This window comes from Pinus tabuliformis, chromosome 7 (genome assembly GCF_031772625.1).
Source record: "Pinus tabuliformis cultivar Carrire ecotype Pingquan chromosome 7, CPIR1, whole genome shotgun sequence".
Lineage (NCBI taxonomy): Eukaryota > Viridiplantae > Streptophyta > Pinopsida > Pinales > Pinaceae > Pinus > Pinus tabuliformis.
This window is the reverse complement of record NC_142293.1, coordinates 185,730,931-186,001,006: the sequence shown is the minus strand read 5'-3', so window position 1 is coordinate 186,001,006 and position 270,076 is coordinate 185,730,931. Positions and strand designations below refer to the sequence as shown.

The following is a 270,076-nucleotide window of genomic DNA, read 5'->3' as shown; positions in this document are numbered from 1 at the left end:
GCCTGGGCATGCTTCATGAGAAATTAAAAATCAACATTGATTTGAGAATTTATTTTCTAACTCTCATGTATATGTCCCATTCCTTGAACTTATGAAGGTTAAGGATTTGAATGATTATGTTAGAAGGATTTGCAAACTAAACAATGCCATTGATGATTCCTCCCAAGATGCACTAATAATCTTGTAGACTATGCATAAGGGAGGATCAATTGGTGTCAATGCCCCCTTCCATATGTCTTTGAGGATAAATAACTAACTATTGCACAATTATATGCTAGACTTTGTTGAATCTACTGATGTGATGAATTTTACAGTGATGTGGGCCTCAACATAGTAAACCTTAGAGGAACATTTGTGTTATGGAAAAGAGGGAGTTCAAATATTTTGGCCTAATTAAATATTTGTTTGTGAGGTTACATGTGTAATTGGATATAGTTTTCTTGATGGTTATAATAGTCATTAAACTTCCTAATTCTTGGGTTATATTGTTGTCAAAAAAGTTCTAAGTTGATTTGGGAGAATCTTTGTAAATGGACTTCTCATATGCCGCCATGCCTACTATTGATGGCACATGTGTCACTTTATATAAAGAGAAGTTAAGGAGGTATCATGCTGAGAATCTTAAAGAACCCATAAATCATTCTTTGCATGCCTTGGATGATGATGATTTGAACAACTGTGCAGTCTTGTCACTGTGAAAAATCATGATGTCATACCCTAGCCTATGTCACATGGTTCAGGTTCAAATTTGACTTCAACAATGATCATGTTTGATCCAAATTCATATGTTTGAATGAGGTTCGCCATTAACTATATATCTAGGTGAACTTCATTACCAATCTATTGTGTCTTTGCTTCTCATGGTTGCATTTTATTTCCACTCCTTTCATGTGATATGTTTTCATGGTTACATGCTCTTTTATATGCAATTTTGTATGCATATTTGAAGTAAAAAGATCTGGAGCATGGCGATGAATTTGTTTGCAATGACTAGGTTTTTTCCCTAGTCGCGCACACAATCCCTCTTCTGCTATGATCTGACCTCATATGGTCTCTCTCTCTTCTTTGGGAAAAGTTTTCTCAACTTTTTCTTTTGTGGCTATGGTTCAGTACAACTCTCTCCTCCCTGGTGGTTTTATTTTAAGCATGGTGGCGACCAACTTTGTTTCCTCAACACTCTCCTCCTCTGGTTTGCCTAATTCTCACTTAGAAGCCCATCTCAATGAATTTGGGAAGTCTAGGGGAGAAAATTTTCACATATCGTGTTCTTCGGTTATCAATATGGCCAATGATTGCAAATCTAGCTCTCTTCCTCCTAATGGTAATGCGAGTGAAGCCTCTTTTAGAAATATTGTGGAATGTTCCTCGTTCTCTCCATCTCCTTGTTCACGAAGCCACCATAATCATTATTTACATAGTGGAAGGCATTGCTTTCTAAGAGGCCTTCTACCATTTAAATGGGCTTATTTGTCATTTCAATGGCCCATGGCCTGTTTAGTGGATTTGGATAAATGGATTTCAATCTCTTGGAAACCTTAGTTAAAAGAAGAGGCCTCTATTCACCCTTGTGTAAAGGGTTGCTTCATCAATGAGTTTGATCTTGCTGAAGATAGGGATTTGATTTTAAACTTTGGTCCTTTGTTTTGGGGAAACTCTTGTTTATGTATGAAATCTTGGACTCCTTCCTTTGATCTTCTTATTGTTTCTCTCTCCTTAACTCTTGTGTGAGTTAGACTTGCAAATCTACCTCTGCATTTCTAGGGGTTTGACTCTCTTTGAGCCATTGACAAAGCTGTTGTAAGATATTATCATAAAAGTATTGGAATAAAGAGACAAAGCACCACTACATATGCTCATATATATGTTGATATGGACTTTAATAAAGGGTTTCCAACATAAATAATTTTGCAAGGTGAGAACTACTTCTGGACCTAAAAACTAGATTATGAACAAGTATCTTTTCATTGTAGACCGTGCTTTGAAACAAGGCACTTAACAACAAATTGCCCAAAAGGATGAAGGATAGCTAGGCAATAACAATGAAGCCAAATTGGTGTGTTGAGCTACGGGAGAACATCAAATAATATTTAAGGAACATTCACTTGAAAAGGCCCTCCTATAGAAGAAACAAAACTAGATTCAAAAGAAATTAGGGATACCTCAATGGAGATAGAGTAATCAATCATTATCACCTCAAATTAAAACCATTTGTCTAAACAAGAATCAACACAACAAGGCTCAACAAAAGCTCAAAATGTAGAACCTCTTAAGGCAAGTTGGGCACATCAAGCTAAATAAGACAAATCAAAAGCAATAGAACACCTAGATTCAGAGGAATTGAGAAACCAAGGAATAATAAGGACCTCATTAAATGCAAAGGAAATTAAGACAACAATGGCAAGCAAGAAAAAATTCTCTTTCAATGATACAACCAATGATGACAAAAAAGCCAATAATCCAACTTAGTCATAGAATTTTTTTATTCTTTATTATATCAACAATTTATTAAAAACTATAAAATATATATATATATATATATATTTTGTGTGATGGTAATGTATTCTAAATTTTTAGCAAATAATTTTATTTTATTTTATTATTCTTATTTTTTTTTTTCACTTAATACTGAATCTAAATAATTTTTATAATACCATGTGCTATGACAGATTTTTACTTGGTACAAATATTTACTAGGCATAATGACACTAGCATTAATAAAACTCTTTACCAGAAAAGCACGGTGCTAATTCCATGGGTGGCCGTATATAAAAGAGAGGCTTGGGCGTTGGAGGTTGAAGTTTGGGTACAATGGAGGGTGAGTATGATTTCGATTTAGAAGCCAAGTACGCGAACGAGATCGCTTCACTTGTAGTAACGCCTTCACACGAGGCTGTGCAGGTTAGTGAATACTCTGTCAGCTTTTTAAGCTTTCTATCACTGCCTTCTCTGCTAAACACTAGCGCAAATCCAAATGAAAACTACATCATATGACTCGATTTCCATGGAAACCTGTCTCCTGGAATACCCGCATTTTAGTAGGTCAGTAAACTGCAAGAACGAAAGAAAACAAGGGTACACCAGCTTCCTTGTCCATTTTTTGTTATTTGATAGTCCGCATTGCCAGTTATTTTAAGGCATTCGGTATGTCTTGGAGCTAACTACTGTCTGAAAATTGCAGGATTCTGCCCTAGCGGGCTACCCGACCAGAAGCCAGTCACAGAAAAGAACGCAAACTAATTAAATACGTTGCTCATGAGATTGTGAAAAGAACTACGGATACCCCAAATTCTGTACAAGAGTTGCAACTTCTAAAAGTCAGAACATTCACTGTATTACGAATCTTTACAACTGAAATCGCAGATAACAGTGTTGAGTTTGCATAGTGTTAGAAATATTGAGCGGATAGTAATCAATGTCAGGATTCTAAGCTATACGCCCTTTCGTAACGGAAATCCTTACCACTTTGATATCGAGGTGTGGATTGCTACGCTCGAAAGCCCCTTTAAGTCACATTTTGACTCAGACCTCTTAGCCACCACCAATCAACCTCAACATCTAGTGGTCACATTTGCTGTCACCGTGTAGAGTTTGAAATACACACATTTTAGTAGGTCAATGAACTGCAAGAAAGAAGAAAAAAACTAGGCCACACCAACTTCCATGCTCATTTTTGTTATTTGATATAACGCATTCCCAGATACCTTAAGGCATTGCGTGTGTCTTGGAGCTAACCACGGTCTGAAAATTACAGAATTCTGCCCTAGCAGACTATCCAACCAGAGGCTAATGCGAGAAAATAACGTAGATTAATCAAATGCACTGTTCATAACATTGTGAAAAGAACTGCGAATACCCCAAATTCTGTACAAGAGTTCCAACTTCTAAAAACTAGAAGATTCACTGTACTAAGAATCTATACAACTGAAATTGTACATAACAGCGTTGAGTTTGTAAAGTGTTAGAAACTTGGAGAGGATAGGAAATAAACCCAGGATTCTAAGCTATACGCCCTTTCATGGTGGACATCCTAACCATTTTCATATCGAGGTGTGGATTGCTATGCACAAAACCCCCTTCTCATATTTTGACTCGGACGTCCCAATCACCAGGAATCAACCCCAACCTCTTGTAGACTTCGTTGAACATAGGACCTGCCCTTTCTAGTGGGCCGCTTTACCACGGAGTTACACCCCCCTTTCATGATGGGTGTCCTTATCAGTTTGAGATCAGGGTTTGGATTGCTACATCCATCATCCTCCTCTCAAGCTGCATTTTAGCCTAGGCCTCCTAGTCATTGCCTATTTAGTATTAACTTTAAGCTCTAGGTCCCAAACTATGTTGAAATTTGAAAAGGCCAGGAATCAGACCCAATTCCACTTTTGGTGGGATGCTCTATCATTAAGCTACATGCCCCTTTCACAGTGGGTAGTCTTGTTAGTGTGATATCAAGGCCTCTAGGCTCCAACATCCCTTACCCCTCAAGCTACGTTTTGTTGTAGGTCTTGTAGTTACCACCAATTAATCTCGACATTTGACTTTATTCCATTTTGAGAATTGTATAGGCTAGAATCAAAGCTAAGGCCTTGGTCAATGGGTTGCTCCGTTACTTCGTTACTTGTCTGTTTCATGATGGGCACCCTTACTAGTTTGATATTAAAGTGTGGATTGCCACCTCCAATACCCCCCTTCCAGCTATATGTTAGCCAAGCCTCCCAGCCACTACCAATTAGCCAACATCTAGTTTTAGTACCATGTTGAAAATTGTGTAGGCTAGGAATCAAAGCCCAACCCTTGACCAACAGGGCACTATACAACATGTCTACAGGCCCTTTTCATGATAGAATTTCTTATTTAGTTAATATCAGGGTGTTGTTTGTTAACTTTATGAGTTACTTTGAGAATGTTTACACAATGTTTTGGGTGTGCTTCATGATATTTGGGGTAACAAGTTGATTTTTTAGTAGCTTGGGAGGTACTCCAAGCCCTAGGCTTCAGGGTTTGGAGGGTGGAGCACCACAAGAGTCACTTGTCGGCTTGGAACCCAAGGTTGGGGTTTTGTACAAAACCATGAGGAATTTGAGGATGAGAAAATTTGAGGTGATAGAGGATGGCGTGGCAAATCCAACGTTTCGAAAATCACTCAAATTGGACCTCTAGAACTTGAGATATTAATTTTTGAATGTCACTGTCATGATTTGTGCAAGTCGGCTTGGCTTTAAAAAGACTTGTTGACAGTTGGCATGAATTCGTTGGAGCCACATGTGAAAGGTATAAATTAGGCACATGCGTGAGTTCATTTACTCATCCAAATGTGCATCTATCTCTTTATAAACACATATGTGGCAACAGATTTAAGAGGAGGACAAGACGTGGAGGTTTAGTGCTGTTTTGGGCATGATTATCCTTCACCACAGGTCCAAGTTTACCTCAGGAGAGGCTGCAGGCATAAGGTGTTTCTGGGCTGCGTTTTGGTGTGATTCAATTGTGGTCTTCCTCCATAAAGCAGGCCACAATTCTTCCAAGCGTGGGACAAGTAGGCCGCATGCATAGTTCCTTGGGCAGAGGGCCGTAAGGCTGGAAGAATACTTCAAGTCAGCTGCAGATCTGATCTTTCTTGAAATAGGAGGCCGTGAGAGCTTATTTGGGGCTGGTAATTGCCAAAATTACAGAGAATTGTGGACAGAATTAAGTGAGGGAAAGCCACAGCTGTGAGAGAATGTTTTAAGCAGTGAAAGAGGGTTGTTGCAGACTGTCAACAAGCCCTAACCAGTGGCACAAACCTACAACAAACTACAACAGCTTATGGAGGAGCAAGGTATGTGTTTATAATGGTTTGTGTTGAAACAGATTGCTAGTTGGGTGGTGTCCTAGTGTTTGGACAGTTGTTGCAGCCTGTGGGAGCCATGTGTTGGGGTTGTCTTGGGTGTTAAGAACCCCCAACTAGGATCAGATTTCGCAGTGAAGTATTGGGTGCCATTGTACTGGTGGTGGGCAGCGTGTTGGCGTGTTGGCTACCCAAAGTAGCCCTTGACAAGCAGTCATAAAGTGACGTTGACAGCTGAAGGTTGGGTGAAGATTGGAGCCTAATGTGTAGCTTTTTGATGAATGAAAGATGCTCCTAGATTGGAAAATTGGAGCTCAGTTGTTGGCTAGCCTAGAAGAGCAGATTGGATCAGCTTGTGTTCATTGTAGCAGAAGCGATTTGCAACAGTGATAGGTGGGAGCCCTCCTGGAGACTCTGTGTTGTCCTTTGATGGACTAAGGGGCAGCGAGAGAGCAGAATGGGAGCGAAGGACCGACAAGACGAGATACGACATAGAGACTGCAACGAGATTGTTATTGTATCTTGTTGTATGGGAGCCCTAGACTGTTGTATTATATGTTGTTTAATACACTGAAGATTGGGTTGTTGTACATATTTGTACAATATTTTGTAAAAAATTGTCTATAATTGTGCATATCTGATCTATTGCTTTATATTTTATGTGGTGCAAAGTAGCTTTTGTTGAGATTCTTGGTTTGGTATTGTCAGAAATTCTAAGATTCTAGCCTAGACCCAAGATCGTGGAAATTCAACATGGTATCAGAGGGTGTCTGAGCTACTTTGGAAGACAGTAAATCATTAGAGTGCACAACGAAGTACAGCTTAAGAGGAGTTGGTCACATTGTAGGTGAAGGGCTCACTACAATGTCAAAGTTGTAGGCTGTTCTCCGGTATGAGGATAGGTTGGAAGGGTTGTCCAATTATAGTCCCTGGAAGGAAATGATCAAGTTGGTATTGTAGGTCAACAGGCTCTGGGAGTTAGTCAAAAGAGATCAAGAAGCCAACCGACCCTAAGGAGCTGGAAATATACGAGGATTTGGATACGAGGGCGAGATTGATCATCCTTGATGGTGTGAAGGATCCCCTAATACCTCATTTGTCCGGGAAGAACACTGCACATGAGATGTGGATGGCTCTTCAGAATTTGTTCCAAAATAAGAACGAGAACCGGGTATTGGTATTGGAGGATAAGTTGAAGTCCACCAAGATGATGCAGGGTGAAGGAGTGACTTTGTATCTAATGAGATTGTCTCAGGTCAAAGATGAGCTTGTTGCTGTCGGTGTGACTATTTCAAAGAATGATATGGTGAGGATTGCCTTGAAAGGGTTCACCGAGGAGTGGAAGCCCTTCATTAAAGAAATTGTTGCTAGAGAGAAGTTGCCAGACTTGAATAGGTTGTGGGATGATTTCATTCAGGAAGAGTTGTGAGACAAGGGTCTTCATTTGAAGAATAGGGCTTCAGATGATGACATGGCACTTGCAACACGAATGAAGGGTAAGCAGAAGGACTTGAGTAAAGTCAAGTGTTTCAACTGTGGCGAGATGGGTCATTTTTTGTCGAGATGTCCGATGAAGAAGGGAGATGACGAGAAGAAGAAAGGGAAGCAGGTCGCCGGTGTTGCCACCTCTGCTGAGATAGATGCTCTCACCAGGAGGTTGGAGGAGGAGGACTTTGCTATGATCTCTCATTTCTCGCAGGGTATTATCAATGAGGATGGATGGTACGTGGACAGTGGTGCGTCGAAACATATGACAGGGTCACAAGAGGTTTTCGAGACTCTAGCTGAATGGGACTCGAAGTTGCACATGGTGTTGGGCGACAAGAGTCAGAAGGAGATCCAAGGATCGAGAGTTGTGCCATTTAGGATGGAGATAGGACGGGTGATGCGGGTCCAGGATGTACTGTTTGTACTGGGATTAGATATAGTGTGATATCTGTCTTGATGATCAAGAAGAAGGGGTTTGAGGTCTTGTTCCAGGATGGGAAGGCAAGACTCAGGCCTAGAGGCTCTAGCTCCGCAGGTATTGTGCTTGGAGTTAGAGAGCATGGTCTATACAGGCTGACGAGCAAGCCTATGGATCATGGGAAGAAGAAGGTGGACCAGGTGCAGGTTCCAGAGAAGCAGGTGCAGGCTTCAGTGGGGCAGGTACAGGTTCCAGAGAAGAAGGTTCAGATTCTAGAGACTCAAAGGGAGTCGAGTTCTAGTGGGAGCTTGTAGATTCAGAGGGAGACTTTGCAGCCCAAGAAGAGTGCGTGTTCAGTGGGGAGCAAGGGTGCTTCGACATCTGCCAAGAAGGAACCATGGAGGGATTGGAAACTGATACAGGAGAAGAAGAAGAAGCAGGATGCTTCTAGTGACAGTGACACTTGCGGGAGAGGCGTAGTTCATGCTACAGGGATTGCTGCAGTGGCGAGTGTTGCGAGTAGTGATGATGATGATGAGTTGCTTCCTAGTCTTGGTAGTACCTCTCTCGCGAAGAGGGACTGTTGATTTTTGAGTAGTTTGGGAGGTACTCCAAGCCCTAGGGTTCAGGTTTTGGAGGTTGGAGCACCACAAGAGTCTTTTGTGGGCTTGGAACCCAAGGTTGGGATTTTGTACCCAAAGGATTTGGGCCAAAATCGTGAGGAATTTGAGTATGATAAAATTTGAAGTGATAGAGGATGGCGTGGCGAACCCAACACTTCGCAAATCACTCAAATTGGAGGTCTAGAACTTGAGATATTAATTTTTGAATGTCATTGTCATGATTTGTGCAAGTTGGCTTGGCTTTAGAAAGACTTGTTGTTAAATTATGGTATGTTCTATGCTTAGAGCAGTTTACTTATTTTTCTTCTTATTATCCACAAATTAGCAATCACATATACATTAAGTAAAGTGCAGATAAAACATTAAATGATCAACAAAAAACAAGCCAAGACAAGAGACACAAGATGTGGCGGCTAGCCAGGGACAAACCCCAATGCGGGGAAACCCTTTGATCAAATCTTCTTTTATCTTCAATAGTTGAGCAAAAAGAAATAGTACAAAATCTGAATTCTGTAATTTTATATCAGCAGCAACAAACCCTAGATCAACAAAGTCAAACTTGGTCAAACTAGTTGAAATTGACCTCTAAAATACCTGGTCAATTTCTGGTCAACTTGTCCTCGAACAACTTGAAGAAACAACCTTAGAACAACTCCAAAAGTTCAGTCAATTTGCAGATTTCTGAAGTCAACTTGCAGCCCTAAACTAGGGCAGTCAATACCGGTCAAACCAGAGGTCAGATCACCTCGATTTTTGTGCCAAAAACGGCTTGCCTAGGAGAGGCAACCACACCCAATCCACACTTCAGGAAGGTCAACGTTGGTCAAATAGATGACCCTGCCCTAACGTCCTTTTTTCTGCATCTTCCTTGCCCTAGGACGTCTTCTTTTCAGCCACACGTGTGTGAGAGAGAGAGAAGATGAGTGAATTGAATTGTCCAAATGAGGAGAATGCTCCTTGTATTTATATGCAAACATTGAGATTGAATAGACATCACTGTTGGGCTTCTGAGCCTACATAAGTTTGCTGGCCGACCTTGACAATTTGTCCATAATCAAAATAAATTCATATCTCCATAAATACTTATCGGAATTGGATGATCTTTAGATCAATCCTACACCTCTCGATGAGAGGAATCTAGGAAAAATATCAGAAGCCATAAATAAGGTGATCCACATGGAGTTTGGCCCTAGTTGCCAATTTTAACACTCCCTCTCAACTAGGGAGAACTTCATCTGCAATCTGTCAGATCGTCGCTGCTATCCATCCATCAAATGCACTGTCCTGTACAGCTTGACCCCACTCTGCTCTGCTCGAACTATGAAGAAGAAGAAATGATCGAGGATGTATCATACCATCCTCCACTGACCCGAAGTCAATCTCAGAGTGTGAAACACTCTCACTGATCCCAGATCAGTATCATTGATCCCAGATCAATGGAGGTCATCCTAGCATAGGGAGTACGGTAGATACAGCGATGCGTCCATCGATAGTACTACTATGGTCCCTATCCTCATTTCCCTGCTCATTGATCAGATGAGAGGTACTTCCCATGAGTCCCAAACTGCATGGGTAGGATGCCTCGATAGGAGAACTAATCATCCTGTCCATAGGAGAACGAATCATCCTATCCAGTGGATGCCACGGAGAACTAATGATCCTGGCCTACAGGAGAACTAATCATCTTGCTCCACAGTCGCCGTGGAGAACGAATCATCCTGGTCCATAGGAGAATTAATCATCCTGTTCCACAGTCGCCACGAGGTGTCACAGGGGAAGGTTGAACCTTTACCCTGTACATAGTGCACCACCAGGGGATGGTGAGTCGTCCTATGGTCACATGTCGCTCCAAGAAGTACCCTGTGCCCCCCTGGAGCTCCCAGAGCTCAATACATCATACTCGACCCTCATAAGAGGGTCTCTGAACAACACCAAGTCGTTCTCGGAAAGTCAGGAATTTGACCTTTCCTAGGGGCTTTGTCAAAATGTCGGCGACCTATTCATCTGTACCGATATGTTGGAGCCTTATTGCTCCTCGCTGCACCATATCTCGAATATAGTGGTACCTGATATCAATATGCTTGGAGCGATCATGAAATACGGGATTCTCTGATAAACGGATCCTGCTCTAGTTGTCACACAGAATCACGGTGGTATTCAATGTAAATCCAAACAGCTCACTGAAGAGTTTTCGCAACTAGATAGCCTCACAGGAGGCCATGCTAGCAACAATGTACTCTATCTCAGCGATGCTCAAAGCCACTGACTTCTGCTTCCTACTCATCCAGGATATCGAGGCAGATCCCAAAGAGAAACAACACCCGGAAGTGCTCTTTCGGTCCACCACGCTGCCTGCCCAATCAGCATCCATATACCCAAGTAGTCTCACATCTTCGACAATGTATCTCAACCCATGAGTGATTGTGCCATGAAGATATCTCAACATATTCTTGGCACCAATCCAATGTGAGTGGTGAGGCTCAACCATATGTTGACTCAATGTGTTGACTACAAAGCATATATCCGGACGGGAGTTCACCAAGAACATTAATGCTCCGACGAGTTGACGATACTCGGTAGCATTTCGTAAAACAGGTCCGACAGCACTACCGCTTAACTTCTTGAAGTCAAGCTCCATTGGGGTAGTTACGGGTTTGCAGTCCACCATGCTGAATCTCTCTAATATTTTCACCACGTATTTTCCTTGAGATAGGAAAATCTCCCCTGGTTTCTGCCAGACTTCCAGTCCTAGGAAATAGTGCATAAGTCCTAGGTCTTTCATCTCGAACTCAGAAGCTAGCTCCCTCTTACATTTGTGAATGAGAGGGTCTGCACTTGTTAGAAAGAGGTCGTCAACATATAGCACTAGTATGAGAGGCTTGTCATCTATAACCTTAAAGTAAAGGTTAGGGTTGGTTTCACTCGTAGTGAATCCCAACTTCATCAAGTAGCTATCGATCCTCTCATACCATGCTCGGGGTGCTTGCTTTAGCCCATAGAGGGCCTTCTTCAACCTACACACATGAGATTCTCGATCATAAATCTCAAATCCTTCGGGTTGCTCCACATAGACCTCTTCTTTGATCGAACTATGTAAGAACACAGTATTGACATCCATTTGATGTAGGTTCCATCCTTGCGAAGCAGCAAGGGCTATGATCGAGCGGATGGTGGTATATCGGGCAACAGGTGCAAATATCTCGTCATAATCTATACCTTCCTTCTGGGAGAAGCCACGAGCGACAAAACGAGCCTTATAATTTTCCGCACTTTCATCAACTGCATGCTTTATCTTGTAAAGCCATTTTGAAGTGACAACTGCTTTGTCCTGGGGTCTGGGGACCACATCCCAGACATCGTTTTTCATAATGGACTCATATTCCTCGGTCATAGCATCCTTCCATACTTGATGCTTGACGACATCTGTGAATGACGAAGGCTCATTTTGGATGATCATGCTCATGATGGTCAGGTATCCCTGATAACTGTTCGGCTTCTTACATTCACGGAAGGTTCCTCTGGGTGCAATGTGTCCTTCAGCATCATTGAGTGTTCCGCTAAGCCATGAAGGCCTCTTCCTAGAAGAGGAAGGCTCTTGCGGAGGAGGACCAATAGGGATCCATAGGTTCTTCCACATCGGGCATCGTCTCATCTTCCTTTTCCTTCGGTTCCCCGGTGTCAGCTTCTTTAGATCCCCTTAAAGTAGGAAAATTGTCTACTTTGTTAAGAGCCATATCTTCGTCAAAGGTGACATCATGACTAATCTCGACTTCCCTTTGACCAGCTACATAGACTCTATAGCCCTTAGTATTTTCGCTATAGCCCACGAAGATTCCTTTCTTTCCAGATGCACCCAATTTATTCCTTTTCTCTTTAGGCACATGAAAATATGCAAGGCTTCCAAAAATTCTAAAATGAGATACATCAGATTTCTTATCGGTGAACATTTATTCGGGAGTCTTGGAACCCAATGTTTGATGAGGGCATCAGTTTTGTACATATACGGCGGTATTTGCAGCTTCGACTCATAGAAACTTCGGAAGTCTTTGATCATGGAGCATAGCACGGACAACTTCCACAATTGTACGATTCTTCCTTTCTGCCACACCATTCTGCTCAGGAGTATATGGTGTAGTAGTCTCCCTCTTAATGCCAGCCTCTTTGCAAAAGTCATGAAACTCATTGGATTCATATTCAGTCCCATTATCGGTCCTTAAGATCTTGATCTTCTTTTCGGTTTGATTCTCGATCAAGGCTTTGAAGTGCCGAAACCAGGAGAACACTTCATCCTTCTTTTTCAAGAAGTATATCCAAGTCTTGCGAGAATAATCATCTGTAAAAGTGAGATAATATAAATATCCTCCCAAGGAGTTCACAGGCATCATACCGGATATGTCTGAGTGAACCAACTGCAATATATCGGAGGTCTTGCTTTGGCTTGAGGAGAATGGTCCCCTTTTGAGCTTTCCTTCGGCACATCCTGGACATACACCTTCTTGCTCTAATCTGAACTCGGGCATCCCGGTCACCATTTTTCTTACATCGGGTAGAGCTTTATAATGAAGGTGAGCAAACCTCTGATGCCATAGTTCGGACTGAAGAGATGTGTCACAAGACATGACACCCAGCGGACTTCCATCGACCTGATATAATGAATCAACTTGAAACCCAAGAGTAAAAGCATCTTTAAAGTTCTTTTTCCATACACGTACCTTGCCATCGCTGAAGGCCACCTTGTAGCCTTTGTCTTCCATTGCCGAAATGGACACCAGGTTCTTTTTGAGATCAGGTACATATAATACATCTTGTAAGTGGATGGTATTACCTTGATTCAATTGAAGAGTGACATTTCCTACGCCTTTCACGGGATATTTTGAATTATCTCCAAGAACAATTTCCAGGTTGGTTTCCTTCTCTATCAGATTATAGAGAGCTTCTTTGTAATTGGTGAAGTACCTTGAGGCACCACTATCAATAAGCCAATTTCCCAGTGAGTTCGGGGGAGCAGTAGTAGATAGAGTTGCTGGTAGATAATAATCATCTTGCTTATTGTTAATAGTGTTAGATTCATACTTGGAATTTCTTGCCTTCTTGAATGGTTGTTCGCTTTCTTGATTTCCGACACTTCTTTTACCTTTGCCTTTTGACCTGCCATTCCTTTGATTGCCTTGAAAGGGATTTTGATCATCGTCCCGGTGTGAGTCCCTTTTATTAGAGCACTCCCTTGCATAGTGACCAGTTTTATTGCAATTGTAACATTGTCCTTTTCTTCCACCCTTTGGTCCAGCCTTTCCTTTGAATTTAGCCCCGAAATTGTTTCTTCTTTTAGTATGAGAAGAAAAGGTAGAGGGATGACCTTTAAGTATGGGAATTACTTGCTCTTCCATCCTTGTTTCTTCTTGAATGCATCTGGCCATTAATTCCTCAAATCCAGGAATTACGTTATGGTTGAGAAGAGTAGCCCTGAATATATACCATTCAGATGGTAGTCCTCCAAGAGTTGTGAGTGTCATTTGCCTGTCAGGAATTACTTTCCCAATAGATAGGAGATCGTTCTTGAGCTCGGTGATCCTTAAGAAATATGCTTGCATACTCTCATCTTTGCCCTTCTTAATTTCCTTCAGCTTATTTCTAAGAAACAAGACTTAATTTGCATTATTAACGTTAAATAAACTCACCAGTCTGTCGTAGACTTCCTTGGAGGTGTTCAGCTCGGAAACATAGGCCACCAAGTGCTTGTCGATAGAGTCCCGGATGATCTTCCTTGCTTTGAATTCTTCTTTGGTCCATTTGTTCCTAACAATAACGGATGCATTTGATGGAGGCTCAACAATCCCGCCTCTCACATCGTCCAATACTTCCTGCTCTTCTAATGTTAGATCGATAGACATCTTCCATCCGTGATAGTCAGACTTCTCACGGAGTTTGTCTTCAGCAGGGAAGTGTGTTGAGGACCCCATGATTTCTTTAAGATAGCCTTGCCAACCTTCTCTTCGGTGATTGCTCTTGCTTGGCCTTTGTCTTCACCTCAACTCTGATACCATGTTAAATTATGGTATGTTCTATGCTTAGAGCAGTTTACTTATTTTTCTTCTTATTATCCACAGATTAGCAATCACATATACATTAAGTAAAGTGCAGGGACAAGCCCCAATGCGGGGAAACCCTTTGATCAAATCTTCTTTTATCTTCAATAGTTCAGCAGAGAGAAATAGTACAAAATCTGAATTCTGTAATTTTATATCAGCAACAGCAAACCTTAGATCAGCAAAGTCAAACTTGGTCAAACTAGTTGAAATTGACCTCTAAAATTCTTGGTCAATTTCTGGTCAACGTGTCCTCGAACAACCTGAAGAAACAACCTTAGAATAGCCCCAAAAGTTCAGTCAATTTGCAGATTTCTGAAGTCAACTTGCAGCCCTAAACTAGGGCAGTCAATATCGGTCAAACCAGAGGTTAGATCACCTTGATTTTTGTGCCAAAAATTGTGGCCTACCTAGGAGAGGCAACCACACCCAATCCACACTTCAGGAAGGTCAACGCTTGGTCAACGCTGGTCAAAGAGATGACCTGCTACCCTAGCGTCCTTCTTTCTGCGTCTTCCTTGCCCTAGGACGTCTTCCTTTCAGCCACACGTGTGAGAGAGAGAGAGGCTCCTTTTATGCGTAGGAGAGAGAGAGAGAAGATGAGTGAATTGAATTGTCCAAATGAGGAGAATGCTCCTTGTATTTATATGCAAACGTTGAGGTTGAATAGACATGACTGTTGGGCTTCTGAGCCTACATAAGTTTGCTGGCCGATCTAGACAATTTGTTCATAATCAAAATAAATTCATATCTCCATAAATACTTATTGGAATTGGATGAAGATCAATCCTACACCTCTCGATAAGAGGAATCTAGGAAAAATATCAGAAGCCATAAATAAGGTGATCCACATGGAGTTTGGCCCTAGTTGCCAATTTTAACACTTGTTGATAGTTGGCATGAATTTGTTGGAGCCACATGTGAAAGGTATAAATTAGGCACATGTGTGAGTTCATTTACTCATCCAAATGTGCGTCTATCTCTTTATAAACACATCTGAGGCAACGAATTTACGAGGAGGACAAGATGTGGAGGTTTAGCGCTGTTTTAGGCATGATTATACTTCAACACAGGTCCAAGTTTACCTCAGGAGAGGTCGCAGACATAAGGTGTTTCTGGGCTGAGTTTTGGTGTGATTCAATTGTGGAATTCCTCCATAAATCAGGCCACAATTCTTCCAAGTGTGGGACAGGTAGGCTGCAGGCATATCTCCTTGGGTAGAGCGTCGTAACGCTGGAAGAATACTTCAGGTCAGCCGCAGACCTGATATTCCTTGAAACAAGAGGTCGTGAGAGCTTATTTGGCATTGGTAATTGCTCAGAATCACAGAAAATTGTGAACAAAATTAAATGAGCAAAAGCCACAGCTATGAGAGAAGGTTTGAAGCAGTGAAAGAGGGTTGTTGCAGACTATCAACAAGCCCTAACCAGTGGCACAAACTTACAATAGACTACAATAGCTTATGGAGGAGCAAGGTATGTGTTTATATTATATAATGATTTGTGTTGAGATAGAGTGCTAGTTGGGTAGTGTCCTAGTGTTTGGACAATTGTTGCAGCCTATGGGGGCCATGTGTTATGGTTGTCTTGGGTGTTAAGAAACCCCAACTAGGATTAGATTTCACAGTGAAGTATTGGGTGCCATTGGACTGGTGGAGGGCAGCGTGTTGGCTACGCAAAGTAGCCCTTGACAAGCAGTCATAAAGTGACGTTGACAGCTGAAGGTTGGGTGAAGATTGGAGCCTAATGTGTAGCTCTTTGATGGACGAAAGAGGCTACTAGATTGGCAGATTGGAGCTCAGGTGTTGGCCAGCCTAGAAGAGCATATTGGATCAACCCGTGTTCATTGTAGCAGAAGCGACTTGCAACAGTGATAGGTGGCAGCCCTCCTGGAGACTCTATGTGTTGTCCTTTGATGGACTAAGGGGCAGCTAGAGAGCAGAATGGGAGTGAAGGACCGACAGGACGAGATATGACATAGAGACTGCAGTGAGATTGTCATTGTATCTTGTATCCCTTGTATGGGAGCCCTAGACTGTTGTATTATATGTTGTTTAATATAACAAATATTGGGTTGTTGTACAATATTTTGTAAAAAGTTGTCTATAATTGTGCATATGTGATTTACTGCTTTATATTTTCCACTGTGCAAAGTAGCTTTTGTTGAGATTATTTTTGGTAGCGTTAGAGATTCTAAGATTCTATCCTAGACCCATGATCGTGGAAATTCAACAGTACATGGTGTATTATTAGCCACTTGATAGTCCACGACAGATTTACGCATAAGAGATGGTCTGTGATGGATTTACATGCTCATGTATTTAGAGCCTGCTCATGGGTAATATCACCTTCGAACTTGACATGTGTACCCTCAGAGCGTGTTACTCCACATGTGTGAGCCTACATGTGATTATTGTAGGATGCTTTTTGAGATCTTATTGGACTTTATGTTTGCCATCCCTTTTGGCAATTTTGTAGGGTTTTTGCATGTTCTTGATCGTTGATCACAAAACCTTGATTAATGTCCTCATTAGTTAGAAATTGAATAATTTGTTGATCATCATCAAAAACTTTCCAACTAGCGATATTGTTAGGTATTGAGGGCTTGAAAAGCAATTCAACATAGATCTGATTAGTCTCAGAATCTTCTAATGGTGTCCGTGTGAGTCGAGAAGTAGTAGTTGCTAAAGAAGTAATGACCATATTCATATGTTCTTCTTGATCAACTTGATCTTATTAGGTTTCCCCTTCAAGGGCAACCAAATATTAAACCAATCTGATGTAAAGTAAACTTGTATCTTTTGTGACCAATCTTTGCTCAACAATAAACGACAAGGCTTTGGAATGTTAACAACGATTATATCAATTATTTGCTAAACTTTATGGTTTGAAGCTAATTGAATAAGAATATTCCAATCCACCAATGAGCTTAAAATCTTATCTATCTAACTGAATGATATGAGTGGTGCGCTTGGAGGGTGCAACATTCAATTTATTGCAGATAAAGTAAGTTATCTCGTTTGATGGTGCTCCTGAGTCTACTAGATAGTTGTAAACTTTATTCTTAAAAATTTCAAATGTTGGAAGGAGATGTGGGGTTGGTGACTTTGATTTCTTACCAATAATGGTTACATTAACTGTTGATTTTTGTTTTGTATCTGGTTTCTACTATGGATTTGGTTTTTGTTGTGAATAATACTGCTATTGTAAAGTGTTCATCAAGAGTGTTGTGAAATAAAACACAAAATGGAAATAGAAACATCTTCATCTATGTTATGCTACCTTCTGATTGTTCTGTTTCTCTAAAGCCTTAGCTTTGTTTTCTTTTGCAGTGGAAGCTTCATATTGCGTACATTCATTGAGGAATATATGAGCCATATTTATCCATTGTGAGCAAGTTTTCTCAAAATAATTGACTTCATGAGCTGTGTAATAATTCTCCATAGAGTAAGATTAGGGTTTACACTTTTACAGTAGGAGGTTCAATAGGTTTAGGGTTTGTTGGAGGTTTCTGAAAAAAGTGCCTAAAAGGTCTCTACATTGAGGTTCCTTCTCGTGAATTCTTCTCTAGGTCTTACTATTTCATTGGATAATATTTGGATAATGTGCTACAAACTTTCCCTATCTACAACATGCTTATTGTTTGAATCGAAGGTAGGTTTTTACTACTGGGTTAGTCGAAGCAAGGTGTTTCTTGGTAGTATCCTTTTTCTCCCCCACTCCAGGGTTTCCTTTAAGCTTATATTCTCCTTCTCTACCTCTTTGGCTTCTTCAGAAGTATCAACTAAGGTGGTTTTCCCAACTTGTTTAATGAACATAGGAATGGGTAATGTAGGGCCTTAGCGTAAAACTCCACTTAAAATTCTTGGGAAAGTAAAAAAATTACCGAGGAATTTGTTCAGGATTTTGTTAAAATGTTGATTGAAATCTTTAATATATTCCCTGGGCCCATTTTAATTCATGTTGATTCAACTACTACATAAACTAGGGTTATAACTTATTTCTTCTCTAAATTTAGCTAAAATTCATTTTTAAAGGCAAATCAACTAGTGATAGGCCCAAGAGGCAAGTTGATGCTTTATTCTTGAAAGTATAAGGAAACAATCAACACATTACATTGCCATGTTGGACATTCATCAACGAAATGGCTAAAATAAACTGTTTAATGTGATCTTCAGGATGTTTAGGCAAATCATGACCCTGTTTGGGAAGATTTAGAGTATCTTGGGCCAACCAAGGTTGATTTTCGTTTCCAGCGATATATGGTTTGTTCGCTTGTTAAATTTTGTAACTAGGGTGAAATTCTCTAGCCCTCCCTTGATCTTCAAAATATTAACTTTAAGACAAATTTAATTGATAGAGAAGACTTGTTGGAGCTTTTCATTGGAGATCTGCTGAAGAACTATTGAAGCATTCTTTGAAGCCTTGTTGGGAGTAGAATTTAAACCTTCTCTTGAATAGAACTTGGACTACTAAAGCAATCACCTATATGACAAACATTTGGAGTTGATACTGTAGCAATCATTTAAGTCATATGAAGTATTACTTGTGTAGACATGAAGAGCCTTGGAGACACCTTTAGTACTTTGTTGAAGTTGACTTTGATTTAGATTTTGGAGCAGTTTCTAGAGGCCCCTTTGTTGAAGTTGATTTAGAGAACCTTTTGAAGTTGATTTGGAAGACGTGTTGAAGTCGATCATGAAGACCCTTTGAAGAAATTATTGAATCCTTATTGGAGATATCTTTCAGGACTTGTTGAAGAAGATATTGGAAGCCTTGAAGCATTGAAGCTACCTTAAAGAACTGAAGCAAATTAACAGGGTTGGAGCCCTAGAGGATTAGAATCCTCACACAAGGTTGGAGGCTTGTGAAAACTAAGTTGGAGCTTGAATTTGTTGAGAGGATTGGAGTCCTAAAAAAGACCAAGTTGGAGCTTGGATTTGTTGTCCAGGTTGGAGCCCCGAAAGAGTTTGTTTGTTTGTTGTTGTTTTCTTTTTTTGTTCTTACAAATTGTAATTTGAGTTTTTATTAGAGGATTGGAGTCCTCATCATTCTTATTAATAATTTTTTTTTTGGTTATTGTGTTTTGATCTTAATTGGCATAATTTAACAATTGAAAAGAAACACTGATTAACCCCCCCTCTCAGTATTACCAACAATTGGTATCAGAGCCAGTACCTTCAAGCACAACCTAACACAGATGGAAAAATCAAGAAAGAATCCAATTCTTTTGAAGATGTCTCCTCCTCAGTCAAGAAATCAGAAGATAATCAGATGTGCAATGCCCCCATGCTTAATGGAACAAATTTTGAAGTATGGAAGAGAAGAATGGAGGCCTTTTTGATGACCTTAGGATGTGAAGTATGGGAAGAAATTGTGAAGTATGTGAAGGATGTGAAGTATGGGAAGAATCTAATACAAAAGCAATGAGTATTGTTGACCACTGAAGTGGATCCAAAATTTTTGAAGACTCCATGCCCGAGGATGTACTAGAGGCTTCATGTACCATTCGAGTTCACTATATCATCAAAGTTTTTCAACTCTATTTATTTTTCTCATCTTCCTCTGTTGTACTCAGACTCCACTAGCCCTACGAGGATGATGTAAAGTGATGCTAGTATGATGAGTGGAGTCATGTAATAGGCCTAGGTAACTTGGGACCTTGTCATCAAGTGAGTTTACTGTGGGAGTTTTTTTTTACTTGGTTAATTATTAGGTGCTTTCGATGACTTAATAATTAATTGAGTTTTTTACTTTAAGCATAACCCCAAAGTCAGAGTGCGACTTGATGATGATGTCTTGGGTGAGTCCTAGTGTCTAGAGTCATTGTATATTACCATACTAGATCACCTGTAAAATTTCGTGGAATTTGATTAGGTTTAGGGATCAATTTTTTAATTTTTTTAAATTACTCGTAGGGCGAAAATTTGAATAAAATATGAATGGAAAATGTAATAAGTGATGTCTAAAGAAGTTGTATGGGGTATGTGTGCTCAAAATTACACCTCTCACCCCCAACTTTCTATTATGACACACTTTGAGGGGTAAAAAATAAGTTCCAAACCCTCAAAACCCATTTTTCCTAAGTTTTGTGAAAAGTGTAGCAATAAATTAGCCCAATAATTAAATAAATGGAGAAAATTAAATATCCACACATGCTCAAATGATTTGGAAATGAGGTGGAAATTCATCTAAAGGTCAAAGTTGAGTTACCAAGTGATGTGGACTCCACATAAGCCACAAATCAAGCAAATCATTTTTTTGTGGAGAAGACAGCAGGTTCTAGTGACAAGATCCACGACTTGAGGAAGTTAACTTGAGCTTCAAGGAGATATCATGAATTGAATTGAGATTGGATTACAGTTTACTTGAGTGAGGTGGAGAGTGGTTTCCTGCCACTCCACTTCACTCTCCCACATGTCCTCTCATCTAATTCGAGCTCCCTCATCAAGGATTGTGTGGGCCTCTAAGGAAGAAATCAAGTTGCCACTTGGGAAATTCAAATTTGCATGAAGGAGCATTGGGATTGTCACCTATTTGTCTTGGGATTGTCACCATTTTCCTTGGGATTGTCTCCCAAGCTTCTATATAATAGAGCTATGGACTCTCACTATGTAATAATTGATACGAGCTATTGGGCTTGAGGATACTCTGCTGGATACTACACTCCTTTGCAAATTAATATAAAAGACTTTGGGGTTACATTTGAGGTGTTCTTCTCCTTGTGTATGGTAATATCTTGATATTCTTGCTCTTGTCTTTTTACTTATTTCATTATGCTATTATTTCCATTATGCTTTTCAAGTTGTGTTGATGTATAACTATCTTACATTAGCATAAGGATTATTTACTTGCTCTAGATAGGGAATGCTTTAGTTGATGTCCAATATATCACTACATTTTTTCATCATTGCATGTGATTAAGCCAATATGGATCTAATTTGTCTATGTGAATTTGTGTAGAAAATCATTCTTTGGATCAAACTTCAAGCGTGAGGGGAAGTTCTCGGAGGAACCAACTCACTTATGAAATACTCAAAGAGAACCCACATTTGTCAATTACCAATCCTCATTTTTCGAATTTGTTTTGCCAGTATTTCTTTCGGCTGTGAGAGCTTATTTGGCACTGGTAATTGCTCAGAATTATAGAAAATTGTGGACAGAATTAAGTGAGCAAAAGCCACAACTATGAGAGAAGGTTTGAAGCAGTGAAAGAGGGTTGTTGCAGACTATCAACAAGCCCTAACCAGTGGCACAAACTTACAACAGACTACAATAGCCTATGGAGGAGGAAGGTATGTGTTTATATTATATATTGATTTGTGTTGAGATAGATTGCTAGTTGGGTAGTGTCCTAGTGTTTAGACAGTTGTTGCAGCCTATGGGGGCCATGTGTTATGGTTGTCTCGGGTGTTAAGAAACCCCAACTAGGAGTAGATTTCATAGTGAAGTATTGGGTGCTATTGGATTGGTGGAGGGTAGCGTGTTGGCTACGCAAAGTAGCCCTTGACAAGCAGTCATAAAGTACGTTGACAGCTGAAGGTTGGGTGAAGATTAGAGCTTAATGTGTAGCTCTTTGATGGACGAATGAGGCTAGTAGATTGGCAGATTGGAGCTAAGGTGTTGGCCAACCTAGAAGAGCATATTCGATCAATCCGTGTTCATTGTAGCAGAAGCGACTTGCAACAATGATGGGTGGGAGCCCTCTTGGAGACTCTATGTGTTGTCCTTTGATGGACTTAGGGGTAGCTAGAGAGCAGAATGGGAGCGAAGGACCGACAGGACGAGATATGACATAGAGACTGCAGTGAGATTGTCATTGTATCTTTTATCCCTTGTATGGGAGCCCTAGACTGTTGTATTATATGTTGTTCAATATAACAAATATTGGGTTGTTGTACAATATTTTGTAAAAAGTTGTCTATAATTGTGCATATGTGATTTACGCTTTATATTTTCCACTGTGGAAAGTAGCTTTTGTTGAGATTATTTTTTGTAGCGTTAGAGATTCTAAGATTCTATCCTAGATCCATGATCGTGGAAATTCAATAGTACATGGTGTATTATTAGCCACTTGATAGTCCACGACAGATTTACGCATAAGAGATGGTCTGTGATGGATTTACATGCTCATGTATTTAGAGCCCTGCTCATGGATAATATCACCTTCGAAATTGACGTGTACCCTCAGAGCGTGTTACTCCACATGTGTGAGCCTACATGTGATTATTGTAGGATGCTTTTTGAGATCTTATTGGACTTTATGTTTGCCATCCCTTTTGGAAATTTTGTAGGGCTTTTGCATGTTCTTGATCGTTGATCACAAAACCTTGATTAATGTCCTCATTAGTTAGAAATTGAATAATTTGTTGATCATCATCAAAAACTTTCCAACTAGCGATATTGTTAGGTATTGAGGGCTTGAAAAGCAATTCAACATAGATTTGATTAGTCTCAGAATCTTCTAATGGTGTCCGTGTGAGTTGAGAAGTAGTAGTTGCTAAAGAAGTAATGACTATATTCATATGTTCTTCTTGATCAATTCAGATCTTATTAGGTTTCCCCTTCAAGGGCAACCAAATATTAAACCAATCTGATGTAAAGTAACCTTGTATATTTTGTGACCAATCTTTGCTTAACAATAAACAACAAGGCTTTGGAATGTTAACAACGATTATATTAATTATTTGCTAAACTTTATGGTTTGAAGCTAATTGAATAAGAATATTCTTCCAATCCACCAATGAGCTTAAAATCTTATCTATCTAACTGAATGATATGAGTGGTGCGCTTGGAGGGTGCAACATTCAATTTCTTGCAGATAAAGTAAGTTATCTCGTTTGATGGTGCTCTTGAGTCTACTAGATAGTTGTAAACTTTATTCTTAAAAATTTCAAATGTTAGAAGGAGATGTGGGGTTGGTGACTTTGATTTCTTACCAATAATGGTTACATTAACTGTTGATTTTTGTTTTGTATCTGGTTTCTACTATGGACTTGGTTTTTGTTGTGAATAATACTGCGATTGTAAAGTGTTCATCAAGAGCGTTGTGAAATAAAACACAAAATGGAAATAGAAACATCTTCATCTATGTTATGCTACCTTCTGATTGTTTTGTTTCTCTAAAGCCTTAGCTTTGTTTTCTTTTGCAGTGGAAGCTTCATATTGCATACATTCATTGAGGAATATATGACCCATATTTATCCATTGTGAGCAAGTTTTCTCAAAATAATTGACTTCATGAGCTGTGTAATAATTCTCCATAGAGTAAGATTAGGGTTTACACTTTTACAGTACGAGGTTCAATAGGTTTAGGGTTTGTTTGTTTTGCAAGTATTTCTTTCAATATATTGTGCTTCAATTGCTATAATCTTGCTATTTTAGAGCCAAATTATGGCTAAGCAAAGATGAGAGTTTACTCATATTCTTTAGCATAACCTTTGTAGACTATTATACATATTTGTTTGTAATTTTCTTGATTTTTTCATAGCTAACACTTGGTTTGTTTTGCAACCCTCTCTAACTTGTTCTTGTGGCAGCTTGCGGGATTCATTGTTTGAAACTTTTAACAAGTTGTGTGCAGGACCTTGGGCTCTCACTTCAAGACTAGTTTTCAAGGGAGGCCATGGGCTGTTGTGAGGGCTGCTAATTTTTTCCTCAAGGGCCGAGAGCTAGAGGAGGCTTAGCCTCTCTCCTCTTGCATGCATTGTGATTGTAAAGTGGTTGATTTGTGAATACCAAAACAATCCACACATTGGATAGATTTGTGGAATTTCACACTCTGATTTTTACATGTAAACATTTCTCCAAGTTTGCAAAATTTAGAGGCCTTTTCTCTATGCATTCATTTGCCAATTACCTTGGGCATCTAAGGAGGAAGTCTAGTGCATTACAAGCACAAATTTTGTAAAAAATTCCTTTATTTTCGAAGTCTCTTGAGAGGTCTCTTTTCATTGTAACTATTCACTAATAAAAACACTAAATTTTCTTGTGAGAGAGCTTGAGATTTTTCCCATGATATCTCTTCTCCCCATTTAGAGGGAGGATCTTTGCTTCTGGGTGAAACTAATCATCTTATTTTAGTTACTCTAGTTATCATTTGCTAATTTCATTTCACTCATGCATGATTAGTTTCTGACATAGTTCTCACATCCATTTTCTTTTTTTTTTGATCAAGTAAGAGTAGGACCTTCTATTAAACTCAACCAAATATACATAATTTACAAGAAGTTACAAGAATTCACACTTGCTCGTGAGAGTTCAACAGTCAGCCGGGCAGGCCGAACCAAACCAATCATCCAAAACCAAGAGAAACCTAAATAGGAAAGTCGGGGAGAATCGCCAAATAATCAAGGCACAAGGTCATCTAGAAGCTTTGCCGTGCTTCAAATGAGCCTAGAATTCCTTGGAGGGCTAGTCCATCGAATTGGAGGTCACAAAAGGCCACAAATGACTCGCCATGGGTCCACCAAAGGTTCCACCACAAGCCAAGCTTAAAACTGTCAAACGGACTCGACAGAAATTAAAAACATAACACTCTAATCTTTTTTCGGGTCCGACCAAGTAGCACAAACACATCGCCATCGTTGATCAACTGACGAAGATCTAACTGTCTTCGTGAATATCGGAAGGACGAGAAGCGCGAGAGATAACCGCCTGATGAGGGCGGTTTTTCTCTCTCCTTGCTCTGCTATGTGTCGCTCGAAGAGTGGAATCGGAGCCAAACTCAGAAAAACCAGAAACCATTCGGACCCTGCTCGATATACCGCTTGTGGTATTGGAAAGGTTGACTCGCGGGGAAAAACAAACACATCCTTTCGCCACATGTTGACCTTCAATTCCGTCCAGCGGGTAGTTCTTAAGCCAATCCCGTCCACCTGAATTCTCTGTCATACACTACCTAAGCCATATGAAGAGGGACACCTCATCTTGTGGAGCTATTCGAGTCAAACCTTTCATCTTTCTCACATCCATTTTCATTTTAGCACAAGTTTGATATTTGTTTTGTGAGTAATTGCATAGAGCTTCTATTACAACACATGCAATATCCTTTTCTTTCAAAAGCAAGCAAGTATTTTACACAATTGGCAAGCTTAAACTGGTTTAATTTAGCCATCTTGGTTTCACAAGTCTTTTGAGCTCTTTGCTTTATCATTGGAAGTTTAATTTATGTGGCATCCTGGTTATTATCGAATATCCTTGTGTTGAAGCAATTTTAATTTGATTCTATTTCTTGCAAAGCAATTGTGGACTTGTGAAGTTTCACTTTCATTTCCATTTGAAGATATTGGTATTTTTACTTGAGCATTGTCCATTATACTCAAGCACCAATACTTTATTTTGGAAGCAACAACATTTACTCAAGCATCTCACTTAGGCACATTTTATTACTAATTGGCATTTCCAAAAATTAACCTCCAACTTAAGTTGGTTGTATAGACTTTAGGGACCCTCCACCCCTATTGACTCCTCATTGTGAGATCCAGATTTCCGGGCGAGGATGAGGTCTAGGGACCAGAGTTCAATTGAAACTTTTTTTAGAATACAACTAATAAAATAAACCAAGAGCATCTCTACATCACAATTTCACTTTACTTGCAATACAACTCTCCTATATTTGCTATCTTGAATTTATTTGAGTCATATTTGCAAATATCCTCATTTTCTCAAGAAGCATTTGCTTTATAGTGCAAGTATTTGGATCTTTTACTTTTGCAACCATTAGCTTTCTTGTACTTGGAATATCCTTCGTTGGTGCAACTCTATTTCAAGTTATTTCACATATTTGTTGCTTTGATGATCATTTTGTTCATGAGTAGTTGATGTCATTATCTTGTCATTTGAGCATTTACTTGCAAGTACTGTTTCCTTTATAGTTGCAATTTATGTTTATATGCTCATCTTGGTCTAACATTTGATCTTGCGGGATTGTCTATCATTGTATCTTGATTTCATTTTTTGTGCAAGCTATTGTTATTTATTTGAAGGCACTGGTCTATACTATGAATATATCTTTGAGATTTGCTCATTCATTCATATGCTTGCTTAAATTTTGAAAACAAGTTAATTTTGACAAACTCTCCACTTAACTTAATCTCCTAGAAACTCATATCATATAACTTTTCATTAGGGATCATCCCGCTTAGCTTACTTAAGAGAGAGCTTAAAAGGAGAGAGTTGGGAATAGGTGACAACCCCATCTCTTAATATTGCCAACAACCACACCTTGTGGGGTTCAGGGTTTTTTCACTAACTCAAGTGTGTGTGCTAGGCGACATCAACCTTTTTGGTGCCGTTGTCAGGGATAAATTATTTTGTTCTTGACGTTTGACATCTTTGTCCCGATATATGACAACATCTTTTGGCGCCGTTGCCGGGGACAAGTCCTCTTGTACCTGGAATACGACTTTTGACTCAAATTTTGCAAGAGTTTCTACTAGGAGGAATCCAAGTGGTCTAGTTAGCCCCATTCTTGAGCCTGAAAGGGTTTTTAGAGTGAGGTTAAATAGACTCTCTCATAGTAGACTTCTTGCTAATCTTGGGTAGGAGGCTATTTCTGATATCCATTTTCTTTTCCAAGGACAAGTACAACAAGACATCATGAATGATCTTTTTGGTCCTTGTGAATTTTACTAACATTAATGGCTATCCTCACAATATCCCTAACAAGGCTATTGAAAAGTTGCCTTCTTTTCAAGGTAACAATGCCATTAGTGCTGCATCACATGTTAAGAATTTCAATGTTTTCATTTACAAGTGGTTTAACACTGCTAACTATGAGGATGTAAAGATTGTTGAAATTTCTAAGTCTAACCGTTAAAAATTTTCCTGCACTATCTGGTTTATTTCACCTACTTGTTTAATTACTCAACAAGTTATTTAACCATATAAATACTGAAATAAACACAATGCAGTCTCAACTATCTACAGATTATCAACTGAAAGAAATAGACAAACACATAAGGGACATCGTTATTTTTGGACAATCGTCCCTAGAAAAACCCAACTTGGGAAAACCGATGCAACAATTATGAGGGTTTTATTATTAAGCAACTTTTCTTGAGTACAACTGGGTGCCAAATTGGTTCACCCTACAGAGAAATCAATTTGGTAGTAATACCTCTCTTCGGAAGCAAATATTCGAAAACTCTGTTCCACGAAAACTCTCCAACGCCTCTCTAAGGCACTGCGTTAGCCCTCCTAGCCTTTGTGTCAGCTTGAAACCCTCTGTGTCAGCCCTCTAATGCTCTGCGCAGGGCGCAGGCACTGGAAGCCTCTGCGTCACTCACGCAGTCCCTCTGGCCCTCTGCGCAGTCACTTTGGCCCTCTGCGTAGCTTCTGCTGCTCTGCGTCTGCCTATCTGCCTCTGCGCTGGTCTTCTGGTATTATCTCTGCCTCTTTGCTATGCACTCACTTCCCCTTGCTGCAACTCTGATCACTGGTTCGATTTCTCTTAGCAAACTCTGCTCTAGAAAATCGAACTGACTGATTAATCTTGGTGTGTCTCCAACTGACCCTCAAGCCTCCTCTTATACTTTTTCTATTGAGTCTTCAACGGCCGAGATTAAATCTTTAATCAACGGCTAAGATTAGATTTGGCTTGATCCATGTCATTTAGAACCTTCTCACCCAGTTTTATATTAATACCCATTAATATTTTTATTTTCCTAAGTTTAGACTTAGGAACCCATTAAAAATATTAATTATTTTAATATCTCCTTAACCGGGTGGAATTTCCCCAAACCATTTCTGGGTCTTGGAGATCTCATGCGCTTTAGCCTCTCCACCAATTTTCATGGCTAGAGCACATCTGATGCTACCCCAAATCAACAAAGATGAGACTCTTTGTCCTCTCTTTAGAAGAGGATGCTCTTGATTGGTTCACTGAGCGTCCTCTTAATTCTTATGACTCATTGCAAGCCATCATTAGTGCCTTTATGGATAAGTATGGAGAGAAGAAAGAAGATAGACACTTGATCAATGCCATTAGCCATATCAAGAAGAATGAGAATGAAACTGTGGAGGAGTTTAACAAGAGATTTAATGACTTGGTGAAAAGTATGCCTCAAAATGTTAAGCCTCCTAAAAAGTTCTTATTGTGCTCTTATTTGGATGCTTTTGGTGTTGACACATCCTATGAGCTAAGGAGGAAGGAACCTGCAAATCTAAATGCAACTCAAACTGAAGCCTTGAAGATGGAAAAGGCTAGAAATGAATCAGGAAAGTCAGAAATTCTTGGTTTTAGTAGAGGCCCTGTTGCACTCATTTTGTCAAAGTTCGAAGGAAGCAGATTTGCTAATTTTTTTTTCAAAGAATCAGATCATCAGTCAGAAGTTCATTGAGTCATTGTAAATCCATTTTGCAAATTTTTAATGTAAATGATGCTAGTAAGACCATGAATGTATGTAACAACCTAGGTAAGCCTATTATTTTAGCGATAATTTCATCTTAAGAGGTTTTTCGTTTCACTGACTCATCTATATTTCTAAACACGGAAGGTCGACAAAGTTTTTCCCTCCAGCCTCACCCCAAAACTAGGGTGGAATTTGTCGTCAAAGTCTTAAGTGAGTCCTAGTGTTCTAGTCGAGTCTTATATAAAAGTGATTTGGGAATAATTTAAGCTAATTGGCTAAATTATTTTATTACAAATCACTTGGTCTACTAGATCATATTGTGTCACAGAATTGGGTATGTAATTTGAGGGTCTAAGCCGAACGGGTATTCCCCCTTTGAGGGTTGAATTGTAAAAATCTCATGTAAAAATTATTTTTGTGCATGGTCCCTCATACTTAGACACCATGGCTAAAATATAAGAGGGTGGAAAAAATATTAATCCCCTCAAATGTCAATTAGATAATTTTTTCTGGCAAAAATTAAATTAAAATCCCAAGTCAAGAATTTAATTAATTGGAGTAAAAATTAAAATTCTAGAGAAATTAAATTCTCCAAGTGGAAAAATTCATGGGTGTCAAAATAATTAATATTTGGAGGTCCTCCACCAAGAGAATATTGGATATTCCAAGAAAAATTGGACCCTTGGACCTTGGTGGTTAAGGCAAAGTCAAAATTTTGAGGAAATTAGCTCAAACTAATTAATTTTAAGCTAATAAAAATGGAATTAAATGAGAAATTCGAAAATTCCTCAAAAAATAAAAATTCAACGGCTATGATTAAAAGATGATCAAGTATTTTTCGAAGGCCAAGATTATTTTGACGAGGATCAAGCCAACTAGCTGTTATTTTCCACTTGGAGGATTTATCTATAAATTAGAGAGTCATTTGAGTCTCTAGCCATCTGATGTCTGGCCAAGAAATTGCTGCTGAAGCATTGATGTAACACTATTGTCCCGCTGGGAACATTTATTTGAATCATAATAAAGACTTTGGGGTGCAGTTCAAGGTGTTCAGTGTTCATTGATTTGTGGTATGTGCTGGGTACGAGCTTTCCTATATTGTGCTGATTAATGCTAAAATTTATTTTTCATTAGATTGGGATAAGGTCATTCTATTGATAGATTTTGGGTTTTATCTTACATGATTTGATTCACCATATTGTCTAAACAAATTTTCTTGAGAAATAAATATAGTGTTTGTAGGTTCCCTAGTCCTCCAAGTTCACAAACTGTGAGCATGAACTGACTTTGTTTGGATTCCAAATATTTATGTGGTTGATTTAAATTTCGCTAAGGCTATAGTGTGCATTGATTTTCTAAAGTGTTTTTAGCCATTTATCAAAGAAAAAACTCCATTAAAATTATTTCTCAAAATTTATTTCAAAACCCTTGCATATTTGTAAATTCTGTAAATAGATTTCTATATTATTTTTCTAATTGGGGATTTGGGATTTTAGAAGATTTTTGTATATATTGGGGTTTTGGGCATTTTATCTCAATTTTGCAAGTGAAATCAAAAGAAGAAATTGGAATAGAGCTAGATTTAGGCCCTTGAAGGGAAGATCTAGCCTCTAGAATTTTTTGCAAGGGCAGTCACAAAAGCATTTTCAGAAAATTGAAGAGCTGAAGCAAAGATAATGTTGGAGGCATGGGTTTCAAGTTTATAGGGCTCCTAGCCCTGGTTTTCTCCTCCAAGCCCTCAGCATCACCTCTCTGGCCCTTAGTGTCACCCTTTTCAGCCTGCCTAAGGCTAGCCGTAAGCCCTAGGGCTCTCGGCCTTCCCTCTACCCCTTTCCGTAGGCCCTAGAGGGCCTTCCCTTCCCCTCGGCTCCCCTTTTCCTTTGCGTCCACCCTTCGGCCTCCCTTCCCTTCTCCAAGCCACAACCTCTAGGGGCATGCGGCAGACCTACTAAGTCTTTTTCCTTAGGTTGTAGCCCTTAGGTGGCTTACAACAGTCCTTTGAGGGCTTTCTCCCTCTCACGGCAGGGCTTTAAGGCCTTTTCCATAGGCCATTAGCCTAAAAGGGCCTCCTTACTCTAGCGTCTAACCTTTTGGCCTTCCGCTACGCTTCCTTAGCCTCTTTTCCATGACCTCTAACCCTCTTCTAGCCCTAATTTGACCATTGGACATTTCTGAAATTTTCAAGACTAAATACTTGGTGGGTTTTGCAAAATTTTTGGCTCAAAAAGTTTGATTTGCAAATGGCAACCTCACTACAAAATTTTGGCAAAGTGATCTTCAAGGCCTTAAGCCTAGTGTTTGCTCTCTAAACCCTAATTTCCCACTGTTTCAATACTGCTGTAAATTCTGATTCATAACAATGATACATAAGCCTTAAAAACACATTAAGCTGGTCAAAATACTCCAATATTGCATAATTCATTTTTTCTAGAAATTTGACTACTTGGGCATTAAAGATCTAGCCTAGATCTATAAATTTGCTTGCTGTTTTTTTTTTTTTTCTGCATAATCTCTGAATCAGATTTGAATTTTTTTGAATAACACATCTAAAAGGGTTCAAATTTTTTTTTTGGGCAAAATTTTCCATGTTTTGGGCCAGATTTAGCACTTGTTGTGGCATAAATAACTCACTAATTTTCTGATTTACTTACTGCTGTAATAAGTTATTTCAGATTTGATATGTCTCTAAATATCGCATCTTAAAGTGGGCTAAATTCATTATTTACATTAGAAAAGTGTTGGGCATCTTATTGATCATTTGTGGCTATCATAAGTTTGTTGTTTCTCGAATCTAAAGTGATTTCTTTATTGCTGTCATAAGACTAATAAGTGCTGAAAATTTTAAAGTATTACTGCTGATTTTGATTATTGGAAATCTAACATTCACTTGTCTTGTCTTAAGATCTAATAATTGTCAAAGTTTGCACTTAAGACACTCACACATCTAAGCTCTAAGTTTCTAAATCTTGATCGAGTTACTTTTGGCATCTTGTGGATTTGATATTGGCATCATCATTGACATTTACTTGGTTGAAATATCTTTGAAGATCTCTAATTGTTTCAATTGTGGCATTGTCTTTAATAATCTTGCAATTGATATCTTGACTAAGTGTGAGTTAAGTTATTACGAGATTTGTGTACATCCCGTAGTCATTAGAACTTTGTGATTATCTTTGGTATTTCTTTCACACTTTAAGTATTTGGCACATTCTTGTTGGGTTAAGATTGTTTTTGATTTATCGTTAAGTACTCTTATCATAAGGAATAATCATAACTTAAGTACTTAAACATTTAAAACAATCTTAAGATAAGAACTTCACTCATCCATATTGCATCTCATTTTAAGAGTAGTTGTGTTTAACAACTTAACTCCAAGCATAAGCTTGGTTGGTAGACTCCTAGGACAACCCTTTCTCGTTCAACTTGAGGGATTCAACCCTTCTTAGTGGTTAACACAGTGACCTTGCAGTTGTCAGAGCCACAGTCTTTGCAGCGCCAGAGGCATTGGGTGGTTGGAACACAAGGGGAGGTATCGTTAATCAAGGCACTACCTGCTTCTCGTTGGCTTCCATCCCACAACCTACTCTGAAGGCTCCCAAGCTTCTACTGTTCTATGTTGTTCTATGCTGTTACTATCACTTTCCACTGTTCTATGTTGTTACAATCACTTTAGCCCAATTCTTAACTTCAATTAACAATCAAATCAATCTTCCAGTAATAAATAGCAATTGTAGATAGAACAGTAAACGCAATGTATAGTAGAAGATAATCAAGAGCAATAACAAGGGACCTTAGGATTGGTCAAAGACTAGAGAAAAACCCCACAAAGGGGAGAACCCTTTCAAATTCTTCTTCTTATTAGATTGTCATAAAATGTTCAGCAGAGAGTACAAAGTTCCAATTCATCAATCAAGAATCAAAGTCAATCTTTGGCCTATCTAGCAAAACCAACCAAACATAACAAAACCAACCAAACAATATCCAATAGATGAGCCCAATAGACAAATTTGATCAAAGTCAAAGTCTCCAAAATTGATCAAAGTCTGTGGTCAACAATCAACAAAATTTTAGGTCACAGCCACAGGGACCTAGTGACAGTCAGTGCGACTGTAGCCCTCCAACTACAGGGAGCACCCTATCAACGTAGCGACTGTAGCCAAATTTTCTTCGATCAAACCCTGCTGCTCTAGGTTAATTTCTTTTCCTCGCATGTGTTAGCTTAGACCCTGCAATTTCAGACCTATACGAACGAATCCAAAGAAGAGAGAGAAGAAGATGCTTGATTTTATTTCCAAATGAGGTTGACTTGTCTTTTATTTATGTGCTTTCAAGGGGTGCCCAATTTTTCTTTAAAGTCGACCTATACGTTTGTGCACATGTGGGTTTTCACCTTAAAAATACATTTTTCCTTAACCAAATTAAATTCTTCCAAAGGCTAGAAGGGGTCTTTCTTGATGAGGAACACTGTCCAAAGGAGGGAATTTGTCCATGAGCCAAATTAACAATGTAGTGCACCTAGAGCATGGCTTTTGGACGTGGAGGCACTTTGAGGCACTTCTTGAGGTCTACCCTCAAGATTGGTGATATCAATAAGCTGTAGTTTGTATTCCTTAACTAATCTAGTGTTAAAATACTTGTTCCTTTATAAACAAGATTTGAACCTATTTCAGCTCTTAACGTATTTTTCCGTAGACTTCATATCACCCTGAGCCCTCTAATTAGAAAAACCTAATAGGTGAATACAAGGAAGCCTCCCTTGCGATGAAATTCCACTAAAACAATAGGAGGAAGATTGCTGAGGTGACATTGGATATCCTTCCTCATTGTTGCCATAGGGTTTAGGCCTTGCCTTGTGAGTCCCCTGACAAGGCATGCTATATTTTGTTAACAATCCCTTGGATGTGGGGACAAAAACCTATCACATGATCATGATTCAAAAAAGTGACCTAGACACACCTATCCTTTGGGTCCTATCTTGAATCAACCACAAAACTCTACGAAGAAGAAAGGAAAACCACCACCCCTCCACTCCCTTGACAATGATCTAAAACCCAAAAAGGACCATTCTGTTGAATTTTCTGCAATAATGCACAGTAGAAATTAATCTTATGATCTGATAATTACTTTCTAATGATTTCCAATCAAGTTATCTTATGTCACATATATCATTAAACAATTACACAGAAAATATCAACAATAATGCAAGGAAAACAATAGGATCATAAGGAGACAACCATGCATAATAGAGACAACAAATTTTACCTCCAGAAAACCCAACCTTGGGAAAAACCCAACAACTTTTTTTCTAAGGAGAAATTGTCCTTCAACATATTTATAATTCCAAGAATACTCTAGAAATCTGTGCCAAAATACAAATCCAAGATACTAGTCAAACTTGGTCAAATATAGCTAGTCAGTGCTAGTTAAAACCTCCAAAGAACAGAGAATACAACGCTGGTTAAAGATCAAAATTTGGCTTGAGGTCAAGCTTAGGCCTGCGGTCAAAAGGGCCTATGGTCAACTTCGGTCAACTACGATTGACTATTCTTCAATACTGTGGTCAAAGTCTGAATTCTCTGTGGTCAAATGTAGACAGAATCTTGTTCAAAGTCAACCGATTCTCGGTCAAAATCAGTAAATTAAAACTCGGTCAAATGCTATCTTCTATGCTTCGATCAAACTTCAGATCTCCTTCTCTTGACTTTGCATGTGTGGATTAGAAATAGAAGAGATGTGTGATACTCCAAATTGGTTCAAATGAGGAGTCAACTTGCTTTTTTATATTTGTCAAATGGGTGAATTTTGACCAAAAGTTGCACCCCTTCATGGTGGGGCCTGTTGTCACTCAGATTGTATAGACATTGCGACAACAACTCAGGTCGGGGGCTGTCACTCTGATCCTTGACCTCTCTGTTCTAGCTGTCTCCCAACAATAGGCTATGGGGGGTAGTCCCTATGGAAATGTGAAGATGAAGGACAAGTTGGCAACCAACGAGTCCGGGAGACACAATTGAGTGGCCTAGCTACTTGGTTAATTTAAGCAAGATTTAAGGATTAGATTAAATTCAAATTTGAGACCAATGCCTTATGGAGTCAATTTCTTGCTTATTATCAATTAGAGACCAAGTAACCGGATGGACAATCGCTGCTTAGATGCTTCACTAACCTATATGCTATGCAAATCTTAAGACCTAGGTGTGATGCAAGAATCTTGGTTACTTTTAGTTATATGCCTATTCTAAGTATGCCTTCCTTTTAACTGTTTTGAAACCAGTCTTTAGAGTAGGTTGTGGGATGGAAGCCAACGGAAAACAAACAAAGGCTTGATTAATGATACCTCCCCCTGTGTTCCAACCACCCAATGCCTCCGACACTGCAGAGATTGTGGCTCTGATGACTGCAAGGTCATCGTGTTAACCACTAGAAAGGTGCTAAATCCCTCAAGCTAAATTGGGAAAGGGTGGTCCTAAAAGTCTATCAACCAAGCTTATGCTTGGAGGCATGTTATTAATGCAACTAGACTTAGGATGCTTATGCAAGGTGGATGAATGATTTCTTGGGTTAAGATTGTTTAATAAGTACTTAAGTTATGATTAATCTTCAATGACAAAGGTACTTAACGATAAATGGAAAGACAATCTTATTACCGAGAATGTGCCAATTATCAAGTGCCAATGTTAAGAGATGCTCACTTAGGATGATTTACCAAAATATGCCAATGCTCAAGATAGACAATAAAGTTATCAAAGCCTCTTAAGATATGATGGTAAAACAAGACTGTGTTTAACAATTATCCAATGAATCCTTTAACAATGTTCCTTAGACAATTAGATGCTCAATACATAATTCCAAGATACTTGAGAAAGAGAAAGAGATACTTCAATACCAATTAATGCCCAAAGTGATTTAAACCATCCAACAAGATTAGAGCTTAGATGTGTAAGTAGTTATTGAGTGATTTTAGTGCTAAGTCAATGATCTTAGAACTAACACAAGACAAGTGAATGCTAGATTCCAATAGCACAAAACTTCTCCACAATGAACTAATTAGATCATGAGCCAATGAAAACCCACTTATGTAACTTATAGTTCAATGTTAAGATAGATTTAGGACAGCAGCAAGTAAATCACTCTAGATCCAAGAAATGACAAGCACAAAAGAACCAAATAGTAACAATGAAACACCTAATGACTTGCCAAGTGAATATATGAGATAACCAACCTTCTTATGATGTCTAGAGAGCCATGGGCCTCCACAGCAGCAGACAACACTCCACAGATCTTCATGGATTCTCAGAGACTACTAGCTATCCACTTTTGGGATGATGGTGATATGTTTGGTACATTATGCCCAACATGCCCCCCAAAGGAGCCCCACACTATTGACAGGTGTCCCAGAACTTGTACGATGTCATGACAACATTCATTCCACCACTTGGACTCTTGCAGAGGATCTACAGGGATCTCCAATTGATATGGAGATCCATGGGGTCATTTATGTGCCCTCAGACCCACTGGGAGCACCACAGGTCTACTACTTGGAGAACAAGGGACCACCCCCCTGTCCATCATATTCCGAGGAATTTATTCCTCAGTATGGCACTTCAAGACATTATTAGGCCTTTGGAGGGCCCCACAACATGTACATATTATTATTTGGCCCCTTGTGAGGCTTATTTTTCCACTTGTGAGCTAGTTTGGTGGGCTTGTCACCAATAGGGGTTTTATTTGCACATTATTTTATCATTAGGGGCTATAGGAGTTGAAGAACTAGAAGCTACAGGAGGTAGACCACGTCCTCTACTGGTGACAGGGGTAGCCGGGTAGGTGGTGTCACCTCCTCCTCTACCCCCTCCACTACCTCCTGCTCTAACCAATAATCGACAGACTCCATGAGAGGCCTCTTGGCCTCAACGCTCCATACAGTAGTTGTGTTAATCCCATCCAATGAGATGGCCTCCATATCGGGTGTCCTCTCAAGTTGCCTCACCCACAATCGAAGATTGTAGTAGATGTAGACCATGTCATTAAGTCGTTGGGACTCCAACCTGTACCAGGGTCATAAAATAATAATTATAAAAAAAATATTATTTAATGAATTCAAAAAATGAATTGGAAATTTGGAATATTTTAAGTTTAACTTGTTGAGCTTCGTGGTGTGTTTTTTTTCAAATACACTCCAGTTGAGCTCGCATCTTGAGGAGCTACATGTTTGGTTGAGCACTCGAATGGCAAGCCTTCGGAGATTGGGTACTCTGCCACCATAGCTTCTCCACCATGCATCTACAACAAAATTACAAATAAGATAAACATAAGAAAAAAATGAAATTTGAAAGTTGAAGCAAAGTATGAAGTTATGAACTTGAAGAGACAATGAAATTTGAAACAAACTAAAAAAGACCTGGCATTTTAGTCTTCCTATCAACTGCAACCATGTCAAAGCTAAATGTGCCACCTACCATCTTGTATATCTCCATTTCTTTGGAGATTTCTGCATGTTTTGTTGGAGATGGCACCATCCTCTGAACACAGGTGAAGAATCCATCCATGACCTCAGCATCAAATAAGAACCCACAGGGGTAAGCAAATGCGGGGTTCAGGTAGATCCCTACAACATGAATGGGACAATGGAGTGTGTTGTTCCATCGTTCATTAATCACTTCCCATAGGAGGAGTTGTTTCTGACACCCCTCATCTCCCTTATCATCATAGTAGGTCCGAATGGATTCTTTGGCCCTGTCCATGGCCTCATACAAGTATCCCATTGCGGGCTTGTCACCATCAACTAATCAAAGAACCTTTACCAAAGGTTCAGTGGTGCTGCACACCTCCTGCACTCCCGCCCAAAAGCTTTCTTGGTATGAAACTAATTTGCGTATGGCCTCTCCCTCTGGTTTGTGGCTAAATGCCAAAGCACACCACTAATATGAAAGAAACATTCTCTTCACATCCCACATAGAATTCATGAGGGATTGAAGAGATATGAAACTGGTGGCAAACCGTGTAATGGCGGTGCGCACCAACTCATTGTTGTTGGTGAGTGTTCTCATCAAATGAAGCACAAATGCATGATTATATATAAATTTTGTAATGCTTTTTGATGAGTCAACAATATCTTTGACAAAATGAATTTTTCCTATGTCCTCCAACATCAAATCAATGCAATGTGCAACATAAGGTGTCCAAGATAAAGTAGGATGCCTCTCCATAAGCATATTGCCAGCAGCAACATAATTTGCACCATTGTCCGTTATGACTTGGACAACATGTTCTAGACCCACCTCCAAAATAAACACATCTAGCAAATCACATAATAATCTTGCATGTTTGATATGTGTAGATGCATCAATAGATTTCATAAACATTGTTCCCTTGGGACAATTAACCAAGAAGTTTATAAGGATTCTACCCTTTTGATCGGTCCAACCATTTGATATCACAGTGCATCCCATGTATGCCTGTGATGCCCTAAAATCCTCCAATCTCTTGGTGCAGTCAACCTTTTCATTTTGAAGAATGCAACCTCTAAAGTCATCATAAGAAGGGACTTTGTACCCTAGGCCAACAATTGCAATAACATCAACAACAGGCTGGAGAAATGGATTATTCCTTGCAATGCTGAAAGGAATATCACTCCAAAGAAGAAACTTGCCCAACAACTTGTTAGCTTCTTCTTTCTCCTTTTTTTTAATAATTGAAGAGATAGATGGTTGTGAACCAGACGTGGTTCTAGGAACAAAATATGATGAGGCAGCTACAGGGTTGGTTGTAGATACTGATGCTAAAGTAGAACCAATGCCACTCTCATATTCACCTCCTAACACTCTATTCCCTGCTAGTTGACTCTTCAGAGCTGACTTGGACAGTTTGGTTTGCTCTATTTCTTCCAATGATCTGAGGGCTCTTCGGATGATTTCCGGATTTGTATTGGTGCAAGGCCCTACCTCATGTCCAGGGATTTGTGCAAGGTGATACTTCAATCTGTATACCCCCCTTGTCATATGATGCCCACACAACTTGCAAGTCAAGTTTGATCTGTCAAACCCTTCATCAGGTTCACCAAATTCCCACAGAGGGTCCAATTTCCTTGGCATGTTTGTAACTTTGTTGAACTCTTGAGTTTTAATGTAAGATGAAGTTTGAAGTTGAACCTAGGGCACAAGAAGAATTGCAAGTTAAAAAAATAAAAATAAATTTACATACAACACATTGAATTTTTGACAAAGAAAACCTCAACTCAATGCAACAATAATGGAAAAAATGCACATTCAAACCCAAGCAAAAATGATGCAAAAAAACTAAGGCACAAGAAGAAATTAAACTTATAAATCTAACAATCAAGTTTTTACGTTTTTGACCAAAATGAACACTCTACACTCCATGCAAAAAAAAAAAACACAATCAAATCCACTCAAAAATCATTGAAAATCAATGGGTTATAGAAACCCAAGCAAAAACAAGAAAAAAACAAAAAAAGGGGCCAAATTGGTGTCCATACCTGGAAACCACGCTTTGCTAAAAAAACTTGGTCCAAACTCGAATTTTTCTTGCTTGGGATGCTAAATTCTTTCACTTTTCTCCTCTCCTACCCTTGTAGATGACTTCTTCTCCTCCTCAGCTCTCAAACTTGCCCACAGTCTGAAAAAAATGACAAAAAAAAACCCAAAATCGGCTCTTAAAACACACTATTTCCGCCTGTCACAATTTTTTTCATAAAAATTACGATTTTTTGAAAATAAAAAAAATTGCTGAAAAAATCGGTAATTAAATCAGGAGCGCAAAAAAATCATGATTTAATCGCGATGTTCGCAACATTGCCCCTTACCCTTGGAAGACCAAGTCCCCTTCTTAAAGAGCAAGCAAGTTCCATTCTTCACTCCATCCTCGGGAAAGGGCTTCTAGGGTCACCTTCCACCTATTCATTGACATATACTTTACAAGTGATCCCTACACTACCGAGACTCCTCCCATCAGTCAAAGTCCATAAAGAGCAGGGAGATTTAGTTGTGGTGACAGTGGGCTAAGCCTCCACCATTGCCCTGAACCTAGCAATTGCCCTTGTAGGAACCCCTTAGGTCCCTTGCTGGTTTGAGTGGTAACAGGTCCTACATGAAGTCCAAAAAATACAAATTTTAATTTTTCATTTTCATATTTTTCCTTTGTTGACTTGAGTGGCCTTTTGGCATGTTGGAATACCTCCCGATGCTACACAGAAATCAATACTCCCAGTTAGCGAGGGAGGTATTCTCCGCAACAAATATCTTCTTTGCTAAAATTTCTCTTTCCTTAAGAAAATTTTTTGAGCTTGTCATGTTGATGCATGCCTATAAGATAACTCTATCCTAGAGTGGGCAATGTAACTCCTCATATGTATGTGAGTATGCGGGGCTTTTGGCCAAAGTATTTTATGGCTCCTTAGGCAAATGTATCAATCTCTTCTAGTCATGACTTAGCCAAGTCCTTTTGGCTTCTCAGGAGAGCGTTTGCTTTTGGACCATTCACCTTTCTGGTCAAAGTCCTTTATGACCTAGCCAATTCCTTCTAGCTTCAAAGGTGAATTACATCTATCTCCTTCGGTCGACCTAGCCAAGTCCTTCTGGCAACCAAATCCTTCTTGCCTCTAAGGAGAAGATTTTTCCAACCCTATAATTTCCCTAGGCCATTCACCTTTCTCGTCAAAGTCCTTTATGACGTAGCCAATTCCTTCTAGCTTCAAAGGTGAATTACATCTATCTCCTTCAGTCGACCTAGCCAAGTCCTTCTGGCAGCCAAATCCTTCTTGCCTCTAAGGAGAAGATTTGTCCAATCCTATAATTTCCCTAGGACATTCACCTTTGGTCGACCTAGCCAAGTCCTTCTGACTTCAAATGTGAATGTATCCTATAATTGCCCCTGTAATTGCCTTGGGCCATTCACCTTTCTGGTCAAAGTCCTTTATGACCTAGCCAAGTCATTTTGGCAACTGAGTCCTTCTGGCTTCAAAGGGGAATTTATTCATCTCCTCTATTCAAATTCCTTTATGACCCAACCAAAGTCCTTTATGGTTTCAGGAGATGGTCAACCCAATTCTGCAAAGACCTCATCATTCCCTTCCAATGAGGGAGACATTAAACATCATACTAAGCTCATCTTTGTCCACAATCTACTCATCTGTGGATATGTAGTGGATATCTACTCATCTACTAAGAATTTTGATAAAAATATTACATTATAATACTTTTTGCACACTTGAGGGGGTGGACTTGACTACAAATCCCTTGGTAACCCAATGTTCCCTTTGCATTTGACCCAGGAGTTGAAGAAATGAATAATGGTGGCCCAAACATGCCAATCATTCTCCTTGGAAGCTCAACGTCCCTCTCAAATAACTAGCTTGATGCTTGACTTGGCCCATAACAGTTCAACATGGTTCAAGAGGAGTTCACTTTTCTTGAAATGATGATCCTTTGACTTTGCGATGGTTATTTTTATGTTCACTCGCTAACCTTTGGTCCTCTAGGTCCCCAACGCTCACCTCTTGACTTTGCAATGGCTAGATTTGACCTCAAATGACTACTTGTTGACCCCAACAGCTAGTAGTAAGTCAACCTTGCCAACTTTTGCTTGGATCTCCAATGTCCTAGGGAATTTTGCATAGATTTCACCTGATTTTGCCTGTAGTCAGCCCAATTGGCCAAAAAAGTACCCTGTGTTGCCACATTGCCATTTTCTGTCACATCATCAAGCCAAGTCATTGGATCTTTAATGCCCTAAGGAATTTTGGAAATCAGCCACGTGTTTTGTTTCTCTCTTTCTGTGAATCACTTTGATGTAATGCATGCAACATTTTGACCAGTCTTGACCCTGCTTTGCCACCTTGAAGCCCCATGTGCCAAATTTGATCAAATTTGACCACTTATGACTATATCATGCCTTCAATGTTTGAGAAAATTTCAATGTGGCATGTCATTTTTTCATCATTCTGAGCATTTTGGGACCAAGTTGACTTTTGATTTTTGAGATCACATGCATTGGGAAACGTGAACTGCCTCAAGAAATGTGAAAATGCTGATTTTGTGAGACTATGATGTTGAGAAATGTCTAAGGAATACTGCACCAAGGCCAAGGCCACATACAAACTCAATGACACAAATAACCATGTGGTAAGATAGGTGCACTCTGATATGGGCGGGGTTGGCCTATACACTTGTGATCACCCCTACATAACCAAGGCTTCTACAAACCATGAGTTCTAATGAAGCCCATCCAAAGCCCTGCAATCCTGTCCAGGACAAAAGGAACTAGGGATGTACCTAAAGGGATTGGCCATGAGCAAGCATCACATGGCCTAGGACACCTAAATACAAAGACTCACATGGTTTTTACAAGGCTTTACACTTGTGACCCTTGGCTTACAGTGGTGATAATGCAAATGTGAAAAAATATAATCACTCAAAATGTAATCACTCAAAATGGTCCCTTTGGGAAATTATTCACAAGGGGGTGTTAAGATTATGATTCTAGAGATAGTTCTCATGAGTGTTCACTGGAGTGTTCATGGCCAACATACCTCATCTTTCAGGAGTTCATAGTATGATTCCAAAGATAGTTCTAACTTCTCATGAGTCATAGATTGGTTCACTCAGAATTTGGATGTAGGATTGGTTTAGTGATGTGATCTTGATTTAGAGACAGATATTGCACAAGTTTTTCATTTGTTTTGAAGAGGAATTGTTACTTTTAGCAGTTAAATCCCACTTTTTAGGGACAAAGTTCACAGGTCCACATGGCAGTATTGATTATATATTTGGATTCCTCACAATCTTAGAATTCCAATGAGCTTTCTTTGGTTTACATGCATGATACTTTCTTCAATAGCTCCAGTTTGGAGACTTGCATGTCACATATGATTGTATATTTGAGATCCTTGGGAGTTCATTATTCCGATGAGCTATTTTTGGGACATGCTAGACATTGCTATTTTTAGCAGGGTCTTGCATGTCAATTCTGCTCCATATTCGGACTCTTTGTTGGAAATTGAGTTCGATGAGTATAATTTTATGGAAACGTGGTGACTTCATTTTTGGCAGTAGCCATGCATGCAAGGTGACACGTGATAGTTCCTAATGGAGAAAAATGGCAAGTTTAGGATGCTGGGACACATGCATTGATTAGGAGTGAGTTGGCACCTTCTTGGAGTTAACTAAGTTGCATGCATGAATGGGGGAGATAACTAAGTGTGTTGTTGAGTTGACTAGGCAAATGCCTCCTTTCTCTCCGCTTCACATCAGTTGATCATCAACTAAGCTCAGAATCTCCACTAGACTAGTTTGCATGCTTTATTCCAGTCAACTTCTTGGCTAGTCAACAAAGTGCATGCCTCTCTCCCTCCACCTCATCCTTAGTTCACTGAAAAACATCTCAAAAGGATCAAGTTGCATGGGGAAAGGACTCCAAGAGATCTAAAGTGCATGGCTATTCTTCTTCACTTCCAACTCTAGCGAATTAATGCTTCACTCCTCTTTATCATCAGTTCATTACTGCTCATCTCTAGTGGATCAAAGCACATGAAGGAGGAAGACTTCAGTGCATGGATACTGCACTCCACTCATTCGATGAGTGATCATAATTCTCTACTCAAACTCATCAATGTGCATGCGCGTGGGTTAGAGAAAGAGTCTTGCATGGGTAATTTGACCTTATTGATCATTAAAAGGAGGTTGCTCTTTGATGGGTTGGATCTTCTTCAACAGCATCATACTTTCTCGTTCTCTCTTTTTCTCTCTTCTAGCTTCTACATTCTTCTACAGTAAATATCATTGAACTTATTGTGTCTGTTTCTTTGGTGCAATCAGTGTTTTGGATTATGTAGAATAATGCTTTGTCACACTCTTATTTGGCTCTTGGAGTTTTTTTTTGGTATTTTTATGGTTTTTAAGCCTTTACTTTGTTAACATATCTAACATCTAAAGTGCTATTTTTCTTTCATCATTTAAAGCTAACATTGAAGGGAATTCCACCACTATTTACAAATTATTTTTATAACCCTTTGGCAGCTTGGTCGCATGCCAAAGGAACTTTTGTGTGTGTTTTCATGTGTCTATTTTGCAGATCTACAGGGAAAGCAGTGCATATAACTCTAGGGACATCTCCTGGAGGTTGGGAACTACCAGCCTGAATAGAGAGAAGAATTTGCAACTGACTCTATAGGGCAGGTTCTTCTAGATGTTACACTTAAATTTCCACTGCAGGTTCATCAAGTTACTCAATTTTCTAGGGAGTGGATTTCTTTTCTGACAGGGGTTGAATGATCATTTAGGGAAGATACTGTTGTTGCTGGCACAATTCACACTTAAACCTAATGTCGCTCTCAGATTCTAATAATCTTGAAAATATTTAGTAAACAGAATTTGTAAGTAAATATTTATTCAACTGTATTTTCTAAGGTTTTTCTTTTGGGAAGGACATCGTATTTCTAATTTTCATTAAACTATGCAATAAACTAATCATAAGCTAAAGAAAGGATATACTAAGATGAACATTTTCAGCTTATGACCTGTCCTAGTGTATTTAGAGTTATATTAATGTCCTTGGAGAGTCATAACATTGATTTCTGTCATTATTTTTATTTTTAGTTTTATTTTTACTGGAGATAAGATAATATTATTAATGTCCAACAGGTGACCACAAAAGTACTAAATGCGACTGTTGGGGTATAATTATGTCAACATAAATTGGGATTTTTTTGCATTCATTGCTTAAATTGCAATAACCTCCATTAGCTGTTTTGTGAATTTTTGTAGTGTGCTTTTATGAGTTTTTTAGAATTTCGAGTAAGGCTTCTTACAAGGTGGGAATTTGCTTACTGTACAGAAATACTATGGCAAGCTTGCAGGGGCAGGCAATGGTCCCTGCTTGAAGGTTAAACAAACAAAAGACATGGGAAAAGGTAACCCTTTTTTTGGTTTCGTTAAATCAACATCAACGATACCCATTTTTTCTTATAGTATTCAAAGTATTCATTTTTGTCATTTTGGTTTAATGTGCATCCTTTGTACCGCTTCAAAATGTTGATAGAGTGGAATTAAAATTTGCCTATAGGTGAAATTTTTTGAAGTATATATAGATATGTTGTTTTGAATAAAGCAGTGTTGCAAACATCTCGATAACATCCCGATTTTATCCTGAAATCGCGATTTTTTGGCCTAGCCGATGTTTGCCGATTTTTACCGATATGTTGATGGTATCTTGATTTTGCCGATGTTTGCGGATTTTTACCGATATTTTCCCAATTTTTACGATTTTTTGGTTTTTTGGGCCCTTGCCGATTTTATCCCGATCCGGATGTTCGCAACATTGGAATAAAGTGCTTCACTTTCTATTAATATATGGCAATGATTACATGTGTTTTTGTTAAAGTCACTTGCAAAAATAGGCAGCAATTCATTATATGAAATGTGAGATACATTCTTGTCTGTATGATACACATTAATACAATTTCACTGAACCTTGGTTTTCATCTTTCAAGAGGTCTTTTGGACATTTCATGACTGTTGGCTTTCACTTGAGGCTTTTGGCCTTCCACTCAAGTGAATGTGCCAAATTCACATGATCCCAAAGGATTATGTTTCCAACACAACCGTGCCCCTCACCCCCCCCCTTCCCTTAAATTGAAGGGGTCTATGTAAGTCCAACAAGAGAGCTAAAATACAAGAGTGTATGGCAGCCAATGGCTTCATGTCTCTCTGAAATGGTGGTTTAAGGAAGACCACAAACCAAATGACGTGGCAGAAGCCAAACTCTTCTACCAGTGGTGGTTTAAGGCTGTCCAACAACTCTGGAACTAGGCTTGAAGCAGTTCATGGAACAATTCTGAATCTGGTTAGAAGCTGAAGTCTTATGCTAAATGGAAGTGCTCCTTGATGATGGTTTAAAGATGACGACAAACTGATGAGATGGGTAGCAAAAGCTGAAGTCTTATGTCAGTGGTGGTTTAAGGCTAGCCACCAACCAAATCATGCTCATGAGACATGAGTCTTTCTTTGGCTACAACTCCGACTCTGGCTCTAGGCTCTGTTCAAGCTATGGCTCAGATGTGTCTGATATGACTTTGAATCTAGTAGCTGACCTCAATTCGCCCCATGTCAGATACAAGGTGAGAAGATGAATATCTCTCCATTGCAAGACATGTCAATACTCAGGAATGAACTCTGAGGTATGACTGATATATGTTCTTGGTTGTTGAAGATCATTGCCAAGAAGTGATCCATTCAAGGTAAATCTTTCCTCTTGCATGAGTCTTGTGTCTGGAACATTTGTCTGAATGATGAGTATATTTTCGACAGTGCTTAGAAGGGTGAAGATCAAAACATTGATCTTTCACATGGCCAATTTGATCACAATGCCGACATTTGACAATCTGATGTGGATGTGGAAGTGGAGCAGGTGAATATGAACCGTCTTGAAGATAATAAATTTCTGTAAACTGAAATTGATTAGTCAAATTATATAATTTCTTTTATTTGGTGTCTTTTAATCTGCTTTTTAGTTTTTAGCTGCACAATTATACCTAGAAACAACTAGATAATCCCGGAAGTTAACACCTCCACCTCATTGTGACCCCATCTAAGGCATTGGTCTTACTTGGAGTTGATTGAGGCCTCAATTGGGACTCTCCCTTGACCATTTAGGAGGTTGTTGGGTCTAACGAGCAAGGGCTTGGGCTGAGGTGATAGTGGGTCCCTGCACTTTGTGCACCCACCTAGAAGGTCTGCCAAGATCTCAACAACTTTGCTAATTGGATTGGTAATAGGTCCCAATCCGCATTTCACTTAATATTATTAATGAGACGCAACAAAATCACACTTTTGAATGAACAACATTTTAGCAGCTGAATTTCCTGTCATGCCTTGTTACTTGACGACCATTTCTAGTGTTGGGATTCATAATTTGTATAGTATATGTATAAGAAGTCATAAAACCCTATGATGTTTCTAGAGTTCAAATTATGTCTCTACTCCATGTGCTGGCAACTTGGCATATATGTACTAACATAATTCTCTGTGGTCTATAAATCATTTGAAAGTAATTAAAGCGTAAAAACTTAAATCTTAATGTGAATATGAAATCATGCATAACAAGATTTGAAGCTTCTAATAACATTCCATGAGGTTTAAAGTTGGAACATTTACTTAACTTTTGGGGCTAACAACTCTCTGATGGATTTTTGGTGGAATTCACCACAAAAATGGGTGTATCTAAGAACAAAGCTCCTCATTCATCTCTTCTACAATGACCTGAGATGTCATAGTAGAGTTCTAGACACCATATATGTTTTTTCTCATGGTAACAAGTAATGCAAAAAGTTTAAGGATGGCTATAGTTGAATATCCAAAATAGAAAGCTTAACATCCAACTTCGTATGGGGTCTTTCTTCCCTATTCTAACCTCTGTAGGTTTGGTAGGTGTATTTGCGTTACATATTGCTCAAGTAAAAGAACAACATGATGAAACATAATAAAATTGAAAAAGAAAAAACCAATTTTTATGCTCTAGATGGGCTTTTGCTTGTATGTCCTATTATGGTTCAAATTCCAATTCCAACATATAGGGTTGACCTCACTTGGCCCATCCACAAGTTTCAACTTATTGAGAGTTTAATGTGTTCCTTTGATGCCGAAGAGAGCTTGTGGAGAGAAGGCTTTTCAGATGGACTTATGTTAAGAGGAGAAGATAAGATAAATGTATTAATGCCCAATAGATGACCTCAAAAGTAGGTTAGTGGGACTGTGTTAGGTACAATGATGTCAGTAAAAAGCAAGAGTGTTGATGTGGCCCCTGTTGATGCTTTGCTACCTGTCACACACACCTAAGTTAGTGAGAAAAGCCCTTAACCCCACAAGGTGTGGTTGGTGGCAAATTAAAGAGATGGGGCTGTCACCTATTCCCAACTCTCTCCATTTAAGCTCTCTCCTAGGTCAGCTAAGGGAGGACGTCCCTAAATGGAAAACTAAGTTAAAAAGGATGTGAGTTTTCTAGGAGATGTTAGAGTGAATTGGATTACTTTTAAGATTATGAGCAAATATGATGAGCAATATGAAATGAAATATATAATCATCAACACATGAATACAAATTTTGTATACATAAAACCAATGCCTTCAATATTGCTTAAAATAAATAATACTTGTTCAATAAATAAAAATGAAGTGCTTCAAATTGAAACACAAGTAACCCTATCAATTAAACACAATATGTTTAGCAAGATATGATATCACATGCAAGATATAAAGTTTGCTTTCAAGAAATGCTTTCAAAATATATAATCATTCACAAATCCAAATCATGTATGGAAGCAATATAGAGTGACTTGCAAAGGAAACAAATTAAACTTTACTTGCAAAAGTGAACAAGATGATACTTGACTAAATAAGATAATCAATTTAAGACATTTGCATTAATCACAAGGACATGAAATAATTTGTAAGTAAAATAGCAAAACACATGTTAGCATGAAATGCACTTAAACTAAGATTGAATGCAATTATCATGGTAATTTTTAATCTAAATGTCTAGTTTAGATGTGACCTTTCTTTCGACTGTTTTGAAACAAGTCTCTTACGTGAGTTGTGAAAGGGGTCCAAAGAAAGATAGCGAAGGCATATTAATGATACCTCTCTTGGATTACCCAACACAGCCGATGCCTCTGGCGCTGCAGAGACTGTGGCTCTGACGACTGCAAGGTCACCGTGTGAACCACATAAGAAGGTCTATGTCCCTCATGTTGATGAAAGAAATGGGTTTCTAAGAAATGTCTTTTAACCAAGCTTATGCTTGGAGGTAAATTAAGTTAAAATACAACTATACTAATATGGCTAAATGAGATGCAAGTAAGTTTATTAGTACTTGTATGAAGGGAAATACTTTAATTAAATAGAAATATGCTCAACAAGATAACTTGGATAATTGCTCGAAACAATGCAAAATACAATGCGTGACTGCACAACTCTGTGTTGTGACTCTTGAAAGATATGTTGTGTAATTCCGCTTCTGGATTGTCCTCAAGGATTTTAGTGTCTCCTTGATCGCTTGGGACTTGCTCTGCTTCCGGATCTGGTGAAGCCGATGGAGTGACCTCTTGGTCCTGAGGCATGAGGTCAATATCTTGATCTAACTCTGGCTGAACCACATCCGTGTCCATCTGCTCTAGCATTTGTTCAATCTCCTGAGCAAAGTCCTGCTCCTACGACTGTTCACCTTGTCTGCTATGTGCCAGCTGCTCAGATGAATCAATCACCTTTATGGGCGTAGTTTCATCAATATGTGCATGCAGTGCCTCTTGTTGTTTCTGTTCTCGCTACGCTTCCTTCTCTCTTCTGCGCAGCTCTTGTTCTTCCCTGAGTTGCTGCTTCAACTCCTGCAACTCCTTTTCTGCTTCCTCTAGCTTCTGCTTCTCCCTCTGCCTTTGTGCGATCCTCCTGTTGCGCTGCCGCCGAGCAAGGCAAGGTCTTGGCCAAGGTAGCCCAGACCCGCTGACGGGTGACGGAAAACATGAAAACTTTGAATGCATGTGCGAAGCTGAGTGCAGACATGAGTGAATGAACATGCATGCAAATAGTGAGTGCAGGATTCAGTAAACGTGAAAACAAGTTTTGTGAAGCGAGTTGCTGCAATGACGACTGTTAGTGTAGAAACAGTGTCATGCATGCGACAGTAGTGAGATGTAATGAAAAATTGAAACAATGCTTCTACAAGCTAACATGCATTAAAACAACAACAAGCGTTCAACAAAACCAAGCAAACAACACACAAACCGAAATACAAAAAGCGACATAAATGTAGCAAAAGACATGAAAAGCGGACTTACCTAGAAAAAGCTGAGCTGAGTGTGTCGAATGCTCCTAGATGCGATGTGGGATGCCAAAGCTCCAAGATCGAAGTGAAGAATGAGCTCTGAAGCGTCGAATAAATAATTTTGATAAGATCGAGGCTTATGACGCGCATGCCACAAATCTAGGAAAAAACGACACTTGGCGAGAGGTTTCTAAAACGACTTTTGCATGTAACCTCCAGCTGCTAAAAATGGATCCCTAAAATCTAGGAATGTTTTTTGCTTTTTGATTTTTCGGGAAAAGAGCCCATGCATGCAAAGCAAGATTGCTCAGTCCTGGAGGGAACCGATCAACTTGCGAGCAAATGCAACAGACTGCAAGCCTGTGGATGACTTCTGCGCCGTTTCAGGGCTGAGTGGCTCTAGCTGCCCCTCAGGCTCTGCGCAATTTCTTGACTGAAGCCCAGGCTGTCAGCCAGATCTGCACAAATTTTGAGAGCAAGCCTAGTGATGGGCTGTTCTGCGCAATTTTCAGAGGGAAGGCTGCCTGCTTGCTCCGTGCATTTCTGGAGAGCGGCACACTACCTTGATGTCCTGCACAATTCTGGAGAGGAAGGCTGGTTCCCCTCTACTTCTGTGCAATTTCCAAGTGAGCACAATAGCCATGAAATGACCAAGTTCTGGAATGTCAGCTTGCGGGTGGAAGGCAAACAAGCTACCAATCACAAGTTGATAAGCCACTGAAACTCAACTGAAGCATAAGTACCTGTCAGTGCAAGACATGCTGCTAAGGATGATTTGTAGGTAGGCTCCAAAACGAAGCTAAGGCAAAATTTTGGAGGGTGGTTGTAGCCGCTACAACACCTCCTCAAATATCAACTTTGAATGGCTTGAGAGATCCTACAAGAAAATGGTTAGGGTTTGTGTGATTTCTCTTCAATGCTCTTGTCACCAACACTTTACCTATGGGCTGCAAAATCAAGAGACAAATTAGTGTAGAGAGAATATGTAAAACAAATAGATAAAATACAAATAATATACAAGAAACCAAATCAAGTGATGGGAGTGAGCCCATCACTTGGTTTAGTGTAGAAAAATTCTCAAGTAGCTAATATAAAATCAATGAAACACTATTTCAAAAGATTTAAATTTTAAAATGATTGCTTGTATACAAGCTATGTCCAAACGAATCCCTGCAAGACACTTCCTCATAAGATAAACTATGAAAATCCAAATAACAAATGAGAATTCCTTTTGAAGGTGCTTCAAGAGTGGGTTGGTCTCCCAAAGACTTCCTCTCATGCTTGATCCAAAAATAATTTTTCTACAATACTCCAATCACACATTAGTCCATATAGATTTTGATAAGCAAACAATGAATTGAAACTTCTAGAAATTTGTTTGAAAATAAACTAGAACTTCCAATATCTAGAGCCTATGTCCAAATCAAATGCTAATACAAGATAGTTTTGCACTAGCAAGTCTACAAGAGTATATGGAAAATGAAATAACTCAAAGCATAGAAAAGATTATACCAATAGTTCAGAATGCACCATGCTCCAAAGGAAGAACACCTATGATTGGACCCCCAAAGTTTTTTTATTAAAACTCTTGAAAAATGTACAAAGAAGCTGCGCTTCCGCAAGCACAATAGCTAGTAACAAGAGATACAAAATGAGAGCTCAAAGCTCTATTATATAGAGAGATGAGAGCAAATCCCATTGTAGCAACCAAGTGACAAATGGCTAGGGAGAAGATCCCAAGAAGGAAATCGAATTCCAAGTGGAGGGACGAAGTAGACACCAATGCAAATGGAATTCCTTATGTGGCACCATGAAATCCTCAAGAAAAATCCAATTCTCCAAGTGTGAAGATGAACAAATCCAAGTGTGAACCAATCAAGGAGCTAACTCAAGTCAAACTCCAAAAACAAACCATGTGATGCCACCTCATATAGATGCTTCCAATGAGCTCAACGTAGATCCCTTGGGGAATTGCGTGGTCTCTCCTTGAGGATAATTGGATGTGCCATGATGATGCCAAGTGTGAAGGAGAGGGAACATAAGTGGAGACAAACTCCCAAGAATATCTCAACCAATATCTTTCAAATATCTCAGATGTGCATGAACTCCCCAAATAATTCGATTTTTCAAGTCACCAACTACTGCATTAATGCCAAGAAATTCAATTTCCTTGAGTGGGCCATGTATATATGATGTGTTAAAATTATGCAACTGCGGTCAAATTCCACTTTGGACAACTCATATGATGAAGATAATAATTGCAATAGATTCCTCTTTTCGAGAGGACCAAAATCAACCTAAAGATCACCTTATTTGGACAAGCAGAAGTTGGTTTTTGAATTTATTTATTTACTCATGTATATTGGACTAACTCGGCCCTAAGCATATGCACAATTGGATAGGTCGGCTTGAACATCAAGTGGACCCTCATGAAAGCCTATATATAGAAGAGACCTCAAGCTCATTTGGACACAATAATCAAGCACTCTCTTCTCTCTTCTATTGTTTGGTTCGCACAGGTCTGATGGAGGAAAGCTTGCGCAAAGGGTCTGAAACTACAGGGTCGAAGCTTGCACGTGTCTAGGGTTTTTGAGTCTTGGATGCTTGCACGTAACTAAGGTTTTTCGTCCCTAGACGCTGGCACAGTATGGTCTTGGGAGCATCTGAGAAGTCTTGGACGCTTGCACATGGTGTCTAAGAGAGCGTCCGGGAGGCTAGGGTTTCCGCAGTGCAGTTGGCCCTCGGACGCCCACACGCAGTTCACTTGAGAGCGTCCAGATCTATCCCAGGCACACTCATCCAATTCTCCAGAGAGCGTCCAGATCAATCTTAGATGCTCGCACACAATATCTCTGCATGTGTTCAGGATCAAAAGATGAAGTATCAGTATTTTGAAGATTCCACTCAGTGACAACCATATTCAGCAGTTGACTACAACCAGTGACAGTGCATTACAGTTTTCAGAATCAGGGCCTTTGAGTATAAGCATGTATAAGGTCAAGTTATGGATGTTCTAGTTGTTTTGTTGCATAGATAAAGATATGGATAATTGTACTCTCTTTTGCTGAATCATTTGATGACGATTTAAGAAGAAGAAGAATTTACAAGGGTTTTCCCATAGTGGGTTTTGCCTTGGTCTCCGACCAATCTTGGTGTCTCTATGTGTGCATGCTTTTCTTCTATTACTCCTTTATGTTCCGTTGCATTGATGATGATGATGTTGTTCTTTCTACATAGTTTGCATATGCTAACGAATAATGGTGTAGATCTAAATAATGCTATAATATTATGGGGTGAACTTAATATGCTAATGAAGAAATGCAATTATCTAAGCAAAGAAGTAGCCCTATGAAAAATTAACATGGTTTCAGAGCTGGGCTAAAGAAAAGCCATGGAGATCACCCCGATGATGACACCATTGATGGAAGCAAGAAGAGGATGGTGGAGACCTAAAAGAATTCTAGGATTTGAAGAAAACCCTAGGAAACTTGATTATTAAGATTAGGGTTTGAGAGAAACCCTAGCTTATGGAAAAGACATAAGATATAGCATGGTCAAAGGAGGCTCAAGCACTTGAGAGAGATTTGATGAAGCCCTAGATGGGATAATCCCTAGTAGGTCTGGTTGGTTGATTAAAGGTAACAGTGTTACGCGGACAATGGATGATGATGGCTGGTTTTAGAGGGAGAGGATCACCTCTCATTGAGGATAAGTACTTCTCGAATTATGATGTTGCTCACTTTTGTTTAGACTTATGGATCTGATTATTATGTTTATTGTTTGTACTTCCTGCATATGTATTTGAGTATATGGATGCTTCTAACCTCCTTGATGAGATGTGATGGGCGAATCCTTCTTGAGGATCATTTGAAATGCAGGAAGGATGGCTACACCTTGAAACAAATGACACACCTTGTCAACGATAAGCTTTGAGGACAAAGAAACAGATGACACACTTTGTCAACAATAAGCTTTGAGGACAAAGCTTTCTTGAAGAAGGCAATGTTATGAATATAGTAAGCCAATTGTTGATCAGAGTTGTTAAGGTACCCGCAATCTCTTTCTCACTCGCAAGCTTGTGCTATGAATATAATATATAAAAATAATACGAATAACAATAATCATAATAATGATTAATTAAATAATTAATTAGTTATTGAAGAGACATGTCCCCAAGGACATGACTATTCGTGAAGGGGCAACTTGCCTAGTATATAAGTAGGGCTTTTCTTCTATACTAGGCAAGGTGCCCCTTCATGAATAGTCATGTCCTTGGGGACATGTCTCTTCAATAACTAATTATTATTTAATTAATCATTATTATGATTATTGTTATTCATATTATTTTTATATATTATATTCATAGCACAAGCCTGTGAGTGAGAATGAGATTGCTGGTACCTTAACAGCTCCGATCAACAATTGGCTAATGACGAGTGAACATGTTGCAAGTAGGATTTAAATTTGGTTGGAGAGGATAACAATTTCTCCTGTCAACCACCTGAGCTAAACCCAATTGACAATGATAATGGCTTGTTTACCTCCTTTTAAGCTGAATTAGTTTAGAAAATATGCTGTACATGGTCATAATGCCATCCATATAGTGACCCCTCTTGAATAAGATGTCTAAGAAGTAGATTATTGGCTGCATGCCAGATTCCACTGAGAGGTGACACGCAAACCAACCCAGCCAACATTGTACGTGTAAGCGATACAATGTCATTTACACAATTCTGTTGATTGGTTATTGAGCAGTGCTCATTGTTGACTAAAGCTAAAAAGGGTTGACTTTTCCATGAAATTGAACTTGTATCTTCTGAGTTTTTACGGAGCACAATAGACTTAATGTTTTTATTTGATCTTTTGAGTATTTTATGTCGTATTTGCTGAGAGAAAACATATATTTAAGGATATTTTGGGCTGCTACGATTTTGAAAGCAGTATGTAAAATGTAGTCCGGAACAAACTCTTTCTTATATCCTGATCCCTGATTTAGAGATTTTTTTCTTAGCATTTTTTTATTAATACAATGTATGTGATCAAGAAGAAAGTTACTGCAAAGAGATTCCTTCATGTATAACATGTATTAGTGAAGACATTTTGTGAGGTGCAGGCATATTTGCAGATAAGGATTTTCAGGAGGATGAATTGCTTTTGCGAGATCGCATGTTGGTTGGGGCACAGCATTTTTCTAACAAGGTACCACTTAAAGACTTGCCTCTGTTTCTTCGGATCTTATGTGTCTCTCTCCAGTTTTCATTGAACTATAAAATGGCCATTCCCCCTGTTTATTTTAGTTTCTTCTTTCTGAATCTTCTGTTCTTTGTAACTTACTGAGTTGTAATCTTTCTTCCTTTCCAGGTCGATTCTTTTGTTTGCAGCTTCTGTTGCCGTTTCATTGGCTCAATAGAACTTCAAATTGGAAGGCGGCTATTCTTACATGGAGAATCAATGCGAAATAGAGCTAAGGAATGTGAGGCAGAAAAATCTACATGCTGTTCACAGTTGGAACTTGTGGCCAAGTCGACGAATCTGGAGGAGAATAGGGATGGATTAGCTGATCATAACACCATTGAAGATTCTTGTTCTGATAGCATGTATTCCTGAAGAAGTGGTTGAGTCTCTTCTTAATGGGACGCTCAAATTGCCATATTCAGAGAGATTTCCATTGCCTACTGTCATAAATTGTATTGGCGGATGTTCTGAGGAATATTATTGCAGGTAGCTTCATGTTGGTGGAATTTCAATGTTTATCTTAATGCTATGTAGATCTATATGCACTTTTCCTACATGCGAATGTTTGCACTAGTTTCAATGTATTTATATCCTTTCGATCCTCATTAATTCCTAAATCCCACCTAGTCCTGAAAAGTAAAATGTAAAACTTCACCATTTCTTCAACAAACAACTTGATATTAGGCTATATTTTTGTTTAGTTTGATTCTTCCAGTTATTGAAATGAGGAGCAAATTTTGGTAAATGCTAAAGCCATTCAACTTCTTTTAGTCCTATGGATGACTGGGCATTGATTCGTTCACCGTCTCAGCTATACTGAGATACAATCCATCACAACTTATCATAACAGTTTTGATTAATTTGGTTTGGCTTACAATGAGCTTCTCTGCTGGTGTGCTGTTTCTGAGTTCACTTCTGCTACGTTCCATCAATAGATATTTCTGTTTATTATTAAATGGCAGAGTAACAAAAAGAAGCTAAGCACATTTGACACAATGATTCACCTTGGAATCTTATGTAAAAACTCCATCAACAATTAGAAGGCTTGTTCGGCTCATTATGGATTCTCAGAAAAAGGCAGATTACAAAGGGCTCAGCTAGAGGTTGTACTCTTGTGACAATGGCTACAAGAGAGAATACTTCCTCTCTTCTGCTGTCATTGCTTGATTGCAGCTGAAAAGGGGCTCTTGGCGAGCTTTGTCTCCATGCAGTGGATTTCAGAGTCCAAATTTCTACAGCTGCAAATACTCCCTCTGGACTGCAGTACAAGACTTCACACTCCTCTTCCAAAACCCAGCTAGAATCATGGACTGGGGCACTTGTGAAACTCTTGTCCTTATGGACCAATTGAGCCAAAGCCAAGTAAATTGGTCCCTCTATTTTTAATTTTTTTCCCAGCTGTCTTCCGGTACAGAAAACTGACTCATTAAATGAGCCTTGGGACTGTGACATCGTTTCCCAAGCAGCTCCATTGCTCTCATTGCATATGACCCTAGATTAATCCATCTGAGAGTCTGCATCTCATCTCTTGGAGTAGAGAAGTAAGGGTTCTGCTTGCCTAGGTGCTAAGGCTAGTAGAAGAACCCACAAAACAACCACTTTAGCAGATTATTAATTATTTAGCTATTTCCTAAAGTTAGACACAGAAAAAGTTAAAAATTCTCAAAGTAACTTATGATTTAATCTTAGCCCTTGATCACAATTTAATCTCAGCCATTGAGAGGGAGATTAGGGTTGAGATTGAAATTATAAGAGTCGATAGAGCGAGTTGGTGGAAAGTTAGTTGAGCACAAATAGTTTGTGACAGATCAATGAAGGAAGAGCTAAGGTTTTCAGCTGATCACAGTGACTCAACATCTAAGCAGAAGAAACAGCTTATAAAGCACGAGAGAACAGTTTTGGGAGGGCATCGGGAAGAAGAAGAAAGAACGAAGGAAAGAGATACTGAAGAGGGGCGGAAATTTATAAACCTGAGTTACCAACAGAAGGAGGGCTGGTTGTTCTGAGGTTTCTGGGCACGGGGGAATAGTCTGCTTCAATTGAGAAGCTTACTGGACTGAGTAGCGAGGTTCTGCTCAGTTTGGCTGGGTGGTTTCAGTTTTTTGGTAATTGAAGCAGAAGCAGCTTGAGGCATCATCAACCGCAGGAATACAGGTAGGTACTCTCATCAATTCTGTCAATTAAATTTGTAAAATTTCAGGAAATTTTATCACAAGCTCATGATGATTTTTTTAAGAAACCCTTTACTGTTTTACAATGGCTGTACAGTGTTTACAGTGATAATCTTAATGAACCATAGGTCCTATTGCACCCATTTTGTCACAGGTCCAAGGAAACAGTTAGACAATTTTTTTCAAAGTCAGAATCATGAGCCAACTATCTGTCATGTCATTGTAAAACCCAAATTCTGCAAGTTGTAATGTAAATGGCACTAGTACAACCGTGTAATTATGTAACAACCTAGGTAAGCCTATGATTTTGGTGAAAAATTTCATCCTAGGAGGTTTTTTACCTTGACCGATTACCTGTGTTTCTAAACGCGGCTAATTGGAAGAGTTTTTTTTTATTCCAGTTTAAACCCCAAAGCTAGGTTGGAATTTATTGTCAAAGTCTTAGGTGAGTCCTGGTGTTCTTAGTCGAGTCTATTGTAAAAGTGATTTGGGAATAATTTAAGCTATTTGGCTAAATTATTTTATTACAAATGACATGGTCTATTAGATTATGTTGTGCCGTAGAATTGGGTTAAAATTATGAGGGTCTATAATGAATGGGTATTCCCCCTTTGAGGGTTGAATTTGTAATTATGTGATGTAAAAATATTTCAGTGTATGGTCTCTCACAATCAGACATCATGGTTGAAGTATTTGAGAGTGGAAAATTAATTAATCCCCGTGTATGTCAATCAATTATTTTTTTTGGTAAAATAAATTAAAATCCTGAGCCAAAAAATTAATTAATTTAGAGTAAAAAAATAAATTCTAGAGAAATTAATTTCTCTAAGTGGAAAATGACCTAAAAAATTCTTGGATCAAAAAAGAAGTTAATTTTTGGAGGTACCCCACCAAGGCAAAAATGATTTTTTTGAGAAAAATTAAGCCCTTGGACCTTTGTGGTTAATTTAAAGTCAAATTTTTGAGGAAATTAATCCAAAATATTTATTTTTGGATTAATAAAAAATGGTTTTTATGAGAAATCCGAAAGTTCCTCCAAAATAATTATTTTTGACGGCAGAGATTAAAAGATGATAAAATATTTATCGACGGTCGAGATTACTATGACAGGGATCAAACCAACTAGCCGTTATTTTCCACTTGGAGGGATTTTTGTATAAATAGAAGGCATTTTGCTTCTATTCATTATCTTTGGCTTATGTAAACTTCATAAAGCTGGTGTGAAGCCACTGTTTTGCTGGGAACATTTGAAATTTATAATAAAAGATTTTGGGGTATAGTTCATGGTGTCTTTGTCTCATTGATCTGTGGTATGTGCTTTCTTATATTGTGCTTAAGATTTTAATAAACTTGTTATTCATTAGATGAGGATCGAGTCTATCTGAGTTGATCTATTTCACTATATGTCTAACGAGTTTTCTTGAAGGAAATATATAGAGTTTGCAGGTTCCCCGACCCATGAGCTCCATGTTCACAGATTGCGGGCACAAACTGACCTTGTTTGGACTCCGGGAAATTTATGTGATTTTCTTACTTTGCTAAGACTGTGGTTAATATCTATCTTTCGAAATAAGTCAAGCCATTGTCATTATTATAAAAATCATTCTTCCAAAAATCTTTCAAGCATTGTATATTTGTATATAACTTGTAAAACTATTTTTGTAGAATAAATTTTGCAAATAATTTTTTGTAACCCTTGTCTTGCAGCTAATTTGGGTTTTGGGTTTATTTTATATTTTTTGTATATATTGGGGTTTTGGTTATTTTTGTTTCCATTTGTGCAGGTCAGATCAAAGTTATTTCAAGAAGATTTGTTGGGGTTTGAGCTAGATCTAGGCCCTTGAGATCTAAAAGCCCTTGAGGGTAAGAACTAGTCTCCAAAATTTTTGCACGACCAACAATTATTTTTTTTGTAGCGATTTGGGCGATTATTGAAGATCTGAAACAAATAAGAATTTTGGCGAGCGTTTGTAATTTTTTTAGGGCCTCTAGGCCCAATGCCAACCCTTAAAGCCCTAGCTTGGCCCCTTGAGGCCTAGCTGCGGCCCCTTGATCGTCTTATCCCCTTTACATGGGCATCTCCAAGGCTAGCCGTAGACCTTAAGGTCCCCTTCAAGCCCTCGACCTCCTCACTTGGCCTTGTCGCGGGCTTGTTAAGGCCTTTCCTCCCCTCCGCTCAACCATTTTTCCTCTCCGTCCTCCCCTTTAGCCTTCCCTCCTCCTCGGCCTACCCTTACAACCTAGACGTAGGCCATTAAAGGTCTTGGCCTGTCCCTGTAACCCTTGCTGTGGCTATAGCTAGGCCTCTGGCCCCATGTCGCAGTCCCAAAGGGACTTTTCCCTTAGGGCGTAGCCCTTTTAGTGCTTGCGGCAGGCCTCTAAGGCCTCCCTCCCTGAGCCGCTAGGCCTTTTAGGATACGTCACTGAGCCGATAGGCCTATTAGGCCTCTCCTTGTGTGCCGCAAGCCTAATTAGGACTTGAGCCCTCTCTTCTAGCCTTCATCCTTACCTCATTTGCCCTTTGTCATCTCTGTGTTAGTCATTTTGATTTTGAAACTGATTTTTGGTGTGTTTTGCAGAGGTATAATTTTATGGTCGCAAGTGTCCCAATCATTGAAGGAGCCTAGCACAAGTAAACTAGCCCTCTCAAGGCCTCAAGTCCTAGTGGTTTGCTCCATCTAACCCTTTCTCCCTCACTGTTTTGCTACAACTAGTAAACTAATTCATAATAGTGGTGAAATTTCATATGAATTCCCTATAATCACTAGCAAATTACTTAGAGCTCATCAACTAATTGTTGCATAAATTGGGTTCTCATAATTAGCTAGTTTCATGACTTGTTGTTGACTGTCATAACATAATCAAATTTGATCCTAAAAGCGGCATTGGTGTCCTATAACACCTAAGTACCTTAATGATATTCATGGGCTTCCATTATTTACACTTTGCATATCACACTTTGCATTTTAAGTGCTCTTAAGTAGTTGAGTAATTTGGGCTTATTTGATACATTTGGCATTGAATAATTCATTGATTAGCTCATTATTGTCGCAAGGGTTCATTTATTGCTCATTAGATGTGATTGGAATATATGTAACATAAGTTTATTCTTGTTTATGTTCTAATTGCTCATTGTGTAAAAAATTGGCTTATGTTGTTAATTGCTAACATTAGTACTATTGAATCTAATGTTGTGTTTCCTCACAAGTATCATATATCATAATCTCTGTAACTCACTCCTTAAAGCACATAATCTAATGATTTTGGTTGCCTAAGTGAATAAATCTAAGAGCTCGTTGGATATTGGTATCAATTGTCTATATCGTTCTCATTGGCATAAGAACCTTGGTGAATAGTGCTTTCATTATTGTCATTCTTGTTTCATTATCAATATCTATTTGAGAATGGTAATTTTACATTGGGATTAAGAGATCTAAGTGTTCTTAGCTTCTAATCTAATATCTCTTGGATAATTGGCATTGAGCAATCTTGGAAGGCTTTCTAATTGCATAAGGACATTGATAATCGTATTGTCTCTTGTGAATAATTATCATTGGCATCTTTGATAAATTGTTTTAAGTGGATAATTGCTCTAATTGACTTATGGTTCATGTTTTAAGTGGATATCTATTGTGAAATCTATACTGGTGAATCATTGTTAATTGTATCTTGTTGGCACTTGCAATTTGGCACATACTTTTGTGTTTGGGATTGTCTCTTTCCATTTGATAAGTACTTATTGTCATAATTGAAGATTAATCTACAGTACTTAACACAAACAATCTTAACTCAAGAAGCACTCATTCACTTTGTATCTCATTCTAGAGCTAGTCTTGCATCTAATAGTTGTGAATTTTTTTGAATCTAACGAACCAGAAATCCTACTACAATAAACTAATTTGCATTACCTACTTGTGTTCTTCAGTTTAACAAGTTATTTTCAGAATTATTCAGAAAATATTAATGCAAATACACAACGGCCTACACCAATATACAGATCAAGTACTGAAAAATAAACGAGACAACCATACAAAGGACACGCTTATTTTTGGACTAAACGTCCCCAGAAAAACCCAGTGTGGGAAAACCAGTGCATCAGTTTTATTATTAAGCAGATTTCTGAATACAACTAGGGTAACAAATCTGGCGCACCCAACAGAGAATAAACTTGACAAAAGTACCTCTATCCGGAGACAGATATTTTGGCGAATCCAGTAACAGGATGAACAAACCCCACAGGTGACTGCACTGTCCCCAGTGCTGTGCAGCGATGGATGCTCCAAGCTCTGCGCTGGAACTGCGTCACCTCCTCTAGGAGCTGTGTCACCCTCCTAGTGAGCCTTCCCAGCTCAGAAATCGATCTGCTGAATTGCTGCTTGATCTGCCTCACAGAAACCCCAACACTGCCTCTAAGTGACTGCGTCAGCTCCTCTAGCCTCTGCGTCACCCTTTTTGGAGCTGCGCTGTCTCTCCCTGGTGCTACTCTGCCTCTCTGCTATGTATTCTTGGCCTTGGACGAAAGTCCCTCTGCCGAACTGCCCCTCTCTACACCAGAAGCTTACTCTCAAATTCTCAGCAAACCACGCCCCATAATTTCGATTTAGCTCAAGTGCTACTCTCACTGTGTGTATTCTCCAACTGACCTCAAGCCTTCCTTTATACTTTTCCTGTTGAGAAATCAACAGCCATGATCTAATCTCTAATCAACAGCTAAGATTAAATTAGACTTGATCCTCATCTCTTAGAAGCTTCTCACCCATATTTTCATTAATACCCATTAATATTTTAATTTTCCTAAGTTTAGACTTAGCAACCTTATTAAAAATATTAATTATTTTAATAAAATACAACCCAGATGGAATTTTCTCCAAATGATTTCTGGGTCTTGGAGATCTCATGTGTTCTAGCCTCTCCACAAAATTTCGGAGCTAGAGCACATCTGATGCTACCCAAAAATCAACACTCCCTCTTAGCGAGGAATGTGCTCTAGCAATACTTCCCAACAGAAGTATCACACTGATCCATGAAATCGGTCCTTTGCGTTGCTGATGTTCAGCGTGCTGCCTTTCATCCATTGCGCTGCTACAATTTGTACTGCTGCCCATGACACTGCCACTGTCACTGCTGCATCTGTACTACAACTCCCTCTCAATATCCTGCATCATGCTGCCCATAACACTACCACTGCTAATTGCTGCACCGTAGCTCAGTCGCTGAGAAGTAAACAACTGAAAAATCACCCAAAAGCTGACATTCTGGTCAGTCTTGATGCCCCTTGACCCTGAAGCTACCTCTGCTGCTAATCTGTGCTGACCCTCTGATGCTACCGCGTTGTTGTTGTATCTGCTCTGTGCCTTCCGCACTGCTGCAACACTCCACTGCGCTGCTTCAAACTTTTTCACTCTAGCTCTACCACTGTTGCTCCATCATCCCTCGCACCAACTGACTCCCATCATTCTGCTACTGCCATTAAGGGCTCCCGTAGCCTTATGTGATCCAAGAGTTTGGGCACCTCAAGGATCCTGCTCTGTATGTAGTCCGCCCGACTACAACTCCATATCGCCCCACCTCTTCTCTAGAGGTGCATGAGAACTCATGGTGCAATCATCATCGTGCTCTTTGTCAGCGTGTGCTGGAGCAGCGTTTGAGTCAGATTTCTCTTCTTTGCCCTTCTTGTTCTGAGGGCGCTTCGTGGCGAAATGACCCATCTCTCCACATCTGAAGCATCTGAATTTGGATATGTCCTTTTTCTTTCGTTTCTGTTGCCCTTGCTATCCCGTTGATGCGAGAGCCGCATCCTCCTCTTCCTCCTTCTTGACTATGATCCCTTTGTTGCCACTTCCTGCCTTGGTCAGTCATCTGATCTCTTCTTGTCGAAGAGCTGCCCACATCTCCTTCCAACTGGGAAGAGAAGCCTTACCCAAGATGCTTTGGACAAAGGTTTCCCAGCCTTCAGTGACTGCATTCAGGGTAGTCCTGACCATAACTTTAGGATCTGGTGTAGCCCCTACGGAAGTTAGCTGGTCACAGATCCTTTGCAACCTGAGAAGGAAGGGATCGATTTCTTCTCCCTTTTGCATGTGAAACTGTTTCAATTGACTCTCAAGCAACATCTTCCGCTCAACGAAAGTTCTCTCGTACAATGTGGTCAAGGCCTCCCACACTTCCCTTGCTGTGTCCTTCTCAGCAATAAGTGGGATCTCATGATCCTTGACTCCGTCCAAGATCATGCACTTTGCTTTTGCCTGAGCCTCCTCGTACTTCTTGAGAGGATCAACATCAACCAGAGCAACTGTCCTCAAGGCATAATCCTTGATGTGATTTTTATACAAAACTTCCAAGATCTTGGCTTTCCAGATGATGAAGTTGGATGCTCCATCCAACCTGTCCTGATCCCTTAGTCCGTTAATGACCATCTCCGCTCAAATGAATGTCGAACTAGTTCTTTTCTCCCTCTTTCGCTGCTGCCCCAACAAAACTCGAATATGGATTTCTTTGGCGCTAGAAATACTCTAAGGAACAAGCTCCCTCTGAATTTCGATTTCCTTCACGGAAATCCTTCTACCAACCACTGTTGAACCACCCCTCTGACCTCTCTTTGCTGCTGCTCAGCAATAGATCTAGATTTCTTGTCAAGAAATCTTATGAGGAACTGATTCCCTCTACTTTGCTTCTGTCGCACTAGGTACTGTTCTGCACCAACAGAATCAACACCCCACCATCAACTCCAGATGAAATCTGCGCTGTACCTCTAGCCACGACAACCGGAAAAAACGAGACTCAACAATCTCCGCGCTGGCCCAGTAACCATTGCGCTACCCTCTACAACAACAACATCACCCAATCAGGCTGACACAAGCTCTGCGTGAGCTTCCCTTGGTGACCGTGTCACCCCTCCTATGCTCTCTTGGCCAGAAACTGGGTTGTCTCTCGGGACAGCTGTCTTTATGCACAAATTTTCCTCTGTCCTTTTACTTGATGGCTTTAGTCTTCCTTGATCTGTAATCGCTCTGATACCATATGAAAATTTTTGAATCTAACAAACCAGAAATCCTACTGCAGTAAACTGATTTGAATTACCTACTTGTGTTCTTCAGTTTAACAAGTTATTTTCAAAATTAATTAGAAAATATTAATGCAAATACACTACAGCCTACACCAATATACAGATCAAGTACTAAAAAATAAATGAGACAACCATACAAAGGACACACTTATTTTTGGACTAAACATCCCCAGAAAAATCCAGTGTGGGAAAACTGATGTAGCAGATATGAGGGTTTTATTATTAAGCATATTTCTGAATACAACTAGGGTGCCAAATCCAACTCACCTAATAGAGAATAAACCCAGCAGAAGTACCTCTATCCGGAGACAGATATTTTGGCGAATTTAGCAATTGGATGAACAAACCCCACATGGCACTGCATTGTCCTTGGTGCTGTGCAGCAATGGCTGCTCCAAGCTCTGCGCTGGAACTGCGTCACCTCCTCTAGGAGCTGTGTCACCCTCTTAGTGAGCCTTCCCAGCTCAGAAATCGATTTGCTGAACTACTGCTTGATTTGCCTCACAAAAACCCCAGCGCTGCCTCTAAGTGACTGTGTTAGCTCCTCTAGCCTCTGCGTCACCCTTTCTGGAGCTACGCTGTCTGTCCTTGGTGTTGCTCTACCTCTCTGCCATGTATTCTTGGCCTTGGACAGAAGTTCCTCTGCCAAACTGTCCCTCTCTGCACTAGAATCTTACTCCGAAATTCTCAGCAAACCATGCCCCAGAATTTTGATTTAGCTCAAGTGCTGCTCTCACTGTGTGTATTCTCTAACTGACCTCAAGCCTTCCTTTATAATTTTCCTGTTCAGAAATCAATGACCGTGATATAATCTCTAATCAACGGCTAAGATTAAATTAGACTTTATCCTCGTCTCTTAGAAGCTTCTCACCCATATTTTCATTAATACCCATTAATATTTTAAGACAAATATTTTGTTGAATCTAGCAACTGGATGAACAAACCCCACAGGTGACTGTGATGTCCCCAGTGCTGTGTAGCGATGGTTGCTCCAAGCTCTGCGCTGGAACTGCGTCACCTCCTCTAGTAGCCGCGTCACCCTCCTAGTGAGCCTTCCCGGCTTATAAATCGATTTGCTGAACTATTGCTCGATCTGCCTCACAGAAACCCCAACGCTGCCTCTAATTGATTGCGTCAACTCCTCTAGCCTTTGCGTTACCCTTTCTGGAGTTGCGCTGTCTCTCCCTGGTGCTGTGCTACCTCTTTGCTATGTATTCTCAGCCTTGGACTGGAGTCCCTCTGCGGAACTGCCCCTCTGCACTAGAAGCTCACTCCGAAATTCTCAGCAAACCATGCCCCAAAATTTCGATTTAGTTCAAGTGCTGCTCTCACTGTGTGTATTCTCCACTTGACCTCAAGCCTTCCTTTATACTTTTCCTGTTGAGAAATCAACAACTGTGATCTAATCTCTAATCAACGAATAAGATTAAATTAGACTTGATCCTCGTCTCTTAGAAGCTTCTCACCCATATTTTCATTAATACCCATTAATATTTTAATTCTCCTAAGTTTAGACTTAGGAACCCCATTAAAAATATTAATTATTTTAATAAAATCCAATCCGAGTGGAATTTCTCTGAACGATTTCTGGGTCTTGGAGATCTCATGTGTTCTAGCCCCTCCACAAAATTTCGGAGCTAGAGCACATCCGATGCTACCCAAAAATCAACAATAATCTACCTCCAAGCATATGCTTGTTTGATAGAGATAGTATGACCACCTTTCTCATCTAGCTTTAGAGGCCTAACACCTCTTTAGTGGTTAACACGATGGCCTTGTAGTTGTCAGAGCCAGAGTCTCATATCGCCAGAGGCACTGGGTGGTTAGTACCTAAGGGGAGGTATCGTTAATCAAGACTTTGCTTGCTTCCCCTTGGCCTCTTTCTTACAACCTACTCTAGAGACTAGCTTCAAAATAGTTAAGGGGCAGGATACACTTAGAATAGGCATCTAATTAAAAGTAATCAAGATTCTTGCATCACACCTAAGTCATAGGGATTGCATCTCATCTAGGATAAATAAGCATTCATTAAGCTGCGGTTGTTCATCTGGTGACTTGGTCTCTAATTGATTCAAAGCAAGTAGTTGACTCCATAATTCAATATAATTTTATAACTTGCTAAAATCAACCAAGCAGCTAGGCCATTGAATCGCGTCTCCCGGACTTGTTGGTTTCCAACTTGTCCTTTATCTTCACATTTCATAGGTACTACTCCCCATAGCCTTTTTTTGGGAGACAACTAGAGCGGAGTGCGTGGGGATCAGAGTGACAACCCCCGCCCTGAGTCATTGTCGCACCATGCCTATACAATCTGAGCGACAACATTTTCTGGCGCTATTGCAAAGGATAGATTTTTTCTGTCCTTGGTCCTCACGACAATTTTTTCAATCTTTCATATTCATCACTCATCTTTGATCTTTTCATTTAGCCGACATTGCCACAACATTTTTTTTGGGTGCCATTGCTATCTCTTCATCTTATGATCACTTTATCTTTTGTCCTCTCACTAATCCTTTCATCTTCTCTATCCGCACCTTTAGCACCTAGACATTTCAGTTGGTATCTTTTTTGGGTGGTGACTCCACTTATTCATCCATTTACAAGAGCTTACTCTGGAAGAAATTCTGGTAGCTTTGTTAACCCCGCTCTCGATCTTGAAAAGGCTTTGAGAGCTTGGTTAAACAAATTACATCTATTAAGCATTTAATCTTTCTTAGACAGGAAGCCCTCCCTAATATCCACTTGCTTTTCAAGATTTCATGGGTTATTATAGGCCTTGTAGCTTTGCCAACATTCAAGGGTATCCTCACGATCTCCCAGATGACTCTACTATGAACAAGCTTCCAACATTTCAGGGGAACAATGCAATCAATGTTGACATTCACATAAAAAAGTTCACAACTTTTTTGCAAAGATATGCTCATGCAACTGCATACAATCATGAAGATGTTAGAATGAATCTCTTTGTCCTTTCATTAGAAGATGATGCGTTGCAATGGTTTCATGACAAGCCTGATAATGCTTTTAATTCTAAGCAAGGTATCATTAACGCCTTTAAGTATAAGTATGGAAGAGTCAAAATAGAAGATGAAATTATCAGGAATTTGACTCAGATAATTCAAGAAATGTGAATAAGCCATGAAAGGGAAATAAGGGCCATGCAGGAAAGGTTGCAAATCATGGAAGAAAATTTAAGAATGAAATGTCAAATGGTCACCTTCTAGGACACAATAGATACCATGAAAGAGGATCATCCTAGAGAAATGATTGCTATTAAAGTTGAGTATGCTAGCCAAATAAATGCCATTAAAGGTAGGCTGGACAAAATAGAGGAATTTCATCATAAGTCAGATGGTGAAAGAAACAAGGACCTTTCGATGGATCACAAGCCTTCCAGTGTACTAAAGGAACTTCCATCTCATTGCCAGGAGGTCAATGGTCCCATTGAAAGCAGGTTAGCTGGAGATGCCATGATTGGAAAAGAAATTGAAGATTATTAGCAATGTTGCATTAATCGTTATCGGGATAATATCGGCGTGAGCAAAAAATCGGAAAAAATCGTAATTATCGGGAAAAAATCGTTTGGTACAAAAGTATTCATTTTTTTTCAATTTTTTTAATATCTAAACCATCTACAACATAAAATAAATACATTGACACATAAATATGATAAAAGAACTAATATATAAGATGTTTAATATCATTTCTTGTGCTAAAATCACACATAACATTGAATCATGTCCTGAATAGTAAGTCCTGACTCCTGAGTCCCAACTCAACCTCAAAATATCAACAAAAAATATAATAATGTATCTCATCATGTCATAATGTCATATACAATAAAATGAAGAAAATAACTAAAGTCTAATCCTATTGATTTCCTCTGCCCCTCTTGCGAGAAAATGCCACAGCTTTCCCTTTCCCTCTAGATGTAGATGCTAGTGCTGGTGGAGTTGGCAGTGGAGTCTGCTGTGCTCTAGAAGCTGAAGAACTAGAAGTAGGAGCTATAGGAGGTAGACCACATCCTCTACTGGTGGCAGGGGTAGCTCGGGCAGGTGGTGTCACCTCCTCCTCCTGTTCCTCCTGCTCCTGCTCCCCCTCCACTACATCCTGCACTAACCAATCATCAGCAGACTCCATGAGAGGCCTCTCGGCCTCAACCCTCCATGCAGCAGTGGTGTCAATCCCATCCAATGAGATGGCCTCCACATCAGGTGGCCTCTCAAGTTGCCTCACCCACAATCAAAGATTGTAGTAGACGTAGACCATGTCATTAAGTTGCTGAGACTCCAACCTGTACAAAGATCATGAAATAATAATTAATAATTACAAAAAAAATATTGTTTAATGAATTCAAAAATTTATTTGGAAATTTGCAATATTTTAAATGTTTAAGTGTTAACCTGTTGCGCTTCTTGTTGTGTATTTTTTCAAATACACTCCAGTTGCGCTCACATCCTGAGGAGCTACATGTTTGGTTGAGGATGCGAATGGTAAGCTTTTGCAGAAGGGGTACCCTGCCACCATACATTTTCCACCATGCATCTACAACAAAATTACAAATAAATTTTTAAATAAACATAAGAAAAAAATGGAATTTGAAGAGACAATGAAATTTGAAACAAAGTTACAAACTAAAAAATACCTGGCATTTTAATTGTCCTATCAATGACAGCCATGTCAAAGCCAAATGTGCCACTTGCCATCCTATATGTCTCAATTTCTTTAGAGATCTCTATATGTTTTGTTAGAGATTGCACCATCTTCTGGACACAGGATAAGAATCCATCCATGATCTCAGCATCAAATATAAACCCACATGCGTAAGAAAATGCGGGGTTCAGGAAAAGCCCAATGGCATGAATGGGACGATGGAGTGTGTTGTTCCATCGCTCATCAATCACTCCCCATAGAAGGAGTTGTCTCTGAAACCCATCATCTCCCTTATCATCATAGTAGGCCCGAATGGCTTCTTTGGCCCTGTCCATGGCCTCATACAAATAGCCCATTGCGGGCTTCTCACCATCAACCAACCGAAGAACCTTTACCAATGGTTCAGTAACGGCACACACCTCCTGCACTCCCACCCAGAAGTCTTCTTGGTATGAAACTAGTCTGCATACGACCTCTCCCTCTGGTTTGCGGCTCATTGGCAAAGCACACCACTCCTCTGAAAGAAACATTCTCTTCACATCCCACATAGAATTCAAGAGGGATTGAAGAGATATGAAACTGGTGGCAAACCGTGTAATGGTGGGGCGCACCAACTCTTTTTTGTTGGTGAATCTTCTCATCAAGCTAAGCACAGATGTATGGTTATATATAAATTTTGTAATGCTTTTGGCTGAGGATGCGAATGGTAAGCTTTTGCAGAAGGGGTACACTGCCACCATACATTTTCCACCATGCATCTACAACAAAATTACAAATAAAATTTTAAATAAACATAAGAAAAAAATGGAATTTGAAGAGACAATGAAATTTGAAACAAAGTTACAAACTAAAAAATACCTGGCATTTTAATCGTCCTATCAATGACAGCCATGTCAAAGCCAAATGTGCCACTTGCCATCCTATATGTCTCAATTTCTTTAGAGATCTCTATATGTTTTGCTGGAGATCGCACCATCTTCTGGACACAGGATAAGAATCCATCCATGATCTCAGCATCAAATACAAACCCACATGCGTAAGAAAATGCGGGGTTCAGGAAAAGCCCAGTAGCATGAATGGGACGATGGAGTGTGTTGTTCCATCGCTCATCAATCACTCCCCATAGGAGGAGTTGTCTCTGAAACCCATCATCTCCCTTATCATCATAGTAGGCCCGAATGGCTTCTTTGGCCCTGTCCATGGCCTCATACAAATAGCCCATTGCGGGCTTCTCACCATCAACCAACCGAAGAACCTTTACCAAAGGTTCAGTAACGGCACACACCTCCTGCACTCCCACACAGAAGTCTTCTTGGTATGAAACTAGTCTGCATACGACCTCTCCCTCTGGTTTGCGGCTCATTGGCAAAGCACACCACTCCTCTGAAAGAAACATTCTCTTCACATCCCACATAGAATTCAAGAGGGATTGAAGAGATATGAAACTGGTGGCAAACCGTGTAATGGTGGGGCGCACCAACTCTTTTTTGTTGGTGAATCTTCTCATCAAGCTAAGCACAGATGTATGGTTATATATAAATTTTGTAATGCTTTTGGATGAATCAACAATATCTTTGACAAAGGGAATTTTCCCTATGTCCTCCAACATCAAATCAATACAAGTGTGCAGCACAAAGTGTCCAAAAGAAACTAGGATGCCTGTCCATAAGTGTTGTAACTTTTCAAAAAGAAAAAGAAAAGATTATAAAGAAAAGATATGTAAAGAGAAGTTTTATATTATAAAGGGGTATTTAAAGAAAATTTCAAGTCATAAAATTATTGAAAATACATATAAGTACAAAGTGAGTATTATTATAGAAGGTTACTTAAAAGAAGCCAATTGAAACAATATTTAAATATTCTTTTTAAAGTACAAAAGGAAAAAAGCGTAAGTAGAAATATATAAAAAGAATACAAAGGAGTTTTGAAATATTAAGGATAATAGGAAATTCGATTAAAATAATTTTGAAGAATTATTAAAAAAATAAATATTATAAAGACACTTTTAAAGGAGACTTGAAGTACAAAGTCCAAAGGAACTTTAAATATATACCTAAAGTCATCTCGACAAAACAAAATGGGATCAATCATTGAAAAAAATGATGGAGCTCAATTCTAAAATGATGAAGGAAGAAAAGTTTTCCTCTTTTAGTTATAGATCACAGAGTAATTACATTGAAAGGAAGTATCCAAGGAAGAGAAGTTAATGTCGCCATCAGCCCAAGCAACGATAGAAAATATATCAACATCAACTTGGCAAATCAACTATTAATTCCAGAGCTAAGCATTGGTGTAAAGAAAAATATTTTTGACCAAAAAGAGTATAAAATTAGTGATCTACAAGTGACAATAGGTCATTATGAGTACATATCTCAATTTTATGTTGTAAGGACGGATAAAAACACTGACATCATACTTGGTCAACCTTGGGATAAAGATTCGGGTACATTCATGTTAAACATAGAGAAACAAGTTTTGACATTTCCTTATAAAGGGAAGATGGTCATGTTTCGAGACATAACAAGTAAATCAAAATCAATAAAATCTTCATTAAAAGACCTTAAGGATATCTCAGACTTGATGTTTCAAGATAACGAAAAATCTATATCAAAGAAGCAAAAAGAGCTTGAAGAAGCCATATGCAGCAAAGACAAGGAAATTTCACGCCTCAGAGATCACCAAGAAAAACTACTCGAACAAGTCAAGAAAGCTAAAGCATCAAAGAAGGAACTCAAGGAACGTTTATTTGAATAAGAAGAAGAAAATTCAGGTTTAAAGAGCCTTAACCAAACATTAGTAGAACAAATCAAGTGTTTAAAAAACGAGAAGCGTGAAGGCCAAAATAAAGTTGACTCAGAGAATGAGGAATGCTTGCGTCTCAAAAAATATAATCAGAATCTGCTCAAATAGTTTAAAAATTTAAGAATGAAAAGAAATCATTGACGAATAGATTCAAAGAACTTGTTGCAAAGGAAGCATCAAAATATCTAGATGTAGTAGTCGAAACTGAAGAAACAAACACCAATACCACTAATCTTGCAGTTCAGGCAAATCCAAACCCTATTGAAGTAAAAACGTACTCAGAGGTCGTCGTTCAAACAGAGGACACCCCAAATAAGGATTAAATAGTTAAGTCAACAACAACAATGCCTGATGGAAATTAGGACACTGCCATAAAAACGTTTAGGGAAGTTCAAACGAGAAAAATTCCTTATCTACATCCGAATCACAAGAGTAGACACCTTAATCAATCTACAAATCTATATCACGCAAAACATAAACAAACATATGTTCTGAAGAATATTGAAGTGAACTCAATCCGGTCATACGATAATTATTCACCACACATCTCCAAGGATCAGAAGATTCCCCAGAAGATTAATCTAGGATGGTCTGATCCGTTTTCAGTACGACAATTTTGTCTATCGCTCAGAACATCATATTATCTTGCATAAACAAAGATGAAAGTTCAGAAATGAGAAAATATTTCGAATGATAGAAGAGATTCGATCCGTCATCAATAAGCTTTGAGGACAAAGCTTTTTGAAGGGGAAGACAATGTAACAAACTAAATTTATATAAAAATAAACAAAAATAATGTAAAAGACAACAAATAAGATTAATGATTAATTATTATTAATGAAAAGTTAATGTCCCTAAGGACATAACCATTAGTGAAAGGGTACTTACCTGGCTATATATACATGACCCTCATTCTCATTTGTATCACCCTACATCAATTCTTTTATACAATATACAATTTACAATTACTATCCTACGATGGATGTCTTTGTTTACAAAGTATTTTAAATATTTCTGCTGCATATACCAATGTTTTAAAACTCCGACTTCGACTTCGACTCCGACTCGGCTGAGGGTCGACTCTTACTCCTACTCCGACTCGGTATCGACTCGGCTGGCTCGATATTAATGACTCGGTCGTTGTAAAAAATACATTAAATATTTATTTTTTATAAAAACACATAATTTTAAAGACTTTCATTCATGTTTCCAAACACACAACATTAGAATATAGATAGAAGACAACATATGATCAAAGTAGGCTCATGAATATATCCATTATACCAAAATGGCACCCAGTGCACTGTCCAATACATACACGATGATGATATAGAGATCAAAACAAAAACACATAACCAAGGAGGCTAGAAATGGCCTCTACAACAAAAGTCTGTGACCAGTACCACTGCCTACTACTAGAGTTGCCAACATCATCTGGCTCAGTGTTACTTGGGAGCGGGAGCGAAAGCGGGAAGTGAGAGCGAAAACGGGAGCGGGAGCGAAAGCGGGAAGTGAGAGCGAAAACGGGAGCGGGAGCGACATTTTCAGAGGCTCCCGGTTTGGGAGCAAATCCCGGAGGAGTTCGACAACCAATGTCACTAACATCAAGGTACATAGAGGGATTGGTGCTCTTGATTAAATACGAGTTCCATACCCTAATACATGACAAAATTCAGTGGAAACATTGCAATCCCCCAATCCTGAAATCCTGAAAAAATGATAAGTCTGCTGGATTTTGAATGAAATCTAAAATTCTACTTTCTCCATATGAAATCCAATGAGGTCGGAACCACTCTCAAACATCCTGAGTCATTTCATGGTAATGTTAAAAATTTAAGTAAAACGATGAAAATGAAGATTAAAAAGAATGTCACTTTTACTTTAAGAATTTAACATTACCATGAATAGCATATCAATACTAGCGATCAGAGTCAGACAGGGAAGCCCAGGGAGTTCCCCCCCCCCAAAAAAAAAAAGCCTTTTTTTTTGGGTTCATTGGCTGCTGTACGTAACCCGACCGGGTTGATAAGGACTCGACCGAGCCAGTATTAACCCGGCCGGCTGAACCGGTTCAATGGCCGGGTCACAAAATCCAAGGCTTGCTCGGACCAACTCAGCCGAGTCGGTTTCGAGCCGGCCATTTTTTAAAACACTGGCATATATGACTATTACTATTGGTCATTATAGTTTTCTTGAAGGAAATATATAGAGTTTGTAGGTTTCCCGACCCTTGGGCTCCAAGTTCATAGATTGTGGGCACACGCTGATCTTGTTTGGACTCTGGGAAATTTATGTGATTTTCTTACTTCGCTGAGACTGTGGTTAATATCTATCTTTCGAAATACACCAAGCCATTGTCATTATTATAAAAATCATTTTTCCAAAAATCTTTCAAGCATTGTATATTTGTATATCACTTATAAAATTATTTTTGTAGAATAAATTTTGTAAATAAATTTTTCTAACCCTTGTTTTGTAGCTAATTGGGGTTTTGGGTATTTTCGTTTCCATTTGTGCAAGTTAGATCCAAGTTATTTCAAGAAGATTTGCTGGGGTTGGAGCTAGATCTAGGCCTTTGAGGGTAAGATCTAGTCTCCAAATTTTTTGTAGGGCCAACAATTGAAATTTTTTGCAGCTTTTGAGCAATTATTGAAGATCTGAAGCAAATAAAATTTTTGGTGAGGGTTTGTAAAATTTTTGTGGCCTCTAGGCCAAACGTCAGCCCTTGAAGCCTTAGCGTGGCCCCTTGAGGCCTAGTCACAACCCATTGAGCCTCTTATCCCCTTGTCGTGGGCATCTCCAGCTTGGCCGTAGAGCTTAAGGCCCTCTTCAAGTCCTCGACCTCCTTTTTTGGCCCTACCGCAGGCCTTTTAGGGCCTTTCCCGCCCTCCCCTCAGCCCTTTCTCCTCTCCGTCCTTCTCCTTCAACCTTCCCTCCTCCTCGGCCTACCATTACAACCTAGACGCAGGCCATTAAAGGCCTTGACCTGCCCTTGTAACCCCTGTCGTGGCGATAGCTAGGCCTCTGGCCACTTGCTGCAGTCCCAAAGGGACTTTCCCTTAGGCCGGAACCCTTTTAGGGCTTTTGATAGGCCTTTAAGGCCTCCCTCCCTGAGCCATGAGGCCTTTTAAGCCTCCCCTTGTGTGCTGAAGGCTGAATTAGGCCTTGAGCCCTCTTTTCGAGCCTTCCACCTTGCCTCATTTGCCCTCTGTCATCTTTGTGTTAGTCATTTTGATTTTGAAGTTGATTCTTGGTGTGTTTCACAAAGGTATTGGAGTAAATTTTGTGGTTGCAGGTGTCCCAATCGTTGAAGGAGCCTAGCAAAAGTAAGCTAGCCCTCTTCATAGCCTCAAGGCCTAGTGGTTTGCTCCATCTAACCCTTTTTCCTCATTGTTTTGCTACAACTAGTAACCTAATTCATAATAGTGGTGAAATTTCATATGAATGCCCTATAATCATTAGCAAATTTCTTAGAGTTCATCAACTAATTGTTGCATAAATTGGGTAACTCACAATTAACTAGTTTCATGACTTATTGCTGACTGTCATAACATAATCAAATCTGATCCTAACAGTGGCATTGGTGTCCTAAAGAACCTAAGTACATTAAGGATATTTGTGGGCTTCCATTATTTACACTTTGCATTTCAAGTGCTCTTAAGGAATTGAGTAATTTGGGCTTATTTGATACATTTGGCATTGAATAATTCATTGATTAGCTCATTGCTGTCGCAAAGGTTCTTTTATTGCTCATTAGATGTGATTGGAATATATGTAACATAAGTTTATTCTTGTTTATGTTCTAATTGCTCATTGTGTTAAAGATTGGCTTATGTTGTTCATTGCTAGCATTAATACTATTGAATCTAACATTGTGTTTCCTTGTGGATTTCATAAGTATCAAAGATCATAATCTTTGTAACTCACTCCCTAAAGCACATAATCTAATGATTTTGGTTGCCCAAGTGAATAAATCTAAGGGCTCATTGGATATTGGTATCTATTGTCTATATCATTCTCATTGGCATAAGAACCTTGGTGAATAGTGCTTTCATTATTGTCATTCTTGTTTCATTGTCAATATCTATTTGAGAATGATAATTTTACATTGGGATTAAGAGATCTAAGTGTTCTTAGCTTCTAATCTAATATCTCTTGGATAATTGGCATTGAGCAATCTTGGAAGGCTTTCTAATTGCATAAGGACATTGATAATCTTATTCTCTTGTGAATAATTATCATTGGCATCTTTGATAAATTGTTCTAATTGGATAAGTCGTCTAATTGACTTATTGTTCATGTTTTAAGTGGATATCTATTTTGAAATCTATATTGGTGAATCATTATTAATTGTATCTTGCGGCTATCTCTTGTATCTTGTTGGCACTTGCAAACTTTGGGACATATTCTTGTGTTTGAGATTGTCTCTTTCCATTTGATAAATACTTGTTGTCATAATTGAAGATTAATCTAAAGTACGTAACACAAACAATCTTAATTCAAGAAGCACTCATTCACCTTGTATCTCATTCTAGAGCTAGTCTTGCATCTAATAATCTACCTCCAAGCGTATGCTTGGTTGATAGAGATAATAGGACCACCTTTCTCATCTAGCTTGAGAGTCCTAGCACCTCTTTAGTGGTTAACATAGTGACCTTGCAGTCGTCAGAGCCACAGTCTCTGCAGTGCCAGAGGCACCAGGTGGTTAGTACCTAAAGGGAGGTATCATTAATCAAGCCTCTACTTGCTTCCCCTTGGCCTCTTTCTTACAACCTACTCTAGAGAATAGCTTCAACATAGTTAAGGGGAAGGATACACCTAGAATAGACATTTAATTAAAAGTAACCAAGATTCTTGCATCACACCTAAGTCGTAGGGATTGCATTTGATCTAGGATATATAAACATTCATAAAGCTGCGGTTGTTCATCTGGTCACTTGGTCTCTAATTTATTCAAAGCAAGTAGTTGATTCCATAAGGTACCGGTCTCATTTAATAATTCAATCTAATCTTATAACTTGCTAAAATCAACCAAGTAGCTAGGCCATTCAAGCTTGACTCCTAGACTTGTCAGTTGCCAACTTGTCCTTCATCTTCACATTTCGTAGGGACTACCCCCCATAGCCCGCTGTTGGGAGACAACTAGAACATAGTGGGCGAGGATTAGAGTGACAACCCCCACCCAGAGTCGTTGTCGCACTGTCGCTGTACAATCTGAGTGACAACAAATCCACAAATTACAAGTTCTCATTTATATAGCATGTAAGGATGCACAAAACCAAAATAGAATCGAGTGCAATCCATCTCTGAACCCAAAATACATTAACAAATAGGCTCTAGATGGCCTTTAGCATCCAAAAAATTCATGCTACAACAAATATCATCAAAATCATTGCCTATCTTGGGATCTTTGTCATTACTATCATTTTCAAAGAATTAACATGAGATAGAAAAAGCACATCATGTCGAGTAAAGATTTTGTTTGAGTGATGGGTACGTTTTTAGTAGGGTTATGATAGAGGAGTTCGAAAACCAATGTCACTAACATCGAGGTACATAGAGGGCTTGGTGCTTTTGATTAAATACGAGTTCTTTACCCTAGTACATGACAAAATCCAATGGAAACGTTACAATCTAAGTTACAGGAAACGTACCTCAAAAACCCTAGAAACATTGCTCAACAATTTGGAAATGGAAACAGGTACGAAATGACACAAACAAAACTGAAACGTTTAAGTTTTTTTGGAAACGAAGGATCCTATTTTTGAAGCCTTTCAGTTCTTTTGGTAACACAGGATTCTATTTTTGAAATGTTTCAATATTTTTGGAAACACAAGATCCTATTTCTGAACCGTTTCTGGCATTTTTAAGGGTTTTGGATCCATTTCCAGAGTTGCCTGACTTGGATATGACGTTGAATGCCATGTCTCATATGACTTTGTTTGATGAGGAGGCACCAATAATTGCATCTTCAAGTGGACATGGCAGCAATACTCCTACTCATGGACAGGATCCAAATGTGATGTGGAACTTAATTACATGGATGAAGCATATTTGATGATATGTAAATGTAATTTATGATGATGTTTTAAATTTTTGAACAATGAACATTGAATACGATAATATGTCATATGATAGTAGACTGTCAGCGATGGTTCATTTTATAATTTGTACTATGTAGTGTGCATTTAACATTATTAATTTTGGTGATGATTTTGATGATTGAAATTGGAAAGATAAACTTGATCGTATGTTGAATGTTGTAATAATCATTAATGATGATGACAATGTTTAAACTTTATGCTGAATTGATGATGATAATTTGTTTATGTTGAATTCATGATGATGATTATGTATTTTTAAATATAGAATCTAGATTCTAAAAGATGAAATTTTTATTGTGTTGTTTCCGTATCCGTTTCAGTACAACTTAGGTTGCAATCCCCCCAATCCTGAAATCTTGAGAAACTGATAAGTCTGCTGGATTTTGAGTGAAATCTAAAGTTCTACTTTCTCCATTTGAAATCCACTGAGGTCGGAACCACTCTCAAACATCTTTAGTCATTTCATGGTAATGTTAAAAATTTATGTAAAAGGATGAGAATGAAAGGTTGAAAAGGAGAATGTCACTTTTACTTTAGGAATTTAACATTACCATGAATTGCATATCATTACTAGGGCCATAGGCTTGAATAATAGACTACCCCACTCAAAAACTCTTGTTTCTTTAAAAAAAATTGCGTTTGGAACATCTTTGCAATTTTTTTTTTTTGCGAAGAAAGCCAGAGAGCGATTTTTTTTTCCAGAAGCGCGCTCCCAAAATTCGCTCCCCGCTGGAGTGCGAAGCAAATTTTGGGAGCACGCTCCCTGGTTGCTCTTGCTCGGAGCACGCTTCATGAGTGGATTTGTGGGGGACGGGGGGCACTCCCCCACAATCTTGCCATTGGATCTCATAAAATCTTGCAAAACCCTCTAGGCCCAATGATGATGTAATCTCGCTCCTGTGACCTTACTACACCAACCTTGGAAAGCCACCCTAACTGCATCATAAGAAACCAGAAAATGGGGATGTTACACCATGTCACATATTATAACATCAACATTAAGCACATATTTTTTTATCAATATTATCCAATATTATTTTTTCTGACATTGTGTGCAAGGATTCAACTTTTTTTTATTCGTTTCCAAGTTTTTTTATTTGTTTTAAATCGTTCGAGGTAAGAAATCATGCCTATTACTTATGTCGAGGAATTATCAATCTGGACTTGTTCTCATCATTTCTTCTAGGGCTCATCAAGTAGTTTAATATCATTTTGTTATGTCAAGATTTAGTTGTAATACTTGTAACGGAACCATCTCCCATAATAATTAGTGCGCAGTAGTTCTGTGATTAATGGTATTTAATAAAAAATAAAATAATTTTTCTACTGATTAGTTAAATTTTCTACTTCAACCGTTTTTAGGTTGGTTTGATCATTTCAATGGCTTGTTTATGCCATTTTCAAGTTCTGTGTAACTCTAATACTAGTTCTTGACTTTTGGTATAGCACTTCTTGTGCTGAGCGTGCTTGGGAAACAGTCCATTCATTACTTTGCACTGGGGAGGGTTCTCTTTGTAAAAGCAAAGATGAACTACGCAATTTTAAACAGCATGCAGATGGTATATATCCCATGCTCCTCCTGTGTATATGATTTTTGCATCAGTAGAAATTTGAATTTATTAAATATTTTTGAAGTGAAGTGTCAATGTGAATAGGATCTTTATGTGAGGTGAAAGCAATCATTTCAGTTTATTTTGATGTTGTTTTATCCTCTCTGATTCTTTAGGATATTTATTCTTGCAGAAACAAATGACATTTTTCATGTTGCTGCCCAGGTATGTCACGTTTCCAGATTATCTGCGACGAAGAGTTGCAAATGAATTGAAAAATGAAAAACAGAAATACATTAATGCCCATTCATGACAACATAGGTCAATAGGACTTGAAAATATGGAGGGTGATAATAAGAAAGAGAATTTGACTACTGAAAAATAACGATATGCAAATTAGAAAGTCGAAATGATTACTGAAGAAAAACAGACAAATCGAGGAATTTACAAACATATTTGCAGTTATAGCAAACTATTTTTTTTTAGAAATAAATGGAATGCACCTAGGATTTATACATTTCCCTGTCCTTACTAGATGTTCTTTGACATTATTTTTAAGAAAGATCAACTGTTTGCATAATGCTTTATGCTGCATGGTTTTTAAAGATTTACAGCACCCCTTAGACACAGTCTTATATAGCTCCGCAAAATCTAGTATTTTTCTTAATATCCGAGACAAGAAAGCATTCTAGGACAAAACATATTGGAAAAAAGGAAAACGAAAGAAAATAAACAAATGTCCATGGATAACCACAAACAATCGATAGAAAGAAAAGTGAGGAGATTATTTTCTATCCATAACAGAAATCAATATGATTGGAAACTTAAATCATGCATAATATTCCAAGTGAGTGCATAAAGCAACGCAAGGTTAAGTTAGAGCTACCCTTTCACCCCCATCACTGTACCACTTGTATCAGTGCCATCATCTACCATATAGCCACCACCCATTACTGTCACCATAATATAGCTGCAATTTCGCATTTACTTCGGAATCTCATGTCTGTACATTTGTACGGTCATGTCCATATCGAGCAGTGCACCTTCCAATATGTGTAATTAACTAATCAATTAATTACTGCACTAATCAATTAAACCACCTAATAAAGAATCTAAAAATTAGTAAAAGGTAGACTTCGAAAAGAGAAAAGCCAACATGGTTAGCATTGACAAATTACACAAAGAGGTGAATTGATGTAGAGTTGAAGTCAACAACATAAAACTTTTTCTTGATAGTGTCGAAAATGGACACAGAGAGTTAGGAGGAGGACAAAAAGAACTAGGAAAAGTACAAAAAAAATAATGGATAAAATTGATAAATTAATGGAAAAGAAGACAAAATTTATAAGTCGATAGAAGACTTTTAGATGCCCCATTTGGATATGTTACCCACCATTTTGTGGATGATATACCTAGGAGAAATTTTTTCTCCAAGATGATCTTCAGCTGGCAGCCCCTTGCAGCCACCCACTAGCTCATTATGCCATTTCTCTGCCACTTGAGGCAGCCATGTGGTCTCTCACCCATCTGTCATGATCATATGTTTGAAGGTGGGCTTCCCAAACCTAAAGGTGTGCCTTGTTATTTGGTAATTGAGTATTGTAGTTTGCTTATCATGGACACTTCTGGGCATGGATTAATGCGGGGATTCGGCGGAAAGAGTGGGCTGGGTTTGTGCTCTTGTCCCCTAGACCTCTTTTGGGTGTTAACCTTGGACACTAGTCCCGTGAGATCTCTTTTACTGGTCCTTGGGCTTTACGGATGGTACTACATGTGAAGCTCTGATTTTGATTGTGTGGTCCTGCTCGCTCATCCATATATATTACTTCCCTTCCACTCATTATAACCCCATTCATCATTTCTCTCACCTGGGCCCACAATCCTCCATTTGGTCCACATAAGGTTAGCCTTCCCCTTCCCCTTGCCCACACCTTGGGTCTGGCCTAGAATGATGCCCCAAAGGTTGATGTAGCTGAAAAGAAAGGTAGAAGTATAATTGGCCACATTTGGCAGGAAAATGTACCACAAAATGCAAAAGATGGTCAGGACAAACACATTTAGCATGTGGGCAAAAGCCAATACATGAGCTCTACCCCATCATCATGGCCGGGGTTACTTGGGAGCAGGAGCGACATTTTCAGAAGATCCCGATTTGGGACCGAATCCCGGAGCATTTTTTATATAATATATATATATATATATTTTGATGCATATATGTCAACGAAACATGTAGAATGATGAATTAGATATAAAAAAACGTAAAAAAACATAGATTGAATCATATAACAACAATCATCTAGAAGTTATAATTTTCATCAACCACGTCCACAAGTTAGTAACATACACCATATTGAATCTCATGAATCATGATTCATCAATCTTAAAGTTTCAAGCTTTCAAAATTCAATATATAACACTTATCATTATTGATCACCAAAGTTGTACTTGTAAGCTAAGTGTAACCATTACAACAAATAATATCTAACATGAAATGAAATGTTATAAAATGAAATAACTTTCAACTTTCACGAAGCATCATATTCATAATTCATTACCAATGAGTTATAATTGCAAACTTCAAACTTAAATTGTCATATACTATTTACAAAAATATCGTAATAAATATGAAAGAGTTAACAGTTATAAAAAGTTAAAAACTACTAGAAACTAGAAAAGACAAGTAAATCTATCATCTACATCTTCCTCTTGCCACCACGAATAATGTCTAATTTCTGAGCAGGTCGTGGTGGTCTTCTAGGAGTCTCCTCCCGCACAGACCCACGACCAGAACCAGAAGGCACATGCCCTCCACGTGAGGATGTACATGGAGGTGGCGATAGCAAAGGAACAAGACTCAAAACTCGAGCACTGCTACTGGATGGTGGGGGTGGCATGGTTGTTGCTTCATCTTCCTCTCTCATAAGTTCTGCTTCCAGTTCTTCAAGATGTATAGTGCCATCCTCCAAATTATCGTCCTCTGGGTGGTTGTCCCAAATTTTATATGTTGGATCCTCATAAGCTCGATCACAGTAATGACTCAACAACCTCAAGTTGTAGTGCACATAAACCAAGCTTTTTGCCCAGTTTTTATTGAGTTTGTTTCTTCTCACATTATGTATGAAGCTGTAGGTGCTCCAACACCTCTCTGTAGAAGAAGTATTTACAACCTGTGAGAGAACTTTTTTTGCCAATTTTGGCAAAATTTCCTGGTCGTCATATGCTTCCCACCATGTGAGAGCATCAAATCTGTCTCTATCTTCCATTGCATGAAAGGAACCAAACAAACCAGTGCAACTGAAGTATCTGCCTAATTCAAGACGCAGATTAGCACATTGCTCTCTGTCAGGTATCAACTTGTCTAATGCTTGCAAATATCCTTTAGATACCTCTTCATCTATATGGGGTTTGACCCTAACCCCACCCCTAGGTGCAGGTTGCCCCAACCAAGATGCAAAGTAGTATTTTGGCGTAAGGATATATGCCAAGGCATGTAGTGGAACAGTAAGTTTATTCCACCGTCTACACACACAATTGTGAATCAGTGTATACAAGTTGGGATCATCTTTCTGAATGATATCTTTTATTTGCCCCAACATGGTATCCATATGCTCATACACCTCCCCAATCACTGGTTTATCTGTATTTGCAAACCGAATCATGTGATAAACGGGCTTGGTGAATTCCAATACTTGCCTCACACGCACCCAAAATTTACCATCAAAAGCAGTTTCCTCCACTTGTTCAAAACCTTGCCTGTCAGGTGCATTTGTAGCCCTTTCCCTTGATACCTGCCAGTGGGGACTTGATACCATGCTAGCCAATGACTCTCTTACCTTCAAAAGGCGCCTGAAGGTGAGGTAATAACTAGCAAATCTAGTCTTCACAATCTTCAACAGCTCCAATCTTGAGTGATTGCGGAAAAGGCCATGGTTATTAATATGATTTGTAATAAATTTTATAATTTCTTTGACTCTCTTGTACAAATCACCAATGCATTTGTATTGTTGGTTTTTGTTCTTAATAATATCATGCATCAAAAGGTTCATTATGTGAACCAAACACCCAGACCAAAATATGTTGGGGTATTTATCCTCAATAATTGCTCCTGCTGCCTTACAATTAGGAGCATTATCAGTGATGACTTGGATGACATTGTATGGCCCAATACGTTCAATTGTTTCAAGTAATGGTTTTGCAATGTTGATGCCGGTCTTGAACTTGTCTGAGTAATCATATGTTGAAAGAAAGATGGCACCACTAACAGACATAGCAAGAACACTTATCAATGGCTTGCCTTTTACATTTTTCGATCCATCAGATACAATGGACACCCCATGCTCAGTCCAAGAATTTTTCATTCTACTCAAAGAATGTGATATTTTTTCTTTTTCATGATCAAGTCCAACGGTTCTAGCCTTGTCATACCCAGGGCTCTTGTATCTTTTAGGGGCATAATTTATGGCAGAAACCATTTCATGCCAATAAGGGGAGCGAAGAACATTGAATGGTATCCCACATGCATAGAGAAACTGATAAAGTTTTGAATCCACATCATTCCTACACCCTTCATCAAGGAAACCGGATATGGTTCTACGTCTTAAAGAGATGTTTGGTGACCCTGTGCCTCCATATCCATTGCCATGGGAGGATGTTGAAGCAGTGCTTTGTGCATGTGATTGTGATCTTGGTTCAAAGAAACCCTTTGATTTTTTAGATTTGTATTGGGCTTCCTCCTTTTCCCTTATGTATTTGGCTCTATCTGCTGCTGACACACCTATACAAGTTTTGATTCCTATTTGTTTATCTCCATCACATGGCCTTTTCCCACAGAGGTGTTTTTTGGCACAAGTGTATGAACCTGTGTAATTATTGTTGCAATGGGGGCAGTGAAATTTAGTGGTTCCACCCCCTTTCCCTGCTTCAGGCCTTTTAACATATTTCCACAATGGGGTTTGGTCTTGTTTAGTTTTTTGAGCTGACTCATGTTCACTCTCTTCCAGCTCCTCCTCACCAAGGTACTCCTCTCTGGGGTTTTGATCAAATCCACTATAACCCATTTCTTCATCCCCTTCTTCATTTTCAACCCTCCTTTTTCTACTCTCCAACACCATAATAACCAAAAAAGGAACCAAGAAGAAGAAAATGCCAAGCAATATAACCATGATGTTTGAAATTTTAATTTTTGAATTTGCAAAAAAATGGAATGGGAAATAGAGGAATTTATTCATTTAGCAATGAACATACACAAAATAAAAATTACTAGATTAGAGTGTAGATCCCTACCTCTTTGGCCTCTAATCTCCCCTTGCAACCTCTTCAAACTCCTCCAAGCTCCTCTCCTTGCTCTCCAAACTCTCTTGCTGTCTCTCACTTAGGATGAAGTGAATAATGAGAGGGGAGAGGGTTTATTTATTCCCCCCTTTCCCTCTCTCGCTTTTTCCCTCCTCTTCCCTCCCTCTCCATGCCGCCGTCGCCTCTCTCTCCGCCGCGCAGGTGTTGCTCTCCGCCGGTCGGGAGCGATTGCTTGCTGACTGCTCCCCGATTGGAAAAATCGCTCCCGTAGTGACGGGAGCGATGCTCCCTCCACCGCTCCCAAAAAACCCAGGGAGCAAAATTTTCGTGCTCCCGACCCATTACTGAGTAGCTTCAAACCAAAGCGCAGATTGGGAGTGGGATCGGGGGGGGGGGGGGTGCATTCCCCCGCAACCCTGATCATGGCCATGACCCTAGTTCCTACATGCGCTAGATGAGCCTCCTTTGTCATTCACGAACCCATGATTGTCCCAACCCCTGGTGGGCAATGAATCGCCCTACTTTAAAGGGGGTATACACTGCTATATCTCACACATCATGATCTTATCCATTGAGCCCCATGCAGTCAAATAAAGAAAAATCATAAAATGCAAAAGGCATATAAAGAAGGGTGGGAAAATCAAGGTTGAGACACCTCATGTACCACGATTGCTTCCTCCTATACATTATATACCCAAGTGTGGGCTTTCCTTTTATTAGCTACCGTTGTACCCCAACATGTGGCCCTGGGTTACCCCTTTTCATCCCCTACTCCCTTCATCTCCTTATCACATGCCACCACCCTTTAAAGGATGTACTTTGGACATATTATCCCTTTTAGATGTAGAAACCACCTAATAGGATACTTGGTTAACTCCATTTGGAGCTTGCAGATATTAGCACATGCCAAAGCCCACTATGGGAGGGCATGCCATTATGAAGTCCCCACCTTTTTCCATGGTTTGTAAGCTCTTTTACTCGATTTCCTTGATGACTTGTTGTACTGGAAGGCTAGGGGATGCATTGGATCTTATGCAAGATTGCAGGTGGTCTCCATTTTGGGTTTAGTCTCCCTATACGGGGTCCTAACCCTCAAGAGGGCTACCTTGGCACATGTAGGGTGTGTGTTGAGAGCTATGGGTCTCCACAAGCAGTAGAAAACACTCCATGGATCCCTAGAGATGTTTAGAGATTGCTCGAGATTCACCTATTGGATGAGGAAGATGCACCTAGTTCACCTTTGCCCAGCCAGCCCCACAATTATACCATGCACTTGGCAGAGGACCTAGGACATGTATGCTAATGTGACATCACTTACACCATCATTTGAGCCCTTACAGATGGTCTACAGACATCTTCGACTTACTTGGAAGCCCATCAGGTCACTTGTGTGCCCTCACACTCATTGGGAGCACCACAGGTTTATTCTGTGGAGAACAAGGGACCAATCCCTTGTCCATTACTTTTGGGAGTCTTATTCACCATTATGGCACTTCTGGACTTCATTAGGCTTTTTAGATGGCCCAACGACATGTATTATTGATCATTCGACCTCTTGAGAGGCTTGTTATTTTGTTTATGAGCTAGTTTGGTGGGCTTGTCACCAAAAGTTAGTTATTTGCACATTATTTTTATTTTAGGGGCTAATGTAGGCCCAAGTAGCTAAATCGAACTCATTAGGAGTGTATAAATACAAATGATGAGAGTTCATTTCTCATCATCACTTGGTTTAGACTTGTATCTCTCTTGAGATTTTCGCTATTCCTTCTTGGTGGACGAAATTTTGGAGCATGGATGAATTTTGATGTATGGATTGTCTTTTCTTATCTTGGAGCTTCATGATTGGCAAGTTTATTGGTGGTTGGATATATTCTCTTACATGTAAGTACAAATTTAATGCTATTTATTCTTTTACTTTGTCACATACATTGATGATGAGATTTTCACTATACTAGGGCTAGTTGCTACATGCATTTACTGCGAAATTGTGGAATTATGTTTCTATATAGCATATCTCTATGTATGGGCCATGTATGTTGAACGAATTCTCCTAGGGATAATTCTATGGTTGAATTTATCTTGAAAAGCTACCTTACTTTGTAAAACGAAGTATAAAATCTTTTAAGGTCACTCTCCTTTGCACTAATGACAAGCGAAGTTGATCTTAGAGCCTCCTTGACATGGAAACCAAGTTCATTTTCATATTCGTCTTTACTCCAATCTCCCCAAAGGATTAGGCACTGGTCTTCCATAAAGTGATCACTTAAAGAATAATTTTTCTTCATCTCTCTTTCTTTATTCTAGGTCTAGCTACAGTACAGCTCCTAGGGCATCATTTTCTCGACAAACCACCCATAGAAAAATTTCGATCTCTTGGCCTCTACTGTGCTAGTGTCTCTCATAGGCCTCCTCCAAATTTGAGGAAATTCTAATTGTGGGGTTGTGAGATATCCCAAGCCTTAGCCTCGAGATTGGTTTTTGCCCTAAGTTTCCCTAGGCTAGTTCCTCATAGGGATCATTTTGCACATTTGAGTGAAAATCACTTCTTTGATCCCTTTCTCCTCCTTGTTTAGGTCAAATCTATCATTGGTTGCTAGACTCCTTCCTCTTGACCTAACTTGGGTCCACTTGGTCCTGTGTGGTCCCATACCTTTGAAAAGTCAACTCTTCAAAAACCACTTGGGAAACCAAGTTCAACAAGGATTTTAGGGTTTTGGAAGCTCCTTTACAATTCACACTCCTTAAACCTAGCCCTTAAATCCTCATCCCCTTCTCCTAGAAAGCCTTGTACCTTGCTTAAGAAGCAAGCAAGTCCCATTCTTGAGCCTCCCCTAGGAAAGGGTCCTCGAGATCACTTCACACCCATCTTAGTTGATCTATCCTTCATAAGTGATTCTCTATATATCGGGTCTCCTCCCATCGGTGAAAGTCTGTAAAGAGTAGGAAGCTTTAGCTGTGGTGACAGTGGGCTTTAGCTTCATTGTTGCTCTTGACCTAGCAAGTGCCCCTCTAGGATCCCCTGCTAGTTTGAGCGGTAACATTTTGGTGCCGTTGCCGGGGACACGAAACGTGTGTTTTGTTCCCCACACGACATATTGACATATCATTATTAGTGACTTCGTTGGAAGAACGAAGCCCTAGTTCTTCATTAAGCTTCAAATTTAATGCTTGTGGGGTGAAGCAAGCATCTATTGAGGCAGTTTAATTCACCCTGGCGACTACATTTTAATCCTAATATGCAAAATCATAGAAAATGGACTATCGTAAGAGAGAGACTAATCTTGGTCCCACATTTGCAAAACTCATTGACCAAGACATTCAAGAATTGCAAAAGAATGGGGATAATTATGCAAAATCCTATCAAAATGTATTGGAAGGTATTGATATGGAACTCATGCTCAGGTTTTATAGATCACAACAAGTACAACTCAACATGATGAAGGACTCCTATGAAAGGGATCCTAGTCGCCTCTTTGACCTGGCTCGCCTAACCTATGCTTTGAATATTCTAACTGACCTAATCAATAACAAATGTTATAGTCAACCAAAGGGTAATCAATTGGATGACATTGAAGAGAGCTCAAGTGCAGGTGAGGATGATGAGCAAGCATCGGTTATAGAATTGGAAGACAATGACAATGAGAAAGGGAATATCTCCTCTAATGATTGCGAAGAGTTGGATCCTGTAAGCCTTCAAATCACGCAAGAGAGAATGGATGAATATAGTAGGTCATGCAGGGGGTTAGTAGGGGAATGTAATTCTAGTGAATTATTCTTCCATTTGCCTAAGAAGAGGTAAAGCTTCATAATATGAAATATGAATATAAATAGAACCATACTAGCACTCGCCTCCTAGAAGCATATTACCAAAATCATGTAACAAACACCTTAGCCATTGTTCTTCAAGAGAAGAGGAAAGAAGAAAGGTCTCGCTTGTCAACCAACCAAGATGAAGATTACCTTGAGGATTGTTGATCAGTGGTTGTCATTGATGTCAACCCAAGCAACACCAAGGACTACCCCGATCTTGCATGGGCATTTTGACTTGACAACTCATATTATTTTGCATCAAATATCTTCTCGATGGATTCTACTTGTCGAGATGTTTCCGTTGATATATGGTACACCTCCCAATTCTTAACGGTTTGAGAGTTATTTGTGTTTGAAGTCAGAAACCCCCATTAATGGGCTAAAACCCCAGGGGTTGAGGCCAATGTGGAAAAAGTCAAAGTCAGGATTAAATCGGCAAGGGTCAAAAAGTTGAAAAACTCGTTAAAGTCCAGAGTTTTTTGAAAAAGTCAGCCAAATTGAAAAAACACAAAAATATTCATTTTATTTTTATTTTTTTTAACATCTAGAGTATCACAACATCAAATAAATGCATTTCCACATAAACATGTAAAAAAAGCTAATATATAATATGTATATGAAGTCTAGTGCTACATCACATATCAAAATAGTGAATCAACTCCTGAATCTTGAGTCTTGTCTGAGTCTCAAATCTCAAGAGTCAAAATATCAACAAAAAATATAATAAATGTATTTCATGAGTCATCTAAAAGTCATAAAGTAATCAGTCACTGAGATCCTCTTCCCATTTTACGGGAATAGGGAATGGCTTTGCCTTTTCCTCTAGAGGAAGAAGACCCAGCCCCTGGAAATACAAATGGAGTTAGTCATCCTCTAGAAGCTGATGAAAGAGGTGGCCTCTGTCCTATGCTGCTACTGCCCATCCTAGATGGTGTCACCTCCTCCTCATCATCCTCATCCAGCTCTGCCTCCTGACCCTGATGTTGCTCCTCCTCTACCTCTGGCTCTCCCTCCCCTGCAACTGCTACCTCCTCTAGATCCACACCTAACCAATCCGGGATTGAGTCCATGGTCGGCCTCTCAGTCTCGACCCTCCATGCAGCGGTGGTATCAATATTGTCCAATGAGATGGCTTCCACATCAGTAGGTGTCTGAAGTTGTCTCACCCACAATCGAAGATTGTAGTAGATGTAGACCATGTCATTGAGGCGTTGGGACTCCAATCTGTATTAGGGTCATAGATTGTAAATTAGTACTTAGAAAATTTAAATATTAAAAATAATCAAATGAATTCAAAAAATTTAATTTGAATTTTTTTTACCTGTTGCGCTTTTTGCTGTGTATTTTGTCAAATACACTTCAGTTGCAGTCACACCCAAAGGAACTGTATGTTTCGCTGAGCACTCGAATGGCAAGCTTTTGGAGATGGGGTACTCTGGCACCATAGCTTGTCCACCAAGCATCTACAAGTTAAAAGAAAAATGAGAAACATAAAAAAAACACATTGAAATTCTAAACTTCAAAAATTTGAAACAAACTGAAGCTTACCTGGCATTTTGGTCGTCCTATTCTTAAGAGCCATGGTAAAACCAAATGTGCCACCTCCCATCCTATATACCTCCATTCTTTAGAAATATCTTCACGTTCTTGCTCAGATGACACCATCCTCTTGACACAAGTGAAGAATCCATCCATCACCTCGGCATCAAATCTGAAACCACAGGCATAAGCAAATGTGGGGTTGAGGTAGATACCTGCAGCATGAATGGGGCGATGGAGGGTATTGTTCCATCGCTCATCAATCACTCTCCATATGACCTGTTGTTTCTCTAACCCCTCGTCTCCCTTATCTTCATAATAAGCACGAATGGCTTCTTTGGCCCTATCCATGGCCTCATACAAGTAGCCCATTACAGGTTTGTCTCCATCAACCAACCGAAGAACCCTTACCAAAGGTTTTGAAATGGCACACACCTCCTCTACTCCTGCCCAAAAGCTCTGATCATATGAAACTAGTCTGCATATGCCCTCTCCCTCTGGTTTGCAGCTAATAGATAAAGCACGCCAATCCGGTGAAAGAAACATGCTCTTCACATCCCACATAGAATTCAACAGAGACTGAAGAGATATGAAAGTAGTGGCAAATCGTGTAATGGAAGGACGCACCAACTCTTTGTTTTTGGTGAATTTTCTCATCAAGCTAAGCACAGATGCATGATTATATATAAATTTTGTTATGCTCCTGGATGATTCAACAATATCCCTCACAATAGGAATCTTACCTATATCCTCCAACATCAAGTCAATGCAATGAGTAGCACAAGGTGTCCAAAACAAGTTAGGACACCTCTCCATAAGAAACTTGCCAGATGCAACATAATTTGTAGCGTTGTCCGTTATGATTTGGACAACATTGCTTGGGCCTACTTCCTGAATAAAGATGTCCAACAACTCACATAATGTACGTGCATCTTTAATGTTTGCAGATGTATCAACAGATTTCATAAACATTGTCCCCTTGGGACAACTAACCAAGAAGTTAAGAAGGGTCCTACCCTTTTGGTCAGTCCAACCATCTGACATCACTGTGCATCCAGTTTGTTCCCATGATGCCCTAAAATCCTCCAATATAGAAGTGCAATCAATCTTTTCATCTTGAAGAAGAGGCCCTCTCAATTCTGCAAAGGTGGGGGCTTTGTACCCTGGGCCAACGACAACAACAAAATCAAACATAGTTTGGTAGAATGGGTTTGTGTTAAATTATGGTATGTTCTATGCTTAGAGCAGTTTACTTCTTTTCTTCTTATTAGCCACGAATTAGCAATCACATATACATTAAGTAAAGTGCCGATAGAACATTAAACGATCAACAGAAAACAAACCAAGACAAGAGACACAAGATGTGGCAGCTAGCCAGGGACAAACCCCAATGCGGGGAAACCCTTTGATCAAATCTTCTTTTATCTTCAATAGTTCAACAAAGAGAAATAGTACAAAATTAGAATTCTGTAATTTTATATCAGCGGCAACAAACCCTAGATCAACAAAGTCAAATTTGGTCAAATGAGTTGAAATTGACCTCCATTATGCTTGGTCAATTTCCAGTCAACTAGCCTTACGAACAGCCTGAAGAAACAACCCTTGAACAACCCCAAAAACACAGACAAACTGCTGTTGACTGAAGTCAACCTGCTGCCCAAAACTAGGGCAGTGAACGCTAGTCAAACCAGAGGTCATATTGTCTCGGTTTCTGTGCCAAAATCTACGGCCTTCCTAAGAGAGGCAGCCACACCAAAACCGCACCCTTGATGAGTCAACGCAGGTCAAAGATGCCTTATGTTGCCTCAGTCAAACTCGGTCAACGCAGTCAACAATTTTTGCGTCCTCTTTCAGCCTGCGTCTTCTTGCTTACCACGTGTGAGAGATCCTCTTCCTTACGTATACCCAATCATACAAGAAGAGAGAGAAGAATGAGAGATGATGAGATGATTTGAAATGAATCAATCTCACTTGTATTTATATGATTTGTGCCACACATTTAGTCGCTGGCCGACCTTGACAATTTGTCAAGTAATTACAAATAAATTCATATCTCCATAAATACTTGTTGGAATCAGATGATCTTTAGATCAATCCTACACCTCTCGACAAGAGGAATCTAGGAAAAATATCTGCTGCCATAAATGAGGTGACCTACATGGAGTTTGGCCCTAGTTGCCAATTTTAACGCTCCCTCTCAACTAGGGAGAACTCCATCTGCAATCCATCTGACCGTCGCTACTATCCCAACCATCAAATGCATTGCCCAGCACTGCTTGACCCTGCTCTGCTCTGCTCGAACTATGAAGAAGAAGAAATGATCAAGGATGTATCATACCATCCTCCACTAACCCGAAGTCAGTCTCAAAGTGTGTCATACCACTCTCACTGATCTCAAATCAGTATCATTGGTCTTAGATCAATGGAGGTCATCCTAGCCTAGGGAGTACGGTAGATACAACAATGCGTCCATCGATAGTACTACTAATGGTCCCTAACCCCATTTCCCTACTCATTGATTAGATGAGAGGTACTTCCCATGAGTCCAAGACTGCATGGGTAGGATGCCTCGACAGGAGAACTAATCATCTTGTCCATAAGAGAACGAATTATCTTGTCCAACAGTCGCCACAGAAGAACTAATCATCTTGGCCCACAGGAGAACTAATCATCCTGTTCCATAGTCGCCAGAGAGAACTAATCATCCTGGCCCATAGGAGAACTAATCATCCTATTCCACAGTCACCATGGAGAACTGATCATCCTGGCCCAGAGGATAACTAATCATCCTGTCCTATAGTCGCCATGGGGTATCACAGGGGAAGGTTGAACCTTTCACCCTGTACATAGTGCACCACCAGGGGATGGTGAGTCGCCCTGTGGTCGCATGTTGCTCCAAGAAGTACCCCGCGCCCCCTGGAGCTCCCAGAGCTCAATACATCATACTCGACCCTCATAAGAGGGTCTCTGAACTGCACCAAGTCGTTATCGGAAAGTCAAGAATTTGACCTTTCCCAGGGGCTATGTCAAAACGTCGGCGACCTGTTCATCTGTATCGATATGTTGGAGCCTTATTGCTCCCCGCTGCACCATATCCCGAATATAGTGGTACCTGATATCGATATGCTTTGAGCGATCATGAAATACAGGATTTTCTGATAAACGAATCCCGCTCTAGTTGTCACGTAGGATCACGGTGGTATCCAATGTAAATCCAAACAACTCATTGAAGAGCTTTCGTAGCCAGTCTGCCTCACAAGAGGCCATACTAGCAGCAATATACTCTGCCTCGGTGGTGCTTAAAGCCAGCGACTTCTGCTTCCTGCTCATCCAGGATATTGAGGCAGATCCCAAAGAGAAACAGCACCCGGAAGTGCTCTTTCCGTCCACCACACTTGTTGAAATTTGGTACCGAAGGACAGGTGGTTCCCATAGGCTTTTGATCTTTGGCCTAGGGAAAAGTGTCCAAAAGAATTTAATTTTTCTCCTAAAGTAACTTTATAATTTTTATAAAGTTAAATCTAATTTAAAAGTGACTTTAAGTGATAAAGTTACTAAGTCTAATTTTAAAGTGACTTTTATAAAGTCAATGAAAAATTAGAAAGGAAAAGTGACTTTGGAAATAAATGACTAAGTGGGTCTTTATTAAAGTGGGGTGAATTAAAAAATAGAAAGTGAGATTTAAATGAGCATTTAATCTCAGCCATTGATCTAAATCTATTTCAGCCATTGGATTTAGGGATCACCCAAAAGTCACTTAGGGTTGGTTAAGGGAGGAAAATGAGGAAAAGATCATTCATTCTTTCATGAGCAGATTGAGAGAAGGAGAGCAAGAGAGCAAGGGAGATTTCTGGGCAGCTGAAAGCGGAGTAACAGCAAAGCTGAAAGCGGTGTAACAACAAAGCTGAAAGCGGAGTAACAGCGAAGCTGAAAGCGGAGTAACAGCAAAGCTGAAAGCGGAGTAACAGCAAAGCTGAAAGCGGAGTAACAGCAAAGCTGAAAGCGGAGTAACAACAAAGCTGAAAGCGGTGTAACAGCAAAGCTGAAAGCGGAGTAATAGCAAAGCTGAAAGCAGTGTAACAGCAAAGCTGAAAGCGGAGTATCAGCAACAGTCGCGGTGTAACAGCAACAGCCGCGGTGTAACAACAACAACAGCGGTGTATCAGCGGCTGTGAGCGGTGTAACAACAACGGTGTTTCAGCAAGGCTGAGATAAGTTGTAAAAGTCTGTTTGTTGTTTTTTTTGCTGAACATTTCTCCTACTGTAAAAAGGCATTTTCCAGAAATAAAGAAGAGCTCTCAAACTGGTTTTCCCCAAGAGTTGTAGGGGGTTTTTCCAGGGTCAAGTTGACCAAAAATCTCAGTGTTTAAATGTGTTTTAAAGGCTGTTTATTACTGCTGATTTTTATTTCTGCAATTTCCAGCATTCTGTAAAATTTCCAGAATTTGTGTTTTCAGCAAATTTATTTTTTCCAGCTTGTTAAATGTATGGTTATGGGAAAGGGCATTTAATTATATGGGAGAAATAAGGAGAAACTGAAAACCGGGGTGGGAAATGAGAAATTTCTACATGGTATCAGAGCTTGAGTGCTGAAGGGCAGTTTGGGACAGCAAAAGGAAAAAATTACAGTTGCTGATTTTTCACTCAGAAAATTCCAGCAAGCTGATTTTTTATAAACAACAGTTTTATCTTTACCACAACAGTGCTATTTTTCAGTTTTAGGGCAACAGGATGTCATTGGGATTGAGGGTGGAGGATAGGTTGGATGAGCATACAAATTACAGCGTTTGGAAGGAGAGAATGCAGAGTATCTTTGAGGAGGCAGAAGTCTGGGATATCATAGTGCATACAGCACAACACCCTGTTGTTGTGCCTAATGATGCAACTCAGTTGACAGCTTATAATAGAAAGAACAACAAGGGTAAGAGGTTGATTCTAGACGGAATCAAAGACCATTGCATTCCTCATGTGAAAGGAAAGAGCAATGCCCATGAGATGTGGACAACATTGTCCAATCTCTACCAGAGTACCAATGAGAACCGAAAAATGGTCCTGAAGGAGAAGCTGAAGAACATTAAGATGGGTAATGATAGTGTAGCTGGATATCTCACAAAGATTACTAATGTGAGAGATGAGTTGGTAGCGATTGGAGAGGCCATTCCACCCACTGAGTTGGTGCGGATTGCAGTGAATGGCCTCCCCCGTTCATGGTTGAACTTTGCTGATGGGGTTTGTGCACGTGAGACCCTTCCCACATGGGAGAGGTTTTGGGATGATTGCATTCAGACAGAGATCAGGAAAGGACAGCTTGGGGCAGCCAAGCCAGTTGAGCAGGATGAGGACGTAGCACTGGTGGCAGGAGGCAAGAAAGGTAAAGGGAAGAAGTAGTCTTCCACAAGCGGTGGTGGGGGCAAAGGCAAAGGTAAAGGTAAACAGGGGAACACACAGAAGGACTATTCCAAGGTGAAGTGTTGGAATTCTCAGAAGATGGGACACTATGCAGTTGTGTGTCCGGAGAAGAAGAAGAAGAAGGGGAAGAACCAGGACGTGGCAGCTTCAGCAGAGATTGAGGACTTTGCAGGTCGTTTTGACCAAGAGTTTGCGTTCACTACGTGTGAGTCCTCTAGTGCAGGATCACCTGCCACACAGGTTCAGAGGGAGCATGCTTTTCCCTCGACTAGTGGAGCATCTTTAGGTATCTGGTATGTGGACAGTGGGGCTTCACGTCATATGACAGGAGTCCGTGAGTACTTCTCAGAGCTTTCAGAGAGTGGCACTGATATTGAGGTAGTACTCGGTGATGACAGAGTTGTTAGAGCAGTCGGGGTGGGGACAGTGACATTTCAGAGGGAGTCCAAACCTCCCTTGAAGGTGTCAGAGGTTCTTTATGTGCCAGGGATGAGGAAGAACCTCATATCCGTCTCAGCTTTGGAGGACAGAGGATATGAGGTACTGTTCAGGGGAGGACAGGTGTTGATGTATCCCAGGGGCACTCCAGCTAATTCAGCTAGAGTGATAGGTGTACGCCATGCAAAGGTGTACGCCATGCAAAGGTGTACAAGTTTGCATTCCAGCCCCTTTTGGCATTGAGCAGTAGTACCGACAGCAGAGCTAGCAGTTCTGAGCTGTGTGAGATTTGGCACCGCAGGATGGGACACATGTATCATGGAGCCTTGAGGACATTGCGGGAGATCACTACAGGTGTGCCAGATTTCAGTACTGATCACTTTGATACTTGCAGAGGTTGTGCGATGGGCAAGTTTGCCAAATCCCCTTTTCCCAGCAGTGACAGCAGAGCGACTGGGATACTTGATTTGATTCATTCCGATGTGAGCGGTCGGATGTCTCATGTTTCCTTGAGTGGATATGAGTACTATGTTTTATTCATTGATGATCACTCCAGGAGGACCTGGATTTATTTCTTGAAGACCAAGAGTGAGGTCTTCAAGCGGTTTCAGGAGTTTAGAGCTCTTGTGGAGACACAGACAGGTCAGAAGATCAAGTCCCTGAGGTCGGACAATGGAGGAGAGTACACCCTTGGAGAGTTTGTTAACTATTGTGCGGAGGCAGGCATTAGGAGGGAGTTCACTGTTCCTTACAACCCCCAGCAGAACGGGGTTGCGGAGAGGAAGAACAGATCCATCATAGGGGCTGCCAAAGCCATGTTACATGATCAGGGGTTGCCATTGTTCTTGTGGGCAGAAGCCTGCAACACAGCTGTTTACTTGCAGAACAGGAGTCCGCATCGTGCCTTGGGGCACATGACTCCGGAGGAGGCTTTCTCTAGGAAGAAGCCTGATCTTGGTCATTTTCATATCTTTGGATGCATTACATACTCCTATATACCCAAGGAGAAGAGGACCAAACTAGAGCCCACCGCAGAGAAGGGTATCTTTGTGGGCTACAGTGAGACCTCAAAGGCCTTTCAGATTTACATTCCTGCACAGAGGAGAGTTGTTGTCAGACGGGATGTGAAGTTCGAGGAGGACAGGGCCTTTAGGAGGTCACGGGAGTTAGAGTATCTGGATCAGCCAGACCCTCAGCAGCAGTTGAGTCAGTCGCAGGGATCCAGTGGGAAGGGATCAGGAGGATCCGGAGGTACATCTATGAGGATGTCAGGTCCATCAGTGAGCAGTGGCTCGCCGAGCCAGAGGGTTGGTGCTCCGGGCAGCATGCAGAGCAGTTCACTAGGGAGTCCACTGATGGATAGTTCACACGGTACCTCAGCTTCTACAGGTTCAGGTGCAGGCAGGAGGACAGCAGACAGACAGTCAGGAGTTCAGGCTACTGATGGTGATGAGGAGGAGGAGTTTCATTCTCCTATGGGAGAAGCATGCTCAGGGAAGAGGAAGCCCAAGTGGCTTCAGGACACCTTGAGAGATGCCACATCTGTTGCTGAGCCGAAGAGGCCGGTCAGAGAGAGTAGACCACCTGAGAGGTTTTGTAGTTATATGGCGATGGTTACCAACATCCTTGACTCTGAGCCTTCTAGCTATGAGGAGGCAGCTAGCCAGCAGGTCTAGAGAGAGGCCATGCAGGAGGAGTATTCTTCTATCATGAAGAATGATGTTTGGGAGGTGGTGCCGAGGCTTGAGGGCAAATCCGTGGTTACTTCCAGATGGCTTTACAAGGTAAAGCATGCTGCAGATGGCAGCATTGAGAAATTCAAAGCAAGGTTTGTGGCTAGAGGGTTCTCCCAGGTAGAGGGAGTTGATTATGAGGAGACCTTCGCTCCCGTGGCTCGATATACTTCGATACGCTCCATTATATCGATAGCAGCAGAGATGGGTTGGAAGATCCACCAGATGGATGTGAAGACCGCATTTCTCAATGGCTTCATACAGGAGGAGGTGTACATTGAGCAGCCACAGGGCTTTGAGGTGCATGGGAAGGAGTCCCATGTGTGCAGACTGAAGAAGGCCCTTTATGGCCTGAAGCAAGCTCCCAGAGCTTGGTACTCCAGGATAGATACATATTTGCAGGGGATGGGTTTCACAAAGAGTGAGGCAGATCCGAACCTTTACTTTATTGTGATTGGTGAGGAGCCTCTCATTCTGGTGCTGTATGTGGATGACTTGGTCATTACAGGTGCAGAGAGACTCATAGAGCACTGCAAGAGAGATCTTGCGGCGGAGTTTGAGATGAAGGACATCAGCTTGATGCATTACTTTTTGGGTTTGGAGGTGTGGCAGGAGGAGGGGCATTTCTTCCTGGGGCAAGGGAAGTATATTGTGGACATCCTTAGCAGATTCCACATGGAGGATTGTAGACCCATGTCGACACCGATGATCACCAACTGGAAGAAGCTTCATGCTTCGGATTCCGAGTTGGTGGATCCCACATTGTACAGGCAGCTGATTGGTTCCTTGATGTATTTGGTCAACACTAGACCAGATATCTGTTTTGCAGTCAACACGATGAATCAGTTTATGTATGAGCCTAGGAAGGTTCACTGGGTGGCTGCAAAACACATTCTGCGGTACTTGCAGGGGACAGTGGATTATGGTCTGGACTACAGGCAGGGAGATGGGGTGAGATTGGCAGGATACACTGATTCTGATTGGGCAGGTTGTGCTTCTGATAGGAAGAGCACTTCAGGGTGCTGTTTTGGGTTGGGTTCAGCAGTAGTGTCATGGTTCAGCCGGAAGCAGCAGTCAGTAGCACTGAGTTCAGCGGAAGCAGAGTATATGGCAGCCAGTCTAGCTAGTTGTGAGGCCATCTGGCTTCGCAAGATGTTGTTTGGCTTATTTGGTCAGCCGTTGAGACCTTCAGTGATTTACTGTGATAATCAGAGTTGCATTAAACTCACGGAGAATCCAGTATTTCATGACAGGTCAAAGCATATCGGGATCAGATATCATTTCATCAGAGACTATGTTCAGAAGGGAGCTGTGAAGCTTGAGTATATTTCCACTGATGAGCAGGTTGCAGATATTCTTACCAAAGCCTTACCACGGGGCAAGCATGTCTATTTCAGAGACAAGATGGGTGTGGTGAGGAACACCTTCCTCGGTAAGAGGGAGTGTTGAAATTTGGTACCGGAGGACAGGTGGTTCCCTTAGGCTTTGATCTTTGGCCTAGGGAAAAGTGTCCAAAAGAATTTAATTTTTCTCCTAAAGTAACTTTATAATTTTTATAAAGTTAAATCTAATTTAAAAGTGACTTTAAGTGATAAAGTTACTAAGTCTAATTTTAAAGTGACTTTTATAAAGTCAATGAAAAATTAGAAAGGAAAAGTGACTTTGGAAATAAATGACTAAGCGGGTCTTTATTAAAGTGGGGTGAATTAAAAAATAGAAAGTGAGATTTAAATGAGCATTTAATCTCAGCCATTGATCTAAATCTATTTCAGCCATTGGATTTAGGGATCACCCAAAAGTCACTTAGGGTTGGGTTAAGGGAGGAAAAGGAGGAAAAGATCATTCATTCTTTCATGAGCAGATTGAGAGAAGGAGAGCAAGAGAGCAAGGGAGATTTCTGGGCAGCTGAAAGCGGAGTAACAGCAAAGCTGAAAGCAGTGTAACAGCAAAGCTGAAAGCGGAGTAACAGCAAAGCTGAAAGCGGTGTAACAGCAAAGCTGAAAGCGGAGTAACAGCAAAGCTGAAAGCGGAGTAACAGCAAAGCTGAAAGCGGTGTAACAGCAAAGCTGAAAGCGGAGTAACAGCAAAGCTGAAAGCGGTGTAACAGCAAAGCTGAAAGCGGTGTAACAGCAAAGCTGAAAGCGGTGTAACAGCAAAGCTGAAAGCGGAGTAACAGCAACAGCCGCGGTGTAACAGCAACAGCCGTGGTGTAACAGCAACAGCCGCGGTGTAACAGCAACAGCAGCGGTGTATCAGCAGCTGTGAGCGGTGTAACAGCAACGGTGTTTCAGCAAGGCTGAGATAAGTTGTAAAAGTCTGTTTGTTGTTTTTTTGCTGAACATTTCTCCTACTGTAAAAAGGCATTTTCCAGAAATAAAGAAGAGCTCTCAAACTGGTTTTCCCCAAGAGTTGTAGGGGGTTTTTCCAGGGTCAAGTTGACAAAAAATCTCAGTGTTTAAATGTGTTTTAAAGGCTGTTTATTATTGCTGATTTTTATTTCTGCAATTTCCAGCATTCTGTAAAATTTCCAGAATTTGTGTTTTCAGCAAATTTATTTTTTCCAGCTTGTTAAATGTATGGTTATGGGAAATGGCATTTAACTATATGGGAGAAATAAGGAGAAACTGAAAACCGGGGTGGGAAATGAGAAATTTCTACAACACTGCCTGCCCAATCAACATCAGTATATCCATGTAGTCTCACATCTCCGACAGTGTATCTCAACCCATGAGTGATTGTGCCACGAAGATATCTCAACAGATTCTTGGCACCAATCCAATGTGAGTGTTGAGGCTCAACCATATGTTGACTCAACGTGTTGACTACAAAACATATATCCGGACGAGAGTTCACCAAGAACATCAATGCTCCGATGAGTTGATGATACTCGATAGCATTTCGTAAAACGGGTTCGGCAGCACTACCACTTAAATTCTTGAAGTCAAGCTCCATCAGGGTAGTCACGGGCTTGCAATTCACCATATCGAATCTCTCCAATATCTTCACCACATATTTTCCTTGAGATAGGAAAATCTCTCCTGGCTTTTGCCAGACTTCTAGTCCTAGGAGATAGTGCATCAGTCCTAGGTCCATCTCAAATTCAGAAGCCAACTCCCTCTTACATTTGTGAATGAGAGGGTCTGCACCTGTTAGAAAGAGGTCGTCAACGTACAACACCAGTATGAGAGGATTGTCATCTTCAACCTTAAAGTAAAGGTTAGGGTCGGCTTCACTCCTAGTGAATCCCGACTTCATCAAGTAGCTATCGATCCTCTTATACCACGCTCGGGGTGCTTGCTTCAGCCCCTAGAGGGCCTTTTTCAACCTGCACACATGAGATTCTCGATCATGAATCTAAAATCCTTCGGGTTGCTCCACATAGACCTCCTCTTTGATCTAACCATGCAAGAACGCAGTCTTGACATCCATCTGATGTAGGTTCCATCCTTGCGAAGCAGCAAGGGTTATGATCGAGCGGATGGTGGTATATCGGGCAATAGGTGCAAATATCTCGTCATAGTCTATACCTTCATTCTGAGAAAAGCCACGAGCGACAAAACGAGCCTTATACTTTTCCGTACTTCCATCAATTGCATGCTTTATCTTGTAAAGCCATTTCAAATTGACAACTGCTTTGTCCTAGGGTCTGGGGACGACATCTTAGACATCGTTTTTCATGATGGATTCATATTCCTCAGTCATAGCATCATTCCATACTCGATGCTTGACAGCTTCTGCGAATGACGAAGGCTCATTTTGGATGATCTTGCTCATGATGGTCAAGTATCCCTGATACTTGGTTGGCTTCTTACTTTCTTGGAAGGTTCCCCTGGGTGCAACGTGCCCTTCAACATCATCAAGTGTCCCCCTAAGCCATGAAGGCCTCTTCCTAGAAGAGGAAGGCTCTTGCAGTGGGGGATCATTAGGATCCATAGGTGTCATATTCCTTTTCCTTTGGTTCCCTGGTGTCAGCTTCTTTAGGTCCCCTTTGAGTAGGAAGATTGTCAACTTTGCGAAGAGCCATATCTTCGTCAAAGGTGACATCATGGCTAATCTCGATTTCCCTTTGACTAGCCACATAGATTCTATAGCCCTTAGTGTTTTCGCTATAGCCCATGAAGATTCCTTTCTTTCTAGATGCACCCAATTTATTCCTCTTCTCCTTTGGCACATTGAAATATATCGGACTTCCAAAAATTCTAAAATGAGATATGTCAGGTTTCTTACCAGTGAACATCTCTTCGGGAGTCTTGGCACCCAATGCTAGATGAGGGCATCAGTTTTGCACATATATGGGGGTATTCGCAGCTTCGGCCCATAGAAACTTCAGAAGTCTTTGATTGTGAAGCATAGCACGGACAGCTTCCATAATCGTACGATTCTTCCTTTCTGCCACACCATTCTGCTCAGGAGTATATGGTGTTGTAGTCTCCCTCTTAATGCTAGCCTCTTTGCAAAAGTCATGGAACTCATTGGATTCATACTCAGTCCCATTATCATTCCTTAAGATCTTGATCTTCTTTTCGCTTTGATTCTCGATCAAGGCTTTGAAATGACGAAACCAAGTGAACACTTCATCCTTCTTTTTCAAGAAGTATATCCAAGTCTTGCGACAATAATCATTTGTAAAAGTGAGGTAATATAAATATCCTCCCAAAGAGTTCACAGGCATCATACTAGATATGTCTGAGTGAACCAACTACAATATATCAGAGGTCTTGCTTTGGCTTGAGGGGAATGGTCCCCTTCGAGCTTTCCTTTGGCACATCCAGGACATACACCTTCTTGCTCTACTTAGAATTTGGGTATCCCTGTCACCATTTGTCTTGCATTGGGTAGAGCTTTATAATGAAGGTGAGCAAACCTCCGATGCCATAGTTCGGACTGAAGTGATGTGTCACAAGATATGACACCCAGCGAACTTCCTCCGACTTGATATAATGAATCGACTCGAAACCTAAGAGAGAAAGCTTCCTTAAAATTATTTTTCCATACACATACCTTGTAGCCTTTGTCCTCCATTGCTGAAACGAACACTAGGTTCTTTTTGAGATTAGGTACATGTAGGACTTCTTGCAAATGAATTGTATTACCGTGATTCAATTGAAGAGTGACATTCCCTATGCCTTTCACTAGATATTTTGTGTTGTCCCCAAGAAATATTTCCAGGTTGGTCTCCTTTTCTATTGGATTGGAGAGAGCTTCTTTGCAACCAGTGAAGTGCCTTGAGGCACCACTATTAATAAGCCAATTTCCCAGCAAGTCCGGGGGAGTAGTAGTAGAGAGGGCCGCTGGTAGACAATATTCATCTTACTTAGTGTTAACAACATTAGATTCATACCTGGAGTTTCTTTCATTCTTGAAGGGTTGTCCTCTTCCTTGATTTCCGACATTTCTTTTACCTCTGCCATTGGACCTGCCATTCCTTTGATTGCCTTGAGAGTGATTTTGGTCATCGTGTGTGAGTCCCTTTTATCAGGGCACTCTCTCACATAGTGGCCCATTTTGTTGCAATTGTAACATCCACCTTTTCTTCCACCCTTTGGTCTAGCCTTTCCTTTGGATTTAGCCCCAGAATTGTTTCTTCTTTTAGCATGAGAAGAAAAGGTAGAGGGATGGCCTTTAAGTGCAGGCATTTCTTGCTCTTCCATCCTTGTCTCTTCTTGAATACATCTAGCCATCAATTCCTCAAATCCTGGGATGAAATTATTGTTGAGAAGAGTAGTCCTAAATATATACCATTCAGGTGACAGTCCTCCAAGAGTTGTGATAGTCATTTCCTTGTCAGGAACTACTTCCCCAATAGATAGGAGGTCATTCTTGATCTCGGTGATCCTTAAGAAATATGCTTGCATACTCTCATCTTTGCCTGCCTTAATTTCTTTCAGTTTATTTCTAAGGAACAAAACTTGATTTGCATCATTAACTTTAAATAAACTCACCAGTCTACCGTAGATTTCCTTGGAGGTTGTCAGCTCGGAAACATAGGCCACCATGTGCTTGTCGATAGAGTCCCGAATAATCTTCCTTGCCTTGGCTTCTCCCTTGGACCACTTTCTTTTTGCAGCAGCGGATGCATTTGATGGAGGCGCAACAATGTTGCTTCTCACATGGTCCAACACTTCCTGATCTTCTAAAGTTAAATCAAGAGACATCTTCCATTCGTGATAGTCAGACTTCTCACGGAGCTTCTCACGGAGATTGTCTTCGGCGGGGAAGAGTGTTGAGGACCCCATGAAGTTTTTAGGATAGCCTTGCCAACCTTCTCTTCGGTGATTGCTCTTGCTCTTGCTTGGGCTTTGTCTTCACCTCAGCTCTGATTCCATGTTAAATTATGGTATGTTCTATGCTTAGAGCAGTTTACTTCTTTTCTTCTTATTAGCCACAGATTAGCAATCACATATACATTAAGTAAAATGCAGATAGAACATTAAAGAATCAACAGAAAACAAGCCAAGACAAGAGACACAAGATGTGGCGGCTAGCCAGGGACAAACCCCAATGCGAGGAAACCCTTTGATCAAATCTTATTTTATCTTCAATAGCTCAGTAGAGAGAAATAGTACAAAATCAGAATTCTGTAATTTTATATCAGCAGCAGCAAACCCTAGATCAGCAAAGTCAAATTTGGTCAAACGAGTTGAAATTGACCTCCAATATGCTTGGTCAATTTCCGGTCAAGTAGCCCTACAAACAGCCTGAAAAAACAACTCTTGAACAACCCCAAAAACATAGTCAAATTGCTGTTGACTGAAGTCAACCTGCTGCCCAAAACTAGGGCAGTCAACACTGGTCAAACTAGAGGTTAGATTGCCTTGGTTTCTGCACGAAAATCTGCGGCCTGCCTAAGAGAGGCAACCACACCAAAACCGCACCCTTGATGAGTCAACGCTTGGTCAATGCAGGTCAAAGATGCCTTCTGCTGCCTCAGTCAAACTTGGTCAACGCAGTCAACAATTTCTGCGTCCTCTTTCAGCCTGCGTCTTCTTGCTTCCCACGTGTGAGAGATCCTCTTCCTTGTGTATACCCAATCATACAAGGAGAGAGAGAAGAATGAGAGATGATGAGATGATTTGAAATGAATCAATCTCACTTGTATTTATATGATTTGTGCCACACATTTAGTTGATGGCTGACCTTGACAATTTGTCAAGTAATTACAAATAAATTCATATCTCCATAAATACTTGTCGGAATCGGATGATATTTAGATCAATCCTACACCTCTCGATAAGAGGAATCTAGGAAAAATATCAGCTGCCATAAATGAGGTGACCTACATGGAGTTTGGCCCTAGTTGTCAATTTTAACAATTTGTCTTGGCAATGTTGAAAGGAACGTCACTCCATAGAAGACACTGACCAACCTGTCAGCTTTTTCCTTTTCCTTTTTTTTTTAAGCTCTGATTTGATGCCAGGCTGTGCACCAGGCATGGTTCTAGGAACAAAAAATGATGAGATAGATGAGGGGTTGGGACATATAGGTGAGGAAGGTGATGCTGAAGAAGCACTGCCACTCTCAATTCCCCCCACTCTTGAGGCCCTTGCAAGTTGGAATTTTAGTGCTGCCCTGGTGTCTTTTCCCTCCTCTTTATCCATCAACAATTGAATGGCCTGTCGGATGATTTCTGGAGATGTATTTGGGCAAAGGTCAACATTTTGCCCCAAATGGAATGTTAATCTGTTGATACCTCCTGACATATGCTTGCCACACAACTTGCAAGTCAAATACACTCTATTGATCCCCCCAGATTCGGGTATAGTGTCAGGTTCACCATATTCCCACATAGTGTCCAAATGCCTTGGCATTTTGTTTTAAACTTTGAACTTGAATTTAAAATTGGGCACAAAAAAATTTGAAACAAATTAAAAATTTCCCATCACATAAGAAGCAAACACAAATGCAATAGTTCATTTTAGATTTTAAATGCCTCTTCTCAGTCACTTGAAAACACTCGGATTCAGTAACCAAGGGTTTGAATTTTTGTCATTTTATTTTTGAAAGTTGAAGTTTTGCTTCAATCTAGATTCTAAAAAATGTTCCCCTTTCAAAATTCTAGGCAAAAATAAGATATAAACAAACTAATAGAATTATAGAGAATTATAGAAAGATTTAAGAAGCCATTTGTGAAAAAAGAACTAACAGAGACATTAAAATACATACCTTGTAGCAGTGATTCAACACTTTGAATCTCTCACGTTGAGTAGTGGACAAATCTCCAAATCCCCACCACAAAATTAACAAATATTCTCCTCCAGGGAAATGGCAAACAACTATGAATCTCCATAGCGCCAAATGGGAGAAAAAACTGCAGCAAATGATATTATTTTCGACATTTCGGCCTCTTTATCCACGGCCTGGGAGGACTACCGACTTTTTGGGTCGACTCCCGATAAAATTGGGCATAAAACGATTTAATCATGATTTTTTTGGGACTAAAAAAGTCTGCAAAAAATCGGCCGATTATATCGTTTTGCTAAAATATCGTAATTTTGGGACTTAATCTCGTTTTTTTGCAGACTTTTTCCACGCTGGTTGAGACATCACCTTATTCCCCAACGATTGTCAATATATGACTGGGATTCTCACCGTAATGCCACCTCGTATAAGTTGAATAAATTGAAAATCCAAAGATAGTAAACCAATAATTGACTTTCCTCTCGGGTAGGACCATATGCACTAAGTCAATCATTGACTTCAAATTTTTAGTGGAAAAATATTAATAAGTGTTAGTAATTAATTAAATTAAGGGTGATTATGAAAGCATCATCTTAGGAAGCATTTTAAATTAATTCTATCCCATACAAAGTATCCCTCCTACTTTAACAAATACTATCTCTTACCATAAGGCTCATGACCTCCCTTCCTTAGCACACAAGACATAAATAAAATTAATATTTTAATATGTTAATTCCTATTCCCTCTCTAATATCTAACGGTCACCTATAAAGCCCTTTCCTAAACCTTAATGGTAATCCAAGTAATCTATAAAAAGAAGCTTTGCCTTGCCTAATGTGCACGGAAGAAAAAATGAATGACTTTGTGAAAATTATCTATCTGAACTTTTCGGTCACCCTACAGGAGTATTAACGCAGGTATCTTAAGGGATAGGGTTTGGTAACTTTGATTTGCTTGGAGATTCGATTTATTGCAGGGTATGTTTGTTATGAGCAACGAATGATTAAAAGACTCCTCAAGGCATATTTAGGATGGTCTTCAAGGGTTTCGGACCTATAACAAGATATTTTATTTAAGGCATGAGCACAATCAATTTTGGAGCGAACCTACAGCCAAGACTAGAGACTCGGACTTGTAATTTGACTTGAAAATTTGTCACAAAAATTCTATATTTATTGACTGTCAAGGAAAGCGAAGTCATTTGGAGCATGTTGTAAGCAACCATGATGCAAGTCTAATTACAGATTTTTACCACAACAAAGGTTATCCTGCAAAAAGGAGCGAAGGAAGGATAACAAGCCAGTTAACAAATCTATCTACAGTCTTCAACAAATGGACTACAAGGAACAACACACCTAAAGATCTTAGCACTTAGGAAATTGCATTCAGGACAACGAGGGTATCCAAAGGTTGTTTCAGGTCTTGGTCTTCTACAGGTCCTCATTGAAATACATGTGAACTTCTGCAAGCAAATATTCGTGGCACTAGTCTCCAATTTCGGTAAGTTGTGTTGCATACAATTTGTGTTTAAGTTGTATTTGAAACAAGTCTCAGTTCATGTCTTGCATCAGGACAATTCTTTTGAGCCTCGTATTTAAAATTCAAGGTTTTTACATATTTAAATTCCTTTCAATGTTTACTTTAATGACTGTTGTTATATTAAATTGAGGACTGCACAATAGTGTGTAGTAGGCTAGTTTTGAGTTAAGTTGCAGTTGAATTAGTATTGTAAGTTGTGTTCAGTTTGATAGCTATTGAAATTTCTGTCCTAAGTGTGTCTAGACTGCCTTGTCATCGTTGTGTCTAAGGCTTATAGCTACAGTCTTCATTGGTGTCTAGTCCTGCTTAGAATCTAGGTCAGTGTCATGGTCTGTTTTGGTTAAGAACTAGTTGAATAAGAAGAGTGTAGGTTGCTGCAACAAGTCAAGAACAAAAGGGACATACTCAAAACACAAGCACATCTCAGGTACGTACATCTTTCTGATTTATTCATTGGTAACTGTTTGATGAAGAAGAACTCTAAATTTTTTTTGTAAGTCAAGATTCTATTTATTCTTCAAAAAGGAGGTGCATCAGTAGCAAAATGCAGGTAGTCTCACTTCAACTAGGTTTGTTGACTACCGCGTTCAGCATATGGCAAAGAAATAAAAAACAACTAAAGACATAGTCCACCACAACTTAGGAGGCCAAAAGCACCAATAAAAACATAAAACAAGTAAAAACCCTGTAACGATACTAGTCATTTGAAGTAATGGAGGCTGGGTTGTCCAGAGCTGTTCTTAGAGGAGGAGGGCGGAAGGAGCACTGGACGTGCTCTTTGAAATGGGCCATCCATGCCTCCAACTTCTCCACCTTCTCGGATAACAGATTCTGGCCTCGCTAGACCACCACGATGCGCTCTTGGACATGGCACTAGAAGTAGTGCATTTTGTTCAATGTGGCAATAAGCTCTACATGCTCTTCCTGCCGCACCCGCTCCAAGGTTTCCATGTGTTGCAGTACCGACTGAATCAAATCCCGACAATTTTCCAAACAACAATCTTGTCTCTGTCCATATCCCAAATTACGCACCTTCCCCCATCGCCCTTAGCCGCCGCGACATATCGCTCCACCTCGCTGCTGGCTCCGCAAGGTACAACTCCCACGACTTACCACCGAACCACCACGACCACGACCACCGCGAGCCCTAAAGAGCGCCCGACCCGAACGACCAGCATTGCTACTGCCCTGACCAGAGCCAGCGGTCACAACTTCCACCTGCAAGGGAGATTCCTGCCCCCCCAGACCATTCGAATTGAGCTTCAACTTTGAAGAAGAACGAGAAATACAAGGTACCAGATGCATTAAGGCAGAATGGGCGCCGCTGAGAAGGGCCAGAGCTAACCAGCGGGTTGCTACACAAACTACAATTTCAACCACAGAGAATCACCCCACCCACGCTGACAGGACCACAGACAACCAACCTAGGATAAATGCAGGGAACCACAATTCCAAACCGGTAGCAAGGAATTGGACCCACAATTCACTGCCCCCCACCCTTTGTAAGAAGACCACTAACCAAACCACCCTAAGTCCAACATACCCTCTCCACAGAAACCGCCAAACCTTGCAGAACCCCGAGAAAGAACTACTGAGGACAATGAGCCAAATTCCACTCTGATGCGGAGGAACACCCACCCATCCACAACAGGACCAACAAATGGGTTTCAGAACCAGAGGTCTGAATCCTTTCCCACCCGAGAGAACTAGAGACCATACACCAAACATGCAATTAACCAAAATACACAATTGTAAGCGGAGGAGGGGATGCCGACGACGAAATCGCTACCTTTCCCAAACAGGGTGCCCTCTGAACTGTTTGCTCTCGCGCCCAAAGCTCAAGTTGCACTCTCCAAAACGATACCAAGCCCAGGCTACCTGGTAGAAAACTTTGCCACCGTCCATAAATTTCAACGGATGCCACTTCCCGGGTGCTTCGAGGTTGATGGAGATTTCTCATTGTTAATTTTAGGTATGTTCTATGCTTAGAGCAATTTATTTCAATTTTCACAGTTAGCTCAATATCTTTTCTAGATTAGCAATCACATCAGCGTTAAAGTAAACTGCAGATAGAACATAAACATAAATTGCAGAAGACAAGCCAAGACAAGAGGACACAAGATGTGGCGCTAGCCAGGGACAAACCCCAATGTGGGGAAGCCCTTGATCAATTCTTCTTATATGTTCTTCAATAGTTCAACAGAGAGAGAGATAGTACGTTTATAACAGAAATCAACAATTTGACTTATCTAGATAAGAGCATAGATCATCTCTAAGAAGATGATACATGAGATTAGTTGAAGACATGTTGCTTCAACTGATTCTCCAAGGTGACTCCTTCACCTATTGTTGTGTTGCATTTCGTCATCATGCTGCACCTCACCGCACTACACCGTGCTGCACCCATCATCACTATGCTGCACCTCATCACTCTTCATTAATTATGATTGTACCCATCACTGTATTGCATTATGTGCCATTGCTACACCATGTTGCCATACTAACCTATGTGTTGGCTGCATCTTGCTTGCGTGTTGTCCCTAGCATGCTTGTTGTCCTTAGCATGCTTGCTGTTGCACGCTAGTTGTCCCTTGCATGCTAGCTATAACATTCCATGCTTGGTGTATTTGCTGCTAAGTACCATACAACTGTCCCAATGTTAGTTAGTTGTCCTTTACATGCTGCTCTCCTTCGGAGACAGATGCTCCGGCGATTCCGACAGTTCCGACAGTGTTGGTTGTTTCTGGCAGTTCTGGCAGTTTTCGGCAGTTCCGACAATTCTGGCAATTCCAACTGTTCCTGGCAGTTCCGGCAGTTCCGACAGTTCTGGAAATTCCAGCTATTCCCGGCAGTTCCGGCTTTTGCCCTTTGCGTCAGCTTTCCCGCTTGTTTCGGCAGTTTTGGTTGTTCCCGGCAGTGCTGACTATTCCCGACAGTTCTGACTATTCCTGGTAGTTCCGACTTTTCTCGGCAGTTCCAGTTTCTGTCCTCTGCGTCAGCGTTCCTGGCTGTTTTGGCAGTTCCTGGTAGTTTCGGCTATTCCCGACAATTCCTGCAGTTCCGACTTTTCCCGATAGTTCCGACAGTTTTGGCTATTCTGGCAGTTCCGGCTTTTCTCGGCAGTTCCCGACAGTTCTGACAATTCCCGACAGTTCTGGCTATTCCCAACAGTTCCGGCAGTTTCGGCTTTTCCTTGCAGTTCCGGCGATTCCGGCTTCTCCCGAAAGTTCCGGCTATTTCGGCTTCTGCCCTCTGGATTAGGGCAACGTTATCCCTTAGGATCTCTCCTCCTACTAAAACCCAAAGACAAGTAGAGAGGAAGAGATCCCAAGTGTGTTGAAATGACTTGAAGGCCACCTCTTTTTATACTAAAATGTTGAGCACAAGTGGAGTTTATTTGGTTGCTCGTTGACCTTGACGAATTGTCCCATAACACAAATAAATTCATATCTCCATGAATACTTATCGGAATCTGATGATCTTTAGACCAATTCTACACTTCTCGATGAGAGGGATCCAAGAAAAATATCTGCGTCCATTAATAAGATGACCCACATGGAGTTTGGCCCTAGTTGCCAATTTTAACACTCCCTCTCAACTAGGGAGAACTCCATCCGGTGATCCATATGTCTGACTGTACTATCTCTGCCATCAGTGCCTTGCACTGCTCTGCTCTGCTGAACCATGAAGAAGAAGAATTGATCGAAAATGTCTCATACCATTCTCTACTGACCCAAAGTCAGTTTCATCTGAAGAGAGTTTGTCATATCACTCTTACTGACCCGAAGTCAGTTTTATTGATCCCAGATCAATATCACAAGAGTGTCTCAAACCACTCACACTGATCCCAGATCAATGGAGGTCATCCTAGCATAGGGAGTACGGTAGATCCATTGATGCGTCCATCGATAGTACTACTATGGTCCCTAATCCCATTTCCTTGCTCGTTGATTAGATGAGAGGTACTTCCCATGAGTCCCAGACTGCATGGGGAGGATGCCTCAACAGGAGAACTAATCATCCTGTCCACAGGAGAACGAATCATCCTGCTCCACAGTCGCCACGGGAGAACTAATCATCTCGGCCCACAGGAGAACTAATCATCCTGTTTCACAGTTGCCATGGGAGAACTAATCATCCCAACCCACAGGAGAACTAATCATCTTGTTCCATAATTGCCATGGGAGAACTAATCATCCCAGCCCACAGGAGAACTAATTAGCCTGTTCCATAGTTTCCACTGGAGAACTAATTATCCCGGCCCACAAGAGAACTAATCATCTTGTTTCACAGTTGCCACGGGAGAACTAATCATCCCAACCCACAGGAGAACTAATCATCCTGTTTCATAGTGGCCACGGGGTATCACAGGGGAAGGTTGAACCTATCATCTTGTACATAGCCCATCACTGGAGGAGGGTGAGTCGCCCTGTGGTCGTTTGTTGCTCAGTAAGTACCCCAAGCCCCACAGAGCTCCCAACGCTCAATGCATGCAACATGCAAGACCCTTATAAGAAGGTCTCTCAACGACTCCAAGTCGTTCGGGAAAGTCACAGGTTTGACCTTTCCCGAGGCTTTGACAAAATGTCTATGACCTGTACATCAGTCTCAATGCGATGGAGCCTCCTCGCTTATCGACTTACCATATCCTAGATAAGGCAGTAACTGATGTCTATCTACTGGAGCAATCATCGAATACGGGATTCCTCAATAATCGAATCCCCCCTCTGGTTGTCACAGAGAATCATAGTGGTATTCATCATGTGTACAAACAACTCACTTAAGAGCTTCTGCAACCATGCAGCTTCACACGAGATCATACTCGTAGCTATGTATTCGGTCTTGGCGGTGCCTATAGCAACTGACTTCTGCTTCCTGCTCATCCATGATATTGAAGCAGAATCCAAAGAGAACCAACACTAAGAAGTGCTCTAGTGATCCTCCACACTGCCTGCCCAGTCAACATTCAAATAATCATGCAGTTTCATATTTCCGGCAGTGTATCTCAATCCATGAGAGATTGTGCCCCGAAGATATCTCAAAAGATTCTTGGCACCAATCCAGTGAGGCTCAACCAAATATGAGCTCACCATGCTAACTGCAAAACATATATCCAGACGAAAATTCACCAAGAACATCAATGCAAATGAGTTTGTGAAACTCAGAGGCATTTCCCAAATCTGGTCCGGCATCATCACCATATAACTTCTGAAAGTTAAGATCCTTGAGGTAGTCACGGGCTTGCAGTTTATCATTCCACATCCGGAATCCAACTCCCTCTTACTTCTACAAGTGAGAGGGTCTGCACCTATCAGAGATAGGTCGTTCTCAGAAGGTGCCGGTATGAGAGGTTTATTATCCACAACCTTCAAACAATGGTTTGGATCAGCTTCACTCCTAGTGAATCTCAGCTTCATCAGACAACTATCAATCCTCTCATACTATGTCGGGGGTGTTTTGCTTCAAGCCATAGAGGGCTTTCTTCCACCTGTATACATGAGATTCCCGATCATGAATCTCAAACTCCTCGGGTTGTTCCAAACCCGTGGACATGCTGAATGAGGGGAATGGTCCCCTTATAAGATTTTCCTTCTGTACATCTCAGACATGGTACCTTCATGCTCTTCTTGAATTTAGGCATCCTTATCACCATTTGACTCACATTGGGTAGGGCTCCATAGGTAGACCTCTGGTGTTATAGATGCGATATGTCAATTGACATGATCCCCAATGGACCATCCTACAACTTGTTACAAATTGCCAACCCTGAACCCATGAGAAAAAACATCTTGGAAAATTCTATTTTTTAACACATACCTTTCCATCGATGAATGCCACCCTGAAACCTTTGACTTCCATTTCCGAGATGGACACCAGGTTCTTCTTGCGATCAGGTACATAAAAGAGATTCTGTAAATGAATCGAGTTACACTCATTCAATTGACGGGTAACATTCCCTACACCCTTTCCGGGATAGGTGGCATTGGCTCCAAGTATAATCCCACGATTGTTTCCATCTCTACCAAATTCGAGAGAGCACCCTTCTATCCAATGAGGTGCCTTGAAGCACTATGATCAATAAGCCAGATTCCGAAAGAGTCTGAAGGAGAGGGCCAATACAAGATAACGCTTCTTTATCTTATCAGAAACAACATTTGATTCTTCATACCTGGGGTTCCTTGCTTTCTTTGAAGAGTCGGTCGTTTCCTTGATGACCTGCATTACCTGTCATTCCTCTGATCATTGAAGATGTCCCTGGAATGATTGTTATCATCATCAAGTGATGTGTCCCTACCTCAGACACTCCTTCTCATAATGACAGAACTTATCACAACCAAGGCATCTATCTTTCCTTCCACCCTTAGATCCGGACTTCTCATTGAAGTGATCATTAGGTAAGCCATCAGAAACTTCCGCTGCGCCATTCTGATAATATTCTTTGCTTCGACTTCACCCTCGGTGAATTTTGTTGGGTGTGGAGCATGATTATTTAGAGGTCTTTGTTTCAGCCTGATGTATACCCCAGGAAGTTTGTACACCCCTCCATGCGGGGGGGTGCGGAGGGGGACTTGTCACCCCCGGCGGGGTTCGGGGGGGCCGATCCCGCCCGGCTGGCGGGTCCGGGGGCCAGCGGTCCCCCGGCGGGGGTTTTGGGAGCAGTGCCCTCGAAGCTAAAAACAAAGGTAAAATTGCCTTGTAAAAGTATAGTAATTTCTAGTCAATCTGGGCTGTTCATTAGGCGGATGATCTGACGGTAGAACTTATGTTTAATTCAGGGTTTTTTGCCCTAGAAGGCAACCCCTCTCTTTGTATGAGGGCATTTGTATTGAGGCTGTGTAATAGATGTGTATTCTTCGAGTGAGAAACAAAGAGGTGAGACTGTGAGAGAAACAGATGATATTACAGCGGATTTGCTGTAGGTTGTGTGTCTTCATTTTGCTGGATAATAGAAAGGAAGGACTGGCTGTTCGGGGTGGACGTAGCCCAAACTGGGTGAACCGCGTATATCTGTGTCTCTTTGGTTTTATGCGTTTTTTGTGTTTATATTTATGCAATATTCTATGTGTTCCATTGCTCTGTAATATATAATTTTCTAACAAATTTAAAAAGGGATGAGGAATCCACTGATTCTTTTGTTCTTTTCCAACTATCTTTGATGATTGCTCTTTCACTCTTGCTTGGGCATTGTCTTCACCTCACCTCTGATACCATGTTAATTTTAGATATGTTCTATGCTTAGAGTAATTTATTTCAATTTTCACAGTTAGCTCAATATCTTTTCTAGATTAGCAATCACATCAGCATTAAAGTAAACTGCAGATAGAACATAAACATAAATCGTAGAAGACAAGCCAAAACAAGGGGGCACAAGATGTGGCGCTAGCCAGGGACAAACTCCAATGTGGGGCAACCCTTGATCAATTCTTCTTATATGTTCTTCAATAGTTCAACAGAGAGAGAGAGAGATGGTACGTTTACAATAGAAGTCAACATATTGACTTATCTAGATAAGAGCATAGATCATTTCTAAGAAGATGATACATGAGATTAGTTGAAGACATGCTACTTCAACTGATTCTCCAAGGTGACTCCTTCACCTATCGTTGTGCTGCATTTCGTCATCATGTTGCACCTCGCCGTGCTGCACCATGCTGCAACCATCATCACTATGCTGCACCTCATCACGCTTCATTAATCATGACTCTACCCATCACTGTATTCCATTATGTGCCATTGCTGCACCATGTTGCCATACTGACCTATGTGTTGGCTGCATCTTGCTTGCGTGTTGTCCCTTGCTTGCTTGTTGTCCCTAGCATGCTAGCTGTAACATTCCATGCTTGGTGTATTTGCTGCTAAGTACCATACAACTGTCCCAATGTTAGTTAGTTGTCCCTTGCATGCTGCTCTCCTTCAGAGACAGATGCTTCGGCTGTTCCGACAGTTCCTGGTAGTTTCGGCAGTTCCAGTTGTTCCCGGTAGTTCTCGGCAGTTCCGACAGTTCCGACAATTCTAGCTGTTCCTGGTAGTTCCGACAGTTTTGACAGTTCCGGAAATTCCAGCTGTTCCCAGCAGTTCCGGCTTCTGCCCTCTGTGTCAGCTTTCCCATCTGTTCCGGCAGTCCCCGGCAGTTCCGGCTGTTCCAGCTGTTCTTGGTAGTTCTGAGTCCTGACTATTCCTGGCAGTTCCAACTTTTCCCAGCAGTTCTGGATTTTCACAGCAGTTCCGGCTTCTACCCTCTGCGTTAGCTTTCCCGGTTGTTCTGGCAGTTCCCGACAATTCTGGCTATTCCTGGCAATTCTGGTAGTTCCGGCTTTTCCCAGCAGTTCCGACAGTTCTCGGCGGTTCCAGCAGTTCCGACTTTTATCGGCAGTTCCGGCTTTTCTCGGCAGTTCTGGCAGTTCCCGGCAATTCCCGACAGTTTCGGCTATTCCTGACAGTTTCTGCAGTTCCTGCTTTTCCTGGAAATTCTAGCAGTTCCGGCTATTCCGGCTTCTCCCGGCAGTTCCGACAGTTCCGACTATTCCAGCTTCTGCCCTCTAGATTAGGGCAGCGTTATCCCTTAGGATCTCTCCTCCTACTAAAACCCAAAGACAAGTAGAGAGTAAGAGATCCCAAGTGTGTTGAAATGACTTGAAGGCCACCTCTATTTATACTAAAACGTTGAACACAAGTGGGGTTTATTTGGTCGCTGGCCGACCTTGACGAATTGTCCCATAACACAAATAAATTCATATCTCCATGAATACTTATCGGAATCGGATGATATTTAGATCAATCCTACACCTCTCGATGAGAGGGATGCAAGAAAAATATCAGCGTCCATTAATAAGATGACCCACATGGAGTTTGGCCCTAGTTGCCAATTTTAACACTCACAAACAACAATAACACCTCCCGTACACAAGGTGCCTTGAGATGACGGCGAGGCTGGTCCTCGCACCATCGGCTAGGTGGTAGTCATGAATGCCCATGCATTACTTCATTAGCTTGGTTTGTCACCCCCATCGGGGAAGCCTCTTTCGAAGCCATGATCCTTCTGCATTCCCCAAGGTGAATGTCTTGTGAAAGTGGGGGCCAATCCTGGATGAGTTCCTGACCTTGATGATCACTTCCCCAGTTGTCGAGTTTGTCTGCTGCCATGTTACCTTCCTGGTCAACGTGCTCTATGATTACATATTCGAAGGAGGGGAGCCTGGAGTGAATATGCTCGTTGATAAGCTCAAGCGGTCAACTCTTGATCACTCTGTCCAACGGGGACCCATTGATCAATTTTTGTAGCATGGAGATTGCATTTCTAGAATCTCCCATGACCTACAGTTTTGTCACCCCCATTTCCACAACAACTTGCAATCCTTTCTCCATCGCCAAGAATTCAGCCACATTATTGGTGGAAATGCCACATGAGGCTGCAAAACCTTCACCGCTTGCCCCTTGTCATTACAGATTACAACCTCGAGACATGCAAGTTCTGGGTTGTCTTTAGAGGCACCGTCAAAGTTAAGTTTGAAGAACCCCGGTGGGGGTCGGAGGAAGGTGTTGGGTAAGCGTTCTCTCATTGGTGGAAGGCCAACAAGTCTCGGAGCAATGGAGTCCGGGGTAAGAGCTAGAGCTGTCAAAATGTCACGTTCCCTACTCTCTGCATCCCCATCATCCTGCGACCAACGGGAAATAGAGATGGTTTCCTTGATATTACATAGCACAACTTTCCACACCTGGTTGGCTTGGATGGCTTCTGAGTGGAATATTGCTCGGTTTCTCGCTTTCCAAAGGTTACAGAGGACAAATCCTTGTGAAATACACCATGCCCTATTGACAATGGGGTTTTTAAAAAGTGTCCAACGCCACATCTCCAGTGATTCTTTAAGACTATTATATGATCGGGCAATTGCCCCAAACAATGAGGCAACCCAGTCCCAAATCACCCTTGCCTTTGAGCAGAAGTTTAGTAAATAGTTAGTTGTTTCTTCCTCACTACAATAGAGAGGACATCGAGAAGGACCACAAAAACTTTTATTTTTTAATTTTGTCCCATGTGAGAAGCTTGCCTTGCCCAGTTAACCAGAGAAAGAACGAAACCTTTGGCCAGAGCTGGGAATACCAGATCTGTTTCCATAAAGGATCAAGATCTTGATCCCCTGAGGCAGATAAAATCAAATAAGCTTCTTTAAGAGAGAACATACTTGTCGGAAGATGACCCCAACGCAGCTTATTAGGTTCCCCATTGTTGAGAATAGGGCGTTGTCAGAGGATCAGAGTAAGGGCTTCCCAATCTAGAGGTGATTCATGGGCTAGCCAATGCGTTGAGGATTTCCACTCTTGCCATTTCGACATCTAGTTGGTTTCTTGCCAGAAATCCTTTACTCTCTCATCTCCCAAATGAGTGGTAAAGGCTTGGATATCCCTAATACTTTCCTCCTAGTTTAATTTGGGGTGCTGCATCCATGCCTCCTCCCAAAATCTAGCCTTGCATCCATTCCTGATTTGCCAAAAAGCGTGATCCTATATAAGATACTTGTGTTCTTTCCCCTGATTCCAAATAGAGGAGCCATTCGGTAGGTTATGATGGTTATTCAGAGGGTCTTGCCAGCTAGCAGTGCCATATTCAAATGACCAAATTGTCTTCCAGATCTCTTAGCCTCCCTGCAGCCACTGCCACCACACTTTGGCACTAAGAGCATGCGACAATAGATCTGGATCTTTTAGCCCAAGGCCTCCATGGACCTTTGGTTTACATAATTTGTCCCAGGCCACTAGAGCCCATTTGCAACCAATCTGCAGTCCTGACCAAAGAAATCTTTGGAATTTGACAGTTAGATCCTTGTGTTGAGAAATCTAGGGAATTCAATGTTAACAATTTCTCTGGCTGAAAATTGCTTGTGATATGCTTGTTCTTCAGTTATTTATGATTTTCACTTTGTTAGTCTATTAGTGTGTTCTTTTTCATCCAGAAAATTACCAAAATAAAGACAAGTGACACAAAATATAGGCTTCTTAGGCCAGGGCCAAAACCTCTCACCTCTAGAGAGGAAAACCCGATAAAATTCTTCTTCTAGATCTTCAATTGGTAAGTACCAAGACCATGACATTGACCCTTGACTCTAGTATCCTCTTCAAGAACCTTGTCACCAACCTGGTCTTCCTTGTCCTTCCTTCTCTTTCTCCTTCTAGAGAAACTCGGTTTCTACTTCCTATGTTGCACCTTCACAATTTCCCTAGAGAATCTTGGTCTCTAGGTATTCTAGGGAAGCTCGGTCTCTACTTCTTTATTTCGGAGGATTCCTTCCTTCGCTATCCCAAAAGAAACCTATTCACTGCCTCCCAGAAGATTCCTTCTTCGTTGCCCCATAAGATACTGCTGCCCTAGAAGATACTGTTGCCCTAGAAGATATCTCTTCACTGCCTTAGAAGATCCTACTTCGCTGCTCCAGAAGATTCTACTTCGTTTGCCCCAGAAGATTCTTCCTTCGATACCCTAGAAGAGTGTCCTTTTCTCTTTAGAGAAAACCCTTTCTCTCTGCCTCTCTTTTGCACTTCTTTTTGCACTTCTTCTCTGGAAAATGAGTTCGAACTTGATACTTAGAATGGAAGCCGAGTTACCCTACTTATACCCCTCTTCTCTGGGTCTTTAGGCCGATTTTACGGTTAAATATAGGCCGACTTGTTTTGGCAACTCCATCAATGTTTGTAGGCCGACTTGTTCTGGCAGCTCCTTCAATGTTTGTAGGCCGACTTGAAGAGGTTTGGTGACAAGTTCTTTGGAGGATACTTTACATAGACAAGATGACCTATTACAAAGTGTAACATGACTTCATTTACATAACAATGACTCTTTTACGTCTAGATGAATAAACCTAAAGACTCTCAACGAGAGTCTTCACTCAAAAACAAAATCCCTTGCTCATGAAACCCATGAATCAAGTCAACATAATATTTTACATTTTTCTTATTTACATGTCTTTACATAAAATCATAATTACATGTCATTACTAAGACCGAACCTAGTTACACTTTTCAACGCTTCCTCTTAACTAGGGAGGTATTGATAATGGTACCTTGGACTTTCTCATTCTGAAGAATCTCTCATGAGAAGAATTCGGATTTGTAACTCATTTGTGTAGCATCATACCAAGCAACATTTATATAGCAAGGCCTTGACTAACAACTCTATCTCTTCCATAAGATCAGAGAAAAATGCCAACGAGACTAATGATTTATAGACTTACTCATCATTGTCCCTCTCAGAACATACCCCACCTGAGTTTTCTCAGGATATTCTCCAAGAGGACTATTATTTTCTTGGACTCCCCAGTCCCCAAAAGAATATCGGTCCTCCACGACTACTCTTCCATGGGATTCCCTATCTCATCCCACAAGAGCATCATATGCCAAATGATTACACAATCCTCCATTCTATCTTTTCAGGTGAAGCACAAAACAACATGCCTATTACTCCTCCTTATACCAGGGGGCCTTATTAAAGCAATGTACTCATTCCTATCACAGAGGAATGTACCTAAGCTTCCGTCTTAGGAATTTCTAAGTTTCTTCCAAGTAAGAAACTTCTTCTTAGGCTCCCTCTTAACCAAGGACCTATAGCAGCTCTTCATGTGGAGATCCTAAAACAATTAGCTACATGAAGAGCTCCTTTCTTCGATGTCATGAATTTCTTTAAGGAGTCTTCAAATTTTGGGAACTTCTATATATAGGGCACAAATCATCCATCACTTTTATCCATGAGTTAGTCATGTCCTTAACTCATCAGAAAGTGATCTATCAGATTTTCCATCTGGCTTTGCTTCATGTCATTCTGCTTTCATGCCATATTTCTCAAAAGGACATTACATCCTTCTATATGGTCTGCTTGGAAGTCATTCACAGATCTTCCCTTTGACAGTCCTACATAAGCCCAACCAGATGTTAGTTCAAAAATAATCACTGAACACTTCAAATCAGATTTACCTTTGTGATGATCTTTCACCATGACATCTTCTTGTAAGTATCAACATCTTGCATGTAGATTGACACATCTCCCACAAATGTTCAGTGTCAAGGGTCTCTATCTTTTTCCGACTTCTATCAGAGTCTTCACATTCTTCTGGGAGATCTTCTAGTCAAATCTTCTTGGACTTCAAATGTTGAATGCCTTCTACCTTCGTTCCATATTATCACGATCTCTTCCTACCTTTTCACACACTTCATTCCCAGGGGCCTCCAATTAGAGTTCCTCAATCGTAGTCAACCACCTCATACTTCATATGAGGACATATTATGTCAACCACCTCATACTCATGCCTTCCGACATTCTTTCATAGGAGGAGATTCCTTTCCTTTGATCATGCTTCTCAAAATAGTAGTGATCTTTGTTACCTTCAACCATACGACATGACTTTATAATATTAAATACAAACATACTTACCTCATTTTACCTTCAGGTCATCTAGGCTTCTTTCAGCAGCTTCCTTGATTGAAAAGATCTTCAACCCGTTGATCTGCTTCATCTCTCATGTCATGATACCATCATCCCATGAACTCCACAAGTTGGAGTTCCTGATGAAAACCTTGCTTCCTTTCTAGATCGGTGAATCCTTCAATGAGGATTCCATCTCGCATATCCTTATTCAGCAAATGTTTCTCTTTTAAACTGATCTATGATGAGACTTATCCTAGATGACTTCTTCCTTTGATCTTCCAATGAGGATACCAAGAGCTATACCCTTCAAAGTTGACTAACATAGACTTTGTTGCCGCGGTCCTACATATTTCCCTATGGTGATGTCACGAGCTCTTGCTTCTAATGCTTCTCTTCCTTGGACTTTCTTCTTTCAACCTCCTCCACTTCTTCAGTGAAATGGACCTTTTCTCTATCCTTCGTCTTATTGTCCTTCTTAAGCTAATGACAATCTTTCTTGTAATGTTCATAGCATTGAATCTTAGCTATGTTCTTCTCTCCTTTCGACAAAGTGTTTGAATCCTTTCATTTGATCCTTCAATACTTTTGCCATCAACTTGTTTTCTTCTATCTTTCATAGAAATCACAAGGTAGCTTTCTTATCCTCATGGATATCTATTCCCTTGTCCATCGGCTAGTGCATTATAGATCAATGATGACTATCTTCTTATCTCTCCTAGATTTCGTAGTTGAGATGTTATGAAGATATCCTTGTTGATTAGCGGTTGTCATTGATGTCAACCCAAACAACACTAGGAGCTACCCGGATCTTGCATGGGAATTTTGACTTGACAACTTACTCTATTATGAGTCAAGGATCTTCTAGATGTATTCTACTCGTCGAGATGTTTCCGTTGATATATGGCACGCCACGTAATTCTTCATGGTTTGAGAGATATTCATGTTTGAAGTTAGTAACCCCAGTTAGTGGGCTAAAACCCTATGGAGTTGTGGCATGGCACTCATAATTGGTTGTGGTCATTGAATAGTCAATAATTAATAAAAAAAATTCTCCTAAAATCCCTCCAACATTCACTTGTTGAGGACCCTCTCAACTCAAGACATTCATATAAATAATGACCCTGATATCGTCCTCTAGTAGGGATTTTGTTGCTTCAAACAGGCCATCATGGAATTTTCGCTATAACTTTTTTTGTGCAAAGCTTCAGAAGCTGAAATTAAAACCCATTTGAGCTGAAATCTTGATGAACCTCGTGACCGAATTTCAGATCTTGGTTCGCTATATTTTCAGAGATATGATACGAGGAAGTTAGGATTTTTGCAGACTCCCGAATTCCATGTCAAACAGGTGACGTTGGGAAAATCGTCATAACTTTCTCTTCAAGCATCTGATTCAAATTTCGTAAATAGCGACAGAAAGAGGATGGACTGTAGTTTGTTGAGTAGCGTTTTCAGGACCTAAGGTCGCAATAGTGACACGTGGCACTTCGTACAAGTTTGCTCTACTGAACCAGTCTATAATCAGGTCATCGTGGGAGATTGGGCATAACTCTTTCTTGAAGAATCCAATCTTGATCAGACCTATGGGGTTGGAAAGAGGACTCAGAGGGCTACCACAGGACGAAATTTCAGACCCTGGAGATCCGAAATTACATAGATACAACAGATTCAATATCAAGGTCCTAGAAGGCAGAGAACATGCATTCAAGGATCACTGCGGTAAGGACCGCACATCAACAATCAAGGGTAAGTCTCCTACAACAAGGTATGTATGATAAGTGTTTACATTTGAATTTTGAGTATCATCTTTGACATATGTTTTTGCATGACAACGTAAGTATATACAGTGTCTCGGTTATATCTCTATGTCTCTATATGTCACAATTAGTTTTTCGGATGTCCTATTCTTGATACTACACATTTTATGCTACATATTCTTGATGCTACACCAAGTTTGCTAAATCTATATGATGTTGTAAGTTCATGTTACTTGTATTGTCATAGTTGTTGGAATGGTCTCTGTTGTTGTACTTAGAACTTGGTCCATCACAAGTCTAGGGTCTTTCATCAGTTTTTATTGTATATATCTTTAGTTTAGTTTTGGATATAGACTTACATAGAATCCAGGCCTATATCAAGAGTGGGAGTCTTTTTCTACTGCTGCAACAAGTCAATAACAAAAGTGACAAGCACACTTTAGGTACTCATTGTAATTTTAATTTTAATTTATTCACTATTATGCACTTACATGTGTTTTGCAGGCAGAGGTAAGTTGAAGGGTATTTTGTTTTGTTTTGGGATTTGTTTTGCCAGACAAATTTTGCATGTAGGTAGAAGAAGATTGAAGTACAACCTCAAGCAAGAATTCAAGCGCTGAAGTATCAAATCAAAGGAGGTATTGCAACAAGACATCCTTTGAAGACATGATAACCATCTGCATATTGTGAAGAAGTATCATGGCCAAGAGTGAACGGGACATCCTTTGAAGACGTGACAACCATCTGCATATTGTGAAGAAGTGTCAAGGCCAAGAGTCATCATTGTATAGTTGTATAGAGTCATTTGTAAAAGTGTCATCATTGGAAGAGTCATTATTGTAAAAGAGTCAATCTACCTAGAGTCAAAAAGGCATTATTGGGAGGTATAGGAGTCTTTGTTGGGATGATGTCATGGATGGGTTGCAGGTCATAGTGTGATTGGCTGTTCGGTCAAAATCATTGTAAATCATATTGTATCATGGACCATTGTCCATGGTACGGGAATCCACACACTTGTCTCATTTCAATCATTATAGGGTGGCAGGGAGGTGCTAGGCTGGTGCATGAAGTCACCGACAGGTTGGAGCCTATGAACACTTCATTGTGGTAGGTTGGTCTAGGATGTTGGGGCATTCGTTCAGTTGACTACTGAAGAAACCAGGGCGTTGGGGCGTCCTTCCAGTGGGAGCTGGAGAAGAATGCTTTTCTAGAATTCTAGGAAGATGTTGCTTTCATTTCAGTTGGGGTTGAAGATTAAAGAATTTATTAGAAAAGCATTTAGTGGTTTTTGACTCGAAGGTGGTTTTCCACCTAAAATTTTTGTGCCTACTGTATTCTTTTATTTACTGTTATTACTGCATAAACATTAATAATAATTGAGGATTAACTAATGCTCTAAAAAGATTTAAAAGTGGTAATTGCTAAGGAATACTAGTTTACCCCCCCTCTCAGTATTTCCAACAATTGGTATCAGAGCTTGGTTCCTTCAATAGCAATCTAACAACTGGAAGGAGATCATGGAGTATACTAAGAATAGAGTTCCTTTGTTGAATGGAAATAACTATGCACTTTGGAGTGGAAGAATGCAGGTTCATTTGTTGGCGCAAGGATACAAAGTATGGGAAATCATTGACAAAGGCTTCACACCAACCAAGGATGAACAAGGTAAGAAAAATATGGTATATGATGCAAAGGCTAAAGATCTTATTATCAATGGGCTTATCGAATCTGTTTATCTTAAGGTATTGAGTTGCAAAACTGCTAAAGAGGTATGGGGCAAGCTTGAAAATATATATGCAGGTGACTCAAAGATGAAAGAAGTAAAGCTTCAAATTTTCAGGGCAAAATTTGAGCAACTCAAAATGAGGGAAGATGAAGATATTTTTGCATACTTTCAGCGTGTTGATGAAACAACAAATACATTGGAAGGTTTGGGAGAACCTGTTGAAACGAAAATTGTTGTCCGAAAGATCCTCAAAACCTTGCCAACAAGATTTAACCCTAAGGTATCTTTCTTGGAAGATAGATCGAATCTGACCAATCTTAGCATAGATGAATTGCATGAAATTCTTACAGCATATGAAATGAGGATTGAAGAAGAGGATAGCACATCTCACTTAGAAACAACATTTGCCGCATCCAGGAAGAATAGTAAGGACAAGTAGACTTCGAAAGCAAAAACTTGCAATTGTAAGGATGAGGAAAAGGAAGAAGATGAAGAAGAATTCTCAGATAAAGAGTTTGCCTATTTCACGTGGAAAATGAGAACAGGTATGGGAAAATTTAAAGGTTAACTTCCATTAATATGTTTTGATTGTGGTGAGGTTGGGCATTTTCCAGCCAAATGTCCTCACAAAAATGAGGTTGTTACGAAAGGAAAGAAAAGTCCCAGGAAGTTCAACAAGCAAGGCAAGAAGAAATGGTTTAAGAAAAATTTATTCTCCAAAGAAGATAGCTCCTCATCTGAAGAAGACAATGGTAATGAAGAAGAATTCAACGAAAGAGTATTGTTTATGGCCGAGCATAATAAGAAAGAGGCACCTGACGAAGAAGGAGACAAAGAAGAAGAAATGACTGAGGTTGAATTTCAAAACGAAGTGATCAGGGTTATCAAAGAGCTCAAGGCCGAGAAGAAGCGCGTCAACACTCTTGAAGACAAATTAAAGAAAAAAAGGGAATAGGTCCTAAATCTTAAAATCAAGGTTGAAGAATACAAATGAATTGATGAATCGCTCAGGAAAGAATTAAAGGAAAGCAACAAGGAAAGAGAAGCATTGGAAGTTGAAATCGTTTCTTTACGAAAGGATGTAAAAAATGGAAAAACTCTTCAAAACTACGCCAACAGCTCAAAGACTTTGGATGATCTCATCAACAACCAACGATCATGCAGCGAAAACACTAGTCTTGGTTACAAAGAAAAATTTGAAAAGGAGTCAAGTCCTTCTATGACAACTAAAGAAGATGGATATGAAAAATCTACCAAGCAGGTAGATCTCCCAGCTAGATCGAGAGATCAAGACTCACAGGAAGAACCTTGGAAGACAATTCCTCGAAGAAGATTTCCTCCCAGGTATCAACCTATCTTTTATGGTCATTGTTATTCATGTGGAAGGTTTGGACATAGAGCTGTAGAATGTCACATGTATGTTTGTAATGAATATAATTGCAGGATATCTCTGAGAAATGGATATTCCAGAATTTAACAGAATATCAACAGATTTGATCATTTAAGAGATGATGTCGAATGTTACAAATGTAACAATTTTAGACACTTGGCCAAAGATTGCAGACTTGGAATTTCTTCAAAGGAATTCTTGCAAAATCAGAATGAACAAGTATAGAAAAGGAAGATTGAAAGGCGTGCTCTCGCTCTCAAGGCTCAAAACAACATAAACGTATGTTATGTTGACAATGATTGCTCAATGCATATGACTGGAGATAGAAATAAGTTCATATCCTTGAAAGAAAAGAAGGATAGAACAATGTCTTTTGGAAATGATGGGTCTTCAAATGTCATAGGAGCAGGTATGGTCACTCTTGGAAGCAAGGATTGTTAATTTTTGGTATGTTCTATGCTAGAGCAATTTATTTAAATTTTCACAGTTAGCAATCACATCAACATTACGATAAACTGCAGATAGAACATAAATATAAAACGCAGAAGACAAGCCAAGGCAAGAGGACACAAGATATGGCGCGAGCCAGGGACAAACCCCACAATGTGTGGGGAAACCCTTTGATCAAATCTTCTTTTATCTTCAAAGTTCAGCAGAGAGAGAGAGAGAGAGAGATAGTACAATTACAACAGAAGTCAACACTTTGACTTGTCTAGATCTAAGCATAGATCATCTCCTATAACAACGAGATCAGTTGAAGACATTCTGCTTCAACTGATACCTATCATCGCGCTACATCTCGTCCTCTAGTTGCACTACTGCATATTGCCCCATGCTGCTGTCCAGGTCCATGATCTTTCTCAGACTAATGTGCATCATTATCATGCTGCTGCCCCTGCTAATGTATCATTGGGCTACCCATGCACATGATTTCATAGTGCTGCCCATCATGCTGCTGCCCATGCTTCATGTATTCGTTGCACAGCCCATCTACAGTATATCATGTTGCTGCCCAAGACTGCATTATATATATGTGCCCAGATCATACAACGTTATTGTCCAGATCATAGATGCTGCTCATAGATATACTGAGATCATCATTCATCACTGCTTTGATGAGAGGTAAGATTATGATCCTGTCTCTTACCTTCGATGAGACTGACACTCTTTGCAGAGTGATCACTATCACTGCATATAGGAACATCATCTAATACTTCAAGTTACCGCTGTACAAGATGTATGTCACCGAGATCTTCTTTATCCAACCAAAACCAAAATCTGTTGTGATCATAGCACATCGAGACTGCTACAAGTAGGCCGAGGGTCATGTAGACTACCAACGTGAAGATAGATGTGCCCAGATCACATACATTCTTCTCTGCTACACAGGTATGCTGAGTCTGCGGCTATGCTTGAGTGCAGTTATGACTGCATATAAATATCTCTGTATTCTGTGTATAAATGTCTTTATGAACAAAGTATAAAGGCAACCATGACTGCGTATGATTACAGTGTTTAGGGCCACGTAGCTGTAGTTTAGGGTTGCGTAATGGTGACACCTTCACACTGCGTTTGGCAGCTACAGGTCTCCTTTTAACTGTGGCCAGATCTCCTTGACATTATAATGACTGCAACTTCTTCCATGCTTGACTGTTGTTATGTCTGCAGCTCTTTTATGACGGGAGCAGATTAGGGCAATGAATCTAGCCCAGAATGCATATTAATACAGCGTCCTCATCCGAAGTCTTTTCTGCTCCATCCATCCAAGATCTATCTTGACTGCACCTTTAATTTACAGGTATGCTGAGAATGATACTAGCACCTTTCAGACCTGTGGCAAGGGCTCTTTTAGAGCTTTCTTAGACAGCGGATGGAAGGTCCCATATGTATCTCCTTGCTGCGTAAACAGGTCTCCTCTAGGACCCTGTATAGATCCTCTTTCTGACTGCGGATAAAGAGTTTCTTTCTGGCTGCATATAGGGTCAATAGACAGCGGCTACAGGCCTTCATTTAGGGCCTATATTGGCCCTCCTCTCATCTGCAGATGGAGCCTTTTGAGACAGCGTATAAGTGCCTCCCTTTGCTACTTAGATCACCATACTGCGGCTAGGGCATCATACTAGGCAAGCGTATACTCTTGGTTCTCTCCTTCTCCAAAAACCCAGACGTGGAGAGGAGATCACCTCAAGAATACGTGTGTGCAAATGATATCAAATCCTCATCTATTTATACCAAAATAAGGATGATGAATAGACACGTCGGTTGGGCTTCTAGAGCCTACATAAGAGCTGGTCGGCTTGATAATAATTATATAAACAAAATAAATTCATATCTCCATAAATACTTATCGGAATCGGATGATCTTTGGATCAATCCTACACCTCTCGACGAGAGGGATCCAATAAAATTATCAGCTGCCATAAATAAGCCGACCCACATGGAGTTTGGCCCTAGTTGCCAATTTAACAAGGATGCATTAGCAAAGGATGTTTTGCTGGTTGAAAATATGAATCACAATCTCCTCAGTGTTGGACAGATGTGCGATCAAGGACACACGATGTTATTCAACTCGAAGAAATGTGAAATCAGGAAAGGCAAGTTTGGTAAAATTGTGGCTACAAGTAGCAGAGCTCCAAACGACATATATATTTTGGATGAGACACCTAAAGGGTGTTTCTTGGCAAAAGAAGACAAGAGTTGGTTATGGCACAAACGAATGGGACATATAAATTTCGACAATTTGGTCAAGATCAACAAAAAGGAGGCAGTTAGACCAATACGATATGTGAATCTTGTTGGCATAGCAAACAAACAATAGTCGAGTTCAAGACTAAGGAACATTTTGTGTCACGTTCATTTGAATTAATACATATTGATCTATGTGGTCCTATGAGAACAAAAGGTTTAGACGATGAATTATACTTTATGTTGATGATAGATGATTACACCAGAATGACAACCGTCAGTTTCTTGAAGAAAAAGTCTGAGGCATTTGAATGTCTCAAAATCTACAAGAATTGGTTGATAATGAAATAGATTTGAAGATCAAATGTCTAAGATCAGATAATGGCGAAGAATTCACGTCGAAAGCATTTCAGCAATACTGTGACGAACATGGAATAAAAAGGCAATTCTCAACAGCCAGAACACCACAGCAGAATGGAATAGCTGAAAGAAAAAACAGAACCGTACAGGAAATGGCTAGAACCATGTTAAAAGACTCAAACATAGACGATAAATTATGGGTTCAAGCAATTGATACTGCTGTATTCATCATAAACAGAGGCCTGCTCAGGAACAATTGTAAGATGACTCTGTACGAACTATGGAAAGGAAGACCAGCTAACGTCAAATACCTCAAAATATTTGGAAGTAAATGCTACATCAAAAGAGAAGACCAAAAATTGGGCAGGTTCGATTCTCGTGTTGACGAAGGTATTTTCGTTGGTTATTCGTGCAAAAGAAAGGCTTATAGATGCTACAATCTAAGGCAAAAACAAATAGTTGAAAATATAAATGTTACTTTTGACGAAGACTGTGTTCTAAAGGATAACAATGAGATTGTCTCTTCAAGCAAATCTGAGGGGCTTGAGGCAGAATCTGTGAAGAATGAAGAAGAAGCTCCGGAACAAGACCAATCAAATAAGGAAACACCAATCAACCAAGATGAAATGAGAAATGATCAACAGGATGTACAAGAAGTTTCTCCAAAAGGTTCAAAGGAATGGTATCAAAAGAATCATTTGTCAAATCAGATCATCGACAACATAAATGAAGGAATTGGAACCAGAAGAAGTTGACAGCTTCATTTATCACAACAAGCCCATCTTGCCCTTTTAGCGACTTTTGAGCCTAGCAATTTTGAGGAAGCTAGTCAAAATGAACACTGGGTAGCAGCTATGAATGAAGAACTGGATCAAATTGAGAAGAACGACACTTGGGAATTGGTTTCACGACCAGAGGATAAAAATGTTATTGGAACTAAATGGGTCTTCAGAAACAAATTGAATGAGGATGGATAGGTCACCAGGAATAAAGAAAGATTAATCTGCAAAGGATATGCACAAGTTGAGGGAATTGACTTTGAAGAAACATTTGCTCCCGTTGCCCGAATGGAAGCTATCATGATGTTTCTCGCTTATGCATGCTTGATAAAAATCAAGGTCTACCAAATGGATGTTAAGTCAGCCTTTCTAAATGGTGAATTGGAAGAAGAAGTTTACATTGAACAACCCGAAGGCTTTCTGCTCACTGACAAAGAAAACTACGTTTGCAGATTAAAGAAGGCATTATATGGTCTCAAGCAAGCTCCTAGGGCTTGGTATGATTGTATTGATACGTATCTACATCAACAAGGATTCAAGAAAGGAAGCGCTGACAACAATCTCTATGTGAAAGTGGATCAAGATAACCTAACGATTATCGAGTTATATGTGGATGATATAATCTTTGGAAGCAATGATGAAATATTAAGTAAGGACTTTGCCACAAAAATGTAAAGTGAGTTTGAAATGTCTATGCTTGGCGAGCTGACATACTTTTTGGGACTTCAGATTTCTCAGCAGGATAAAGGAATAATCATATATCAAACCAAGTACATCAAGGAAATTCTCAAAAAATTCTGGATGGAAGATTGCAAGCCAGTAATTACCCCCATGATAACAGGTTGCAAGTTAAGCTTAGAAGATTCATCAAAGGATGTGGACCAAAGATTGTATAGATCCATGATTGGTAGTCTCCTATATGTGATAGCCTCCCGGCCTAATGTGATGCAGGCAGTTGGATAAGTAGCAAGATTCCAAGTAACACCAAAAGAATCTCATATTATTGTCGTCAAAAGAATTCTTCGATATCTTAAGGGCACAACGGAATATGGTTTATGGTATCCCAAAGGAAATGATCTGGTTATCCAAGCTTATATAGATGCAGATTGGGCAGGAAGTGTTGATGATCGTAAGAGTACCAGTGGAGCAACATTCTATCTAGGTGGTTGTCTTGTTTCATGGTTAAGTAAAAAGCAGTCTTCACTCGCGTTATCCACAGTGGAAGCAGAATATATCGCGGCAATAGCTTGTTGTACACAAGTTCTTTGGATGAAGCAAACTTTGTAAGATCTTCAAGTCAAGTTTGATGAGCCTATTCCCATCTTTTGCGATAACACCAGCGCCATCAGTATCTCCAAGAATCTTGTGATGCATTCCAAAACGAAGCACATTCCGATTAAATATCATTTCGTTAGAGAGCAGGTCGCCGAAAGGAATATCAAGCTTGAATATGTTGGCACAAAGGAACAAATTGCTGACATCTTTACCAAACCATTACCTCGTGAAGCATTTGAGTATCTTCGCCAAAAGCTTGGGATTCTCCCAAGTTTTCATTAGACTCTTTCTCTTATCTACTCGAGTAGAAAGGGGGAGTGGAGGTGTGTACATGTCTGTAGGATGGCTGTTTGTCAAGGGGAGTTACCCTTTGCCATTGATGACAAAGGGGGAGAGAAGGCAGTAGGAACAGGTGTCATGATCGCAAGGGGAGTACTTGTGTTGCTATCAATGCCAAAGGGGGAAAATGTTGATTAGTGGTTGTCATTGATGTCAAACCAAGCAGCACCAAGGGCTAGCTCGATCTTGCATGGGAATTTTGACTTGACAACTTACTCTATTTTGAGTCACAGATCTTCTAGATGTATTCTACTCGTTGAGATGTTTCTGTTGATATATGGCACGCCAAGTAATTCTTCACGGTTTGAGAGATATTCATGTTTGAAGTTAGTAACCCCAGTTAGTGGACTAAAACCCTATGGAGTTGTGGCATGGCACTCATAATTGGTTGTGGTTATTGAATGGTCAATAATTAATAAAAAAAATTCTCCTAAAATCCCTCCAACGTTCACTTGTTGAGGACCCTCTCAACTCAAGACATTCATTTAAATAATGACCCTCATATCGTCCTCTAGTAGGGATTTTGTGGCTTCAAACAGGTCATCGTGGAATTTTCGTTATAACTTATTTTTGTGAAGCTTCAGAAGCTGAAATTAAAACCCATTTCAGTCGAAATCTTGATGAACCTCGTGACCGAATTTCAGATCTTGGTTCGCTATATTTTCGGAGATATGATATGAGGAAGTTAGGGTTTTTGCAAACTCCTGAATTCCATGTCAAATAGGTGATGTTGGGAAAATCGTCATAACTTTCTCTCTAAGCATTGGATTCAAATTTCGTAAATAGCGACAAAAAGAGAACAGATTGTAATTTGTTGATTAGCGTTTTTAGGACCTAAGGTCGCAACATTGACACGTGGCACTTCGTACAAGTTCGCTCTACTGAACTAGTCTATAATCAGGTCATCGTGGGAGATTGGGCATAACTCTTTCTTGAAGAATCCAATCTTGATCAGACCTATGGGGTTGGAAAGAGGACTCAGAGGGCTATCACAGGACGGAATTTCAGACCCTGGAGATCTGAAATTACATAGATACAATAGATTCAATATCTAGCTCCTGAAAGGAAAGAAAAAACATGCATTCAAGGATCATTGTAGTAAGGACCACACATCAACAGTCAAGGGTAAGTCTCCTATAACAAGGTATGTATGATTAGTGTTTACATTTGAATTTTGAGTATCATCTCTGACATATGTTTTTGCAGGACAACGTAAGTATATATAGTGTCTCGGTTATATCTGTATGTCTCTATATGTCAGAATTAGTTTTTCGGACGTCCTATTCTTGATACTACACATTTTATGCTACATATTCTTGATGCTACACCAAGTTTGCTCAATCTATATGTGTTGTAAGTTCATGTTACTTGTTTTGTTATAGTTGATGGAATGGTCTCAGTTGTTGTACTTAGAACTTGGTCCATCACAAGTCTAGGGTCTGTCATCAGTTTTATTTTATATATCTTTAGGTCAGTTTTGGATATAGTCTTGCATAGAGTCCAGGCCTATATCAAGAGTGGGAGTCGTTTTGTACTGCTGCAACAAGTCAACAACAAAAGTGATAAGCACACTTCAGGTACGCATTGTAATTTTAATTTTAATTTATTCATTATTATGCACTTACATGTGTTTTGCAGGTAGAGGTAACACGAAGGGTATTTTGTTTTGTTTTGGGATTGGTTTCGCCGGGCAAATTTTGCATGCAAGTGGAAGAAGATTCAAGTGCAACCTCAAGCAAGAATTCAAGAGTTGAAGTATCAAATCAAAGGAGGCATTGCAACAGGACATCCTTTGAAGACATGACAACCATCTGCATATTGTGAAGAAGTATCAAGGCCAAGAGTCAACAAGACATCCTTTGAAGACATGACAACCATCTGCATATTGTGAAGAAGTGTCAAGGCCAAGAGTCATCATTGTAAAGTTGTAAAAGAGTCGTTTGTAAAAGTGTCATCATTGGAAGAGTCATTATTGTAAAAGAGTCAATCTGCCTAGAGTCGAAAAGGCATTATTTGGAGTTATAGGAGTCTTTGTTGGGATGATGTCATGGTTGGGTTGTAGGTCATAGTGTGATTGGGTGTTTGGTCAAAATCATTATAAATCATATTGTATTGTGGATCGTTTTCCCTGGTATAGGAATCCATACTCTTGTCTCATTTTAGTCATTATAGGGTGGCAGGGAGGTGCTAGGCTGGTGCATGATGTCGCCTACAGGTTGGAGCCTGTGAACACTTCAGGGTGGTAGGTTGGTCTAGGATGTTGGGGCATCCATTTAGTTGACTACTGAAGAAACCAGGGAATTGGGGCGTCCTTCTAGTGGGAGCTGGAGAAGAATGCTTTTTTAGAATTCTAGGAAGTTGTTACTTTCATTTCAATTGGGGCTGAAGATTAAAGAATTTATTAGAAAAGCGTTCGGTTGTTTTTGACCCGAAGGGGGTTTTCCACCTAAAATTTGTGTGTCTACTGTGTTCTTTTATTTACTGTTATTACTGCATAAACATTAATAATAATTGAGGATTAACTAATGCTCTGAAAAGATTTAAAAGTGCTAATTGTTAAGGAATATTGGTTCACCCCCCCAGTGTTTCCAACAATCCTTCATCCTTTGATACTACCTTTAATTTTTTTGTAGAACAAATCTAAGTCATGTGACCTTCTTTTCCGCATCTTCAAAGAGTTTTCTTACAAGTTTATCATATACATCTCTTTGATATCTCCAATATTGCTATATGAGGGGACCTTTAATAAGAATCCCTTTCCATGAATTCAGAGGAGACTTATCCATTGATATGTTCAATGACTTCACTTTCTTCGAGGACTATATCTATCCACCTTTTCCATGCAAGGAATTTCGATGACCCATCCAATTTATAGATCTCCTTGCAAACACGAAGTCATTTTACCAAATTGATTAAAGAATGAAAGATACTTACTTGACAAGTGAATATGAAATCTTCACCTTGATCACTTTGATGATGGTTGAAGAAGATCTATTAGTGCTCCCTCTTGGATGATCTTCTTCCAAATGAAAAATTCTTTCTTTAATAGAGAAGGTTGCTTCTTTTGATGAGGATGATTTGCTGCTTTCCTGGATGAACTTCTTCAAGGGCGAGGAGAGAATACTTGCTTGCTTTATAACCTTGAAAATTATGACAATGCCTTCTTGCCTTCAATATACTTCGACTTCTGTTGTAGTGTAGATCAGAAATGCTTCTAGGGTTTTGACTTCTTCCAAGATGATGTGATATTCATCTTAAAAGTCTTTAGAACTTATCTTGCCTTGTAGACAACTTGATGAGGGTCTTTGCAGCCCTTTGATGACGACTATAGAGACAAAGGCTCTTGCTGTTGTACACTGCTTCTTCGATCTAGGGTTTGATTCTTCAATATAGATCTTGTGCTTTGAGAACCTTCAACTTGCTTTGGTCCCTTTCTTGTAACTCTATCCTTGAGTGTCTCTTTGATTAGATGCCCTTCCTTTGACTTCAATACCTTAGCTCTAATACCATGTTGAGAAATCTAGGGCATTCAATGTTTAACAATTTCTCTGCTTGATAATTGCTTGTGATATGCTTGTTCTTCAGTTACTTATGATCTTTCACTCTGTTAGTCTTTTAGTGTGTTCTTTTTCATCATGACAATTACCAAAATAAAGACAAGTGACACAAAATATAGGCTTCTCTAACCAGGGCCAAACCTCTCACCTCTTAAGAGGAAAACCCGATAACATTCTTCTTCTATATCTTCAATTGTTAAGTACCAAGACCATGACACTAACCCTTGACTCTAGTATCCTCTTCAAGAACCTTGTCACCAACCTGGTCTTCCTTGCCCTTCCTTCTCTTGCTCCTTCTAGAGAAACTCGGTCTCTACTTCTCTATTCCATAGGATTCCTTCCTTCTCTATCCTAGAAGAAACTTATTCACTGCCTCCCATAAGATTCCTTCTTCGCTGCCCTAGAAGATACTATTGCCCCAGAAGATATCTCTTCGCTGTCTCTGAAGATCCTACTTCGTTGCTCCAAAAGGTTTGCCCCAGAAGATTCTTCCTTCGATACCCTAAAAGAGTGTCCTTTTCTCTTTAGAGAAAACCATTTCTCTCTGCCTATTTTTCGCACTTCTTTAGGCACTTCTTCGCTGGAAAATGAATTTGAACTTGATACTTAGAATGGAGGCCGAGTTCCCCTACTTATACCCCTCTTCTTTGGGTCTTTAGACCGACTTTACAGTTAGATGTAGGCCGACTTGTTCTGGCAACTCCTTCAATGTTTGTAGGCCGAGTTGAAGAGTTTTGGTGACAAGTTCTTTGGCGGATACTTTACATAGACAAGATGACTTATTACAAAGTGTAACATTACTTCATTTACATGATAATGACTCTTTTATGTCTAGATGAATAAACCCTAAAGACTCTCAATGGGAGTCTTGACTCAGAAACAAAATCTCTTGCTCATGAAACCCATGAAGCAAGTCATCATAATAATTACATTTTTCTTATTTACATCTCTTTACATAAAATCATATTTACATGTCATTATGAAGACCAAATCTACTTACACTTTTCAACACCTTGTAGATGCTTTAAGGGGCCGGAATGGCCAAGAGTTGGTATATCGAGATAGCCTGTAGGACAGATTTCAAAAGGACAAGTTGATCGGTAGAATTCAGAACCCTAAAGGTCCAACTGGAGAGCTTCCGGTCAATGCGACTGAGCATGTATTTCCAATGAGTGTTGGCTTGATGGGGCCTGACCCAGGTTCAGAGTTATTTAGCCAAACAAATCCTTGTACTACTGGCCCTTTTGGCAACAGTCCGCGGAGCGCATACTGAGGTCTGACTTGAAGTAGTATGGGGGGATGCTGGAACCAAGTTTCCGCACCCTTGAGATGTCTGAGGGGTCGATTTAGTCCAACTGTGAATACCCTTGCGCAGGTCACTTCGCGCACTTTCCTGACCTGCGAGGCCTTCATGCCCTGTTATATTCGCCTTTGCGCAGCCCTAACCAGGGGCCGAGGAGCTTTCGCACTGCTAGAGCAGCGATCTGCGCTATTTCCCCAAGTTACACCACGGATCTTACTTATCTTCTTATAACAGTTAGTTATCTTCACGTGAATAGATACTTTATTTTATATTCATTTATTCAACACATTCATATAAGTTCGCGCAGAAAATAAATAGTAAACTCGCTATTCATACCCAATATACTTCAATGCATAAAACTGGGAAAGATATACAGAAATAATGTAAAACTTCTCTTCATTAATGCTTCAACCGGTTACAGACTCAACTTGCCCTGCGCACTCAGCTGCAGGGGTCTGCGTACTCAGCTGTGGACTACTAGGCCTCTGCACACTCAGCTGCAGAGCCTTCTCCTACTCTATGACCCAAAGACACGACTTTACACTTTCGACTTAATGCTTCCTTATTAGATCTTCTTCTTCGATTCCTTCCATATGATTAGATGTCTCTTTACACTTAGAGCCTCGCTCTATTTATACAATCCCATGGTCCGCGGACCATGGGTAGAACTTTCAAGCTGACACTACATTACAAAAGTAAGGGCAGACAACCCTATGACTCAATTACAACTTCGCGCTCCGCGCCCACAAATCATGGAGTCTTTACATCGGACTTAGTCAAAACTTGGGCTTTAAGCCCCAAAACTTGCCTTGGGGGGATCCCACACCCAATAGGCCCCCAACACAAACATCGTGACTCGCCCTCGAGTCACTCTGTTGGTGCAGAGATCTTCGCGTGGAGACCTCCCAACTCTGCTCGGACTGCTGCAAGGTCGGCAGCGCACTGAGCGGCTGCCTGTTGTATCTCCTGGATGCGTTGTTCGGAGACCACGGTATCTGAACTGCTTCCTTGTATCTACTCCTGCGTCTCCTGCATCTGTTTATAGTCCCGCGCCCCCTTTTAGCTACTTGGAGCGCTAACACTGTGCTTCTGTCGGCTAGTCAGACAATCGGGCCACCCGTGTATGGCTTCAACCGACTGCCATTCACTTTGCCTAGGAAAGGTTCTCCATTTAGCTTTACCAGCTGCACCGCGCCTTCGTCTGTGACCTCCTTAATAACATACGGTCCCAGCCAATGCATTCTGAACTTTCCCGGGAATTTATCAAACTTACTATCATATAGTAACACCAAATCATTCACCTTGAAGGTGCGCAACTTAATATGTCATTGTGCTAGGCTTTTTCGCACTGCTTTTGCACTTGCTGATGGAATCCAGCCAAAAACCGTTCCTCTTCGAGTTCCTCCAATTGCGCGAGCCTCTCCTCCAGGGCTCCACAGTCCATCATACCTGTGAGCGTTGCTATGCGTAGACTAGGCATGATATACTCCATTGGCATTACGGCTTCCACTCCATAGACCAGCCGGAAAGGTGTCTGTCCCGTCAGTTTCTTGCATGTCGTCCTATAAGCCCATAATACTGCAGGTATGCGCAGGTCCCAATCACTTTGCTACGCGTTGCATACTTTGGTCAGCGCAGTTTCCAGTGTTTTGTTAAATGCTTCTATTGTCTTGTTGGCTTGTGGGTGATACAGTGTGCTTTTTTGATGATACACCTGAAACTCTTCTGTCAGCGCACTGATTGTTTCGTTCAGGAAATGTGTACCGCGATTGCTCATCAAGATCTTCGGACATCCAAATCGTGTCAATACGTGTTCAAACAGAAACTTCGTGGCTGTGGTGGCCATGCAATCTTTTATCGGCTGCGCTTTTGCCCAACGAGTTAGGTACTCCGTCGTAGTGATAATGTATCTTGCGCCTGTTTTTCCTTGAGGCTTGATAGGTCCTACGAATTCGATTGCCCATTTTTAGAAAGGGCTGCAACATCATTTACGGATTCAAAGGCATCTCGTCCCCTCGCGATGGCTTACCTGTTCTTTGACATACATCATAGGCCTTGCAATGTGCTTTTGAATCCTGATGAAGGGTCGGCCACCACAACCCTGCGCGGAGAATCTTTTGTGCGGTCACTTTCCTTGCATAGTGTCCTCCCACAGCGCCCCCATGCGCGTCTGCGAGGATATGGCTTCGTTCAAATTCAGGTACATACCTTCGCAGTATCTCATCATTGCCCATCTTATATAGGTGCCCCGCAATGACAGAAAAATCTGCCACGCGCACCACCAGTTCCTTCTTCTGCTGGATGAAGTACTCTTTCGGCGCAGTTCCAGTTGTGAGAAAGTGGATTATATCTTCAAAGTGTCCATCCGCTACGCGCACAGCAAAGAGTTGTGCATCAGGTAATCCTTCCTCCAAACTAGTAGGTTCCTCTCCTGTCTCAATGCGCGACAGGTGATCCGGTCCCGCGTTCAGTCGCCCAGGCTTCACAACGACCTCAAAATCATATTCTTGGAACAATAAAAGCCACCTGCATATGCGCCCCCCCAACACAAGCTTATTGACCAAGTATTTCAGCGCGGAATGATCTGTATACATCTTGAAGTGTCCCCCTAGCAAATAGTGCCGATATTTCTGGAGCACGTACACCATAGCCAATCCCTCACGTTCAGTGGTGGAATAGTTCTTTTCTGCTTTAGACAATCTGTGACTTGCGAATGCGATAGGGTGATCCAAGCCCTCTCCACCATCCTGTGTTAGTACCGCTCCCAGCGCTATACACAATGCGTCAACATGGACATGAAACTCCTCGTCCCATTTCGGGAAGACCAGGATCGGCGTAGAGGCCATCTTTTCTTTTAGTACATCTAGGCTTTTCTTACAGTCATCGTTCCAGCAGAACGTGACATCTTTTTTCAACAGCTTCTCCATCGGCGCGGTGATCTGGGCATAGCTTTTGATGAACTTCTTGTAGTACCCCGTATGTCCCAGGGTAGCGCGTAGCTGTTTCACACTTTGCGGCGCTTCCAAATTTAGAATCACCACAATCTTCGCGGGGTCTACCATTAGTCCCTGTCTGCAAACCATGTGTCCCAACAGGTTCCCAAAAGGAACGAGGAATGTACACTTCTTGAGGTTCAGCGCGATTTGGTGTCTTTGGCAGGTATCCAACATCAAGCGTAAGCTCGCTACATGGTGCTTAACCAGCCCAAATACAGTCCAATCATCAAGATAAACCTCTAGGAACTTGTGGATATATTCCTTGAATGCTGCAACAACTATGCGCGAAAAGATGGTCGGCACGTTCTTCAACCCAAACGGCATAACAGTGTATTGAAAGCAGCCCCACTCAGTCGTGAAGGTTGTCTTGCTCCTATCTTCCGGCACGATTTTGATCTGGTGGTACCCTGAGAACTCGTCAGTGAAAGAATATGCTTCCTGCCCACCGACATTTTCCAATACTTCATCTGTGAACGGAGTTGGGAATGGGTCATGCACACACGCGTCATTCAATTTTCTGAGATCCACACATATTCTTATCTCGCCCTTCTGCTTCTTTTCCTGCACCACCATAGGGCTTACCCAATTGGATTCTTCCACCGGCTCAATGATTCCTGCTGCGAGCATTTTGTCTAGTTCTACGCGGACCTTCTCCTTGTATTTCGGATTCAAGCGGTAAGGCCTCTGCTTAACTGGCTTCGCGTCGGGCTTTAATGTGATCCTCATCATTCCTAAATCTCCGATGATTCCTTTTAAGTCCGTGATCTTGGTCGGGAATAAGTCCTGGTACTCGCGGAGTAACTCAGCGACCTTATCCATTGTTGTGTCATCCCAGTAGTCGCCGAGCGTTGCATACTTAGGTTTGGCCTCCGTACCAATGTTCACTTGCTTTGTCTTTACCGGTGCGATTATGTCAGGGTCTTCAATCAGTGGTCCTTGAACCTTGCGATGGCCTTCTGTTTCTGGAATGTTAATTTTCCGCGGATCCTCGTCGTCTTCTTCAGCATTTACATTATAACACTCTAGCGCGTAGCTCAGCTGAGTAGCCCATTCAGGCTGAATCGATTCTATCAGCTTCTATGGTATCCTAAAGATAGCTACTTTTACCGCTTGTACCACGTCATCAACAGTGTCCCACCAACGATCCTCAAAAGTGAAGGTTAACAGGAACCCTTCGCGCAAGATATCCCATTCACCCGTCCCATGGTGGAGCTCCATCTCTATATACCAGTTCATGGGTATAACATCTAGGGTATGACAGAACAGGTGCACCCACTCAGATTGTGGCTCTTCTCCATAGACCTTTGTCCACTTGGCCAGGTGCGTGCGCGGATCATCCCGTCTGTCATACTTGTCTGTTAGTCGCATCTGAGGCTTCCCAAAATGCATGCACATTATTCTCCTACATTTGCGCCAATCCTCAAAGCTTCCTTGGTGCGTACACCACCACCTCGCGGGCGTAGTGCGCAGTACCCACTTCAAGGCCTCGAAATGTTGCTGTTCTGGTACCTCCCTTTCAAATCTGTTCAAGAAAGCACCTACCTCCCCTAATCCATCATAAGTAGGCAGATCCCTCACTTCCGTTGATATGCAGCGCAACGATCTTGTCATCATATTACAGTTCAGCGTGGTTACCTCGTGCAACCGGTTCTGCGATCGCTCTATTTGCTCATCAGAATCCGATGTACAGGAGCTTTCGCGCTCCCATGAGATTCGTCCATCCGCGGTGGGATTTACCCAGTCTTGCTCTCGTGCGGTTATCTTGTAGATGCAGTCCAAATTGTCGTCGCTTTCATAGTTGCGCACTGGCTCTGTGTAGCGCGATCCTTCTACAGGGTCCAAAGGTACGACTACGCGCAGACTTTTTCTCAAAAATCATCCTGCGCTTCTTCAGATTAATCACCCCGTTCATGTCAGTGGCCCAATCGATTCCTAGGAGCGCGAGGTAGGGATTGCTGTCATCAACAATCTCTATCACTTCAAAGTATGCTAGCGCGCTCGCTCCTTCAATATCCATGATGATTCCCTACAGTCTCCCCATAGGTATTATCTTTTACTAGTTCGCTATTCGCAGCTGGATAGGAGACCATTGCAGCGTAACCCTTCCCATGCGCTCCCATGTCTGCTTTGGCAGAACGTTTGCGTCCGATCCTAAATCCAGAATTACTTGGTCCATCTCATATTCTCCAATCTGCGCGATCAACCTCATTTCTCTTCCCTTCCTCGTCGCATGCTTTCCAATCTTCTGGACTACGTGCGGCTCTCCTGGCGTGGTCCCAACGCATCTGTTAATGAGTTCCTGCAATCCCATTATAGCCTTACTATTGCGCATTAGCGTCATGAATGTTTCTAGGAACGTCATAAGCATAGATGGGTCCATTTCCGGCTACGATCTATCTTTGCTTCCTGAAGTGGAGGCATCAACGAAGCTCTTCTTAGCTTCCATGAAGATTTCCTTAGCGCGCTCCAAATCAAACTCTGCGTCTTTCGTCGTAGCCTTGTGAACCCAAGTACTATCTTTGGGCTGTTGGCCTTTATCATCTCCTGTCGTAATTCCACTTTGAAGCACAATGTTCACATTTGGATCTTCCTCACGCGGCTCAGACCTCATCATTTGCAAGTTCCGAGTCAGGGGAAGTTGGAGCGCTCCCTTGTCGCGCAGCCTAGCTATCAACGTAGGACAGTCCTCCGTCTTGTGATCAAACAAGGTACAATACAGACTTGATGGATGCGTTGGATTCATACAATCACGGGAATAATGTCCTGGCCCTCCGCAATTGTAGCATATCAGCTGTCTGCGACCTCTTCCAGGCCCTCCTCCACCTCGACCTTGTCCGCGCCCTTGAAATATGGTTCGCACCACTCTTGCGTTCTGTTCAAGGGGCTGCGTTTTGGCCTAAACTCTGTAGGTGGGAGTCTTATCCATCATCAGCTCATAGCTTCTATAGGTGTGCTCATCGTGTCCAACCAACCAATCTACAAAAATTACAGAACAATTGTTGCGATTTCTGTGTGTACTTCTGCAACAAATGGCAGTTGTCCATAGCATGCTTTCCTCCTATTTGACAAATCGCGTACCACAAAGCAGGCGCTGTGCTAGGTCCTGCTTGTGCCTCCGGTCTTAACGACATCGACCCTCCTCCTGCGAGGTAATTCGCAAACACAGGGCAATGGTCCTTATCGTGACCTTGACCCTTGCATTTTACGCACCATACTTCTTCACGCACTTCCGGGCGAGCTGTCCTGTCCTGTTTCAGACTCTGCATCTCAAGGCATAAGTTTTTCAACTGCGCGTGGATCTGCTGAACTCCCAGGTTAGGATCCTGTATCGGGGTCTCATGCAACCTCATCGTGATCTCCAAGGCCTCTGCCTGAGTTGTTAACCTCTGTTGCAACAACACGTTCCTCAAATGCGGCGTCAGCGATGCTACAAACCATTCATGGTGCTGTCCATCCATCAAAGTCATATTAGCTTCGCGAATTGTGCACTTCAGTCTCTGATCCAACTCCCAAGGAGTCTTGCCTGGTAGCATTGTGATCTCTTTGAATCCAATGATCGACTGCACCTCTGACTTCGGCCTGCTAAATTCTCTATTCAGCGCAATTTGGATATCCGCGATCCTCACATTCGGATTGTCATTAGAATGCTTAATATACCATGTCAACATGCGATCCTGCAGGGCGCTGACCAGCGTCGCTTTCTTTATATTATCATCTGTAACTCCTTGTGCTTCCGATACAGCCCTTGTCACGAACCAAAACTGGTCTGGATCTTCATTTCCTACTCCCTTGAACATAGGGAACTTTATCGCGTTTGCCATATTGACTCGCGGTGGTGGCGGAGGTGGTACGGGCGAAGATGGGGGTGAAGGTGGTGAAGCTAGTGGTGGTGTGGGTGGGGGTGGTATGCGCGAAATCCTCTATCTTATCAAATTGATCGCACTTCTCGGTGAGACCTTCACGAGCTCTTCCTCGTCCCTTCGTGGAGGTGAAATCAAAGGGCTATTCTTTGGTTCCTTACTCCCTTCATTTCTGTAGGTTTTTCCACTTCGCGTAGCTCTGGACATCAAGGTAATTGCATAACCCTCTTTTCACACAATAATATTTTAATCCAAGTATTCAAAGACTTTACGTACTTACCTCGCGGTCCTTTGAGAAATCGTTGCTTTGCCTCGTTATCGCTGACTGAAGTATCTACTGCGAACTCAGTGATGAATCCTTCTATAATCCGATTGAGCCAGTGGTCAACAACGCGCGTGATCTTATCCTCAGATGCTTCCAGTCTGTGTACCAACTTTGGGGTCCACACAATAGGATTGTTGAGTTTCCACCTTCCTTGGCTATCTACTAGCTTTGCGATCCACTCGTACATCTCAATAGGGAAAGACGCGAAGAAACTTTCGTGGATCAATGTGTACAGGTAGCAGTCTAACCACTCTTCTTTTGATAGTCGCGGATCTCTGTTCTCCTATGCCACAAACTCGTGGATTCTCCTATCCAACCAACCTTCAATTTCCTTCTTAGTTGGATTCCAATGATACGACATCAGACATCTCTATGTAGATTCACGTCTTGACAACAGAACCATTTGTTGGCTTGATAGGGCCTGACCCAGGTTCAGAGTTATTTAGCTAAACAAATCCCTGTACTACTGGTCCTTTCGACAACAATCCGCGAAGCGCGGACTGAGGTCTCACCCGAAGCAATATGGGGGGATGCTGGGACCAAGTTTCCGCACCCTTGAGATGTCTGAGGGGTCGATTTAGTCCAATTGTGAATACCCTTGCGTAGGTCACTTTGCGCACTTTCCTGACCTATGAGGCCTTCGCTCCCTGTTATATTCGCCTTCGTGCAGCCCTAACCAGGGGGCTGAGGAGCTTTCGCGCTGCTAGAGCAGCGATTTGCGCTATTTCCCCAAGTTACACTGCGGATCTTACTTATCTTCTTATAACAGTTAGTTATCTTCGCGTAAACAGATACTTTATCTTATATTCCCTTATTCAACACATTCATATAAGTTCGCGCAGCAAATAAACAATAAACTTGCAATTCATACCCAATATACTTCAATGCATAAAACTGGAAAAGATATACAGAAATAATGTAAAACTTTTCTTTATTAATGCTTCAACTGGTTACAGACTCAACCTGCCCTGCGCACTCAGCTGCAGGGGTCCGCGCACTTAGCTGCGGACTACTAGGCCTCTGCGCACTCAGCTGCAGAGCCTTCTCCTACTTTATGACCCAAAGACACGACTTTACACTTTAGACTCAATGCTTCCTCATTAGATCTTCTTCTTCGATTCCTTCCATATGATTAGATGTCTCTTTACACTTAAAACCTCGTTCTATTTATACAATCCCATGGTTTGCGGACCATGGGTAGAACTCTCAAGCCGACACTACATTACAAAAGTAAGGATGGACAACCCTATGACTCAATTACAACTTCGCGCTCCGCGCCCACAAATTGCGGAGTCTTTACATCGGACTTGGTCAAAACTTGCCTTGGGGGGATCCCACGCCCAACAATGAGCGACCTTTAAAGACTTAGATACCAGAGGGAGCTTGGGATACGTGCTTGGGAGTGAGCCAATTCTGAAGCCAAGAGTTCGACCCAGATGGCTATGCACCCTTAGGTGAGTGTTAAAAAAGAAGATAACTGATTTGTTGCCATTGATTAGTGTGCCCGATGCCTGCTTAAACTCCTCAAGGATGGAACCAAATTGCTTGGCTTCTTTGAGGGTTGGTTTTTCATACAACATATTGTCATCAACAAATCGTTGGTGAGTGATAGGATGGAGACTGCGAGAGTCCGCTGCTACCTTTATGAGTCTACCTAGACCTTTCGCTGCTATGATAAAGAGAAAGGGGGATATGGGATCCCCTTGTGGCAGAGCTCTGGACCCTCGGAAGGTGTGAGAGGGTGCCCTATTAACAAGAATGGAATAAAAGGGGTTTACAATCATGGATTTGGCCAAGCTAATCCAGGCAGGGAGAATCTGAACAAATTGAGGATCGACAGAAGATAGTTCCAATTCAGGTGATCATAAGCTTTTGAGAGATCGAGTTTAATGAGTATACCTAGAGATTTGGATAAGGATAGAGAGTGAACTAATCCATGATTTTCCGACATTCCGCAAAACCTGACTATTCGGGCCTTATAATCTCTTTCAATAGGGGGTTTTAGCTGCCGGACTAGAATGCCTGAAATAATTTTATAAATAACATTGCATAGGGAAATTGGTCAGAAGCCACTTGGATCCAGTGCCACACCTTTCTTTGGGATAAGTGTGAGAAATGTTACATTCAAACTTGACCAGATTCGTTGAGTGCGGCGGGAGTCTTCCACTAATTCATGGATTTCAGCCCCTAGGAAGTGCCATCCCGCTTTGAAGAATTCAAAAATGAATTTGTCCCGACTAGGAGCTTTGTTCGCATGGAGTGCCCGAACACCTTCTTCCACTTCCGCATAGGAGAGCTCCCACATAAGAGCATCATTCTGATCTTTCGAGATTAATTTCGGAATATAGTGCTTGATTTTGGAGATGGGATCGCTACGATCCTCCTTAGGTTCCGTGAATAGAGTTTGGAAATGGCCAATCAACTTTTCTGAGATCTCTTCATGTTGCACTAGCCGTCGACCGTTAGATCCATTGAGGGAGAAGATCCCATTGAACTGTCTGTGTTTCAACATAGTCCTATGAAAGAATTTCGTGTTGCGCTCCCCCTCTTTAAGCCATTAAATCTTGATTTTTGCCTCCACAAGATTTCCTCCTGTTTCCACCGTTGCTCAAGGTCATTGAGTACCTCTCCCTCCTAACCAGAGAGGGCTTCAGTATGCCCTTCCAGGATGATTTGCTGTTGGATTGATTGCATTGCTTCCTCCAACTTTCGTTTTTCCTGATGTATATTACCAAAATCGAATCGATTCCATTCTTTGATTTTCCCTTTTAATTCCTTCAGCTTTAATTGGAAAGTTTCCATTGTGTTGTGGTTGATCACTCATATGTCTTTCCACCATGTTTCAAGCTTAGCATGGAAGTCTAGCTTTTCAAGCTAGAAAGATTCAAAGAGGAAGGGGCGGTTCCATGGAGCCATCCTCAAGTCAATTTCTAAGCATATGGGCCAATGGTTCGATCCTAGGTAGGGGAGGATTGATGCTTGAAAGAATAGGTCCTACTAAAGGATATTATCAGAAATAAGAAAACGATCTAGACGTGATGCGATCTAGTGCTAGGAAAGTCAAAGAATCAAAGTCATGTTAAAGAGCTCTTCTTGAGCATGAATATGGGTCAACCTAGTGTCAAGTAGCCCTCCAAGACAAGCACCATCCTCCAAAGAAGAAGACTGCCAGCAAAACAATGAAGAGATCAGTTAAGTCGGCCTCAAAGTATATACAAATGACATGTCGGCTCAATAAAAGAGACACATCAGTTCACATTGACATGTCGACTTATTATGGAGGCATAACACCTATAAATAGGCGGCTAGAGTCACCACAAAAACATAGAATTTCAGATAAGTATCTCTGCAACTTCGGAGGTACAAGAACTCAGATTTCGGATGGGTACAGGACTGTCTATCTTCGCATAAGGCTTAGACTTCAGATGGCATCACTGTAGCTTCAGATGAGTGCTACAAAAATAGTAACATTCTCGGCATAAGTATGATGATAAGGGTTTCAGTGCAAGAGGGGAACACTCTGTCTCATCATTCTAGACAGTATCATCTTGGCATAGCAGTGATGACAAGAATCTCAGAGATCCCACATCAGTCTACACAGTCTCGGCATAATTCAGAAAAGAAGGTCCTATAGTAACACTCTCTGCAGTCATGATCATAAGCATAGATATGATCTCAATGGAGACTCTATCACAAGGTTATGATCACAATGAAGGAGTAACATTCATGACCTCAGTGAGCCTAGGTGCAAACCTTAAGAAGATCTCAGTGGTACAGTTAAGACCTCGATGAAAGTGAAAAGATGTTGCAACAACAGTGAAGATCTTGATGATGACCTCAGTGGTGCAGCAATGATGATTATCTCAACAGTGACAAAGAAGAGGATTGGTGTCTTGGTCTTGGAGTGGCATAGTAAGTCAAGGGTCATGGTCTTGGTGTTCGTCAATTGGAATCTCTATAAGAAGAATTATGTGCGGGTTTTCCTCTCCAAGAGGGAGAGGTTTTGGCCTTGGCAGAATGCCAACATCTTGTGTTCTTGTCTCTTTGTTTTTTGTAGCTATTTGATGAAATAAGAAACACACACTCTAATAATCTCAAACAGAAGATTGTGCTAATAAGAAAAATAAAAAATGCCTCACAAATAGTTATCATGTCAAGAAGAATCTCATTAACTACATGTGCTCTAGATTCTTCAACATGGTATTAGAGCTAAGGTGCTAAAGTCTAAGGAATGAAAGAAAAGAGACATTCAAGGATTAAGTTTGCATCTAAGCGAATCAAAAGATGATATCATAGTCTTGTTGGCAATCATAGTTTCGGGTTCATACTACAAAACTCAATTCTATTTCACAAATGCTGAAAGCAACCATGATGTTATAAAACCATAGATTGATCATCCTCTGCAATCCCGGGGCTATAATTCTCAGGTGTACTTCACAGTCTCGGTGCTTCCAATGATGAATGGTTCAATGTAACAACAAATGATACTTCACAAATATGGTACATGATCTCAGTACACAGGGATGCTTTATGTCTCAAGTTCACAATGATAGTCTAGACTACTACATGATTTAGGGATGCCACTACTACGAGAACATTAATAGTCTCGGATTGTGAAAATTCCTGAATCTAACACATTAGAAACCCCTTCTGCAATTACTGGTTTACAATCTCCTACTTGTTCTTTACATTAACGAGTTATTTAATTGCATAAACATCGAAGTAAACACTATCGTAGCTTTCAAAAATATATAGATCATGCATTGAAATAAACTGGGACAATAACACAAGGGACACTGTTATTTTTGGACAATCGTCTCGGGAAAAAAGCCCAATTCGGGAAAATCGATGCAGCATATAGAGGGTTTGTATTATGAAACAGATTTCGTTAATACAACTAGGGTGCCAGAAACGGCTCACCCACAGAGAATATCCTCGGCAGTAGTAGCTCTATCTGGAGACAGATATTCTGGCAAATTAGCAAGCAAATAATCAAACCCGACAATGACTCTGGCTGTTCCCTATGCTGGATAGCGAAAGATGCTCCAAGCACTACTCTGGAACTGCATCACTCCTCCAGGAGCTGCGTCACCCTCTCCTGGCTCAGAATCTATTGATCTCGTCCTAGTCTGCCCCACAGAATCTCCCCAGCATTGCCTCTAAGGCCCAATGTTAGCCTCTACAGCTTCTGCGTCACCTGCGTCAGCCATCTGTGTGCTCTGGGTCAGCTCTTCAGCCTCTGCGTGAGCCCTTCTAGGGCCTGTACTGTCTCTCCTGGCACTCTGCTATATATTCTTTAGCCTCGGATGAAAATCCCTTGCTGAATTACCCCTCACTGCAACTCTGATCACTAACTCGATTTCCTCAGCAAACCTCGCCCCAAAAAATCGAATTCTTTGATTGCTTGGTGTATCTCCAACTGACCCTCAAGTCTCCTCTTATACTTTTCCTGTTGAGTCTTCAACGACCGAGATTAAGTCCCTAATCAATGACTAAGATTAGAACTGGCTTGATCCTCGTCACTTAGAACTTTCTCACCCATATTTTATTAGTAGACATTAATATTTTTATTTTCCCTAAGTTTAGACTTAGGAACTCATTAAAAATATTAATTATTTCAATAATTCTTCATCCGGGTGGTATTTCTCCAAACGATTCTGGATCTTGGATATCTCATGTGCCTTAGCCTCTCCACCAAATTTCATGGCTAGAGCACATCTGATGCTACCCAAAATCAACACTCCCTCTTAGCGAGGAATGTGCTCTAGCAATGCTTCACCATAGAAGCATCACACTGATCCTCCACATCAGTCCTCTGTGTTGATGCTTGGCCTGTTGACCCACATCCACTGCACTACTGCTTCTTGTATTGCTGCCCATGACATTGCCACTGCCACTGCTACATCTGTACTACAACTCCCTCTCAAAATGCTGCATCATGCTGCCCATAGCACTGGCACTGCTAACTACTGCACTACAACTCAGTTACCGAAAAGTAAGTAACTGACTTCACCCAATCACTGACATCCTGGTTAGTTTGGAAGCCTCGTGATGCTGAAGCTACCTCTGCTGCTATTCTGTGCTCCCTCTACTGCCACTGCGTTGTTGCAAGCTCTTCTATGCCTCTTGCATTGTTGCAACCTCCACTGCGCTGCTACATACTTTTGCACTCTAGCACTGCCTTGTCGCTCCATCACACCTTGCTCCACCTAACACCTGTCACCATGCTACTGTCGTTAAGGGCTCCCATAGCCATATGTGATCTAAGAGTTTGGGCACCTCAAGGATCTTGCCCCCTCTTTTGTAGTCCTCTCGACTACAGCGCCAAGTCTCCCCACCTCTTCTCTAGAGATGCATGAGCACTCATGGCACAATCGTCATTAGTGTCGACATCGTTCTCCGCCTTTGCTAGAGCAGCCTTTGAGTTAGAAGCTTCTTCCTTGCCTTTCTTCCTGGGGCACTAAGAGGCATAATGTCCTAGCTCCCCACAGTTGAAGCACTTAACCTTGGAGATGTCTTTCTTCTTCCTCTTCTGTAGCCCCTGCTGTCCTACTAATGCGAGAGATGCATCCTCCTCCTCCTTCTTGATTCGAACTCCCTTACCACTACTCCCCACCTTGGTCAATCTCCTGAGCTCTTCTTGTCGAAGAGCTGCCCACATCTCCTCTCAATTGGGGAGAGTTTCTTTTCCCAAAATGCTTTGGACAAACATCTCCCACTCCTCAAAGATTGCATTCAGGGCAGTCCTGACCATGAACTCTGGATCCGGTGTAGACCCCACGGAAGTACGCTGGTCGCGAATCCCTTGGAACTTGAGACAGAAGGGATCTATCTCCTCTCCTTTCTGCATCTGATACTGTCTCAACTGATTTTCTAATAGCATCTTCCGTTGCACGAAAGAGCTTTGATACAAGGTGGTCAGGGTCTCCCACATCTCCCTTGCTATGTTCTTCTCAGCAATGTGTGGTACTACATGATCTTTGACCTTGTCTAGGATCATGCACTTGGCCTTAGCCTGGGCCTCCTTGTATTTTCTTCAACGGATCAACGTCAACCGGTTTAGCAACAACCTTCAAGGCATAGTCCTTGATGCGATGTTTGTCTAGGATTGCCAAGATCTTGGCCATCCAAATGACGAAATTGGATGCTCCGTCCAATCTGTCGTGATCCTTCAACCCATTCATTTCCATCTCTACTCCCCTTCTCTAGACTCCCTCTGAGTCTTGATTTCCCTCTCGGAAATGCTCCGGTGAACTGTCGAATCACTCCTCTCCAATCCTCCTTTGACGCTGTAACTCGGATCTAGATTTCTTGTCGAGAAATCTGTCGAGGTAGTGCTTCCCTCTACCTTGGTTCAGTCTCCTTAGACATTGTTCTTCACCGACAGAAACAACGTCCCACCAGCTCCTCAAATCAAAATCTGCACAACTCTCTTAGCCCGACAACTTGAAGAATCTGAGCCCTTCAGGCTTTGCACAGTCTCTGCGTGGGCTGAATATGCTCCTCTCAACCAACTGCGTCAATCCTTCCTGGCTCAAAAGGATGACGTGGCTCTGCGTGAGCCTGATCTGCCCTCCTTTGCCTCTGCGCTGGTCCTTCTCCTGGCTCAGAGCGCTTACGCAGGCACTTCGTGAGCCTCTATGTCATATTCTCTGCACTGCGTCACTCCTCTTGCCTCTTCAGCTCTGGAACAACGCTGTCTCTTGGGACAACTACTTCTCTGCTGCAAATTCTCAGATTTCTCGGCTGGTGTCTTTAGTCGCCTATGATCTGCAATGCTTTGATAGCATGTGAAAATTCCTGAATCTAACACATCAGAAACCCTTACAACAATTATTGGTTTACAATCTCCTACTTGTTCTTTACATTAACAAGTTATTTCACTGCATAAACATCGAAGTAAACACTATTGCAGCATTCACAAATATACAAATCATGCACTGAAGTAAACTGAGACAATAACACAAGGGACACCATTATTTTGGACAATCGTCCCCGGAAAAAGCTAATTCGGGAAAACCGATGCAACATATAGAGGGTTTGTATTATTAAGCAGATGTCGTGAATACAACTAGGGTGCCAAAAATGACTCACCCAACAGAGAATATCCTTGGCAGTGGTACCTCTATTTGGAGACAAATATTCCAGCAAATCAGTAGCAGATGATCAAACCCCACAGAGACTCTGGCTGTTCCCTATGCTGGACAACGAAAGCTGCTCCAAGCACTACTCTGGAACTATGTCACTCCAGGAGCTGCGTCACCCTCTCCCAGCTCAGAATCTGCTAATCTGCTTGCAATCTGCCCAACAGAATCTCCCCAGTGCTGCCTTTGAGACCCAACGACAGCGTCTATGGCTTCTGCGTCCTCTGCGTCAGCTCTTCGGCCTCTGCATCATCCCTTCTAGGGCCTATGCTGTCTCTCCCGACACTATGCTGCTTCTCTGCTATGTATTCTTCAGCCTTGGATGAAAATCCCTCGCTGAAGTACCCCTCACTGCAACTTTGATCACTAACTCGATTTTCTCAGGAAACCTCGGCCTAGAAAATCAAATTCTTTGATCACTTGGTGTATCTCCAACTGACCCTCAAGTCTCCTCTTATACTTTTCCTATTCAGTCTTCAACGATCGAGATTAAGTCCCTAATCAATGGCTAAGATTAGAACTGGCTTGATTCTCGTCACTTAGAACTTTCTCACCCATATTTTATTAATACACATTAATATTTTTATTTTCCTAAGTTTAGACTTAGGAACTCATTAAAAATATTAATTATGTTAATAATTATTCATCCAGGTGGAGTTTCTCCAAACGATTTCTGGGTCTTGGAGATTTCATGTGCCTTAGCCTCTCCACCAAATTTCATGGATAGAGCACATCAGATGCTACCCAAAATCAACACGGATCTCCTCAAGAAGAATTCAAATCGGTGGCATTATAATCACACTTCGTGGTGTCAAGATCACAAAACCTCCTCAATACAAATATCTCACACAATTCAGTTTCTCATACTTACAATATATCTTGGTTTTGCAGCATGCAATCCTGGTGACATCACAATATGCTGAGTGTTGCATACTACCTCAGTAAAGTCATAGTTTGGAGATAATGTTGCTAAGCAAAACTAGGATAAATCTACTTGGGCTAAAGAAGTGTTAGCTCCTCTATTCTGGGCAAGCAATTGTAAGGCTCAGTGCCATAAAGAGATGATCAATATCTACACACTGCTGCTAATACTCCACAGTCTATTTATGTGTTAGCAATACAATACCATATATCAATAATCATAAAGACCTGATAAGGAGTCAAAGTGCCTTAGAAGTTAAGATGATGAAGCAGTTTCGAACATCATAATAACATATAGTCTGGAGCAGTTTTTGTCATGCTTGGTGCTAGACAGTGCAAGGAGTCTTGGTAAAAGGTTTTCAATAATGCTCTAGCAAGAATCACATAGATAATATTCGAGACTTAAAAAAAGCTGGAAGAAGAAAAGATGGTCCTTAAAGGAAAATATCAAATAGAGGAGAAAAAGAAAATTCATGGTACTGGTTAGGATGGAAGGATTTGAATGGATTCCATGATAAGAGGGAGTAGAATTCTTTAAGTTAGCCTCTCTCTATAAATTCTCTTTCTCACCATAATAACATATAGTCTGGAGCAGTTTTTGTCATGCTTGGTGCTGGACAGTGCAAGGAGTCTTGGTAAAAGGTTTTCAATAATGCTCTAGCAAGAATCACATAGATAATATTCGAGACTTAAAAGAAGCTGGAAGAAGAAAAGATGGTCCTTAAAGGAAAATATCAAATAGAGGAGAAAAAGAAAATTCATGCTACTGGTTAGGATGGAAGGATTTGAATGGATTCCATGATAAGAGGGAGTAGAATTCTTTAAGTTAGCCTCTCTCTATAAATTCTCTTTCTCGGCTCTTAGATCCTGCATAGAATGTGACTACAACTGACCCTCAAGCCTCCTCTTATACATTTCTCGTTGGTCAATCAACGGTCGAGATTAAATCTCTAATCAACGGCTAAGATTAGATTTGGCTTGATCCATGACTTTTGGATTATTCTAACCCAGTTTTATATTAATTCACATTAATATTTTTTTTCTATGTTTAGACTTAGGAACTCCATTAAAAATATTAATTATTTTAATATCTTCCAAACCGGTTAGATTCCGCCCAAACCATTTCTGGGTCTTGGAGATCTCATGTGCTTTAGCCTCTCCACCAATTTTCGTGGCTAGAGCACATCCGATGCTACTCCAAATCAACAGAGATGTCAAGTAGAAATGGAGTTATGGATTTATTATGTGACTGTTGGGTTTGCACAAGAAGAGAACAAGTCAGCTTGGGTTGAAGTGTGTCCCAAGTGCAATTCGTTGGCACCCAAAGAAGCCATATAAATAGAGGTTAAGTGGAGGTCATTTCTCAACATCCAAAGTGGATCATTCATAGTAATAAACCAATCCGAGGCAATCAAAACTTAAGGAGACTAGGCCAAGGGTGAAAGAAGGATTTGTTTGGATCTGTTTATGTCTTTTATAGGGTCGAGTAGGAGTAGAGGGCAACCGCATTGGTTAAGGACAAATCTGGGTTGTTTTGGGTATGGTTTAGGGTAGCAGACATCTCTGCTATAGGGCTGCAGGGGTTCTGTCTAGTTGCAGGGAGGTTGAGCCCTTGTAGTGCAGCCTAAAGAGGTCGTGACCCCTGTATGGTGAAGTAGACTGCCTAGATTTGAGAAAGAAGGGACACCACAACTGATAGAAGGCTAGTTGGGCATATGAGAGTGCTAAACAAGGAATGTTAGTAGCTCTAACCAATGAACAATCTCTACAACAATTTATACTAGCCCAACAAGAGTCAAACGATATGTTGCATTGATGTATTCAAGTTTTGATGCTCATGGATGAGTAGTCCAAGTTGGAAGGTTTGGTTGGGCATCTTGTGGTTGTTTGAGGGCAACAAGTAGGTGCTCAAAGTAGCCCTAGTACTGTTGCCAAGAAGAACATTGAAAGTAGTGAGGAAGGGTGAAGGTTTGGAGGTCAGGGATTGCAGACTTTAAAGGACAAAAGCAGGAAACCAATTGGACCTTGTGATCAACCAAAGTTCGTTGTGTGAAAATTCCACAACCAGAATCCTATTGCAACAACTTGAAATTATTCTCCTAATTGTTATTTTAATTTAACAATTTATTTACTATTTGCTATAGAAAACACTGAATAGCTCACATTGCAATCTACACAAATAAAACTGCGGAAGAATAAATGTTGGAAGAAATGCTAGTACACAAACATAAAAATAACACAGTTATTTTTGGACAAAAGTCCGCGGAAAAACCCAACTTGGGAAAACTGGTGCAACAACAGAGGGTTTTATTATTAAGCAACAATGAAATAATCTGAGTACAACTGGATGTCGAAACTGCAATCCTACTGAGAAATACTAGCTAAAATTTTTGAGAGAAATTTTCCTCACCCCACAGGCAATCTCCCGACACCACTTTAAGACCTAAAAGGGGTCTAGGGGACAAAAGCACAGACCTAGCCCATTCTTTCCACTGAATCCCCACATTAATCCATGCCTAGAAGTGTCCATGATAAGCAAACTACAATACTCAATTTCTAAATGACAAGGCATACCTTTAGATTCCAGAGGCCCACCTTCAAACATACAATCATGGGAGATGGGCGAGGGACCACATTGCTGGCTCAGGGGACAGAGAAATGGCACAATGAGCTAGCTGGTGGCTGCAAGGGGCTGCCGATTGAGGACCATTTTGGAGAATTTTTTTTCTCCTAGGGATATTACCTAGAAAATGGTGGGTAACAGTTTGTATACCGTGTATCAGATACACCGAAATTAGGGTGAGTAGTTGATGCTAGTGATGTACCATGTGTCATGACTCATGAGTACTGACCAAGATTATTGTGAAGATACACCATAGGTCAGAGGTACCAACCGAAATTATGGTAACTTGTTGATGCTGTAGATTTACCATGTGTCAAAGTTGTTGACCAGGATTATGGTAATTAGATGATGCCGAAGATAAATTGTTAAAACCTTTTCTTAGAGAAATTTGTCAACAAGAGAACATATGGATAGTCATTATGAATACCTCCTTAGCTAAGAGGGAGCATTGAATTTTGTAGCTATGGTCAGTTTTCTTAATTAATATTTGAACTCTTGAAATATATAATGAAAACGCAAGACATGTTTTTCATGTCATTTTTATTGATTAGCCCATGAAATGATTAATATAAGACATGTTCTTCATGTCGGTTTCAAAGGAGAAAATTTTGATTTTTGAATTTTTGGCTCCAAACTTGTCAAGTCAGCCCCAGGTAGAAAGTGAAAGACACCCATTCAGCTAGGAAGAACACTATATATATGGAACTCGACCTCCTCCTCAAAGCACCATTCGACTTCTCATAGAACAAGATATATTCTGGCAATCTAAGCGAAGGAGGAAGAAAGATAAGAAGGACGAAGAAGGATGAGTTCATCTCAAGCATATCTCTGTCTCTCTTACTTCGCACATGTGACTTTCTGGGCATATTCTCGACAACAGGTTGAACTTATGCACAACTGGGCCGAAATTCTGGGCAGCATATTCTGTGCGGATGTGTTGAGTTTCTAGAAGGCCGAATTTCATCCTAGACAGATCAAGGAAGGCCGAGTTTGTTGGGCAGAAGATTGACTTGACAAGAGGTCTGTTTTGACCAGGTTTAACCATAGCATTGTTGGTCAGTTTGACCATCATAGTTGACTAGCAGAATTAGGTGTATCTCTTGTTGAACTTTAGAATTTCTTTAAGGAAAAGGTTGGTAGGCTTTTCTCCCAAGTGGGTTTTCCCAGGGAAAATCTTGTGTTGTCTTTGTGCATTGTGATCTCTATTGTCATTGTGCATTTACGGTTGAATTTTTGAAGTGTATTTAGGAATAGTTGTAGCATGATCCTCACTGTTTTGACTCGCTGTACTATGTAGTTCCTTTGACCTATATTGCTCACTTGTGCCCAGTAATCTGCTTATATCTTGTTATCTTATCTATATAATTCCAAACTAGCAATTTGACAAGAAAAAACTCTTACATCCTTCTATAACTAGTTATCTAATCTTAGTTTTGATCCTTGTTTATGTATACTTAGTTTTCCATTTAGGTTGGATTTGGTGTTTTCTATATGACGGTGCCAGGTCTTCCTAAATATCATAATCTATGTTAGAATTGGAATATCCTTTGAGGAATAGTATCAATTTGGTGTCTTGCATTTGTAATCCGATAAAAAGAATGAAATTGATGTATATGAATTGACTTGTTTTCCTTTTCTCAGTTGAGTAGGTATTCAACATCATGCCATGGCTTAGGCTATAATGCCAATTGTTCTTAAATATTTCCATTTTGACATCAAAGGTTTTACGTTATGAACTAGGCTAATGAGTTGGATCGTTACAAATAGAAGAATTTAGTTTTTTATTATGTAATCTTGTAGAGAGTTTTCAGTACACCTGTCTTCAATAAAATTGCTCTATGGAATATGTGTAGGTTTGAATTTTTTACTGGAGCTGTTTACTATTTAGAGTGCTGATATTGTTTGAATCATACAGGTGATTTCTATGATCATCCTCAAAATAAAGAGGGCAAAGGAAAATTTACATGAGGATTTCAATTGGTCAAAAGTATTGGATATTTGGGAGCCTTTTGCAATGGGATATAAGAGACAGTATGCTCTATGTAAATCCATTATGTCTAATCGATTTTTCTCATTGTGTAATGAGTGTATATTCATTCGCAAATAATAGCTGTCAAATGCATATTGGCAACTTAACAGGCTGATTCTCATCAAATTTATTAACTATCTCAACTAAAGACTGTTTTCTTTCTATCAGATCTTGATTAGATTGCTAGTATTTTAATTTTGGGGCCACAGATGCTATAGCATATCATTTGAAGGCCTCAAATATTTTCTGTACTGTAATCGGCAGTGGACTAAAATGTAGAGTACATATATAACATGTAAAAATGCAATTCATGTGCACTGCGAAAAGTGTATCTTTGAGCCTGTGGGTGATTGATGTCATTTGCTTGTAGGTGGTGGGATTGTGTTGCATTGCCAGATGATATCGATCCCGTTGAAGAGACTCTGTTTAGAAAGGAAATAAAGGATCTTGCATGGACTGTAAGTTATATCCTTTATGAAGTGTTGCAGGGCATGCACTAATGGTGGCACATTATGTTACTTGAATATTCATCATAATAGTTTCTCAAGTGAGAGCCAAAATAAGAAATATGTAATCATTGATGAAGATACAGTGAGTAAAGATGTTAGCAATGTCTTGTTTTGTCTCATGGTCTCACTGAAATACCTTCAAGATCACTTTTTATGATAAATAATCTATTGCTTGATTTCCTCTAACCTGATTAGGTGGAAATTTTTCTCTTTCCAAACCCTTCTGGTTATTAATTAATTTGTCCTGTTATGGTAAACCATGTTGCAGGAAATGCACCAATCCCTGCTGTACCAGACGTGTAGAAACACTGAAATTCTTTCAGGATGGACTGGAAATGCATCTCATTCTGTAGGATCACAGCCCACGTGTAGGAAATGTGTTTCGTACAGACTGAAACATGTTTCAAACCCATTTAGGTTTTATTGTTGATTAGAGCAATACATAGAGATTTACCTTGGAAACCCTGAAGCAGTAAAACCAGCAAACTTAGAGCCGCACTTCTCTTTTCTTCATTGTATTAACTTGACTATACATAATACAATGTTTAGGTTTTCTGTAGCATCCAAAAACATAATCTGTTAACTTGAATAGATTACAACTGAAAGCCCTTAACTGGGATTAGATTACAACGTGGTAAAAATCCATTGGCTGAAAAACTCAAAAAACCAAAAAACAGCTCATTTTTTTTTTGTTCTATTTGTGAAATAACACATTATATATATATCATGTTTCCTTGTTTCCTAATTTTTGAGGGGACTCTTTTCCAGCGTCTTTCTGTTTCCATGTATCATGCAACTTAGATGGTAATGATATGAATGGATTTGTACCTTGTTGGAAACATTGCTTGTAGCTGTAGTTCCTTTTGTAATGGACTTACTGTTTGTGTGAATTGTATTGCAGTCATTGCAATTCTTGAAAGGAGCAATTTTTGAAGAAGAATACGCACCATGTATCCTTTTTCTCTTTTAATATCTAGGAAAATTAGCTGTCAATGAATGTAGATGCTGCTGGTAAAACTTTATCTTATTTTTTTCCTTTTAATTGAGCAGAGGTTTAATAAGAAAATTTAAACCATTTTTCATTTTATTGCTGTACCAACTTCTGGATTTCCTGCTCGTTGTGCCTGATCAAGGTATTTACTTGTTTGGGGTTGTTTCTCAATGACAGGCTATCATTTACTCCTTTTCTTTAACTCATTATTTTCAGTTTTATCCCTTAAAATTTATGGGAATATTATTGGCATGTTTGAATTGAACAACCTGTAAGTTCTCAAGCCCTTGCCTTTATAGTCAGGTTATTGACTATTAACATTATTAATTTCAAGGAAAAGTTGAATATACAGCAAGAAAAGTTAGCTGCACTCTTCTATAAATAATTTCCAGATTGACATACAGTCAATAACCACATTACTAGTATTCTCAATATGCTATAACCTCACTTAGCATTAGAGTTTAGTTAACTGATCCCTGGAATATTAACTATTTACTCAACTATATTTGAAGCTGTCACTTTTGTTGTATCTTTAAACTTCGTGAGATTCCATTACAGAAGATATTGCTTAGATTTGTAACTTGTTATGTCTGTTCCTGTGTTTCATCAAGATTCAGGGATGGGGGAATGGGAGGTTAGGTGGGTTTACAGGATGGCTAGAAATAAAATAATTTTATTCATGTCCAACAAATGACCAAACAACCCCATATTTCCAGGGCCAGCATTGAGGTTTTCTAGCAGGGGTCACTGTTGGAGATCCTCCCTCCACACCCAAATTTAATTAGGAAAGAAAAGTAAAATATATAATCAAGTAGATTTAGGGTTTTTGTGAAGAGCAAGTATATGAACTGCTATTTCAAAATCCAATGGGCCTCGTGCAAAGCCTCACTAGGCAACCTAGGTCTTATGGCAACAAGAGATCAGTCACCACTGTCACCTCAGCTATGCTACTGGATCCACGGGGTCCAAGTGACAGAACTGCAGATCCGCGAATCTGAAACAGATACGGAGCTCGGTGTCCTTTCTCCAGCTGTTTAGTGGTAGATGTTATCCTCACAAAGGTGGCTTCCCTAAAGAAATCACCAACAAGATATTCAACAAAAAAGGGCTCAAAGGTGATACAAGGTCTAATGATTGAAGGGAAAGGTACTGGCCAAATTTTGAAAACGCTGAGACAAGAGTTACAAAGTTCAAGTACACTTTCCAAAAAACTTTATGATTTAGAAGAAAGCTGTTATAAGTTAGGGTTTTTATGATATGCAGATTTGGGTCATACAATGGCATGCAATCGCTTGTGAAATAGCGTATATATGATAAGATCAACAAAAGGACAGAGGTTACCAAAGAGACAACCAAGAGTTAGGTAAACAATGAAGTTTTTTATGGCTGTATGACAACAGTAATTACTTAATAGTCAGCCCTAATTTTGGGGTGAAAACATGCAATTATTGCTAGATTTTTCCTTTTTATACCTATTAAATGCCTTCCCTAATACCTATCCATACGGAAACAACAAATAGACATAAAATTGCTATAAAATACAGATTTAAGCTAACCGTAACCCTAGTTACCAAGGAGAAATTAAGATGATGCTTTCAAGAAGAATTCTTGAATCATGTTATCCAACCACTTGTCTTATATCACTGATCAATTCAACCATGTGGTTTGTTCTAGGTTCTCCCTTGCTTGTGTAAGAGACATTTTCCATCCGATCCACAAACTAGGGAGTGGTTGTTGGTTGAATAACTAACTACAAGACTATCATGGTTGGCCACACCTTCTCTAAGCTTTACGCCACAGTCTTACATTAGTGGTGTTGCCACCCACATTGAATAGGCACCGCGACAATGCTTAGGTCGGGGGCTGTCACCCTGATTCCCAACCTCTCCGTTTTCGCTGTCTCCAAACAGCAGGCTATGGGGGGTAGTCCCTATGGAAATGAGATGAAGGAAAACAAGTTGGGAACCAACTTGCCCAGGAGACACAGTTGAGTGGCCTAACCACTTGGTAAAAATTTAGCAAGATTAATGATTTGATTAGATTTAGAGTTTGAGACCAGTGCCTTATGGAGTCAAGAGTTCTTTCTTATTATAAATTATGACCAAGTAATCGGATGGACAACTGCTGCTTGTATGATTAGCTAACCTATATGCTTATGCAAATCCTAGGATCTAGGTGTGATGCAAGGATCTTGGTTAATTTTAATTATATGCCTAGTCTAGATGTAACCTTCCCTTAACTGTTTTGAAGCTAGGCTCCAAGGTAGGTTGTGGGAAGGAGGCCAACAGGAAGCAGGCAAAGGCTTGATTAATGATACCTTCTGTTAGGCTCCTATCACTTGATGCCTTCAGCACTGCAGAGACTGTGGCTCTGACGACTGCAAGGTCACTGTGTTAACCACCGAAGAGTTGCTAAGCTCCTCAAGCTAGGTGAGAAGGGTGGCCCTATGTTTCTATCAACCAAGCTTATGCTTGGAGGTAAGTTTTAATGCAACTAGTTCCTAGAATGCTTGTGCAATGATGATGAGTGAAATTATCTTGAGTTAAGATTTGTTTGGGTTCTTTAAGTACTTAATGTAAATTATCTTATAGCAAGAGTACTTAACAATAATGATATGACAATCTTAAACAAGATAAATGCTTAAGGATACAAGTGCAAGTTTTCAACTATAGATTAATCCACAAGATGCTTAACCAATGTCAAGTTGATTAGGAGAGATAAAACATCTTATGGCAAGATGCTTGGGAGGACATCTAGTCGGCCTATGTGTTGATGTCTAGCTCTGTTATATACCTAGGGGGGAATAATATGTGGTACCAAGGGAGGTACCCAAGGTAATAATGTAATAATGGGATGGGCCATAGTAATAAATAAGGTGGTTAACCCATGTCATGTAAGGGACCACAAGTAGTTAATAATAATGTAATGGGCCCATGGTATTAGTTTGATGGTATGAGGGAACCATGGTAATGACCCATGGTATTGTATGTATGAGGCCTATATAGAGGCTAGAGACTCCAAGTCAAGGAGTATAGTGAAGGATTATTGTATGTACAGGCATATGGCTTGTGGAGTGTTCTCCTTCCTTAAGGAGTGAATGTATGGTGTTGCCCTACCTTAAGGGTTTGATATCAATAAAGAATCATTTCATATTATTTCTGGGTTTATTTGCATTATCTTATATTTTCATATCAGATTTATAATATTCTTGGGTTAGATCTACAACAAGTGGTATCAGAGCTACAACAAGTGGTATTGGAGCTAGAACAAGTGGTATCAGAGCACTTTCTTGGGCGCAAAAGTGAAGATTTTTTTTTTTTTAATTTTTGCAGGATTTCAGGGTCGGCGAGTTTGCAGATCAGATATGTATGTTTTGGTGCAAGATCTGCAAAATCTAATTGCAGATCTAGATTCTATGTGAAAAAATACCCGTTTTCAAAAAAAAAATCGGGTGAATCGGAGTCCGGATGAAGGAGATATCGCTGATTTAAAAATCAGTGGGGTTGCAGACAATTTTTCGGGGCAGCGAATTTGCGGCGCAGATCTGGACGTCTTGGCAAAATATCTGTAAAATCTAATTGCAGATCTGGATTCTTTGTGAAAAAAATACCCAATTTAAAAAAAAAATCAGTCGAATCGGAGTCCGGATGAGGGAGATATCGCTGATTTAAAATCGGCCCTTTTTTCAGAAATTTTGGGTGACGGCGGGAGAGTTGCAGCATAGATTTGAAATTCTAGTGTCTGGATCAAGATTTCTATCACATGGGTAGATGCAGAATGATTGTTCCATTTATGAAAACAGGTCATAATAGGGATTCTGAGCAATATTGACAGAATTGTGACAAATTCAAATTTTCACCATTTTTTTTCAAAACCCTCTTCATGGCTTCTAGCAAGGTTCTATTATTTACAGGAAGAGATAATGGTCCTACTATTGAAGAATACATTAAAAAACAGAAGTGGTTATGGAACAACAATTGGAAATGGTGGATAGTGCAGAACTTTAGAGATGAGGCAACCACATGGTGGGGATTACTTAACCAAAAGAAGTGTTCCAACCTGCCCGATGAAGAATTTGAAAAATTACTTTTAGACAGATGGTCTCATGCTAGAAAACAAGATAAGGAGAAACATGTGGGGTTATTTCCTATTGGTATATCCTTGTCCCTGTTTTAAGAAACGACCGTTTCGAAACCGAAACGGCCGGCTTGATCCGAGTCAAAAGGTGGGAGAGTGACCCGGCCTAGGAAACGGTCCGGTTGGCCGAGTCACCCATGACTCGGCCGAGTCATTCAATGACTCGGCCGAGTCATGGGTGACTCGGCCAACCCGGCCGTTTCCGATATGACTCGGCCGAGTCACAAAGGGACGGCCCAGGCGCGTAAACAACAAACCAATCAACGTTTTTTAATGTATTTTTTAACTGTTTTATGTTTGGTTTGGACCCCAAACAACTATTTGAATATGGTAAATGATTTTTGGGGTCCATTTCCCCCTCCCAAACCCTATTTAACACACCCAAGTGCTCTCATTCACTCACAGCAGTCTTATGCATTTGAGTGAGAGTCTTATTTGAGAGTTAGTGAGCAGTTCTTGAGCTTGTTTTGGAGCAGAAGTGAGGAGTCTTGGAGGAGCATTGTAGCTGGAGTGAGGAGCTTCTTGGGCAGCCATTTGGAGCAGCATTGAGGAGCTGATTCTTGGAGCAAGCTTGAGGAGGCAGTTTGTGCTTGGAGGTACTTTTTTCCACCTCTATAAATCTGTTTTTGCTTAGTAAATTTTAGGTGCATATCTAGAAAGCTTAGAGAGTGTTTTTTGTCAAATAAATGAACATTGAATCAATGTTTTTTTTTTTTTTGTCATTTTCAGATCTTTTGCTTTCATTTCCTAGTCAAAAAATGGCACCTAGAGCAAGAGATCCTGCTTGGGCATATGTTGAAATGGTTGATAGTCAAATGCAATGCAAATTTTGCCATAGGAAAATTAAGGAAGGTCCTGGGGGCATTAATAGGCTGAAACAACACTTGGCAGGGATTAGAGGCCAAATTACCCCATGTACCTCACCAGAAATTGGGGAGATTAGAAAGAATTTGTTGGCCAGCTTTGAGAAATTTAAAGAAGATAAGGCTAGGCAAAAAGACATACAAGCTGAAATTGGGAGGAAGAGGGAGATACAAAAAATGATGGCTACCAACCCCCACTATGATTTTGAGGGTTCTTCCTCTATCCCTCAAACTGAGGCATCCAACCCTTTCCGATATGTTCCTCCCTCTTTTGCTTCTGTTCAAGATAAGGGAAAGGGTAGAATGAATTTGAAAAAGGGTGATGTGACTATCAAAAGTTATTTCACTCCCTCCTCTCCATCAGATGCACATGGTCCTGAAGTTAGTAAAACTCAAATGCAGCCCACTTTAGATGACCATTGGAAGAAAGAATTGAGGGAGACTGCTTGTGATTACATAGCTAGATGGTGGTATGATGCTGATATCCCCTTTAATGCTGCTCGTTCACCATATTATGAGCCTATGTTTGATGCCATACATGCTGCTGGAAAAGGCTTCAAAGGCCCTACTATGCATGAGCTAAGGGGGTTTTGTTTGCAGAAAGAAACTCAATCCATTAATGAGTATTTGCAAGAGTTCAGGGACTCATGGGCAAGAACAGGGTGTACCATCATGTCAGATGGATGGACTGATCAAAGAAACCGTACCATCATAAACTTTCTTGTCTTCTGCCCACAGGGAAGCATGTTTTTAAAATCAGTTGATGCATCTAATAAGATAAAAGATGGCCACTTGTTGTTTTAGCTATTGGATCAGGTTGTTGAGGAGGTGGGGGTGGCTAATGTTGTTCAAATCATCACAGATAATGCCTCTAACTATGTTCTTGCTGGTAAACTGTTAGAGGAAAAACACAAGACCATATTTTGGACCCCATGCGCTGCACATTGCATAGACCTCATGCTTGAGGATATTGGAAAGTTAGATTGGGTCAAAAACACTATAGATCATGCCAAAAGCATAACAACATTTATCTACAATCATACATTGGTTTTGAGCCTCATGAGGAAACACACTGGGGGCAAGGATATTATTAGGCCTGCCATCACTAGATTTGCTACACATTTTTTGACATTGCAATCTATGCTTTCCCAACATAGAAACTTGCAAAAGATGTTTTCCAGTGATGAATGGAATCAAAGCAATTGGTCTAACAAACCAGAAGGCAAAGAATTGAAAAGGAAAGTCCATGCAGAAACTTTTTGGAGAAAGGCAACAGAGATTGTGAAGCTTGCTAAGCCACTAGTTAAGGTGTTGCGATTGGTGGATGGGGAAAGGTTGGCTATGGGCTTCATTTATGAGGCTATGGATCAAGCAAAGGAGCAAATAAAGATGGTATACAAGGATAGAGTGGAAAAGTATGGGCCCATTTGGGCAATCATTGATGAAAGATGGAACAATCGACTCCATCGCCCTATACATGCAACTGGGTATTTTTTGAACCCACGATATCATTATAAAGCTAAGGAGTCAGGAGCTTTGACGGGGGAGGTCAGAGATGGACTGGTTGATTGCATTGAACGCATGATCCCATTGGAGTCTGATCAGCTGGAGATACACCGACAGGCCAATATCTTCAGCAATGCAACAGGTACCTTTGGGAAGAACCTAGCAAAGATTGCAAGAGAAGCAGATGAGCCAGGTAAACAAAAATTTCAATTTTCAAATTCTTAATAGTTTTACTTTTTTTTAAAGTTTGTTAAATCGTTTATAATTTGAAAGTTAGATATAATTTGTAATTTTGTTGACCTAACTCATTACACTCCTATGTTTTTTGCAGCACAATGGTGGGAGGCCTTTGGTGGCCATTGTCCTGAATTGCAAAGGTTTGCAATTCGTATTTTGAGTCAAACTTGCAGTGCATCTGGGTGTGAGCGCAATTGGGCTGTCTTTGAGAGGATTCACACAAAGAAGAGAAACCATTTGGATCAAAAACGGTTAAATGATCTAGTTTTTGTCCAATACAACCTCCGGCTCAGACGAAACCATTTGCTGAACAAAAGACTGGATTCAGATCCCATTGTGTTGGAAGACATTGATCCAACATCAGATTGGGTAGTGGAGAGTTGTCCAGCAGAGTTTGATCCTGATGAGGATCTTGATTTAGATTTAGATCTGGAGACATCAGTTGAACTTGAACATGCTGTTCAACTTCAGCCTATTCAGTTGAATGCAGATCCCAATCCACCAGCCTCAGTCTCACAGCCAGCAGGGACTCCAGTTGTAGGTGCTTCCTCTGCTCAGCCACGACAGAAGCGCAGCCGCATATCTACTCTATCTCAGCTTGCATCTGCTGCAGTTGCACAGCCTGCTAGTGGTACCACTTCTACAGTTGTAGTTGGGGATGATGATGATGATGAGGAGCCATGGGGCCCCCTGTTTGGCTCTGATGATGATGATCCAGAGATTGATCGACGTGATCTTGGCTCCTTTGACAGTAGCTACTAGCCAGTGGCCCAGTAGTACTGTAGTACTAGTACTGGAGTCTGGTCACCGTCACAGTTTACTTTTGTTGTAGAGGCCATTTCTAGCCTCCTTGGTTATGTGTTTTTTGTTTTGAGTCTTCGATCATGTATGACAGTTGACTATGTATTGCCATTGGGTACCATTTTGATATAATGGATTGGTTCATGAGCCTACTTTGATCATATGTTGTCTTCCATCTATATTATAATGCTGTGTGTTTGGAAACATGAATGAAAATCTTTAAAATTATGTTTTTTTATAAAAAAAATAAATATTTAATGTATTTTTTACAACGACCGAGTCATTGAAATCGAGCCGGCCGAGTCATTACCGTTTCGGAGTCGGAGTCGGAGTCGATCCTCGGCCGAGTCGGAGTCGGAGTCTTAAAACATTGATCCTTATTGCAGGTTCATGGATTAATTCAGAAAGAGAAGATCATTGTTTCTATCAATCCTAGTTGTAAACATAATTTTATCAATGTTAATTTGGCAAAAAAATTGCAAGTTCCAGCAAAACAAATTGAAAATACACAGGTTGATGATGAGGATGTTCAAATTTATAAAGATTTGAAGCTTTCTATGGATAAGTATGTGTTTCATGGTGATTTTTATGCTTCAGATATGGATAATATGGATGTTGTTTTGGGATATCCTTGGATGGAATCTGCGGGTACAATCAATATTAATGTGCAGAAGAAATTCCTGAAGCTCTGGTATAAAAAGAAGAAAATTACATTACAGGATATTTCCATCAATAAACAGGTAGAGTACATGGAGGCGGAAGCAGAAGATGTTTCAGGGACTGACCTATCAGATGATGAGCCTTTGATGATCAACAATCAAACACAAACAGAGGCTGAAGAAGAAGAAAAGGTTACAGGTGATGATACATCAGAGGAGGGCTCAGTGGTTGAAGTCATATTGGAAAAGAAGACACCACAACCAGTACCACAACAGGGAGAATTAAAGAAAAAGACACCGTGGGTTAAAACTTCAACATATCATCACCCACATCACCCCGCAAGAAAACAACCAACAAGCTGGAAACCAATTAGCCACAAGGACAACAACCCCCGTATGACGGATAGCGAGGAGCGAAGATCCACCTACTACACATCAACACAGAAGAGCTGCCATGGTCAACTTCCATCTCAAGCGAGCGAGGCACCAGCGAGATCGAGGGTTCACCTTTCTCTTGGATGGCTAGATGCACGTGCATGGTACCAGTGGACTACTCTTTTGAGTAGATCTTATTATTTGTGTTCTTCCCATGTTTCGGGGACGAAACATGCTTAGGGGGGTGGAATGTTATATACCTAGGGGGGATAATATGGGGTACCAAGGGAGGTACCCAAGGTAATAATGTAATAATGGGATGGGCCATAGTAATAAATAAGGTGGTTAACCCATGTCATGTAAGGGACCACAAGTAGTTAATAATAATGTAATGGGCCCATGGTATTAGTTTGATGGTATGAGGGAACCATGGTAATGACCCATGGTATTGTATGTATGAGGCCTATATAGAGGCTAGAGACTCCAAGTCAAGGAGTATAGTGAAGGATTATTGTATGTACAGGCATATGGCTTGTGGAGTGTTCTCCTTCCTTAAGGAGTGAATGTATGGTGTTGCCCTACCTTAAGGATTTGATATCAATAAAGAATCATTTCATATTATTTCTGGGTTTATTTGCATTATCTTATATTTTCATATCAGATTTATAATATTCTTGGGTTAGATCTACAGCAAGTGGTATCAGAGCTACAACAAGTGGTATTGGAGCTAGAACCCTTGGTACCCCATATTATCCCCCCTAGGTATATAACAAGCTCCCGTAGTAGGGAGGGGGGTGTTAGACATGGAGCTCCGACCTTGGATACACACCTAGATCCTTGGGTTGGTGTTAGAGCTTAAAAGCTTGATGGTACCTAGAGTGGCTAAAGCTTGAGTCCACCTTAGTTGCACCCGATTAGAGTACCTTGGTCAGGTATCTAATCTGTAGCACTGCGTGTGCTAGAACTCTTCATAGTTCATATCACTTTTAGATCTTCCATGTACCTCTATGTGTATATAATTATGAATACCTCCCTAGTTAAAAGGGAGTGTTGAAGAATGTAACTAGTGTCGGTCTTCATATTTGTATTTGAAAGAAAAGAAAGACTATTTATAAAAAGAAAAATTTATTGACTCATTAAAGCATGGGTTTCATGCTTGGGTCAATGGTCAAAAGGTCAAAGCACCCATTGAGTGCTCTAGGATTTTTGTTGAGTCAAAGTCAAAGCCATTTTTGTAAGAGACCCTTCTTGGGCTCCTTAAGGTCAAGAAATAAAATTATTTTATTGTCTTATTCCTCCTCCATCAAATTAGCCTCTTCAACAGTCTACTAGTCTACCTCTAACAAGATGACAAGTTAGCCTTAACCAATTGACAAGGCGACTTCTCCTATTATTCATGTTGGCTCAATTATAGGCTAAAACAACTATATATACCTAGGTGAACTCGACCCAACTTGAAATAGAAAAGTTCAGATGTATTACAGAGCAACGAAATTAAGTTCATTGTAGGACAACAAAGTTTACGTTATCAAGATGATTTGAATCATCCATATGACAACGAAATACTGAGTGACTACAGAATTGAAGATTGAAGTACAAAAGAATCATATCACTACCGAGTCGAAGTAGTAACTACAAAACTGAGGATCGAAGTACAGGATTGAGGTATCATATCACTGCAAGGCCGAAGTATTGAGTACAAGACTGAGGTATCATATCACTGCAAGATCGAAGTGTTGAACTGAGGTATCACATCATTACAGGATCAAAGTGTTAAGTATTGGACTGAGGTTTGAGGACCGAAGTAGTAGAATTCTACAAAAATGGACTAGCAGATGTGTTATTTCTGAACAAGGCTGACTTGATGGATGGAAGGTGTTCTTGGTCTAGGTAAATAGGGTCTTGGTCATCTCAACTTGATTTGAATCTACTGTTGGAAGAGTTTGACTAGGTTTTCCCCTTCCTAGGGGTTTTGTCCTGGCTAAGTGCCTACATCTGGTGTTCATTGTGTTTTTGGCATTTATTTGATGATAAGAACACTAATATAATCAACATAAGACAAATACAATATCACAAGTAAATGTCAAATCAGAGAAATCAAATATATATGTTGCCCTAATGGATTTCTCAACATTAATTGTTTTGGGATGTTTGAGAGTGGTTCCAATCTCATTGGAAATCATATGGAGAAAGTGGAATTTTAGATCCCATTCAAATTTCAGTAGACTTAATAGTTTCCAGGATTTCAGGTTTGGTAGGATTGCAACATTTCTATTGGATTTTTTGATGTATGAGGGTATGGAATTGACATTTAATCAAGAGCTCCAAGCCCTCTATGTACCTCGATGTTGGTGACATTGACTTTTGAACCTCTCTGTCATGACCTTGCTATGAATGTACATTTCACTCAAGAAAAATCATTGATTAGACATGTGAATCTTTTTCTATTTTATTTTAATGCTTAGAGAGTGATCTTGTTGAGGATGATCCTAATATAGGGAATGATTTTGATGTTATGTAGTTATTTGTTGTAGCATGATTTTTGGACTCTAGAGGCCATTTAGAGCCTCTTTGTTGATCCATTTTAATTCACAGATACGTTGCACTGGGTGCTATTTTGGTTATATGCACCCTTGTTATATACATGTGAAAACTTACATATTCACCTATGATAATCTGGAATCATATGAATGCATATGAGTTATATGTTCTTTTCAAAATTTGAATATTTTATGTATTTTTGGTCGACCAATCTTTTGGTCTGGTTTTGATAACATTGTCAAGGATGCTATGACCATTTTCCATCAAGCAAACAAGGGGCAATCTATTGTTTTCATTGCCATGATTCATCTCATTAGATATGTTTATTTTTGTTTTGATATGTTTTTGTATCATTATGATAGATCTTATGACTTAGGACAAATACCATATTTTAGTATTCATATATGATGTACCATTTCACATCTTATACATATTATATATCAATTTTATTTTCATATTTATGTATCAATGTGTTTGTTTGATGTTAATGTTTGCTTTAGAAGTTTAAAAAAATAAGAAAAAATGATTTTTTTGGTATTTTTTTAAGTTTCTCGATAATTCCGATATTTTCCCTAATATTGCTGATAATTTAAATTTTGGACGCTTGTCAATAAATTGCTTATAATGATAAATGTAACATTGATCCTGACCATAGATCTCAAGTGTGGAGATGCAATCTCAATCGTCCTCCACTTTGGGGATTAGGTTAGAAAATTATAAAAGAGGAAGTAGGATGTTGGAGAGGCAGATTAATTAGCACAATAACTGGGAATTCCGCTGGAGCATTAGGTCAATTGGCACAAGAATTGGACATTCAGATGGAGTAGGTGTTGAATTTTCTAATTCTACCCGTTAGAAAATCAATCTGTATTCTGCTGGTTTATTTCTTCTACTTGTAAATTTTGAACAATTTATTTAAGACATTTAAATACTGAAATAAACACAATATAGTCACAACATCTACAGATCAACAACTGAAAGAAAACAAGCACACAAGTGACACCGTTATTTTTGGACAAATGTCCCCGGAAAAACCCAATGCGGGAAAACCGGTGCAACTATTGTGAGGGTTTATTATTATGCAGTATTTCCTTGAGTACAACTGGGTGCCTAACCAGCTCACTCGATAGAGAAAAATACACGACATCAATACCTCTATATTCGGAAACAGGTATTCAGAAAACCTATCCCGCAAAACCCTCTCCGACGACTTTGAAGCTCAGCGCTGCCCCGTTTGGCCTTTGCGTCAATCTCCTGTTGACCTGCGTCGGCCCTAGGACTCTTTGCGTCAACCCTTTGAGGCACTGCGTAGCCTCTAGGACCCTTTGCGTTACTCTAGCAGCTTCTATGTGGATGACGTAGTCCCTCTGGCCTTTGCGCTATCTCGCTGGGCTTTGCGTGGCCTACTCTTGCTGCTGCATCTCGCTCTCTTCTTCTGCGTTGGTCTCTTGGCATTGTCTCTGCCTCTCTGCCTAGTACTCACTACCCCTCGCTGCTGATCACTGATTCGACTTTGCTTAGCAACCCTGTTCTAGAAAATCGAATGACTGCTCACTTTGGTGTGTCTTCCAACTGACCCTCAAGCCTCCTCTTATACTTTTCTTGGTCGTCCTTCAACGACCGAGATTAAATCTCTAATCAACTGCAAAGATTAGATTTGGCTTGATCCATGAATTTTGGAACCTTCTAACCCAGTTTTATACTAATACCCATTAATATTTTATTTTTCCTATGTTTAGACTTAGGAACTCCATTAAAAATATTAATTATTTGAATATCTCCCAAACTGAATACAATCTGTCCAAACGATTTTTGGGTCTTGGAGATCTCATGTACTTTAGCGGCTCCACCAATTTTCATGGCTAGAGTACATCCGATGCTACCCCAAATCAACACTCTCTCTTAGCGAGGATTGTGCTCTAGTAATACTCCTCATTGAGCATCACTTTGATTATACGGCACCGGTACCTATGTTGATGCTAGGCCTCCTCGCCCAACATCCTCTGCACTATTGCATCCTGTACTGCTGCCCATGGCCCTGCCACTACCTCTGCTGCATCCGTATGGCAGCTACCCTTGCATCCGTGTAGCTGCTGGTCCATCCTCCCAACACTACATCTGCACTGCATCCCCCTCTCATCATGCTTCATCATGCTATTGCATACTGCTATTGCACTGCAACTCAGTTACTGAGAAGTAAGTAACCGATCCACCTAACTTCTAACATCCCTGTCAGGCTAGAAACACTCCTGATGCTGAAGCTCCCTCTACTGCTGACAAGTGCTCCCTCTACTGACCTCTGCGTTGTTACAACAACTCCCTGCATCTCGCACCATTGCAAACCTCTCTGTGCCATCCTGCACTGTTGCAACATTCCCGTGCCTCTCGCACTGTTGCAACTTGCTAGCCTCGCGTTGCCCTGAGACTCCTGCACTGTAGCATTCTCTGTCGCTTCATCCGCATCCGTCTCTACCTACATCTGCCAGTCCTGCTACTCCTCTTCGAGGCTCCTGTAGCAAGGTATAATCCAAGAGGTTGGGTACCTCATGGATCCTACCCTTCATCGCTTATAGTCCTCCTGACTACAGCTCGATGTCTCCCCACCTCTTCTCTAGAGGTACATGAGCACTCATGGCATAATCGTCATCCTCCTTGACTTCTTTCTCTGCATTTGCTGGCGCTGCCTTAGAGTCAGAAGCCTCTCCCTTACTCTTCTTCCTTGGACACTGGTTTGCATAGTGACCCAGTTCCCCACAATGGAAGCACTTGACCTTGGAGAGGTCCTTCTTCTTCCTCTTCACCTACTTTCCCGCAGATGCTAGAGCCGCATCCTCTTCCTCTTCCTTCTTGATCCTGATCCCTTTGCTGCTACTTCTCGTTTTGGTTAGCCGTCTGATCTCTTCTTGATGAAGAGCCGCCCATAGTTCTTCCCAATTTGGAAGACTCACCCTGCCCAGTATGCTTTGGACAAATGTCTCCCACTCCTCGGAGACTGCGTTAAGTGCGGTCCTCACCATCAACTCCTGATCCGGCGTGGCCCCTATGGAAGTCAGTTGGTCACGGATACCATTCAACCGATCGAGGAAGAGATCTATCTGCTCTCCCTTCTGCATTTGGTATGAACTTAACTGATTCTCTAGGAGCATCTTCCTCTGCACGGAAGTATGCTGGTACAATGTCTTCAAATTGTCCCACATCTCCATTGTCGTTTCCTTCTCGACAAAATGTTGGACCACATGATCCTTGACCCCATCAAGGATGATGCAATTTTCCCTAGCCATTGCCTGCTCGTACCTTTCATTAGCTACTGGGTCAACTGGGATAGCCATTACTCTCAAGGCGAAGCCCTTGATACGGTGTCTGTCTAGAATGGACAAGATCCTGGCCTTCCAGACCACAAAGTTGGATGCTTCGTCTAGCTTGTCCTGATCTCTCAGCCCATTCACAACCATCTCTCTGCTCTTCTTTGTCGACTCCTTCGAGTCTCTCTACTTCTCGCCTGGAAGTTCTCGGTTCGACTCCTACCGAGTCTCTCTACTTCCCATCTGGAAGTTCTCTTCCGTACTCCCTTTGAGTCCCAATTTCCCTCCTGGAAATCCTTCTGCCAACCGTCAAGTTGCCCCTCTCCGATCGTCTGTGCAACTGCAGCACTGATTCAGATTCCTTGGCTAGAAATCCGCCTCGACAACAACTCCCTCTACCTTGGTCTTGCCCTGTTAGGTACTGTTCTGACCACAATACCCCACCAGCTTCACTCCCGCAAACTTCCCACAACTTCCTTCTCCCCAACAACTGAAGGACTGAGCCTCTAGGCTATGCGCAATCCCGGCTACAGCAAAAATAACTCCCTCATCCACTGCGTCAACCCTCCTGGTCTCTGCGTGGCTTTGCGTGAGCCTCTCTTTGCTCTCCTGAGCCTCTGCGTTGGCCTCTCTATGCCCCGGACTGATGACGCAGTCCCTCTGCGTCAACCCTTCCTCTGTTTCTTCTGCAAGGATCAGCTACTGTCACTCGGGACAACTAATTCTGCTGCAAATGCTCTGCTTAGCTGATGCCTTTAGCTCTCCTGTGATTTGTAACCACGCTCTGATACAATGTTGAATTTTCTAATTCTATCCGTTAGAAAATTAATCTATATTCTCCTGGTTTATTTCTTCTACTTGTAAATTCTGAACAAGTTATTTAGAACATTTAAATACCGAAATAAACACAATACAGTCACAACATCTACATATCAACAACTGAAAGAAAACAAGCACACGAGTGACACCGTTATTTTTGGACAAATGTCCCCGGAAAAACCCAATGCGGGAAAACCGGTGCAGCTATTCTGAGGGTTTATTATTATGCAATATTTCCTTGAGTACAACTGGGTGCCTAACCGGCTTACCTGATAGAGAAAAATACACGGCAGTAATACCTCTATATTCGGAAACAGGTATTCAGAAAACCTATCCCACAAAACCCTCTCCGGCGACTTTGAAGCTTAGCGCTGGCCCTTCTAGCCTCTGCGTCACTGTCCTGCTGACCTGTGCTAGCCCTACGACCCTCTGCGTCAACCCTCCGAGGCACTATGCAGCCTTTGGGACCCTCTGTGTCAACCCTCTGAGGCACTGCGCAACCTTTGGGACCCTCTGCATCACTCCAATAGCTTTTGCGTGGATGATGTAGTCCCTCTGGCCTCTGCGCTGTCTCTGCTGGGCTCTGCGTGGCCTACTCTGGCTGCTGCCTCTCGCTCTCTGCTTCTGCGCTGGTCTCTTGGCACTGTCTCTGCCTCTCTGCCCAGTACTCACTGCCCCTCGCTGTTGATCACTGATTCGACTTTGCTTAGCAACCCCGCTCTAGCAAATCGAATGACTGATCACTCTGGTGTGTCTTCCAACTGACCCTCAAGCCTCCTCTTATACTTTTCCTGTTGGTCCTTCAATGACCGAGATTAAATCTCTAATCAACGGCTAAGATTAGATTTGGCTTGATCCATGACTTTTGGAACCTTCTAACCCAGTTTTATATTAATACCCATTAATATTTTATTTTTCCTAAGTTTAGACTTAGGAACTCCATTAAAAATATTAATTATTTTAATATCTCCCAAACTAGGTACAATATGTCCAAACCATTTCTGCGTCTTTGAGATCTCATGTGCTTTAGCCTCTCCACTAATTTTCATGGCTAGAGCACATTTGATACTACCCCAAATCAATAGTAGGAGATCGATTGGCACAAACACTGGGCATTCAACTTGTTACCCACTCAAACTAGCAGGGGACCTAAGGGGAATCCCTAAAGGGCAAATGCTAGGCCAAGGGCAACAAATGGAGTCTTAGCCCACTGTCACCTCAATGAAGATTCCCTGCTCTTTACGAACTTTCACCGATGGGAGGAGACTCGATAGTTAGGGAAGTCACTTATAAAGTATAGATCAATGAAGAGGTGTGAAGTGACCCTAGAAACCCTTTCCCTAGGATAGAATGAAGAGTGGAACTTGCTTGCCTTTTAAGCAAGGAAATTGATCTTCTAGGGAGAGGGGATGAAGATTGGAGGATTGAGGTAGAAGGATAAGACTAATGAAGGAGATTCTCAATCCCTAAATCCTTTGACAACTTGGATTCTTGAGTAGTCCTTGATAAATAGGCTTTGTTGAAGAATGGGACCGCATGAGGCCAAGTGGACCCAACCCAGGTTAGGGGATGGATTTTGGAAACCAATGGAGTTCTTAATTGTAGGTGAGGGGAAAGGATCAAACAAGACTTTTCTCCCAAAGATGTCAAATTGATCCTACTAAGTTTTGGTCTGATCCTACTAAGTTCTAGCCTTGGGATCACGTAGGCAAACCTTGGTCCTAGAGCTAGGGCTCAGGGTATCCCGAGATTCCATCGCCATAATTGATTCAAATTTGGAGGAGAGTAAGGGGACCCACCAGTGCAGTTGTATCTAGGAGATCGAAGTTTTCTTGTGGCTAGTTTCCCAGGAAATTGATGCCCTAGGTGATCTAATGGGGCTAGACCTAGGAAAAAAGGGTAAAATGTGAAAGTTCCTACACTCAAGGAACCCCTACTGCAACAAAATTGAATTTACTTCTCCTACTTGATTTTAATATACATTATCAAGTTATTTTCTAAAAAATACAGAAGTAAATCGGCCTACCTCCCTCTTGTAGGTATCTCGACTGTCATGGCAAACTCCTCCTCAACCTTCGCCGCTGCTGATGAAATTTCTAAGTCTGACATGTTAGAAATCCCTAATGCATTATCTGGTTTAATTTCTCCTACTTGTTTATTCCATTAACATGTTATTAATAAATATAAATACTGAAATAAACACAAATGTAGCCTTAACTCATATACAGATCAGCAACTGAAATAACTGAGACAAACACGCAAGGGACACCATTATTTTTGGACAATCATCCTTGGAAAAACGCAATGCGGGAAAACAGGTGCAACAGATATGAGGGTGTGTAGTCTTCTTCCAGAGTTCTCGCATCCATGATTGTTTGCATCGACATTTCGAGCCATCCACCATTTATTATTATGCAGTTTTTGAATACAACTAGGGTGCTAGAAATGGCTCAACCAATAGAGAATGTTCTCGACAGTAGTACCTCTCCTCGGAGACAGATATTCTGACTGATCGATCACCGGTTGAACGATCCCACAGCCACTATGGCAGCTTCCACTGCTCTGCGTAACTCTGCAGGGACTACATCACCCTTCCTGGCTCACCCGCAGTCAGTCTGCCCCAAGAAAATTCTTCCAGCGCTGCCTCTTGGCCTTGCGTCAGCTCTGCTAGCCTTTGCGTCAGTTCTTAGACCCTCTGCGTCACCCACGTTGGCCTCTTCAGCCTATGCGTAGCTCCCAGTTGCCTCTGCGTCAACCTCTCCAGGCTCTGCGCTGTCTCTCTGGCACTATCTCTACCTCTCTGCTATGTATTCTCGGTCTCATGCCGAACTGCCCCTTGTTGCAACATTTCACTGGTTCGATTCTCTCAGCAAAACCCCGCTCCAGAAAATCGAACTAATTGATCAATTTTGGTGTTTTTCGAATTGATCCTCTAGCCTCCTCTTATACTTTTCCTGTTGAGTTTTCAATGGCTGAGATTAAGTCTCTAATCAACGACTAAGATTAGATTTGGCTTGATCCATGTCATGTAGAACATTCTCACCCAGTTTTATATTAATACCCATTAATATTTTAATTTTCCTAAGTTTAGACTTAGGAACCCCATTAAAAATATTAATTATTTTAATATCTCTCCAACCGGGTTGAATTTCCCCAAACCATTTCTGGGTCTTGGTGATCTTATGTGCCTTAGCCCCTCCACTATTTTTCATGGCTAGAGCACATCTGATGCTACCACAAATCAACACTTCCTCTTAGCGAGGAATGTGCTCTAATAATGCTCCACCACTGAAACATCACACTGATCCTTCTGCACCGGTACCTGTGCTGATGCTTGGCCTGTTGCCTCACATCATCTGCACTGTTGCTTCCTGTACTGCTGCCCATGACAGTACCACTGTCACTGCTACATCTATACTGCAACTCCCTCTCAATATGTGCCCATGATGCCCCTAGCACTGCCACTGCTAACTGCTGCACTACAACTCAGTTACCGAGAAGTAAGTAACTGATCTTCCCAAAGACTGACATCTCGGTCAGTTTGGACGCCTCACGAAACTGAAACTGCCTCTGCTGCTATCCTATGCTCCCTTTGCTGCCATTGCACTGCTGCAGACACCTCTGTGCCTTTCGCACTACTGCAACCTCCACTTTGCTGCCTCAGATTTCTGCACCCAAGCACTGTCTTACTGCTCCACTACACTTTGCTCCACCCGACCTTTGTCATCCTGCTACTGTTGTTAAGGGTTCCCGTAGCCGGATATGATCCAAGAGTTTGGGCACCTCAAGGATCCTGCCCCGAGTGTGTAGTCCTCCTGACTACAACTTGATGTCTCCCCACCTCTTCTCTAGAGGTGCATGAGCACTCATGGCACAATCGTCATCAGTTTGGACTTCTTTCTCCACCTTAGCTGGAGCTGCCTTGGAGTCGAAAGCCTCTCCCTTGTTTTTCTTCCTTGGACACTGGGATGCATAATGTCCCAGCTCCACACAATGGAAGCACTTCACCTTGGAGATGTCCTTTTTCTTCCTTTTCCCTTGCTGTCCCGCATATGCTAGAGTTGCATCCTCTGCTACCTCTGCGTAGCACACAACCGCCTTTGCATTAGCCTCTTCGGGCTCTGCGCTGTCTCTCTGGCACTATCTCTACCTCTCTGCTATGTATTCTCGACCTCGTGTCGAACTGCCCCTTGCTGCGACAGATTACTGGTTCGATTCTCTTAGCAAAACCCCGCTCTAGAAAATCGAACTGACTGATCAATTTTGGTGTTTTTCCAACTGACCCTCAAGCCTCCTCTTATACTTTTCCTGTTGAGTCTTCAATAGCTGAGATTAAGTCTCTAATCAACAACTAAGATTAGATTTGGCTTGATCCATGTCATTTAGAACATTCTTACCCAGTTTTATATTAATACCATTAATATTTTAATTTTCCCAAGTTTAGACTTAGGAATCCCATTAAAATATTAATTAGTTTAATATCTCTCCAACTGGTTGGAATTTCCCCAAACGATTTCTGGGTCTTGGAGATCTTATGTGCCTTAGCCACTCCACCAATTTTCATGGCTAGAGTACATCTGATGCTACCACAAATCAACAACTACAACCTTTAGACTATGCTTCTCATCCTTGTCCTTCTTCCTGAGAGGACATTGTGTTGCATGGTGACCGAATTCACCACACCTCAAGCATTTAATCTTCAAGACATCCTTCTTCTTTCTTTGCTTCTCTTGCTGCGCCTTGGATGTGAGGGTTGCATTCTCTTTCTCCTCCTTGGGCTTCGACCCATTACTGCTGCTTCCATCAAGTTTACACTTGACCAAGTCTCTTCTCAGCTCGTCCTCCTTAAGAGCTACTCACATTCCATCCCAGTCTGGCAAAGTCGCCTTGCCTAGGATGCTCTGGACAAAAACTTGCCACTCCTCAAAAACTGAATTTAGGGCCAGTGTTACCATCTCGGAAGCTTGAGGTGTTGACCCCACAATTGCCAGCTCGTCTAGGGTCTCCTGAAACTTAGTAAGGAATGGATTAGTGCATCCCCTCTTTTGCATCTGCATAGATCTGGTCTTCTGCTCCAAGTACATCTTCTACTGCTTGGAAGATCCCTGAAATAGCATCGACAAAGCATCCTACATCTCCTTGGCAGTGTCTCTGCCAGCGATGTGATAGACTACATGATCCTTCACTCCGTCGAGGATCATTCTCTTGGTCTTCGCCATTTCTCCCTTGTACTTCTTGAGCGGATCTGGATCCGTGGGCTCAACTACCACGCTGTCGACATAGATCTTGAGAAAATGCTCATCCAGAAGGCACGACATCCTTGCCTTCCAAATCACATAGTTGGATGCACCATGCAACCGATCTTGATCTCTCAATCCATTGGTTGCCATCTCTGTGAAGCAAAAGTTTTGAATAACCTCCTCTCCCCTGCTGTTGCTCAGCCATTGAGAATTCAAATTCCTTGGCTAGGAACTCTCTAAGGAAGAAATTCCCTCAAGTTTCTCTTCTTTCTTCTTGACGTCTTTCTGCCCAGTAACTGCCTGCAGAAAACTACATCACACCAGGAACCCCTCTTCGCTGAAGCTTTTGCTGCGCTGCTCCCTCTGCCGCTAACAAATCTCAATCTGGAAATCCTACCTCTCTGTCGACTTACTCAAAGAGAGATTCACCACGAAAATCTTGGCCTCCTGGCCTGAATTGCACAATCCCTCTCGGGATTCAAATTGCTGCCTTTGCAAGAATTTCGAACTCCCTTCTTCCTTCAACGATGGGCTACTCTGGCACTGCTCTCTTGTTTCACCTGCAGCTCTGATACCATGTGAAAATTTGAAAGCCCCAAATTTCTACTACAACAATTGATTACATTTCTTCTATTTGTTAATTATTGAACAAAATTATTCACTGTTTCCTATAATAAACACTGAAACTAATACATTGCGACTTTCACCATTTAAAATAAAATGCGGAAACAAGAAACTAAACAAGACAGAAATACACAACACATATACACAATTATTTTTAGACAAATGTCCCCGAATAAAACTAGTGTGGGAAAACCGGTGCAGCAACTGAGGGTTTTATTATTATGCAGTAGTAATTATGAGTACAATTCATTGGATATCCAACTGGCTATCCTATACATAGAGAAACTGGACCAAACAAGTAGTGAGATGCTCCCACCCTGTCACTGGAAGGATTTGATTCTAGCCTCGCTGGAATAGAGGCTCTGCGTCCCTTCTGCGTCAGCTTCTACGCAAAACTATGTCAACCCCACGGAGTCTTTGCATCACCTCTACTAGGGACTGTGCTGCCGCTCCTTCGAACCCTCTACTGACTAGAAACTTTGATTCCCATCCTCCCAGTCTCACACCCCGGCTCCCGACCTCCAAAACACGATTTCCTCAGCAAGAATTCGATCTCCCTCTAGGCTCTGCACTGCCACTGTGTGGGCCAGCGTTAACCTCTCTCTGGATGTCGCTCTGTCCTCTCTGCCTTGTACTCTTTGACCCAGGAAAACTCCTCACTGACTACTATCCCTACCCCTCACTGAAAAAAATCACTTCAAAATTCTCTCCGACAACTGCTTTGCTTCAGAAAATCGATTTTCTGATCTTCACTTGATGTGTTCTCCAAGTGCCCATTGATGTCCTTGTTATAATCCTCAAGTGGAGAACCAACGACCCAGATTAGATCCCAATCAATTGCTCAGATCATTTGGACTCGATCTTCGTCTTCTTCTAGAAGTTTCACCCATTGTCTATATTCATATCCATTAGTCCCATTAAAAATAATTAATTATTTTAATAAAACTGTCTCTGGGTGGAATTTCCCAAAACGATTTCTAGGTATTGGAGAATGTGTTGAAATTTATATGTCTAACCTATTAGAAATTATTCTTGCACTATCTGGTTTATTTCACCTACTTGTTTAATTTCTTAACAAGTTATTTAACCATATAAATACTGAAAATAAACACAAATGCAGTCTCAACCATCTACAGGTCATCAACTGAAAGAATAGACAAACACACAAGGGATACCGTTATTTTTGGACAATTATCCCTGGAAAAACCCAACTTGGGAAAACTGGTGCAACAGTTCTGAGGATATTATTATTAAGCAACTTTCTTGAGTACAATTGGGTGCCAAACTGGCTCACCTGACAGAGAAATCAATCTGGCAATAATACCTCTCTTTGGAAGTAGATATTCGGCAAGTCTACTCCACGAAAAACTCTCCAATGCCTCTCTGAGGTTCTGTGTCATCCGTCTTGGCCTCTGCATTAGCCTTCTGACGCTCTGCGCAGGCTCTTTGGCCCTCTGCGTCACTCACGCAGGCTCTGGTAGCCTTTGCGCAATCCCTCTGGCCCTCTGTGTGACTTCTGCTAGCTCTGCATAGCCTCCTCTGCCTCTTTGCTGATCCTTCGGTAGTATCTCTGCCTCTTTGCTATGCACTCACTGCCCCTCCTTGAAACTCAGATCACTTGTTCGATTTCTCTCAGCAAATCCCGCTCCAAAAAATCGAACTGATTGATCAATCTTGGTGTATCTCCAACTGACCCTCAAGCCTCCTCTTATACATTTTCTGTTGAGTCTTCAATGGACGAGATTAAGTCCCTAATCAACGGCTAAGATTAGATTTGGCTTGATCCATGTCATTTAGAACCTTCTAACCCAGTTTTATATTTATACCCATTAATATTTTTATTTTCCTAAGTTTAGACTTAGGGTCCCATTAAAAATATTAATTATTTTAATATCTTTCTAACCGGGTGGAATTTCCCCAAACCATTTCTGGGTCTTGGAGATCTCATGTGCTTTAGCCTCTCCACAAATTTTCATGGCTAGAGCACATCTGATGTTACCTCAAATCAACACTCCCTCTTAGCGAGGAATGTGCTCTAGTAATTCTCCACCACTAAACATCACCCTGATCATTCGACACCGGTATCTGTGCTAATGCTTGGCCTACTGCCGAACATCCTCTGCACTGTTGCCTCCTGTACGACTACCTATGGCTCTGCCACTGCCACTGCTACATTTCTATTGCAACTCCCTCTGCATCCGTGCTGCTGTTGGTCCTTCTTCCCAACACTGCGTCTGCACTGCAGGTCTCTGTCATCGTGCTGCCCATAGCAATACCACTGCTACTACTGCACTGCAACTCAGCTACTGAGAAGTAAGTAGTTGATCTACCCAACTACTAACATCCTTGTCAGGCTAGAAGCCCTCCTGATGTTGAAGCTCTCTCTGCTACTATCTTGTACTCCCTCTGCTACCTCTGCGCTGCTGCAACAACTCTGTGCCTCTCGCACTGCTGCAACCCTCACTGCACTGCTACAGATCCCTGCACTCTAGCATTGTTCTGCCATTCCATCTACATCTTGCTTCTACAAACATCGTCATCCTGTTATTGTCTCTCGGGGCTCCTGTAGCCAGATATGATCCAAGAGTTTGGGTACCTTAAGGATCCTGCCCCACATCTTCTGTAGTCCTCATGACTACAGCTCGAGGTCTCCCCACCTCTTTTCTAGAGGTGCATGAGCACTCATGGCAGAGTCGTCAACAGTCTCTACTTCCTTCTCTGCCTTAGACGGCGCTGCCTTGGAGTCAGAAGCTTCTCCCTTATTCTTCTTCTTGGGACACTGGGTTGCATAATAACTCAACTCCCCACAATGGAAGCACTTTATCTTGGAGATATCCTTCTTCATCCTCATCCCTTGCTGTCCCATAGATGCCAAAGTTGCATCCTCTTCTTCCTCTTTCTTGATTCGACCTCCTTTGCTGCTACTTCCCATCTTGGTCAGCCGTCTGATCTCTTCTTGGCGAAGAGCTGCCCACATCTCTTCCCAACCTTGAATATTCATTCTGCCCAAAATGCTTTGGACGAATGTCTTCCACTCCTCGGACACTGCATTCAGGGTGGTCCTCACCATGAACTCCTGATCTGGTGTGGCCCCTATGGAAGTAAGTTGGTCCCAAATCTCTTGCAACTTGCTGAGGAATAGATCTATCTTCTCCCCCTTCTGCATTTGATACGACCACCGCTGATTCTCCAGTAGCATCCTCCTTTGCACGAAAGTGCCTTGATACAATGTCGTCAAGGTATCCCACATCTCCTTTGCCGTATTCTTCTTGGCAATATGTTGAACTACATGATCGTTGACCCCATCAAGGATTATGCACTTTGCCTTGGCCATTGCATCCTCATACCTTTCGTTATCAGCTAGGTTAACTGGGATAGCCACGGTTCTCAAGGCGAAGGCCTCGATGCGATGTTTATAAAAAACAGACAGGATCCTGGCCTTCCAAATGACAAAGTTGGATGCTCTGTCCAACCTCTCCTGATCCCTCAGTCCATTCATTGCCATCTCTGCTCTTCTCTTCGACTCCCTCTGAGTCTCTACTTCCTGGAAGTTCTCTCTTAGACTCCCTCTGAGTCTCGATTTCCCTCCTGGAAATCCTCTCCTCGACTCCTTCTGGGTCTCGATTTCCCTCTGGAAATCCTCCTGCCAACTGTCGAACCGCTCCTCTTTGATCCCCTGCAACAATGATCTCGATTCTTTGGCTGGAAATCCGCTTAGGTAGCGACTCCTTCGGCCTTTGTTCTGTCCTGTTAGGTACTGTTTTGCTTCGATAGCAACAACACCACACGAGCTTCACAATCCACATTCTGCCCACAACTCCTAGGCCTTAGCAGCTGAAGAAACTGAGCCACTTAGCTCTGCGCAACCTCGGCAAGGCTAAATTGCTCCTCTAGCCAACTGCGTCACTTCTACCTGGCTGAGCAGGATGACATGGCTCTTCGTGAGCCTCTTCTGCCTCTCATTGCTTTTGCGCTGGCCCTCTCTCTGGCTTGAACTGATGACGCAGGCCCTCTGTGTCACTCCTTCTCTGTTGCTTTCTGCTTAGGAACAACTTCTGTCTCTCGGGACAGCTGTTTCTGTTGCAAATTTTTTGATTTAGCTGGTGCCTTCAACTCTCCTATGATCTGCAACCCTCTGATACCATGTTGAAATTTCTAAGTCTAACCCGTTAGAAATTCTTCCTGCACTATCTGGTTTATTTCACCTACTTGTTTAATTTCTTAACAAGTTATTTAACCATATAAATACTGAAAATAAACACAAATGCAATCTCAACCATCTACAGGTCATCAATTGAAAGAATAGACAAACACACAAGGGACACTGTTATTTTTGGACAATCGTCCCCGAAAAAACCTAACTTGGGAAAACCGATGCAACAGTTTTGAGGGTTTATTATTAAGCAACTTTCTTGAGTACAATTGGGTGCCAAACTGGCTCACCTGACATAGAAATCAATCTGGTAGTAATACCTCTCTTCAGAAGCAGATATTCGACAAGTTTGCTCCACGAAAAACTCTCCAACGCCTCTCTGAGGCTCTGTGTCAGCCCTCCTAGCCTCTGCGTCAGCCTGGAACCCTCTACGTCAGCCTTCTGATGCTTTGCGCAGGGTCTCTGGCCCTCTGTGCCACTCACACAGGCCCTGGTAGCCTCTGCGCAATCCCTATGGCCCTTTGTGTGGCTTCTGCTGGCTCTGCGTAGCCTCCCCTGCCTCTATGCTGGTCCTTCGGCAGTATCTCTACCTCTCTACTATGCACTCACTGCCCCTCGCTGCAACTCAGATCACTTGCTCGATTTCTCTCAGCAAACCCCGCTCCAAAAAATCGAACTGGCTGATCAATCTTGGTGTATCTCCAACTGACCCTGAAGCCTCCTCTTATACTTTTTCTGTTGAGTCTTCAACAGCCGAGATTAAGTCCTTAATCAAAGGCTAAGATTAGATTTGGCTTGATCCATGTCATTTAGAACCTTCTCACCCAATTTTATATTGAGACCCATTAATATGTTTATTTTCCTAAGTTTAGACTTAGGAACCCATTAAAAATATTAATTATTTTAATATCTCTCTAACTAGGTGGAATTTCCCCATACCATTTCTAGGTCTTGGAGATCTCATGTGCTTTAGCGTCTCCTCCAAGTTTCATGGCTAGAGCTCATTCGATGCTAGCCCAAATCAACAGAATCCATATGTCTAAGCCTCCTTGCAAATTTTGAGACTTGGAGCACATTTGATGCTACTAGAAATAAACACTATCGTTGTACATGAGGTGCCCCGACCTTGATTTTTCCACCCTTCCTTATATGCCTTTTTCCCTTTTATGGTTTTCTTTGATTAATTTCTTGGGGTTGAAGGGGTTAGAGCATGATGTATAAGATATAACAGTGAATTCACCCCTTTAAGGTGGGGTGGCTCATTGCTCACTGGGGTTGGGACAACCATGGGTTCCTATATGATGAGGAAAGTTCATAGAACCTGTTGGAACTAGGGTGATGGCCATGATGATGGGGTAGAGCTTCATGTAATTGCTTTTGCCCACTTGCTAAATGTTTTTGTCCCGACCATTGTTTGCATCCTTTGGTACTTTCCCTGTTGAATGTGGCCATATATGCTTTTGACTTTCCCTGTCAGTATCATAAATGGGAGCACAATCAAATTGGGGCCCAACAACTTCCCACTTCTTCTTTTCAATGCGGAAATAATCTCCAATGTCACTTTCCAAGGAGCTTACAGGATCACCTTCCTCAAGGTTTTCAAAAGGAGATTCATTAGAAGCGATATCCTCGAGAAAGGTAAAATTAGTCTTGGCCTTACTTTCCATAACATCATTCTCCTCAACAGATGTGCTCTCAAAATCATTTTGTCTGTCTTATAGCCCCAACGAGGACTCATCTTCTTGCTCATCACTGAACTCCTCAAGGTCATCTTCATCTTAGTTGACAAGTGGGACCTCTCTTCTTCTCTCTTCTCTTAAAGAACAATGGCTAAGGTATTTGTTACATGATTTTGGTAGTATGCTTCCAAGAGGAGAGCATTAGTAGGGTTCTCCTTATATTCACAGTTCATCTTATAAATCTTGACTTCTTCATCATATGAGCAAGAGAAAACTTCATTAGAATTATATTCCCTCACTTCCTCCCTACATGACGTAGTATATTCATCCATTCTTTCTTGCGTGATTTGGAGGCTCTTGGGATCCACCTCTTCGTCATCCCCAAAGGAGGTATTCCTTTTCATATTAATGAGGTTATCCAAAATATTCACGACACAAGTTATGTGAGCAAGGTCAAGGAGACGACTAGGATCCTCTTCGTAAGCACACCTTACTCTGTCGAGTTGTATTTCTTGCGACCTATAAAATGCGAGTATGAATTCCATATCCATGCTCTCCAACATATTTTGAAAAGTTCTTGCATATTCCACAACTTTCTTTTGCAACTCTTGAATCTCTTGGTTATTGAGTTTTTCAAATATAGGACCAAGAGAAATCTCCATCTTCTATGATTTTGCATATTAAGATTATAATGGAGTTGCCAGGGTGAATTAAAGTGCCTTGATAGATGCTTGCTTCACCCTACAAGCATTAACTTTAAAGCTCAATTGAGAACTAGGGCTTCGTTTTTCCAGTGGAGTCGCCAATAATGATATGTCGATATGTCGTACGGGGAACAAAGCACACATCTCGTGTCGTCGACAATGACGCCAAAATGTTACCACTCAAACTAGCAGGGGACCTAGGGGGAATTCCTAAAGGGAAAATGCTAGGCCAAGGGCAACAAATGGAGTCTTAGCCCACTGTCACCTCAGCTAAGACTCCTTGCTCTTTACAGACTTTCACTGATGGGAGGAGACCCGATAGTTTGGGAAGTCACTTATAAAGTATAGATCAATGAAGAGGTGTGAAGTGACCCTATAAACCCTTTGGATAGAATGAAGAGTGGAACTTGCTTGCCTTTTAAGCAAGGAACTTGATCTTCTAGGGAGAGGGGATGAGGATTGGAGGATTGAGGTAGAAGGATAGGATTTATGAAGGAGATTCTCAATCCCTAAATCCTTTGAGGACTTGGATTCTCGAGTAGTACTTGATAAATAGGCTTTGGTGAAGAATGGAACCACATGAGGCCAAGTGGACCCAACCCTGGTTAGGGAATGGATTTTGGCAACCAATGAGGTTCTTAACTTGGCCAAGGTGAGGGGAAAGGATCAAACAAAAATTTTCTCCCAAAGATGTCAAATTGATCCTACTAGGTTCTAGCCTTGGGAACACCTAGGCAAAACTTGATCCTAGAGCTAGGGCTTGGGGTATCTAGAGATTCCACTGCCAGAATTGCTTCAAATTTGGAGGAGAGCAAGGGGACCCACTAGCGCGGCTGTATCTAGGAGATCGAAGTTTTAATGTGGCTAGCTTCTGGGAAATTGATGCCCTAGGTGACCTAATGGCGCTAGACCTAGGAAAAACGGTAAAAGAGGGTTAAAATGATCACCCTTTTTGAGGGACCAGTGCCTGATTCACTTGGGGATATGGAGTCAAGGATAATAATGAAGAAGGATTTAGTTTTTTGTTCAAAGAGGCTCCAAAAGTCAACTTCGTCCAATGTTAGAGGAAAGAGAAGAAAAGTGACTTTCAAGCATTTATACTTCATAAAAATGGTGCAAGCTTATCAAGATAACATGATCTCTAGGACATTTCATTTATCTAACAATGGCCCATACAAAGAATAAGCTAAATAGACACATAATTCCACATTTCGTACATGCAGCTATTAGTCCTAATCACAGTGAAATTCAAATGTATGCAGCAACAAGAAAATAACTTTAAATTTGTACTTACAATGTTAGAGAGTATATCCAACCACCATCACATTTGTAAATAAGAAGCTCCAAGATAGAAATAGCCCAAATCCATAAATCAAAATCCATCCATCATCCAAATCATCCTCCAAGGAAAATGTCTGAAGTTCTCTAAAGATAGAGAGATCCCAAGTCCAATTATGATACAAATGAATCCAACTAACTCCTATTCATACACTAATTAGGAGTTCGATTTAGCTAATGAGCCTACATTAGCCCCTAAAAATAAAATAATGAGCAAATGACCTAACTTTGGTGACAAGCCCACCAAACTAGCTCACAACTGAAAAGATAAGCCTCTCAAGAGGACAAATAATAATCTATGCATGTCGTAGGGTCCTCTAAGAGCCCTAATGAGGTCCATGGGTGCCACAGTGAAGAATGAGACCCTCAAAAGCAGTGGACAAGGGGTTGGCCCCTTTTAATGACCTGTGGTGCTCCAAATGACTGTGGGGGCACACAAGTGTCCTCATGGGTTTCCAAACAAATCAAAGATTCATGTAGGTTTCTCCCAAAGGCTAGGATGATAATGTAGGAGATGCCACATCATCGTAGTAGTCCTAAATAATCTGCCAAGTGTATGGTGTAGATCTGGGGCCAGATGGGCATGATGGATCAGGTGCATCCTTCTCGTCCAATAAGTGAACTGCGAGCAATCTCTGATTGGTTGTGGGTATCCATGGAGTGTACTCTGTTGCTGTGGAGGCCCATGGCTCTCAATGCTCACCCTATATGTGCCAATATAGCCCTTTGGAGGATTAGGACCCCGTATAGGGAGACCAAACCCCAAATGGAAACCATTTGCAGTCCAGGATAAGATCCAATGCATCCCCTAGGCTTCGAGTACAACAAGTAATTAGATAAATCGAGCAAATGAGCTTACCTAATCATGGACCATAGTTGGGGACTTCATAATGGCTTGCCCTTCCATAATGGGCTTCAGGATGTGTCAATGTTTCCAAAACTTTTAATGGGGTTAATCAAGTACCCTATTAGGTGGTTTCTGCTTCTAAAGGGGATAATATAGTCAAGGTACATTCGTCAAAAGGTGGTGGCATGTGGCAGATAGGTGAATGAGGTAGGGAATGAGAGGGGGCAACCCTGGGTCACATGTTGGGGCATAGGGGTAGCTAATAAGAGGGAAGCCCACACTTGGGTTTATAAGGTGTAGGAGGGAGCAATTGTGGTACATGAGGTGCCCTAACCTTGATTTTTCCACCCTTCTTTATATGCCTTTTGCCTTTTTATGATTTTCTTTGATTAACTGCTCGAGGCTCAAGGGGTTAGAGCATGATGTATAAGATATAGCAGTGAATTTCCCCTTTAAGGTGGGGCAGCTCATTGCCCACCAGGGGCAACTATGGTTTCCTATATGATGAGAAAAGTTCATAGAACCTGTTGCAGCCAAGGTGATGGCCATGATGATGGGGTAGAGCTTCATGTAATGGCTTTTTTCCACGTGCTAAATGTTTTTGTCACGGCCATCTTTTGCATCTTGTGGTACTTTTTTTGTTGAATGTGGCCATCTATGTTTTTTACTTTCTTTTTAGCTGTGTCAACCTCCAGGCTTCATCCCAAGCCATGACCCAAGGTGTGGGCAAGGGGAAGGGGTGAACTGACCCTATGTGGACCCGATGGAGGAATGTGGCCCCAAGTGGGAGAAATGATGGATAGGGTAATAATTAGTAGAAAGAGGGCTATATAAATGCATAAGGGAGCGGGACCACGCAACCAAAGTTGCGGTTTCCCATGAAATACCATCCCTGAAACCAAATGGTCAATAAAAGAGATCCCATGCGACTAGAATCCAAGGTTAAGTCCTAAAAGGGTTCTAGGGGACAGAAGAACAGACCTAGCCCATCCTTTCTGCTGAATCCCCCCATTAATCCATGCCCAAAAGTGTCGACGATAAGCAAAATACAAAACTCAATTTCGAAATGACAAGGCATACCTTTAGCTTCGAGAGGCCCACCTTCAAACATACGATCCTGGCAGATGGGCGAGGGATCACATGGCTAGCTTAGGTGGCAGAGAAATGGCATAGTGACCTAGCTAATGGCTGCTAGGGGCTTCTGGCTGCCAACTGAGGACAATCTTGGAGAAATTTTTTCTCCTAAGGATGTTCCCCACAAAATGGTGGGTAACACAGCTGGAGTAGGAGGTCAAACTGACAATAAATTGAGGTGCAATGAACAAGCTAATTTTAGGGGTAGCGAGCAGGCAAGGAGGATGCCAAATTGGGCCAATTTTACATGGCCGATTTGATTGGGTGGAGCTGGGTCGAATTGACTAGGCCCTACCAAGCAAAATTTTTTGGTTGATTTGGTTAGGTCGCACAGGCTGAATTGTGCTTAATCACTAATCACTAAGGAACAAATATTACCTTAATCACTAACCTAATTTGCTAAGGTTCAAGAGCTATTAGGCAACTTCTTGCACACCCAGACACTTGGGCATGTGTAGAAGTACCTGCTCGAGCTACAAAGATCAACATGACTCCAGATCAGTGGTTCCTCCAGTCGGTTGGTCTCCCCAATCGCAGACCATGGGAGAATCGGGGGCAACTATGAAAATTTCTAACACAAAATTCTACTGCAGTAACTGATTTATTTCTCCTACTTAAATAAGTTATTTACAAACCCTTCAGTAAACATCAAAATAAATTCTATTGCAGTTATCACATAATAGCATAGAGAAAAGAATAGTGATATACAAGCACAAAAATCCATCACATCAACACAATTATATTTGGACAATTGTCTCCGGAAAAACCCAATGCGAGAAAACCAGTGCAGCACATGAGGTTTTATTTATTATTATTCAGCAACTATCTCTTTACAAGGAACGATCTTACAAAATATAGAGACACCTCTGAGAGAAACACCTGAGACAATTTTTCCCTTTGCTCTGGAGAAATTCTGACACCCCGAAGACCCTTCAGCCTTCACTACGTCACCTCTGTGTCACTTCTGCGTGAGGCCTGCGTGAGGATTGTGTCCCTTGCTGTGCTGTCTCTCTGATCTTCCCTTTGCATTGTCCCTCTGATGCTCTGCATCACCTCCTCAGTCTCTGACTGATGCTGATGCCCTCCTCTTCCTTCACCCTGCAACTCTCCCTCTGAAATCGAACTCCTTCTCCTCGAGAATCGATTTCCCTTAGGTTACTGAGTATTGCCCGGTGTGTCTCCAAATGACTCTTAAGTCTTCTCTTATACTTTTCCCAGTTGATGAATCAATGACCGAGATTAAGTCCCTAATCAATGGCTAAGATTAAAACAGACTTGATCCTCGTCTCTTAGAATCTTCTCACCCATATTTTTATTAATACCCATTAATATTTTTATTTTCCTAAGTTTAGACTTAGGAACCCCATTAAAAATCATTTGGAGAAAATCCACCCGGATTGTGAGTTTTATGTATTCTAGCCCCTCCACAAAATTTCAGAGCTAGAGCACATCCGATGTTACCCAAAATCAACACTCCCTTTTAGCGAGGAATGTGCTCTAGCAATACTCCCCAACAGAAGTATCACACTGATCCATGACATCGGTCCTCTGCGCTGCTGATGCTCAGCATGTTTCCCCTCATCTACTGCGCTGCTGCAACCTACACTGTTGCCCATGACACTGTCACTGTCACTGTTACATCTGTACCATAGCTCCCTCTGAATATGCTGCATCATGCTGCCCATAGCACTGCCACCGCTAACTACTGCACTGCAACTCTTTGAACTATCCGCTTTTGCTACTGAAACGGTTTCTCAATAATCCCCATCTTCTCCCTAAAATAATCAAACTTTGTTCTTCCTAGAGCTCTGGTGAGAATATCTACCACCTGTTCTCCTGTTGGGGTGTACTGTAATTGTACTGCCCCTCGTTGGACATAGTCTCTGATAAAGTGACACTTGATGTCAATGTGCTTCGACCGATCACGAAAAAATGGATTCTCAGAGAGCTTGATACAACTCTAATTATCACACAAAATATTGGTCGCTTCCATCCTTCCCCTGAATAGATTCACAAGCAACTTCCTAAGCCATATGGCTTCACACGATGTTGTGCTAGCTGCCATATATTCAGCTTTAGCTGAGCTCAGAGCTACAGATTTTTGTTTCCTATGACACCAGGAGGTCATTCCTGATCAATGTTGCAGGAAACGCCCACCCCCGCCCCCCCACAAGATCTAATGCTTGAAGCGCCTACCGTACGGATGCGCCCAGGAAGCGTCCCCAGAAGCGCAGTTCCGAAATTCCGAAACACGTTTCGCACTGATATGGACGCTTCCTGAAAATTCTAGAAGCGTCCCTCCGAAACGCGTTTCGGAATCTCTGAAGAGTATTTTGTACGGTGCTTCGGCCGTACGAAGCGCGACACTTCGGATAGCAAATCGTACGGTTCCGTACACGCTTCCGGAAAAGTGCGCCGCGCGGCCTAAAGAAATCATTTTATTTTATTTTTATTTTTTTTTAATTTTTTGGTGAGTTTGCTTGTTGGGGGTGGGTCCACCTTGGGTTAGGGTTGAGGAATGAAGGGAATAAAGCCCCCATTCATCCCTCATGGTAATGTTAAATTCTTAAAGTAAAAGTGACATTCTCCTTTATTTTTCATTTTCATCCTTTTACTTAAATTTTTAACATTACTATGAAATGACTCAGGATGTTTGAGAGTGGTTCCAGCCTCATTGGACTTCATATGGAGAAAATAGAATTTCATATCCTATTCAAAATTCAGTAGACTTAACAGTTTTCAGGAATTCAAGATCAATGGGATTGTGGCATTTCATTAGATTATATCAAGTATGAAGGTATGCGATTAGCATTTAATCAAGAGCACCAAGCGCTATATGTACCCTAGTGTTGGTGGTGTTAATTGTTGAACTCCTTTGTCACGCCCTTAGCAAAAAATTACCTTTCAATTGAGTCAAAATCATCGATCAAGCATGTTAAGCTTTTTCTACCATATTTTAAGTCTTGGATTAGGTAGTTTGATCAAAATTGGGCAATGTTGACTAATATCCCTAGACAATTGAGGTAGAGGCAAAGGCTAGACAAGAGGAGAAGAATCTAGATTCTAGATGGTTGATGCTCGAATAATTAATCATTAATGTACAATGGATGCTATATCTATCTTGCTTTATGCAAAAATATGCATGTTTTCATGTCTTCTACAACTAATTTGGTATTTGGGATGTTTGTTTTGAGTATAAATATTAAATACAAAAAAATATAAATATATATATATATATATATAGCAGACGCTTCGCTTCCTAGATTTTTGCAGTGTTCCACGGGGACTCGCTCCCCCCTAGGGGTCTAGTTTCCTCGCTCCCCCGCGCTCCGGGGACTTGGGGACGAGTAGGGGTCGTTTCCCCACGCTCCCAAAAATGAGGAAACTCAGGGGGACGTGCTAGGGGGTCGTTTCCCTTTCTTGAGGGGGTGTTTCCGAAAAGGGGGACGAGGGGGGTCGTGAGGGGACAAGGATGAGAGGGGACGAGGGGGGACGAGAACACGTTTTAATTTTTAAAACAAGACTAAAGTTTAATTAACCTTAAAACTAACGCTCTTAACACTTAAGCGTAGGGTTTCATTGTTTCAAACTTCAGTTTTATTATGTTATAAAGCCGCAAGCTGAGACCTCACACCCACGCATGCACAGTTGAAGCCTGAGACCTCACATGCACAGCTGAAGCCTGAGACCTCACACGCACCGCTGAGACCTCACACCCTCACACGCACAATTGACTCTTGATGTATCAGACTTGACTTTAATCTTTTATAATTCTATAAAATTTGGACTCTTGCTGTATGATGTATCAGACTTGACTTTTATAATTTTATGCCAATATTGAATATTCACTGTTCAGTATTCAATGTTCATAGTGGGAAGTGGAACATCAATATGGTTTAAACTTTAAACTTTAATCATAATGTATGATGTATGATTATAAATTAGAATTTTAAATTTATATGATATTAGATAATGATATTCATATCAATGATCATGCTTTACAACTTTTCAATTCAAACCCAATTGTCATAGTGGACTCAATTAATAAATTATATTTTATATTTAGAAGTTTTTGAGACCTTGACGCTCCCCCACGTTTCCTAAAAAATGGTGGGGAGCTTTTGCATAGGCCGCTCCCGCGCCCCCTCGCTCCCTCGCCCCCTCGTTTCGAAACCTTGGTGGAACATTGGATTTTTGGAAAATGACGCTTCCGCGTCCTCGCTCCCAAAAAACATCCCCGTTTCGTCCCGTGCTTCGTGCAACATTGTTCCTGATCCAATGTTGAAACAATACTCAGTGGCAGTTTTTCGATCTACTGAACTTCCAACCCAATCTGCATTAGTGAACCCAGTCAACCTGATGTCATTGCCTCGAGTGTACATTAGTCCATGCTCGACTGTTCCTTGTATATATCTGAGAACATGCTTGGCTGCCGCCCAGTGTGTCCTCTTTGGTTCCACCATAAACTGACTGAGGGTGTTGATAGCGTAACGAATTTCTGGCTTGGTTTTGACCAGATACATCAAGGACCCTATGAGTTGCTTGTACAAGGTGGGATCGACTTCTTTATCTTCAGATGCATCAGTATTTTTCCAGTTGGTAATCACTGGAGTAGCCATAGGTCTACAGTCTTGCATTCTGAACCTTTTCAGAATTTCTGTAGCATATCTCCCTTGTCCAAGGAAAATTCCATCCTCCTCCTGCCAAACTTCCAACCCTAGAAAATAATGCATCCGCCCCAAATTCTTCATGTCAAATTTTGTAGCTAGGTTTTCCTTCCATTCTTTGATGAACGTGGATGAACCTATTAGAAAAAGATCATGCACATATAAGACCAAAATTAGAGGCTTATTCTCTACAATCAGATAGTAGAGGTTGGGAATCGGGATCCGCGTCACTCTTGACGAATCCCATCTTCTGCAACTAACCATCAATTCGACCGTACCATGCTCTAGGTGCCTGTTTAAGCCCATACAAGGCTTTCTTCAACCTGCATACATGTAATTTCTTCTCATGTGTCTCAAAACCCTCTGGTTGTTCAATGTATACTTCTTCTTCTATCACCCCATTCAAGAACACTGTCTTGACATCTATCTGGTGAATCTCCCACCCGTTTGTGCTGCAAGGGATATCATGGATCTAATAGAAGTATACTTGGCTACTGGGGCGAAGGTTTCTTTGTAGTCTATCCCTTCCTTCTGAGTATACCCCTTAGCCACGAACCTGGCTTTATATTTTTCCACACTGCCATCTGCAGCATATTTGACCTTGTAGATCCATCTCAAACCTACAACTGACCTGTCCTGAGGCCTAGGTACCACTTCCCAGACATCACTGACCATTATGGAATTGTATTCCTCCATCGTAGAATCTACCCATACTTGATGTTGAATGGCCTTTTGAAAACTAGAGGGTTCTCCAACCTGAGCCACCAAGGCTTGGTACCTAACTCGCTGTCTACGCTCCCTTTTCTTGTTCCTAGGAGCTCCAACGAAATCCTCTGCATCCCGTAGTATCTGTCGAAGTTCCCGACTTGTTCTTCCACTGGTATTGGGTAGATCTATTTGCTCCCCCTCTTTTTGAGACTCCACCTGTTGTGATACCTCTGGAATTTTGTCTTTAGGAGAAATACTGGTGCTGATTTCTATTGGTTGAAATGGCTGGACCAATGGATCATTCTTTGACTGCTTTTCGGAAGGCATTTCTCGGGATTTCCTGAAAGCTCTGTCCTCCATAATCTTTACATCCCCTCGAACTACAATCTTCCTATTTCCTAGAAGATAGATGCTATATGCCTTAGAATTCTCGCTATATCCCACAAGATATCCTTTTTTTGCAGTTTGATCCAATTTCTTCCTCTTTTCTTCGGGTATATGGCAGTATGCCAAACTCCCAAATATTCTGAAATGACTCACCTTAGGCTTCTTACCGGTGAAGACACTCTCTGGAGTAATCTTACCTAATGCCCTATGAGGAGTCCTGTTTTGGACATACACTGTTGTGCTGCATGCTTCTGCCCATAGAAATTTGGGCATATCCTGATCATACAACATCGCCCTTGCTGCTTCAACAATAGTCCTGTTCTTCCTCTCTGCTACTCCATTCTGCTCCAGATTATAAGGAGCTGTCCATTCTCTTCTGATGCCTTCCCTTGCGCAGAAATTAGTGAAGTCCTTATCAATGTATTCTCCACCATTGTCTGAGCACAACACTTTTATCCTCTTTCCTGTCAGATTCTCAACCAGAGCCTTAAACTCTTTGAATCGATCAAAAACCTCATCCTTGGTTTTTAGAAAGTAGATCCAAGTCTTCCTAGAATGGTCATCAATGAAGGTGACGAAGTATTCGGCACCACTAAGAGCTTTTGTGGACATGGGTCCGCAGATATCCGAGTGTATCTATCCCAGAACACTCTTAGCCCTACTGTTTCTTCTTGAATAAGCTGCTTTGGCGTACTTGCCTAGTGCACACACTCTGCATACATCGTCTCGTTTTGTACACAACTCTGGAACTCCTATGATGGTTCTTCTGAGAATTCTTATAGCACCATGGTGCAAGTGTCCCATCCTCCCGTTCCATAGTTCATTCAAATCTTTTTCCCCACTGCTGCCTATCAGTGCCATTGGAGATTCTAGCTGTAACTTATACAACCTATTACCTCTGTCTCCAATTTGGGCCTTTTTTTCCAACTCGGATGTTTGACCTACACTTTCTTCCCAATGAAGAAAACATCATAGCCCTTGTTTTGTAACTGAGATACAGAGAGTAAGTTCATCCCCAATCTTGGTACATGCAACATATTGGTCGCTTGAAGCTGATCCCCTGCTTTTGTTTGAAAGGCTATAGTACCTCTCCCTACAGGGGTACATTTTGACTTATTACCCATGGTGATTTGGAAGTTCATCTGTTCTTCCTGATAGCTCGAAAAACATTCTAGTATTCCTGTCATGTGTGTAGAGGCTCCACTGTCAATATACCAAACCTCACATGAAGCAGAACTTGCTAAGTAAGCGATTTCTTCTTCTAATCTGGAAGCTAACATAGAATAGTCGCGATCCATATTCTTCATGCTTTCCTCTTTCCTGGGAGAACTGTGTGAGTCCTTTTGAGTCACTGCCCCAGCATCATGCTCCCGACTAATTGCAGATTCTCTAATCATATTGCCTGATCTCTGCTCTGATACCATGTGAAAATTTCTAACACGAAATTCTATTGCAGTAACTGATTTATTTCTCCTACTTAAATAAGTTATTTACAAACCCTTGAGTAAACATCAAAATAATTTCTACTGCAGTTATCACATAATAGCATAGAGAAAATAACAGGGATATACAAGCACAAGAATCAATCACATCAACACAGTTATTTTTGGACAATTGTCCCCAGAAAAACCCAATGCGGGAAAACCGGTGCAGCAGATGAGGGTTTATTTATTATTCTTCAGCAACAATCTCTTTACAAGGAATGATTTTACAGAACATAGAGACACCTATGAGAGAAACACTTGAGACAATTTTTCCCTTTGCTATGGATAAATTCTGACACCCCGGAGACCCTTCAGCCTTCACTACATCACTTCTGCGTGAGCACTGCATCCCTTGCTGCGCTGTCTCTCTGATCTTCCGTTTGCACTATCCCTCTGATGCTCTATGTCACCTCCTTCTCAGTCTCTTATTGATGCTTATGCCCTCCTCTTCCTTCACCCTGCAACTCTCCATTTGAAATCGAACTCCTCCTCCTTGAGAATCGATTTCCCTCGGGTTACTGAGTATTGCCCTGTGTGTCTCCAAATGACTCTCAAGTCTTCTCTTATACTTTTCCTGTTGAGGAATCAATGGACAAGATTATGTCCCTAATCAATGGCTAAGATTAAAACAGACTTGATCGTCGTCTCTTAGAAGCTTCTCACACATATTTTTATTAATACCCATTAATATTTTTATTTTCTTAAGTTTACTTAGGAACCCTATTAAAAATTTAATTATTTTAATAACTCATAATCCGGGTGGAATTTCTCGAAATGATTTCTGGGTCTTGGAGATCTTATGTATTCTAGCCCCTCCACAAAATTTCGGTGCTAGAGCGCATCTGATGCTACCCAAAATCAACAGCAACTGCTTTTTTTTTTATCTTTTTGATGTGAATAGAAGGTTTCAAGTTACAAAAATAATAATCATAATGGGATTCTTGACAGTTGTCTTTAGGTCAATCTGAGTATATCATTGTGAAGTGTTTTTTTGAAACATAAAAATAAACAAATATCAATAATAATCAAATTTACCTTGAGAATCATTTGTTTGTGATTGTCAAATTTGAGTAAATATATAGTGTTTCTGGATCCCAATTTTTGCGAGCCTTTCTAAAACCAGAGTTTTATCCTAAGTAGTTTGATATTCTTCATGCAGAGATTTAATTGTTGCATCTCCTGTGGAGGACTATTTTATCTATATTGATGATCTGCCTCACTCTGAAAAGGTTAGCCTCACATTTGTCAAATGCTTGTTATTTCATGGTCATAAACAGTGCAGAGATGGACACTAACTCTTAATGCTATTAGCTGGCAGGAAATATCTTATTGTTCAAATACATTGTGCAACCATGTCTGTTTTTGGAAGGTTGAAATATCCCATATTCAGACGCAAATTAAGGATAGTGAGATAGGAAAGATGACTGAAACTTGTTATGACAAATAAAATTGTTTTTCAGGATGAAGCTGAAAAAATCACAAGACCTTTCCTTGAAGCACTAGGCGATGACTATGCTGCCTGCTGTCAAGGTTACACAATAGCCTTTCTCTGTTCCAATATTTGTGGAAAGGAAAGTTTTAAAGTTATACATGTTTGTAATGAGCAGTCACCTATTCTGAATGAGATTGCTGGATGGTGTGCATATGTGAATTCCTGGTTTGACAATAGTTTTTTCAAAAATATATTGATTTTCATTCCTACTTGAGATCTATTTTGAGGATTTTTTGCTACCCTTACAGGAATAGCTATCATTATTAATAGAATTGGATGTATTGATAATACATTGTTGAATATCATGATTATGACCATCTGTTCTGAAGATCAAGTCTTCTAAACTGTAATCTATAAAGGAATGACATAGATGACATCTTCAACTAATCTCATTAATATCACTATAGGTTCTTGTTGATCAAAGATGACATATCATGCTTATATTATAGGGTAAATTTCAAAGTTCAATTTCCAAGAATCAGATCTGTTACCTCCCAAACCTGCACCTTAAGTGGTAAAGCCCTAAAACACAACTGCAGTCTTATGGAAACTAAGAGGGGTTGCCCTTTGTGACCACAACAACACCCTCTCTCACTTTAAGTTGGCTTTCCTCTTGCTTATAGGGTGTATCCCTCCAAGGTGCAACTTAAACCAAAGTTGCACATATTGTGATATTATCACAATTATCATGATAATATCGTTGAAATCTAACTTGCTGATAATATCGCCAAAATTTATTGCATTAGGTTGCCTTTTTTCAGTTCCAAATTATCACGATAATTTAAATTATCGCTCTAATTTTGTATTTGTTGCGAGATGACCTGAATTTATCTCCCTGCTGCTAAAAAAGATGGGATAGAGTGCTGGTTTGTGGTTTTTGACCTCATATTGCAAATTTTGCTAAGGGTAATTGAGCTCTGAGTCTAGTGTGACCATTTTCCATCAAGCAAACAAGGGGAAATCTATGGTTTTCATTGCCATCAACTAAGTATTTGTGGTGTGGGGATCTATTCCAAACTATTATATCCATATTCCCAAGTTTGTTAAAAGAATTATTCCTTCATTTTCTTTGTTTTTCAAGATTTAGTATAGTGTTTGCAATGTCCATTAGTTATGCCTGTTCTTTCCCTTTTTTAATGAGATTTAATACTTATATAGCTATGTTATTTTAATTGTAACATTCTTCAAGTTTTCTTGTGGATTTGGATTTTGAATTTTCCCATTTGTTTGTGTCATAGGTCCAAATTTTAAGAAATTAATCTGAGCTCTAAAAAATGGAAAAGCCATTAGACAAAATGTGGGAGCATGGTGAACCATGTGGGGGTGATAATAGAAGAAAGCTGAGTTGCAAGCTATGTGGAATGATAATATTTGGCAATTCAGTCGCTTGAAATACCACCTTGCCAAAATCTCAGTGCATGAAGTTAATATTTCCCCATGGCTACCCCAAAAGTTGTCCTTATTGCAATCAATTCAGTTCTTTTTTTTTCTAAGTGAGATTAATCTATTAATATGATACAAAAAAGGTGATTACAGAGAGGCCTGGCCTCCAAAGTACTGAGCAACAACCATCACAAAATAATTCGGTCTAGCTGTCACTGCCCCAACAGAGAGGAAACCAGTCGGTCTAGCTGTGACTGCCCCAACAGAGGGGAAACCAGTCCAAGAATTCAAAAAGACCCACCTATGGGTTAACAGTTTTGGCCAAAAAACAAAATAACATCTCAGACATTGCATATACTTAATCAAAAAACATAAAATTAACCAGAAACTCCCAGTCAGCATGAGAAGCATCGACCTGGCAAAGAAAGCAACACCTGGCTGCTAAGTGTCAGGGCTAGAGGTTGTCCGGGGTCGGTTCTTTCTTCAATCCTGCACGCATATTTGTACCAATCATCCTCGTCAGCTGAGGTGTCCTTGCCCTAAGCTGGGTGGATGGTATCAGTGTTCCTTGTGCCTGCATGCAGGTCAGACGTGTCGCCTCGTCGGCTGCCCGAAGCTTGAGTGTCACCAAGATTGCTTCCACCAGCTTGTTGATTGCCAGCCGATGCTTTGCCATGCAGGGCGGCTCTATCAACGTTGGGTTGCTGTTCACCCAGGATGCAAATGCCTCTGCTGCTTGGCGCTGCTCTGTTCTGCTCTTCGCTGTGTGCACGCAGATGTTCCGATGGGTCCAATTCTTCAGTGAAAGTAATGGTAACAGTAGCAGTGATGACAGGTCGATTCAGAGTACTATGAAAATGGAATTGAGTGGTATGGGGTGCTAGATACGGGGGAAGGGGGAAGTTTGTTGTATGAACTGCAGCGTCCCTCTGTTCAGAGCCTTGAAATCGAGTTCTTCCCCTTCCGCTTCGGGTGTCTGGATATCGGCCATGGAAAGGTTCGAAAGGATTGGGATTATCCGTCGAGGAAGCAGGGGAAACAGAGTTAGGGCTGGGAGTAGCAGGAGGGCGGATGATGTTGCCGCGCGTGCCTCCCCTCCTGCTTCACATATGATGACGAACCATGGCAGGATTGAAGGCGAGGTTAGTAGCAGAGGAGGTGGTGAAATAATTGCATAGAGGATGGACCGAGGAGGTTTGAGCCAGAGCTAAGTTGAAGAGCCTGGTTTGAGAATAATGAAATCCGTTACCCAGGTCAATATAGCTTAGCAGCCAGCATCGGTGGCCAGTTACAGTGTGAGAGCATGGCTCAAAGGCTTGTAGAGGAAAAACACAGTAGAGCAAGGGGGGAGAGATAACATAATGCTCTGCAAACTCCATAGTGATGAAAGATGTGGTGCAGTCTCGACCTTGGGATGCATTTAATGGCACCTGCAAGGTGCCTTGAATGAGCCTCAGGTGAGCTTGGGGAAGGACGCAGGCGGCCATGTGGCTAGCCCATCCGTCGCCCATCTTGTCGAATTAATTACTTGGGTAATCACCCGCATCCGGGTAATTAATTTAGTGCTTGACACTGATAGAAAGAGACATTAGAGGGAGTAATTCAGGAATTGCACAGGAACCACAATCTTTTCAAGGGTGAGGGAAAGCAAATCATTGGCCACACCTTCTTAGTGCATATGATTATCAATTTATCGTTATAGTATATAGATGCCTCATGATGATCATCTCATGAAATACAATGTTTTTTTTGATGTGATTATGTATTTTATTGTCAAGACTTATGACTTAGGACATATATCATAATACAATATCAATGACTGATGTACCACTTGACATATTATACATTTGATATTGCAATTTTATTTTCATATTTATGTGACAATGTGTTTGTTTGATGTTGATGTTGCTTTTAAAGAACACAAATTTGAAAAAAATAATATTTTTTGTATTTTTTAAAGGTTCTCGATAATTTCTGATAAATTTAAAATTTCGATATTTTCCTCGATATAGCTAGTAATTTAAATTTTAGACCCTCGGTGATAAATTGTTGATAACAATAAATGTAACATTGTGTTAGACCTTTTAAGAAAATGAGATGAAGGAACATGACTAGTGCAAATTTGATGGTAATGGAGTCAAGGACCAAAGAAGGTTTGAAATGCTTATGGGGAAGACGTAGTCAACCTATATGTTGATGTGCCAGGACTACTAATCCACTGGATTGTCTAGTTATATAAGAGTGAGTGAGATCCCTAACAACAAATGAACCATCACAACCAAATGTGTTTAAAGCCGAGAGGTAAATTGCAACCCTAATATTGAAGGAACAACCATAGCATGAGATTATATGAGAAAAAACACAGAGTAAGAGAGCTTTCAAAATAATGGACAACCAAGCAACATGTCACATCTTCAATAACGATCTCAATAGGATTAAATGAGCCATTGACATAAGCTTCAAGATTACATTAAGCGGAAAGGAGGGCTTTTGGGCTTTACAGTTTGCCCTGATTGGCTGAGAGATTTCCTTTACTCTATATGCTAGCCTCTCCCCTACTCCATTATTCCAAGTAACTAAAAAAAGGAAGGTTGTCCTTCTTGATATCCTCTCGTTATTGATCTTCTCTTGGCTCTATGATCTGGATTGGAGCATTATATTATTTGTCATCTACCCTGATGCTTTTAGAGTGTAAAAAATGGAGGAATAAGCTTGCAGGGTCATTTTTACCAATGGTCTCGGTTTGGAAAATTGTGGGTGAAAAGCTTCCAGAGCCAATTGAGGCCTTAAATGACAACTTTCTGTGGTCCCAAACTTACCATGGACCTAGATCTCATTTTATGCACATTGATACCTTTTCAACTGCATAAGAATCACCTCAATTAGAGCTTTTATGAGAAAGCTATGTCTCCCACAAGTTGGCCTATTGTGTTTGATCACCATGGTTTGAGAGGATGCCACTAAGATGGGCTGGTCCATTAACCAAAGCCACCGTACCGGTAGAAAAACTGGGTTGAACTGCTCTCCTCGCTTGTTTTTTTGTCAAACTAGGCATAAATCGGCCGATTTTCCCATAAACTGGTCAGTTCACTGCTAGGCCAGTTGCGAACTCTCGGAACACTGTTTCTTTTGATTTTGAGGTGGTTTTGAGGGAAACTAAGGGTTGGTTCCCTCCAAAAACAACCCTTCCAAGCCAATAAAGGGAGGTCTCCCCTCTCATTTGCCTCAGATCATTCCTACACTTACAATGTTCCAAACTTCATCATGGCTTCTAAGCCCCTTTCCTTCTCTCTTTCTTCATTCAGTCTTGAGATTCTGCAAACCTACGGGGATATTGTGTAAATGTCACTAGCATGATGAATAAATGTAACAAACCTAGGATGTTGAGACTCGATCAACAAGCGAGTACACCTTAAAGTGTTTTTTTTACTTGGTTAATTATTCCTTCTTTTCAACAGCGAATCATTTTTTAGGTTTTTTCACTCACTGAATTACCCCAAAGCCGAGGTGACAGCTTCAAGATCATGTCTTAAGTCCATCTTAGTGTCTAGGGTCAATGTATATTACCATGCTAGGTCATCTCTCAAATTTCGCGGAATTTGACTAGGTTTAATTAAGATTTTTTAATAATTAAAAATCTCCTGCAAAATGAGATTTTTTAATTATTTTCTATGTAATGATGTAAATAAGTGGCCCTGGGAAATGTCTGGGACGTGTGACTGTTCGAAATTCATCCTCAAAGACCCAACATTATCTGAGGACTCACTTTGAGGGTCAAAAACGACTTATAGTCCTTTTACCGATCAAACTAGCAGGGGATCCCTAAAGGGCAAATGCTAGACCAAAGGAAATAAATGGAGACTTAGCCCACTATCACCTCAGCTAAGGCTCCCTTCTATTTTCGGACTTTCACTGGTGGGAGGAGACTCGGTTTATTATGGATTCACCGATGAAGGATATATCAATGAATGGATGTGGAGTGACCCAAATAATCCCCTTCCTAGAAGAGTTTGAAAGATGGAGCTTGCTTTCTTTCTAAGAAAGGTACATTGTCTTTGAGGAAAAGGAAAGGAGGATTCGAGGGTTAGGTTTATGGGATATGTCTTGTGAAGGAGTTTCCCAATCCCTAAAATCCTTGTTGAAATTGGTATCCTGGATGGTTCTTGAAGAATTGTCTTTCAAAGGAATGGGACCACACGGGACCAAGTGGACCCGGTCTAGGTCAGGAGGAAGGAGTTTAGCAACCAATGGTGTCCTTAGCCTAGACAAGGTAGGGGAAAGGATCAAAGAAATAATATTCTGATCCAATAAGGTACTAGCCTTTGGGGATGATAGGGCAAAGTTTGATCTCGAAGCCAAGGCTTGGATTTTCTCACAACTCCATTGTTAGAATGGCCTCAAATTTGGAGGAGGTCTTGAGGAAACACCAGTGCAGGAAGGGCTAGGAGATCAAACATTTTGGAGGGCTAGTTCATCAGGAAAATGATGCCCTAGGTAACCCAACTTGGCTAGACTAGGAAAAGGTGAAAGAATTTGGTTTTAGGTGACCACCTTTTTGTAGATTAGTGCCTTAGTCTAGGGACAATAGAGTCTGTGATGAATATGAGTGAGGACCTTTGGTTCTTGGTCAAGGAGGCCTCAAGACTACTTCGCTAGCCTTCTAGGTCAAAGAGAAGCAATCTTGCAGCTTTTATACTTCGATGTGCAAAAGGTGATGGCTTATCAAGATCAATTCATTGACAGAATTACCCTTAGGAGATTTCGTTCACATTACATGGTCCATACATTGAGAGATGCTATAATAGAGACAAAATTCCACAATTTAAGCAGTAAATGCATGCAACAATTAGCCCTAGAAATAGCAAAATTCCCAGTCCAATGTATAGGACAAAGTAAACAAGAATAACATTAAAAGCATGTACTTACATGTAATAGAATATATCCAACCATACACAATTTGACAAGAAAGAAGCTCCAAGATAAGATAGACCAAATCCACTCATCAAAATTCATCCATAAAGATCCAATTCATCCTTTAAGAAAAAGTGTGAAATTCTCAAGAGAGACAAGAGATCCAATCCAAAGTGATGATGAGCAAATGAACTCATCTCACTTGTATTTATACACTAATGAGGAGTTCGAATTAGCCTCCTTTGCCTACATAAGCCCCCAAAATAAAATAATGTTCTAATATTGATGCGAAAAATCTTTCCTTTCTGTTTCTGATTTGCCCAGATCGCACAGAGTCACAGGGCAAAGAGCATACACAGAAATGAAAGGTATAGATCCAGTAATAAAAAACAGAGAGCTAAATAAATCGAAATAAACAGAGAGATGAATAACTAAAACTGCAAAAAAAAGATTGTATACCTTCAGATCCTAAAAATGACGTAGTTAGGGCTATCGAAAACCTTTTCGCGTGAAACGAAAGGGGTTCCTCGCTGGAACAGATGCTCTTAACACAATAGAGCAGTCCTCTCGGCCCGAAAGCAGTCAGAAATAGGATCTAGGAAACGACAGTCGGATGTAGTTGTACCGGCTTCGGATTTGGATCACCAAAGGATGTGGCCCTCAAATAGCTTTGATACCATGTACGAATTTACAGGGTAAGTTCCTTAGATAGAACACCAAAGGACACTGCTCACAAATAGATCATGGATCAATACACCAGTATTCTTGACGTGGTTAAAACCCTCAAAGAGGGAAACAACCCATGGCCTAAGCCAACGCGGCCACTTCAGGCAATTTATTAATAAAAGAAAGAAAATTTACATAAGCTTCTCTCATGAACGGTCACACTACAAATGACCCTCCATGCTCTTTAAATAGAGATCATGGACCAATCGAGTGTTAAGCCACGGATCAAGTGTCGGTAATACCGAGGAGAGAATGAACTGTCAAATCACTTAATGTCTAGAACATATTGTGACCGTCGGATTGTAAGTTACAAAAGTACATAGTAAAGAAACACACTTTACTTAACTCTACACTAGACCAAGTTATACTGAACTATTTCCTATGTGTCGGAATATCCTAACACTGCTCAATGAATGCTTGACTATCCTAGATGAAATGCAAATCCTACAAACTAGGTGAAATGCAGGAATCTTGATTTATTTTAGTTAGATGCCTAACTCAGTGTATCCCTTGATCTTTATCTATATTGAGCCTAGTCTCTAAAGTAAGTGGCAGAGAGAAGTCAAGGTGAAGCAAGCAAGGGCTTGGTTAACGATCCCTCTCCTTGAAATCTAATGTACTCGATGCCTCCAGTGCCGCAGAGACTCTGGCTCTAACGACTAGAAGGTCACCATTTTAAATACTAGAGGGGTTAGACTTCTCAAGCAAAGATGAGAATGGTGTTCCTATCTTTCTATCAACCAAGCTTATGCTTGGAGGTAAATTATTAATGCAAGACTAATTCTAGGATGCCAATGCAAGATTATTGAGTGCCTTCTTAAGGTGAGATTGTTTAATGTTCCTTTAAGTACTTAGTTATGATTGATCTTAAGTTATGGCAATAAGTACTTAACAATGGTAAATAAGAGACAATCTCAACCACAAGGAAATGTGCCAATTTTACAAGTGCCAACAAGATACAAGAGATAACCAAGAAGTAATTTCCCAAGTGTAATCACAAGATAAATGCTCTTAAAGGAAAGATTACCAATATGCCAAAGATCCACAATAGATATTAACCATGAAACAATAATGGCAAGAAAAACACTTAAAATATGTTACTCAATTGCTCAAGATGATTAACAAGATACTGCCAATATTGCGATTAGATTCTTCGATGTTAACAAGAGATGCTAATGACAATTATTCAAGGGACATGCAATTAGATTCACAAGGTATCAAGTTAAGAAAGCTTAGATCTTTACATCAATGTGTAAGAGAACAAGAGATATCAATATCCATTGAGTTCATAGATTTATCACTCAAGCTACCATTCAACAAGATTATTGGATTATGTAAAGTGCTTTAAAGAGTGAGCTTATTAGTGCAAATTTGGAACTTATTTAAGATTACACAAGACCAGTGTTACTTGGGAGCGGGAGCGGGAGCGGGGAGCGGGAGCGGGAGCGACCATTTTCAGAAGCTCCCGATTTGGGAGCGAATCGGGGAGCGATTTTTTAAAAATATATATATTTTTTATATTTTTTAATTTTTGATACATATATGTCAACAAAAACATGTAGAATGATGAAATAGACATAAAAAACATAAAAAAACATAAATTGATCATTGAACCATATCACATCAATCATCTAGAAATTATAATCGTCATCAACCTTAGTAAAATAATAAATTAAAATAACATTCAATTCAATAACATTTATCATCATTGATCACCAAAGTAACAAGTTGTACTTGTAAGCCAAGTTTAACCATTACAAGAAGTAATATCGAAGATATTTCTAAGTCCTAACTTCTAACTGTTAACATGATATGAAATGTTAAAAATTTATAAAATGAAACATGAATAATGAGATGAAATGAAACAACTTTAGTCTTTCACAAAGCATCATATTCATAATTCACAATCATTACCAATGAGTTATAATTGCCAAGGCCCAACTTCAAACTTCAAATTTTCATTGTCACAGTCACCAGTGATATAATGTTTACAAAAAATATCATAATGTCATAATGATATGAAAGAGTCAAGAGTCAAGAGTCAAGGACTCAAAACTCAACACTGAACAGTTATGAAAACTAAAGTGACAAGTCACAAGTCTAATAGAAACTAAAAAAGACAAGTAAACTGTAAATCTACAAGTGGCCCTTGCCACGAGAGTCTCCAGGAGTATAAGTAGGTCTTGGCGGTCTTCTAGGAGTCTCCCGCCCAGACCGACGACCAGAACTAGAGCCTCCACGCGAGGGTGTCGATGGAGGTGGCGACAGCAATGGAACAAGACTCGGGCCCCGAGAACTGGATGGTGGAGGTGGAGGTGGCATGGCTGCTGCAGCTGCTTCAGCTTCATCCCGTACAAGCTCATCTTCTAGTTCTTCCATATGTACAATGCCATCTTCCAAATTGTTGTCCTCAGGGTGATTGTCCCAAATTTTATATGTGGGATCTTCATTAGCCCGATCACAGTAATGGCTCAACAACCTCAAATTGTAGTGCACATAAACCAAGCTTTCTGCTCGGTTTTCGTTGAGCCTGTTTCTTTTCACATTATGTATATAACTGTAGGTGCTCCAACACCTCTCTGCAGAAGAAGAATTTACAATCTGTGCAAGAACTTTCAATGCCAATTTTCGCAAAAGTCCGTCGCCGCCATATGTTTCCCACCATGTGAGAGAATCAAATTTATCTTTGTCGTCCATTGCATGGAAGTTACCATACAAACCACTGCCAGTGAAGTATCTGCCTATTTCAAGGCGCACAGCTGCACATTCCTCCCTGTCAGGCACCAACTTTTCTAATGCATCCAGATATCCTTTAGTTACCTCTCGATCTAAATGGGGTTTGGTCCTAACACCACCCCCTGCTGCAGGTTTGCCCAACCAAGAATCTGAGTAGTATTTTGGCGTAAGGATATACGCCAAGCAATGTAGTGGAAGGTTAAGCCTTTTCCACCGTTGACACACACAATCGTGAATCAGATTGTACAAGTCGGGATCTCTGTTATTAACAATGTCTTTTATTTCCCCCAACATGGTATCCATTTGCTCATACACCTCACCAATCACTGGTTTGTCTGTATCTGCAAACCGAATCATGTTATAAATTGGCTTGGTGAAATCCAATACCTGTCTCACAGTTGTCCAAAACTGCCCATCAAGAGCGGCCTCCTCCACCGTTTCAAAACCTGCAATGTTAGCTACATTTGTAGCCCTTTCCTTTAACACCTGCCAATTTGGACTTGATACCATGCTAGCTAAACCCTCTCTTACCTTCAAAAGGCGCCTGAAGGTGAGGTAATAGCTACCAAATCTAGTCCTCGCAATCTTCAGCAACTCCAATCTCGAGTGACTGCGGAAAAGGCCATGGGTATTGCTATGATTTGTAATAAATTTTATCATTTTTTTTCCTTTCTTGTACAAATCACCAATCCATTGGTATTGTTCATTTTTGTTTTTGACAATATCATGCAACAGAAGGTTCAATGTGTGAACCAAACATCCAGACCAAAATATGTTCGGGTATCTATCCTCAATAATTGCTCCCGCTGCCTTACAATTAGGAGCATTATCAGTGATGACTTGGATGACATTGTATGGGCCAATACGCTCAATTGTTTCAAGCAATGCTTCTGCAATGTTGATAGCGGTCTTGAACTTGTCTGAGTAATCATGTGCAGCTAGAAAAATGGGACCACTTCGGGACACAGCGAGAACACTTATCAATGGCTTGCCTTTTACATTTGTCCATCCATCAGATACAATGGACACCCCATTGTCAGTCCAAGAACTTGTCATTTTATTCAAAGAATGTGATATTTTTGCTTTTTCATGATCAAGGCCAACTGTTCTTGCCTTGTCATACCCAGGGCTCTTGTATCCTTTAGGGGCATCATTTATGGCAGAAACCATTTCGTGCCAATAAGGTGAGCGTAGAACATTGAATGGTATCCCATTTGCATAGAGGAACCTGTAAATTTTTGAATCCACATCATTCCTACACCCCTCATCAAGGAAATCTGATATGGTTCTACGGCGTAAAGATGATGACCCTGAGCCTCCATGTCCATATCCACTGCCTTGGGAGGATGCTGAAGGACTTCTTTGTGAGCTTTCAAAGAAACCCCTTGATCTTTTTGCTTTGTATTGGGCGTCCTCCTCTTCCTTTATGTATTTGGCTCTATCTTCTGTTGACACCTTGTCGCAAGTTCTGATTCCTATTTGTTTCTCTCCATCCCATGCCCTTTTCCCGCAAAGGTGTCTTCTCAAATGGGTGTATGAGCCTGTGAAATCAGAATTGCAATGGGGGCAATGAAATTTAGTGGTTCCACCCCCTCTCCCTGCTTCAGGCCTCTGAACATATTTCCACAATGGAGTTTGGTCTTGTTTAGTTTTTTGACCCTCATGTTCACCCTCCTCCACATCCTCCTCACTGGGGTTTTCACCTATTTGACTTCCTCCGGCTTCTTCATCCACCTCTTCAGTTTCAGGCCCCCTCCGTTTCCTACTCTCCACCACCATAATAACCAGAAAAGGGACCAGGAAGAGGAAAATGCCAATAAAAATCCCCAGGTCCATCGTGTTTGATGTTTGTAGGGTTTGAGTCTTGAATCTGCAAATTAATTTAGTTTATTGGGATTAATTCATTTAATTTATTAATTTAATTTAAATTAATGATCTTTAAACTCAAACAGGTAAATTAAACTAACCAAACTAACCACCTAACCAGCTAAACTAACTAAATGATTAAGTTACTTACCTCTGCAAGCTTGCTCCTCGCTCCTTGGCACTTGCTCCTCGCTCCTCAGCTCTGGCTCCTTGCTCCTCAGCTCTTGCTCCTTGCTCCTTTGCTCTCAAACTCAAGCTCAATCTCATTGAAATGATTTTGTTTTGGCCCATTGGGCTTATAAATCCAAAAAAATAAGTTAATTTTTTTGTTTTTTTCGGGTCCGCGGAATTTTTTTCCGCCGAATCGCTCCCGAATTTTTAAAATTCGCTCCCGGAGCGTTTTCTAATGCCCGGGAGCGATCAGGGAGCGATCGCTCCCGGGCATTAAAAAGCGCTCCGGGAGCGCGGGAGCGATCGCTCCCTGAAGCGCTCCCTCACAGACCAGGGAGCGCAAATTTTTTTACGGGAGCGCGCTCCCGAAAATCGCTCCCGTCCGGGAGCGATTTGGGGAGCGCGCTCCCGACCCGCTCCCCAGCCGCTCCCGCCCGGAGCGCGCTTCGGGAGCAGGTTCGAAGGGGGGGGGGGCGCTCCCCCGCATCACTGCACAAGACAACAATATTGTTAAAATTTGGGTACCAGAGGACAAGTGGTTCCCTAAGGCTTTGATCTTTGGCCTAGGGCAAAGTGTCCAAATTTATTTGTACTTTTTTCTTAAAGTGACTTTATAAGTGGTAAAGTCAATTTAATTTAAAAGTGACTTTATAAGTGGTAAAGTTACATTCTAATTTAAAAGTGACTTTATAAGCGGTAAAGTTACATTCTAATTTAAATGTGACTTTATTAAAGTCAATGAAGAATTAAAAAGTGAAAAAGTGACTATGGAAATAAAAGGCTAAGTGGGTCTTTATTTAAGTGGGTGAGTTAAAAAATAGAAAGTGAGAATTAAATGCACATTTATTCTCATCCCTCGATCTAAATGAATCTCAACCATTAGATCTTAGGGTAACCCAAAATGTCATTTAGAGAGTAAAAGGAGGAGGAGAAAAATATCATTCATTCTTTCATGAGCATTTGAGAAAAAGAGAAGAGAGAGCAAGGAGAAAATTTCTGAGCATTGAGGAAGTGAAGGAGAGCAGCAAGAAGACATTTCAACAAATCTAGACAACATCATTAATTGGCACGTATCCCAAGGCAAAATTGTACAAGAGAAAGACACAGATATCGAGGAAGAGGATTGCAACAAGGGCACAAATTTCAACGCAGATTTGGGCACAAATTTCGAGGCAGCCGTATTACTAAAATCTGTACGGTCCGTACAACAAGTTCTAGGACGTTTTTTGAGGCTAGCCATACGCCATTGAACGCAGTTTTATTGCTGGAAAATTTTTGTTTTGGCTCTTTGTTGATGGGCACAATTTTCAAGGCGGAGTGCAAGCATGGAAATCGATATAAGTTGTAATTTGTGGTTGCTGGAAATTTTACTGTGTATTTTAGTTTCTCTGTAAAAATGTTTTTCAGAAATAAAGAAGAGCTCTCAAACTGGTTTTCCCCAAGAGTTGTAAGGGGTTCTTCTAGGATCACATTGACCAAAAATCATCGTGTTATTTTTTGTGTGTGGCTGTCATAATTTTGCTGTGTTTTATTTCTGCAATTTCAGCAGTTGTGAAATCTCTAAATTTGTTTTTTCAGAAAAATATTGTCATTTCCAGATTTTAGAATTTTTATCATGCCTGGATTTAAAACTAAATGCATGGAGTGATAAGGAAAACTGATAACCAGAGTGGGGGTTGAAATCTCTTCAAATATGTTAGTGCCTTTGAAACAATAGAAGGAATATAACAATTAGCCCAACAATGCACTCACTTCAATGCTAGCTATCCTTTCCACAATATGCAATTATTATCGATAGAGCATAAAGAATGATTTTTTTATTTTACTTATGTTCTAATGATATTTAGTGAGCCACAAATAAACTTTATGATAGCAGCAAGTTAGATTAGCTTAGAGCACTAGAGATGAGTTGCATGTGCATGCAAAATGTAGATGAGATAACCCTAATGCCAAACTACCTTACCAATACCAAAATTCCAATGAGTTAGTTCCCTTTAGATGCTAATGCCACTGTATATATCAGACCTTAGTAAGCTTATGGCAGTCAGTAATAAACCATGAAATGAGCCAATTAAGAGTTAGCCAATTTATGCAATAATTGGATGATGAACTTAGGGAATTCGTTAATGATTTTAGAGCATCCAAATGAGATTTTTTACCACTGTTATGCAATGGTCAAATAAGTGGAGTAAAACAGTGAGGGTTTGAGAGTTAGAAGATGCATACCAATGGATGCTTTGGCTAGTTTGATGACTAGTCTCTTTGCCCAAAATTTATCTATCGGAGAGGGCTTCCTGCAACCACAAAATTATGACCAATATCGTTGCAAACAATCAGGAATTAGCCCAGCAATTTCAGTGACACCAAAAAAATGAAAGGAAGGCAAATGAGACAAGGAGGAGGCAATGGTGAGGGCAACAAGGCTTATTAGGCCTGAGACTAAGGCAATAGAGGCCACTAGGGCCTGTTGTCAAGGGTAATGAGGCCTTAAAGGCCTGTTGCAAGCCCTAGAGGGTTGCGGCCAAGGGAAGACAATCCCTTGGGGACTGTGGCAAGGTGAGGGAGGATGGATAAGGGAAGCTGAGGGAGGAATAAGGGTCATAGAGGGCAAAGGTGGCTGCGAAAAAGGAGGAGGGTAGCAGGGAAGGAAAAAGGTTGACGGAGGAGGGTAGGAGGCCACTAAGCCCTGCGACAGAGGCTAGGGAGGAGAAATGAGGGCCACAGAGGAGGCCAAGGCCTTAGGTAGGCCTGCGGCTAGGGCTTGGAAGCCCTAGAAGGCTGGCGACAGGGGTAAAATGGGCCACAACAAGGTTTGGAGGGCCTGTCTAAGCCAACCGCTCACCATGAGGAAGGAAAGAGGCCATGACCAAGGGGAAAGAGGCCAATACTAAGCCTATAAGGCTTATTTTTTTTTTTTCAAAACTCTGCAAAGATCTTCAATAATCGCTCAAATCACTGCAAAATATTTGATGCTTGCCTTGCAAATTCAATGGAGACTAGATCTTACCCTCATGGGCCTTGATCTAGCTCAAAACCCCAACAACTCTTGAGTCTTATTGAATACTTGAATCTTACCTACACAAATGAAAATAAAAATACCAAGAACCCAAATATGTACAAAATAAAATAAAACCCCAGAAACCCCAATAGCTGCAAACAAGGGTTAGAGAAATTATTTTACAAAAAAATATTTACAAGTATTTACAAAAAATATACAAGGTTTGTAACAATAATATTTTGGAGAAATATATAATTTTTTTAATTAATGACAATGGCTCAATGTATTTCGAAAGTTAGAGGATCAACCAAATCCTTTAGCAAAGTAAGAAAATCATAAAAATAATCTTTGAAACCCAAACAAGGTTGGCTCTTCTCTAAAGTTTGTGAACTTAGAGGCCAAGGGCCAATGTACCGACAAACTCTATATATTTCTTCAAGTAAACTTGTTAGACATATGGTGAATCAAATCACCTAAGATAGACCCAAAATCTACCAATAGAATGCTCTTATCACCGACAAATGAAATAACAAGCTTATATAAATATTTAACACAATATAGGAAAGCACATAACAAGCACGTATCACAAATCGATAGACAAAAAACACCATGAACTAAATCCCAAAGTCTTTTTATTATGATATTCAGACGTTCTCAGCAGATCAATGGATCAATACTAGCGTTACAAAATTTACACTGACCAAAGATATCCAAATAGAAGCAAAATGACTTCTATTTATAGAGAAATCCCTACAAGTGGAAAATAATTGGCTTGATCCCCGTCAAAATATTCTCGACCATTGATAAATATTTGATCATCTTTTAATCTCTGCCGTTGAAAGTATTTACTTTTGAGTAATTTTCAAATTTCTCTTAAAAACCATTTTTCATTAATCCAAAAATAAATATTTTGGATTAATTTCCTAAAAAATTTAACTTTGACTTAATCACCAAGGTCCAAGGGATTATTTTTTCTTAAAAAATTCATTTTTGCCTTGGTGGGGGACCTCCAAAATTTAATTTCTTTTTGACCCACGAATTTTTTGGTCATTTTCCACTTGGAGAAATTAATTTCTCTAAAATTTATTTTTTTGACTCTAAATTAATTAATTTTTTGGCTTAAGACTTAATTTTATTTTCCCAGAAAAATTAATTAATTAACACTTGAGGGGATTAATTATTTTCCCACCCTTAAATATTTTAGACATGGTATATGTTTGCGAGAGACCATGCACTAAAATACTTTTTTACATAAGATATTACAAATTCAACCCTCAAAGGGGGAATAACCATTCGTTATAGACCCTCAAAATAATTACCCAATTTTGCGACACAATATGATCTGGTAGACCAAGTGATTTTAATAAAATAGTTTAGCCAAATGTCTTAAATTATTCCAAATCACTTTTACAAAGACTCGATATAACACTGGACTCGCCTAAAACTGTCATTAAATTTCACCCTAGCTTTGGGGTTTAAGCTAGAGGAAAAACTCTGCTGATTATCCGTGTTTAGAAACACACATAATGCGGTGAGGTTAGAAAACCTCCTAGGATGAAATTCATCGCCAAAATCATAGGCTTACCTAAGTTGTTACATAATTAAACAATCGTACTAGCATCATTTACATTATAATTTGCAGAAATTGGGTTTACAATGACATAAGAACTGGTTGGCTGATGATTTTGACCATTGAAAAATTTTGTACAATTGCTTCCTTGGACTTGTGACAAAATAGGCGCAACAAGCAACAATATATCAGTGTCAGAAACAACACAGATGAAGCATCAAAGTTGCGCAGTGGTTGGTGGGCAGTGGCAGGCAGTCAAAGTGGCCAGACATAAACAACGTGTATAAAGGGTGACGCACAAACAGGGTGTTGGAGTAGTTCAACACTAGAACACCTTACTCGCTAAGAGGGAGTTTTAGTTTTTGTAGCATCGGAGGTGTTCTAGTCTTGAAACTTTGTGGAAGGGTTAAAACACAGAAGTTCTCCAAAACCAATAAATCATTTTTCGAAATTTCACCTAGAAATGTCTCAATCAGATTATTAACCAAATTTTAAATATTTCCTAGTTTAAACTTAGGAAAACTGGTTAATTAATCAATATTAATTGAGAAAGGTGAGGATTCTCTAGAAACTCATGCGGATCAACTAGGAAATAATCTTAACTACTGATTAAGATTTAATCTTGGTCGTTGGAGTCCCATAGTGAGATTATAAGAAGAAGTAGCTGGGTAGATGGAGGAATACAATGGTGACACTTGGGATCGATTTCCTTGGGCAGTTCTATTTCTCTAGAGAGCGGTAGTAGTTGCCAGAAGAGTTTGAGCTAGAGAAGGGAAGCAAAGACAGAGAGGGGTAGAGATAGTGAGTCAAGGTCGGCCAGCAAGCAAAACAAAAATTTTTACCCCCACTTCATCCTCAATGTGGCATATAAAAGGAGGAGACCTCATGGCATTATTTCACCATCTCATCCTCTCACATCTATCTCTCCTCACTTGTTTGGGTACGCAGATCTGGGGCAGCATCTCTCACACGTGCGAAGGAAGGAGGAGGACATTCTGGTTAGGGCAGCGTTGACCAAGTTTGACTGAGGTGCAAAAGTGCTGTTTTGGACAACATTGACCAGCATTGACCTCTCCTTGTTTACGGATTGGGTAAGGTTGCCTCTCCTTGGCAAGCCGCAGTTCTGGACATGGTTTTCAAGGCCACTTTGACCCTGCGTTGATCAACGTTTACTGTCCTAGGGCTAGCCGCAAGCTTGACTGCAGTTGACCAACGTTTGACTGGGATTTTCGGATTGTTTTGGGCTGATACATCTTGCTGTTGAAGGCCGAGTTGAATGAGCTTTGACTGAGCTGATTTGGAGGTCAAATTTGACTTGTTTGACCAACGTTGACTTTGCTGGTTAAGATTCGCTTTTGCTGTCATAAAATATCAGATTTGTATATTTGTACTATCTCTCTCTGTCTGCTGAACTATTGAAGAATATAAGAAGAATTGATCAAGGGTTTCCCCACATTAGGGTTTGTCCCTGGCTGGTGCCACATCTTGTGTCCTCATCTTGGCTTGTCTTCTACTATTTATGTTTATGTTCTATCTGCGTTTTACTTTCATGCTGATGTGATTGCTAAACTGGATATTGATATTGGGCTGGAAAGAAAATTGAAGTAAATTGCTCTTTAGCATAGAACATACCAAAAATTAACATGGTATCAGAGCTGAGGTGAAGACAAAGACCAAGCAAGAGTGAAAGAGAAATCATCGAAGACAGTTGGACAAGGACAGAAGGCTCAATGGGTTCCTCATCCCACTTCCCGGCTGAAGACAAGCTCCGTGAAAAGTTTGACTATCATGGATGGAAGATGTCTCTTGATCTGACATTGGAAGAACAAGAAGTGTTGGATTATGTGAAGGGTAAAATCCCTAAGCCTCCATCAAATGCACCGACTACTACAAAGAGCAAGTACAATAAGGCTGAAGTCAAAGCGAAGAAGATTATCAGAGATTCCATTGACAAGCGTCTAGTGGCCTACATCTTCGATTTGAACACCTCCAAGGAGATCTACGACAGATTGGTAAGCATGTTCAAGGTTAGTGATGCAAATCAAATTTTGTTTCTCAAAAATAAGTTGAAGGATATTAAGAAGGGCAAGGACGAGGATATTCAATCCTACTTCTTAAGGATCACTAAGATCAAGAATGATCTTCTATTGATTGGAGAAGTCATTCCTGACAAGGAACTTACTATCACTACCCTTGGAGGACTCCCACCCGAGTGGTATATATTTAGAACCACTATTCTCAATAATGATCGAATTCTGGGATTTGAAGAATTGATGTCGAGATGCATTTAAGAAGAAACAAGAATGGTGGAGCAAGAAATTCCTTTTAATAGAGGCAACCCCACTGTTTTCTCCGCTCATGCCAAAAGGAGAAATAATGCAGGGTCTAAAGGTCATTTCAATGGAAAGATTGGATCTAAGGGTGGAAGGAAGGGAAGGTGCTTTGTTTGTAATAAGTTTGGCCACTATGCAAGGGAGTGCCCAAATAGAAGGGGCACACCACATGATGATGATCACAATCACTCCAGGGGCAACTTCAACAACCATAATCAAAGGAATGGCAAGTTCAATGGCAAAGGAAAAAGGAATGTGGGACATTAAGGAAATGGTCAACCCTCCAAGAAAGCAAGGAACTCCAGGTATGAAGAATCAAATGTTGTTAACAATAAGAAAAGGAATACTATCTTATATCAGCCCTCTCCACTACCTCTCCTACGGACACTTTGGGGAATTGGCTAATTGATAGTGTGCGTCAAGGCACTTCACCGGGTACAAGGAAGCTCTCTCTAATCTAATAGAGAAGGAGACAAACTTGGAGATTATTCTTGGAAACGATGCCACCTATCCTGTGAAGGGAATAGGAAATGTTACCCTTCAATTGAATCAAGGTAACACTATATGTACCTAATCTCAAGAAGAACCTGGTGTCCATTTCAGCTATGGAAGACAAAAGGTACAAGGTGGCATGCATCGATGGAAAGATACGTGTTTGGAAAAGAAATTTTAAAGATGCTTTTACTCTTGGGTTCCAGGTTGACACGTTGTATCAAGTTGGAGGAAGTCCATTGGGAGCCATGTCTCGCGACACATCTCTACAATCTGAACTATGGCATCGAAGGTTTTCCCATCTTCATTATAAGCCCCTACCCGATGTGAGTGTTGAACCGCCCCACCTTAAGAGGGTCTTCACTGTTGGCTTATTGGGTCTTGATTCAGGTTTGGAAGAGTTATTAGCCAAACAAATCCCGCAGCTACCGGCCCTTTCGGCAACAGCCCGCGGAGCGCAGACTGAGGTCTCACCCGAGGTAGCAGGGGAGGGTGCTGGAACCAGGTTTACGCACGCTTGGGATGTCTTGATGTGGTCTGGAGGGGTCGCTAACCGTTTGGTGGCCTCGTGCCACTCTATTTTGCTATCGGGCTTTTGCATAGATCCGCACAGACGCACTTTTGTAATGACCAAATTATTACAGATCTGAGCTTTTTATTACAGTCTTTAAGCAAACATTTAAGCTTGAAACCCCATGCGCGCAATTATAGCAGATGATGCATAAATTCAGAATATAAGCAATAAATAGGTCTGCAAAAACACACAAATGATTCAGAAATTCTTATCCTTATTGATCTTCTCTTCAATACAACCAAATCCGCCCTGCACACTCAACTGTAGGGGTCTGCGCATAGTTGTGGACTCTACCAAGCCTCTGCGCACATAACTGCAGAGCCTCTATCTACTCACCAACACCCTTGACTCGGACTTACAGACGCTCCAAGAGTTCTTGCTTCATAAACCCATTACATTCGAGATCAAAAATACCTACCAAAAAGACTGACTTCTAAGCAGGCCGACTTATTTTACATTATTTTTGGGTGGACAACCCTTTGACTTGACTCATTACACTTAGCGCTCTGCGCATCTCGCGCAGTCTTTACCATACCTTTACCCAAAATTGCGGGCTTTGAGCCCCAAAACCCTTACGCAGGGCCTCTGCTACCCACAGTCCCCCAACACAATCATCGTGACTCGTCTCAAGTCACTCGACTGGTGCGGTAATCTTTGCGCGGAGGTCGATCAGCAATTTCTGCGCGTCGTTTGTGCTTTGCAACAAACTCTGCCGCTATCCTCTGTACCTGTTCTACACGAGCCGCTGATGCATCTGTATCACTTGCAGTTGCCTGTTCGGGATCATATACTACCTGCATGTGCACTAACTTTCCTTCGATGGTTGTGGAGACTACGAATGCTTCATCAAGCCAGGGCTAGATGCGTTCTTTAAGCACTGCCTCCTTTTTCTGCGCGGCGTCAACTTGTGCCTTGAGAGCCTGGGCCTCCTTCATTTTAGCCAACCGCTGCGTGATAGCGATTGTCTGCGCAGTCCCTCGGACTGTGTCATAAGCCTGCTGCAACTCCCGCACTTCGGTTTCTACTTGTTGTATGGTTGGGTCTTCCTGGAGGGAGGTGAGCGTAAGGAGGGATTGATCTAACAGTCCCGAGCAATCTTGGACAACGTGCTTTATCATTTCCAGTCCTACTTGAATTTCGCCGCGGCGCTGCTCTCGAATTTCCAGCGGTGTGGGCAGCTGCGCCTTCAGTCTTAGCTCTGTAATTTGTAAATTTAATTCCCATTGAGCCTTCGCAACCTCCTCTTGGGCCGTACAGAATCTTGCGGCCATGCGATGAATCTTGTCAATTGTTGGAAGTTCGACTGGGATAGCTAACTCTAGTACCTTGCTGCAAGCTTCCATCACCACCTGTTCCACTTCCTGGTTGTGTGCGACCAAATCATCTCGCTGGAGACTGACCTGCTCCAGATTTGCCTTGTGCTCCATCAATGTTTGGAGGGCGCGTCCTTCCCTAGCACAAAGCTCAGTGGTTACCCCATCCTGTAGTTGGTATAGGGTTTCTCTAGGAAGAGCGGCTAGATTCAATCCCCAACTACGTACGTCCCCCTCTACTTCTGCTAAGACAACGCCTGCTAGCAATGCTAAGGTGTTCATTGTGTTGGTGCGCACCATCTGCTCAGCTGCGGCTATGCCTTCTGCTAAATTTAGGATTACCCTGCCTGGGGGTCGCACCTGTAATGCCTGCAACTGCGCTCGGATCTCCCCCAACACAGTTGTCTGCTCTGTGATCAGTTCCGTCAACGCACTGGTAGGGACATTACTCGCCGGTTTGCTGCTGTCAATAAACTCTTTCTCCAAAGCTTTTGTTGTTTTTGACTTTTTGTGTGTGCAGTGATTCCTTGCTGCGCAGTCGCTTGACTTGGGTCGATTTTGTAATATGGTCCGTGCGTTCCTATGTCTCCTTTTCCTTTTGCATGTCTTGTTTCGAGGCCATTTCCTGATCTGCCGTGATCTCTTCAGCTATCACTTCCTTGGTTGCCTCCTGCTGCAAAGCTGCCTGTTGTCCCTGATGTGTCTTTTCTGCCAATTGAGTGAGTTGTTACTGGATTTCCTTTTTTCGCTACTGTGCTGCCATTTTTTCTAGTATAGCCTTGTCTGGGGCGTGCCACTCTGGAGGCCATGCTGCCAATACCTTGTAAATAGCATCGTCTGTTGCAAGGAACGAAAGCGTGACCCATGCTCGCTTTGGATCATTCAGCGCCTGTATATATAAGTTATGCATGTCCGCTTTGAACTCGGCCGTGCTTTGCAAATTGTTGTATATCGTTGGAGACATCCGTGGTCTGCGAGCGATCCGTGTCCGAATACTTCCCTCCATGAAGGTCCAAAAAACCTTGATTTCAGAAACCCTCGCTGCGTCCTTTGTAGCCCAGAGCAAAGTATACCGCACTGCTTCAGGTAGGCTGTCCTCAATGCTGGGAAACTGGCTACCCTGCGGCAGTTCTCCTACAACCAGAAGGATTGATAGTAGCAACCATGCATAATGAAATGTCTTACCTTTGTCTTGTGCTTCCTGACAATTTGTCAAAAATTCGTCGCATAAAACTGCACCCAGTTGAACTGAACCCCTTTCGTGCACTGTTCCGCAAGCGCAATGACAGGGGCTGGCACCTCATCTGCACGACAATTCCTCATTAGTTTACTGGCTAGTAACTGGGTGGCGATTTGCACCCCTCGGTCTTTGATGCTTGCTATTGCATACCCCCACTTCCGCTTCTCCAATTTATATTTAGCCTTCATTGTTTTGACGAGACCCACATTGCTACTTGTTCCGGCTATGTTTGTGGGGTCGTTTCCTTTAACAGGCAAGCGAGTAATCTGGTGTACTAAATCAGCTGTGATAGGAATCGGCTCCTCCAACCAGAGATACCCATCGTGTACTGGGTATAGTAACTGTCGGATAACAAAAATGGTGATGGCCGCGCGGTGATAGTGGGGTATCCATCGTAGATTAAGTAATCCCGCCTTCGCCACACCTAGTAACCAGTTCCGTGGTAGTAATTTGTCTTCTCTCAATTCGAGGAACTTGTCGCTGTCTGCAAGGTCCCAATCTTTGAACTTGATGCTCGGAACTCGGCCTAGCAGCAAACCATCGAACCTTATCTCATCCGGAAGAAGCGGGGTCTGAAGTGTATTCTTTGTAGTGTCCAGGTCCTTAGGTATCTTGGCCGCCCTGTTCCATGGGGAGATACATGGGGGTCGTGAAGGGATTTGGAAAACATCCTCCTTGTCCTCATCCTGTGCATCAATTTGAGCAATCAAAGCTTGCAAATCTTCGTCGTCCTCCTCGAGTTCGGTGGTGATTGCTTTGCCCTTGTCGGTTATTGGTAACTTACTAAATCTCGGTGATACCCTGGTTGGCCCCATTGTCTGCTTGTTTTTCCGAGGCCGCGGTGTGCATGGGGATTTTGGAACTTCGGGGCCCATAGTTGCTTCATCTAGCTCCTCCTGGGTGGAGTAGAGCTCTTTCGCGAACCATGCGCTGGTTCTTGCCATGGTACTCATGGGATGCCTAGTAGCCAAGTGTTTGTTGGTCTTCACTGGTTCAAATCTCAAATATCCCAGTGCCGTCCACAGGTTGTTAGAGGAACACGTAATTTTGAATTGATCCCGTCCCTCCACATTCAGTTTATTACTAGCGTCTAGGCGGCAGATCTTTTCGTATCTAACTCGAAACTCCGGTCTTAATGGCCCGTTGCCTGCTCCTCCTTGCCGTAACTCAAATTTCTTGTCAGGAATAGTGGTGTTAAAGGTCACCTCTCGACCTTTCTGCGCGGTAGCACAGCCCTTTGGGCACAGTTGCGATTTTGCGGACCAAATGACTTTGTACAAAACTTGTTTTCCACGCCGGCCTCTCACAGACTTATTTATAGTCCCGCGCCTTCTTTCAACTGCTTGGGGTGCTGAGACTGTGCTTTCTCCAGCTAGTTAGGTGGTCGCACCTCGGTGCGATGTCTCAGCTTACTTGCTAGCCCAGGCCGCGAGCACCTTTCTAATGCCTTTGTAGCCACTATCTCTTTGTGCATTGTTGTGTGGGGTGTATCCTCTTGTAGGTGCGGGTGCAACCATGATAGCAGGGTCGCAGCTAGCTCTGGTTCTGCGGGAGAATTGACCGGGTTTGATTCCCTTGTGTACAGACGTGCGCGGCCTCCGTAGGCGTCGCTACTTTCCATCTTGTTGCTTTCCTCTAGCGCGCCTTTCTTTCTTAGCCGCGCCCATACTTCATTGATTTTGCGAGGCCTGTTGCTACCCCGCTTATTCTGAGCTCCCTCCTGTCTTATTGTTAACAATCTCATCTTCACCGCCCTTCTAGTATAGGCCCATCGAACCCGTGGTATCCGCAACTTCCCAGTGGGTCATTTTATCAGGCGGACGTTGTGCGTGCTTCCCCCTGTTCCCCTCCTGACTTTGTCGTGGGTCGCTGGCGAATTGGATTGTTGGTTGGGTATCTGCACAACATACACCTGCAGCCTACACTGGTGATGGATGCTTACCCCGTTTGGTCCTCCAACCCATGCGCGCACCTGCCTCTGACATCCGCACCACTTTTGCCGAATCTTCGGGCCTGTACTCCATTTGTGAGCAATTGTCGCACATGGTGCCTCCGCAGGGGCATCCTACGGCTTTTGTCTTAGATTCGTTGTTTTGTATTGGTCGACTGGCTCCTCCGCCTTCATGGCATCCTCATCAGCTGGTCGCTCCTTCGACTCTATTGTTAGATGTCGTAGTGATCTAACCATCCTATTACAATTTAGTGTCGTTACCTCATGCAATTGGTTCTGCCATCGCTCAATCTCTTCATCTGAGTTCGACGTGCAGGAACTGTCACGGTCCCATGAGATTCTTCTGTCCGCTGTCGGATTCACTCGATCCTGATCTTGCGCTGTGATCTAGTAGATATAGTCCAGTTCATCTTCATTGTCCTCATCGCGCACTGGCTCAGTATAGCGCACTCCTTCGGCTGGGTCTAGCAGAACCACTATGTAGAGAGATTTTTTTTTGAATATCATTTTTCGTTTCTCTAGGTTGATGACTCCATTCATATCCGTTGCCCAATCTATCCCTAATAATGCAGGATATGGGTTACTGTCATCCACAATTTCTATGACCTCAAAACTGGTTTGTGTGCTTGCACCGTTGATGTCTACTGTAACTCCTTGTAGTCTTCCCATAGGCAAGATCTTCACCGCCCTTCTAGTATAGGCCCATCGAACCCGTGGTATCCGCAACTTCCCAGTGGGTCATTTTATCGGACGGATGTTGTGCGTGCTTCCCCCTGTTCCCCTCTTGACTTTGTCGCAGGCCGCTGGCGAACTGGATTGTTGGTTGGGTATCTGCACAACATACACCTGCAACCTACACTGGTGACGGATGCTTACCCCGTCTGGTCCTCCAACCCGTGCGCGCACCTGCCTCTGACATCCGTGCCACTTTCGCCGAATCTTCGTGCTTGTACTCCATTTGTGAGCAATTGTCGCACATGGTGCCTCCGCAGGGGTATCCTACGGCTTTTGTCTCAGATTCGTTGTTTCGTATTGCTCGATTGGCTCCTCTGCCTTCATGGCATCCTCATCAGCTGGTCGCTCCTTCGCCTCTATTGTTAGATGTCGTAGTGATCTAACCATCCTATTACAATTTAGTGTCGTTACCTCATGCAATTGGTTCTGCCATCGCTCAATCTCTTCATCTGAGTTCGACGTGCAGGAACTGTCACGGTCCCATGAGATTCTTCTGTCCGTTATCGGATTCACTCGATCCTGATCTTGCACTGTGATCTAGTAGATATAGTCCAGTTCATCGTCATTGTCCTCATCGCGCACTGGCTCAGTATAGCGCGCTCCTTCGGCTGGGTCCAGCAGAACCACTATGCAGAGAGATTTTTTCTTGAATATCATTTTTCGTTTCTTTAGGTTGATGACTCCATTCATATCCGTTGCCCAGTCTATCCCTAATAATGCAGGATATGGGTTACTGTCATCCACAATTTCTATGACCTCAAAATTGGTTTGTGTGCTTGCACCGTTGATGTCTACTGTAACTCCTTGCAGTCTTCCCATAGGCAAGATCTTTTGTTGGTTCACCATCCGTAATTGGATAGGAGACCATTGTAGTGCGGGCCTGCCCATGCGCTCCCAGGTCTGTTTAGGTAGGACATTCGCGTCTAACCCCAAGTCCAAAACGACCTGATCCATCTCATAGTCCCCAATCTGGGCAGTCAAGCGCATTTCCCACCCAGTGCGCAACACATGCATGCCTAGTTTCTAGACCATCCGAGGTTCATCTGATCCTGCGCACCTAGTTATCAACTCTTGCAATCCCTTCACCGCTTTAGTATCCCGTAGTAACTTCATGCATGTCTCTAAGAAGGTAGTTAGCATAGAAGTATCCCTCTCCGGCTTCATTTGATCCTTGCTACCCGAAGTAGAAGCTTCCACAAAGCTCTTCTTAGCTTCCATAAATGTTTCCTTCGCGCACTCCAAATCAAATTTAGGTTGTTTTGTGGGGGCCTTACGAACCCATGCATCCTCCTCTGGTTGCTTCCCCTTATCTTCTCCCATAGTCGCACCACTTCTGAGCATCATATTCACGTTAGGGTCTTCCTCGCGCGGTTTAGCCTTCATCATTTGGACATTCTGAGCGGGAGTAGCTAGAAGCACCCCTTTTTCCCGCATCTGAGCAATTAGCGTGGGGCAATCGACTGCTTCGTGGTCAAATTGGTAACAATACGGGCAACAGGCTCTGGTTGGGTTCGTGCAATCACGCGCGTAGTGCCCCGGTCCTCCACAATTATAGCAGATTAATTGTCCCTGTCTGCGTCCGGGTCCCATTCCCCCTTGCCCCCATCCGCGTCCTTGGAATCTGCCCCGCGCTATTGTTGCGGCGGGATCTTGCCCGCACGCCTCCATTTGCATCCTGTAAGCAGGTGTTCAATCCATCAACAACTCATAACTTCGACAGTTTCTTTCATCGTGGCTCACCGTCCTACAAAATTTGCAAAATAACTGTTTGGGGGGGGGGTTGCCTCAGGTTCTGCAATAGATGATAGTTGTCCATGGCATGCTTTCCTCCCACTTGACAAATCGCGCACCAGAGTGCGGGCGCCGTGCTTGGCCCTGCTTGTACCTCTGGTTGCGACGGTATTGGTCCCCTCGCTAGTACGTGGTTCGGGAAGAGTGGGCAATGATCCTTATCATGACCCTGGCCCTTACATTTGATACACCACACATCTTTGTGCACCTTTGACTGCGACGCCTGTCCTTGTTTCAAACTTTGCATCTCTAGACATAGGCTTTGGATTTGCGCATGGATTCGCTGAACTCCCAACCCCGGATCCTGTATTGGGGTTTCGTGTAACCTCATTGCGGTCTCTAATGCTTTGGCCTGGGTTGAGATCTTTTGCCGTGATAGCACCATCCTCAGATGTGGTGTCAAAGATGCCACAAACCACGCCTAGTGTTGCGCATCCGTTAATGTCATGTTAGCCTTGCGGATTGTGCTTTTCAATCTTTGATTCAGATCCCATGGGGTTTCACCAGGTAACATTGCGATCTCCTTGAACCCAATGACCGACTGCGTCTTTGATTTTGGCCGACCAAATTCTTTGTTCAATGCGTCCTGGATCGCCACTATTCCCACATTCGGATGATCGCTTGAGTACTTTATATACCACGTCAACGCACGGTCCTGCAGCGTGCTAACTAGAGTAGCCTTTTTGATGTTATCATCCGTTATGCCTTGGGCTTCCCATACAGCCTTTACCACAAACCAAAACTGACCTGGTTCCTCATTTCCTACACCCTTAAATACCGGCAACTTGACTGCACTCGCCATTCCAACCTTCGGTGGTGGCGGAGGAGGGGTCGGTGAAGATGGATTTGATGTAGGTGAAGTAGGTGATGGCGTGGACGGTGGTGGTATCAGTGGAATGCGTTGCTTAATCAACTGAACTGCACTTCTCGGAGAGAACCCCACGAGCTCCTCCTCGCTTTCTCGCAAAATAGAAATCAGAGGACTGTTCTCTAATCCTTTGGTTCCTCGGTAGCCTCTTCCGCTCCACATTACGTCAGACATTAATGAATGCACATAATCTGTTTTTCACATAACAACATTTTAATCCAAGTATTCAACGATTTGATATACTTACCCCGCGGTCCTTGGAGAAAGCGCCTTTCTGCTTCACTATAACTCACAGTTGTGTCTATCGTGAACTCAGTGATAAACCCTCCTATTATCTGATCCAACCAGTGATCTACTGCGCGTGCAATTTTGTTTTCAGATGCTTCTAGCCTGCGCACCAATTCCACGATCCACATAATGGGTTGATCTAGTTTGCACCTTCCCACGCTGTCAGCTAATGTAAGGACTGTAAATTCAGAATTTAACAAGGTCTAACAAATTCATGTTCAGTAAACTGTGAAGCCTTTCAATTCGATATTTAACAGAGTTTAACAATATTTCTACTCACAAATATAAAATTTTAATACAAATTATCTATTCTTCTATTGAGTACCAACCTGTTTGCTCTGTCGCGACTCCTGCTCCTGCTGCGTTACCAAAAGACCGAAACCACCCAGCCAAACTGAGCAGAACCTCGCTGCTCAGTCCAGTAAGCTTCTCAGTTGAAGCAGACTGTCCCCCGTGCCCAGAAATCAAAACAACCAGCTCTCCTTCCGTAGGTAACTCAACTTTACTTCTTCCGTATCCCCTTCGTTCTTCCTTCTTCCTTCCGATCCCCCTTCCCAAATTCTTCCTTTTAGTTTATAAACTGATTCTTGGCGGTGACCGTCCTTCCTCTAGCACCCACTGCTTCATTTCCTCACGACACCCTTCCCATGTCGTGTCATGTATATTTATTTTTAAAACAAAGTATATTGATTTTTAATTAACTTCCTTTTTTTGATTTTATTTTAATATAAAGGTTAGACTTATATATAAAAATACTTTATCATTAGTTTATTTTTATTATTTTATAATTTGATTAATATAATTTATTTGTTAAAATTTATTTAATATTATTTTTATAAATAGGTCGTTACATACACCCCCCCTTCAGAAAACTTCTTCCCGAAGTTAGAGTTTTATCTTAAATGAATATTCATGATAGCGATTAGTACATTTTTTTTTTTTTGGGATTATGTAATGAGGTTAAATTCTTACTTAATGTAAGAGCACTACAATTTTGGTGTTTCGAATACTTTAGGTTTATAACTATAATGATCATGTTTTATTTCATTAGGTTCCCTAGCTATTACAAAATCATCCTATCCTTCCTAATCTCTTCCGCTCCCATCCTATCCGTCCTCTACTGGAGTATGCCATGGCGTCAGTTATATTGACCTAACCATTCATAAACTCTAAGGATAACAACATCAGCTATATCGACCTGATTCCCAGTAGGCATCCGACAGTCATCATCACATGTCTAGGGGAGCGTGACTCGCACAGTCCTCCCATGACGCCAGGGTTCGGAGGATAAACGGTGAGCAACACCTCCACCCCGCCTAGTAGAATTAGGGTTAATACCCTATCATGAAATCTCTTTGAGCCTTCATTGTTCTGAGGTTTCTATCATCACGTGGTCATTTTGGTAAACGGATATTATCTGCAATCATAAACACTTGTCCATGAATTCATAAAATGTGCATTAACATATTCAAAGACAAATATCTTATGTATAATTCACACATGTCAACTACAATATAACATACTTTGCCATATTCTATTCATGTCATTAACTTTCATATTAAAATGTAATAATTCTTTGATTTCTATCTCATCAATCATATTGATATGCATAAATGAAACAAAATTATAATATCTTAATTCCCATTAGAAGCAAAATTACTCAAATATTTTAAACTTTATTTTGATAACTATGATTTAGTAAGATCAATAACATATTCCGTCTTGGTATCCATGTACCAGTGGAATTAAACAGATATTATGTCATAAAAATTCATGTTTATATATGATCATTTCAAAATGGTTTTGAGTCTCTGATTTAAGGTAAAGTAAATATATACAAAACATGGTTTAAAGTTCTTCAAACTTGACACCTTCCCATCATTTTCATCAAGTCAATGCTCTCAGACTTTACCACAATAGAAAATAAGGCACATAACCTTCTAATTGGAACCAATTGCATTGCTATGTCAACATCATTTTATATTTCAAACAAATTATCCATTAAGTCCCAATGTTTATCCTTTATTCAAGATATGGGAATCTTTTGAGGAATTTGAATTCAACTTTTACCTATGAATTCAATTATTCTCTCCATAATGTTAAATTCTACATATTTATGAATTAATTCGCCACTTAGTTTAATTGGAAGTGTTCCTTTGAGGAAACCTCTCAAGTGTGTTTCTTCATCTGCCAAAGTGTTGCTTTCATACACTAAGGGATCATTAATGTCTTCTCTAACTATTTCTACAGAAGGGCTGAGAGATTCTCCAGCATCAGAATGTAGATTCTGAAATTCTTCCCCCAAAATACTATTTCGTAAAATCTCAATTCTATGAATGTTAACAGGAGACAATAACCTGCTCTCCCCAGAAATATCAGGAGCACTATCTTCATCTTTTCAACTACCACGTATTGAATTAAAATCACTAGAATTATCCAACTCAGAGTACTACTTTTGCTTTAATTTATGTGTTTCCCATGTAGATAACTGTGTCTTGCACACCAGCTTGGCCATTTCCTGTTCATGAAATTTAAGATTCCTTGAATGCTTAATCAAAGAGTTTAGAGACACAATATCATCCTTTATTGTTTCCTTCCTCTCCATGAAATATAATATAATAAGAAACACCTCCCTTCATGCAAATTTTAATTTCTACATAGTTCTATTAATTTTCAGATTAGAAGTGTCTAAATCAACCATTCTTGTCTTTTCCTGATTTCAGTGCTAGCCTCGTCCTGAACAACTTGTTTGATGTATCATTTCTATAGTACCTTAACCCTATTTTTCAAACCTTAAGTAACTTTTCAGTGCCCTAATGTTGTTGGGACACAATTTTAGATATAGTAGTACATTGCCTAAACTCTTGAGTGATGAGGAATCTTAATCAGCAATTCCTTCCATCCAGTTGTTCCCTTGCTAATATCTCAAGTGAATAATATGTTTCAGCATTCTTTATAGCTGTGGATGGTTTCCCAATGAAGCTTTTGATATCCACATCATTTGTCAATTTCTAAGTATCTAAAGTAAATGCGGACAACAGATTTTTATTTTTTTATTTTTGAATTGTCGATGTAATTATTTACATGATATTAGCAGTTTTTTCAAGTTCAATAGTAATTTTATTAATGGGGTATATAACTACATAATCCTAGCCTTCTAGAATCAACCATTCCGTTTTACAATAACTCCTATACCATAGCGCCACTAGAAAGTGCTCTGCATTATTGAACATTTCAACTTATATTCCGTATTTAGTTCAGCCTTTATTGTGAAGGATTTGTAAATTCACTCAACTGTGTCTGCGGCCGTTTATAATCATACAATCTTATTACTTTCCTTCAAGTTAAATCAGCAAAATATCAAAAGCAGCTGAAAGTAATACAAAATATCATTAGTAATAAGATATACATTGACACCCCTTCAAGATATCCTTTCGAATTTAAATCTTTTAGTATCAGCTCTAACAACCCATACATTGTTTTGGAACTGATCTTATATCTATGGTATATGCTTTCATTCCTACATGTTTATTGCTAAACATAGGCATAGTTGTTAGTTGTGGAAGTCCAAGGATGTTGTTTGGCAAGTCTTGTAACAATTGGAATCCAAGTTTTAAATATTCTACAAGACCTAGATTTAGAAGAAGTAGTGAACAAATAATAGCATTGAAAGAAGACAGGAACCACAATATTTGAGGTGTCAAATTAGAATATATATATAAAATCTAGGATATGCATAATTATGTTATAACATATTATTAGGAAACTATATAATTAATCAGAGAGAGTTTCACAAAAATATTTGTCCATCTAGTTGAATCTTAACTTCAGTCATTACATTGCTTCTTTTTTCACTTTGAAATTACAATCATTAGGCTGTGCCATTTTGCGTTCCTTTATAGGATCTAGGTAGCTCTTTGACAGGTTGATGGTTTGTCTCTACCAATTCGATGATCTGATTGCTAGAATTCTCTGTTACACGGGAACCGCTCCCTAGAGGTGGGAAACCCGTTCCAGTGGTTCCCGCGCTCCTGGAAGCTTTGGAACTGTATGGGAACGTTCCCTTTTCTGTGGGAGCTGCAATGGGAGCTTGGGAAAGTTCCGGGAGCTTTGAAGACTGTTTTTTTGGAGTTCCCGCGTTCCCTGGGGTTGGGGAATACAAAGCATGTAGACAAATATGTTGAACTGCCCACAAAACATGAGGCTTTGTTGAAACCTTCACAGGAAGAAAGGCCAAAGACATCCTTAACACCGATATCCTTAATTGAGAAACTGGAGCAATCTCTTGATGGGTTAAGGAAGCGTGTGACACCTCAATGTAAGGGCAATATCTGGGATGTCATGCTGATGAGTATTTATTTTTTTGTTTATGTATATGTATCGCAGAAGATTGTGTGCATATTGTATGTGGCAGTGAATGCTTAACCATTAGAGTCGCTTTACTTTTTCTCATAAGAATAACTAGAGAAACATAGGTAAAATTGTTCCTTTGTATTTTTAAGGCAGATTGTTTCAAACACTGGTCATGTGTCAGAGAACTGATAATGAACTTGACATGTAATATTTTATATATATAAAAGGGAGAGACTCAAGAAGAGAGACACCCAGAGAATATATTTATATATAAGAGAGATTATATGTTTAAATTGATTTTCATATTTTCATATTTTGATTTAATATTAATTTTGATTATTATATAATTATATATTTTTTATTTTTATATTTTTAATTTTTTTACTATATAATATTACCGTTCCCGATTAGCCGTTTCCTGTAAATTTTGGGGAAACCTCTAGCCGTTCCCGACACCCATACCCAAGTTTCCAATGTTCCCATGTTCTAGAAACTCATGCAACATACCTAGAATTTAAGGATGTAGTAAGGCATTTTGGCTCTGTCATTTTGTGGGTCGCATTGTTTGAATAGTTTGGCATTGTTTGCACGCTACTTTCTTTCATATCATAAGTACATATAAAACTCCTATTGTTAGCTCAGGATTACTTGTGACGGAGTTGTATCAGATTGTTAAGATGAATTTAGTTTGCCAATTTAGATCAGAACAACTTCAATTGTTGCAGGTGTTCTGAAGTAGTTGATGCATTAATTTAAAACAGAGGAGAGTTTTGAGAAGGTTGTCCAATTTATTCAAAATTAACCACAATCATTGGTTGAAGCTGGAAACAAATCATTTAGAACTTAGAAGTAATTGAACATGCCTCAATATATCTTCCATAGTGTCAAATCAGTTCATTCCCATGTTCTAATTTACTCACTTTTTGCAGTAGATGGGACGTAACTCTTAGTTGAGGTCTTCTATTACATGAATTTAACATGTCAGTACATATTTGAGGCTCTGCTTGGGACTTGCCATGGGTGGATTCCAAGATGTGGTAATTAAACTAAATCATCTATCAATCTTTTACAATCTAAAATGAAATTTGTTCTTGTCATAAAAACAGCACATGAATTTTAACTGGCTTACAGTGGATTACCACATTTGGTTAGTTTATACTAATCATCGGTTGCTTAATACTAATCATCTATTTTACCTTTTTCCCTTAAATTTTACTCTCAACTAAATTTTGACTCTCAACTACAAGATCAATGCTTTTAGTTAAAGCTTCCTAGGGTGTTGTCCTTCATCTCATTGTTGGATATTAAATCTTTAATAATAATAATATTTTTTTTTGTGAAAAGTATCATGTTAATCAAGTCCAGTTTGCACTCTGTTAATTAACATTAGTCAATTTAAATTTTATAGCTGATCTTGTCTTTGGACAGAAATCCATTAAATATTGAGCAAATTAGAATTTCCAAGTTCTGTGTTATTAGAATACTTTTCAAAGATCTATCCAGATGCTTTAAGAAATGCGGATAACTGCATTCACAAGAAAAGGAGTTATTTTGAATGTGTGGATCCAGCAATCTGCCATCTGGCTCTTATAATGGCACAATTGGTTGATGATGATGATTTTGGATTCCTTCATATTTACATTAAGCTGTATCTCGGTGACAGTTATTATTTTTACAGTCATTTGTTTTGAACCAAATATTGATAAATTTGGTTGAAGAAGACTTCTGGTTTCTTTTAATGTTAAACGAAGTGCCATTCTGCACTGAATGTTATGCTTAAGTAAAGATAGATATTCTATTTTTTTCAAGTTTTGATATAATGAATTTTTCAAGTACTACTTTTACACATAGTTTTAGGTTTAAAGATTACAATTTATTCAAACATGCATCCCTTTAGAAAAGGATTTTGTTCTAGCCCTTCAAACAAAGACATGCATTTTTCTAGATTGGACATTCTCAAAGGGTACAAAAGCTCAGACTTTATTTAAGGGGCTGTTCGATGCTAACTTGAAATGCCTCATAAACAATGACATTATTGAACATGTGCAATTCGAACAAAATTGGCTTAAATTGAGGTTACTCTCAAACACACTGAAATCCGCTTTTACTTTGAACTTTGTATGATTAGAATTTACCATGTATCAAATTGATTACAGCCTCAGTACATAGTATAATTCTTCATTCAAATCAATTATTCTAAAGGTATATAAATACCTTTAAAACTAATAAAGTGACAAATAACACCTCTATATCACAACTATAGCTTTGATGTTAACAATTGTCTTATACTTTAAAATTATAATCACTAAAATATCTTCACATAAATGCTTTATTAATAAAGTAATTAGTTAAAATAATATCCTAGATAATTTTACTAAAAGGAGTTTATGTCCCTTCAAATCATCTTTTTTTTTTTTTACAACTATACAACCCTCACATAGCCACAAGTTAAAGGCTGTGGCTATCCTCAACCTGCTTAGTAAAACAGTGTAACCTGCTCAGTCAGTGAGTTGAGCACCTTTTTATCACATTAAAAGCCAGGTTAGTAAGTCAGCAAGTTCTGGGCATTACTTTGGAGCAAAATCACAAAGTAGAGATATGTCACCATAACTATTAAAATATTAAGTATTGGGGTTTTCGTGCATTATATTAGATATCATATGTCAACACCTTGCAAAGCCACCTCACACCAGCTTTCGCTGTTGATATTTGTTCAGTAACATTAAAATACAACAGGCAACAGCAAAATTACTAATTCTAAGATAACGATAATAAAGAACGATGCAGATGTAGCAAAGAATACTTAAAAAAAAGCTACGCAGCCACCTAAAAGCAGAGCAACACTGAATGGGCATGCAGAGAGAAGCAGTATAGCTAACCAGACGGCCGAAAATGCAACCCATCACACACGTCATAAACAGAAAGTGGGTTGAACGTTATAATGCCTTCACACAAAGTGGCTTCACGCGTGGAGAGCTGCTTCTGAAACGTATAACATCTGAATAACATCTGTTTGTAAGACCGAGGACTTCTTAGAAATATGCCGCGGACTTGAAGCGGGTTATAGAAGTTCAGATGGAGAAGGAGACGGAGATTCATCTCTTTCGACATCGATTAAATTTGCAACACGACATGTGGAAGTCTGACAAACTCCTACGAGTCCCTAATTGCAACCAATTACTTTTATTATTTTTTATAATGGTGGCTACCATTAAAATTTTGATACCATTACATAACTATATATATATGTTTTCATTCTATTGAATATCTCCCACTTAGCCATAATACCCTAGAATTGACTATAATGGTTGCATGGTAAATTCATACCATATCTTGAAACCTTTTCTTACAGGCGTACATATATATTACATACCTTGCAACACTAAGTACATATACATATATGTCTATCCTTTTTTTGTTATTCATTTATGCGACGAGTTTGATGTATTGACCTTTATCACATTGGTTCCGAAAACAATGTGGTATAATGTTTGTTAACTCATAACCTTTGATTTTAATATAGTTTATATAACATCATATAAATGAATTTTGGAACCCTCTGCGTAGACACGTGTTGGTCTAAGATACTTCCACGAAGGGTCTATCCAACCTACCAAATCAACGACTGTAATGTATTCTTATCAATTCGACAGTGTTAATCTTTTTTTTTAGTGTTTCTCTTAGAACACAAAGACTATTTAGACAGTCAAATCCCGTCTGCTCCACAATACAACCCTTTTTTTTAATGACAAAACTTTGGCTATTATAACAAACGCGGCATGGTAACTTCTGTGGTTAATGCACATTTGAATAAGACTAATGATTATGATAATCGTTGGCATATACGGTGGCAAGCACTGGTTACATGGGCGACAAGGGGAGTGTGACGTCTGAGGTAATATGCAGAGTGTGTGTTACGGCTTGTTGATGAGGAATGTATTGGTTCTTGAGAAAGTTAATAGTGTTGTTCATGCGGGGCGTCAAGCATTTTTAAGAATGATTGGGCAGCAAATTGCACAGAAAACCTTGGAAGTGGAGCAAAAGAATCTGGGTCCACAGAAATCCGTAGAAGAATTGGAGAGGAAACATTGTAATGAAATTGTGAAGCTTCAGAGTTATGATTTCCCATTCTGAGCTTGTTTCTCGTTTCTGGTAAGTTGGTCACTTCCCAAAGCTAAGCTTCTTTATTAACGATATAAATTTTCTTATTGCACGCCCAACGGATATATACAAGGCAGTTCATACAAGGCAGTTCTGCTAATTCTAGTTAAGATGTCAGAAAATTTCAACAATTCTATATACAGTCTTCCTCTTTGATAGACATTCCACTGTAATACAGTACGGAAAAAAATACAAACAAGGAAATGTAGAAGTCACTACATAATTGAATTTCATAAATTAGAAACAAAATAATTGGGGCTGGTTAAAATACAGAAGCTTGAAAACGATATTTAATGGGCCTGTAAGGTCTCATAGGGTTCTAACCTATGCTCTGATACCAAATGTAAGGACTATAAATTCAGAATTTAACAAGTTCTAACAAATTCATATTCAGTAAACTGTGAAGCCTTTGAATTAGATATTTAACAGAGTTTAACAATATTTCTACTCACAAATATAAAATTTTAATACAAATTATCTATTCTTCTATTGACTACCAACCTGTCTGCTCTGTCGTGACTCCTACTCCTGCTGCGTTACCAAAAGATCGAAACCACCCAACCAAATTGAGCAGAACCTCGCTGCTCAGTCCAGTGAGCTTCTCAGTTGAAGCAGACTGTCCCTCGTGCCCAGAAATCTCAGAACAACTAGCTCTCCTTCCGTAGGTAACTCAAGTTTACTTCTTTCGTATCCCCTTCGTTCTTCCTTCTTCCTTCCGATCCCCCTTCCCAAATTCTTCCTTCTGGTTTATAAACTGATTCTTGGCGGTGACCGTCCTTCCTCTAGCACCCACCGCTTCATTTCCTCATGACACCCTTCCCATGTCGTGTCATGTATATTTCTTTTTAAAACAAAGTATATTGATTTTTAATTAACTTCCTTTTTCTGATTTTATTTTAATATAAAGGTTAGACTTATATATAAAAATACTTTATCATTAGTTTATTTTTATTATTTTAATAATTTGATTAATATAATTTATTTAATATTATTTTTATAAATAGGTCGTTACAGCTAACCTCGCGATCCACTCATACAACTCTGTCGAGAATGACGTGAAGAAGATCTCATGGATCTCTGTGTATATGTAACGATCCAACCACCCTTCTTCTGATATCCGTGGATTTCTGTTTTCCTGAACCACGAACTCGTGAAGCTTCTGATCCAACCAATTTTCAAGCTCTTTCTTTGTAGGGTTCTAGTGTTCCGACATCAGACATCCCTTAGGTAGATCCTGGTCTTGGCAACGGAACCATTTGTTGGCTTATTGGGCTTTGACCTAAGTTCGGAAGAGTTATTAGCCAAACAAATCCCGTAGCTACCGACCCTTTTAGCAACAACCCGTGGAGCGCCGACTGAGGTCTCACCCGAGGTAGCAGGGGAGGGTGCTGGAACTAGGTTTCCGCACCCTTGGGATGTCTTGATGTGGTTTGGAGGGGTCGCTAACTGTTTGGTGGCCTCGCGCGACTCTGTTTTTCTATCGGGCTTTTGCGTAGATCCGTGTAGATGCACTTTCATAATGACAAAATTATTACAGATCTGAGCTTTTTATTACAGTGTTTAAGCAAACATTTAAGCTTAAAACCCCATGCACACAATTATAACAGATGATGCATAAATTCAGAATATAAGCAATAAACAGGTCTGCAAAAACACACAAATGATTCAGAAATTCTTATCCTTATTGATCTTCTTTTCAATACAACCAGATCCGCCCTGCGCACTCAGCTGCAGGGGTTCGCGCACACAGCTGCGGACTCTATCAGGCCTTTGCGCACACAGTTGCAGAGACTCTATCTACTCACCAACACCCTTGACTCGGACTTACAGACGCTCCAAGACTTCTTGCTTCATAAACCCATTACATTCGAGATCAAAAATACCTACCAAAAAGACTGACTTTTAACCATAGAGCCTTGCTCTATTTATACACTTCCATGGTCTGCAGACCATGGGCAGGCCGACTTATTTTACATTATTTTTAGGTGGACAACCCTTTGACTTGACTCATTACACTTCGCGCTCCGCGCATCTCGCAAAGTCTTTACCATACCTTTACCCAAAATTGCGGGCTTTGAGCCCCAAAACCCTTACGCGGGGCCTCTGCTACCCAACATTCGCTGCTACATCTTATGCTTCATGCTTTCATCCCCTTGAGCCCGGAGCAGTAAAATAAAGAGAAATCAATAAAATGCAAAAGAGTAGAATGGTGGAAAAACAAAGATCGGGGTAACTCATGCACCATGATTATACCCTTGGTGTGGGCTTCCCTCATTATAGCTACCCTTGTACCATGGCATGTTGCTTGGAGCCTACCTTTTGCCCCCACTCCATTCCATCACCATTTCACATGACCCCTGCCATTTGATTGGTGTACCATGGTACTATCATTCACATAGAGGTTGAAACCGCCTAATAGGGTCCTTCATTAACCCCTCCTACCTAGGAAGGTAACACCCATACATGTTCAAAGCCCATTTGGAAGGGCATGCCACCATGAAGTGTCCACTTTTTCCCTTGATTAGCAAGCCTATTTACTCAAATACACTAATGAATTGTTGTATTGGATGATGAGGAGACACATTGGATCTTATACAGGATTGCAAGTGGGTTTCATCTTGGACTTGGCCTCCCTATACGGGAACCAAAGCCCTCCAGAGGTCAACAATGGCATTTGTAGGGTGATTGTTGAGAGCCATGGGCCTCCATTCATGCAGAGCATTGAATGCAACACCATGGGCTTCTTCAACAACACCACATTGCTTGTTCGTGCCCCAATTATACAAAGATGACGATGCACTTGGACCACATTGCCCAACTCGCTTCACATGGTGCTCAACACTTGGCAGTTGATCCAGGGCCCAAAGGAGGATATGTCTTGTCCGGGAAGACATGGGAGGGCGTGTGTCATCATCTAGCCGTCATTGATGGGGCATCGACTTGGCTTCGAGCCATTTGGAGACCCATGAGACCCATTTGGAGCCCATAGAGCCCAAGATGGGGTTGGAGATGTTTTGAAACACTTAAAGGTTATCCCCCACTTGTTCATCATCTTTGAGGCCCTAGCTCTTATCACGACACATTGAGGGCTCTTCTAGGCCTTCCAACGACCCTCCTACACCATTGTTTCATAATTTCGACCAAGTTTTAATGGTTTATCTTTCACTTCATGAGCTATTTGATGGGCTTGTCACCGAAGACATGTATTTTGCACGGTAAAATATCATTAGGGGTGCTTTAGGCTAATTTGAACTTGTAAGAGGCTCATATAAATATGAGAGACCTCATTTGTATTTGAGCATCATCACATGGATATGGGATATCTGTCTCTAAAGAATTCAAACCTGCAATTGTGGAATGATTTGGACGAATAAATGCATTTTGACACGTGGAAAATTTCCCTATCTCTCTTGGAGCTTCTTTTGGCAAGATTTTGGATGGATATACTCTTCTTTGTCTTGTAAGTGCAATATAATGCAATATTTATGTTTTAATGAATGTCTATTGCATGGAATTATTTTCTTATGGTGAAATAATGTGCCCTAATTAATGAGAATTAGTGGAATCATTGAAACTATTAGAGATTTTTGCATGTGTCACTCATTGGACAAAGAATGAATGAATGTTCCTAGAGGATTATTTCCATATGCATCCTCGAAACTCCATAACAATTTCCATTGAAGTATAAAAATCTAAAGTTGCCATGTAGCTACATATAGAGGGTTAGTGAAACTGCTTCTTTAGGCCTCCATGAAGAGCAAAGCTCCCAATCTTGATCATTTTGACTCCAATCTTCCCAATAGCTAGGCACTGGTCCTAGATCTTTCGTGATCAATCCTAAACTTTTTTTCCTTCCTCCTATAATTTCCGGCTTGTCACTTGTACAACCTTGCTAGGGCATCATGCGAAATCTCTTAGAAGGGTGATCTTTGGACTAATCTTTGCGCTGGTGTTCCTTCTAGAGATCGCCAAGGTTTCACTGCACTTTAACGATTCATTTATGATAAAAGTCAAACTCCAACTCGAACTTTGAAGATTTATCTTTGACGTCTTAGTGGGAGGCTTCCTTGAGGGTTGTCTTTTATTAAATATTGATCATTTCCGACCCTTGAAGAATCTAGGGCAATTAGGTGTAGTGTGATTCTTCTTGACTTGATAACAATTTGTGAAGTCTTTTTACAATTTGTCTTGTTAGCTTAATCTTCTTCTTCTTCTTATTAATGCATGTGTGTGTACTTCATCAAACTGCTACCAAAAACATAAGAACAAGAACACAAGATGTTGGCTCTCTGCCAGGGCCAAAACCTCTCTTCTCTTGAGAGGAAAACCCTTTGGTAAATTTCTCTTATTGAAGCTTCTTATTGATCAATGCCAAACCCTAGACCCCTGACCAAAGTATCCTCCAAGCACAAGTCAAGTCCTTCCTCCTTTCTGCACTTTGTCTCCCCAACACTTTGTCCTTCTCCTTCCGACACTTCGTTCCCCGACACTTCGTCCTTCTTCTAGCACTTCGTTCTTCTTTCAACTGTTGATAGATCTTGTTGCACTTGCTCTAGAAGAGACACTTATCCTTGATCTTTGATGAGACCCTTTCACATGGGATGATGTCTTCCTTTTCTTCACCAACCAATGAACTTGTATGACTGTAATGGGAGGGCTGTTATGACAGCAGAGACAACCTCCTTCTCTTCGCATGTGTGACTGTAATAGGCTTTAGGACAGTCCTATTAACTTCACTTTTCTTCCTTGTTTCTTCGCTTGAGTGGGAGGCCTTTTAGGCCTATGTTTCTAGCCCAAATGATGAGATATGTTGACTGTGAGTTGCTGCTGTTATGACCGCAGGAAGACCCTTCCTTTCTTGCACATGTGGCTGCGTTTTACCCTAGAAACAGTCCTTAACCCTCGGTGATGACTTCTCCTTCTTCGCTGCACTAGAGGCTCCTTAAACTTGCATTTTCTTCTCTCCTTTTCGGTCTTCTACCTTCGCTGATTTCAGAGGTGAGTGAGCTTGACGTTGGAGGAGTGGACAACCTCTATATATAGAGGTCTGTCCCTCCTTTAGGCTGACTTGAAGACTGCAGGCCAACTTGCTCTATTTATTTCAGATTGCTTCTTTTGATGGTGCCATTGCATGGAGGAGACTTGAATTTGCTTGGAGGTATATTCTTTGACTCTAATACATAAGTATACATAGTGTAACATGCCCTTAAGGTCTTCAACATTTCTTTTGACTCTTTGACTCACCTATAGCACTTTAACATGTGCTAGACCTATTTCAATGAGCAAGAAACTCATTGACAAATATAATAAAAATAATATTTATTTTCTTGAATAAATTCAAATATCAAAAGTACATTTATGAAGACCGAACCTAGTTACATTTCCTTGAACATGCCTTGACATAGTGTCCTCCTAGGAGGTCCCCCTTTCATGATCAATCCTAAAAACCTAGGTCTCGTATGGACCCATCCAAGGTCTCTCAAGTTAAGCAAAACTTATTATAGAGGCAATTGTCTACGTCAGAGAGCTTGTTGAAAGGTCTGATTTTATCTTGGAGATCTTGACTCTAGATGCATCTGGATTCTCATAATGTTACAAATCCCTAGGTTGTGATTTCCTCTCTTTAGGTCTTTCTTGTAGAGCCATTAAGCTTCCTTTTGAAGCATTAAGCCATTATTTCAGTCTCTCCTTTGAATGGTCCTTGGAAATCACATCACACCTTGCCATTGATTCTATTATTCAAGTGATTTCCCCTATATCAGGACTACTCCCATTGGTGAAAGTCCGTAAAGAGCAAGGGACACTAACTGAGGTGACAGTGGAGCTTTGTCCCATTGTTGTCATTTGTTCTAGTAGTTGTCCCTTAAGTACCCCTCCTAGGACCCTTGCTAGATTGAGTGGTAACATTTTTAGCGCTGTTGCCGGGGACACGAGACATGTGTCTTGTTCCCATATGACATTGTTGATATATCATTGTGTTGACTCCATTGGAAGAACGAAGCCCGAGTTCTTCATTGAACTTTAAGGTCAATGCTTGTAGGGTGAAGCAAGCATCTCTCTAGGCATCTCTAATTTCACCCTGGCGACTCCTAAATGATTGATATGTGTAAACCTAATACGATGTCTTATTTCGATGAGTTTCCTGCTCTAGATATCGCTTCCATCCCTGGGCACCCTAATAATGTCACTTGGAATACCATATGTGGGATGCCTAAGTTTGATGGTGATCCACTCTCCGCCATAAATCATGTAGCAAGATTTGTTGCACATGCATCAAAGGCTGAAGTGGTTCACCAAGATGTCCTCATAATGCTATTCATGAGATCCCTCCAAGGTCATAATTCATGGCTACATAATTGCAAACCTAGGAGCATCTCATCTATTGAAGCATTCTTTGATGGCTTTCTTGAACATTTTCAACCATGCCAACTGTTAGATATTCAAGAGGAAGCCTTCATTGAACATCAAGAGGATCTTGAAAATTATGATCCCATTACCCCTTTGGACGTTGATATTAGTGATTACTTGCATATTGACAAGGGGAAATGGGAAATCCATGGGCATCGCTTTGACAAGGACCCTATCTACCACACCGATGATGTTGACATCAATAGGACCCTTGTCTTTCCACCTGATCCTAGGGATGTAGTTGAGTCACACGTGGACCCTTTTTTCAATCCTTCCAACACTATCAATAATGAAACTTTCCCCCCTTTTGAGGATGGTCTTGAGGAGAAGGAATTCATTAGAGGTATCACTTCTTCCCAGCATAATGAGCACATAATGGTTGCCTCTCTTATGTACAATCATCTTACCGAGCAACCTGTTTGCCGTGTTTCTCTGTGTCATCAATCACCTTTTCCTTCCCATCATGACCTTATTGTAACCAAGAAGCATGACATCATTGGAAAGGACCATGATACGTCCTGTCTCTACCTTTGGATTTATTGCATGAGTAATCATAAGGGTAGGTCTTATATTGATCCACTGATATTTTGGTTTTATTGGCTGTATGATTACACTTAGCATTTGCACAATGTAGCCATGCATGCTAGAGTAGGATGCATTGCATATTGATTTTTGCATTAGAATTAACTTCATATTATATTCTCATGATAGATTAGATGTATCTAGATTAGACTTGCACCTTAGAGTAGATTTTATGGACGATCAAAGGATGCCGTCAAAACATGTTGCCCCATTTGCTTTATCTTTGATGTGTAGGCAACAAGCTTGTGGTCCCAAGAGATTGCTGGTGTTCTCATGACCTCCCGTTCGAGTACATGGTTCTGCACTGTTCTGAGAACTCATGTCCTAGTTAGAGCCAGATGTTCCCCACCATCTGTGGGTGACTCCTATAGGAGAAAATTTTCTCCTAGATTTGTTTCCAGCTGGCAGCCAACAGAGCCTTGCAGCCACTAGATAGCTTGATGTTCCACTATTCTCCGACTCCTTAGTTAGCCATTGTGTACTCTCGCTCATTTGTCACGACCGTATATTTGCAAGTGAGCCTTCCAACCCTGAAGGTATGACTTTTCATTATGTACTTGGGTATTTATGCTTTCTTTTCTTGGGCACATCTAGACATTGTTTAGTGGGGGGATTCAGCAGAAAGAATGGGCTTGATTTGTACTCTTGTTCCCTTACCTCAACTTAGGGTTTAATCCTATATCCTAGTCTCGTGGGATCACCTCTATTGGCTACTAGCTGTAGGAGAGGCACTACATGGAAAACTTAATTTTGGTTGTGTGGTCCCACTTCCCGATACCATAAATCTCACTCCCCTCCTCTCATTATAAGCCATTTTTCACATTTTACCCATTTGGGTCCACATTTGTCCATTGGGTTCACAAGGTGTTAGCCACCCCTTCCCCTTGTCCACGCCTTGGGTCGGGTCTGGAATGATGGCCCAGAGGTTGATGCAGCTAAAAAGAAAGATAAAGGCATAATTTGGCCACATACAATAGGGAATGTACCACTAAATGCAAAACACTGTCCAGGACATTAAAATTTAACACGTGGGCAAAATCCAAGCATGAGCTTTACCCCCTATCATAGCCATCACCCTAGTTCCTAGGGCCCCTTATGAGTGCCCCTTATTTCATCAAGGAACCAATGATTTTGCCAACCCCTGGTGGGTGATGAACTGCCCCACCTCAAGGGGGTTTTGTTTCTATATCTTATGCTTCATACTCTCATCTCCTTGAGCCCCGAGCAGTAAAATAAAGAAAAATAAATTAAAGCAATATGAAGAAGGGTGGAAAAACAAAGGCCGAGGTAACTCATGCAACACGATTACTCCTTCCTGCATTCATATACCCTAGTGTAGGCCTCCCTCATTATGGGTACACTTGTACCATGGCATGTGGCCTGGAGCCTCCCCTGTGGCCCCACTCCATTCCATCACCATTTCACATGACCCCTGCCATTTGATTGGTGTGCCATGGTCCTATCATTCCCTTAGAGGTTGAAACCACCTAATAGGGTCCTTCATTAACGCCTCCTACCTAGGAAGGTAACACCCATACATGTTAAAAGCCCATTTGGAAGGGCATGCCACAATGAAGTGTCCACTTTTTCCCTTGATTAGCAATCTCATTTACTCGCTTACACTAATGAATTGTTGTATTGGAAGGTGAGGAGACACATTGGATCTTATACAAGATTGCAGGTGGGTTTCATCTTGGACTTGGCCTCCCTATATAGGAACCATGCCCTCAAGAGGTCCACAATGGCATTTGTGGGCTGAGCGTTGAGAGTCACAGGCCTCCATTCATGCAGAGCATTGATTGCCACACCGTGGGGTTCTTCAACAACACCACATTGCTTGTTCGTGCCACAATTATATAGAGATGACGATGGACTTGGCCACATTGCCCTGCTGGGTTCACATGGTGCCAAACACTTAGTAGTTGATCCAGAGCCCAAGGAGGATATGTCTTGTTGGGGAAGATATGGGAGGGTGTGTGTCATCATCTAACCCTCATTGATGCGGCATCGACTTGACTTCGATCCATTTAGAGACCCATGAGACCCATTTGGAGCCCACTGATTCGTAAATTGTGGTGGATATTCCACTGGACAGTTCATCACAACAGATCTGATAATATTATATTAAAAATCTAAGATTCCACACTATTACAGTTTTATTTAATTTTTAGATCTATAAAATTAAATGTAATTAGTGTATACATGTAAAAGTAAATCAAGCAGAAAAGTAGAGAACGACAAAATAAGCTCACACACACATAATACACAAGATATGCTCTCTGGAAAACCCTTTCGGGAGAAAGCGCATTTGGAAGGTGAGGTCGCTTCGCTCTCTTTCCTTGTCTAGAAATATGGCTGCAGATACAAACAAGTAATGCTTGTGGCCCGTGGGCTGCTACAGTGCACAAATCCTCTCTGTGTGCTCTGTCTCCTATCTCTCCTAGCTATCTTTGCTCAACTATGGAACAAAATGCTCTCGAAAGAATAGAAAGCCTCTTCCTCCTAATGGCCCGGTTATAACACAGCCCGATAGCCTACTAGTGGTTAAGTTTGACTACATCAACTCTTAACTAGAGTTACAAAATAGAGTCTTCTAGAGTCTTTTACATTACAAACATGTGGCTAGCCCCTTTTCCAGGAATAATGGGGGCTAACGCGACATCCTCCCGAACTATAGGTGTGAAAACAGGAAGGTCAACTTCTGAGTGGCATAACTTTTGCATACAGACTTCGATTGACGTGATTCTTGCGCCGTTGGAAAGATTTGCGTGTAGAATAGCATTAAAAGGTGCAATGCTCAAGCGACAACTTTTTACCCACAAAAAACGTCATTTGATGCTTCAAAACGCTCCTAGAAGGTTTCAGACCCCGTTTCACCACACTGGGTCCCGTCGGTAAAAATGGTCTCGTGAGCTAATTCCTCCACTTTTTCCACTCCAAATGCATCGAGATAGATGACAAAAAACATAATGATGCAATTCGGATCACACCTCCCCATTTTGGGAGACGTCCCCAAAAGTTTTTACTGAATGACGTGAGGAAATTTTTCCTCCAACTTCTCTCTGGTGTACCATTTAACTTTGCCTGGAAGTTGTCCCTTCAACCCAATCTGCCAAAGTTCTTGTTGCCCTTGTCTTGTAGTTCTGGACCTCTTCTGCAAAACTATATCTTCTGTCAACTCTGCCTGAGCGTCTAGTGCCAAATCCTCCACAGATGGTAGGACCTATTCCTCTTCCTAATCTGGCATCGAATGCTCATAGAGTTTCAAATTCTCTACATTTACAACTGAGTAAATGCGCATATATGGTGGTAAACTGAGTCGATAGGCATTATCACCCACCTTTTCCAGTATCTCAAAGGGACCATACCTTAGAGCCTTGATTTTCTTACCAGGCCCCTGCAACCTCTCCTTGTTCAACTATAGCCATACTCTATCTCCCACCTTGAATGATTTCTTTGTTGTACTGATCATGCCTAGCCTTATACTTCACCTGCGACTTCTGCAGTGTTTCCTGTACTTGTAGATGGATCTGCCTGATCTTCTCTATAAATTTTTCATCCCTCAAAGCATCTCCTATAAGGTCTTCCTTCACTCCTCCTTGCTGCCCATATGCAATATCCAAAGGTGAAGGTGGAAATTATCCAAATAAGTTTCAAATGGGGAATTTCCTGTAGAAGTTTGGATTGCTCTGTTATATGAATGCTGTATATATACCAGATTTTCATCCCAGGTCTTCGAATGCTTCTAGTTGTAACCCCTCAGAAGCTGCACCAAAGTCCTGTTGACTACTTCTGTCTATCCATCTGTCTGTGGATGGAATGTTGTAGATCTCTTCAATTTTGTGTCCATATTCTCCCACAATGTAGTCCAAAATGCATTGAGAAATCTTCTATCCATGTTTGAAATGATGCTCCTTGGTATCCCAAAGTGCACCCAAATCTGTCCAAAGAACAAGTTTGCTGCTTCTTTTCCGCTAATGGTCTTTTTACAGGGCATCAAAACACATATCTTGCTGAACCTATCAACTATCACAAACAGGTAGTCATGTCCCTTCTTAGTTGTCGGTAAACCTCCCACAAAGTCCATGGAAATGCTTTCCCAAGGACGAGTAGGTACAGGTAAGGGATGATACAGACCCTATTTCCTGTTGTTAGGCTTGTTGGTACAACAAAGCATGCATCCTCTTATGAACCTAGCTACCTGCTCTTGCATCTTGGGCCAATACACATACCTCTGCAAGTTAGCCACAGTCTTCCCTACACCAAAGTGCCCTGCAACCTTGGAGGTGTGAGCCTCTCTAATTAGCTGCAAACACTCACCTTTAGGAACACATAGCTTATCTAGCCTGTAGAGTAACCCATCCTGGAGATGGTAGTCAATGGTGCTGTCGCCATCATGCACATGACTCTGACTCTGCAACTGCTGATACACCTCCTTGAAGTCCTTATCTTCTGAATATGCCTCTATGTATGCGTCATGGGTGAATGGCTCCATGTGCATAAGAGTCTCCAAAGCTGTAATCTTTGATGTGGGTGGCCTTGAAAGCATATCGACCAACTTGTTTGTGCTGCCCTTCTTATACTTTATCACCAAATGAAACTGCTGTAAAAACCCCATCCACTTGTAGTGCTTGGTCTGCTGTTCAAATTTCTAAGTCTGTCACGTTAGAAATCCCTACTTCATTCTCTGGTTTATTTGACCTACTTGTTTATTCCATTAAGAAGTTATTTATACATATAATTACTGAAAATAAACACAAATCTAGCCTTAACTCATATACAGATCAACAACTGAAACACTAGACAAACATACAGGGGACACCATTATTTTTGGACAACACGTCCCTGGAAAAACCCAATGCGGGAAAATCGGTGCAGCAGTTTTGAGGGTTTTTTTATTATGCAGATTTCTTGAGTACAACTAGGGTGTTGAATTGGCTTACCCAACAAAGATTTTTACACGACAGTAATACCTCTTCTCAGAGACAGATATTCAGCTTCTCAGCACTAGTTTGCCCCACGAAAATCCTTTCGGCGCTTCTCAAAGGCTCTGCGTCAGCCCTGCTAGCTTTTGCATAGCTCCTGAACCCTCTGCATCAACGTTTTGCCTCTCTGCGTCAGCTCTCTGGCCTTCTGCGTCACCCACGCTGGCCCCTTAGCCTCTGCACAGTCTCTAGCTTCCTCTGCGTCGCTCCTCTTGCCTCTGCGTCAACCTCTTCAGTCACTGTTCTGACCCTCAGGCAATATCTCTACCTCTCTGCTATGTACTCACTGCCCCTTGCTGCAACATATCACTTGTTTGAATTTTCTCAACAAACCCCGCTCTAGAAAATCAAACTGACTGATCAATCTTGGTGTATCTCCATCTGACCATCAAGCCTCCTCTTATACTATTCCTGTTGAGTCTTCAACAACCAAGATTAAGTCTCGAATCAATGGCTAAGATTAGATTTGGCTTGCTCCATGTCATTTAGAACATTCTCACCCAGTTTTATATTAGTACCAATTAATATTTTAATTTCCCAAAGTTTAGACTTAGGATCCCCATTAAAACTATTAATTATTTTAATATCTCTCCAACCGGGTGGAATTTCCCCAAACCATTTCTGGGTCTTGGAGATCTTATGTGCCTTAGCATCTCCACCAATTTTCATGGCTAGAGCACATCCGATGCTACCACAAATCAACATGTAGCTTATTGTAGGTACTGTAACGACTGGTGATCTGTGTGGATTATTGTCTCCTTTCCCATCAGATAGTGCTTCCATTTCTTCACAGCTTGCACCATGGCATAGAGCTCCTTGTCGCAGGTACGGTAGTTAAAAATTGCCCCATGAAATACTTCAGAATGCTAGCAAACGAGCCTTCTTCCTTGCATCAAGACAACTCCCATAACATACCAACTCACATCTGTTTCCGCTTAAAAGGGTTGCAAGTTTGGTAATGCTAGAATTGGTGCTTCACTGATCTTCTTCTTTAACTCATCGAAAGCCTTTTGCTGCGCTTTTCCCCACTAGAAACTATTGCCACTTGCTGTTATGGCATGGATCGGTGTTGCTACAGTTGAAAATGAGGCTATGAATTTCCTCAGGTACTGTGTTGCTCCAATGAAACTCCTAACCTCTGTAACATTAGTAGGCATTGACCATTTCATGATGGCCTCCATCTTGGAAGGATCTATCTTTAATTCTCCTCCACCAATCACATATCCCAACTATACCAAGGACTACTACACAAACTTGGACTTCTTGATATTTGCTAGCAGATGGTGCTTCTTCAATGTTTCCAGCACATGCGCCAAATGTGAAATATGCTTCTCCCAGGTAGCACTATATACCAATATATCATCCAAATAGACAATAACAAATGAATCTATAAAAGGGCGCAGTACATTATTAATTAATCTCATAAATGTAGCAGGTGCATTACATAGCCCATATGGCATAACTAACCACTCATACAAACCTTTCCTGGTTTTGAAGGTGATCTTCCATGTATCTTCTTCTTTGACTCGTACCTGGTGATATCCATACTTCAAGTCCAACATGGTGAAATACTTTGCTTGCTGCAACTGATCGAGTAGATTGTCTATCCTGGGCAAAGGGTATTTGTTCTTGAGCGTGATTTTATTCAACGCCTTGTAATCTATACACATCTGCCAAGTCTCATCCTTCTTTGGCATAATGATGATGGATGACCCACATGGTGATGTACTTGGTCAAATGACACCCTGTTCTAGCAGCTGCTGCAACTGTTTCTTCACCTCACTTGTTTCTATAACAGACTACTTGTACAACCCAATATTTGGCAATGGGGAGTTTGGCAATAGCTAGATCTCGTGCTCCACTTCTCTCTTAGGGGGTAACCCTTTAGGCTCTCGGAACACGTCCTTGTGAGCTTGTAACAACTCCTCCAATTGTTGTTTTTCTTTCTTAGTATGCCCCTCTAGGGATGCCTTGCCTCTTATTGACTCCTCTACAGACTGACTTTCTCTTAAAAACAATAAAACATACTTCTTGTTGGAATTGATCAATTTCTTGGCCTGGTTGGCACTTACCAGTGAAATTTTCGACTTGCCTTTGTGCGCGTTGATGATGAACAATTTTCCATCCTTGATGAGTCGGTACTGGTTAGCTCTCCTCATGAATATTGCATCATGCATGTACATGTATGGACTCCCAAGCATGACTCCACATACATCAAGGGGAACCACATCCAGATCTACTTCATCAATAAAATCAACACTGATAGCAAATCTGATTTTGCATTGTTTTGTTACCTTCAACTCTGCATCCTTATGTACCCATCCTAGTGGATAGGGTTTGGATGATCACGAACTTGCAGCCCCAACTTCTTGACTAGATCTGCTGCAATGAGATTTGCCTGCGATCCTGAGTCAAACGGAGCATCAATCTTTGTCTTCTTGACTTGTATCTTTACATGGAAGAGTTTAGTCATTTCTTTCTCTTCCTGTTGCTGAAGGCTACTCAGATTCACCTCCTTCTGCACTGATGTATAGATCATCGTCATATCCACGTCCGAGCGGCTTTCAACTTGGTTGCTCGAATCAGCGACCATGATATTCTTCTTCTTATTATCTTTCTTCTTTCTCTTCGGGTTTAGCTCTGGATGCAACTTCCAACACTTTCTCCTCTGTATGGCCATCAATGTTGCAGTGGTTTCTAGAATCTTTGCACTGGTGTGCTGTGGTTGCTATCTTTTTATCTTTTCCCCCTTTTTGCTTCTTCTTCCCCTCCTTAGAAGCGTCTTGTTGCTCCTTTTGCTTTGATCCGCTTGATTGTGCTCTTTTTAGACCTATGTTCTCTAGGTATTGTGCCTGTACACAAGCCTCGCCCATCGTTTTGGGCTTGAACATCATGACTTGCTCACGCAGATGGCGATGCAGACCCCCCAAATACTTGAGGAGTACATCTGGGTTCTTTGGAGAGATACCTAGCATTATAGCCATCTTTCTGAATTCTGTGGTGTACTCCTGCACGCTTTGGCCCGACTTTTGCCTGAAGTAATGCCACTGGATCCACTGGTCCTCCACGTACCCAATGGGATAAAACTGTGACTTAATGAGGGTTTTGAAATCCTCCCACTTAGTCACTGGAGGTCCTCCCACCAAGTCAGTGCATGGCCCTCCAATTTCAGCTGCGCGAATGAGATCTTCTGCCCTTCCTCGATCTAATGGACATTGAAATAAACTTCTAGTTGTTGCAACTAGTGGTTCAACTTGAGAGCGTTGATTTTGTCGTGGTATGGCTTGTTATCGACTTTTTCTTCCACTTTAAACAGGGATTGGTTCACAACACTCGAACTGGGTGGATCTTTTCCGGATTCTTTCTTCAACTAGTTCTATCCGTCTTCCTGATCTCCCGATCCCCCTTCTGATTTGTCCTCTGCATTTGAATCCCCTTCTTCTCCAAATATCCCCAACTTATTGCTTAGGGCCGCCATGAGGAGGTTTACATTATGGTTTATATCCATGACTTGTTCTTCGAGCCGCAAAAACCTCATCTCTGCAGGATCACGAGGTTCGTTTACAAATTCGTCGCCCATGATTAGGGTTTTACAATTTTCAGCCTCGCCGATCTAGATCCCTGCAATCTCCACAAAATACCCAAAGAAACCTACTCTGATATCAAATGATCCATAAACTGCCGGATATTACACTAGATAGTTTGTCACAACAAATCTGATAATATTATATTAAAAATTTGAGATTCTATACTATTACAGTTATATTTAATTTTTAGATCTGTAAAATTAACTGTAATTAGTGCATGCATGTAAAAGTAAATCAAGCAGAAAAGTAGAGAACAACAAAATAAGCTCACACACACATAATACAAAAGATTTGCTCTTTGGGAAACACTTTTGGGAGAAAACCCAGCTGGAAGGTGAGGTCGCTTCGCTCTCTTTCTCTGTTTGGAAATATGATTACAGATACAAAGAAGTAATGCTTGTGGCTTGTGGGATGCTATAGTGCACAGATCCCCTCTGTGTGCTCTACCTCCTATTTCTCCTGGCTATCTTTGCTCAACTATGGAACAAAATGCTCTCAAAAGAATGGAATGCCTCTTCCTCCTAGTGGCCTGGTTATAACACAACTTAATAGCCTACTAGTGGTTAAGTTTGACTACATCAATTCTTAACTAGAGTTACAAAATAGACTCTTCTAGAGTCTTTTACATCACAAACACGTGGCTAGCCACTTTTCCGGGAATAATGGGGGCTGATGCGACATCCTCTTGAACTATAGGTGTGAAAACAGGAAGGTCAACTTCTGAGTGGCATAACCTTTGCATACGGAGTCTGATTGACGCGATTCTTGCGCCATTGAAAAGCTCTGTGTGTATAGAATAGCATGAAAAGGAGTTGCACTTTAGTGCCAAGTTTTACCCCCAAAAAACATTGTTTGATGCCTCAAAATGCTCCCAAAAGATTTCAGACCCCGTTTCGCCAAACTGGGTACCGTCGGTAAAAATGGTCCCGTGAGCTGATTCCTCCACTTTTTCCACTCCAAATGCATCGAGATGGATGACAAAAAAATATAATGGTCCAATCTGGATCACCCACAGAGCCCAAGATGGGGTTTGGAGATGTTTTGCAACACTTAAAGGGCATCCCCCTCTTGTTCATCATATTTGATGCCCTCTCTCTCATCATGGCACATTGAGGGCACATCTAGGCCTTCCAATGACCCTCCTACACCATTGTTTCATAATTTTGGCTAGCTTTGGATGGCTTATCTTTCACTTCATAAGCTAATTGGTGGGTTTGTCACCAAAGACATGTATTTTTCACATTAAAATATTATTAGGGGTGCTTTAGACTAATTTTAACTTGTAAGAGGCTCATATAGATATGCGAGGCCTCATTTGTATTTGAGAAACATCACTTGGATTTGGGATATCTGGCTCTAAAGAATTCAGACCTGCAATTGTGGAATGATTTGGATGAATAAATGCATTTTGATGTGTGGAAAAATTTCGCTATCTCTCTTGGAGCTTCTTGTTGGCAAGATTTTGGATGGATATACTCTTCTTTGTCTTGTAAGTGCAATGTAATGCTATATTTTTGTTTTAATGAATGTCTAATGCATAGAATTATTTTCTTATTGTGAACTAATGTGCCCTAATTAATGCAAATTAGTGGAATCATTGAAACTATTGAATATTTTTGCATATGTTACTCATTGGACAAAGAATTAATGAATGTTCCTAGAAGATTATTTGCATATGCATCCTCGAAACTCCATAGAAATTGCCATTGAAGTATAAAAGTCTAAAGTTGTTGTGTAGTTGCATCCATAGGGTTAGTGAAGCTGCTTCTTTAGGCCTCCTTGAAGAGCGAAGTTCCTGAATCTTGATCATTTTGACTCCAATCTTCCCAATACCTAGGCATTGTTTTTAGATCCTTCATGATCAACACTAAACCACTTTTCCTTCCTCCTTTAATTTTCGGTCCCTCACATGTACGACCTTGCTAGGGCATCATGTGGAATCTCTTAGAAGGGCGATCTTTCAATTCCGCTTGAATTAATCTCTGTGCTAGTGTTCCTTCTAGAGGTCCCCAAGTTTTCATTGCACTTCGATTGTTCATTTATGATAAAAGTCAAACTCTAGCTCGGACTTTGAAGAAGCATCTTTGATGTCATAGTGAGACTCTTCCTTGACGGTTGTATTTTATTAAAGCTTGATCATTTCCAACCCTTTCTTAGTCTTGCCTTGACCTAGTGTCGTCCTAGGAGGTCCCCCTTTCATGATCAATCCTAAAAACCTAGGTCTCGTGTGGACCCATCCAAGGTCTCTCAAGTTAAGCAACCTTTATCATAGAGGCAATTGTCTACTTCAGAGAGCTTGTTTAGAGGTCTTATTTTATCTTGGAGATCTTGACTCTCGATGCATCTAGATTCTCATATCATTACAAATGCCTAAGTATTGATTTCCTCTCTTTAGGTCTTTCTTGGAGAGCCATTAAGCTTCCTTTTGAAGCATTAAACCTTTATTTGAGTTTTTCCTTTGAATGGGCCTTGGAAATCACATCACACCTTGCCATTGATTCTATCATTCAATTGATTTCCCCTATACCGAGACTCCTCCCATCAGCGAGAGTATGTAAAGAGCAGGGGACACTGATTGACGTGATTGTGGGTCTTTGTCCCATTGTTGTCATTTGGTATAGTATTTGTCCCTTAAGTACCCCTCTTAGGACCCCTGTTAGATTTAATGGTAACAGGGTCATTGGGTGAGGTCTTGTTGGACTAGGATGAAAGATTAACCCCCCATTTAAGGTGAGGGAACAAGATCACAGTCAAAACTCCTCTTCCTTGCAAGTTACCCCAGAATCCATATCAAATGCCCGAAATACAAACAAGCATAAGCACTTGATTTCAAAATGAATGAAGAACCTTTTGATCGGAAGCCCACCTTCAAACATGTGCTCTTGACAAATGAGCAAGGAAACATATGAGTGAGGCAAGTGGTTGAGATATGAGTGGGACATCGTCTTGGGCTACTAGTGGCTGTCAGGGTTGTTGGCTTGCTGACTGGACTAGATGTTGGGAGAAGAATTTCTCCTATGGGGTCACCCACTTTGGTGGGTAATAGTGCCCATTTCCAAGACTTCAACTACAATGGCATGGGCTTAATCTCTAGTTCCATAACCGTCACCTACTTCACTACCACCATGTGGAGGTGCACAGTGGTCGTGGTGGTGTACGGAGGAGAGAATAGTCGATATATTCAACACTTTATCTCTCATAGATGATAGATGGGTGTTTTGAATTTGGACTTTTTAGTCTTCCTAAGGTTTTATTTCCTACTATTTAGTCATGTTGATAGTTGGTAGATAAGCTCTTTCAATGATTTAATGGTCTACTTTCTATTATATGCTTAAAAATTTGATCTTTGTTTGTAATCGCTAGAATCTAGATGGTTGATGCTTGTATAATTAATCATTAATGTACTATGGATTGGCATTTCTCTCTTGATTTATTTACAAATATGGATGTTTTCATATATGCTGCAACTAATTTGGCATTTGGGATATATATATATATATATATATATATATATATATATATATGGTTCGATGAAAACTTGCTTTTAAAGATTTTTGGAAAAGGACACTGCCGATGCTTCACTTCTCAAAAATGCTCTCGCTTTGCTACCACTTTGTGCAACGTTGAATCGACTTGTAAATAACAGGTAGATTGAAACATATAAAGTTTAAACCATGAGTTTTCTGATGTGAAACACAAAGAAAGGAATATAGTTTGTTACATAGATAGGAGATTGGTGCTGAAAGAGAAGTGATGGATGTGTAACATAGCCTAGAAACAACGCTTTCCGTCTCTTAATTGCAGACCTTTTATGTTGCAACCTGGTTAAGAAAGATCATGCTTTGCAGACCTTTTATGGTGCAACCTGGTCAAGAAAGATCATGCCCAACATGATCCACCAATTTGGAACCTTTTATGGTGCAACCTGGTTAAGAAAGATCATGCTCAACATGCTCCACCAATTTGGAACCTTTTATGGTGCAACCTGGTTAAGAAAGATCATGCCCAACATGCTCCACCAATTTGGAGCATGAAGGGAGGAAAGGAATGAATAAAATGGTTCCCGATATTACAAGCCTGTTCATAATTTCAGAGCATACTTCAGCAAATAAGGGAGGCGGCTAGTTTTCAAATGATTTGTAACTCTCTCTCTCTCTCTCTCTCTCTCTCTATCTATATATATATATATATATATATATATATATATGATGGTTCTGGATCAAATCATAAGGACAGTTTCATGTGCTAATAGGCCCATAATGTTTTCTAATTGTAGTCTCTCACTTTCTAGGTTGTCTTGCTTCATAAGGCCAAATGCCTGAATGTTGCACAATAATCCAAATGCCTGAATGTGCCATCACCCTAACCTATTTTCCCTATCATGTAACATCTCTTCATGCCCCATATACATCATTATAGTCAATAATGCCAATTTCATGTATAAAAGAAACTAACTAGAATGTTGCTTCTTCTTGTTGTTGTTTGACCTTTCAATCAGATTTCACTTAGTATGTTTATTAGAAAGCTTCCTGTTTCTTTCATCAGTTGTTCTTGGGTCATCAATCTGTTGCTGAATCTCCTTAATATCCACAAAAGCTGGGCTGATGTTATCAATTCAGTCAATGCCGTTCTATCATATATGGTTTTGTTAGTCAACTCTCTAATAAATTGATGATGACCACCTTCTCTATATATAACCTTATTGGATGTTTTAGGTTCTTTAGGTTTTGACCACGAGACGGACACTTTTTTTTTCCTGTTTGACAATCATTTAAATGGTTATTTGTGTGTTATGCTTAATACAAGTTGATGTGTGTGTGTTGTTGCTTTGCAGGCAGCGGTTTCTTTCCATTGCAGAGCTGCATAAACCATTCTTGTGAGCCAAATTGTAAGGCTTTCAAAAGAGAGCAGGTGATTTTATAGTTATTATATCAGAAGCCCTTAAAGTCATTTAAAGGTTGAAGTTAGGTACTCACTTATAAAGAAAAGAATGATGCAAAACTCAGTATACGATCCCTCCAGTGGGATATGAGTCTATTTGGCATGATCTCATTATCTCATATTTTTAATTTCAAAGATGTTTCATTTTCATTTATTACTAAATCAAATCACCTTACAGAGCATGTTTGCCATAGCTTGGCAATACACGATGACACAATTTTTTGATCCTACAAAAAGGAGGATATGTTGACAGTGCATACACATCAAGACTATAAATTGACATCATAGACATGCTGGGATATCTCTAATAATGCCAAACATGAACCAATTGACTATTTACTTACTAAATATGGACAAGAGTAATATTCTCACTCAATGGAAATCAATTAGTCTTCCATAAAATAGTCCACCATAACCAGGGATTGTGCGAAAATTGGAGATCTTTTGAAATTAAATACCACAATCTGACCAATAAGTAATATTCTTTAGCTTTACCTTTCATATCCATTGTTATTTTTGTACATTATCTAAGACACAAAGTACAATATAGGTAACCTTTAATTAGGTTGCCTTATCCTTTTCCTTCACCAAATTATAAATATTATTAAATTGGGAATTTAGTTTATGTTTCAATCTTTTCTTCCATGTTCACTTGTGACTTGTCAGGTTCTTTGATATGACTGGTTTTGAACCCTAAGCTTCCATTGTATTATAAAGCTATGGCCTTTCCAAATTTCAATGTCATAAAAATATGTTTGTTAGATTATTGCATTAGCAGATAGGATACTTGCTAAATTCATGGAAAAAGTTGATTGTTTCCTTTGAGGAATTGATAGGTTGAAGGTTACCCCTTAGTTTATCTTTGCATCACAAATTTCTCATTACCTTTGGAAGAGAATTGCTTGTTTTTATGGCAAAGGAGGTTACGGTATGTTTTGCGGAGGTGAGTGGAGGGAGATGGGCCATGTTTTATTGTGAGGTAAAGCTATTGGTGGAGGGATTTGCATTCCTCATCAAACGAGCAGTGCATGGGGTAGGAGCCAAGGATAGGTTTGTGGGTATGACAAAGAGTAGAGTGGGGGTAGGAGTTGAAGACTACTTTCATGAGAGAGAGGAAAGTATATGATATTTGGCTATGGTTGTGTCTAGTGACCTAAAGTGGGAAATGGGGGTAGCAACTCCTTAAGGTGTGTGGTGTAAGATGCAACAGGATCTTTGTTAAAGAAGAAGGTGGTGTAGAGGGTTTGTAAAGTGAGCTAGGGTGGGGGGGAAGGAGGAGGGGAAGTAGAGAGGTAGAAGATGAGGAGGTTCTGGTCTTCTAGGGGGAGGTGGGCACTGAGAGATGTTGAGTGTGTGAGAGAAGGTCCTAGTTGGCTAGGACATAGTCAATCACACTAGCTCCCCTACTGTGAAGGAAACAAGTAAAAGGTTCTAAGACTGGAAAATAAAGGAACCCGTTCATGATCAATAAACCATGGGCTTCACCCAACTGCAAGAGGTGTCTCTCCTAACCTTTGAGAGGTCCATTCCTATTTTGTGAACTCCTTTGAAGACCCATAAACTCTAGCTCTAGCTCCTCGAGGCAAAGTATATCCTCGACTCTGTCATGGAGGGCTACATGTAGGTCTCTACTGCGGGTGTTTAAATCACCAAGAATTTTGATCTCCCCAAGAGTGGAATATTGGGAGATGTCTACATAGTGATTGAGGAAAGTGTCTCCCATGTACTCCTTATGTAGTGCAAAGTGAGATGAGTCTGGGGGTTGGGGAGTAGCAAATTGTAATATAGCTGTCTTGAAGCCGACGGTTATTCTTGTCACCCACCAAAAGTGGGTGGCCCTTAGGAGGAAACTTTTATCCCCATTGGTCATCTAACTACCCAATAGCCCTATGATGATCCCCAAATAACTTTACTTTAGAGCTCTCCATCTATGCTCCAGTTAGTGCTCTCTCCCATCTAGCATACTTCTTGAAGGAAGGTGGATGCTCTATTGGAACGTACAGTAACCATTTTTGTAATGATGTGCTTTCATTAAATGTTTGGGGCATACTAATATGGATCACATACCAAGTTGGATGATTGACTGCTCCTGTTGGTACCCTTGTTCCCATACATCACTTAGGACAATATCCTGGCCTCTAGTCCGGTGTGAGATGCCTTGAGGCCTTTTCTTCCATGGCTAGGAATGGCACTAATAGGATGCACTCAGTAATATAATGTACCCAAGGAAATTAATTCTTACCACCTTGCACTTCTCCTTTATATACATTCCATTCATTGGGTTGATTGTCATTGGTCACCCTATAATCTCATCTTTGAGTCAAGGCCCAAAAATTTGCCCTAAGAAGTTGATGCAACAAAAAGAAAGGTAAAAACATAAGAAGCCACAAATGAAATAAAATGAAAAATGCAAAAGATGGCTGGCATATAAGTGAATGGGGAAAAGGCTAGGATGAGCCCTACCCCCCTCATTAGCCATCACCCATTTCCTAATCATTTCATGCTCTATCTAAAACAAAGGAACTTATGAATGTCCCAAGCTTTATTAATGATAAACTCTTATACATTCAAGGATTATTCAAAAAGCGTAAAGTAAGCTAGGTCACCTAAACTATGTAAGAAAGAAATAAATCATTAAATTAAAAAGGCACACCAAAGGGATGGAAAAAGCAGGCTGAGGAAAGGGGTAACTTATGTTTTCATGATTGCTCCCTATTCTGATCTTTATACTGAGGATGTTGGACCTCCTTTAGCTGGTATGGCTATGGCTATCTTACTTGAAGCCTTTCCCATTCCATTGTTGAAGAAAAGTGTAACTAGGTTTGGTATTTGTCAATGTAATTTTGATCTTTGTACTTGTCAAGAAAAAGAAATATTATTTTTATAAAGTTATATGAATGAGTTTCTTGCTCATCCCATAGTCAAGATTATGTTAAAGATCTCTTTATGAGTATTTATGTAATGTACATAGGTCAACCTAGTGTCAAGAAGCCCTTCAAGACAAGGACTATTCTTCAACAAAGAAGTCTGCAAGCAAAACGATGAAGAGAACATCATGTCGATCTGAAAAAATGAATTAAACAACTAAAATATGACATGTCGGCTCATATAAATGACACAACGGTTCACTTGTTAAAGTCGGCTCAAAATGGAGGCATAACCACTATTTATACCTAGTTGGGGTATCCGCAAAACTGAGATAGAATCTCAGACTTGTCTGAAATTTCGGAGGTGTGGTACAGAATCTTGGATGGCCCATAAAGGACACTATCTCGGGCAGGGTACAAGAGTATAGCATCTTAGTTGAGCATTTCGGATGCTCATCATGATTACAATTTCGGCATACTAGGACAGTCTTGGCATATATATCATGATAAGGATCCTAGTACAAGAAGCTCTCAGCTATACACACTAGACATCATTGAAGCGTTCACATATTTCAGTATGGAAGTCTCATCAACATGATGATGATCTCAATGAGAAGTGCAGTAATGATCTAAGAGAAGATGGAGATATGGTGCAACAACTATGTTCTCCTTATTGTGATGAATATCTCAGTGAAGGTGCATGAATGATGAACTCGGTGAAGCAACAATGTTGATGATAATCTCAACAGTAAGAAGAAGGATTGGTGACTTGGTCTTGGAGTGGCCTAGTAGGTCAAGGGTTATGGTCTTGGTGTTCGTCAATTGGAATCTCTATAAGAAGAATTTTGTGCGGGTTTTCCTCTCCAAGAGGGAGAGGTTTTGGCCCTGGCAGAAAGCCAAACATCTTGTGTTCTTGTCTCTTTGTTTTTGGTAGCAGTTTGATGAAGTAAACACACACTAATAATAAGAAGAAGATCAAGCTAAGATAAATTATAAAAGCACTTCACAAATTGTTATCAAGCTTAGAAGAATCCTACTAATACTAATTGCCCTAGATTATTCAACATGGTATCAGAGCTAAGGTGCAAAAGTCAAAGGAAGGGCAGCAAAAGAGACATACAAGGATCAGTCCTGAAGAAGGGCATCAAAGTAAGGTTAAGGGTTTTGTGAAGAATAAAGGATCAAGTCTACAACAAGCAGTCTACATCAACAAAGAATCTTTTCTCCACAGTCATCATCAAAAAGGTCACCAAGAACCTTATCAATATGACTACTAAGCAAAATAACTCAAAGTCAAAGATTATCATCTTGGAGGAGGTCGAAAATCTGAGAAGCAATCCTAATCTACACTACAACAAAAGGAAAACATAGTACCTTTCACAGTCTCGGTGCTAGCCTCAAAATTTGGGTGTCATTACGAACCATGTCATACCACAACAATCTTAATGAGTTAAGCAGTTTCAATGATTGGTATTGAACAATGCTCAAAGGCCACAAGGATCTTTGCTCATGCTAGTCAACTCAAGCAAGGTTCTACTCGTAACAAGGTTACAAAGATATAGAGTCACAACATACATTACAACAATCTCACTTCAGAAGGAGAACACAATGCCACATCTCGAGTGGACATAATGATAGTGCTCTCAAAATTCTTGATTTCAATTCCATACCCTCAGAATCAAGGAATCAAATAATCTCAACATATCATAAAAGAGAGTAGTGCTTAGTGTTGAACAATGCCAGGAAGTCTCAAGAAAGGTTCTGGAACTCTATTGTACTAGGCAACTCAAGCAAGAATCTCATTGAAGGAGATCATTCAAGAAAGCATCAAGGTGAAGATTTCATCTTCACATGACAAGTAATTATCTTTTTATTCTATATTTTGTTGATTTGTGGTAGCATCGAATGTGCTCTAGCCACGAAAATTGGTGGAGAGGCTAAGGCACATGAGATCTCCAATACCCAGCAAGAGTTTGGGCAGATTCTAAACAGTTTGGGAGATATCAAAATAATTAATATTTTTAATGAAGTCCCTAAGTTTAAAATATTAATGTGAATTAATATAAAACTGTGTTAGAATAGTCCAAAGTCATGGATCAAGCCAGATCTTATCTTAGTCGTTGATTAGGGACTTAATCTCGACTGTTGATTTGTCAATGAGAAAAGTATAAGAGGAGGCTTGAGGGTCACTTAGAGAACACACTTAGGGAGACCAGTCAGTTCAATTTCCAGCGCGGGTTATCTAAGAAATTGAACTAGTGGTTTGGTGAGTAGTCAGGAGGCAGCAAGTACAAAGCAGAGAGGCGGGATCAGCCACTGGAGATTAGCGCTGAGGCAGGAGAGGCAAAAGCAGGGCTTTTCAGGCAGACACAGAGGTAGCAGAAGACTGCGAAGTCACTAGCTGGGCCTGCATGGGTGACACAGAGAGGCCCAGGGCTGACACAGAGAGTTTGAGAGCCACGCAGAGGTTAGCCGACCTAACATTGGGATTGGGAGAAGTATTGGAGAATTATTTCTCTCTGTGGGTAAGTCAGTGCAACACCTTGTTGGACTGAAGAATTGTTGAATAATAAAATCCTCCCTTGCTGCACCGGTTTTCCCACATTGGGTTTTTCTGGGGACTGTTGTCCAAAATCTCCGTGTCAATGTGTTAATGCTTGTACATATGTTTGTTTTTGTATTATGGTGTGATATTTGCAGCAGTATTTATTTTAATGTTTATTGAAGTAAATTCATAAATAACTTATTGTGGAATAAGTAGGAAAAATAAATCAGTTGCTACAGTGATATAGAATTTTCACATGGTATCAGAGGGAGTAATCAGAGACAGAAAGCCAAAATCAGTTATGGGTCGAGACCACGATTCAGAGGCATCCACGTCATGGGACTCACAAAGATTTTCAGAAGATTGCACAAGAGAAAGATATTTCGATCTGTCTATGTTGGCTTCTAGGCTGGAAGAAGAAGTGGCGTGTATGACTAGTGCTGTATCATCAAAAGTATGGTATATAGACAGTGGAGCTTCGTGGCATATGACGGGAATCACAGAGTGTTTCTTAGAATATCGAGAAGAGAAGATGAACTTTTAGATCACCATGGGGAACAAGGCAAAGTGTAATCTAGTAGGCAAGCGTACCATAGTTTTTCAAACAGAATCAGGGGAATGGTTCTGTGCTACAAATGTGCTGCATGTACCAAGATTGGGATGAACTTACTTTCCGCGTCACAACTACAAGGAAAGGGCTGTGATGTCTACTTCATCAAGGAGAAGGTATACGTCAAACACCCAAGCTGGAAAAAGAAAGTGCAAATCAGGATCAAAAGTAATCGGTTGTATAGATTGCAACTAGAATCACCAATGGCACTAATAGGCTGTCATGGAGACAAGGACTTGAATGAAATATGGCACAAAAGAATGGGTCACTTGCACCATGGAGCTCTGAGAATTCTCATGAGCACTGTAACAGGAGTTCCGGATCTGAGTAAGGAACGAGATGATGTATGCAGGGGATGTTCTCTAGGAAAGTATGCCATGGTAGCATTTCCTAGGAGCAAACATAGGGCCAAGAGTGTACTAGGATTGATACACTCTGATATCTGCGGACCTATGTCTGTCAAAGCTCTCAGTGGTGCCGAGTATTTCCTTACTTTCATTGATGACCACTCAAGGAAAACTTGGATTTATTTTCTAAAAACCAAGGATGAGGTTTTTTGTCGATTCAAGGAGTTCAAGGCTCTGGTGGAGAATCTGAATGGGAAGAAAATAAAAGTTTTGCGCTCAGACAATGGTGGAGAATATGTCGATAAGGACTCCACTGATTTTTGCGCTAAGGAGGGCATCAGAAGAGAGTGGACAGCTCCATATAATCCGGAGCAGAATGGGGTAGCAGAAAGAAAGAACAGGACTATTGTAGAAGTAGCTAGGGCCATGATGTATGATCAGGATATGCCAAAATTCTTGTGGGCAAAAGCATGCAACACAATAGTTTATGTTCAAAACAGGACTCCTCATCGGGCAGTGGGTGAGATTACTCTAGAGAAAGTCTTCACAGGGAAGACACCTGAAGTCAGTCATTTTAGGATATTTGGGAGTCTAACATATTGCCGCATACCCGAAGAAAAGAGGAAGAAGCTAGATCAGACTGCGGAAAAGGGATATCTGGTGGGATATAGCGAGAACGCTAAGGCATACAGAATCTATCTTACAGAGAGCGGGAAGGTAGTTGTACGACGAGATGTAAAGTTCATGGAGGACAGGGCTTTCAGAAGATCTCGCGAGATGCCTTTCGAGGAGCAATCAAAAGAGGAGTCATTGGTTAAGCCTCTTCAACCAATAGAAGTAAAGAATTCTTCCTCAGGACAGGAAGATTCTTAGGATGTGGAGGAGGAGCGAACAAAAGCAATTGCTGGTAGAGTTAGAACTAGAAGGGAACTTCGTCAGATTTTGCGAGATTCAGAGGACTTCATCGGTGTGCCAGGAAACAATAAGAGGGAGCGAAAACAGCCAGATAGATATCAAGCATTAGTAGCTTAGGATGGAGAGTCTGCCAGTTTCAAGGAGGTAGCTCAACATCAGGTTTGGCTAGATGCAATGGTAGAGGAATACAAATCCATAATGGTAAACGATGTCTGGGAGGTGGTGCCAAGACCTCAAGGCAGATCAGTGGTAGGTTCAAGATGGATCTACAAGATCAAATACGCTGCAGACGATAGTGTTGAGAAATACAAGGCCAGGTTTGTGGCTAAGGGGTATGCTCAAAAGGAAAGGATTGACTATGAGGAGACCTTTGCCCCAGTAGCCAGATATACATCTATTAGGACCTGATATCTTTTGTAGCCCAGATGGGATGGGAGATCCATCAGATGGATGTCAAAACGACATTTCTGAACGGGGTAATAGAAGAGGAGGTATACATTGAACAACTAGAGGGCTTTGAAACTCATGAGAAGAAGTCTCATGTATGCAGACTAAAGAAAGCCTTGTATGGGCTGAAGCAGGCACCAAGAGTGTGGTATGGTCGAATAGATGGCTACTTGCAGAAGATGGGGTTTGTCAAGAGTGACACAGATTTGAATCTCTACTATCTGGTCGTAGAGAACGAGCCACTTATCTTAGTATTATATGGGGATGATCTCTTCCTGACAGGATCATCCAGACTCATTGGGGACTGCAAGAAGAATCTAGCCACAAAATTCGATATGAAGGATTTGGGATGAATGCACTACTTCCTATGGTTGGAAGTTTGGCAACAAAAGGGAGAATTCTTCCTTTGGCAAGGGAGGTATGCTACAGAAATCCTGATAAGATTCGGGATGGAGGACTGTAGACCTATGGCTATGCCAATGATCACCAGCTGGAAGAAGATTGATGCATCAAAAGACAAGGATGTCGATCCCACCCTATACAGGTAGCTCATAGGGTCCCTAATGTATTTGGTCAATGCCAGGCCAGACATTTGCTACGTTGTCAACACCCTCAGTCAATTCATGGTGGAACCGAAGAGGGCGAACTGGGTAGCAGCCAAACATGTTCTCAGGTATTTACATGGAACATTCGATTATGGACTCTTGTACACCAGGAGTAAGGATATCAGATTGAGTGGATTTATTGATGCAGATTGGGCAGGAATTTCAGTGGATCAGAAAAGTACCTCTGGGCACTATTTCAACATTGGATCAGGAATGACCTTCTGGTGCAGTAGGAAATAGAAGTTTGTGGCTCTAAGCTCATCTGAGGCAGAATATATGGTGACGAGCACAACTTCGTGTGAGGCCATATGGCTTAGAAAACTGCTTGTGAACCTATTCAGAAGGAATATGGAGGCGACTAGGATCATGTGCGATAATCAGAGTTGCATCAAGCTCTCTGAGAATCTAGTGTTTCATGATAGGTTGAAGCATATTGATATTCAGTGTCACTTTGTCAGGGACTGTGTCCAACGAGGCGATGTATAGTTGAGCTACACTCCTATAGGAGAACAGGTGGCAGACATTCTCACCAAGGCCCTTAGAAGGACAAAGTTTGACTACCTCAGGGAAAAGATGGGGATGGTAAAGAACCCCTTTCAGTAGCAGAAATGGGAGTGATAATAGCAAGGATGCAGAGGGAGTTGCAGAGCAGATGCAATGTTGGGAGAAAGGACCAGCAGCAGCACGGATGCAAAGGGAGTTGTCGTACAAATGCATCAGTGGCAGTAGCAGAGCCATGGGAAACAGTACAAGATGTAGAAGTGTAGAGGATGTTGGGCAGGGAGGCTTAGCATCAACACAAGGGTAGATGCCGGATGATCAGGGTGATACTTAGTTGTTGATTTGGGGTAGCATCGGATTTGCTCTAGACACGAAATTTGGTGGAGAGGTTGGGGCACATAAGATCTCCAATACCCAGAAAGGGTTTGGGCAAATTCTAAATAGATAAGGAGATATTAAAAAAATTAATATTTTTAATGGAGTCCCAAAGTCTAAACTTAGGGAAAATAAAATATTAATGTGTATTAATATGAATCTGTGTTAGAATGGTCCAAAAGACATGGATCAAGCCAAATATAATCTTAGTCGTTGATTAGGGACTTAATCTCGGCCATTGAGATGTCAATAGAAAAAGTATAAGAGGAGGCTTGAGGGGCACTTGGAGAACACACTGAGGGAGACCAGTCAGTTCAATTTCTGGAGCGGGGTTTGCTGAGAAATTGAACTAGTGATCTGGAGAGTAGTTAGGAGGCAACAAGTACGGAACAAAGAGACGAAAAATCAATGCAAAAGAAGCATATGCAAATCCAGAGGAAGCCACGCAGAGGCAGTAGAGGCTGCGCAGAGCCAGAAGGGCCCGCGTCATCCACGCAGAGGCTGCAAGAGTGAAGCAAAAGGCTAGAGAGGCTGCGCAGAGCCTCAGTAGGCTGACACAGAGGGTTTGAGGCTGACATAGAGGGCAGTAGGGCCTATGTTGGGTTTACAAAAGTGCTGGAAGTTTGTCTATCTGTGGGTAAGCCAGTTTGACACCCTGTTGTACAAGAAAATTGATGAATAATAAAATCCTCCCTTGCTGCACCAGTTGTCCCACATTGGGTTTTTCCAGGGACATTAGTCCAAAATAACTGTGTCAATGTGTGCATATGTTTGTTTCTGTATTACGGTGTGATATCTGCAGCAGTATTTATTTTAATGTTTTTTGAAGTAATTTCATGAATAACTTATGATATAAGTAGGAAAAGTAAATCAATTGCTGCAGTGATAGAATTTTCACATGGTATCAGAACAAGTAATCAAAGACAGAAAAGGAAAATCAATTATGGGTCAAGACCATGATGTAGAGGCATCCACCTCAGGGGACTCATGCAGATTTTCAGAAGATTGCACAAGAGAGAGATTTCGATTTCTCTATGTTGGCTTCCAGGTTGGAAGAAGAAGTGGCGTGCATGACTAGTGTTGCATCATCAGAAATATGGTATATAGACAGTGGAGCCTCATGGCATATGACGGGAATCAGGGAGTGTTTCTCAGAATATCGAGAAGAGAAGATGAACTTTCAGATCAACATGGGAAACAAGGCAAATTGTACTCCAGTAGGAAAGGGTACCATAGTTTTTTAGACAAAATTGGGAGAGCGTTTCCGTGCCACAAATGTGCTACATGTGCTAGGATTGGGGATGAACTTACTTTCCGTGTCACAACTACAAGGCAAGGGCTATGATGCCTACTTCATCAAGGAAAAGGTACACGTCAAACACTCAAGCTAGAAAAAGAAAGTGCAGATTGAGATCACAAGTAATCAGTTGTACAGATTACAACTAGAATCTCCAATGGCACTAATAGGAAATCATGGGGACAAAGACTTGAATGAACTATGGCATAGAAGGATGGGTCACTTGCACCATGGAGCTCTGAGCAACCACAGGGCCAACCACAGGGCCAAGAGTGTCCTAAGATTGATACACTCAGATATCTGCGGACCTATGTCCGTCAAAGCTCTCAGCGGTGCCGAATATTTCCTTACCTTCATTGATGATCACTCGAGGAAAACTTGGATCTATTTTCTGAAAACCAAGGATGAGGCTTTTTGTCGATTCAAGGAGTTCAAGGCTCTAGTGGAGAATATGACAGGTAAGAAAATAAAAGTCTTGCGCTCAGATAATGGTGGAGAATATGTCGATAAGGACTTCACTGATTATTGCGCTAAGGAGGGCATCAGAAGAGAGTGGATAGCTTCCTACAATCTGGAGTAGAATTGGGTGGCAAAAAGGAAAAATAGGACTATTGTAGAAGCAGCTAGGGCTATGCTATATGATTAGGATATGCCAAAATTCTTGTGGGCAGAAGCATGCAACACAACTATCTACATTCAGAATAGGAATCCTCATCGGGCATTGGGCAAGATTACTCTAGAGAAAGTCTTTATTGGGAAGACACCTAAAGTCAGTCATTTCAGAATATTTGGGAGTTTGGCATATTGTCGCATACTCGAAGAAAAGAGGAAGAAGCTAGATCAGACTGCAGAAAAGGGGTATCTGGCAGGATCTGGCCTGATCTGAGCCCTGATTTGAGGCCACATCTGAAGTGACTTTGGCCTGATCTGAGGCCACTTCTGAATGATTTCCATAGTCAAGAAGATTGAATTTTTGTCTGCTCTGTCAAGGGTTATCTTTGAGGTTAAAGATCTGCTAGACCAAGCTCTGCGTGGAGGCGCAGCTAGGTTAAAAGCTAAGTTGCAAGGCCGATTTTAGGCCTGTTTCATGCCCCAGAGAAATAGATGCAACAACCTCTATTTAGGTCACAGTGAAGAGGTTGAGGTCAGTTCTATTGATGCTGCAGTTGTGAGGCCTATATAAGCCATAGACAAGGGCACATTTAGGGCCTGTTTAGGCCGCAGAGGGAGAGCATATCAAGTCACAGTTACACAGTAGATTGAATTTAGGCCTAGTTGGGAAGCTTGAAAGGACAGTGTTGAGGCCTGTTTAGAAGGCCATCTAGAGCCAGGATCAAAGGTAACTTATAAGTCATGTATTATCCACTATCAAGGGAAAACTTAAGGCCTTCTTTAAACTATAGAAAGGTGATAGCTAAGGGCTTGTGTGAAGGCAGAATTAAGGAGCGGTTTGAGACCTGGATTCAAAGGGTTGATTAGACTTCTCTCCAAGGGCAGAGTTGAAGAGTAATATTGGTACAAATCTGAGGCAGATTTTAAGGCGAACTAGTGGCAGAGGAGGCACACACGGTGATAGAAAATATCATAAACACTAGAGCATTCCACGCTGATATGAAGTTCAGAGGTATGAGCTTTCTTTTATTAAAACAATTGGTTCTATACTTTGCAATGAATAAGGTGAATGGTTGACAAGCTTCAGTTCAAGGGTTAATTAAGTAAATGATCTGATAATCACCCTATGTGTGACCTTAGTTAAAGATTTATTGAATAAAGGTATTACAAACTCATGTGCTAGTGTGTGTTCTGTGTTATTTAAGCAACGAATCGATCAGATTGCGATTACATAGACATTTAAATGGAAAGACAACAGAGAAATATAGTAAGCAAATACAAGAACAAAAGAAATTAATAAGGAGTTCACCTTATTCTCCAGGGCTACATCTCTGGTCCAGCTTCCAATGGTGGCCTTATTTTATTGTGTCTTCAAGCAGAGAATTACAATACAGGGACTCAATGTGAGTTCTCCTGATGCAGATTTTGCTTGGTAGGATGGGTCTTGGATTTCCAAGCCTCTGGAGTACACAGACTCTTCTGCCTACTAGCTCTGTGACCTTCTGGTCTACAGTGGAGAGAGCCCAATGTGGTGCTCAGTCTGGACAGATCCTCCCTGGGATGGCTTGGATCTCTCAAGCTCTCTGGTGCTCAACGCTACCTTTGGTCAACTCGGCCCTCTGTCCTCTTTCTGCTTTTTGCTTCACTGTCTTCCTTGCTTCTGTATTTCTGTCTCTCTGTGTTCAGTCCTCCTTTCGGAGTTCACACTTCTGACTAACTGTGTATTCTGTCTCTGTTCATGGCTTTGAAGCCATATGTTCCAAGACTGTTCGGTTCCTCTACCGCCTCCGTCGATTTGCCTTCTGCAGCTGCGCTTGGAGTTCCCTGTTCGGTGTCATCATCAGCACTCAGGGAGTGGCCACATGTCCTCTTGCAAACGGCGTAGCTTGCTTCGTCGGTTCGTTTCTTCAGTTACATAGTGGATGAAGTCTTCCTCCACCGTGGCGATCAAAACGGACTCCAAATCCTTCTAAATCGTGGCTCATTCCTTTGTCGATTCCGCTTCCCCCGTCGGGCGTGATCTCAGCTATTAGATCTGAGGCCTTCAGGTCCGACGCCATAGGCACGTTTCGCATGGTTGACTTGCTCGACCGTTAGCATGAGATCAACGGCGGTTTTCTCTCTCCTTTGCTTGCCACGCGTCAATCGTTGAGTGGGATCACTCCGCTTCCATCCAAAACTGCTTACCGTTTGAGGGCGCCCCAATCAATACCACCGGTTTCCAGAGCGCGGGTCCCGCCTTTGTCCTTTAGCGCTTTTTGCCTTTCGCCTGCGGTTCTCCGGCTCCCCACGCGGTCGAGTGCTCGGGCTTCTCCATTTCGGTTCTGTTCGCCTGCTAATCGCGCATAAAAAATCACCTCCATTTCCCGATCCGGGCCTCTCAGGGGCTACTTTGACCTCCCGCGCAGTCTCCATGGGCCTCGGTCAACGCACTTTGACCGAGGTCCTTGTCGTTCCACGCTGTCTGCCATTGTCACTGGTTCGGGGTGTTTTTGATCGCTGTTTTGAATTCTTAGAAGTTTGTCCCAACCTGATACAGTCATGGTTCTTTGACAGTTCTTTATGGATCCAATTCGGATCAGTAAAAGTCAGATCCCAACAGTCAAACTTAATCAACAAACTTGAAGACTGTGATCTGTGCATGTTTTAGTGAACACCACAGTGAAGTATCAGTGATTGAATGCTATTGTAAGCGAGTCATTATCCTCGGTATGAGAGCCCACAAATTCTTCTTCTATTTGCTATTTTGAAGGTGGTAGGGTGGTGCAAGGCGGAGATTTAAGTCTTCTTTAGATTAGTGCTTGAGAACACTCCCTAGTGGTAGGGTGGTGCTAGGGCAGAAGATTGAAGCTAGCAGGGTGTTGGTGCATCCTTGCAGGGAATTGGTGCTTTCTAATAAAACTAAATCATTTTCTAACTGAATAATAGGGCGTTGGTGCTTCCCTTCAATTGGTGTTGATAAACTTTGTGTACTCATCAAATATATTAGAAAGCATTCTGTGGTTTTCTCCCGCATTGGGTTTCCATGTAAAATTTCTTGTTATTGTTCATGTGATCTGATGTGATGCTGATTATTTGATTTGATTTGTGCCAAAAATATTCAATGCTCTGAAAATGCAAAATTAATTAAATTAAGTGAAATATTGATTCACCCACCTCTCAGTATTTCCAATAGTGTTTACTATTGTAAATTAATATTTCAAATCAGCACTAAGGCTGAAAGTTCACAGATTAGATTTGAGAAACTTATTGTAATGTTGCCGCACAAACTAGCAGGCCTAGTAAATGGGCTAAAGCTAGGGGGCACAACAACAATTTGGGACAAACAACCCACTCACCACAACCTATGTCCCTTTCTCTTCTCGGATTTTCAACAATGGGAAGAGTCCCAGTATCCCTCACTTGTGATTAATATGTCTATACTAGGGTTCAAAGTGAGGGAAGGATGGCTCATTCAATGGAAAGGCTCAATTTGAGGTGTGAGCTTTGGGAGAAGCTAGGATGACTTTCCACGAAAAACCCCTTGAAAGAAATATTATACAAGACTTGGGGTTGAGGTATTTGACTAGGAAACAGTTCATCCAAGGTCAAGATAATTATAATATTCCCAATTTTGATTTTCAGCATTAGAGATGAGTTTTGGGAGAGGATGCAATTACGACATTGGGACTTAGGAGGAAAAGGGAAAAAATGCGGCTCTAGTGGAATGTGGGGACCACAAGAAAGAGAAATTCGACCCGAGGGAACTCACACTCTTGGAAGAGAGAGGAAAGAGAAGGAAGTGCGAATTAGGAGAGAGAGAGAGAGAGAGTGGGGACCACAAGGAGAGAATGGGCCAACAATTTTGATTTTCAGCATTAGAGATGAGTTTTGGGAGAGGATGCAATTCCGACATTGGGACTTAAGGAGGAAAAGGGAAAAATTGCGGCTCTAGTGGATTGTGGGGACCACAAGAAAGAGAAATTCGACCTGAGGGAACTCACACTCTTGGAAGAGAGAGGAAAGAGAAGGAAGTGCGAAGTAGGAGAGAGAGAGAGAGTGGGGACCACAAGGAGAGAAGGGGGCAACAAATTATAAATAGAGCTTGGGGGTCTCACTTTTGGGGATCTTTGATTATTTGACAATCTAACGTTAGTTCTCTTGAGTTGCTTAGCCAAGACAACTGTGCTG

At 40.8% G+C, this 270,076-nt stretch overlaps 1 protein-coding gene across 1 annotated transcript; it reads left to right on the top strand.

The window, feature by feature from the left end:
- The first annotated feature begins 28,273 nt into the window (after positions 1-28,273).
- Positions 28,274-254,805, top strand: LOC149246470 (histone-lysine N-methyltransferase ATXR2-like). Its single transcript, XM_089441655.1, has 13 exons — positions 28,274-28,676; positions 54,737-54,822; positions 54,985-55,096; positions 55,218-55,344; positions 79,101-79,213; positions 79,398-79,429; positions 156,512-156,627; positions 156,996-157,083; positions 158,036-158,084; positions 158,342-158,396; positions 197,490-197,559; positions 197,791-197,860; positions 254,679-254,805. Exons 1-13 carry the CDS (start codon positions 28,274-28,276, stop codon positions 254,765-254,767), a joined length of 1,410 nt encoding a protein of 469 aa, XP_089297781.1. The 3' UTR covers positions 254,768-254,805.
- The last annotated feature ends 15,271 nt before the right edge of the window (positions 254,806-270,076 follow it).

What these genes read in the sequence shown, in the direction of transcription:
- LOC149246470 (XM_089441655.1), top strand. Translation starts at nt 28,274, where the DNA reads ATGAGACTCTTTGTCCTCTCTTTAGAAGAGGATGCTCTTGATTGGTTC. An exon ending in ATGTTTGAATTGAACAACCT is followed by an intron (nt 158,397 to 197,489) that starts GTAAGTTCTCAA and finishes TTCTTCATGCAG; the next exon opens with AGATTTAATTGTTGCATCTC. An exon ending in ATCTGCCTCACTCTGAAAAG is followed by an intron (nt 197,560 to 197,790) that starts GTTAGCCTCACA and finishes ATTGTTTTTCAG; the next exon opens with GATGAAGCTGAAAAAATCAC.